The 240,976-nt window shown below is 41.5% G+C and overlaps 4 protein-coding genes across 11 annotated transcripts; 3 read left to right on the forward strand and 1 right to left on the reverse strand.

Moving 5' to 3' along the window:
- The first annotated feature begins 119,960 nt into the window (after positions 1-119,960).
- On the forward strand, positions 119,961-223,908 carry RASSF4 (Ras association domain family member 4). Its single transcript, XM_045841996.1, is given in 12 exon segments — positions 119,961-120,206; positions 203,291-203,384; positions 205,547-205,622; positions 214,579-214,721; positions 215,909-216,003; positions 216,701-216,858; positions 220,447-220,548; positions 220,879-220,930; positions 221,543-221,664; positions 222,475-222,533; positions 222,535-222,567; positions 223,848-223,908. Coding segments are annotated over 12 exon segments (1,065 nt in total). The 5' UTR covers positions 119,961-120,136.
- TMEM72 (transmembrane protein 72) lies at positions 120,136-150,735 on the forward strand. 3 transcript variants are annotated; one of them, XM_045841992.1, is made up of 5 exons: positions 120,138-120,206; positions 142,406-142,476; positions 145,903-145,974; positions 146,770-146,909; positions 148,373-150,735. In XM_045841992.1, the coding sequence occupies exons 3-5, from the start codon at positions 145,955-145,957 to the stop codon at positions 148,849-148,851; spliced, it is 639 nt and encodes a 212-aa protein (XP_045697948.1). In that variant the 5' UTR covers positions 120,138-120,206; positions 142,406-142,476; positions 145,903-145,954; the 3' UTR covers positions 148,852-150,735. The 3 variants fall into 3 exon arrangements, with proteins under 3 accessions (XP_045697950.1, XP_045697948.1, XP_045697949.1); XM_045841994.1 differs by lacking the exons at positions 145,903-145,974; positions 146,770-146,909 and having other exon boundaries at positions 120,136-120,206; positions 142,406-142,472; XM_045841993.1 differs by lacking the exons at positions 120,138-120,206; positions 142,406-142,476; positions 145,903-145,974 and having other exon boundaries at positions 146,778-146,909; positions 148,362-150,735.
- On the reverse strand, positions 211,516-212,022 carry DEPP1 (DEPP1 autophagy regulator). The gene is given in 1 exon segment (XM_045841995.1): positions 211,516-212,022. A coding segment is annotated over 1 exon segment (507 nt).
- ZNF22 (zinc finger protein 22) lies at positions 216,733-236,872 on the forward strand. 6 transcript variants are annotated; one of them, XM_045841991.1, is made up of 2 exons: positions 216,733-216,858; positions 234,669-236,872. In XM_045841991.1, the coding sequence occupies exon 2, from the start codon at positions 234,757-234,759 to the stop codon at positions 235,432-235,434; it is 678 nt and encodes a 225-aa protein (XP_045697947.1). In that variant the 5' UTR covers positions 216,733-216,858; positions 234,669-234,756; the 3' UTR covers positions 235,435-236,872. The 6 variants fall into 6 exon arrangements, with proteins under 6 accessions (XP_045697947.1, XP_045697944.1, XP_045697941.1 ...); XM_045841988.1 differs by having other exon boundaries at positions 216,768-216,896; XM_045841985.1 differs by lacking the exon at positions 216,733-216,858 and adding an exon at positions 232,007-232,869.
- The last annotated feature ends 4,104 nt before the right edge of the window (positions 236,873-240,976 follow it).

Below are 240,976 nucleotides of genomic sequence, written 5' to 3' on the forward strand. Positions count from 1 at the left end.
AGTCTATCACACATAAGTCATAAAATTAGATTGTATAAATAAGACCAAGTATATCAATCATTATAATGCCTGTTACAGGGTTAAAATCCCCTTTTGAAAGGGAAAACTCTCAAATTATATCAAATCAAATATATTATTTACTTAATACAAAATCTCACATGCACACACAAACACATGAGCAAAAGTAAGATAGGGTATCAAAGTTATTAGAGGCATGCTTACCTACTTGCTTCTCACATTAGATTCTAGAGAGGTAAGGCAGTCCCTGGCTGATTTCCCTTCCATTCCTTCATTTGTGGGTGAAGGAACAGTGGAGTTAGATAATTCCACTTTTCAAAATGGAATTATCTAACCAGTGGATGAGAGAAAGTGACTTATAGTGGACCCCAGTGACCAGAATCAAGTACTACACGTAAAGAATTAAACATGACCAAGGACACGTTCTGCATTCTCTTGCAGTTGGTAGGACCTGTCTATGCTTTATCACTGTAGGAATCTTCACATTTCTACCTATAGAGACCACACTGACACTCTATTCTTTTGTATCTAGCTCCTCAGTCTTTGGCTGGTTAGGTAACTTGGCCATCCCAGTCTGCAGAACCAAGATTTCTCAAATTAAGGAAGGAGGAAAAGGAAATTCCACTTTCTCTTAAGTGTAAGACTAGTTCTCCATAATGAAGCCATTACTTGTCTATTTTAGGCATTCCTTGGCTTTGTTTTCAGCTGACTAGGAACCCAGAGAATATTTGCAAGTAATCTATCTCTAACCATCGAAACAGAGTGGGAGTTTACCAGATATATTTAAGAAAATTAGAGAATAAGAGCACAAAAGACCAACCATTTAAATAACAAAATTAACAATCCTGATTACACAGTTTAAGATACAATATACAGATAGACAAATACATCAAAATTCTGTTTCAACCAAAAACAATAATAGCTTCAAAAATGCATGTAAATATTATAAAAATCTACTGTGTGCTCTGCTGCAAATCTTAATTAATTTTAAAGAGTAAAAATTTTAAGTCCATATGAAGAATAAAACCAGATACTAAGAATAAAAATATGTCTTTTCACAAAATAAGGTTAATATTTTAAAGCGTAGAACAACTTTAAAATAACATTTGTATTAAAAAAAGAAATCCAAAGCTCTAACTGGCGTAGCTCAGTGGATTGAGTGTGGGCTGCGAACCAAAGTGTTGCAGGTTCGATTCCCAGCCCCCAACAATCATGCATTGATGTTTCTCTCTCTCTCTCTATCTATCTCCCCCCTTCCCACTCTAAAAATAAATAAATAAAATCTTTTAAAAATTTTTTAAAAAAGGAAATCCAAGATAAAATTAAAGGGTATTTTAAAATTAATGTAATTGAGAACATTATATTGCAAAACCTTTAATATATGGCCAAAGGAGCAGTTTGAGGAAATGCCTTAAATGCATTTCCTTTAAAAATATTGAAAATAAATTAAAGTACTGATGTAAATATTTAATTTCAGTAGATCTGCAAAAGAAAAAAGAAAAAACTGAGGAAAGAATTGATAAAGATAATACAATGGTTGATGAAATAAGAATAAAATGTTATGAGAAGACAATAAAATAATGGGTCTTCTCTGAATGGACTTTTCAGAACCACCTCATGAAGTACAATGCCTGGGTGACATCCATGTCCCAGTGAGAATAAACTCACTAAGCAGCTCACTCTACCTTTGCCTAACTCTCCTCAGAAAGTTCTATCACTAAATGAGCCACATCCTGGCAGTTCTTGTGCTTGGACAGTGGACAGAGGAGATGTATGTGTGGAGGCAGAATAGGTCTAGCCTTTGCGAAATATGCCATAGGAGTGCTCAGACTGTGCCTCACTGCAGGATGGCCAGAGGGAGGGGGCAGGTCCTGAAACTCCTTTGGTAACTTCTGCATGCCTGATCTTCCCCCGGCTCAGGCCAGTGACAGCACCTGCTTGCAGAACTGCTAACACACACACCTCCTTCCTGCCCCTTCTGGAGGAAGTACCTGTACTGAGTGCTAAGTTCAAGGAGAACATCTGGCCTCTTCCCTGAAAGGAAAAGATAAACTTAAAAATAAAAACAACTTCTATAGGAAACTGTTTTGCTGTCATGGGCCCAGCTCCCACTTGGAGATGCACAGGACCCACTTCCACAGATAGGTTCTCCTGTGGGGAATCAGGCCTGCAATGTACCTAGGCCGCTTTGAGACTTGCTTTTGCTAAAACTCCCTCACCCTGAATTGAGACAGCAAGTGCTTACTGTAACTTCCTAAAATCCATGCTAAACCTTCCAAGGATGAGTGTAACCGGTTCAACTACTTTTCCCTTTTCATTTGCAAATATCCTTCTTCTGTGATGTGATCAGTGACATCAGCTCCTTTGTTTTCTGTAAAAGCTAACCAGCTAAAGCCAACCTGCGCACAGTAAATGAGGACCATCATGTAATGTGCTGAGAAACCCAATAAAGGCCGGTCACAGCAAGGGCCACAGCTTTTGCTCCCCTTGCCATACTCGCCATTTTCCTCCACAGGACTCGGTAGTCTGAATGAATGTCTCTACCTCATCCACAATGTGGCGGACCCCACAAGCTGGGGTCCACATCAAACTTCTATTGGAATAACATAAATTTTTATATGAATTATAAAAAAGAAAAGAAGCTCAAAAAACTCATTCTCTCCCAAAGGCAGCAATAACATAAATATAAATATTGACTATTTTAACTGCTATGTAGCAGTTAAAACTGTACAAATGATAGAATGTCAGATGTAATTGACATTCTATCACATGCACCCCTTCATGATACCTGAAACCTTGAGTGGGAAAGGTGAAGGCCTGAACTGAGGTGATGCCACAGAGGTGAACCCAGCAGACCACCCAGAGGTTCTGTACAACACAGCACACTCTCCTTTCCAGAGAGAGCCCTGTCCTTTCATGTATGTGCAGGGGCAGAACACACTACATCCTTGTGGAAGTCCCCTCCATTATCTGTGCTTTGCAAGAGTAGCAGCATCTCCCTTATCCTCCCATAGGGCCATGTGCTTAACAGGGCATGGTTCTCCAGCCAAGAGCCAATAGACTAGGGGGAGCTGCCCAGGAAGTGTCCCTTCATCACAAGAGCAAGATGAGGCACGTAGGAAACAAAGGGATCCCTCTTCTAAGATAGCCAGCTCAGAATTGGTAGACCCTCTAGGAGTGGGGAGCAGAGGAGGGTGATGCCATCCTTACCAGAGCTCAGGCTCTATCCTTGCTGCCTGGCCAGGTGCCAGACTCTTTGTTGCTGAGTATAACGTTCTAGCTGTGGTCAGATTAATTCCTAATCCTATCACTTACCAACCTGTACAAATCACTTCCTCATTGTGAAATTTACATTTCTTATCAAATTGAGCAAATAAGATTATTATTAAATGAGCAACTGTTTGATGGCAAGTCTTACTGAACATACTAATTATATTGGGTTGACCAAAAAGTTCATTTGGCTTTCTGTAAGATGGTTCTAGTAGCACTTAGTTGTCTTTAACTTCATTCCAAACAATTTTGCTAAGTTGTATTTATTGTGACAGCTATCATATCAGCATGCATTTAAAATAAAAACTTATCACAATTGGAAAATTTTGTGTAGCCATTTCAATATTGAAGATGGACAAAAATATGTAACATTTTTGGCATATTCTGCTTTATTATTTCAAGAAAAGTAAAAACACAACTGAAATGCAAGAAAAAGTTTGGAGCAGTGTATTCAGAAGGTGCTGTGACTGATGGAACATGTTAAAAGTGATTTGCAAAGTTTCATGCTTAAGATTTCTCACTGGATGTTGTTCCACAGCCTGGTAGACCAGTTGAAGTTGATAATGAATAAATCAAGACATTAATTATTGAGAACATTCAACATTATACCATGCAGGAGATAGCCGACATACTCAAAATATCCAAATCAATAAAGTTATTGGTGAAAATGAAAAATGTGTCTTTTATTTTATGGGAAAAAAATACAGATTTTTTGGCAAACCTAATCCATGAAAATTCAGTGTTCCTCTGCAACTGCAGTACATCTTACATGTATGTAAAAATTATCTCAAATGGGTGAGTGTTAATATTAAAAAATATGGAAATACACACACTCTAAATTTTTGACAGTGGTTCTGGGAGATGGGGGAGTCAAATTAGGAGGACTGATGGAAGTCAGACCAGTGAAGTCCTTCAGTCCCTCTGGAAAAGAGGGCTGGCTGCCATGACCTAGGGCCTCTAGAGCAACATTCTGTGGTTCCTGACTATGACCCCAATTGCTCCACAGTCCTGAAGACAACACTAAGGGGAGCTCAGGCTTCACTGTCTCCACAGGTGATATAGGGCTACCTTACCCACAAAAGCTTCTTTATCTTTCAGCAAAATACTAAGAGCCAGCATCCAGCTAGATAGCTAAAGTCCTGGCTGTGGAGACTCTCAAGGGTTTCCACAGCCAAGAAACACTCCTGCAGATGGACAGGCAGCCCCAGGAACTGAGGGGCATCCCTAAGTTTCAGAGTTTGGGGGAGGAGGGCTTTGGAGACAAAAGATGATCAGCCCTAAAATGTATCCAAAATTGTTGCTCCTCACTAAGCTCAAACTGTAGGAGGCCTACGGGTTCTCTTTTGTGAAGAAGACAGCTCACTGATGCTGAATTCTGGAGAACAGGGAGAAGAGGATCCATGCTGAGACCCTGAGAGGCCATCAGGATAGACTCTGTTATTAATGTGTTGACAGAGCCATTGGGTCCAGACAAGCCTGCATCAGGGGAAAGTGATGGCTCAGCAGACCAAGCAGCATAGGGTCTGTCCTGGCTCCTGGCTGTCTGCTAAGGAAGAGTAACTGCAAGGGGAAGGCTCAAGGTGATATATAAATAAAGTGATGGCCAAATAGCTTTGTCAGATGCCTATAACGTTGTGTCTTAAGACACTTGGAAACAGGTAGAAAGACAAGCCATTTAACAATTAGTAACAACCCAAGGTCTTACTATGTTCTGCAAAGGGGACATGCCCTCTGTCCAGATGCCAGGTATGGACTGGCCAGGATGGAGGAAATCTCCAGGCTTTCCCTACAGAGGAAAAGAGAAGGATCAAGAGAAACCAAAAATGTCAGGCATCACATGTCCCCACAGGAACTACTGTGGCATCACCCTGATTGGAACTACTCACTTAGAAATATTAAGAATAGAGGCAGGGCCCTGGATGGTGTGGCTCAGTGGATTGTGTGCCAGTCTTCAAGCCAAAGAGTTGCCGGTTTGATTTCCAGTCAGGGCACATGCCTGGGTTGGCTGTGGGCCAGGTCCCCAGTAGGGGGCTCATGAGAGGCAACCACACAATGATGTTTCTCTCCCTTTCTTACTTCTTTCCTTCCCTTCTCTAAAGATAAATAAATAAAATCTTTACAAAAAAAAAGAATAGAGGGCAGAAAAAAAGTTAAAAGGGAGCCTTGGTTTAGCAAGGAAAGAATTTAGAACTGGAAGCAAGGAAAGCAATTTACAAGCAGGTCTCACGTATGTCCTTGCACTGACACTCCCATCCTAGCTGGTCATACTTCAGCCACAGTGGTCATCTGTCAGCATTTCTGATGAGCCAAGCCTCTTCCTCCACTGAATCTTCAGACCCAGCATCAGAAGAGTCTGTGTTTCAACCCCTGGGGTTACTTTATGTACGTCGCACCCAGCAGTCTTCTTGCTTCATGGAGACATGGCCTTTCTGCAGTCTTCACTAGCACAGTGCTGGAACACAGGAAGCCCCCCCCCAGTGCATTAATCTAAACAATCATCCTATAAGACAAGAATAACATTTTTGGACAATAAACTGAAACTCCAGTGTTTTGTTTTGTTCTGTTTTGTTTTTCCTAATACCAAGTGCAAGAACTGGGAGCTGTCCCAGAGCTTCTGATTCTAAGTTTCTTTCACATGCTGCATTCTTGAAGTTAAGTCAGATCCTAAATTGGGTGGGACTGGACTAGCCATTTCCATTTGGCCCACACCAAAAGTTCCCATGCAGGTCTCTTCTGATGCAGCACTGGAAGAGACAATGGGAGTAAGTGCCAGGCTTTGGGCAATTCAGGTTGGGGGTGGACCATGTGCAGCCCCAACTCACTCCCCTGCTCCGCCCTAGAGCAGGCTCTTCCAGCAGTTGTGAATGTCCACTGGGAGCCACAAGGATTTTTTGCACTTGAGAAACAGCAGATAAGAACTACTGATATGTGCATTCACTATGTGCCAAGCACCCTTCTAAGCACTGTACAAAGTATGGTAGTTGCCTCCAAGATGGCCCTCAGTCTGTGAGACAGTGTGTGCCTTATGAAGTTACAATTTAAAGGCATTTCAGCTTCCTTTGTTCTCTTGGGCTGCTCACTCTAAAGGAAGCAGTTGCTATGCTGGGAAGACACTCAAGCATCCACAGAAGGCCTCTGAACAACTTGCTAGCCATGTGAATGAGTCACTGTGGAAGAAGATCCTTCAGTTGAACCACTGGAACCCAGTGGGGTTCCAGGCTGATCCAGGCTGATATGATTGCAATCCCATGAGACAAACCAGAAATAACCTATGGTCAAGCCTTGTCCAAATTTCCAACCAACAGAAACCATGGAAGATTATAAACTATTTATTAAATTTATTGGGGATAACATTTGTTAACAGGATCATATAGGCTTCAAGTATATACTTCTATGACACATGACCTGTATATTGCATTCTGTTCTCACCACCCAAATTTAATTCATTTTTCATCACCATATATTTGGCCCACTTTACCTTTTAGTACCCTCTAAACCTGCTTCCCTCTGGTAACTACTGCACTACTATCTGTGTCTATGAGTTTTAGTTTTATATCCCACATATTAATGAAATCTTATGGTTCTTAGCTTTTTCTGACTTACTTCACTTAGCTTAATATTCTCAAAGTCAACCCATGTTGTCACAAATAGCAATATTTCATCCTTTCTTATGGCTCAGCAGTATTCCATTGTATATACGTACCACATCTTCTTTATCCAATCCTTTTTGGAAGGAAACTCTGGTTGTCTCTATGTCTTGGCCATTGTGAATCATGCTGCAATGAATATAGGAATGCATAGGTCTTTGTGAACAAATGTTTTCAAGTTTTTCAGGTAGATACCTAGGAGAGGGGTTGCTGGGTCATATGGTAACTATGTTCTTAATTTTTTTGAGGAGCCTCCATACTGTTGTGGTTGTACCGTAGTGGTTGTACCATAGTGGTTGTAACAGTTTACATTCCCATCAGCTGTAAATGGGGGTTCCTTTTTCTCCACCACCTCTCCAACATTTGTTATTACCTATCTTGTTGATAATAGCCATTTTAATAAGTATTAGGTGGTATCTTGTAGTTTTGATTTGCGTTTCCATAATAGCTAATGAAGTTGAAATCTTTTCATATCTCTGTTGGTCATTCGTATGTCTTCTTGAAAGAGTTGTCTGTTCGCATCCTCTGCCCATTTTTTTAATCAGATTGTTTGTTTCTTTGTTTGGTGTTGAGGTGTATGAGTTTTTAATATATTTTGGATATTAAACCCTTGTTGGACCTGTTGCTTGCAAATATCATCTCCCATTTGGTTGGTTGCCTTTTTGTTTTGCTGTTGGTTTCTTTTGCTATGCAGAAGCTTTTTATTTTGATATAGTCCCACTAATTTAGTTTTCCCTTTACTTCCCTTGCCTTTTGGGTCAAATTTATAAAATGTTCTCTGTGACCAATGTCCATAAGTGTAGTGCCTATGTTTTCTTCTATGTAAGTTATTGTTTCAGATCTTATATGTAGGTCTTTGATCCATTTTGAATTGCTTTTTATACATAGGAACAAACTATAATCTAATTTCATTATTTTTCATGTAGCTTTTCCATTTTACCAACACCATTTATTTAGAAAGTTTTCTCCATTGTATGTTCTTGGCTCCTTTGTCAAAAATTATTTGCCCATATACATGTGGTTTTATTCTGGGCTCTCAATTTTCTCTCAGTTCTGTTCCATTACTCTACGTATCTGTTTTCCTGTCAATACCATATTGTTTTTATTATCATATCTCTGTATTCTTTATTTTAGTTTTGGTATAATTTGAAGTCATGTAGGGTGATAGCTCCAGCTTTGTTCTTTTATTCCTCAGGATTTCTTTGGCTATTTAGGGTATTTGCTCGTTTTGTACAAATTGATCATTGTTGTTCCATTTCTTAATAATAATATTGGGATTTTTATGGAGATTGCATTAAATCTGTATATTGTTCTGGGTAATATGGACATTTTAACTATATTGAGTCTTCCAATTCATGAAGGCAGGATATCTTTCCATTTCATTGTGTCTTTTTTAATCTCTTTTAATAATGCTTTGAAGTTTTCAGTATATAGGTCTTTTATATCCTTTGTTAAATTTATTCCTAGGTATTTTATTCTTTTGGTTGCAATTGCAAAAACAATTGTATCTTTATTTCTTTTTTTTCTGAAATTTTATTGTGAGTATACAGGAAAGCAATGGGTTTTTATACACTGATTTTGTATCCTGCAACTTTACTGTATTTGCTTATTGTTTATAATAGTTTTTGATGGAGTTTTTAGGGTTTTCTATATACAGAATCATGTCATATGCAAAAAGTGACACCTTTACCTCTTCCTTCCCAATTTGAATGCCTTTTATTTCTTTCTTCTGCCTGATTACTCTGGCCAGGATTTCCAGAATTATGTTTAATAAGAGTGGTGAGAGTGGGTATCCTTATCTTGTTCCTGAAAGGAAAAGCTTTCCGTTTTTCATCATTGAGTATAATATTAGCTGAGGATTTGTCATATATGGGCTTTATTATGTTCAGGTACTTTCTGTCTATATCCATTTTATTGAGTGTTTTAATTATAAATGGATGTATCTTATCACATTTTCTCTATATCTAATGAAAAGATCAACAACTTTTATTCTTTGTTTTGTTAATGTATGGTAAGCCATCCTTTGCCCCTGGAAGAAACCCAAATTTAACATGGAGTATTATTTTTTTAATGTATAGTTGTATTTGACTTGCTAGTATTTTGTTTAGGATTTTTGCATCTGTCTTCAGCAGAAATATTTGTCTGTAGTTTTCCTTTTTTGTGTTTTTCTTGCCAGGTTTTGGTATCTAGGTTATGTTGGCCTCACTAAATGTGTTAGGAAATATTGCCTCTTCTTCAATTTTTTTGAGTTTGGGAAGGATAAGTGTCCAATCTTTTTTGAATGCTTGGTATCATTCACTAGTGGAGCCACAGTATCCTGAACTTTTATTTTGGGGGAAGCTTTTGATCATTATCTCAATTTCCTCACTGTTGATCAGTCTATTTAGATTTTCCAGTTGTTAATGATTCAGTCCAGGAAGGTTATATATTTCTAGGAACGTACCCATTTCTTGTAGGTTGTGGAATTTGGTGGCATATAGTTCACTGTGTTCTAATATGATCCTTTGTATATCTGTGATGTCCATGGTTTCTTTTTTCTCCTTAGTGAGTCTAGCTAGGGGCTGTCAATTTTATCAATCTTTTAAAAGAACCAGTTCTTCGTTGTATTAATTTTATATAGTCTTTGTGTTCCCTATTTTATTCAGTTCTGCTCTAATTGTTATTTCCTTCCTTCTGCTGAGTTTGGGGGTTGTTTTTTTTTTCTTTTTCTAGTTCTTTAAGATGTAATGTTAGGTTGTTTGTTTGGGACTTCTCCTGTTTCTCCTGATAACATGGCTTCCCTCTTATTACTGCTTTTGCTGCACACCAGAAGTTTTGAGATGTTGTATTGCCATTCCAATTTTTCCTATATATCTTTTGATAAGAACTTTTATTTCTTCTTTGACCCTGTCACTTTTTAGTAGTATGTTGTTTAATCTCCATATATTTGAGAGTTTCTTTGCTTCCTTTTGATTTCTAATTTCTAACAGTTGATTTCTAATTTCAAGACATTTTTGTCAAAGAATATGCTTGGCATAGTTTCAATCTTCTTGAATGTGTTGAGTTTAGTTTTGTGACCCAACATATAGTCTATCTTTGAGAATGTTCCATATGCACTGAAGAAGAATGTAAAATCTGATGTTCCAGGATGAAAAAAGCTCTGTATTTGTAAATGTCATTTATGTCTATTTGATCTAATATGTCATTTAAGGCTGATTTTTTTTACTGATTTTCTGTTTTGATGCTCTATCCAGAGCTGTTAATGGAGTATTAATATCCCTAACTATGATTATGTTTTTGTCAGTTTCACTTTTTAGTTCTGTTAGCAGTTGTTTTATATATTTTGGTGATATCTGATTGGGTGCCTATACACTGAGAAGAGTTGTGTCTTCTTGATGTAGTGTCCCCTATGTTACTATAAACTGTCCACCTTTGTCTCTTATTAACTTTGTTATCTTGAAACCTATTTTGTCAAATATAAGTTTGGCTATACATGCTTTTCTATGGATGTTATTTGCTTAGAGAATTGTTTTCCACCCTGTCACTTCAAGTCTATCTTTGTCTTCACAGATTAGATGTACCTACTGAAGACAGCATATTATTGGGTTTTGTGTTTTATCCAATCTGCTACTCTGTGCTTCTTTATCAGTGAATTCAAGTCTATTTACATTTAGGGTAATTATTGGTATATTAGGATTTCCTATGATCATTTTATCTTTTGTTTTCTGGTAACTAAGTGCCTTGATTGGTTCCTTTCCTTTGTTTTTCTGTCTGTTGTTTTCTTTTGTGGTATTCTGGGAACCACCCTGCCTGGTTTCAGAAGCTGTAACCCCCGGAAGACTAAGGCTGAGTGAGTGACCTTTGGACCATAAGCCACTAAGGAGACAAAGCTTATCTCCCTGGCAGGAGCACCGCTTCTGCTCTTTATACTTCATCCATAACTGGTTCCCAATGCTTGGTTGTTTAGCCAATGATGGGTAATATTCCCCAAGGAGGAATGACCTAAGACAGGCACAATCACATGGGAGGCCCCCAAGGAAGGACTTGGGGGGCTACAGCAAAAGAGGGTGATGGACCCTCACCCCTCATCTTTGACAAAGCCTGAGTCCTCATCCTGTCCTACAGAAGTCTCCTAATCTCTTAGCTGCTATCCTTCCTCTGCCTGACTTAATCCTGAAACAATGACAGAGGGTTGTGCAGCCCTGTGCTGGAAAGAGCGGGCTCCTGGGTGATCAGACCTGAGAAAGAATATATAAAATCCTGTGAAACCTGCTTTGCTAAGAATGTTCTTAATTAAATGATAAGGGTCCAAGCAGGAAGTGAGTTTGTCTCCCAAAGTTCTATAGCCCTTTAGCTAATAGACCCTGAATCAGAATAGGCCCTCAGAGTTCTTTGTATGCTATCTATTGTTTGATCCTTACTGCCTGACAATGATTAATGAGCTTTACCTGTATCTTTGTGCAAAACAAACCCAACAAAAGCCCTCAGAGGAAAAGGTTCTTGGTTCTTCTTCTTTGAGAGATCGCCACCTTTCCTCCCCAAGCAGATCATATCATGGTAGACTTATTCTCATCTGCGGCAGATGGGGTGCTCTGTGAGCAAAGCTCCCCCACACTGGTATTTTGTATTTCTTTCTTCTGTTTCCTCTTTTTTTTAAGGTATGTGTCTCAGTTTTGGTGTGTGTGTGAGGGGGATGTGGGTTTGTATGGTTATCATTAGGTTTATAAAAAAAGTTTCATATGTAGTAGTCCTTTTTCTTTTGAATACATCTGATCTTCATCTTCTTTTGCAAATTTAAACCTTTGCCCCTTCTCCTTTCATATTTTTTGTTATGAATTATCCCTATTTAAACTGAGAGTTCTTTGGTGATCTTATTCATAATTTTATGACATGTTGTACTTGGTTTCAGTTAAAATAACCCCCTTGAGTATTTCCTGCCATGGGGGTCTTCTGGTGATATACTTCCTCTGCTTCTTTATGTGCAGAAAAGTCTTTACTGCTCCTTTATATCTAAAGGATAGCTTTTCTGGATAATTATTCTTGAATAGTTAATTTTTCTTTTTCAGTAGTTTGAATATTTAGTTCCACTCTCTTCTAGCTTATAAAGTTTATGCTGGAAAGTCCAGTGATAACTAATGGACTTTTGTTTATAGGTTACGTTCTTCTTTACTCTGACTGCCTTCAGAATTTATTATTTATCATTAATTCTTGACAGTTTTAATAAAATGTGCCTTGGAGAAGGTCTGTTTGGACTGAGGTAATTAGCTGTTTTGTTTGCTTCTTTGGAAGTTTTCATCATTTATTGTACAGCCAGACACTGCAGTTATTGTAGCCATGATTCACAGGGGTGGAATGGTCTTGGGTAATCCAGCTGCCTTCTGAGTTTCTTTGCCTTCCTAGTAATGATGACATTGGACTTCCATGGAGTCACCCCTGTACCCCAGTCCCAGGACCAGTCACAGAGTACACCCTTTGCTTATGGAAAAAGTGACTCTGTGGTACTAGTTCTAGGGTTTGCAGATAATGTGCTCTGAAATTTGATAACAAACACAAAGGCATGTGAACTCTGGGAGGTTAAGGCTCCATGTCTTTGTTTCTTTCCGGAAATCCAAACACCCAACACAGCGACTGCGCTTCTATGCTTTGTCTTTATCCAAGTCATGGGACCCAGCAACAGCTCATGTTTCCCAAACCTCCAGATATACCCACCAAATATCCTTACTTCACCCAGCCAAAAGGAGTACCAGCCACAACCTGATTCTTTCCATCTCTGGGCTGAGCCCTGCTGTGTGCTCCCAGCTGTAGGACCACATCCATGGCTTGGCTCAGCAGTTCTCCATCTTGCCCACCTGTAGATGTTTCCATGCACAGATCACTATGGTATGTATGTGTGTTGAGCAGGGAATCTTTTGTTTAACTATGGCTGTTTAGATTGTTGAAACTTTAAGGGGAGAGAACAAAGTGATTTCTCACACTGCCATTCTTCTGCTGTAGCTCTAAACTATTATATTTTTAAGCCACAAAATCTAGCGATTTGTTATGCAGCAATAGATAACTAACACAAATTAATAACTAACTAAATCATTGTAAAATATGAGGGGTAAATATAAAATTACCTTTATTTAATAAATAAGAAAATAAAGGCTAAATGCCAGTGTACATATGGCAGAGCTGTATGATTTTTGAGTCCATATTATTTGTGTTTTACTGTACTATCCAAAATAATAGTCATTTTAAAAATGAAAAGTCAATATCTCAGTTGATATATCTCAGTTGAGATATCTCAATATCTACTAGTTACATTCTAAGTGCTCAGTGTGGCAAAGTCTACTATATTGAAAATATTGAATATCAAACATTTCTGTCATTACAGAAAGCTTGATTGACAGTGCTGGTATACAGCATGTGTTGTTAATTACTAGATAATCTATCAGTTAAAAACAAATTAGATATTCTTGCTTGAGTTCATTAGGAGGTTTGCCAACTTGTTAGCTGGTCCTGGAATGTAAGTAATTGGATGGTACACACAGAGAACTCTGGGCTTTCAAAAAATCATTCCCTACTCTGGATGTACCAGGTTAGAAAAGACTCATACCTCATGAAGACCCTGCATTACCTTCCCATCCTTCCGCAAGTTCCCCTGACATTCTTCTTCTTGTTTAGTACATGAAAGTTCAGTATTCATGGGTACCATCCTTGGACTAAGGTCCTATTCTCTCACACCAATTGTTACCTAATCCAATCGGGTGGGGGGGGGGGAGGATACTGCAGCTCACTGCTTACCAGGCAAAACATGAAAGACAGAGTTTGATGGAAAGGGAAGTGAACTTATTTAACAATCTTCAACTTCCAGCCAAGATGGAAGCATATGTGGATACACTGTGCCTCCTCACACAACCAAAAGAAGGACAACAAATTCTAAAACAAAAAACAACCAGAACTGACAGAAAAATGAACTGTATGGAAGTCTGACAACCAAAGAGTTAAAGAAGAAACATTCATCCAAACTGGTAGGAGGGGTAGAGAGAGGCAGCTAGGGCAGAGAGGATGCATGGCAATGCAGAAGCTGGAGGACTGGGTGGATCAGAAGTTGGCAGAGCAAGCAGTTCCACATTTGTGTATGGATAGACCAGGAGGAACAACTGAGGAGCATAATGGACTACTCAACCCAGGATTCCAGGGCAGGGAAATAAAGCCTCAAAGCCTCTGGTTGAAGAGACCTGTGGAGGTTGGGGTGGTGGGGGGAGACTCCCAGCCTCACAGGAGAGTTCATGGGGTCCTAGAACATACACAAAACCTCCCACCTGTGAATCAGCACCAGAAGGGCCCAATTTGCTTGTGGGTAGAGGAAGAGGGGACTGGAAGCCAGCAGAGAGCTGAGCAGACTGCTCACCACAATGCAGCAATTTGGGTTGCCCCACCCTGGTGAATACCGAAGGCTCTGACCCTTATTATGTAATAGGCACGCCAACACCAAAAACATGGCCCAAATGAAAGAATAAATCAAAGATCCAGAAAAAATACAACTAAATGATGAAGAGATAGCAACCTATCAGATGCAGAGTTCAAAACACTGGTAATCAGGATGCTTACAGAATTGGTTGAGTATGGTCCCAAAACAGAGGAAAAGATGAAGGCTATAAAAAGTGATAAAGGGAACCAACAGTGAAGGGAAGGAAACTGGGACTCAAATCAGTGGTTTGAAGCAAAAGGAAGAAATATTCAACCACAAAAGAATGAAGAAATAAAAATTCAAAAAAATGAAGAGAGGCTTAGGAACCTCGGGAACAACTTTAAAAATTCCAACATCCGAATCATAGGGGTGCCAGAAAGAGAAGAGGAAGAGCAAGACATTGAAAACTTATATGCAAAAATAATGAAGGAGAACTTACCTAATCTGACAAAGGAAATAGACTTCCAGGAAGACCAGGAAGCTCAGAGAGTCCCAAAAGAAGTTGGACCCAAGGAAGCATACACCAAGGCACATCATAATTACATTACCCAAGATGAAAGATAAAGAGAGAATCTTAAAAGCAGCAAGAGAAAAGGAGATGGTTACCTACAAAGGAGTTCTCATAAGACTATTGGATGATTTCTTAAAATAAACCTTACAGGCAAGAACATTCTGCAAAAAATATTCAGAGTCACGAAAGGCAAGGACCTACATCTAATATTACTCTACCCAGCAAAGCTATCATTTAGAATGGAAGGGCAGACAAAGTGCTTGCCAGATAAGGTCAAATTAAACAAGTTCATCATTACCAAGCTCTTATGCTATGAAATGTTAAAGGGATTTATCTAAGAAAAAGAAAAAGATCAAAATATGAACAGTAAAATGACAACAAACTCACAACTATCAACAACCAAACCTAAAAACAACAACAAAAAAAACCAACAACAACTAAAACTAAAACAAACTAAGCAAACAACTAGAACAGCAACAGAATCACAGAAATGGAGATCACATGGAGGTTTTTCAATGGAGAAGGGAAGTGGAGGAATGGGGAAAAAGTACAGGGAATAAGTAGCATAAATATTAGATAGAAAATAGATGGGGGAGGTTAAGAGTAGTACAGGAAATGTAGAAGCAAAAGAACTTATATGTACTACCCATGTACATGAACTAACATGGTGGGGGATTTGAGTAGGAGGTGGTGTGCAGGTTGGAGAAGAATAAGAGGGTAGGAAATGGGACAACTGTAATAGCATACTCAATAAAATATATTTAAAGAAAAACAATCATCAAAGCCCATTTCCTCTAAGACACTCAATGAAAAATCATTCTGTCACACTCTGCCATCTCAGTTCAAGGTGTGCCAAGAACCTTTTCTCCCAACTAAAACTAACATAAACCTAGGTAGCTTAGCTGCTCTCCAGTCACTCTCTAGCTTCAGGCATCTTTCAGAATCTACATCTCCAGGCCTCTTACTCATGGAGTCTTGTCCTCTTCTTAACACTGCTCACAGAGCCACGCTGGTGACCCTTGACAAGCCCATCCTGAGGGAAGGGCATGAGGCCTGCAGCCATTAACAGATCAATATGGGGGAGGGGCACAGTGTAGGGCCTGCCACTGACAGACTCACACTGGTGATCATTGATGGGCCCACTTGGGGGAGGGGCACAAGCCCTCCCTGCTGCTGACTGGCCCAAGCCTCCTTCCCTCTTTTCCATCCCACTTACTGCCCCTAATGTTTGGGGCCCAAGATCTCAAGCCCCCAGCACCCATGCATGAGAGGAGATTAAACAGAGGAAGCTGCAATCCCATGCTCCTTTTAAATGATCTCCCACAGAATTTCTTGCAGAGCCCAACATGCATCACCCTGGTTGCCAGGGCAACACATGCATGTGTACCTCAACCCCTTCCCCATTTCTAGGGGCAGGGTTCCTGTTACCCAGTTACACCATCACTGCTTGGTCTTCTGCCCACTGATTATTAGCCCACATGGAGCAGTTACACAGCCCAGGCTCAATACTGTGACATAAATACACCAAGGAAAATAATACACAGCCTCTTCCTTCATGGACCTCACATTACATTGAGAGGTCACTTCAAGGTGGTGCTGGGCCCTGTAATATAAGAATCTCTAAGGAGCTATGAAAATAAAGAGAATACAACAGGAAACATGTATCTTCCTAGAGGTGTTTGAGAAGGACCCATGAAAATATGGCATTTTAACAGCTCCATACAGTCTAACTGGCCCTGGTAACAATGAAGAAGGACAGAGACATTTCAGATGTCAATTACTTCAGATCATATAGTTTGCTTCAGAAACAATGATATCTAAGGACCATAATAGCAAGGTGGAAAAAGAGGCTGTTGCCAGGCTGTACAGATCTTCATATGCATGCTAAGATTTGTGAACTTTGTGTAAAAATAGGATGTGTTACATTTGCATTTATATTTGGGGGGATGCTTTCCAGGTAAAAGCTAGCTGGTAATTGATGCACACTGGAAGGTGATTCAGGTAGCCAACGCCACTTGAATGTGATTCTGGCACCTCCCTACTTACTCTCAACTAGGTTAGAGTGGGTGCTAAATAGCATATTGGAATGTGGCAGATATTGATGACATGATGTAGAGGGACTCTGATTAAACTATAGAAGAACTTTAGGCCAATCCTTTGAAAATCATTTTGCCAAAGCCAATTCACAATGTGTGTCATATGAATATCTTTTAAACATGGTTAGGTAGACTGTTGCAACTACTTTGCTGACAAAAGCTAAGACAGGGGACAAGGCAGTGCCAAATAGATCCACAGGGTGAACCACAGTGAACTACATTTAAGAAAAGCTCACCCATTCATATATTAATAGTACTGTACAAAGTCTGTCCAAAAGGTAACCAGCTGTGTAATATGAAAAATAGAGATATTTATTGAAGAAGATACAAGATACAAGAAACATTGCACATAGAATAATGATGCCTCAGTCCCCTTCCAAGTAGGCACCTTGGGACTTCACATAGCTCTCCAAATCACCATCAGCTGCCCCATTGTATTTTCCTGAATCTCAATGACAGTCTAAAATCTCTTCCCTTTCAAAGGTGATTTTAGTTTTGGAAAAAGCAAGAAGTTGCAGGGCACCAAATCTGAGCTGTAGGGGAGCTGAATTACCTGGGTGATTTGATGATTCATCAAAAACCTCTGCACAAGATGTGATGCCTGAGCAGGCATGTTATCATAATGAAGCTGCCAATCACCAGCTGCCCATAGTTGTGGCCATCTGAATCATCTGAATAGTTTCCATGGAGGAATGTTCAAGCTTAATGCAAAATTTGATGAAGTCTCATTGCTCTTCTCACTCAGTCATTTTGAATGTGACAGCCACATAATACACATGCTCACTTAATGGAATCTACCATCCCTATTAACTTCTACAGTGAAGTCATCATTGTTCATACATGCACATTCCAGTCAACTTTACTTGGCTGCCAGGTTACTTCAATGTTGCACAAACTGTTCTAGTTATTTTAACAACGGCTAGACTTTTTCCAGACAGTCCTCTTATACACAAACTCACAGTGAACTAAACCTTGGAATAAAATTCTCAGTAAATCAGGGAGCAGGTCATTCTGTGATTTCAAATTTGATCACTTGATGTCAGTGAACTAGCCTTTGGTATACTGTTTTTTGTGTCTTTATCTGCCTCCCAGGGAAAAAAAATTAAGTACTTTTGGCTTCCAGACAATTCACTCTGGTCAATTACCCCAGTATAAGTAAGAAACTTAAAAGAAAACTGAACTTAACTCTCCATAGTTTCTCTCTTCATCTCATAGCTCAGATTTTATGAACATAAAGCTGATATCATTTTCCATGGTTTGTTTTAATCCCTTTTCTATTTCCACTAAAATGTTCTTCAGATTTCTTTCTCATTCTCTTGCTCTTGCCCTCACTCTCCAGCTTTCTTTTTCTTTCTTCTTAAAAACAATATAAATTACTATTTAGCTTGAGCTGTTTAGCATTCTTGGCCTTTGTGGAGACAGCATGTTCCACAATGGATCTGCTTTGTGGAAAGTGCAATTGTATAATGAGAAGAACTTAGATGGAGACCCACACTCTATCACTCAGGAAATCATAAGCATTTCTGTTCTGGTTAAGTTCAATTTAATGTAAAAAAAAAAGTGTTTCCTGTTTCTTATTCTCAATTGATCAGATCATTTGTCTAATTTAAACACTCTATGAATTACATACATCTTCCCAAGATAGGGATGATGTTGAAGTATTTGATATATGCTTTTTCATATGGATTGAATCCACCACTGTCTCCTACAAGGCTCATGGCTTTTTCCTGAGTGGATGAAGGCCTCATAACTTTCTGATCTACTCCATTTTCTCTGGTGCCCCTGAGATCCTTGGTCAGACAATTTTATGAAGACTTATAGCTAACTTTCAGAGTCATAAACTGAAGTTTAAACTACCACTGTGCCCCACACTATCCTATGTTTTGTTAGTACACCATCATATTCTCTCCAATTTCTCTTCCCAATTTGTCCATTATTATAAGACACCTGACAAGGGAAAAAATCAATGAAGGTAGATTGGGTAAGAATGTTTGTGGCAAACAACTATTCACCATTATTACCTAACTTAGCACAACTGAATTTTAGGGGAAAAACTCTTGTCTCAATCACTCAGTTTCTCTGAAAAAGGATGAAGACTTCTCTTTGGAGTTTAGCATCTCCAACAGTTACAAAGAGAGACTTGTTGTTCCAGGTGTCAATATATATTTTGAAACAATATTGATGGAGGAATTGTTAATTAACAAATGAAGCAGAAAAAGACTATAAATAAGTACATGCATAGTGTATTATAAAAATAGTATATGAAAACATTGGAGGGAAATGCATTTTGATAAATAATATAAAGAAACTTCTGTACAGCTTGCAATCCAATGTGAAGGAAAAAATAAAGTGAACTCTCTCTTTGATGCCCCCCCCCATATTCAAATGTGAATTCTACCTTCAAAAAAGATATTAACACTTAATGTCAGTGGGGACTTCTGGTCAAGAGGACAGAGTAGGTAAACACTGGCTAGCCCTTTATTTATATACTCCATATGAATTTTTATTAGTAATTTTTTTAGAAATCTTATTGACTTGTGATTTTTTAAAAGAAAAATTATAACTAAACTACAGAACAACCAACATTGAGAACTGCCTGGAGTCTGGCTGAATAGACAGACATCCTATAACTAAAGATATACAGAAGAAACCATGGAGAAGGGCTAAAAAGACAGAATGAGAAATGTGGTAGTTAACAAACAGGAGGGATATCTCAGTTGCAGAGGTCCCTCCTGAGGAGTGAGAGGTCCCAGGACCACACCAGACTCCCAAGACCAGGATTCGAGTTCCAGAAAGGGAAGTCCCCATAACTTCTGGCTATAAAAACCAGCAGAGAATGTGACTGAGTAAGGCAGAGGGTTTCTGGAAACCTAGGTGCTCCTCTTAATAGGTCTTCACAAATATTCTCACTGGCAGACTCACTATGAGCTCCAGCACTAGGACAGAAGTTCAAAAAGTGCCAGGGACAAACAGGGAGGAACTGGATAGTCTAGCCTCATGGTGAGGGCTAGAAGAGCAGAGATCTCCTGAAGTAGGAGTTTCCTTTGTTCATCTCTTGAGCCCTCCCTTCACCTAGTATGCAGGCACAGGTGGGTGCCAAATATGACTCTCCATCAGCCTGGTAAATATCATTCAACAAATGATTTTTTGAGACCTTGCCCCAACTGAAATGCAGGCCCACCCAACCTGCTTTCATTGTCTTCTCCATATAAATGGCCTGTCTTGGCTCACACTGGGAACTTTTCCAAAATTGCTCAAAGGTTCACAACCCCCAAACAAACAGTAGTTGACCTTAGCATTCCCTGAAAGTGGGCCCAAGCATTGCACTAATGGCAGGTGGCCTCATTTTCAAGCTTAGATTCTTCCACACACCTCTAGCTTAGAACAAGTGGCAACCATCTACATATCACTTTTTTGCCCATACCACATAGCCCCAGGCAGGGCACAGGCAGCAAATGACCTTGGCCTATACCAGAGCTCCTCCCAAGAGACCCTAGAACCAACACACCTGTTGGTCAACTTCAGACCACACCAAATCATTACTCAACCACCTTCCACAAATGGCACACCCTGAGAAAAAACTCGACAGTCACTAGATCCCCCTAAAATGAACTCTGCTCCATGAGATCAGCCCTTGAACAATAGCACCTCTTCTATGATCAAAGCTAGTCCTCACAGCCAATTGGTCTGAAGATCCATTCCTTCCAATGTATCTGGGTGCAGCCAAGAGGGGGGCCCCAAATAGGGATTTGAAATGGGGTCCAGAAGTCAAGGTGTCCAGGAAAAATTAAGATATCCTCACCCCTTCCCCTTCAGGTGTGAGTTGGGGGAAGGGACAAATGGAGCAGGGCCATTGAGAGCTGTTTGTATAGCAACAGCTTTACAGCTAACCTCTGGTGTGGTCATTTAACATATCTATAACCTTTAACTGGTTACATAGATATGTTAAATAGCTGTGGCCATGCTCTGAGCCAGGGGAATGGAAGTGACTTCCCCACCAAGACCTAACTGGGGGACAGGTCCCCCAAGTTACAGAGCCTACATAGGAGCTTGGAGAAGATTAGCTCCATGACGTGGGGCCATGCCTGCCCAGACTCACAATGGCAGCCCAGAAAAGCTGGAAGGATATGAGTACTGGCAGGTATAAATGATTGTAGGGGGCGTTGGAAATGGGGCTGCAGAGGAAGATTGGCATGGGGATTTAAACACAGACGTGGCAGCCATTGAGGAGAGAACCACTTGGTCTTTAGCAGAGTGGGGACTCCCACAGCCCTGCAAGAGAGAATCATGCAGCTTTAGCAGAGAATCGCCACTCAGCTTTAGCAGAGTGGCGACCCCCTCCCCTTCTCACAGCCAGTGAAGAGAGAACCATGCAGTTCTGGCTGAGTGGGGACTCCCATGGCCCTGGGAAAGAGAACCACAAGGCTTTGCCAGAGTAGGGATTCCCTCGGCCCTGGGAGAGAGGACCATGCAGCTGGGACCCTGGCAGAGGGAGAACCACTTGGTCTTTAGCAGAGTGGGGACTCCTGCAGTCCTGTGAGAAAGAATCATCATACGGCTTTAGCAGAGAACTGCCACTCAGCTTTGGCAGTGGCAACCACCCTCCTTGCAGCCATTGAGGAGGGAGAACCATGCATCTTTGCCAGAGTGGAGACTCCCACAGCCATCACACAGGGACAGGACCATGTGGCTGGAGCAGTGAAGGAGAACTACACAGCTTTGCCAGAGCAGGGACCCCTGTAGCTTTAGAAGGGGGAACTACCACCCGGCTTTAGCAGAGATCCCAGCAACACAGCTGATGGTGCCTAAAACCGAGGGAGGCCTACCAGCTGAGACAGATTACTGGAAAGAACCAGGGGCTGCCTGAGCCATGCACGGGCTTCTATTTCCTTTCCTGAGATATAGTACCCCAGACTGGGCAAAGCAGGGAAGGAAGGACTGTGTGTGTTTGTGGGTGTTTTAAGGGACTTTGGGATTTTGATGAAGACATTAGGTCACTACTTTCAGTCTGTATAGCATTAAATAAATATTCCCATTTCTTTTCACAAATCTCTGACATTGAGAGATGTCTTTCCTCTGGCAGTGGACATAACGAACCTGGGGGGTTCCTTTCAGTAATAGTATATTGCCTCTAGACACTCCCCCCCCTTGCTATTCTGTAACACCAATGCAGTGCCAACAGCAACAAAGGTTCAACTATAATAGGAAGGCACATATAGAACACACAAGGGACATACCTGGAGCACTTGGCTCAAGTGACAGGGAGACTGTGCCACTGAATTCCACGTATCAGCTACTACATAAGGTCACTCTACCAAGACCAGGAAGTGTAGCAAATCTACCTAATACATAGAAACAAACACAGGGGTTTTTTTTTGAGTCAGAGAAAATGAGGAGATAAACATATCCCAAATGATGGAACAAAGCAATACTTTAGAAAAAATAACTAAACAAAATAGAGAAAAGCAATCTACCAGATGTAGTATAGGAAGCCATTTTACATGGCGTAGGAATGTAGCTCAGCCCCCACTTAGAAAGGCCAGCAGGGAGCAAGTCAGCACACAGTAGCCACACCCATGGATAGGTTTTCCCATGGAGAATCAGGCCTGCATTGCACCTAGGCTGCTATGAGGCTTGCTTTTGCTAAAACTCCCTCACCCTGAGTTGAGGTAGGAAGTTCTTAATGCAATTTCTTAAAATCTGAGCTAAACCTCCCAAGTATGGAGTATAACCAGTCCAACCACTTTTCCCTTTACATTTACAAATATCCTTCTTCTTTGATGTAATTAGCAACATCCTCTCCTTTGTTATCTGTAAAAGGTAACCAACTAGTGTGAACTTGTGCATAGTAAATGAGGACCATCCTTAATGATATATACCCAAAAAAACAATAGAAGCTTGTCCAAGCAGGGGTCAGGGCACTCTCTCTCACTTAGAGAGTGGCCATGCCAACCCTTTTCTCCACAGGATTTCTGTAGTCCGTGTGTATTTGTTCATAGCCACTACAACACATGGATCCTACAGGCCAGGATCTGCATCAATGCAGAGTTCAAAATAATGGTTAGAAGGATGCTAAATGAACTTAGTAAAAGAATAGATTAGCTTAGTGAGAACTTTAACAAAAAGATAGGAAACATGAAAATAGAAGTAGAAAACATAAGAAATAACCAGTCAGAAATTAATAATACTTTAGAGCAGAGGTATACAACCTTTTAGCATCTCTGGGCCACACTAGAAGAAGAGCTGTCTTGGGCCACACATTAAATACATAAACACTAAGAAAAACTGATGAGCAAAAAAAAAATGGTCTGTGCATAATTTCCATGATATGTGCCACCACAGATAAGCAACAAATCCCTACATAATAACCCTAATTATGCAACTGCCCTTTCAATAATCTTTTAAAATTGTTGATCAGATCCCAAGTTTGTGATCACTAATATAGAAAATGTACATATCTAAGTAATAAAATTTCATTGATTTTTAAATGTTTTTGTTTAAAAGTAAACAAAAAGAGGGTAATATAAAACTAGTGAGATGGCTTATATTTTATTTGAGAAACTACTGCATCAATATCTGGTTTGATAGTCTTTGCAATTCTCAGTGAGTTCTCAATGTGCTCATCAGATATTTTGGTTCTAATTTTGCTCTTAATACGTTTCATTCTTGAAAATAGTTGCTTGCAAATGTAGATGTTGCCAAATAGTGATGACATCAATGAGTTGTGATTGTGAAGCCAAGGATATTTGTTTTGGGGAAGATAGGACCTATACAAGTCCAGTAAAGAGACACAATAAAATTTTTCTTTAAGTTGAATGTCAGATTGCAGCTCTGTTTTCAAATTCCATTTGAAAATTGGCAGGTAACATATTTATGTTGACTGAAAATGGAGTCACAAATATAGCAAAATATTGATTATTTTCCCAGAAATCTTGAAATTTGTTTTCAAAATCTTGTATAAAATAAAAAAGCAAGGCTAAATATTTTTTGCTGTTCAAAGGTCTGTGTTAGCCAATGTGACAAAATGCATAGAATTGTTTGCCTTAATTTGAACTTGCCATAATTTCAGTTTCATTTGGAATGCTGCTATCATTTGAAACATGGCATCAATAAGTTGGTTTTCACCTTGAAGATGCATGTTTAACTCACTGAAATGAGCAATTAAATCCACTCAAAATGCTAAATCTGTAAGCCAGTTTTCATCATCAAGTTCCAGAACAAATTTGCTTTTTGATACCATACAAAACTTGACAAAATATCATAAATCATAAAATCTTTTCAACATTTGGCCTAGACTTAACCATCTTACTTCTGAAAAGTAAATGATGTCACCATAGTCAGCATTGATACTTTTCAGGAATTCCTGGAATTGGTGATGATTCAATCCCTTAGCTCTTAAGAAATTCAATCTTAATAATGATTTGCATTACATTATCCATTTTAAAGCTTTTGTGCATAAATTTTCTTAATGTACTATGTGATGATACTTCATCAAATGTGAGTTTTGGGTGGCAATTGCATTGTCTTTTATTAATTTTATAAGTCCCTCTCTTTTACATACCATTACTGAGGCACCATCAGTAACTATACCAGACATGTTGACAACGGACAAAGAAAATTGCTTTAATATATTTTTACTGCTTTGTATAAATATCTTGATTTAGTTGTGTCTGTCTTTTAATGGCACTAAAGAATTCATTTCTTCAGTTACATTATATTCACTATAATACCTGTAATAAAAATGGCAAGTTGAGCCATATCTGTAGCATCAGTGCTATCATCCATCACTAAAGCATAAAATTTAATAGCTATTGCATTGAATCTGTAAATTGCTTTGGGTAGTATGGACATAAAATTTAAAATTAACACCTTTACTCTCTAAGCTTTTTTTAATAGATTCTACGGTTTCTTAAATTTGGCTATAGTGAATATATAGTGAATCTGGCTATAGTCTGGTGAGACAAACTGATTTTAGAAATATCCCCCTTTTCTTCTGGGCAAATTATATCTGCCATGTTTTCTATATATTACTTAATAAACTCACCATCAGTATATGGTTTTGACTTTTCTGCTACTAAATATGCTGCCATGTAACTAGCCTTTACAATGGAATCCACTTGAGTTGTAACTTTTTAAAAAAATTTTCATTGTGAAGACTGACTTTTTTCAGTTCCACTATTTTGTCCTTATGACACAATCCTTCATAGGCATTGAATTTGGCAACATGTTTTTGGATATGATGCCTTTTCAAATTATAGTCTTTGAAAATGTGTGCAAATTCCCAATGAATTAAGCATAGTGCCTTACTATTTTCCTTGCCAAAAAAGTAGTCACCTGTCCTCTTTTCACTGAACAATCTTCTTTTGCCCATAACTTTTTTTTTTGGGGGGGGGGTCTTTTTTCTTTTGAGACATTGTGAAAGCGTGCTGGGATTTTTTAAAAAATAATAGATAAGGAACTTTCTTTACTTTTATTATTAAAATTATTTGGGGAAGTAAATAGCAAGGTTTGGACCCTTCCACAGCTCTCTCTGCTGCCAATGTAGGGTGAGGCAGAGGACCAAATGTAAAGTATGACAGGCAATGTGTGAGGTTCCACAGAGGTGTGGAAGTACCTTTAATAATCAAAAAGAACACTTACCTGACTTCTAAATAACATTAAACACCTAACATTGCAATGGTAGGTTGAAATATTATTGATAATCACTGCCTCGCTAAGTCACCATGAGCATATGTAATATCTGATGGTGTTGATTCTGCCATCTGCATTTGGATGATAATACACTGGAAGATTCACACTGCTATAAAACTGAAGCCATACATGCTTACAAATAGCAAAGCGTACATATGTTTATTTTACATGACATTGTAACATGTACTCACATAAAAATCTCATAATGTTTTAACTAAATTTACAATTTTGTGTTGGGCCACATTCATAGCCATCCTGGGCCACATATGGCCTGCATACCACAGTTTGGACACCCTCTGCTTTAGAGGGGATCAACAGTACATTAGGTGAAGCAGAGGATCAGATCAGCAATTTGGAAAGCAAGGTTGCAGGAAACACCCAATGAGAACAGTAAAAATAAAAAGAATTTAAAAAATAATGACAGTTTAAGAGGCCTCAGGGACTTAAGAGTACCAGCATTCATATCATAAGAGTACCAGAAAGAAAAGAGAGAAAATAATTGAAAACCTACTTGAAGAAATGACAGAAAACTTCCCTAACTAAATTATTGAAAGAAACAGACATACAAGTCCAGTCAGTACAGAGAATCCCAAACAAAATGAACTCAAAGAGGCTCATACCAAGACACATCATAATTAAAATACCACAGGTTATAGGCAAAGGGAGATTCTTAAAAGCAGCTAGAGAAAAGCAGTTAGTTACCTACAAGAGAACTCCAATAATACTGTCAGCTTATTTCTCAACAAAAAGTTTATAGGCCAAAAGGTATTAGCAAGAAATATTCAAAGTGATGGAAAGCCTAGACCTACAACCAAGATTACTCCACCCAAGAGGGCTTCTGTTTAGTATCCAAGGAGATCTATACAGCTTCCCAGGTTAAGAAAAAGTCGAAGAAATTCATCACCAACAAACCAGTATTTTAAAAAGGTTAAAGGAAATTTTTGAAGGAGAAAAAGTAAGATAAAAATATAAATAATAAAATGGCAATAACTACATATTTATCAATAATTAGTTCAAATGTAAATAGGTTAAACATTCCAATAAAAAAAACATAGGGTAGCCAAATGGATAAAAATACAAGATTCATACATATGCTGTCTATTAGAGACCTATTTCAGATCAAAAGACACACAAAGACTGAAAGAAAGGGGATAGAAAAAGATGTTTCATGCATATAGAAACAAAAATAAGTTAGGGTAGCAATACTTGTATCAGGCAAAATAAACTGTAAAACAAAGACTATAGCAAGAGACAAAGAACAACCCAGCAATTCCACTTCCAGATATTGATCTGAGGAAATACAAAACACTATTTCAAAAAGATTTACATATCTGTATCTTTTCTTTATTGTTCAAGTATACTTGTTCCATTTTCCCCCCATCAGACACCCCTACTGAACCCATTCTTACCTTCTGCTATCCATCCTACTCCTCTTTTGGCTTTGTCTATGTATCCTTTATATATGTTACTTGATGAACCTTCCACTTTTTTTCCTCCATTATCCCCTCCCTCCTCATCATATGTTACTGTAAGTTAGTTCTTTACCTCAATGTATTTAGTTATATTTTTCTATCCCATCATCCCCCTACTGCCTCCACTCTGATCACTGACCATTTCTTCCTTATTTCCATGTCTCTAGTTCTATTTTGCTCACTTGTTTGTTTTGTTGATTAGATTACACTTATAGGTGAAATAATATGGTATTTGTCTTTCACTGCTGGGCTTATTTCACTTAACATAATGCTCTCCAGATCTATCCACACTGTTGCGAAGGGTAGGAGTTCCTTCTTTCTGTTGCATAGTATTCCATTGTGTAAATATACCATAGTTTTTTGATCCACTCTTTTACCAATGGGCACTTGGGTTGCTACCATCACTTGGCTGTTGTAAATTGTGCTATAGTAAACATTGAGGTGCATAGGTTGTTTAGAATTGGCATTTCAGGATTCTTGGGTTCCCTTTTCTCCACAACCTCACCAGCACTTGTTATTTGTTGATTTGTTTATGATAGCCATTCTGACTGGTGTGAAGTTGTATCTCATTGTGGTTTTAATTTGCATCTCTCTGATAGCTAGTGATGCTGAACATCCTTTCATATCTCTAGACCCTCTATTTGTCCTTAGAGAACTGTCTGTTCAGGTCCTTTTCTCATTTTTAATTGGATTGTTTGTCTTCCTGGAGTGGAGTCATGTGCGTTTTTCATATATTTTGGAGATCAAACCCTTGTCCGAGGTATCATTGACAAATATATTTTCCCATATGGTTGGTTCCTTTTTCATTTTACTAATGTTTTCTTTAGCTGTCCATGATTTTTATTTTGATGAAGTGCCATTTATTTTTTTCCTTTATTTCCCTTGCTCTAGGGGACATATTGGTGAAAATATAGCTGCATGGAATATCTAAGACATTCCTGCCTAACTTCTACTATAGGACTTTTATGTGTTGCACCTGATATTTAAGTCTTTTACCTACTTGAATTCACTTTTGTGTATGGTATAAGTTGGTGGTCGGGTATCATTTTGTGCATATAGCTGTCCAGATCTCCCAACACCATTTGTTGAAGAAGCTATTTTTACTCCATTTTATTCTCCTGCCAGCTTTGTCAAATATTAATTGAACATAGAGACATGAGCTTATTTCTAGGCTCTCTACTCTGTCCCATTTATCTATGGGTCTGTTCTTATCCCAGTACCATACTGTTTTGATTACTTGTAACATAGTTTGATATCAGGTACTGTTATGCTTCCTACTTTGTACTTCTTTCTCAAAATTGATGAGGCTATTTGATGTTACTTAATGTTCAATACAAATTTTGAAATGTTTGTTCTATCTGTGAAATGGGTCATTGGTATTTTAATGCAGATTGCATTGAACCTATAAATTGCTTTGGGTACTACGGACATTTTGATGATGTTAATTCTTCCAACCCATGAACACAGTATATGCATCCATTAGCTTTTATTTTTCTTAATTCTTGTCTTCAATGTTGTGTAGTTTTCTGAATACAAGTCTTTTACCACCTTGGTAAGGTTTATTCCTAGGTACTTTATTTTTCTTGTTGCTTGAACAAATGGTATATTTTTCCTGAATATTTATTCTGATATTTTGTTTTTGGTGTACAAAAATGCCTTCGGCCTTGGCTGGGGTGGCTGATTGGATTAAGTGCCAGCCTGTGAACCAAAGGTTGCCTGTTCAATTCCCAGTCTAGGGCACCTGCCTGGGTTATAGGACAGGTCCCCAGTTTGGGATGCATGAGAGGAAACCACACATTGATGTTTCTCTTCCTCTTTTTCTCCCTCCTCCTCTCTAAAAATGAATAAATAAATAAAAACTTTCAAAAGTGCCTTTAATTTCTGAATATTGATAGTATCCCAGTGTTTTGTCAAATATACTTATTAGCTCAAGCAGTTTTTTGGTGGAGTCTGCAGGATTTTCTATGTAAACTATTATGTCATCTGCAAACAATGAAAAATTTGCTTCCTCATTTCTAATTTGGATGACTTTTATTCTCTTGTCTGATCTCTGTGGCTAGGACTTCCAATACTATTTTGAATAAAAGTGGTGAAAGTGGGTATCCTTGTCCTATTCCTGATCTTAGTGGGAAAGCTTTTAGTTTTTGCCCATTGAGTATGATGTTGGCTGTAGGTTTTTCATATGCATTTATTACATTGAGGTATACTCCCTCTACTTTCACTTTGTTGAGTGTTTTTATCATAAATGAGTGCTGTACCTTAAAAAGGTTTTTTTGCATCTATTGATATGATCATGTGGTTTGTGTGTTTCCTTTTGTTTATGTGGTGTACAATGTTTATTGATTTGTGAATATTGTACCACCCTTGACTCCCTGGGATGAATCCCATTTGATCATGTTGTATGATCTTTTTAATGTATTGCTGGATGAGGTTGCCCATATTTTGTTGAGGATTTTAGCATCCATGTTCATAAGCAATATTGGCCTGTAGTTTTCTTTATTTGTTGTGTCTTCATCTGGTTTTGAAACTGAGATGATGCTTGCTTCATAGAGTTTGGGAGTATTCCCTCTTCTTGGATTGTTTTAAAATAGGCTGATAAGGGTAGGATATAGCTATTCCTTATATGTTTTGTCAAATCCTCCTGTGTAACCATCTGATTCAGGGCTTTCTGTGCTGGGAAATTTTTGATGACTGCTTCAATTTCACCAGCTGTTATTGGTCTATTCAGGCTTTCTGGTTCATCTTCATTCAGTTTTGGAAGGTTATATGTTTCTAGAAATTTGTCCATTTCACCTAGGTTTTCAAATTTCTTGGCACTTAGTTTTTCATAGTAATTTCTTACAACCCTTTGTATTTCTGTGGTGTCAGCGGTAATCTCTTTCATTTCTGATTTTATTCATTTGGGTCATCTCTCCTTTTTTCTTTTTGAATCTGCCTAAAGACTTGCCTATTTTGTCTATCTTTTCAATGAACCAGCTCCTGGATTTATTGATCCATTGGATTGTTCTTTCAGTCTCTATGTTAATTCTGCTATGATCTTGGCTATTTCCTTCCTTCTACTCATTCTGGGTTTTGTTGTTTTTGTTTCTCCAGTTCTCATAGATATAGAGAAGATTGTTTATTTGCAATGTTTCTATCTTTTTAGGTAGGCCTCAATGACTATGAATTTCCCTCTCACAACTGCCTTTGCAGTGCCCCACAGGTTTTGGAGAAGTTACATGTTCATTTATATTTGTTTCTAGAAACTTTTTGATTTCTTCCCTAATCTCATTATTAACTCATTGCTTGTTTAATAGCATGATATTCAATCTCCAGGAAATTGATTATTTTTGAGTTTTGCCCTTAAAGCTGGTTTCTAGTTTTGGGCCCTTGTGGTATGAGTAAATGCTTGCTATGATTTCAATTCCCTTGCATTTGTTGAAACTTGTTTTGTGTCCTATCATGTCTATCTTTGAAAATGTTCCATGTGCATTTGAAAAAAATGTGTATTTTGCTGCCTTGGAGATTATATATATATTTTTCAGTTTAGTCCATTTGATCTATTGTGTTGTTCAACTGAACAATATCCTTGGCATTTTGGAAGATCTGTCTGTTTTTGCCAGTAAAATATTAAAGTCCCTTACTGTAAGGGTGTTGCTGTCTATATCTTTCTTGGACTAATCCAAGATTTTCTTATATATTTGAGTGCTTCTATGTTTGGTGTATACATGCTTATAATATTTATGTCTTTTTCATGGATTCTTTGCTTGAGTATTATGAAGTGTCTTTCTGTGTCTCTTTTTACAGACTTAGTTTAGAAGTATATTTTGTCTGATATAAGTATTGCTACCCTGGTTTTTTTTCCTTATCCATTTGATTGGAATATTTGTTTCCAACCCTTCACTTTCGGTCTGTGTAGGCCTTTTGTTCTCAGGTAAGTCTCTTGTAGGCAGCATGTGTGGGTCATATTTTCTTATCCATTCTTCTATCCTATGTCTTTCGATTGGAACATTTAATCCATTTACATTTAAGGTTATTGTTGATAGACACTTATTCATTGCCATTTTACCCCCTCTGTACCTATGATCCTGTTTCTCTCACTCTTTTTCTTCATCTTCTTAAAGAAGTCTTTTAGCATGTCTCCCAATGCTGGATTGGTGGAGGTATATTCTATCAACCTTTTTTGTCTGTAAAGCTCCTTATTTCACCTTCCATTTTAATTGAGAGCCTTGCTGGGTAGAGCAGTCTTGGTTGCAGGACTTTGCTTTTCATTACTTGGAATATTTCATTCCATTCCCTTCTGGCTTGTAATTTTTCAATTGAGTAGTCAGCTACAATCATCAACAGGGCTATCTTGTACGTTACTTCCTGTTCCTCCCTTGCTGCCTTTATAGTTCTCTATCTGTGTTGGAATTTTCCCATTTTAATTATGATGTGTCTTTCAGTGGGCTTCTTTGGGTTCCTCTTTATTGAGACCCTCTGTACTTCCTGGGTTTGTATGACTTTTTTGTCTCATTAAATTAGAAAATCCATCATTACTTTTTCTTTATTTTAATTTTGTTTAATTTTAATCATTGTTTAAGTTCAGTTTTCTCCCTTTTACTCCCAATCCAGCCTACCCACCCAACCCTCCCCACTTCCCTCCCATTACCACCCTCCCCCAAGTTTTTGTCCATGTGTCCTTTAAGTTTGTTCCTGTGAACCCTTCCCAATGTCCCCTGAAATTCCCTCTACTCTCCCCTGTGGTCACTGTCAGCCTGTCCTCTATTTCAGTGTCTTTGGTTATATTTTGCTTGTTTCTTTCTTTTGTTGTTTAGGTTCCTGTTAAAGGTGAGATCATATGGTATTTGTCTTTCACTGCCTGGCTTGTTTCGCTTAGCATAATGCTTTCTAGCTCCATCCATGCTGTCACAAAGGGTAGGAGCTCCTTCTTTCTTTCTGCTACATAAAATTCCATTGGTAAATGTACCATAGATTTTTGATCCATTCATTTACTGATGGGCATCTAGGTTGCTTCCAGCATCTAGCTATTGTAAATTGTGCTGCTATCAACATTGGGGTGCATAGGTTCTTTTGGATTGCTGTTTTAGTGTTTTTAGGATATAGTTCCAACAGTAAAATTGCTGGGTCAAAAGGCAGATCCATTTTTAGTTTTCTGAGGAAGTTCCATACTGCTTTCCATAGTGGTTGTACCAGTCTGCAGTCCCACCAACAGTGCTCTAGGGTCCCCATTTCTCCACAACGTCTCTAACACTTGACGTTTGTTGCTTTGCTTATGATGGCCATTGTGACTGGTGTGAAGTGGTATCTCATTATGGTTTTAATTTTCATCTCCCTGATAGCTCGTGATATTGAACATCGTTTCATGTGTCTTTGGATTTTCTGTATGTCCTCCTTGGAGAAGTGTCTGTTCAAGTCCTTTGCCCATTTTTTAATTGGATTCCTTCTCTTCTTAGGGTGGAGTTGTGTAAGTTCTTCATATATTTTGGAGATTAAACCCTTGTCTGAGGTATTGTTTGCAAACATGTTTTCCCATACAGTTGGTTCTCTTTTAATTTTGATACTATTTTCTTTAGCTGTGCAGAAGCTTTTTATTTTGATGAGGTCCCATTTGTTTATTCTTCCCTTTATGTCCCTTGCTCTAGGGGACATGTCAGTAAAAAGTTTCTGCGTGAAATATCTGAGAATTTCCTACTGACATTCTCCTCTAGGACTGTAATGGTGTCACGGGTTACATTTAAGTCTTTTATCCACCTTAAATTTATTTTTGTATAAGGCATAAGTTGGTGCTCGAGTTTCATTTTCTTGCATGTGGCTCTCCAGTTCTCCCAACACCATTTGTTGAAGAGGCTATTTTTACTCCATTTTATGTTGTTGCCTCCTTTGTCAAATATTAATTGACTGTAGAGACTTGTGTTTATTTCTGGATTCTCTGCTCTGTTCCATTTGTCCATGTGCCTGTTTTTATGCCAATACTAGACTGTGTTGATTACAGTGGCTTTGTAGTATAGTTTAGTGTCAGGTATTGTGATCCCTCCTACTTTACTCTTCTTTCTCAAAATTGCAGCAGCTATTCGGGGTCATTTATGATTCCATATAAATTTTTGAAGTTTTTGTTCTACGTCTGTGAAATAAGCCATTGGTACTTTAATAGATATTGCATTAAATGTATACATTGCTTTGGGTAGTATGGACATTTTGATTATATTAATTCTTCCAATCCACTAACATGGTATATGTTTCCATTTGTGTCTTTCTTGATTTCTTTCCTCAGTGTTATGTAGTTTTCTGAATACAGGTCTTTTATCTCTTTGGATAGGTTTATTCCTAGATATTTTATTTTTCTTTTTGCTATTTCAAATGGGTTTTTTTCTTGATTTCTGCTTCTGCTTTCATTGTTGATGTACAGAAATGCTTTTGATTTCTGGACATTGACTTTGTATCCCGCTGTTTTGCCAAATTTATTTATTAGGTCAAGCAGTTTTTTGGTGGAGTCTATAAAATTTTCTATGTACACTATCATGTCATCTGCAAACAGATAGTGACAGACAGACAGTGACAGTTTTGTTTCCTCCTTTCCGATTTGGATGCCTTTTATTTCTTTTTCTTGTCTGATCGCTGTGGCTAAAACTTCCAGTACTATATTGAATAGAAGTGGTGAAAGTGGATAACCTTGTCTTGTTCCTGATCTTAGTGGAAAAGATTTTAATTTTTGTCCATTGAGTATGATGTTGGCTGTAGGTCTCTCATATATGGTCTTTATTATGTTGAGGAATGCTCCCTCTATTCCCACTTTGCTGAGTGTTTTTATCATAAATGGGTGCTGTACCTTATCAAATTCTTTTTCTGATTCTATTGATATGATCATGTGGTATTTGTCTTTGCTTTTGTTTATGTGATGTATTACATTTACTGATTTGCGAATATTGTACCATCCTTGCATCCATGCAATGAATCCCACATGGTCATGGTGTATGATATTTTTAATGCATTGCTGTATGCAGTTTGCCAGTATTTTGTTGAGGATTTTAGTGTCAATGTACATCAGCGATATTGGCCTGAAGTTTTCTTTCTTTGTTGTGTCTTTATCTGGTTTTGGAATTAGGGTGATGTTGGCCTCATAAAAAGAGTTTGGGAGTCGACCATCTTTTTGGGTTTTTTGGAATGGTCTGTGAAGGATAGGGGTTAGCTCTTCCTTAAATGCTTTGTAGAAGTCTCCTGTGAAATGATCTAGTCCAGGGTTTTTGTGTGTTGGAAGTTTTTTTATTACTGCTTCAATTTCTTTTGCTGTTATTGGGTTATTCAGACTTTCTGCTCTTTTTCATTGAGTTTTGGAATATTATATTTTTCTAGAAATTTGTCCATTTCACCGAGGTTTTCAAATTTCTTGGCATACAGTTCTTCATAGTAATTTCTTACAATCCTTTGTATTTCTGTGGTGTCAGTTGTAATCTCTCCTCTTTCATTTCTGACTGTGTTTATTTGGGTCTTCTCTCTTTTTTTCTTGATGAGTCTGCCTAAAAGCTTGTTGATTTTGTTTATCTTTTCAAAGAACCAGCCCTTGGATTCATTGATCCTTAGAATTGTGCTTTTAGTCTCTATGTCATTTAATTCTGCTCTGATCTTGGTTATTTCCTTCCTTCTGCTTGTTCTAGGCTGTCTTTGCTGTTGTTTCTCCAGTTCTTGTAGACATAGGGTTTGAATGTTTGAAATGTTTCTAACTTTTTTAGGTGGGCCTGTATCGCTATGAACTTCCCTCTCAGGACTCCCTTGCCTGTGTCCCATAAGTTTTAGATTGTTGTGAGTTCGTTTGCATTTGTTTCCAGAAACCTTTTGATTTCTTCCCTAACTTCTATATTAACCCATTCATTGTTTCATAGTATGCTATTTAACCTCCATGATTTTGAGTGTTTTGGCTTTTTTTCTTTGGGGTTGGTTTCTAGCTTCAGTCCCTTGTGGCCCGAGAAAATGCTTGGTATGATTTCAATTTTCTTGAAATTGTGGAGGCTTGTTTTGTGTCCTTTCATGTGGCTGATCATTGAAAATGTTCCATGTACATTTGAAAAGAATGTGTATTTAGCTTCTTTGGGATAGAGGGCTCATATATACCAGTAAAGTCCATTTCATCTAGGGTATTATTCAATGCCACAGTATTTTTATTAATATTTTGTTTGGAAGATCTGTCCAGTTTTGATAGTGGGGTGTCAAAATCCCCCACTATAATTATGTTGCTGTCAATATCTTTCTTGAAGTCCTCTAAGATTTTCTTTATGTATTTGGGTGCTCCAATGTTGGGTCCATATATATTTACAATGTTTATGTCTTCTTGGTGGATTCTTCCCTTGAGTATTATAAACTGACCTTCTGGATTTCTCTTTATGGACCTTTTTTGGAAGTCTACTTTGTCTGATATGAGTATTGGTACCCCGACTTTTTTTTCCTGTCCATTTGCTTGGAAGATTTGTTTCCAGCCCTTCACTTTAAGCCTGTGCAAGTCTTTTATCCTGAGGTGGGTTTCTTGTAGGCAGCATATGTGTGGGTCATGTTTTCTTATCCATTCAGCTATTATATGTCTTTTGATTGGAGCACTTAATCCATTTATGTTTAAGGTTATTATTGACAGGTACTTATTCATTGTCTTTTATGTACATGTGTTCTTCTCTCTCTCTTTTCCTTCCTTTCCTTAAAGCACTCCCTTTAGAATCTCTTGCAGAGCTGGTTTGGTGGAGGTGTATTCTTTTAGACTTCTTTTGTCTGGGAAGCTTCTTATTTGGCCTTCTATCTTGATTGAGACCTTTGCTGGGTAAAGTAGCCTTGGTTGCAGACCTCTGGTTCTCATTACTTGGAATATTTCTTGCCATTCTCTTCTGGCTTTTAGTGTTTCCATTGAGAATTCAGCTGTTCGCCTTATTAGAGCTCCCTTGTATGTTACTTTTTGTTTTTCCCTTGCTGCCTTTAATATTCTCTTTTTGTCTTGAAATTTTGCCATTTTAATGATGATATGTCTTGAGATGGGCCTCTTTGCATTCCTATTGATTGTGACTCTCTGTGTTTCCTGGATTTGTGTGACTTTTTCTCTCATCAAATTAGGGAAATTTTCCATCATTATTTTTTCAAATAGTTTTCTAACGCTTGCTCTTCTTCTTCTCCTCTGGTATCTCTACTATATGGATATTATCACATTTCATATTGTCTTGCATTTCTCTTAATCCCTCTTCATTCTTTTTGCTCTTTCTGGGTGTTTTTTTCTACTTTGTCCTCCAACTTGCTGATCCGGTCTTCCACTTCATCAATCATGCTTTTCATTTCTTCTACTGTGTTCTTCAGTTCAGAAATGGCATTGTTCATTTCCTCTTGGCCCTTGTTGATAGTTTTTATTTCCTTTTTCATGTTTATATAGTTTGCAGTGAGATTGTTGTGGCATCCCTCTAGTTTCTGGTAGCTCATTGTGAGTTCATTGAGCTTCCCCATAACCATTGTTTTGAACTCAATATCTGATGTTGAGTTGCCTCTATTTCATTTAGAAATTTTTCTGAGGCTTCCTCCTTTCCCTTCATTTGGGTATTGTTTCTTCATTTTTCTCATTGTTTGTGAAATTCGTCTTGTTAGCCTCTGTTTCTTAAATTGATCTATTCTGGTTCCCTGTTATTATGGTGTGAACTTCTGTGGTAGAATACCTGTGAAAGTCAGTGGTGCAGTCTCCTTCATCTATCCTGGTGTTCACAGCTTCCCCCTACTCTTTTTTGTGATCAGTTGGAGGAGTAAGGCAAAATGGTTTAAGACAGCAAGACAGTATTCTATGATATTCACAGTAGCAGCCAGTAGAGAAGAGATGAGATATCCTTTGGCTACTTATAGTGTTAGCCGTGATCTTCCACCCCAGTAGTCACATTTTGGAAAGGATGGAAAGAAGGTAAGACTCTCATTGGGGAGGAAAGGGTTGTTAGTTGGATCTAGAAAGCTGTGAGTCTGTGGGAGGTCAGATTCTGAGGTAGGGTGGGAATAAAGATTAGTAAAGAAGAGTAGTGTGTAAAAGAATAGAGACAACCCCCAAAATAATCTAGTTCAGGAAATTGTGAAGTGGGCTGATATCAGGTAGGAGTGTTGAGCAGTATTTACATATGTATGAACTAAGTCTTATTTACAGTAATATTAAAGCAACAATCTTGTGGCAGAATCTATGAGATCTAGATAACAAGAATAAGGAGTATAGAACCTTGAGAGGTGTACTAATGGAACACAGATGAAGGATAGTAAATTATCAACACACTGTGATTGAGATAACAGGGGGAACCTATCAAATGACAGTATAACCATCCAAGCAAAGAAGACTATACAGAAAGAAAATGAATACCAAAATAATATTAAAATAAAAAATATAAGAATAATGAAAAAAAGATATAATACAAATTTGCAGTAGCTTGCAAGCTCAAAAACTGGAACAAAAGCAGAAGATGGAGTGCAGGATAGCTAAATTTGGAGTGGAAGGAGTAATACTAGGATGAATGGAAGAGAAACATAAGGGATTGAGAGATATAAAAATAGTAAGAATTGAAAAATAAAGTCACTGAAAAAACAAGATAAAATCAAACAATCAACCAACAACAGCCAAAAAAAAAAAAAAGACAAAATAACAACAAAACCTCTTGTTGGTTTCTAACTGGGCAGACCAGTTTTTCTGGTCTTGCTGGCTTCAGCAGGCTGAGAGGTGTTTGAAATGCTTATCATGCTTCCCAGTCGAAACTCAGGTATGTCTCTCAGGTACTGTCCCCAGGTCCAGCAGGGCGCTCTCCCTAGATCCAATCTGACTTTCCCCTACAGGACCCTGGGAGCTCCGGAGCACGCTCTCCAGAGCTCACTGCCCTGGTCGTCCAGGCTCTGGGACCCTGCAGAGCTCCTGTGTCTTTTCTGGGTTCACCATGCAAGATCCGGGAATCCGGGATCTCAAGGAGACATGCCCTTCCCCCAAATTTCCCTGCAGCAGGTGCTATGTTCTCAGGATGCACTTGCATCTTTTCTGGATTCACGGTGCAAGCTCTGGGGTTTTTAAAGGGGCACTCACTTCCCCCAATTTCTGCGTTTTGGGCTCTAGGAACCCCCTAAGCACCACATCCCTTCCAGGTTCCCAGCATGAGAGTCAGGATTCTCGAGGGGGGGGCGCACTTCCCCGAATTCACCACTGCAGGCTCCAGAAAGCCGATAACCCCCATGCCCCTTCCTTGTTCAGGGCTGCGAGATCTGGGTTTCCCACAGATCCACACCCCCTCCGGGCTGGGGGCGCATGCGCACATCCAGGCGGCCCCTGGTCATGCAGGCTGGGGGCACTCACTTCTCCCAGGCCTATGGGTGGGTGCTCACAGCCCGTGCGCGATTGTCTCCCAGTCCAACTCCCCTCTCTGTGCCTTCAAGCCACAAGGTCTCCCCTGGTGTTACTCAACCCCCATTGTCCGGGGAGGGAGCAGTGACTCCTTTCTCCCAGGTGCCCTGAGGCAGACCCAGGATCACCTGGCTTGGGGGCTGCAACCCCCCTGGTCCCTGCACTGGTCCCTGGGTCCCTGTTGTCCTGAAGCAATCTCCTTACCGTCTGGTTTTTCAATGATCGCTATAATTTTTGATGTCCTGTTTTCAGAAATGTTTCGGTAACCTAGGGCACTTGCTCTTTTCCTCCGCCTATCCATGAGTTTCTCTCCCCTGCACAGAAGCAGAGAATCACGCTCCCTCAAGCAAAGGCGCCATCTTTTTCAAGAAAATCCATCATTACTTTTTTAAAAATGTTTTCTATCCTTGCTTCTCTTCTTCTCCTTTTGGTATCACTATTATACGTATATTATTACATTTCACGTTGCCCTGCAGTTCCCTTAATCCTTCCTGATTCTCTTTGAGTTTTTTTCCTTTTCTTGCTCTTTCTAGGAGACTTTTTCTACCTTGTCATCCAGCTTGCTGATTCAGCCCTCTGCTTCATCTAGCCTGCTTTTGATGCCTTGTATTGTGTTCTTCAATTCAGAGATTGTATTCTTCATTTCCTCTTGGTTTTTATTAATAGTATCTATGTCCTTTTTCATGCTGGTATTGTTTGCTATCAGTACTGTTTGCTAAAGTAAACTATTGATACTTTATCAATAGTTTTTGATAATTCTCAATGAGTTCATTGAGCTTCCTTATATCCATTGTTTTGAACTCAGTATCTGATAGTTAGTTGACTTACCTCTATTTCATTTAGCACTCTTTCTGATTATTCCTCCTTTCCTTTTGATTGGGGGTTGCTTCTTTGTCTTCCTATTTGTTGTAAGTCCCTTTTTGTCTGCTTCTGCTTCTTAAATTGATCTGTTTTGACTCCCTGATTTTGTAGTATGAATTTCTACAGTAGGAGGCCTGTGATATTCAGTGGTGTAATCTCTTTGATCTCCTGAACTTGATGCTCTTGGGATGTCCTTTATACCATACATGTTGGTTTTCTGAATGTAATTGAGTTTTGATTGTTGTAGGGTCATTCTTTAGTAGGTCCTTCCCTCCAGTTGATGGACTGAAAGTCCCTCAGCTTACTATGTCTTGTATAGTGTTTGCAGTTGCTGCCAGAAAGATACCACAAAGCCCAGGAAACAAATTTGCATGCACAAAAATATCTCCCACCTGCAATCCCACTATAAAGAGCAAATGAACTAGTATTAATAAGGGTATAAAGAGATTAATACTATTATAACAAAGGAGAGAAATAAACTATAGTATAAAATCCAGTAACTTAATATACACAAACTTGATAGACAACAAATTAATGTTAAAAAGCTATGTAGGAAAGAAAAATTGCTATTATGGAGAAGACCACAGTGCATGTGAATTCCCTTTCACATTCTTAGAGGACATCTTCACCTTAGCCTTCAGCTATCAATAACAATAGATAAAGGATCCCTAACACAAAAATAAATAAACAATAAATAAAATTGTCAATGGAATAAAATTATTTGTATATGATATTTTTAGCTATATAGTATATTTATTTTCTCTACAGGGTGAGGCATGGGATATTTTCTATTCTATTATATTTTCTTTTGTTTATTTTTTAAATTTTTGTCACTTTTCTCATTACCAACACCCCATCCATCCCCATCTCCCACCCTCAATCCTACCCCCCTTTGCCTTTGTCCATGTGCCCTTTATACATGTTCTTTGACAACCCTTCTCCCTAATCCCTCCAGTATTCCCTCCCACCTTTGTTCTGGTTACTGTCAGTTTGTTCTCAATTTCAATGTCTCTGGTTATATTTTGCTTGCTTGCTTGTTTGTTTTATTGGTTATGTTCCACTTCTATTTTCTTTTTTTTTAATTGAGGTAAAATTGGTATATAACATTATATAAGTTTTGTGTGTATAACATTATAATTTGATATCTGTATACACTACAAGCAGATTAATTTTTATAAATTTTGATGGGAGAATCCTTCTTAACAAGATACATAAGGCATCATAAAGAAAAAGAATAAAGACTTTGTCACAGAAAATCTTAAATTTTGAGACTTCTGATCAAGATGGAGGCATAGATAAACATGCTTCTCTTCCTCATGTAACCACACAAAGAATTACAGCTAGGTCTTAAAACAAATAACACCCAGAATCATCAGAAAATACAGCTGTATGGAAGTCTGGAAACCAAAAGAAGCTACATTCATCCAGATGTGTAGGAGGGGCAGAGACACAAAGGTGCAGAGACACAGTGTGGTGAAGAGAGGAGGCAGCAGTAGAATGGGTGGTTCCACATTCACATGTGGTAGATAAAACTTGGGAGGGATACCTTGGGAGCAAGAAATCCCAGCTCCAGGCTAGACTGCACAGCCTAGGGTTCCAGGGCCAGGAAGATAAATCCCCATAACCCCTGGCTATAAAAACCATATGAGTTGATGTGGCAGAATAAACTGCCAGATTTTCAGGAGACTTCACTTAAATGACCCTTGTGGACTTAAAATGTATGCATACCCATCCACTCTGGGGTTCAGCAACAGGGCAACAACTGGAAGAGCACCAGTAGCTCAGGGCAAGTACTAGGAAAACCCCCAAAAGCCAATCAGTGGAATTTTCCTCCTCCCCCAACAGAGTCACAAAGCACTGAAGTGGGTTGCCCAGCCCTAATGATTAACTAAGGCTCCACCTCACAAAATTTACAGGTGCCTTTTCTGAAATAGGCCAAGCTACTAAGAAAGGAAGTCAAAGCAGCTCTACATAATACACAGAAATAAACACAGGGAGGCTCCAAATGGAAGAGACAGAGAAATATGGCCCAACCAAAAACAGAACAAAATCTCAGAAAAAGAACTAAACAAAATGGAGATAAACAATCTGTCAGATGCAGAGTTCAAGACAATGCTGATCAGGATGCTCAAAGAACTCATGGAGTATGGCAACAAAATTAAAAAGACCCAAGAAGAAATGAAGGTGACACTAAGTGAAATAAAGAAAAATGTACACAGAACCAACAATGAAGGGAAGGAAGCTGGAATTCAAATCAATGATTTGGAACATAAGGAAGAAATAAGCATTCAACCAGAACAGCAGGAAGAAAAAAGAATTAAAAAAAAAAAACAAGGATAGTATAAGGTGCCTCTGGGACATTTCCAAACATAACAACATCCAAATCATAGGGATACCACAAGGAGAAGACAAAGAGCAAGAAACTGAAAATTTATTTGAGCAAATAATGATGGAGAACTTCCTCAATCTGTCAAAGGAAATAGACTTCCAGGAAGTCCAGGAAGCTCTGAAAGTTCCAAAGAAGTTGGACCCACTCCACAGAAACACATACCAAGGCCCATCATAATTACATCACCCAAAATGAAAGGTAAGGAGAGAATCTTAAAAGCAGCAAGAGAAAAGGAGACAGTTACCTACAAAGGCATTCCCATAAGACTATCAGCTGATTTCTCAAGAGAAACCTTACAGGAAAGAAAGAGCTGCAAAGAAGTATTCAAAGTCATGAAAGGCAAGGACCTACATCCAAGATTGCTCTATCCAGCAAAGCTATCATTTAGAATGGAAGGGCAGATAAACAGCTTCCAACATAAGGTCAAGTTAAGGGAGTTTATCATCACCAACCCATTTAATATGAAGTGTTAAAGAGACCTAAGAAAAAGATAATAAAAAAATATCAACAGTAAAATGGCAACAAACCCATAACTGAACCAAAAAATAAATAAATAAATAAACCCTAAGCAAACAACCAGAACAGGAACAGAATCATAGATATGGAGACCATTTGGATGGTTATCAGCTGGGAGGGGGAAGGGGAAGAATGGAGGAAAAGGTGCATGGATTAAGAAGCATAATTTGTAGGTACAAAATAGAAATAGACAGGGGGATGTTAAGAACAGTATAGGAAATGGAGAAGCAAAAAAACTTATATGCATGACCCATGGACATGAACTAAGGGCAGACTGCTGGAGGGAATGGGAGTACTGGGCAGAGGAAGACAATGGGAAAAAAATTGAGACAACTGTAATAGCATAATCATAACATATATTTAAATTTTTTAATATTTATATGACAAATACCATAAAAAGTTAAAGAAAGTTAAAGAAACATGTTTGTAACATTATTAGCAATATCTAGTAATAATTCCAAGAATATATGGAACTCTTACAAAAATAAAAGATTTTAAAAGACAAGATAGCATGAAATTTAGGCAAAGCATATAAATATGAAATTCATAGCAAAAGGTCAATAAACATATGAAAGATGCAGTATTGGAGTAAATTTTAAAACAAATAATGATATAGAGGGAGAAACCAAGAGACAGATTGAATTTTCATTGAGACAAAGAAGCAACCATTGATTTAAGGAAAATCAGTGCCTTCAGTATCATCTTCTTATTCAGAAACATAACTGGTCTCTCCATTTATTCAGGTTTTGTTGTGTCCTTTAATAAATGTAATTGCTTAATTTATGTTGATGTACTTTTTATGAAATGTTTTTAAATTCTCTTTCAGAGTTTTCTCAATTGCAGGTCACTTACCTGTTGCTAAGTATTTCATTGCTGTCATAATACATTATCTTATTGTATTGCATTAAGTAAGAAGTAAATAAGAACTCTAGTAAAAGTTCAAGGTATATTATCAGAGAATCATGGGGAAAAACATGAATATCTCACGGAAGGGAGTATTGAAATTGTTTTTAAAAAAAAAACTGGGTCAGTTTTAACATATGACATATGAGAAAGTGTGAAGTTGGGGGAGAAAGAAGACCATGCTGTTTGGAGCATGAAGGAGCTAGCTTAGGTCCTAGAGTAGAAGATGCTGAGACCTACAAAACAGAGCACAGAGTAGAGGATATCCTGGGATGCTCTAGGGGCTGACTGCTTTTCACACATACCACTTCTCCACACCTTTTCACTTCCCTCCACCTAAAACCCAAACTCTTGGGTTTCTTCCTTATCTTTTCCACATACTTCTCCTTCCCCCAGACTGCAATATCAGACCTCTGGGCCTCTTGACTGGAATAAAAGTCTTGAACTAAACCACCCTTTGAAGGGAGACACATTGCTGCTTCATGTCTATCATCAGGACAAATGGGTGTGTGGGCTCTACCTTTGGCATTTACTTTCCTGTACTTGGATATCTCTTGTTACTGTACATTGGTAACTAAATTCTGTTTCTTCCACTTCACTCTGACCACTTGACATGCCTTTGGTCTCCCCAGCTAATTCTCCAGGTTATGTGTGGTTATCCTGACAGTCCCATCTGTCTGTTTAGATACCTCATTTAGGTCTTCCCAGATGTGAGGACAGATGTCTCTAAAGATACATATTTACTCTGCCATCCTCCAGAAACAGAGATGATTGGACTTTGGGGTCCCTGTGCATCAATTCTAAACCCTTCATTAGCACAATGAAGCCAAACTACCTCAGAAGATTTGTAGCAGTAAATGTGACCTGATGGATGTTTCTTGTGCATTTTCCCTTACTCAGAGAGGTAACAAATTGAGAACTTGAATAAGGCTAGCATATCAACCCACCAACTCACATCTGCTGACACTCAATGGAATAGCTCCAATGTTTTAACCAGTAGCAAAGTCCATATAAAGAGACCATGATAAGGAAATCCATCTTTAAAAAAGAAGGCTTATCTTGAATTCACTACATTCCTCTCATTCCCAGGAGGTAGACTGTGATGACTAGCACATAAGAATAAGAATAGCAATTCCAGGAATTTGGGAAATCTTGGGGTTGCATAGCAAGAGATGGACCATTGCTGAGAAATGAGTAGACACTTCACTCATTACCTCATTAAATTGTCATGTATCTGTTTGGAAAACAGAGTTTGGAAAGTTAAAAGCAGCTTTTCTAAACTCCCTACCAAATAAGATCCTGGATGATTTAGTTTATGCCAATCAAATGAGCTTTCATCACTTTAATTTGGAATAAAATTAAATAATTCTGTAAATATACTAAGTACATCAATTAAAAACAGAGATTCACAGAGTAAATTTAAAATGTGATCCAAATACGTAAGAAATTACTTCAGGTGTAACCATATAGGCAGATTGAAAGTAAAAGAGTGGAAAAGGAAAAATCATGCAAACATTAGTCAAAGAAAGCAGGAGTAACTATATTAATATGACATGAAGTAGATTCTGGAGCAAAAATAGTTACCAGAGACAAAGAGAGACATTATTTAATGATAAAGGAGTCAGTCTACTAAGAAGATATAGTAATATCAAATGTGCGCACCAAAACAGCAGAGCTACAAAATAGGCAAAGCAAAAAGTTACAGAACCAAAAAGAGAAAAAGATGAATCAACAATTATCATTGAAAAGGTTGAAAGGTACCCCTCTCAACCATTACTAAAATAACTAGACTGAAAACAGGAGAATATATCATCAATCAACAGGAGCTACTCAACATTTATAAAACACTCATCAGTAGGAAAACACATTCTTTTCCAGTGCACACAGAATATATGCCTAGACAGACAGTAGCTTAAGCCATAAATCTAGCCTCAACAAATTAAACAGACTGAAATCACAGTGTATTCTCTGACCACAATAAAAACAAACCAGAAATTAATAACAGAAGGATAACAGGAAAACCTCTAAATACTTGGAAACTAAACAGCACACTCATAAATAGAACATAACAATGGAAATTAAAAATTCATTGAACAAAATGAAAATGAAAATAAAACATCAATTGTGTGACACAGATAAAAGTAGTGCTGACAGGGAAACTTACAGCACTAAATGCATACAATAAAAAAAGAAGAGTTTCAAAAACTTGAGTTTCCCCTACACCTTAAAAACTTGGAGAAGTAAGATCAAAATAAATCCAAAACAAGTTTCTGGAAATAATAAAGGTAAGAGCAGAAATCAGAGAAGTTGACAATCAGTAGGGAAATCAATGAAACAAAGAGCTTTGGAAGGATGATGAAATTGACAAACCTCTAACAAGATGGACAAATTAAAAAGAGAGAAGACACAAGTTACCAATATCAGAACGTAACAGAGATGTCAAAAGGAAAAATGAATACTATGAACAACTCCACACACATAAATTTGAACACTTAGATTACATGGACCATTTCCTTGAAAAGGAAGAATTACCACATATTACCCAGTGTAAATAGTTTGAATAGCCCATAACTATTAAGTAATTTCAATTTATAATTTCAAAATCCCCAAAAACAAAATCTTTAGGTGCAGATGATGTCTCTAGAGAATTTTACCAGATGTCTAAAGAAGTAATACAATTCTATACATCTTTTCCAGAAACTAGAAGAGGAGAGAACACTTAATCAAAATTTTAAATTTTTTAAGAGAATAATAAGATGAAGTACAATGTGTGAGAAAATATTATCAAGCCACATATCCATCAAAGGAATAATATCTAGAATATATAAAGAACCTCAACAGTAAAAAAAAAAATAATACACAAAAGATACATAGAGGCATTTTAACAAAACAGATATACAGATGGCAAACGAGTACATGAAATGATAGTCAAAATTAACTTTTAGGGAAATTCAAATTAAAACCATAATGAGATATCACTATATACCTGAAAGAATGGCTAAAATTTAAAAAAAAAATATTGATAACATCAAAATGCTGAAATGAATGCAGAAAAACTGGATCACTCATGTACTACTGGTAGGAATTTAAAATAGCACAGCTACTCCTGAGAATAATGTGGCAATTTCTCTAAAAAGTATTAAATGTGCAACTACCATATGACCCAGTAATAACTGGCATGAAACCTGGAGCTGAATTAATTAAGGAATGACAGTTAAATCAATGAGGTCTTATGTTCACATAAAAACTTGCCCTGGCTGGTGTGGCTCAGTGGATTGAGTGCCAGCCTGTGAACCAAAGGGTCACCAGTTCAATTCCTAGTCAGGGCACATGCCTGGGTTACAGTCTGGGTCAGAGAGGCAACTACACATTGATGTTTCTCTCCTCTTTCTCCCTCCCTTCCCCTCTCTCTAAAAATAAATAAATAAAATATTTTTAAATAAAAACCTTGTTCACAAATATTTATAGAAGCTTTATTCATACAGTTAAAAACTGGAAACAAACCAGATTATCTTTTAACCGGTAAATGGTTAAATAAGTTGGGTATATCCAATACCGTGGAATGCTACTTAGCAATGAAAAGAAACTATTGAGTCCAGTTTGGGCAGTTTGGCCAGGTGGTGGAGCTGCATTCATGCAGTTGCATTCATCACACAGAAAGATTTTCTAGGTGTTAGACTCAGATGGCAGTCTGTCTTCCCTAGAATGTAGGTCTTCCTGTCCGTACTTCTGAAGGCCGCTCTGGGTGTAGAGCAAGCCCACTCCTTGGTGTGCTTCTCTTGCACAAATCAGAACAGCAACTTCTGCCCAAAGCCCACCATCTGCTCTGACTCTAACAACTAGTACATGACCATCTATGCCTATTTGTTGCAGCTGGTGGTGGGAAAATGGTGAACTTTGGCCACAGCCTAAACAAAGGCTCTCTCTGGTCTGCCCCACCCCCAACCCAACATCAACCTTGGTGTGGTGTCCATGGTCACCCACTGTTGCCAGAGTTTCCTGTGTAACATTAGCATGATCAATGGCAGACTATGGGGCAGTGCCACTGTGCTAGTCCCCAGGACTGCACTTGGCCTTAGTTTCCTGCTCAGCCTGCTGTCAGCTCTGCTGCTCCTTGACCCCTGATGCTGGTACTCTGTGTGGGGCACACTCTCACAGCTCAGGAAGGAAAGCCCAGACCCACCCAGATGCCTCAACTCCTCACCTTGCCTGACCACACCCTCTTGGCCTCAGTCCTCACCATCAGGCCTATCTCCTACACCTATGCCTTCCCCTAGAGGTGCCAGCTGCCCTCACTTCCAGGTGTTAATAATGTAACCTTCCTTGCATCAGGGTCCTACTAGAGCCTGTATGTCCAGGAGTCAGAACTGAGTCATGGGGACACACTGGGAAGAGTACATAAGACCCAGGCCCTTATTCCATATGGGCCTTGTCCACCCCAGACATTGGTGTGTAATATGCACATTTTGCCACTGTGTTTTGGAAGGGAAAGTATGCTGTGGTTGTGGATATGCCCAGCTGTATAGACAGGTGTGTCTGTGTGGTCTTCCTGGGCATGCTCCAAAGAGCAATGAAGGTAAGAGGTCTAAGAACCCTAAATGCCAAGCTTCAACACCAGAGCCATTCTTGGGCATTTCCATATCCCACCTTCCACTCACTTCAACAGCAGCCTCAAGGTCTAGACTATAGGCCCAGGAATCAGATCCCACCCCAAATCCAGCTGTGGCTGCCACTTGTTCCCTACTCTCTATACCCACACTGGAGCCCTCCTGCTTTGATGCCTCACATAAACAGATTTTGGAAGGAAGGCAGGAAGGAAGGGAGGGAGGGAGGGAAAAGAGAAGAAAGAAGAAAGAAAAAAGAAAAGAAAAGAAAAGAAAAGAAAAGAAAAAAGAAGAGAAGAGAAGAGAAGAGAAGAAAAAAAAGAAAAGAAAGGAAAAGAAAGGAAAGGAAAGGAACCCCAATTGTATTCACAAAGACAAAATAAACAGCATAAAGGGCATCCCAAGAGCATCAAATTCAGGAGATCAGGCAGACTGCACCACTGAATTCCACAAGTCTCCTCCATAGCAGTTCACACAACAAAGCAAGGAAGTCAAAGAAAATCAATTTAAGAAGCAGAAGCAAACAAGAAGACTCTTCCCTAAAATGGGAAGACAAAGGAACAAACTCCAATGGAAAGGAAAGGAGAAATCTCCAGAAAGAGTGGTAAATGAAATAGAGGTAAGTCAACTATCACATATTGAGTTCAAAGCAATGGTTATAAGGAAGCTTAATGAGGTCACTGAGAATCACCAAAAAATACTAGGAAACTATGAGAAACTTACTGCAAAATATATCAGCATGATAAAGGAAATAGAAACTATCAACAAGAGCCAAGAAGAAATAAAGAATACAATTTCTGAATTGAAGAACATAGTAGAAGGAATCAAAAGCAGGCTAGATAAAGCAGAGGATTGAATCAGCAAGCTGGATGACAAGGTAGAAAAAAACTCCTAGAAAGAAAAAGAACAGGAAAAAAGACCCCCTAAAAAAGAGGGGGTAAAGGAACTGCAGGACAATATGAAATGTAATACTATCCATGCAATAGTGATACTAGAAGGAGAAGAAGAGGAACAAGAGATAGAAAACCTGTTTGAAAAAAACAATGACAGAAAACTTCTCTAATTTGATGAGAGAAAAAGTTACACAAGTCCAGGAAGCACAGAGGATCCCAATGAGATTAACCCAAAGAGGCCCACTCCAAGACACATCATATTTAAGATGGCAAAATTCAGGGACAAAGAGAGAATCTTAAAGGCAGCAAAGGAGAAACAAGAGGTAACATAGAATGGAGCCCCAATAAGCAAGCAGCTGATTTCTCAACACAGACACTACAAGCCAGAAGGGAATAGCAAGAATTACTCCAAGTAATGAAAAGCAAAGGGATGCAACCAAGACTACTCTACACAGCAAGTTCTTCATTTAAAATGGATGGTGAGAGACTTCAGGCCAAGACAGAGACCTAGGTAGATACACTTTGCCTCTTCGCACAACCAAAAGGACAACAACAAATTTAAAAACAAAAAACAACCACAGCTGCCAGAAAATCAAACTGTATGGAAGTCCAACAACCAAAGAGTTGAAGAAGAAACATTTATCCAGACCAGTAGCAGAGATGGAGTCAGGCAGCAAGGACAGAGAGAATTCAAGGAAAGGCAATGGCTGGAGGACCAGTCAAGGTGGCTGCTGGTGGGACTGGGTGGTCCCACATTTGCATGCAGATAAACTGGGAGTAAAAACTTGGGAGCCAGACAGACAGCACAACCCAGGGTTCCAGCATGGGGATATAAAGCCTCACAACCTCTGATTGAAAACACCTGTGGGGGTTGCAGTGGCAGGAGAAAGTCCCAGCCTCACAGTAGAGTTTGTTGGAGAGACCCACAGGGCCCTAGAATGTACACAAACCCACCCACCTGGGAATCAACACCAGAAGAGCCCAATTTGCTTGTGGGTAGCTGAGGAAGTTACTGAAAAACAGCCGAGAGCTGTACAAGCAGCTTTGTTCCCTCTCAGACTCCTCTCACAACAGGACCAAAATAGAGTGATGTGGGTTGCCCTGCCCTGGTGAATGCCTAAGGCTCCACCACTTATTATGTAACAGGCATGCTGGCCTTGCTGGCATGCCTGTTATATAATAAGTGGAGAAGGGTTTACAGGAAGATTATAAAGGACATATGGACAATAATGAGGGGGTGTGGAAACAGGGAAAGAAGGCAGAAAGGATTGGGGTGGTGTGGAGAAGTGGGAGGGAAAGGCAGAAAACTGGACTTGAACAACAATTAAAAAATAGACAAAAAGCTGATTTCTCAAAAGGGACCTTACAGGAAAGAAGGGGCTGGAAAGAAGTATTTGAAGTCATGAAAGTCAACGAACTCCATCCAAGATCCAGCAAAGCTATCATTTAGAATGGAGGGGCAGATAAAGCGCTTGCCAGATAAGGTCAAGTTAAAGGAGTTCATTATCACCAAGCCCTTATGATATGAAATGTTAAAGGGACTTATCAAAGAAAAAGAAGAAGATCAAAAATATGAACAGAAAATGACAACAAACTCACAACTATCAACAACTGAACCTAAACAAAAACAAAAATAAACTAGGCAAACAACTAGAACAGGAAGAGAATCACAGAAATGGAGATCACAGGGAGGGTTATCAGTGGGGAGGAAGAGCAGGGAGAATGTGTGAAAAGGTATAGGGAATAAGTAGCATAAATAGTAGGCAGAAAATAGACAGGGTGAGGTTAAGAATAGTATAGTAAATGTAGAAGACACAGTACTTATATGTATGATCCATGGACATGAACTCAGAGTGGGAAAGCAGGTGGGAGTGGGGTGCAAGCGGAGCAAGAATAAAGGGGAAAAATGGGACAACTGTATTAGCACATTCAATAAAATATATTTAAAGAAATAATAAAATAAAATAAAATAATAAAATAGAAGGTGAAATAAGGAGTTTCCTAGTAAAAACAAGACTAATACTCTATACCTCCACCAAACCAGCATTGCAAGATATAATAAAGGGACTGCTTTAAGAAGGGGAAGAAAAAGAGTGAGAGAGACAGGAACACAGATACAAAGTGTGAAAATGGTAATGAATAAGTACTTATCTATAATACCCTTACGTGTGAATGAAATAAATGTTCCAATCAAAAAAACATAGAGTAGCTGAATGGATAAGAAAACATGATCCACACATATACTGCCTGCAAGAGATGGTACAATATTTGCAAATCCATAAATGTAATACATTGCATAAAAAAGGAAAGGCCAAAATCACAGGATCATATCAATAGATGTAGATAAAGCATTTGATAAGGTACAGCACCCATTTATGATAAAAACACTCAGCAGAGCTGAATGAAGTAGAGGGAGCATACCTCAACATAATAAAGGCCATACACAAGAAACCTACAGTCATCATACTCAACAGGTAAAAACTAGAAACTTTCCTACTAAGATCAAGAACAAAACAGGGGTGTCCCTTTTACCACTTCCATTCAAAATATTATTGGAAATTCTAGCCACAGCAATCTGACAAGATAAAGAAATAAAAGGCGAATGAAATGGAAAAGAGGAAGTAAAATTGTGATTGTTTGCAGATGACATGATAATGTACATAGAAAACTCTATTGACTCAACCAAAAAACTTCTCAACCTAATAAGTGAATTTGGTAAAACAGCAGGATACAAAGTCAATATTCAGAAATCAAAGGCATTTTTGTACACCAACAATGAAATATCAGAAAGAGAAATCAGGAAAGGAATCCTATTTGATACAGTAACAAGAAAAATAAAGTACTTAAAATAAACCTAACTAAGGAGGTAAACAGCCTGTACTCAGAAAACTATACAACACTGAATAAAAAATTGGGAAACAAATAAATGGAAGCATATACCATGTTCATGGATTGGAAGAATTAACATCATCAAAATGCCCATACTTCCCATAGCAATTTATAGGTTCAACACAATCCTTATTAAAATACTAATGTCATATTTCACAGATATAGAACAAACATTTCAGAAATTTATATGGAACCATAACTGACCCTGAATAGCTGCGGCAATTTTGAGAAAGAAGAACAAAGTACGAGGGATAACAATACCTGATATCAAACTATGCTACAAGTCCACGGTAATCAAAAGAGTCTTGTATTGGCATAAGAACAGACACATGGATCAATGGAACAGACCAGAGAGCACATAAATAAACCCACATCCCTGTGGTCAATTAATATTCGACAAAGAAGGTAGGAGCATAAAATGGATTAAAAATAGCCTCATCATCAGATAGCCTCTTCATTGTTTTGCATGTATTTTCATACACAAGAAAATGGAACTGGACCACAACTTACATCATACACAAATAAAACTCAAAATGGATAAAGGACTTAAATATGTCATAATACCACAAAAGTCCTATAGGAAAACATAGGCAGGAACATTTCAGATATTCCACACAGCAATATTCCCTAATACCTCCCCTAGGGCAAGAGAAATAAAGGAAAAAATAGACAAATTGCAGTTAATCAAAATAAAAAGTATCTACAGCTAAAGAAAACATCAGCAAATTGAAAAGGGAACCAAATATATGGGAAAATATATTTGCCAGTAATACCTCAGACAAGGGTTTGATCTCAAAAATATATAAAGAAATCACATGACTCCACTCTAGGAAGACAACCAACCCAGTTAAAAAATGGGCAAAGGACCTGAATAGACACTTCCCCGAGGAGGACATACAGAGGGTCCAGAGACATATGAAAGGATGCTCAGCATCACTAGCCATCAGAGAGATACAAATTAAAACCACAATGAGATACCACTTCACACCAGTCAGAATGGCCGTCATAAACAAATCAACAAGCAACAAGTGCTGACAAAGTTGTGGAGAAAAGGGATCCTTAGTACACTGTTGGTGGGAATACAGACTGGTGCAGCCACTGTGGAAAACAGTATGGAATTTCCTCAGAAAACTAAAATTTGAACTGTCTTTTGTCCCAGCAATTCCACTGCTTGGATTGTACCCTAAAAATACTGAAACACCAATTCAAAAGAGCCTATTCACCCCAACATTCATAGCAGCACAATTCACAATAGCCAAGTCCTAGAGGGAACCTATGTGCCCATCAGTAAATGAATGGATCTACAAACTGTGGTACATTTACACAATGGAATACCACACAGCAGAAAGAACGAAGGGGCTCCTACCCTTCACAACAGCATGGATGGATAGGGAGAACATTATGCTAAGTGAAATAAACCAGGCAGTGAGGAACAAATACCATTATCTCACCTATACATGGAACATACTCAACAAAACAAATAAGCTAGCAAAATATAATGAGAGAAATTAAAATTAAGAACAATCTGATGTAACCAGAGGTGAAGTAGGAAGGGAAAATGGGGTCAATAAGGGGTAAGGGCTGTCAAGGAACATGTATAAAGGACATATGGACAAAGCCAAAGGGGAGTAGGATCAAGGGTGGGAGATGGGGATGCCTGGAGTGGGGGTGGGGGACTCATTGAGGGGAAATGAAGACAACTGTACTTGAACAGCAATTAAAAAATGAGAGAGAATAAAACTACAATAAGACACCACTTCACACTAGTCAGAATGGTTATCATAATCAAATCAACAAACAAGTGTTGGAGAGGATGTGGAGAAAAGGGAATCCTAGTGCGCTGTCTGTTGGTAGGAATGCAGACTGGTGCAACCACTGTGGAAAACAGTATGGAATTTCCTCAGAAAGCTAAAACTTGACCTGCCTTTTGTCCCAGCAATTCCACTGCTGGGATATCCTGCACACCTGCAAGAATCCTGAAACACCATTTCAAAAGAATCTATGCATCCCAGTGTTCATAGCAGCACAATTTACAATAGCCAAGTGCTGGAAGCAATCTAAGTGCCCATGAGTGAGTGGATCAAAAAACTGTGGTACATTTACACAATGGAATTCTATGCAGCAGGAAGTAAGAAGGAACGCCTACCATTTGCAATGAGGATGAACCAGAGAGTATTTTGCTAAGTGAAATAAGGCAGGCAGTGAAAAACAAATAGCATATGATGGAATATATGATAGAAAAACAAATAGCAACTATAAGTGGAACCAAATCAACAAAACAAACAAGCAAGCAAAACAGAACCAGACACATGGAAATAATGAACAAACTGACAGTGACCAGAGGATAGGCATTAAAAGGGGAAAGAAAGAGAAGAGTCAAGTCAAGGAACATGTATAAAGGACCCATGGACAAAAACAATGTGGGGGAGAATTTAATAGGGAGGTGTGGAGTAGGCAGGGAAGGGGGGAGTAATGGGGGCAAATGGGGAGAGCTGTTATTGAACAATAAAAAATACAATTTTAAAATAAATTTTATAGCCCTGGCTGGCATGGCTCAGTGGATTGAGTGCGGGCTGTGAAACCAAGTGTTGCAGGTTCGATTCCCAGTCAGGGTACATGCCTGGGTTGCAGGCCACGGCCCCCAGCAACCACACATTGATGTTTCTCTCTCTCTCTCTCTTTCTCCCTCCCTTCCCTCTCTAAAAATAAATAAATAAAGTCTTAAATAAATAAATAAATAAATTTTATGCCAGCTTAAGGCCTGAAGCAAAGAGGTTTTTGATATACACATTATGGATCACTAAAATAATCTAATTAAACTTCATAGAAACTTAAATGGAAACAAGATTGATTATTTGGAAATGTTTGTTGAAAACTTCTCTCTACCACAGTATTAATGCCAAAATGAAACTGGGGAAGGAATAACTTCTCAACAGTTCAACTCCAAACCTAAACTGAGTAATAACCCCCTTCACTTTTACTTATGTCTAAATACCTTGATCCAGATTTTAGCCAACTGCATGTATGCCCATGTCACAGAAAACAGGAAAATTTTCCCTTCCAGCACCCTCTGCTAATGACAAAGTTTACTATTGTAAACCAGGAGCAACCTTCAGAAACAGCTGACCCTGTACTCTAATTATGCTTAAAGAGTAAAAAACGAAACAAACCATTAACTTGGCTGAAGGCTCACTGACTGATGTTCTTTACAGAATTTCCATACCATTCTATTCAGTGAATCAGTGGACTTCATTACATCTACTTGAGGTATATTTTTTAGCCTCTATATCCTGTCAATTCCAGGCAGAGACAAAATCAAAAATCCTGCAAGGACTATCCAGCTGATGAAACCAATGCTTAAAACCCCAGAATTATACTATACCTTCGCTGTCTTGTGAAACTAAAGACTTGATCCCAAACCAAGTACTTTCCAGCTACTTCAGTTAACTTCAAAGTTCTTTCACTTGTAATCTACTTTCTTCATGTAGGGGTGACACAGGTCTCCATTTGGAGATAAATCCATTAAACTTCATAATTTCTGTAACTGAAAATTATACCAGGCTGAGCCTACTGTGTCCTGAATCAATGAGTCCTAGGCATAGCAAGTACTAGGGGGCCATCCCCGCCAATGAGAGGATGCTGCCCTAAGCTTCAGTGTTACATGCTCTCCTCAGTAACCCTATCCAGCCACTTCCTTGCTCCCAATCACTACTAAATTTGTATGTGCAAGCTCTAAGACTGGGTTTTTGACTGTGTCTAATTTTGTATTCTGGTTCCCATTTGGCAATGATCCATTTTTTTCTGGCTGCCCAGGGCCTCCCTTTCTTCAAGGGCCGAAAACTGATTGCTTTACTCTCCAGCTACTGACTACTCAAGATGTTATCACTCACCTGACTGTCAGTTTTGCCAGTTCTCAAACAGTCAAGCTCATATTTCCTGAATGCCATGAAACAGAAATTCTTATTGATTTTCTGCATTCACATAACCAGATCCACTCTCCAAAAGGAAGAATAATCCTGATTCAGATTCATCTAGAACAACCCTGGACAACTGGGATATTCAACTCATTTTAATTCAATTAAAATGTCTAGAGTTCTCACATGTTTCTGGCACTTTTCCAGCTGTTGGAATTATAAAGATAAATATGACATAGTTCCTACCCTCCCGAATCTTGTTACTAATTGAGAAAACATTACACATACATACATATAATCACATATCTTCAATTTACATTCTGAGTAATTTAATAGGATATGAATTTGTGGCTCTTTGAGAATAGTGCACAAGTCCTCTCAGAGGAGTAGGAGGCAAGGAATTCAGGAAGACAAAAAGGAGATAAACAGATTCCCCACACTAGAAAGGGCATAAAGCAGTTGCGGGGGCAGGTGATGTAAGCGGCAGTCATCTGTGCTAACCCACGTGGAGCATCCCAGGGCAATGGGAAAACCTGAAAGGGGGCTGTGTGAATGGTAGACTCAGGAAAACTGGCCTCAGGCCTCCAGGTTCTCAGGCTCAGCAAAGAACTCCACATCCAAGAATGGGGTGGAAACCTAGTATTTTGCCCATAGGGGGTCAAACAAGAGCCATGTGACAAGAAGTGAATCAAAAGTGGCCAGTGTGGGTAAGGAATAGGAGTCCTCCCAGGTGCCCTGTTAGAAACCAGACTGCCCCAAGCCTTCTTAGAATTTGGGAGTGTATGGAATAAACCCCAGCTGTGGATGTGATGAACTTTTCTGCCGGACCTAGCATAAGTGGGCTAAGCTGATTATCATTAATTTTATAAAAATAAAACACTATCACTATTGTGCGTGTGAAAGATAACAACTCTTTACATTGCTAAGCACAGAGTCCATAAGAAGTACAGAGGAAGGCATGTGACATCGATTTAGAATGCAGTTAAATCCTCATGGAGAAGCTGATGGATAAACTGAGTCTTGAAGAGTGGGTTGGAGGTAAGCAGGTAAAGAGGGGGCATAATGGGGATTAAGTAAAATGAGCCATATGGGAGGTAGGGACTGGACTAGAGCTCAGCAGAGGGGCACCAGCAGATTTGCCTCTGGACCCAGGCCCACAGTCCTCTAAGATTTGGCATACTGTTCTTCCTTAGTTTCTATTTTCAAACAGCCTTGATAGCTTGCAACATGTTTGAGAGGTCCACTCTGACCCTTTATTTCATCTTCAGGAACTACCCCAGTATCACAACCCAAAGATGGTGTGTCTCACTTTGTCATTAATTGAGCATTCATAATCTTCCATCACAGTTGGGATGATACAATATTCAAACTGAAAGAGGATTAGCAATAACTTTGTCCAAGATTGTCCTGGTACAGATGGCCAAATTAAAGCCAGAGAAAGAAAATGACCTATAACCTGTCACACATCTAGATAAAGGTGGAGCTGAAATCCACAACCAGGTCCCCTAATGGCTAATTCTGATAGCCTTATTCTATGTGAATGGGTCCCCAGGTTCTCCTCAGGACTGTGTAATGTCTTTGCTGCCTTGTCCCTCACAATGGGCTTCAAACACTGGCCCTGAGCTTACTTACAGCAACTTCTCCCAGGTATTGTTCATACCAGATTAAAAGCCCAACAAGATGCAGAGAAATGGCTGAAAGCAGCATCAGAACTCTCTTACCTCTGGATGAAAGCACCCAGTGTCAAAGGAAGAAAACAGTGTATTCTTCAGCAGCAAACATGAGTTTGGCAGGAAGAAGAATCAGAGATGACCCTGCTGTTTCCCTTTTTGTGCTAACAACCTCCCACTCTCACTTCCACCCTTACCATCTAACCTCCAGTTCTCTGCTACTGCCATCTAGGGGCCATGGCCAGAAAAGGCATATGAAGACCATAAGCCAGAAAATGTGGCTCTTATCACTAAAGCAGCATGGGCAGAGTGAGGCTCTTTGATCTAGCTTCTGGGCATGGCTGGTGGCCACCAACTCTTAGACGTCAGATCCCATTTCCAGGAGGCATCCATCATGACTGTGTAATGGTTGACTGAAAATCCATATTTAGAAATACCTTTTCCTGAGAAGGAACTTGAGAGACTCGGACCTTTACAAAGTAAAGAAATCCTTCTTGATGGAGAAATTGAGAGAGAGAGAGAGAGAGAGAGAGAGAGAGAGAGAGAGAGAGCGAGCCACCCTGGCCATTGTGGCTCAGGTGGTTGGAGCATCATCTTGTAAGTTGGGGCATGGGTTGCAGGTTTGCTCCCCAGTCAGGGCATGTATGGGAGGCAAGCAATCAATGTTTCTTTCTCTTCCTTCCTCTATCTCTTCCTTTCTCTCTAAAGAATTTTTTAAGTCCTTGGGTAAGGATAAAAAAAGAAAGAGAGAAGGACACACACATGAACAATGCAGAGATATCCAGTCCCAGAGCCTAGGCCAGGTAAGAGGTCTCTGCCAAGGGTGACTTTTGGCTGAGCTGGAGAAGCCACCTAGGAGACCACCAGAGAGAGAACTTACATTTGAACTATAGACATTCTGGGAAGTCTTCAAAGAAAAATAAGAAGTGAGATAGCCAACACTTTGTCCACTGGAAATTTCTAGAAATGAGCCTTTTAGATACTCCCCAATTCGGATCTTTATGCACTGAACAAGTTTCCTGCTTATGTTACCAAAGAAGAGTTGCTAAGCTATACTGCCATCTCTAGATGGATATGATTCACCATTTAGTCTAGTGTATAGATTCTGTTGGGGGAGAGAAGGAAATTTAGGAGGCAGGACTGTCAGAGTGGGGCTATGGTGGGGGGGGGGGGTGGATCCTGACCCTCACAGTGCTGTCACATGTCATGTCACACCCATGGCCTCTTTACAGGTGGGAGGGACTTGGAAAGTTTGGTGGTATCGAATCATATCTACAAATCCACAATTTCTTCAACACCCCTCCTGTCAAGAAATGGTGTCTCTTTTCCTTCCCCTCTCCTGGCCCACTGAATATGGGCCAGTCTGAGTGACTTGCTCCTCGAACAAATACAATTCACCAGAGTATACCATAACTTGCAAGATCATAAAAGGTTCTATCTTACTATCTCTTCTTTCTAACTCTGTTTTTGCCACTATCTCTATCACCTTTCTGCTTCCCACTCTCTATCAGGATGCTGGCACTTGGCACCCAAAACCATCTTAGAAAGCCAGGCAGCCATGTGGAAAAGTCACATGTGGATGTGAGGAAATAAGCCCTCAATAACTGCAACCTGGAATGATCAGCTGCCCCAGATGCTGCTAAGTGGGGCAGAGATGAGCTCTACTCACTGCGTTGTGCCCAAATTTCAGATTCATTAGAAAATTAAATGTTGATTTAAGCTACTAAACTTTAGGGTGTTTTATTATGTGTCAGTACATAACTAGACCAAAGTTTCTTATTCAACTTTCTCATTTTGGTATTTGGAAAGTAAGGACCCCACAGGACAATGCTTGGCTAAGATTGTTCTGAGATTGGATTCACTGCTGCTCAGTCTCTGGCTTTTGGCCTTTCTACTTAAAGCCATGCCCTCTTCCCCACAGAAAAGATACATGGCCTATATTTACTGGCTGAGCAGTCCCAGGAGGAGTAGCATATGGGAAGAAGTGTCTAGTCCCACCAAGTGGCCTGATGTGAACAACCTGTGCCTTCTTGTGCAGATTCAGACCTTGAGCTGGGCCTGGTTCCCTGCCACCAAGGCTCCTGGGAATAGGACCTTCTTGCATGCCACCTGTCCTTGTTTATACAAAGGGCCTTGGCCACCTGGCAGAAAATGGAGAGAAAATGGTCATGCCTTCATCAAGTCCTTGCACACTGGGAGATAACCCCATACAGAGGTGGACAGAATGAGGTTGTCCCCAGCCCTGGAGTGGCTACTTGAACACACCAAGGCCTAGTCTAAGGCAGGCGATTCAGGGGGGAAAGGCCTCTGCATTGGAGCCCAGATTCAGAGGTTACCCATTCCTGAGGGTAGTATCTGGTTCACCTCAAAGAAAGAACAAGCCATCTTACAGAGAGCTTGTCATCAGAAAAAAGGAATGCTGTGTTCCCTGGTGGATGAAGTTGTAATTCACAGGTGTTGAGAGATGGGGTAAGGTCAGTGGCAAAGGAACATCTCTCAATGGCAAAAGCAAATAAGTAGGACCATTAGGAGCTGAAAGAAGGGCCTCTGGACTAGGTGACATGACAGCTTTTTGTTTTGTTTTGTTTTGGGGTTTATTTTTGTTTTGTTTTGTTTTGTTTTATATGTGTACTTTGATTTGTATCTTGTTGGCTGGCAGTCTTGGCATCAGCCAATCAATCAGTAAAAATATGCTGAATAATGACTATGAGCCCAGGACACCCTTTGGCACTCTAGAGTATCAAGAGAATTGGATGGGGGCCTGTCCTTGAGGAGCCACAACCCTGCTTTTTCAGGTTCCCTAAAGGAAAGCTAAAGACACCTGCAGTTTGGAGAGGGATGAGTTCCTACTACCCACAAGGGCAGGGAAATGGGACCAGAGCTCACAAAGTGATTTGAGCTTTGTAGAGGTAAAGAGCAAAAGCATGGCCTGTGGGTGATATAGGGGTAAGCCCCAAAGTTGGGGCCTCAGTAACTCAGCAACAAGTTATCAAGCATCCTTTGTGCATGTGACTCAAACAAGACCCTCTGCTCTCACACAGACCCAACACTCTTCACCCACAAAAAGTACCCCAGCCCTGGCTCTCTCTGTCCACCCACTGCTGCACCCTATCTACCACCCCCTGGATGCACCCCTCCACTGCCCTTGCATGTTGATGAAACTCTGGAGCTATTCATCCACTTTTTGGGCAATTTCATCCCATTCTTCTTGGCAGCTGTAGCTTGTTCAATTCTGGCACATAATAAGTCCTCCATAAACCCTGGGTGACTGAAAGACTCAGAGCTCTCAGTTTAATGAAGTCAGACACTCCTTCAACTCCACTGCAGACTCTCTTAGAAGATAAGGAAATCAAGGGCAGAAAATACTGTACTTGTTTAAGCCCCATACCAAAGTGGATGGCTTATCCATTCAAACCAGATGACTCCACAGTTATATTTTATGAGGATTGTTGTAGCTCACCTGAAGAATTTTTTAAATGATCTCTTTCTTTCTCTTTTTCTCTATTTATCTCTCTCTCCCTCCCACCCCCCCACCACCCACACCCACTCATCTATAACTTTGGTCCCAAATGCTGTGATCAAAAGCATAGCACTCTTCTTCAGAGATTATTATTTTCCAATGTGGATCCTGCAAAAAAGCCAAAATCTACACAGGTAGGAAGCCTTTACATAGAGGGAGAAGATAGATCTTGGTGACCCCTAGTGTCCACCTGCTGGAGGAATACATTTCCTGACTCACTCACAGAATCCTCTCACAAAGGCAGGACAGAAATAAGACCATTGGCAGCCACCTGACCAGAATGGATAGGGAGAACCAGAAAGTGAAGTCAGGGCCTGGGAGTACAGAACACAGGAAGAAGCAGCCCAACTCTGTTCACAGGCTGAGCTTCTCCCTGCACAAAGGAGGAGAAGAAAGAGTGAACCAGGGCCCCCCATGGTGCAGCTGCTGCCACAATGGAGGCATTGAAGCTACTGTTGGAAGAAGGAAGAGCATGGGGGAGGGGTTTTCAGGAAAGCCCACATGAGAAGGTCTAGCATCTGAGGAGCTGTACAGATGGAACTGCACTCTTGAAGAAAGAGCCTCCTGACCTTTAAGTCTGCTCTCAAGGCCAGGAAATGGTCTAGGATGGACTGCAAATGGCCACACTGAGCTCATTCCTGCATCTCATTATCTGCCCTGACCCCAAAGGCATCAAAGACCTGTTGTTCTCAGATTCTCTACCCAGCTGCCTTCTCAGTCTTTGGCTGAAATATATGTTGTAAGTTGTAGACACAATGAAAGTAGAAAAGGGCCTGAATGGAGACCGCCTCATGCCCTGTACCCCTTCTATACTTTTTCTTACCTCCCCAGATCCCTTCATAATCATAGCCCCAGGTTTTCAATGCCTCTAGAGACTAGGGTCTTCTCTTCTATCCTGGTACAAATGTTGTAACCCCTGATGGTGCCTGGTCAATAGCTGGCTGGCATTGTGAGGCCCCAGTGTGGCTCCCATGAGTTTGCACTGGGCTCTGCATCTAATTTTCTGTGTGTTTCATATAAATCTTCTTGTCCTCAGACCTTCAGGTCTTTTGCTTTTTACACTGAGGAAGTTGGAATGGATGATCTCAGGACTAACATTCACTTTTGTTAATTGATTATTAGCAGTTGGTTGGACAGATCCTCTGGCAGGGGTGTTTTGTGTTTTTCATCTAACTGCTCCTCAAGTCTGTCCACTCTTCATCTCCACTCAGCTGCCAGGCTCCTTGCCTGGACTACCAAAATATTCTGCAGGCCCCCCTTCCCACCCTTTTTTAATTCATTCACTTTTAAAAAATGCAAATATGATTGTATCATTCACCATCTAAAATCTCTTCAAAAATTTCCCATTACTTTTGAGTTGAAGAAGCAAATTCCTGCCCCATTCCCCAGAAGGTCTTACATAGCCTAGTAATACCTATCAACCTTCTACTATCTTCTTCACATACCTATTGTCTGTTTCCCAACAGAAAATAAAATTCCCAAGGTCAGGGCCATATCTGGCTTTGCTCTTTATTTCCAGCTTATAACTTTATCCAGGGCTCAACCAAAGGTAGTAAATGAACAAATAAGTTAATGAATGAGTGCATAATCACAAAAAGCATTTGTCTCTCTGGGACATAAAGAAGAGAGGTCCCCAAGCTCCAAACAAATCCCATTAGTCTGATACCTTAAGTCCATCCTTCTCAAGTCCCTTTCATCTCTATAGAGTCTTTGTTTCAAGAGATCCAATATAGGTTTACAAGACATATATGGCCTACTCATTCTGGAACCATGATACAATTTCCTTCATTGAGTAGTTGTAAATGAAAAGCACATTATGTTTGGGGCAAAGTTCCTGGGTGAGTCTATGTAGAATTAGGCAATGCCTTGCTCATTCCAGTCACTGGAATGACCTTCACAGATGCAGAAGCCTCCTGAGAAACCTTGGCACTGCATATCTTTCTGCCCTGAGATAACCAAACTATAAGGAATACAAATCCCTGGGAAAATACAGGTAAGGAAGTTGCTCAGGCCAGGAAGACCAACCACAGCACAGATATCCTGGAAGGATCAGGGATGCTTCCACATATACATGGTTGGGGTCTTCAAGAGGCCTCCTTCCCTGAGCCCAGAGCAGCTGTAAGCATTACCAGGGAGGCACAAGTACTTCTGTGGCCTCATGGATGAGCAGTTCTGTGGCCAGAACTTCACAGCATGTTGTCATATTGCCCAAGGGTATGGAAGCAGTGCCAGCTCTAGCTCTGAATTGAGGAGAGGGTTTGAGGATGATGATTCAAGGTCAAAATCAGAAAAACTGAGCATGAGGGGAGAAGAGGAATAGTGGGACGTGGAGAGTCAACAACACTTTCCTTGAGTATTTCCCATGTGGGAGGTGAAGGGGTGGATTCATATGAAGAAATCCCTTACTGACAGGAGGGCTAGAGAGACAGACAAAATGTTCATGTCTGCTGCTTATCATGTCCTTGCTAAATATTTGCTAGAAAAATAAATTCATTAGTGAACAGATCATGTCTCATCTTGAAGCCAACTGTTTGGTCTTAGGCAACCATTTTTCGTCTCTGTGCTCCATTTTTCTCATCTGTAAAATGGGCAATGTGTTCCTTCCCTAGGACTGCTGTGGAGATTAAGTGAGCCTTACACATGGCTTGCACACAAGAGGTTACTAAGAAATGTCCATTCTCCTCCAACCCCTTCCTTCCTTAGAAACAGTTTACCCATTTACAAACTGAGCCCATTAAACTAGATGTTCTGCCCAGGCTCTTTTGATTCTGATGTTTCCATGTCTAAGAAAAACCATGGGTCTGGCTAGGCCTGCCACTGGGCTGCATGGACACAGAAGAGTCTTTATTCTGGTTGACTCTTGATCACTCACTCTCACTTAGCTAGTTGGTGCATTGGGGATGAAAGAGGATAAAAAGAAAGGTCCTGAGGAATGCTGGGATAGGGAAGCCAAGTGTCTGGACTATGTGCCTCCAGGCTGTAGCAATGGAATAACTCTCCAAACATTCTCCTTTAACAGGAAGTGGAGGGTGAGTCACACTCTGCACTGTCCCCCAGGGCTTTTTGCTAAGCAAGACTGCAAATTGTTCAGCAAATTAGGCTGCATTCTGAACTCAGCTTCAATTCAGAGCAAGCCTCCAGCAGAGAGCACTCCTAGAACCACAGGAGAGAATGCACCTCACCATCCCCTCACTCTCACCCCACTTCCTACTAGTCAGGAGAGTTAGGGGCAGGAAATTTTCAATTAAAAGGGCAAGTGATCCAACATGATTCAGTTTACCAAGAACTTTCTCTTAGCAATGGTTGGATTAAAACAACCTTGTGAATCCAGGAGGACAAGATAGTGCTATCATTGCTTTGCAGAGAGAGCTACTGAGTGTCAAAAATGGCATTCAGTCTGCATGGCTGTGAGCAGGCTGTGGGGAAGCTGAGGAAACCCAGCACTTCCAGGTGATATGATCCCCACATCACCACACTGCCTTCTGGGGGCATTCTTAACTCTGCAGTCAAGGTTACAGATGGATTGTGGGAATCCTTCATGAGGTTTTTAAATAGCTATCAGTGGTCTAACTTGGTTTATAAACACCACTGGAAAAATTAAAGTTAGCTGAGCCTAACTTTAGGGGGCTCAGCTAACTGGGGGAAATGGTAATTGCACTGACTTACACATGTGCCAAGAGATGGCTGCAAATGAACCTTCCACAAGGTGTTGGTAAGCCCAGCTAACAGACATGGGCATCTTCAGTGTTAAAAGAAGAGTAATGATAAATAGAAATGTTATTTTTGTGTATTTATTTCCCATAATTTTTTGTCCACCAGTCTTCCTTCAATCTGTCTGGCTGATAGGAAAATCAGGAACAATGTAGCAGGAATACAAGAGAATAAAATATTTAACATTCAATTTTTTAAACTCCCAAACTAGGCCTCAAACTCACATTTTAGACAACAGTGAGAAAGTCCCAAGCAGGGGAAACAAGGACAACTTTCTTCCCATTACAGCAGATTATGAGAGAAAAAAGGTGAACCTGACCTGAGGGGAATGAGTGGGCATCATACCTGGACTGGGACAAATAAGGAACTTGATGCCTGAGGACCACAAAGAGAAGGGGGTCAACATTGAAGGAACCTTCCTGTAGCACCAGGGATCCACTGACTAGATAGTCATCTTCTGAGTGGCCCTGTACATCACTTTTGTTAAAAGGCCAAAGAAGCTGTGGCTTCTACCACTGTTGAATGAGGTCCATCCAGTCCCAGCTGTATGCATGCCACACATAGAAGTACTTGCAGAAATGATTTCTGCTAATCATGAAGTCCTCTGAGACAGAGGACTTCTGACAGCCAGAGAGGCAGTGGAATACAATAGAAATCCTCGAGCCCCTGAAATTAGTGACTCTGGACAACAGTTATATTCATCCCTGTCACTTTACAATATTATTGTGTCAACTCAGCAGCAGAGTAGAAATCACAATGGTTATATTCCAGTGTGCTCATCTATAAAACAAAATTCTGTGATCAGACTATGTCACATTCAGCTTGAGTTTTTCAGTACCTATGACATGGACAGTCCAAAGAAAATGGTTCTGTCCATAGTCCTTGGAGGGATCAGAGGCCTTGCTCATATCACAGAAACTCAAGTCCCAGTACCAGATATTGGCTAGATTTTGAGCAATAGGAGGAGCTAGTGAAAGTCTGGCTGTCCTGGCTAACCTCTCTCTGAGCTATTTTTTCCTGTGGCTGGGATAAGGAGGAGGTAATGGGCTGCTCTGTATCCCTTTGTCCATCTTCTCAGAATATGCCATTGGCAATATTCTAGAATAAAGTGATAAATTAAGGCCAAATATGTCTTTTCTTGAAAGAGAAATCCTGTTAACAAAAGATAACAGAAGGCATGAACCACTCCTAAAAGGGGAAAAACTATCAGGATGCCTGTACATACACTGGACTGGGTTATTCTTGGACAAGGAAAATTAAAAGGGGCACTGGAATTTGGGAGCCCAGGGAAGGAAATGCTGAGGGAGTGAAAGGATGGCAGGCTCTCCCCCATCTCACTTAAAAACCTCTGTGTGGTTGGACAGGTTGGCCCAACGTGCTCTTTTTTCACATCTGTGGGACCCTTTCTGGTAAGGACCCTACAGACAGGATTGGAGTCTGGGATATAAAGGAAAGAAGAAAGGGAGCTGATATTTCTCCTGATAGCTTCTTCCATCTCACCTCTGAGCAGGCAGGCCTAGCTGGCACAGAGATGATAAGAGGATCAAGAAAAGAGACATCAAAAGAATGAGGCTGGTGGTCTCACTGAGTCCTTCTTCTAAATCCTTGGGGTGCCTGTCATCTCAGTAAAAAGAACAATACCTTACATTACTAGGACACTCACCCTTTATCAGTGGCTTATACTACCCTAAGCCACTGACAGGCACATTGATGGGCACTGGGATGGAGACTTAAAGAACATAAAGTGAGCCAACATCTGTGGCCTGTGAGGGACATGCCAAGCCCAGTGAACGTTCTCTACGTGAACCTTCGTTTAACCTTCAGAATTGAGAATAAGTAGGTTTTCAGATGAGGAAACAAAGTCTTGGAGCCAGGAGTCCAGTCTAACACATGGACAATTCAGGAAAACACATTTGAGCTCATTAAGAGGGAAGTTCTTTCAGGTCCTTTGTAAGTTTGAAAGTCTGTGTTTTGGAATCTGAGTGTGTGTGTACGTGTGTGTGAGAGAGGCTGTAGATGTGAACAGTAGTTTCCTGGTTACTAAATGCTAGTAAAATAAAAAACACAGAGACTTCATTTCTAAATTTATACCCTCAGAGGCAGCATTGCCTCCATTAAAATAGTAAAGAATAAATGAATAAACAAAAAGAATTCATTTTGTCAGGAGGTATGTAATATATTTGCATTTTTAGTTTCTAGGCTTTGACATACTTGACTGTCTTTTATGATTAATGAATGGTTCAAAGGCCCTCAAAACCTGCAGATGAGCCTTTGAAGAACACTGAAGAATTTTCCAGGTACCCTCTGGATGAGCTTTAGAGCACGCAGATGAGGAAAGATACAGATTCATCTGTGGAAGAGTGTGTTACCAGACACATCTTCCAGAGCCAAGATACCTGAGACTTAGCCATCCAATTCACCAGCTGTGTGACCTGAGGCAGGTGCTGTACCCTCTCTCAGCCTCAGTTTCTTCATTTGTAGCTACACATAGTAATAATAGTACCTGCTTCCTGAAGTTGATGTGGGTACTAAATTGTTATAACAGAGCAGTGTTTAGAATAGCACCTTTCGTGTAGTGAGGAAGCTACTCTAGACCTTCCTCCTACAGACTCAGACCCCCAGGATCTGGAAGTCTACCAGCAGCCACACTCTAAATTAAGTCTGATCCTTTAGTTGTCTGGGCCTTTAGTTTCTGTGTAGTTAGATCTCTGCATGCTGATTTCTTCCTTTTAGTTTTCCAAGTGAAACTTACCTGTGAATCTTGCCCTTGGACCTCTGATTGTCTGTCTCAGCCCCAACTCCACATACACTCTGTTGAGGTGTCTGTTTCATTCCCACCCTTGTACATGAGCTTTTTCCATGAGAAAGATCCTCTCAGAATTGTATTGCTCCCCCAGAGTAGGAGTGTAAACCCTGTTCAGAGGCTCCTATAGACCCATGCCACTCTTCAAACAAAGAAAGATGAAAGCCCAGTTCAGGAACTAAGCAAACTGTACTATATGAACTCCACTGGACAAAGTTTCAGTGACAGTGGCCCTTAGGGAAATATAAATTCCTAATGGGCCAAAAGCAGGGAAATTGTCCCATCCACCCCACATGCATGATACACATGGACCATTGGAGTGTTGAGATACACAATAATTTGATAAGGATATGAGAGTTGAATGGTCTAGTAGGATGTGCTCTGAGACTCATCCTGGTGGTACTGGCCACAGAGCCAATTAGCTCTGCACATGTGGCTATCATTCACAGTAACACTCTAAAGTTATTGCAACTTTTTTAAAAAATGGGCATATTTCTGCTCTGTTTTGAAAATCCTTTAGTCACTTTCAATATGTAATATCAAAAACATCACTAGCAATAACAATAAACCACAAATCATTGATACCTGCATACTAAAAATGTTAGTGTGTTACCTTATCTTTTGTTTTATGAAACATTATGTAGAGGAGAAAACTGAGGCCTGGAGATAGGCACACAGCCAGTAATTGATAGAGGCAGGACACAAACCAAGTTCCTTCTCCAAAATCAATTTTTCTGGATTGTCTATTGTAGTTGGCTTCTCCTTGTTTCTTCTCCACTGTCCTCTGCTTCTCAGGAATATGCCTGGAGCCACAGAGTCACTGTCCCACCTACGTCCAGGTTAGATTCAGTCCATGAGTGCCAGTACTGGGAACTGGAGTATGGAAGAGGAGAAATAGTATGTTTCTCTGTCCTGCAGCTGTAGTCATTGGTGGTACTCTCTCTAGCCTTCCAGTGCTTCTCCTAAGAATCACCCTTTGAATATTGCAAGCAAGTGGCATCTGTGGACAGTCAGCCTTCAGGTCTCCAGGTATCCTCCTGAGAACACCTCCTTTGGTAATTCAGTCTGTGGGGTCACTGGTGATGATTTCCTTTCAATTTCTATTCTGGAAGTCCTGAGGCAGTCTTCCTGACCTCCACTGCCCCGGACTCTCCCATGGTTGAGAAAGCCCCCAGTTCTCCCTATTCAATCTCTTTATTCGAAATATCTAGTGCAGTGCTGAGTCCCTATGAAACCCTGAGCTAAGCCCCTTATCTACAGCTCACACAGACCTAGGCACTGCTGGCTCACAAGGCTGTCCACTCTCCTTCCTGCACATGCTCTGTAAATGTCTGCTCTCACTAGGCTCCTCCCTGCTTCCTAAGAGGGGCTCTGCTAGATTACAGCTCATTTCTTCAGGGAACCTTTTTTAACTCCAAGACCCTGTTAGGTCTTCTGGCTTCAGACCCCCTGTACCCTGTGCAAGATCTTCCTTCTTGATGTCAAGCTCTACAAACACAGTGATTATGTCTGTCTTGAACATCATTGTACCAGCACTGGGTCTGTAAATATATTTTACATTGGTGAATAAATAAATGAAAAAATGCCCCTGGCTGGTGTGGCTCATTGGATTGAGTGCTGGCCTGTGAACCAAAGGGTCGCTGGTTGGATTCCCAGCTGGGCCACATGCCTGGATTGCAGGCTAGGTCCCCAGTAGGGTACATGTGAGAGGCAACCACACACTGATGTTTCTCTTTCTTTCTCCCTCCATTCCCCTCTGTCTAAAAATAGATAAATAAAATCTTTTAAAAATATAAATAAATGAAAAAATGTCAAAAAGCCTTGAGATCACAAATATATGCATCTGAAATTCAATAAATTTTATTAGAAATGCTTATTGGCACTGACTCTGAGCTGAGTGGACTCCATGGTATACAAAAGTAAGCATGCCCATGTGTGGGAGTCTGGGAGTCTTTCATGCAGCTGCATTCTGTTCAGATTGCGTGTGACTTCTGCTTCCACTCATCCTTCTAGGTCCTGCATTTGTGCCCAGAGGAAGAAGACTGTTCCAAGATGTCAGAAAGGATGCCTCTGCACTTGGTGAATAGATTATTTAGTTTCAGAATTTTCAACAACAGTAACCAATTTATATGAGCTCCTTGAGCAGCCTGCTTGAAGATTGGCATGTAACTATTTTCATATATTCCATTGAGGACTAGGAAGGCAATTTTAAAAAAATAAGCAGAATAATTGTTCTACTTTGTCATCACCATGATTGTGGAGTTGGGGAAGCTGGAGAGGCTCTAGACTACCAAGCCCGATTGAAGCTGTGATCAGATGTAAGTTTATATAAGTCTGTAAGCACGTTTTTAAACCCTATATAACTTTATGTAAATTACACTGGAAAATTACATTTTCCACATGTTGTGTCATCTGCGATTAACCTCATACAGCTGTCTCTCAGCTGCCCTTGACCAGGCTCTACAACCTGCTGCCCTCAGGGCAGTGTTGCTGGGCTTCTGTGTCAGCTCACTATCCAAGAAGTAAAGTTGCAGGGCAACAAAGCTTGGAGTGGACATAAAGGCTGTGACAGAACAGAAGCCAAGAACAAGGAACAAGTGAAAGAAGCCACTAGAATAAAAAGCACCAGGTTTATACAAACAATACTAGACCTCTGCTGCCCTCTAGCAGACATTGGCCATACCATAACCTCTGCCAGAAGCCAGGAATGGGGAACACACCCTGAGCTGGGTTCCCCTCTCACACTGCCTCTTCCTAGTGGACCTTGGGAAGTTATTCAAGAGAAAACTGAAGATGTTTTCTTATTTGTAAAGTGGGGGTAATAATAATTCTGACCTGTAAAATTGTCAAGAGGTTTAAATGGCCACAATGGAGTGACAGGGACCAGTTTTCACCTCTCACCTGAAAGAACCAGAGGGAAAAAATGACAGAATCTGAAATAACAGTTTTCAAGACTCAAAAGACATTGATTCAGGAAACAAATAATCCCTATAATCTTCCATATCATTGCCCAGAGAGTCTCCAGGCCTCACACAGTGAAAGACCCTGACACAGCTCACAGAATCTATGAGTTGAGGAGACAAAGCCAAGAGTCCAAAGAAACCAAGGTAGATATAGTGGACCCGAAGGAACTGAGAGCTACACAGAGAGACAATTCCAGAAAATTACAAAGTATGATCAGCCCACACATGTGGGGAACTGCCAGAGCCCAGAAAGAATGCCCTAACAGGATCATAGAAAAAATACCTAGCTTCCACATAGGCCCAAAACACTGTCTCTTCCCCCAGCCAGACTGAACACCTCACAAACCATGAGGTATTAGGCAGAGTCTTGCTTCAGAGTGGGGAATGATTACTTCTAGAGTAAACACTGCCCCAATTCTCCCTAAGAAAGTTTAAAGGCATAACCTGCAAGAATCAAACTGTTCCTAAGTAATTTAACTGTGTCCCAGATAAAGCTGAAAAATACACACAGGAAAATGAAAATGTCCAGCACACAACAAGAAAAGAGCAATAGTGCATGTCATGCAATAAAATAAATGACCCACATGTAAAGAGGCAGGGAAAATGACCCATACTGAGAAAAAAAACAGTGAGTTGAGTGCCAAAACATGACACATCAAAATAGGAGGGATGAGGATAAAGTGATGCTTTAATAGAAATGTATAACAATAAACTAGGTTAGAAAAAAAGAAGCTCAAACCTATTACCTCAACTTCCACCTTAAATAGAATAAAAGAGAAAATTAAAACCAAAGTAAGCAAAAGAAAGGAAATAATGAAGATTAGGACATAAGTCAATGAGTAGGAAATAGAGAAACAAAACAGAAAAGTCAATAAAATTAAATAAAATTAAATAAAAAAAGATTAATAAAATTAAAAGAGGCAAGTATTTTTAAGTGATCAATAAAATTAATAAACCCCAGGTCAAATTGATCACAATAAAAAGAAACAGACTCAAATTACTAATATCAGGAATAGGAATTATGATAAATTACAGTCTACAAATGTTAAATTTAATATGAGAATATTGGAAAAACATGAGCCAATATGTTCAACAAGTTAGACAAAACAAGTACATTCTTGAAAGACATTATCAAGGCTCACTTGAGAGTAAACAGAGAACTTGAAAAAGCCTTGTTTCTATTTTTTTAATTAAAGTTTTACTTTAAAATACTCTTCAAAAGAACACTCCAGATCCAGACAGCATTATTATTAATATTAAGGAAAAACAAATATCAATTTTATTGTACATAAACTTTTCCAGAAAATGGTAAAGAAGGAAATACTTCTCAGCCCATTTTAGGAGGTCAGTGTTACCTTGAACCAAGGCAAACAAAGACATTACAAGTAAGGAAAACAACAGTCCAACATCCAAATGAATATGAATTTTAAAAAGCCAAACAAATTTTTAGCAAATCAAATGCAACAACATAAAAAGATAATACATCATGGCCAAGTGAGGTATACCCCAGAAATAAGTGCAGAGTTGGTTTATGATTTGAAAGTCAATCAATGTAATTCACCATATTTGTAAATTAAAAAAGGAAAACCACACAGGCATCTCAAAAGACATAGTAAAAACATTTTGAAAACACAACATTCATTCCACATAAAAACTCTCAGAAAATTAGAAATAGAAGGAACATTCTTAAACTAATAAAGGACCTTTATGAAAAATCTACAATTCAGAAGAGAGGCAAGATGGTAGAGGAGTAAATGGAAGCCACACTAACTTCCTCCCAGAATCAATCTGCAATTACAACTGAATTGTGTAGGTCACCTGGAATAAACAACTGAACAATAGCAGAAGAAAAGCCTTATAACCATGGACACACAGAAGAATCAGTTTCAGCACTAAGTGACTGCACCTGCGCAATAGCATACAAGACATGGTGGGCAGGGTGAACCTAGATCAACCAGCAGGAGGGGAGGACCCACCAAAGAATGACCCAACAGCAATCAAAACCCAATTAATCCAGAGAGCCAACATAATTAGCATAAAGGGCATCCCAAGATCATCAAGTTAAGAAGATCAAGGAGACTGCACCACTGAATTTCACAGGTTTCCTGTCATATAACTTTACATCACAAACCCAGGGAGTCAAAAGGGATCAATTTAAGAAGCAGAGGCTAACAAGAAAAGTCTCACCAACAATGAGAAGACAAAGAAACAAACCCCAAACAAAAGGAAAGGAGGAATCCTCAGAAAGAGTGCTAAATGAAATAGAGGCAAGTCAATTATCAGACACTGAGTTCAAAACAATGGTTATAAGGAAGCTCAATAAGCTCACTGAAAATTGCCAAAAACTACAGGGAAACTATGAGGAATTTATAGCAAACTATATCAACATGAAAAAGGAAATAGGAACTATCAACAAGGGCCAATAGGAAGTGAAGACTACAATTTCTGAATTGAAGGGCATAGTAGAAGGAATCAAAATCAGGCTAGTTGCAGCAGAAGATTGAATCAGCAAGCAGGAGGACAAAGTAGAAAAAAAACTCCCAGAAAGAGCAAGAACAGGAAAAAAAGACTCAAAAAGAATGAAGGGGGGTTAAGAGAACTGCAGGATAACATGAAACATAGTAATATTCATATAATAGGGATACCAGAAGGAGAAGAAGAGCAAAGGATAGAAAACCTGTTTGAAGAAGAAATGAAGGAAAACTTCCCTAATTTCATGAGATAAAAAGTCATGCGAATCTAGGAGGCACAGAGGATTCCAATGAAGAGAAACCCAAAGAGGTATACTCCAAGAAAAATCATAATTACAATGGCAAAATTCCAAACAAAGAGAATCTTAAGGGCAGAAAGGGAGAAATGGGAAGTAACACACAAGGGAGCCCTGATAAGGCCAGCAGCTGACTTCTCAACAGAAACAGTACAAGACAGAAGGGAATGATGAGAAATATTCCAAGTAATTAAAATAGAAGGCAAAAGAAGGGGTTTCCCAGAAAAACGGAAGGCTGAAAGAACACACCTCCATGGAACAAACACTACAAGATGTGCTAAAGGGACTGCTTTAAGAAAAGGAAAAAAAAACAGTGAGAGAGAGAGAGAGAAACACAGGTACAAAGGGAGTAAAATGGAAATGAGTAAGTATCTATCAATAATAACCTTAAATGTAAATGGATTAAATGCTCCAATCAAATGGCATAGAGTAGCAAACTGGATAAGAAAACAAAATCCACATATATGCTGCCTACAAGAGACCCACCTCAGAGTGAAAGACCTTTACAGACAGAAAGTGAAGGGTTGGGAAAAAATATTCCAAGCAAATGAACAGGAAAAAGACCCAGAGTAGCATACTTATTTCAGACAAAATAGACTTCAAAAATAAAGGCCATAAAAGCAAACATAGAAAAACACTTCATAAGCCCTGGCTGGCATAGCTCAGTGGATTGAGCATGGGCTGCAAACCAAAGCATCGCAGGTTCGATTCCCAGTCAGGGCACATGCCTGGGTTGCAGGCCACGGCCCCCAGCAACCGCACATTGATGTTTCTCTCTCTCTTTCTCCCTCCCTTCCTTCTCTAAAAATAAATAAATAAAATCTTTAAAAGAAAAACACTTCATAATACTCAAGGAAAGAATCCATCAGGAAGACATAAACATTATAAATATATAAGCAGCCAACATAAGAACAACCAAATATATGAGGAAAATCTTGGAGGACTTCACAAAAGATATAGACAGCAATACACTTATACCAGGGGATTTTAACACATCACTGTCAAAAATTGATAGATCTTCCAAAGAAAATATCACCAAGTATATTGTAGTATTGCCCATTTCCCTAGATCAAATGGGTTTAACTGATATAGAGAGAACATTTCATCCAAAAAAATCAAACTACACATTCTTTTCAAATGCACATGGAACATATTCAAATACATACCACAAGACAGGACACAAAACAAGCCTCAACAAACTCAAGAAACTGAAATACTATCAAGCATTTTCTGAGACCACAAGGGCCTGAAACTAGAAACCAACCTCAAGGAAAAAAAAAACAAAAACACTCAAATTCATGGAGATTGAAAAACATGCTATTAAATAATTAGTGGGTTAATAATGAGACATTGGAAGAAATCAAAAAGTTTCGGGAAAAAATGAAAATGAATACAAAACAGGCCAAAACCTTTGGTGCAAAGGCAGTCATGAAAGGGAAGTTCATAGTCATATAGGCCTACCTAAAAAAGATAGAAACTATTTCAAATAAACAACCTAACCCTTCATCTACAAGAATTGGAGAAACAACAAGCAGAGCCCAAAGCAAGTAGAAGGAAGAATTAAACAACATAGAGACTAAAACAATAATCCAAAAGATCAATAAATCTAGGAGCTGGTTCTTTGAAAAAATGTACAAAACTGACAAGCTTTTAAGAAGACTCATCAAGAAAAAAACAGCGAGAACCCAAATAAACACAATCACAAATGAAAGAGGAGACATTACAACTGATATCACAGAAATACAAAGGATTGTAAGAAATCACTATGAAGAACTATATGCCAAGAAATTTGAAAATATAGGTGAAATGAACAAATTTCTAGAAAAATATAATCTCCCAAAACTGAATGAAGAATAAGTAGAAAGCCTGAACAGACCGGTACCAGCAAATGAAATTGAAGCACTAATCAAAAAGCTCCCAATACACAAAAGCCCTGGACCAGATGGTTTCACAGGAGAATTTTACAATCATTTAAGAGAGAGCTAACCCTATCCTTCTCAAATGACTCCAAAAAATCCAAGAAGGGGCAAGACTCCCAAACTCTTTTTATGAGGGAGCCCTGAATCATTCTAGTCCCAAAGCCAGATAAAGACACAACAAAGAAAGAAAACTATAGTCCAATATCGCTGATGAACATATACATCAAATCCTCAACAGAAAAAAAGAAAGAGCTCATATCCTTTCTGACAACATGGATGATACTGGAGAGCATTATGCTAAGTGAAGTAAGCCAGACAGGAAAAGAGAAATACCATATGATCTCAAGTATAAGTGAAACTTAATCAACAAAACAAACAAGCAAGCAAAATATAAGAGACATTGAAATTAAGAACAAACTGATACGCCCTGGCTGGTGTAGCTCAGTGGACTGAGCATGGGCTGTGAACTAGGCATCACAGGTTTGATTCCCAGTCAGGGCACATGCCTGGGTTGCAGGCCATGGCCCCCAGCAACCGCACACTGATGTTTCTCTCTCTCTCTTTCTCTGTCCCTTACCTCTCTAAAAATAAATAAATAAAATCTTTAAAAAAAAAGAACAAACTGATAATAACCAGAGGGGAGGTGTGAAGGGATAATTTGGAAAAGTGGGAAGGGTTGTGAAGGAACATGTATAAAGGACACATGGACAAAGCCAAAGGGTGGTAGATTTGAGGGTAGGAGGTGGGGATGGCTGAGGTAGCAGGTGTGGTGGGGGAGAAATGGAGACAACTGTACTTGAAAAACAGTTTAAGAGACAGAGAGGAGGCCCTGGCTGGTGTAGCTCAGTGGATTGAGCGTAGGCCTGTGAACCAAAGCATCACCAGTTTGATTCCCAGTCAGGGTACATGCCTGGGTTGCAAGCCATATTCCCAGTATGGGGTGTGCTAGAGGCAACCACACATTGATGTTTCACTCCCTCTCTTTCTCCCTCCCTTCCCCATCTCTCTAAAATAAATAAATAAAATCATTAAAAAAGAGAGAGAGAGGAAAAAAAAGAAAAATTGACAGAGGGGAGAGGGTGAGAGAATGGGTGAAAAAGATGCAGGGGAATGAAAGGTACAAACTTCCAATAATAAAATAAATAAGTCATGAGGATGTGATATATAGCACAAGGAATATAGTCAATAATAGTGTAATAACTTTATATGGTGACAGATGGTCACAGGATTTTTATGGTAGTGATCACATTATCATAAGGTATATAAATGTCAAATCACTATATGCTACACCTGAAACTTATATGATATTTTACATCAGCTATACTTTAATAAAAGAAATAAATTTTTAAAAGAAAAAATCTACTATTCATATCATCATTAATAGTGAAAGACTAAATATTTTCCCCCTAAGATCAAGATCAAGGATATCCATTCTTATAATTTCTATTCAACATTTTGCTGGAAGTTCTAGCAAACAAATCAAGAGGAGGAAATAAAGTACATTAAGAATGGAAGGAAGAAGTAAACTTATCTTTATTTACAAATGACAGGCTAATCTATGTTAAAAATCCAGTACCCTCTTCAAATATATATAATTTGGCAGAATTTTTATATATGTGTGCATATATATATATATATATATATATATATATATATGCTAGAATTAATATGCAACTTTAGAAAGGTTTCAGGATAGAAAATCAACATACAAAAGTAAATCGTTTCCTATATTCTAGCAATGAACAATCAGAAATTTAAATACCATTTATAATAGCATCAAAAATATGAAATATTTAGGTATTGCTTTGAAAATATGTTTAATACCTATATACAATAAAAACAACAAAATATTGCTGGAAAATTTTTAAAAGACCTCAAAAACTAGAGACATACATTGCATTCATGAGTCAGAAGACATAATGACACTAAGATGTCAATTCCCTATACATTCATCTATAGATTCTGTATAATCTCAATCCCAATGTAAAACCAAAAGCAGGATTTTCTTTTGTCTCAAAATAGAGACACTGCTTCTAAAATTTAGATGTATCTAAATTAAAAAAAGAAAAAGAAGAACAAAATTAAAGAATTAACATCATCTGGCTTCAAGAATTATTATAAAAATACTGTAATTAAAATAGTGTGGTACTTTGGCAAAAATATAGAAATAGATAAATAGGAGAGAATGAAGAGTCCAAAAACAGACCTACGTAGAAGAGATGAGATGTGACAAAGGTGCAAAGGCAATTCAATGTCAGAAAATACTTTATTCATAAATGCTGCTGAAAAAAATTGGTACCCATGTGAATGAAACTAAATTCTAACTCATACTTTGTACATCTACCAAAATTAACTTAGAAGAAAACTAAGAAATTTCTAGAAGAAAACAGGAGAAACCATTTGTGATCTTTGGGTTAGGCAAAAATGTTTTAGATATAACACCAAAAGCATAATTCACCAAAACAACAAAATGGTAAACTACACTTCATCAAAATTAAAATTCCTCTTCTTCAAAAGACACTATAATGAGAATGAAAAAACAAACCACAGAGTGGGAAAAATATTTTCAAATTACGTATCTAAAACAGGCTTGTGTTTAGAAGCTATAAAAAAACCTCTCAAACTTCAATAATAAGAAACCAAACAAAGCCCTGGCTGGCGTAGCTCAGTGGATTGAGCGCGGGCTGGGAATTAAAGTGTCCCAGGTTCGATTCCCAGCCAGGGTACATTCCTGGGTTGCAGGCCATAACCCCCAGCAAGCGCACATTGATGTTTCTCTCCCTCTCCCTCTCTCTCTCTCTCTCTCTCTCTCTCTCTCTCTCTCTCTCTCTCTCTCTCCCTTCCCTCTCTAAAAATAAATAAATAAAATCTTAAAATATATATATATATATATATATAAAGAAACCAAACAAACCAATCTTTTTAAATAGGCAAAAGATTTGTAAGACACATTACCAAAGACAATATATAGGTCATAAATAAGCACACAGAAAGATGTTCAACATCATTTGTCATTATGGAAATGCAAATGAAAGCCACAAGGAGACAGCACTATACACCCATTCAAATCACTAAAATAGAAAACCTGGATGAGGTTTGCCAATTTGTTGAGGATTTTAGTGTTGATGTTCATCAGCAATATTGGCCTATACTTTTCTTTCTTTTTTGTGTCTTCATCTGCTTTTGGAATTAGGACATTGCTGGCTTTCTAAAAAGAGTCTTCCCACTTCTTGGATTTTTTGGAATAGTCTGAGAAGGATAGGGGTCAGAATTCACAATAGCCAAGTGCTGGAAGCAACCTAAGTGCCTACCAGTGAATGAGTGGCGTGTGTCTGCATTCCCAGTGGCAGCCATGGCAAAGTCCCTGCCCTGCAGGTCCCACTGGCTCTCTAAGAGGAAGACAGATGCCCCTTGCAGAGGAGAGCTGCAGTGCTCAAGGAGTCAACAATCCCCACAAAGACTTAACTCAGTGTGGGGGCTGAACTGCCCTGAAGAGACTCTGAGAGCCCATGGCATCTAGGACAGCAAAGAGCAAGAAGGTGGTGTGTGAGTTGTCCTTAATTGGTGCACCTCAAGGACAGTGCAACTGGTGGACTGAAGTCAGAGTCTGGGCACAAAAAGGCCCTGGGGGCCTGTAGTGAACTGAGGAACTGGGCTGGAGCCTGGACAGCTTCAAGAAGAGTGCAGCCACGGAAGGGAGAAAAGTGAAACCAATCCCCCTCAGCCTGCTGTGGCCAGGAAGACCAGCAGAACTGGCTTTGCTGGTTTAAAGCCAGGAGGAGTCCCTCACTTTTTTTACATTCCTTCTTCCTTTCTTTCCTGCTTTCTTTTTTCTGCTTTCTTTATTCTGCCTTCCTTCCTTCCTTTATTTAATCATTATTTTTCATTTTTATTTACTTTTTTATAAATTCCCACAAGTCAGACAATGAAACCTGGAGTTCTGAAAAAATGGAAGTAAGACTCAAAGAGGGGTCATCCCCACAGCTGACACAGTAAGAAAGATTTCATTTTGCTACTTCAGAGAATTTGGAAGTTATTGTTTATTTGTATTATTCTTATTATTTCATTATTTTTACTTCTTTTATTTTATTAGCATTTAAAAATTTCTCTTCTTTCTGTTTAGTTTTTTTTTTTCATTTTATTTGTTAAATTGCACTGTTTGGCTGGCTTTCCTTCTTCTCTCTTTCATGGTATATTTTTAATTTTCCTCCTTTCACTTCACTTGTGTTCCAATAGCACACTGCTCTAGGTCCTGTGCTTCCTATTCTTGTTACTCAGATCACATAGATTCTGCCATATGATTGTTGCTCCATTACTATTGGAAATAATCACAGTTCCATACAACTGTCAATACTACACAACACCCCTCCCAGATCTTACCTCATTTCACTGTCTTCCAGAACTTTCTTACTGTTGTGGTTAACTCTATTCTCTCACACACTATACCTATTTCCTATACTTTACTCTCACTATATCCTATAATCTGACCTCCCACAAACTCACTGTTTTCTGGATGCAACTCACAACCTTCCCCTGCTCTAACAAGAGTCTTATCTTTTCTCCACCCATTCTAAAAAAGTGGCTAGTTAGGTGGAATATCATGGTTAACACTGTACTTACCCAAAGGACCTCCTATCTCTACTCTACCGGTTGGTACTTCAAACCCCATACAATACACTCCTGCTGTTTTAATCCATTTTGTCTTCCCCTCTCGCTGACCACTTAAAGGGTAAGAAGGAGCTGTGAACAACAATATACATGGTAGAAGAGGAAACCCACCAACAAAAGAACCACCAACAGATAACAATGGAAGAAAGTGAAGGAGTGAGTGGAAGCCACACTAACTTCGACCCAGGACCAATCTGGAATTACAACTAGATGGTGGAGAAATAACCCAGAACAAACAACTGAGCAATAGCAAGAGAGAACCCTCAAAACCTAGGAAAGACAGAAGAACAGCTTTGACACAACCTGTCTGCATCTGCACAGCAGCATACAAGATGTGTTGGGTGGAGTGACCCTCAGTTAACCAGCTGGAGGGAAGGACTCACCAAAGAAAGGCCCAACAACAGTCAAAACCCAAATACATCCAGAGAACCAGCATAAATGACAGCCCAAGAGCAGTGAGCTCAGGAGATCAAGGAGACTGCACCACTGAATCTCACAGGTCTGCTACCATAGAAGTTCACACCACCCAGGGAGTCAGGACAGATCAATTTAAGAAGAAGAAGCTAACAGGAAGAGTCTCACAAACAATGGGAAGACAAAGAAACAATACCCAAATGAAAGGAAAAGAGGAAGCCTCAGAAAGAATGCCAAATGAAACAGAGGCAAGTCAACTATCAGATATTGAGTTCAAAGCAATGGTTATGGGGAAGCTCAGTGAGCTCACTGAAAATTGCCAAAAACCCCAGGGACTCTACAATAAACTCACTGCAAACTACACCAACGTGAAAAAGGAAATACCAACTATCAAAAGGGCCAAGAGGAAATGAAGATTACAATTTCTGAATTGAAGAGCACAGTAGAAGGAATCAAAAGCAGGCTAGATCAAGCAGAGGATTAAATCAGCAAGCTGGAGGACAAGGTAGAAAAAAACACCCAGAAAGAGCAAGGAAAGAAAAAAGACTCAGAAAGAACAAAGAGGTGTTAAGGGAACTGCAGGACAACACGAAACATAATAATATCCATATGATAGGGATACCAGAAGGAGAAGAAGAAGAGCAAGGGATAGAAGATGTGTTTGAAAAAGTAATGATGGAAAACTTCCCTAATGTGATGAGAGAAAAAGTCACACAAATCCAGGAAGCACAGAGGGTCCCGATCAAGAAGTACCCAAAGAGGTCCACTTCAAGACACATCATCATTAAAATGGCAAAATTCCAAGACAAAGAAAGAACTTTAAAGGCAGCAAGGGAGAAACAGGAAGTAGCATACCAGGGAGCCCCAATACGACTAGCAGCTGACTTCTCAATGGAAACTCTCCAAGCCATAACGGAATGGCAAGACATATTCCAAGTAATGAAAAACAAAGGGCTGCAACCAAGACTACTCTATCCAGCAAGGCTCTCAATTAAAATGGAAGGGGGAATAAGGAGCTTCACAGATGAAAGAAGCCTCAGAGAAATAGAATAGTCTAGTCTATTCAACATAGTATTGGAAGTCCTAGCCACAGCAATCAGAGAAGAGAAAGAAATAAAAGGCATCCAAATTGGAAAGGAGGAAGAAAATCTGTCATTGTCTGCAGACATCTTGATAGGGTACATAGAAAATCCTATAGACTCCATGAAAAAAACTACTCAACCTAACAAGTGGCAAAACAACAGGGTACAAAGTCAATATTCAGAAATCAAAGGCATTTTTGTACACCAACAATGAAATGCCAGAAAGAGAAGTCAAGAAAAGAATCACATTTATATAGCAACAAGAAAAAATAAAGTACCTAGGAATAAACCTAACCAAGGAGGTAAAAGACCTGTACTCAGAAAAACTATATAACACTAAAGGAAGAAATTAAGAAAGACACAAACAAATGGAAGCATGTACCATGTTCATGGATTGGAAGAATTAACATCATCAAAAGGTCCACACCACCCAAAGCAAGTTATAGATTCAATGCAATCCCTATTAAAGTACCAATGACCTATTTCACAGATATAGAACAAACATTTCAAAAATTTACATGGAACCATAAATGACCCTGAATAGCTGCAGCAGTTCTGAGAAAGAAGAACAAAGTAGGAGGGATCACAATACCTGATGTCAAACTGTATTACAAGGCCACTGTAATCAGAACAGCTTAGCACTGACATAAGAACACACACGTAGATCAATGGAACACAGCAGAGAGCCTAGAAATAAAACCAAGTCTCTATGGTTAATTAATATTTGATGAAGTGGGAAAGAGCATGAAATGGAGTTAAAATAGTGTCTTCACTATTATATAGTTTTGGGAGATCTGGACAGCTACATGTGGAAAAAATGAGACTTGATCACCAACTTACACCATACACAAAAATAAATTCAAGGTGGACAAGAGATTTAAATATAAAAGTCATGACATCATAAAAGTCCTAGAGGAAAACATCGGCAGGAAAATCTCAGACATTCCACACAGTAACATTGTCACGAATGTGTCCCCTAAATCAAGGGACATAAAGGAAAGAATAAACAAATGGGACCTCATTAAATTAAAAAGCTTCTGCATGGATAAAGAAAGCAGCATTAAAATGAAAAGAGAACCAACTGTGTGTGAAAATATATTTGCCAATGATAGGTCAGACAAGGGTTTGATCTCCAAAATATATAAAGAATTCACAGGACTCCACACTAGGAAGATAAACAGGCCAATTAATAAATGGGCAAAAGACTTGAACAGACACTTCTCCAAGGAGGATGTACAGAGGGCCTAGAAACATATGAAAAGATGCTCAGCATCACTAGCCATCAGAGAGATGCAAATTAAAACCACAAGGAGATACCACTTCACACCAGTCAGAATGGCCATCATAAAGAAATCAACAAACAAGTGATGGGGAGGATGTGGAGAAAAGGGAACTCTAGTACACTGTTGGTGGGAATGCAGACTAGTGCAGCCACTGTGTAAAACAATATGGAATATCCTCAGAAAACTAAAAATGGAACTGCCTTTGATCCAACAATTCCACTACTGGGATTATATCCTAAGACTCCTGAAACACCAATCCAAAAGAACCAAGGCGCCCCAATGTTCATGGCAGCACTAACCATACACTTACAATAGCCAATGCTGGAAGCAACCTAAGTGCCCATCAGTAAATGAGTGGATCAAAAAACTGTGGTACAATTACTGAATGGAATTATGTGCAGCAGAAAGTAAGAAGGCACTCCTACCCTTTGCAACAGAATGAATGAAACTGGAGAGCAGTACACTAAGTGAAATAAGCCTAGCAGTGAAAGAGAAATGCCATATGATCTCAACTTCATTTGGAACCTAATCAATAAAACAAACAATCATGCAAAATATAACCAGAGACATTGAAATGAAGAACAATCTGAGAGTAACCAGAGAGGAGGTGGGAGGGGATAATGGGGTATAAGAGGGGAAGGGTTTTCAGGAACAATTATTAAAGACACATGGACAAAACCAGTGGGGTTGGAATCAGGGAAAGGAGGTGGGATTGCTGAGTCTGGGGGTAGTGGTGGGGGATAAATGTGGACAACTGTACTTAGACAACAATAAAATAATTTAAAAAATAATATTATTACTGTGCCTACATGTATGTACATAGGAGCCTTATCTTTTACCCTAAAATGCACTGATTCTTAATTTAAGTATGCACAAGCAAAAGATATCTGGGTCTCATTGCCTTCGTGTTAAGGTCAAGTCTTAACACTGTGATGAATCCATACAAATGCATTTTCAGTCCCAAAAGTTTTTCACACTAACATAAGACTTAATATGTTTTGGAGGGCCAGCATATGAGGAAGACAACACACAACAACGGTCTCATGAAAGGATGGATTCATTACTCTTCTGCCACCATGACCTTCTCTGTCACCCCCTTTAACAGGACACAGTCCTTTATCTCATCTTTCCCAAAAGTTCTAGCCAGGTCCCTTTCAGGACCACTTCCTATCCCTTACAGCTGTCCTCTTGGTTCCTGGCTGTGCACCACAAATAATTCAGAGTTCTTCTTCTACACACTTCTGAGCTGATGTAAGGGAAAGGTTGCGAATGCTTTATGCATTATATTTGTTTTTGTGATATATACTAGAAAACCATTCAAGTTGGATCTGAAACTTTCTTTGGACTGTATGTCCCGTACATATTGAGCAGTATGGGAGTTGCACCTTAATAACCTCTCAGGATAGGATATACAGGAACAGGTATTTCAACTTCATTTACTGATGAGGAAACAAATGTTCACAGAAGCAATTTAACTTGTCCAAATCACAGAGCCCTCAAAGAGTGTGGTCTTAAACCCAGGTCTTCTGATTCCAAGTAAAAGATTACACCCACTAACTCTCACAAAGCACAGGCTGAGTTTCAGAGTTGATCTTTGTGTGGTACAGGAGGAGTCACAGTTTCACAGGGAATAAATGGAGTTTTGCTTTGTCACACAAGCTGGTGTTGTCTCTAGCAGTAACACTGTCTAAGGGATAATGAAGATAGGTTCAGAATGTGGGGGAAGCTACCTTTTGGACTCATCATCTCACTGGATGATCATCATCTCACTTGTTCTCCTTGAGCCCACCCAGAGGAACCCTACTGCCTATGCACCCAGGACCCAGGTAGAGTCCTACTAAAATTTCTGGTTCCTCAGACCCTAAAGCTGCTTTTCTTGATGGAATGTAAACCATTCTCTGACTGAGGCCCTGCCAAGCCTTGGCAGGATTACATGTGACATTCAGTTCCAGATTAATTCTTGTTGGAACAGTTTTGCTGAAGGTGTAGAGACTTTTATTTATTTATTTATTTATTTATTTATTTATTTATTTATTTATTTATTCATTCATTTAATTTTATTTTCTAAAATGCTGAAACAGCTTTAAGAACATGGTTTTGGATTTCTGCACATAAGATACATGAGCAGGATTAGTTTTATTTTTACAATTGATATCCATAATAATTATGATAAGCATGGATTTCTATATTTAAGGTTTGCTTCTCTTTTTAAGTTTTTCCCCAGGAATTTGGGCTGGAATTTAGGGATTTGTAGAATGCCATTGTGAGAGGAGTGGAAGTATCTTACCTGCTCACTGAATCCTCTCTATGAAATTTTCACTAAGGGTCCTCCAACTTGGACTCCCCCATTGACAGGCAACTTCTTACCTTACAGAGCAGCCTGTTCCTTCCAATAGCTCTATCTGAATGTCTGTACTGAACTGAATTGAGACAGAAAAACCTGGGTGAAAGAGTTATTAGGTCTGGGAAAGACTCAAGCCAACTGTCTCATTTCATGAATATGAAAATTGAGCTCTAGCTTTGATAAGTTCTACAGACTGTTAGATCTGTGACCATGCCCAACCCATGTGTCCTAACTCCTAGTGTCTTTCCACGCATATCATCCCTGTGAAGGCTGACTAATAGTGACATGGCTCTATTGCTTTGAAATATTAATTAAATCAATTTAAATTTATTAGATTATTAAATTAATAAATTTATTGAAGATATGTGATTACAACTTTTTAATGTAATATTATAGAGGTTCAGGTCTGGGTGCACATTTTTCTAGGGGTTAAAAAGACAGTTTTTCTTATTAAAACTTAAATGCTAGAAGTTTCAAATTATTATACAGAAAATACAGATCAGAAATGTATTTTTGTGATGATCATGATGCTTTAGTGTCATCACTTAGGGCAAAGTAGCCATCACACTACACAGCAGGGATTCTCTGGTTGTGGTACCTGGACTGACACTATCAGCATCACTGGGAACTTGCTACAAAGGCAGCCCTGCTCTATTGATTTGGAAGCTCAGGGATGGAGTCCCTGTAGCCTGTGTTTTTGCAAGCCCTCAAGGGTATTCTTGTACCTGCTCACGTTTGAGACCTTTTGCTGTGCAAAATATTATCTTCTTGGTCTATGTGACTGCAATGGCTAATTTTGTGTGTGCAATTTCCTAGTCCATAGTGCCCATTTTATTGATCAAACAATTTAGATGATGCTGTGAAGACATTTATTTTAGATTTAAACAAGTAGACTTTGGATAAAGCAGATTACCCTTCATAATGTATATAGGCCTTATCCAGTCAGTTGAAAGGTTTAAGAGGAGTCTGATTTCCGTGGAAGAGAAAGCAATTCTGCCTCCAGACTGTCCTGCAAAGTCGAGGCCTGAACATCAACTCCTGATGGAATTTCCAGTCTTCCAGCCTAAACTTCAAAGTTCAGACTTGCAAGCTCCCACAATTACATGAACCAATTCCTTAAAATCTCTGTCTCCTTGTCTCTCTCTCTCTCTCCATCCTATTGGTTCTATTTCTCTGGACAATACTAATACAAACAGCATTAGAATACAATCTCTGTAATCTTTCTTTTATATATCCCCAACTTAGCCAAACAATCTTTCTTAGTAACAGACAGGTGTACCTGATTTTATTGTATTTATGTACTACTTTTTGTATAGACATATACTTTCACTTCTTCTGAATAAAATACCTAGAAACGGAATGGTTGGATAATATGATAGGCATATGGAACTTTTTAAAAAACTTAATCTTTATTGTATTTTTCCCATTACCATTTAGTCCCCTCACTCCCCCTCCCCCACCAATCACCACACTGTTGTCCATGTCCATGAGTCCCTTTTCCTATTTGTTCAATCCCTCCACCCCATACCCTTCCACCATCCCCCAGCAATAGCTGTCATCCTGCTCTCCATTACGAGTCTGTCCCCATTTTCCTTGCTAGTTTGGTTTGTTCATTAGATTCCACATGTAAGTGAAATAGTATGGTATGTTTCTTTCTCTGACTGGCATATTTCACTTAGCGTAATGTTCTCCAGGTCCATCCATACTGCCACAAAGGGTAAAACTTTTTTTTTTTACAACCAAGTAGTATTGCATTGTGTAAATGTCTCATAGGTGTTCTTTAAATTATTTTATTGTTCTTCAATTACGGTTGTGTGCATTTTCCCAGCACCATTCCCCCCCATCCAAGCCAAACTCACCTACCTCCATTGCTTCCACCTTCCCCCTTGGTTTTGTCCATGTGCCCTTTTTTTTAAATATATATATATTTTATTGATTATGCTATTACAATTGTCCCATGTTCCCCCCTTCACTCCCCTCCATCCTGCATAACCCCTCCCACCCACATTCCCCCCCTTTAGTTCATGTCCATGGGTCAGACATATAAGTTCTTTGGCTTATAAATTTCCTATACTGTTCTTACCTACCCCTATCTATTTTCTATCTAATATCTATGCTACTTATTCTCTGTACCTTTTCCCCGTCTCTTCCCCTCCCACTCCCCTGTTGATAACCCTCCATGTGATATCCATTTCTGTGATTCTGTTCCTATTCTAGTTGTTTGCTTAGTTTTCTTTTGTTTTTGTTTAGGTGTGGTTGTTAATAATTGTGAGCTTGCTGTCATTTTAGGGTCCATGTGTCCTTCACAGTAGTTCCTTAAAACCCTTTCCCCCATTGTTCCCTCCCCCTCCTATCTGGTTATTGTTAGATTGTTCTTAATTTCAATATCTCTGATAATATTTTGGTTGCTTTTTTCTTTTCTTGATTATGTTCCAAATGAAGGTGAGATCATATGGTATTTGTGCCTCACCCTCTGGCTTATTTCACTTACTGTAATGCTCTCCAGTTCCATCCATTCTGTTGCAAAGGGTAGAAGCTCCTTCATTCTCTAGGCTGTTTAGTATTCCATAGTGTAAATGTACCATAGTTTTTTGATCCACTCATTTACTGATGGGCACTTAGGTTGCTTCCAGCATTGGCTATTGTAAGTGTATGGTTAGTGCTGCCATGAACATTGGGGCGCCTTGGTTCTTTTGGATTGGTGTTTCAGGAGTCTTAGGATATAATCCCAGTAGTGGAATTGTTGGATCAAAGGCAGTTCCATTTTTAGTTTTCTGAGGATATTCCATATTGTTTTACACAGTGGCTGCACTAGTCTGCATTCCCACCAACAGTGTACTAGAGTTCCCTTTTCTCCACATCCTCCCCATCACTTGTTTGTTGATTTCTTTATGATGGCCATTCTGACTGGTGTGAAGTGGTATCTCCTTGTGGTTTTAATTTGCATCTCTCTGATGGCTAGTGATGCTGAGCATCTTTTCATATGTTTCTAGGCCCTCTGTACATCCTCCTTGGAGAAGTGTCTGTTCAAGTCTTTTGCCCATTTATTAATTGGCCTGTTTATCTTCCTAGTGTGGAGTCCTGTGAATTCTTTATATATTTTGGAGATCAAACCCTTGTCTGACCTATCATTGGCAAATATATTTTCACACACAGTTGGTTCTCTTTTCATTTTAATGCTGCTTTCTTTATCCATGCAGAAGCTTTTTAATTTAATGAGGTCCCATTTGTTTATTCTTTCCTTTATGTCCCTTGATTTAGGGGACACATTCGTGACAATGTTACTGTGTGGAATGTCTGAGATTTTCCTGCCGATGTTTTCCTCTAGGACTTTTATGATGTCATGACTTTTATATTTAAATCTCTTGTCCACCTTGAATTTATTTTTGTGTATGGTGTAAGTTGGTGATCAAGTCTCATTTTTTCCACATGTAGCTGTCCAGATCTCCCAAAACTATATAATAGTGAAGACACTATTTTAACTCCATTTCATGCTCTTTCCCACTTCATCAAATATTAATTAACCATAGAGACTTGGTTTTATTTCTAGGCTCTCTGCTGTGTTCCATTGATCTACGTGTGTGTTCTTATGTCAGTGCCAAGCTGTTCTGATTACAGTGGCCTTGTAATACAGTTTGACATCAGGTATTGTGATCCCTCCTACTTTGTTCTTCTTTCTCAGAACTGCTGCAGCTATTCAGGGTCATTTATGGTTCCATGTAAATTTTTGAAATGTTTGTTCTATATCTGTGAAATAGGTCATTGGTACTTTAATAGGGATTGCATTGAATCTATAACTTGCTTTGGGTGGTGTGGACCTTTTGATGATGTTAATTCTTCCAATCCATGAACATGGTACATGCTTCCATTTGTTTGTGTCTTTCTTAATTTCTTCCTTTAGTGTTATATAGTTTTCTGAGTACAGGTCTTTTACCTCCTTGGTTAGGTTTATTCCTAGGTACTTTATTTTTCTTGTTGCTATATAAATGTGATTCTTTTCTTGACTTCTCTTTCTGGCATTTCATTGTTGGTGTACAAAAATGCCTTTGATTTCTGAATATTGACTTTGTACCCTGTTGTTTTGCCACTTGTTAGGTTGAGTAGTTTTTTCATGGAGTCTATAGGATTTTCTATGTACCCTATCAAGATGTCTGCAGACAATGACAGATTTTCTTCCTCCTTTCCAATTTGGATGCCTTTTATTTCTTTCTCTTCTCTGATTGCTGTGGCTAGGACTTCCAATACTATGTTGAATAGACTAGACTATTCTATTTCTCTGAGGCTTCTTTCATCTGTGAAGCTCCTTATTCCCCCTTCCATTTTAATTGAGAGCCTTGCTGGATAGAGTAGTCTTGGTTGCAGCCCTTTGTTTTTCATTACTTGGAATATGTCTTGCCATTCCGTTATGGCTTGGAGAGTTTCCATTGAGAAGTCAGCTGCTAGTCGTATTGGGGCTCCCTGGTATGCTACTTCCTGTTTCTCCCTTGCTGCCTTTAAAGTTCTTTCTTTGTCTTGGAATTTTGCCATTTTAATGATGATGTGTCTTGAAGTGGACCTCTTTGGGTACTTCTTGATCGGGACCCTCTGTGCTTCCTGGATTTGTGTGACTTTTTCTCTCATCACATTAGGGAAGTTTTCCATCATTACTTTTTCAAACACATCTTCTATCCCTTGCTCTTCTTCTTCTCCTTCTGGTATCCCTATCATATGGATATTATTATGTTTCGTGTTGTCCTGCAGTTCCCTTAACACCTCTTTGTTCTTTCTGAGTCTTTTTTCTTTCCTTGCTCTTTCTGGGTGTTTTTTTTCTACCTTGTCCTCCAGCTTGCTGATTTAATCCTCTGCTTGATCTAGCCTGCTTTTGATTCCTTCTACTGTGCTCTTCAATTCAGAAATTGTAATCTTCATTTCCTCTTGGCCCTTTTGATAGTTGGTATTTCCTTTTTCACGTTGGTGTAGTTTGCAGTGAGTTTATTGTAGAGTCCCTGGGGGTTTTTGGCAATTTTCAGTGAGCTCACTGAGCTTCCCCATAACCATTGCTTTGAACTCAATATCTGATAGTTGACTTGCCTCTGTTTCATTTGGCATTCTTTCTGAGGCTTCCTCTTTTCCTTTCATTTGGGTATTGTTTCTTTGTCTTCCCATTGTTTGTGAGACTCTTCCTGTTAGCTTCTTCTTCTTAAATTGATCTGTCCTGACTCCCTGGGTGGTGTGAACTTCTATGGTAGCAGACCTGTGAGATTCAGTGGTGCAGTCTCCTTGATCTCCTGAGCTCACTGCTCTTGGGCTGTCATTTATGCTGGTTCTCTGGATGTATTTGGGTTTTGACTGTTGTTGGGCCTTTCTTTGGTGAGTCCTTCCCTCCAGCTGGTTAACTGAGGGTCACTCCACCCAACACATCTTGTATGCTGCTGTGCAGATGCAGACAGGTTGTGTCAAAGCTGTTCTTCTGTCTTTCCTAGGTTTTGAGGGTTCTCTCTTGCTATTGCTCAGTTGTTTGTTCTGGGTTATTTCTCCACCATCTAGTTGTAATTCCAGATTGGTCCTGGGTCGAAGTTAGTGTGGCTTCCACTCACTCCTTCACTTTCTTCCATTGTTATCTGTTGGTGGTTCTTTTGTTGGTGGGTTTCCTCTTCTACCATGTATATTGTTGTTCACAGCTCCTTCTTACCCTTTAAGTGGCCAGCGAGAGGGGAAGACAAAATGGATTAAAACAGCAGGAGTGTATTGTATGGGGTTTGAAGTACCAACCGGTAGAGTAGAGATAGGAGGTCCTTTGGGTAAGTACAGTGTTAACCATGATATTCCACCTAACTAGCCACTTTTTAGAATGGGTGGAGAAAAGATAAGACTCTTGTTAGAGCGGGGGAAGGTTGTGAGTTGCATCCAGAAAACAGTGAGTTTGTGGGAGGTCAGATTATAGGATATAGTGAGAGTAAAGTATAGGAAATAGGTATAGTGTGTGAGAGAATAGAGTTAACCACAACAGTAAGAAAGTTCTGGAAGACAGTGAAATGAGGTAAGATCTGGGAGGGGGTGTTGTGTAGTATTGACAGTTGTATGGAACTGTGATTATTTCCAATAGTAATGGAGCAACAATCATATGGCAGAATCTATGTGATCTGAGTAACAAGAATAGGAAGCACAGGACCTAGAGCAGTGTGCTATTGGAACACAAGTGAAGTGAAAGGAGGAAAATTAAAAATATACCATGAAAGAGAGAAGAAGGAAAGCCAGCCAAACAGTGCAATTTAACAAATAAAATGAAAAAAAAAAACTAAACAGAAAGAAGAGAAATTTTTAAATGCTAATAAAATAAAAGAAGTAAAAATAGGCCCTGGTGGGTGTAGCTCAGTGGATTGAGTGTGGGCTGTGAACCAAAGTGTTGCAGGTTCGATTCCCAGTCAGGGTACATGCCTGGGTTGCAGGCCATGACCCCAGCGACCCCACATTGATGTTTCTCTCAATCTCTGTCTCCCTCCCTTCCCTCTCTAGAAATAAATGGATGGAATCTTAAGAAAAAAATAAAAACCAAAGACAACTCTTTGAAAACTTAAAAAAAAGAAGGAAAAATAATGAAATAATAAGAATAATACAAATAAACAATAACATGCAAGTGCTCTGGAATGAAAAAGTAAAATATGCCTCAGTTTCTCAGTTGTTGGGGTTAGCCTTGTGATCCTTCTTTGGGTCTGACTCTTGTCCTTTCACAGCTGCAGGTCTTATTGCCTCACTTGGAGAAAAAATATTTTAAAAAATAAAAAGAAATATATATATAATATAATATAATATGTTAATATTATTAATATATAATATAATATATATTATATAATGTATTATATAATATATTATATATTTTATATATTATTATATTAATATATAATTAATATATATTAATTAATGTATATAATTAATATATATTAATATTCTGTAATATTATATAATATGTATTTTATTATATAATATATTATATATATCTCCTCATGCTAATTTTAAATGGCCCAGCGAGTTCTGCTGGTCTTTCTGGGTGCAGCAGGCTGAGGGGGATTTGGTGTTGCTTTTCTCTCTTCCCATGGTTTTGTGAGTATGGGAGCCAAGTCTGGACCACAGTGTTCACTATTGCCCAGCCTCCAGCCCCATTCTTCAGTTCACTGCTGGGCCCCCAGTGCCCTTCTGTGCCAGGACGGTGCCTTCAAGCCACCAGCAGTGCTGTCCTTGAGGTACACTAGTTAGGAGCAACTCACATACCACCTTCTTGCTCTTTGCTGTCCTAGGTGCTAGTCACTTGCCAAGTCTCTTCAAGGTATGTCAGTTCCCCCACTGAGTTAAGTCTTTCTGGTAACTGCTAACTCCCTGAGTCCTGATGCTTTCCTCTGATGGTGGGCACATCCTCCTTCCTCTTGAGAGCCAGTCTAGCAGGGTAGGGCAAGGGTGCCACCATGGCTGGGATGTGGGTGCAACCATGGCAGTGGCTGCAGCAGTAGGGGCTGGCACATGCTGCTGAGGCTGCAGTGGGGTCGGGGGGACGGTATGTGGCCACAGTTGTGGTGGTAGGGGCAGCAGCTGCAAACATGTTCCTTAATGAACCACCAAGAGCCTTTTTTAAAAAGTAAAATCCTCCTGTTCAAGCCTGCTGCTCCTAACAAGTTCCCAGCCTCTCACACAGCCCAACTTTCCAACCAGACCAGAGACTATCTGGGTCAGGGTCCATCACAGTCCAACTCTTCTCCCTTCTCCAGGCATGACCTGGCTCTCCAATTTCTCTGGTAATGACCCAGCTCACACCCACAGTCTCAGTGCGTAAACACTGCCCCTGTGCATCTGCCACTTCATCTTTATTCCCCCTAGTGACTTCAAGCATCCAGGTCCATCCTGATACTGTTCTATCCTCCCTGTTTGACAGGGGAAGGAGCCGTTGACCTGGCTCTCTTTCAAGAATCCTTCCAGCAGGTCCCAGACCTGGGGCTGCAGCAGCCCTAGTTCCCGCGCTTGTCCCAGGGACTTTACTGTCCCAAAGCAATCTCCTCATCATCTGATTTTTCAATGTCCTCTACAGTTTTGGCCTCCAACCTTCATATATGCTGGGATACCATTGGCTGTTCACTCTGTTACTCAGAAGATCAGCTAGGTATTCCACCTGTGTGCAGGGGAAGTGGGCTCCACTCCCACCTACCTCACCACAATTTTCCATAGATAGATTCTCCATAATATTCAATAATATAAACAGTTCTTGATATTTCTATATACTGTATCATTTCCAAAACATTTACACCTACACAATATACAACATATGCCTGGGGAAAAAAATCCAGGTGGTATTAACATAACAAAAATAGTTTGAATTACATTGATGTAACCTGATAGCCAAGGAGACTAGACTGGATTGCACATGTGTGAACAATGAAGACTTCACTGTACTAGTCAGTGGAGGTGGTAGACACCACTAAGTGAGCATGTGTGCTATGTGGCCATCACATTCAAAATACCTGAGCATATAGAACAACGAATCTGCATCACATTTGTGTTAAGCTTGAACATGCCTCCATGGAAACTATTCAGGTGATTCAGAAGGCCACAGCTATGGGCAACTGGTTATTTAAAGCTTCCTCATAACTGTCTGCCCACTCATGCATCATGTCTCATGCAGAAACATCAAATCATTCAGGTGACTCAGCCCCCCTATAGCCCATATTTGGTGCCCTACAATTTCTTGCTTTTCCCAAAACTAAAATCATCTTTGAAAAAAAGGAGATTTCAGACCATTGATGAGATTCAGGAAAATATTACGAGGCAGCTGATTGCTATTGGAAGATCTGTGTGAGGTTCCAAGGTGTCTATGTTGAAGGGGACTGAGGCATCATTGAACTATCCACAATGTTTCTTGTATATTGTATCTTCTTCAGTAAATGTCTCTATTTTTCATATTATATGGCTGGATACCTTCTGGACAGACCTTGTATTTCCAAAACATTTTCATCTATCCAATTAGCAAAGTGGAGACTATGTTCCCCTCTCATAGTGCAATACTGAACAGAGTAGTCACTTTTCCTAAGCAGAATAACTATAAGAATTCCATGTCCAATTAGAGTGGATAAGGAGAGCTTTGAGATTTTTTTAATGATGGGAAGATGTTGGATCATCCTGCTTATATGAGATAAAAATGATTGTGACTTCAGAGCCTGCACCTTAGTCATGTTTGTGCAGTGACAGGATCCCACATAGACATAAATGTAGGTTTATCCTTACACATAGATACATATACAGACACATACATATTTCAATTAACTAGATACAGCCTTGTTTTGCTAGAGAGAGTGATTTTGTCTCTTGAACTCTAATTCTTCCACCATTCAGAGAGAACCAGTAAATGCTGATTCATGGAAAAAAAAAAAAAAAAGAATGGCACTGAGAAGATGGTGGGCTTCTCTTGTATTTCCAGACTGCTGGATGAAAACAAAAGCTGTCCTCTGATTATCTGTACCTTCATACTAAGGTAAATGAGTTGTGAGAGGGAAGGGGACTAGCACTGAAGATAACCAGAGTTTTTAATCCAACCTTACAGACAACTCCTGGTCCCACCACTAGTCCCCCAGTGATATCTGAACCTCTGTAACTAGGCTCTTGCGAGCATCTCCCTCCCCCTTCACCAGGAAATCAAGTTTGTGTTATTACCTAAAGCTGCTATCCTCCTTCCCATACATACATGGTTATAACACAGTTGCATCTCAGGTCTGGCCTCACTCCATCCACATCAGCCCAGTTTGTCTGTATTTTGCACTTTGGTGTCTCAACATGCCTTGAGAGAGCACAACAGCAGAGTGCACTTTGTAAAGGCAATACAGTTATCATAAAGGGATAGAGGGGAAAATTTGGAGTATGAAAGGGAGTTGGAAACCTGGAGCACTAGCTATAGGCTGTGGACTCTTAGAATGTAGAGCCACAAACACCATGGTCCCTGCCAATGGGCCAGGAAGGAGAAGATGAAATCAGTGGGTCAAAGTCCTGACCTGGAAATAAAATCTCAGACCACACCTGTGTGAAAGGTGGCCTATCCTCTCAGCCAGGATAGTGCCCCCAAAAATTCCCATTATTTATGTTTACTTCTTACTACTTCCATAAAGTAAGGGATTGTGAAACAAGAGCAAGAGAACTGGGCAGAACTTATACCACACACTGGGTGGACTCAGGTATAAAATGTGGATGAGTATAAAATACAAATGACTTCTGCATCTGTGGAAACACTATTTCACTTGGGACAGTGGAACAAGCAACCCTATTAGGTCATGGGGAGACCCTCAGCCCCTAACCTGCTGAGGGTGCTGTTTCTCTTTGTTTCCCTCTGAGTCGCCTACCCTACCAGTGTGGCACAGTGTCCAAAAGCTCAGTCACAGCTCTGCCCACTGCATTTCACAGCTATTTTCCAGGTAGAAAGGCTTCTTCTCCAAATTGCTTCCATTCCCCACCTCCAGTGTATGGCCATAAGGGTCACTGCTCCTTACTCTTATCCCCAAAGCTACTGAACTCCTGCATGGAGCTAAGACCACCAAAGAAGTATCCCTCACTAGAAGTGTGAGTGACAGTGCTCTGTGCCACTACATGCAGTATAATTTTTATATTGAAGGGCACATGGGAAGCTGGCATCCCAGACTCCTTCCAAAAAGAAAGAAAAAAAACATCAATTCTCTTATCAATCTGAGTAACAGGCAAATCAGAGAATTCATTAAAACCACACTAAAGCTTGAATTATCATTAGTGAGAGATTGGTATTCTATCTGACCACATCTAACAAAGTAATTGGATAATTTTTAAATGTTTATTTGTAATGCTGGGCCAAGATCTAGAAAATATATAAATGAAAAACTCAGATCCATCTGAACTTGGCATTGTCAATTGATCTAATGGCTCATTTGTATTTAATCTACTAATTAGGAAACAGCAAAGAATTCCAAGTAATAACATCTTTTGTCTTTCAGAATGGTTATAGGATTTTCAGATGGTATATTGAAAGGTATAACAAACAGATGCAAGCCTGGAAATAAAGCAAGGGTGTTTGAAGGTCAAAATTAGATACTGCACTGCAAGGTTTGGGTTAACAACTGCGGTGGAAAACAAACAGCTCTTTGTGACCAGATCGGGTTGAGAAAACAACCAGATCACAGGACCTATTCCTAAAGGCCCTGGAGCAATCAGCAGCTGGGAGTGTTCTGGGAATCTGAGAGGTAGTAGCCTGCCAACATGGAAAGGCCAGTGTATGTGAAGGGACAGGGGATATAAGTTCCTCTGCGCTATCCACCAAGCTGCAGTGATGTCTCGGGAGGGGCTCAGGTGCACCTGGCGCAGGTGGAAAAGTTGATGTGAGGCAGCAGCACCTCTGCCCACCACAAATGTCCTTTACCAAGAAGCCCTAGGCCCCTAGCCTCCCAGAGCCTCAAATCTGGGATCCATGCTCAGAGGGTCCATGTATGTAGTATGGAGGAAAACACATGTGCTTTCAAAGCAGACAGACCTGTATGTGGAAGCAGACATTCAGATCCCAGTGATGCCTCTTTTTGGCTTTGTCACTTTCTAGTTGTGATATTGATAAAGCCTCTCAATATCCCTTAGTCTGAATGTCTTCATCTGTGAGGGCATGTTTATTTTGGAATGTTATGTGGATTATGTATGTTGTAGAAAGTTCAAGTAAGTTGTAGGTGGTCTGTAAGGAAGGAATTAAGAAAGTGAGAGTGAAAAGGAAATAAGAGGAATAGTAAGCATCTAAGTCTTTAAAACACTGCAAATTCTAGACCTAGGAAATACCAGGTCCTGAGAACAATAAGGTAATTAACTTGCTGCTCAAACTCATTGCAATTTACAGAAACAGCAGGGGGCCTGTCTTTCCAAGCAAACACTAACTCAGGTGCTCTGTAGGCCCCTCCCCTCACTGGGGAATCAGCAAAGAATGTTCCAGCTTGAGGCCTTCAGCCACTTAGTCTGTTCACAAGAAATTAAGAGTACTAATGGTCTGGAATATATTGCACAAACCACTCAGGCTCTCTTAGAAAAGTGGGGAATTCAGCATAAAACAGGTATCCCCTATAATCCTACAGTTCAGGCAATTGTTGAAAGAGCTCACCAAACATTTAAAACATTATGAATAAACAAAAAAGAGGGAGTCAGGAAACATCCCCCAGGAATTTAACCATTCTGGGAATATACACATACAAGTTTTGAACTCTGATGATAATTTAAAGTCACCCATAGACAAACACCTTGTGCAAAACAGGCCTGCAGTCCCACACACCTTGGTCTTATAGAAAGACCTGTTAGGGGAGAGAAAATGAGAAGGCCCAGGTGCACTATTAACTTGGGGAAGGAGGGTATGCTTGTTTTTTCTCTCCAGGAGGACCTTTGGAGCCGCTGACAAAGAGGGTGAATCCATATCAGAAAAGGCTTCCCTGGCAGTGACCCATCTCCACCCCAATTGGACTCTTCTGATCCAGGATTCTACATCACCCACCCTGAAGTGAAATTCCATCCAGTACTCTTGGAGTGATATTCAATATCACCTGAGAGGGACTTTTTCTACCAATTTAAAAGGACAAATTGATAAATTACAGCTAGAATTACATCAGCAGCTGCAGGACATTCAATGCTTAACCAACCAAGAAATTTTTTAAATCCTCTGTGACAATCTCACTAGCTAAACCCCAAAAATTGATTTGATGGGCTTAATCTGAGAATGTGGATCTTTGGAGCAACCAGCTGCTTACTGATTACAATAGTGCTTTGTGTACTTTGCTGCATTTGCAAATTATTTCCCCAGGGTCATGTAAGAGACCAGCAAATAGCAAGCTTTGTGGGATCTATATCAGTCCTAACTAAAAACAAGGGGGGAAATATAGGGAACCGTTCCACATGGCATGGGAATGTAGCCCAACTCCCACTCGGAAAAGCCAGTGGTAAGTGAGGTCTAGCACACAGGAGCCACACCCATTGGTAGGCTCTCCCTTGGGGAATCAGGCCTGCATTGTACCTAGGCTGTTATGAGACTTGCTTTTGCTAAAACTCCCTCACTCTGAATTGAGGCAGCAAGTGCTTACTGTAACTTCCTAAGATCTGTGCTAAACCTCCCAAGTATGGAGTGTAACCAGTTCAACCACTTTTCCCTTTGGTCTGTAACATCCTTCTCTTTGAAGTAAAGGAACATTCTTTCCTTTGTTATCTGTAAAAGGTAATCACCTACAGCGAACTTGTGCATAGTAAAAGAGGACCATCCTCAATGTAATGTACCCATAAAAGCAATAAAAATCTGTCTAGGTAGGGGCCAGGGCCCTGTCTCTCACTTAGAAAGCAGCCATGCTGTCCCTTTTTTCTCCACAGGACTTCTGTAGTCCATGTGAATTTGTTCATTGCAGCTGCAATACATGGACCCTGCTGGCCAGGGTCCGCATCAAGGGCACAGTGGCCTACCTTGCAGAGGACCTGGGATAACCTAGCACCCAATAGCCTTAGCTCTTTGCACCCTCTTCTGTCTCTGATTGCTCTCAAATTTCATAGCCTATCTCAGGGCCCCTGCCACCCTACAAACACTGAAGACAGATCTGTGGCTCATTCCTCTCATACTCAGAGTGTCTCCAGGTGGGTGTTCTTAAAGAATCACTTTCTGTTCACACTGGCCTCAAATATTCCACACAAAGCTCCAGAGGCCACTAATAAGCTCAAATTATTTCCCCAGGAGCCATCTCCCACCCTCCGCTTCAAACCTAATGCCTGTCTGAATTTCCTAGGTTCTAGCCACTGTAACTATCTCAAATCTCAAATTTCCTCTTTCCTCCCTTCATCCCTCCTTCCTTCTTTCCTTCTATTTGCACTTATTTTCCTTCATTTTTTGTCCCCTTTCTCCCTCCCTCTCTCTCCTTGCCTTATTTATTCCTGTTGATGACTGTTTGCATGGCATTACAAGCTCTGATCTCATTTTACCCCCAAAGACACTGCCCATCACCTAGTTGCCTTACTCCCAAATTCTTCACTCAGAGCTCTGGGAAGTCTTGCCCTCCATCAGACCCTGCTCCTTTGCATCTAGACAGTATCACACAGTTGACAACTGTAATGGACATTAGTTACAAAAGTGAAGTGAGGGAGGTGAATATATAATCTTAGTGAGGTCCTAAATATCTGCCTGCTCCAGTCCTGGTTCAACAGCCCACCCTTCAATCCCATGGGCCAACTCACATCATTCCAATGCATCTTCTCCTGTTTAAGATACCCAAATAAGCCACTGTTGTTTCCAACCAAAGAACTACATGGCATCTAGTTAAAGAGGGATCAGGGAACACTGGCCAGAAGGGAATGAGACTATCCCAGTTGTCACAATGAGAAATGATCAGTGCCTAAGCCAAGGCAGGAGCAATGAGTGCACAGAGAAAGGGATGAATTAAAGATCTAATGAATGAGAAGGTAAAGACATGAGGCTCCAATGTGGAAGATGAACCCACCACCAGGCCCCTAGTTGGGGTGTTGGACAAAAGATGGGATGGGACCCTAGCAAAGGGTGCAGGTGTGAGAGAAGGAGATGATGTGATCTTTTCTAGGCACAGAAGGACAGATATACCTGTGGAACACCCAGGGAAGGACATCCAGGAGGCAGTGGGTTGAATAGCTCTGGAAATCACCCCAAGAGCAGATCATTCTCTAAGGCTGTTAAAGCTGTTCCTGCCTGGTCTTCTGAAGAGCAGGTCCCTCATGAGGAACTTTGGGGCTGAGGCTAGAGGAGACATCAGAGTAAGATGATAGAAACCTTAGAGGAGAAGTCTTAGACCTGGCCTCCATCAGGCCTCCCACCACCCTGTGTCCTCAAAGGTAAGCCACTGACTGTTTCTAAGCATCAATCTGTCCATCTATAGAATGAAGGGAGAATGCCTTCCTCATATTCCTATCATCCCATCAGGGGGAATCATGAGGGTGAGGGAGCTTATTGGCCAGTTGTAGGAATAGAGATTGATATTGCAACCAAGGCTGGTCATGGGTGATAATGGACCACGTTAGGTCAGGATCAAGGCCACAGGGATGAAGAGGAGGAATCTGAGGGCTCTGACACAAAGTGATGTAACACCATTTTATTGAGGGTGGCCTCCCTTGAGCAACCTAGCACAGACTATTTCTTTTTCTTTTTAATCAAATGTGAAAGCCTCACCAAATATTTGCTGGCTTCCAGCAAGCCCTTGTGAATTCACTGTTTTCCTCTCCAGATTTTTAGATTTAAGTCCAAGCTGTTAAAGTCATATTTTTGCTGGTCTCTGGGATGCAAGTGGGAACCAGAAGGATTCAGAACAGCAACAAGGGCTCACAGAGGCCAGGGATGCTCACTTCTGAGGCTAAATGTCTTGGGATGAAAGACTTCCCTGTGTCTGTGAAACTATACAGTTTCAAGGCCCATGTATGGCATGGGTACTCAGTGGAAGTCACAGAGTATGCAATGAAAAAGATGGCACCCCTTCCTTCAGCCACTGGAAAGTAGAGTCATTGACCAGACCAAGTAAAGCTGCAGACACTCAAAGTGAATAAAAGGCATAATTGCATGTTGTTAACCCCAGAATGGCATGTTTTGTGTGTGGTGTCCCATTTTCAGAAAATGGATGCATGGAATTCAGGACTAGTATAAGCATCCCCACAAGGACAATGAGGACACAGTCCTTGGTATATCGGGGACCAGACTTAGGAGCACTGACAGCCTAAGGGTTGCCAATGGGTTCTGTAATAGTGAGGCTGGGAAGACCCCAAATCAAGACATCAGCTGGACCACAAAGAAAGTGAGACTATCTGAACCAGAGGGAATGCAGTATTTACTACACTGTGCTACTCTACAGTCAGAGACCAGTTCACATGGCCAATGCCCATGTGCAAGACCTTCAACTTTGGGGAACTTACTTTATTTTCTTCACACTAAGTTTCATTTTGTTCTTGGGGCTGGGATGCACATAAAGCATTGACAAAACACTGACACTTAGTAAATGCTCAATAAATTGTAGCTTTTATTTTCCTATGGCTGTATACTCTCTTCCTTTTCTTTCTCTCCCAAGGTGAGGCATTGCCTTACAACCTTCATCCCACACAACAGCGATAGCACCAATTGATGTTCTCCTCCCACTGCTCTCAGTGACCAGCAAGACTTACACAGGCACTTTACCTCTCCAGGGCACAACTTCTCATCTGCCAGCAATTTGTGAAAACAGATGATGCGGAGGGCCACTTATTGCAAAAGTCTATGGAACTGAAAATTCATGATTCTCATTATGTAGTCATGTATCTATGTAGTCTCAATTCACTAGAAATTTATCAGCTGGTTTGGTGTTATTAGCTAATGTTCTTATGATAAAGTCAGCTTCACAATCTAAACTGCAATAGACTCCAGGCTCAACAATTCAGTATGAGAGAGGAAGCCCTAGACACTCTGGGAAAGCATCATTTCTGAAAATATCAATGAATATTTTATTATGTATAAATAATAATAAAGAGAAATGTATGAGTGTCCTTGTTCTCCTGTTATTAGTACTTTAAAAGGCACAAAATAGAAAAACTCATAATGCAATCCTAAGTATCAGTTAATTGCCTTTTAGTTTTGCTCATTGATGGCGTTCACATTGCCATTAAAGTCTTCTTACAAGACTTCTCCATGTCATCTCCCTCAACTGACATTGATAATTTATGTCACCTGCTTCTCTCCTTGGCTTTGTGACATTCTGGAATTCAGTCTTTGTAAGAGTCTGTCTTGAGAAGCATGATAGATAGTGTCTGACAAATCCATGGAGATGTACACTCACATCATAAGATGGCTGGTAAAGGGGAGGGGTTCTTTTGCTTTACTTTTTTAAAATATATTTTTCAATTATAGTTCACACACAATATTATATTAGCTTCAGGTGCACAACAGATAGTATTTAGACATTTATATAACTTACAAAGTGATCATCCCAATAAGTCTAGTACCCATCTGAGATCATATACGATTATTACAATATTATTAATGCTATACTTTATGTTTCTGTGATTAATTTTATAACTATCAATTTTCTACTTCTTTCTCCCTGAATTTTTTGACCATGTCCATACTACCCAAAACAATCTATAGGCTTAATGCAAACCTTATTAAAATACCAATGGAATTTTTCAAAGAACTAGAACAAATAATCCTAAAATTTATGTGGAACTACAAAAGATCACATATAGCCTCAGCACTTGAGGTGGAAGAACAAAGTTGGAGTTATCATGCTACCTGATGTCAAACTACACTACAAGACTATAGTAATCAGAAACAGCACAGTACTGGCATAAATGCAGACACATAGATCAATGGAAGAGAATAGAGAGCCCAGAAATAAACCCACAACTATATGGTCAATTAATTTATGACAAAAGAGGCAAGAATATACAATGGGGTAAAGACAGTTGTTTCAATAAATGATGTTGGGAAACTGGACAGATATATGCACAAAAAAACTAGACTTCTTTCTTTGCTGTGTACAAAAATAAACTCAAAATAGATTAGAGACATAAAATGTAATGCCTGAAGCCATAAAACTAGAAGAAAACATGGGCAGTAAACTTTTCTTTTGGTCATCTCCCAAAGACATGCTTATTGATTTTAGAGACAGGGAGAGGAAGACAGAAAGAGAGAGAGGGAAACATCAATGTGAGGGAGAAACATCGATTGGTTGCCTTCATAAGCACCCTAACCAGGAAGTGAACCTGCAACCTAGGCATGTGCCCTGATCAATAATGGAACACATGACATTTTGGATTGTGGGACGATGCCCAACCAATTGCGCCAGACTGGCCAGAGCAGTAAGCTCTTTGATATCACTTTCAGCAGTATTTTTTCGGATATGTCTCCTAAGGCAAGGAAAACAAAGGAAAAATAAACCAACATGACTGTTGTTCTAAGACAAGCATCAGCATATGTCACAAGGCTTAGAGGAAGGCTCTCTTGTCATTCTTCAGTCCTGACACTAGTAGGTGCCACCATTTAGAGGACAAATTAGAGTTATGTGCCCACAGAAAATAGGGGCAAAGGGTAGCTAAGAGTCAGCCTCTGTGATTTTTACTGATATCACATATATAGTTCCAACTCAAGTTTTCCAATTCTCCCACACCAACTAGAGATCCAACCACACAATTAAATTCTGATACTAACTACCTGGAGCTAAAGCAGACCCAAAGTTTAAGGGCTCTGTCCCAATTCAGATGCCAGCTATTTGTGCAAATAGAGCACAAAAAAACCTTCACTTATGCCCAGCTCACCAAAAATTTGTTAAAAAGATTCACAAAACTCATGAAAGCACTCTACTTACAAGTACAGTTTTATTATAAAGAATACAAATGAAGAGCCAAATGGAAGAAATGCATGAGGCAAGGTATAGGGTGGGGGATGTGCATAGCTTCCATGCCCTCTTTAGTTAGCGTGGAAGATATGCACATCCCTGTAACAGTGCCACTTTCCCTGCTCCTAGATGGGTTCACCAAATGGAAGTTCAGATAGCCTTACTGTTTCAGAGTTTTTAATCTAAGCTTCTTTTTTTTAAGGTAGACATAATTTATTAAATTGTGGTCATTGGTGATTGAAGCAAATCTCTAGTCCCTCTCTCATACCAGAAAGTCAGGGGGTGGGCTGAAAGTCTTAATACTCTAATCCTCTATTTGGTTCCTCTCCCAACCAGCCCCCATCAGGAAGCTATCTAGGGGCCTTCCAAGAATTACCTCATTCAAATTAACTGAGGTTTGGTCTAAAGGGCTTCCTTATGAGTAAAAAAAGACACCCCCATTACTCAGGAAATTCCAAGGGCTTTAAGACCTCTCTGCCAGGAACCAAGGACAGATTACATATAGCCAGAGCCAGATTAAAATGTTGGGACAGCCACCCATCACTAGCTGATTGAGTGAGGCACTTGTACTCTTTAAGCATCAGGATCCTGATCTGTAAACATCCCAAGACATCCTTCAACCTTTCTAACAAGTAGGTTGTGCCCATTCAGGAGAGTATGAAAGGTATTAAACAAGTGTGAGTTAAAACTCTACACAAATTGCCCTGACCAACATGGTTCACTTAGTTGGAGCATCATTTTGTAATCTGAAAGGTTGCAAGTTCAATTCCCAGTCAGGGCACATGCCTAGGTTGAGGGTTTGAACCTGGTCAGGGCATGTACAGGAGGCAACTGATCAATGTTTCTGTCCCTCTCCCTCTTCTTCCCTTCCTCTCTCTCTAAAATCAATAAGCATGTGCTTTGGAGAGGATTAAAAAAAGAAAAGAAAAACCTCTCCACACACATTAGATTCTATTTCATGCCCACTACCATTTCTAAAAATCAGAACCAGCCACAAATCTCCTTCATATCTGATGGGAGAGTAGATTGTCAAACCCACTAAAAAGAATTATGTTAGTTTGTATGAAGATAAACATACATGTGCCCTATGACTCACCAATTCTACTCCTAGTTATTTACCACAAGAAATAAAAACCTGTGTTTACAAGAGAATTGTACTTGAGTGTTCAAAGCAGCTTTCTCTTTTTTCCTTTTCCTCTAAAAACAACTGGGAAATAGCAGCTGAATGGATAAAGGAATTGTGGTGTAATAAAAAGGAAGGAACTACTTGTGGTCCCTGAGAAATAAGATACCTACTAAGAAGGGGTTCTGCTGATTAACTGGGCTCAAATAGAACAGGAACAGAATCACAGAAATGGAAATTACATAGAGGGTTATCAGCAGGAAGTGGGAGGTAGGGGAATGGGGGAAAAGGTACAGGGAATAAGAAGCATAATTGGTAGGTACTAAATAGACAGGGGAATGTTAAGAATAGTATAGGAAATGGAAAAGACAAAGAATTTATATGTATGACCCATGGATATGAACTAAGGGTGGAGGAATGCTGGTGGGAGGGGGCTGCAGGGAAGAGGGGGATAAAGGAGAGAAAAAAATGGGACAGCTATAATAGCATAATCAATAAAATATACTTAAAAATAAAAATAAAATAAATTCCTAGCATCCATTTCTACACAAGGAACTCTCATGCAAATTGCACTTCAGGAAGAAGCCTGGATTGAACTATCTGTCTCTGCACTGAACTGCCTACCTGCACTGTGTTTCTGCCATCTGAGCCAGCCCTTATAAAGGAGTTCCTGGAGTCCTTTTTCAATCAAAAGAACTCAGGCTTTCCCTATTCAACTGGAACTGTGCAGATATAGGCACATCAGCTTCTTCACCAACCAATCAGAGCAGCTCATTCTGTCCAAACAGAACAGTGTCTTTTGGACCAAACTGCAAGGATTTGGAGTCCTCATTTGTAAGAGGATGAACCAATCAGAGACCAGGGGCAGAGCCTCTTGTCTATACAAGTCAGCTCCCCTCTGGCTCTGAGCGTACACTTTCCCTTTCCACTGAAGACTGTAGACTGCATGTCCCTAGCTAAAAAGCTGGAGCTGAAACACTAAAGATGTCTCACTAGAACAGAGCATACCAGAGCACAATAAACCAGTGTAGGCCAGAGCACAGCGGCCCAGACTATCAAAGAGCAGAGCAGAGCTGAAGAAGGGCCTGGCCCTAGGGCCTCCTAACAGCTGTGCTGTATCACAGTTAAACTGTTTGCACTAAATAAAGTTTCTTTCTTCACCACACCCAAAATTGGAGATTCCTATTGGTGTTGAATTGATGCTAATGGCCATTGGTTGACATACTGATATAAATAAAAATCCAAATGAATAAACCTTAAAATTTTAAGAAGCCAGACACAAAAATTTTATTTATATTAAATCTACAATCGCCAAAACTAATCTAGAGAGACAAAAGTAAGAACACAGTTGTTAGGTGGTTGGTTAGAAAGGGTTATGAGGAACTTGAAAATGATCTATATTATGTTTTCAGTGGTGGTTACATAGTATATGTGATGATCAAAATTCTCTGAGCTGAAAATTTAAACTCTTTCATGTTACTGTATATTCATTGTAACTCAATTAAAACAATTTTTAAAAGCTCTCTTAGTAAGGATCATAAGCCCAAGAACTGCATGGAGGTCTCTGGATAGGAAGAGGTGCCTCTGGGTTAGAAAGGACAAATCCTGTCTAACCCTAAGGCCCAATCATGAATTCCTGATTGAATTAGCTGCTGGGGATGGCTAAGGAAGGGTTTTGATGGCTATGTGAATACAGGTCTCAACTAACTTCTCCCTGAATCCTACATAGGATTCTATAAAATGAATTCCCTGAGTCACAATCCTTGCCTGTCTTCCCCAGTTCTGAGGTCCCAAACCAGAAACTCCTAGAACACAGCAAGGCATGTCATTCATCTCTGTATCCTCCATGCCTAGCAGGGCAAGCAGGCCATAGGTGTTCTATAAATTCTAAATTGTACTAAATTGATAAATACCAAGGTTGGTTATAGATGACTCAGAAACCCAACCTTAGATGCCAAAGTATCCAGTTTGTCAACATGCATTGACTCTATTAAGCATATAATTATGCAGTTCCTACAACCAAAAGGTGATAGGGACAATAGGGGTGGAATAGCTTTCTCTTCATGCCACGTACCAAAGAGGCAGCAAATGCAGACCACTCAGAAGCTGTGTACTAAGGGGAGCAGAGAAAAGAGGCAGTCTTTCTCTCCCTCCCCACCCTTGTCTTTCTTCTGCCCTCCCTGCCCTCCATGCTGTTGGGAATAATCATGTATGTATTTTGTGAGGAGATCTGTAGGAGGGAAAATCCACATGAGTTCCTTCACTTTATTTACCTCATCCACTTCTTTCTCCAACTTTCTTTTTTTTTATTTTAATTGTTGTTTAAGTACAGTTTTCTGCCTTTTACCCCCATCCCAGCCCACCCCTCCAGCCCTCCCCACCTCCCTCCCATTTCCACACACCCCCCTTGTTATTGTCCATGTGTCCTTTATACTTGTTCCTGCAAACTCTTCCCCTTTTCCCCTGAAATTCCCTCCTCTCTCTCCTCTGGTCACTGTCAGCCTGTTCTCAACTTCAGTGTCTTTGGTTATATTTTGTTTGTTTGTTCTGTTGATTAGGTTATACTTGTAAGTGAGATCATATGGTATTTGTCTTTCACTGCCTGGCTTATTTCACTTAGCATAGTGTGTTCTGGTTCCATCCATGCCGTCGCAAAGGGTAGGAACTCCTTCTTTCTTTCTGCTACATAGAATTCCATTGTGTAAATGTACCATAGTTTGGGGGTTTTTTGTACTGAAGTACATAGAGGAGATAGAGGGTGAGGAGAGTTATAACTCCTGCTTAAGACGCATCAGTCCCAGATAGACTCTCGGACACATCCCATAGATAGGCCAGATTAAATTACCTGCATGGGCCCAGCATCACCATGGAAACAAACCCACCTCTATGAAGTAATGAAAATTGCTGGTGTAGAGTAAACTTGATTTTTAAAAAGGCAAGTTACTTAGGGCTGAAAGAGGAGTGATAAAGTGTTGATTCTAGTTAAGAACTAAGAGGTCATACCATCCACCAAGGTATTGGGGATGCACAGAAGCAACTGTTTATAAATCTAATGTTGAAGTTTGAGCTCAGCTCTTTGCAATATCTATTCATGATACTCCTTGACATCTACTTATATGGTATGCATACATTTCATCTTGATTATCCAAGTTTAATCTATCAACAACATGAGAGAGACTTCAAGGGGTCTACAGAAACACCCAATGATGAGGCGTGCTTCATAGCAACAAGAACAAGATCAGCATGACTATACTTCACAAGAAATAGCTTCTGGTTCCAACCATGAAGTCCTCCAATCTCAGCCCCAGTGGGAAGAGAGAAGTTGGACTAAGCTTGTGGGCCTGAGTGTTTTGCAGATGTAATTGTCTCTGTGTTTCTTCCCATAGAAATAGAAATGACAGAGGACTGGAAGCCTGTCTAGAAAGCTTGGTAATATATCTGTCTGAGACCTGGGGCATCTAAAAGTTGGTCCTGGGACTTTTCTTCCCCCTTCTACCCACCACTCCTATGAACACCACAAGCCCGTGCCAAAGAAAATGGCAAGGGCCAGAACAGCTTACCCAGGTTTCATGCTTATATTTATGGACCATTTCTCAGTTTCAAAATGACTGAAACTGATGGGGGTGAATAAAGAACAGGTAAATAATATAGGGAAAAATAATATAGGAAATAATACAGAGAAAAATAATATAGGACCTGGTCTCCTACATCTGATTCTCAATGCACCTCAACCTCATAAGGGTAAATAACATGTGTCTAGGCAAGACACACTGACAGGCACAATTTGTATCTCAAAATCCAAGAAAGTACCAAACAGCAGCCAATGCTACAGATATAAACCCCAGTTCCATTCATATACTGACCCTCCATGGTCTAAAAAATCAGTGAGCAAGAAGATGCTTTCCTAGTTAAGGGTTATGGTCAGATTTTTAACTCTTATGGAGAAAGATTTTAGGGACATCAACAAGAAATAAGTGGAGATTGGAGCAAAAATGGCTGTCATTGGCTAACAGATCATTCCCTTACTCAGCAAGTTTTCACCTTATTTTGCAATCTCAGAATGTCAGAGGTGGAAAGATGTTTGTGACCCTCAGACCCTCTCACCTCATTATATAGATGATATCAGCAAGGTCCCAAGGTTTATACAAGGGAAGCAAGCCCCAAGCCTGTCACTCACTCCCAGGCTGGCCCTGCAGCCCTGACATTCACATGAAGGTCTTTTAATGACAGTACCTACTGTTCCTAAAATAGGTGACTTTATTTTGAGATTGTTGATAAATTTATTCAAAGAAGCTGACATTTGAGACCCATCTGATTTAGTAAGAACATTTACATGGCAATGTGTAGGCTTAGACATGAGTTTCCCTTCAGTATAAACATGACATATATCATTATGCCATGGTAGTCCCAAAAGGAGGAAAGCCAAATATGTTGATCAAAAAGAGAAGTCAGACAAGACTAGAAATGAAACTTCTCCTGCGAGACATGAGAAACTTCCTTGGATAAAGGCAAGACCAGATCCCTAGGGTACATCCACACTCCAAGTTCCTGGAACAACCTCACTAAAAGGCCCAGTGCCATCCTGAGTGGCAGTGCCCTCTCTGCTCTATAACTCTATCTTGTTCCTGTCATCTCAGGTACTTTCCAAAGTCCAGGGCACCAAAATCAAAGAAAGGCCCTGAGAGGACTGTCACTTAGTACAGGCTACACCTCATGAGCAGAAAGAAAGGTCAGCAGGGGCAAAAGTCAGTCATAATCCTTGAGCATCTTGTGGAACCAAAGGGTTGGGCTGGTAGGTGCCAAGACCCACCCAGCCCCATAACTCTCCCTTCGACAGGACAAGCATGAGAGTAGCTTTACAAGGGGGAATAAATATTTTGAGCACAGATGCCAGTTGCTTATGTAAGTTCTGGGAAATGGCAACTGCCTTGCATCTGGAGAGTGTAAGGTGCCTCCTGAAGGAGATGGGTTTGGGCATAGCCCCTTAACTGGGGAGAGCAGGAATCCATGGTCCCAGCTCATTTGTTGCCAGGTGCCTGTGACAGATAATCTTGCCTTTCTCTGCAGCTACCACATTGGGTAGAACCCGAGAGGGAGGGCAAAACTGTCTCAGTGTGGAAGAGAAACAGTCATGCCAGTGACAATCCCTTCCCCCACTATTTCACTGTAAGCATGTGCCTAGCACTGTGCAATGCATCCCATATACATTATTTTATTCCCACTTATTAGGTCCTGGCAGGCACCAGTTCTATTTTATCAGTGGAGATAGTACTTTGTTTTCCTTGCTGTAGGGACAGAGAATAAAGTGATATGATGCTACCATCCTGAAAGGGCATCTGCTCTGTGTGCTCTGCTGTGACTCATATTCTTGTTCCAGGGATAACAGCCAAAAGTGCACAGTGCCCCAAAGAAGGATGTCACCTTCACAGGCTTGTTTGCTAAAGAGTCCTAGGCTGAGAGGGATCTGAGGACCCTGGGGAGGAGAGCATTTTGGGGGTAGAGTATTTCTCCTGAGCCTGGGCATGAGTCAGACTTTTTTCAACAGGTAGCTGCAGCTATATCTTGCTTTGTAAAATCCTGGAGAGGTGAAGGCCCTGTGTCAGCTTTAACTGACAAACATCCTACAACTAAGTGGCTTAAAACATAGCTACTTCTCATCTCATAATTCTTAAGTTGGCTACATGGCTTTCTCTTCTGTTGCTGGGTCAGCTGGTCTAGGATTGCCTTCTCTGGGACTGCTCATGTCAATTCTCATCTTCCAGCAGACTGGCCTGGACTGGTTCCAATGGCAACTGGGTGGATTCAGAGAAAGGGAAAGCACAATGGGAGGCCTTGAGGCTCAGAGCTTGCTCACCTTCACTTCCATCACATGCTATTGGCTAAAGTAAGACATAGGCCATCCCAGATTCAAGAGGAAGGAAAGGAACTGAAAAAATGCAGATATAGGAAAGAGTAAAGGATGTGGCCATTCTTGCACTATGCTACCACCTCCATAACATGATCCAGGTAATTCAGAACCACATACCTTTAAGAAACCTATGGATTGAACAAAGAAAAATTCAGTGGAGACTAATGAGGACTGAATACCAGAGTGTCTTCTTATAATTTAAATGCAGGTTCAGCCACCTGCCCAACCCATGAGACAAGTGCTAATGAAAAAGGAAACAGGTTTATTCAATGTCAAAACCTGGAAGAATGGTGGACTCCAGTCTCAAACACCATCCCCCATTCCTGCTCAAGTCCATTGTTCTTATAGGGATAGGGAGGATAGGGCTTTTTTTTTTCTATCCAATTATTTTACTAGCTTTAGAAGCTTAGGCCCTGTCCATTCCTATTTCTAGCTTTCGGTGTACTGGTGCCCTATCCACTCATCTTTCTAATCTTTGGTACACTCAGTGTAGAAACCTCCCCTTGTGACAACTTGGTCAATGGGGGAGACTCCTAGGGGCTCCCTGACTGTCTACAGTAGTGGGGAGGGGAAGGCTGCAGGACCCCAGTGATAAAGCCTGGAGATGCTGCATCCCTTATCCCACCTCCTCACACTGGACACAACTCTCATGCATCCCAGGCAGCCAGTTCGAGTCCTCAGGACACCCCAGATCCTGGTATGTCAGAATTCTCTGTGCAGCCCTCATATGGCTTGTGTTCCCACTGTCTATTTTAACATTCTGAGTGTTAAACCTTGTTCAAACTTGTGGAGAAAGAGTTTCTTCAACTGGATCAAATGTATTTTCCTCCATCTTACTCATTAGAAACCAGAGCAGATTATCTACTTTGGAGAAATGTGGCAATTCTTATATTTTAGTGTTATGGACTAAAATCTGTACCCACTAAAAACAGATGAGTGACCTACCAATGATCAGAGAGACTAAGTGACTTGCCTTTGTTCAGACAGCTATTAAATAGCTGAACCCTGAACAGCCTACTAACCCTGCCTCTATCAACCACACAAGATGATATTTCAGGTGCCTGTAGTTGAAGAAAAACAGTCCACCAATTTTGGTAGCCATGACATGAAACCTGAGGGCTAGAAGTTGCAAAGAAAATAGCATATAAGATGGCCCAGCTATCTATCAGGAAGCAAGTCCTGGAAGCTGCATTTTTGGCCGCTTTTGCTTCACCCTCCTTCTCCAGTCAGGGATCTGGAAGATACATGTGATATTTATTGAAAAAAAAAAAAAAACATGTATAAGTGGACCTGTGTAGTTCAAACCCCCATTGTTCAAGGGTCAACTGTACATCTAGAAAGATATACTTTAATACAACGTCTGTCTGGAAAAAGTCCAATCATTGTTAATGTAACTAGAATGGTTTGCATAACATCAATGCAACCTGGCAGTCAGGGAGTGGATTGAAATGCACATGTGTGAAAAATGATGACTTCACTGTACTATCAGTAGGGTCAGTAGACACGGTTGAGTGAGCATATGTACTGTGTGGCCACTGCCTTCGAAATGACTGAGTAGAGCAATGAATCTGCATCAAATTTTGCATTAAGCTTGGACATTCCTCCATGGAAACTATTTGGATGATTCAGAAGGCTGCAGCTATAGGCAACTGGTGATTGGCAGCTTCATCATGATAACACACCTGCTCATGCATCACATTTCATGCTGAGTTTTTTTGGCAAAATATCAAATCACCCAGATGACTCAGCCCCACTACAGCCCAGATTTGGCACCATGTGACTTCTTGCATTTCCCAAAACTAAAATCACTTTGAAAGGGAAGAGATTTCAGACCATTGATAAGATTCAGGAAAATACAAGGGGCAGCGGATAGGAATTGGGAGAACTGTGTAAGGTCCCAAGGTGCTTACATTAAAGGGGAATGAGTCATCGTTGTCTCATGTGAAATGTTTCTTGTGTCTTGTATCTTCTTCAATAAATGTCTCTATTTTTCACAGTGTATGGCTGGATACTTTATGAACAGATCTCTTATATTTACAATGGAAAAAGGTACTGTCTTAATTTTTGTTTTTCTATTCTGTTTCAAGATGCATTTTCTTTATTTTTGTCAAAGTAATATATGTACTGAGCATAAAATTCAAGAAGTAATAAATATCTTAAAATAACAAATACAACAAAAAAGCTGTCTTGTTTCACAAATTTCTCCCCTGAGTTCCACTCCCCAAGGAAACATTGCCAACTCTTCTAGAAAATTCTTCTGATATTCACTTAATCATATTTTATTCATTTGGTTTTGTTCATTTGCCCACCTTCACCCAATTGCTAATCATATTCATGTTGCAGTTTTTGAGCAGCTCTTGGCATTAACTTTTGACCTCCCATCCCTACTTCTGTTCACATCTTTCTAAAATATAATCATTCCAAAGACTTGTTTTCTTCCATTCTGGGAAATTTTCTTGTATCATATCTTCAAAATCTTTTTTTCCTATGTCTGTCTTTCTCAAACTCCTATAAGTCAGTAGATGTACCTTAGCCCTTCTTTTCTACTTCCCTTTCATTGGCTTTTGTTCTACTTGATTTTTAGATTCTAACTGTTCTATTGTTGTCCTTTTTTTCCTTCATTACGTTTAAGTGTTGTTTTTCATTTCAAGATTCTTGTGCTCTTACTAGTTTTTAATTCTATTTTTTAATTCTATTCTGTATTCATTTTATAAATGTAACACCATTCCATATATCTCTTAAGGTAGTTAATACAGGGTTTATTATTTTTAAGTTTCCTATGTGTCTTTCATTGTTTGTGCATCCCCTCTGGGTTCTCTTTTCCTCACTGTTCTGGGCTCTCTCTCAAGTTGGAGCCTTTCCTTCAGTACCTGGTACTTCTGGGTTGTCCATCTACCTAGAACAAGGTACAGAAAAACAAACTGGAAGTGTTATGTGGAGATTACCAGGACTTGTGGATGTCACCAGAGGGTCATCATATTTTTTGGTCCCCCAAAAATTCATGTTCAGTCTTCTCTGGGCTTTTCATACTCCCCAGGAAGAGTCCTCCAGCTGTGTGCCTGGGGATACAGGCCTGCTTGATGCTGTTCTAGGGTCAAGGCAAAGGAAAGGATTATTCAGCAAGAGTCTGACTTTAGTCCTATCTTCAGTCCTCTGCTTTGCCTAGTTTCCCACAGCTTGTCACATCACCATTCAGTTCACCTGGAGAATAAACTTCTATTTCCACTGAGCAGGAGAAGGGCAAAGGACAGGGGCCCCAGATGCTGTGGAGTGAGGGAAGGATTTGATAGTCCAATTGCTTTATTTATAGGTTTCCAACTTTTTCCCTCACTTTTATCCCCAAGCCTGACCCTTCCTCCTTGGTTTTTGATGTCCCTGGGTGCTGAGCACCTCAGGGGCTTGTACAGTGAAGCATTCAGCACTCAAAGGAAAAAGCCACCACAAGTAAGAAGCTCAAACCTTCCATGTTCTACAAAGTCAGTTTCACTTGTCCACCAGTTTTCATTTGAATTCCATATCTGCCCTTATTTTGTGTCTTCAGTTCAACTATCACATTATAAAGACAGAAAACCAATGCTCTTTAAATTCTCATGCTCCATTTTGGTGGGAGGATCCAAATGTTTATAGCTAAATAGCCACATTCATTTGAAAGACTCTGCGTTTTAGAAAACAGACCCCTTTTTCAGTTACATCAGGAAAACTTATGTAGTATACAATATAGATTAGCAGTTGAGTGAAGGTGGGTGAATAAGTAGAACCAAATAAATAAAATATGATTTTAGCACTTAGGAAAATTACAAATGACTTTGGATGACTTAATAAAATTTATGAACAGGATTCATATTTTTCCTGACAGAGCCTTAAACACCTTTTGAAAATTAATCTATACCCCAAAATTAATATGTTCAGAGACACTATCATTAAAGCACTGACACAGAATGGGAAATTGTGGCTATCCCTCCTAATTTAACCCCATCCCTTGTATTCTGAAGTGAGTATGGTTTTCTGGGAGAGCACAGCCAGGACCCTCAAGGAGAAGCTTTTCTTGAGGTTTGATTGCTAAGGAAACCCCTTCCCCCCAGCAACCATGTCCCTGTCCATGGCAACCCAGCACCTGTGACTAAAATATTGATTCCTCCACATGTTGGAGTCCACTCTTGGGAGCATTTGGGACTTAATCTTCTAAATGTTACAAATCAATTTCCAAAAATCTGAGGTCATCAAGAGGGCCAAGCTCATGGGTTTAAAACCTCCTGTGACCACACACCGTAAATCTGTGTCTTAAGTTTATCTCAGGAGACCAAGCTGCACCAGTAGGGCCATCTGTTTAATAGGCTTGCTCAGCAAAGTAAGTGGTACCTGTGTCAGGCCACTCCAGTCATGGCAATCCCTTATCATGTCAGTCTTCTCTTTCAAGGTGGATTCATTGAAATGGAGTTTGGGGTTATAAAGACCTCAGCCTCAGTGACTCATGAGGATCTGAATGGTCTAAGTACCACATTATAAACACAGACAAACCAATGCCCAAGAAGTAAGACCTGTCCAAGCTCACACTGACCTTTAAAGGCAAGTTAGAACTCACCCGCAGGTAACCTGTCCTGAAGACCATTGTGCCATCCCTTGTGCTGGAACCAGACTGGCAAAATGACAGATGCCCAAGCCCTTATCAGATGTATAGGGGACAGACCCAGACAGCTCAGTATCCCATCCTGACCCATTCCAACCCAGATCAATGCCTTGGTGGACCCTGGAATGCTCTGCCTCCCTGTGAGCTAAACACTCACAGAGAAATTGTTAACACAAGACAGTAAAATAGAACAGGCTCTGTACAGATTCTGGCTACCCTACACACTGTGAGGGAGCAAATGCAGATTATGCTGAACTTAGAGGAGGAAGAGACAAGAGGCAAAAATGAGTTTGCCTGAAAATGTATCTGCTGTGCCCCTTTATTCTGTTGGGTATGTGGCTTGGCCTATGTCCTTTGTTTTGGTTAAATAAATCTCAAAGAACTAAATATAAATAAAGTATCTCTTTGTACATGTCTCCTTCATTTGCTTGAGCTCCACCATCCTTGAGGCCATGAACCTCACCTGCTGGTGGGAAAGGTCAACACTGACTTATGGAATTCAAAGTCATGCAATGTGATGGGTGCTGAGGGTTGAGAGAGTTAATTAACTCTGGCTGTGGAGATCAAAAACAACTGGCCAAGGAGGTGCCACTCACCTGTACTTTGAATAATGAGTGTAATGGTGATCTGGAGAGAATTTTGGTGAAGAATGAACAAGATTAGGAAAGAATGAAATGAGATGGAGAACAAAATGAAGAAAGTCAGCATGCAAGCATGTGTCTGGTGGGGCTGAGGCTGAGGGCCCAGACTGTAGAAGAGGAGGAGACTATAGAGATGGAGAGATGGAGCGGGATGGCTTACAGAGGGCCTGGGATTCTAGACTAAGAAATTCAAACTTTACTCTTTAGGCAGTGGAAAATCTTTGAAAGTATTTAGCAAGATGTAACTTTTAAAGATGTGCCATTTCCAGAAACAACTGGGGCACAGTATGGAGGGTTGATTGGAGAGGGGTGAAGTGGGAGCCTGGAACACCCAGCTGTGGGATTGATCTGAGCAAGAAATAATGAGGGCTGAACTTAAAGAAGGCTAGGAAACACAGACCAGAGGAGGAAAATGAGAAGCAATTTTAATACAATTGGCAAAGCTGGAGAAAGGGGAAGAGAGGATGTCAAAACTGGTTTTGATGTTTCTAGCTTTGGTATCTAGAGTAATAATGAGGCTGGTAACCAAGATGTAAATCTCAAGAAACAGGGAAGCAATTGAGTGGAAAGTTTAAGTCCAATTTAAGTTCTAGGAACTGAAAAAAACAATGCCCAGTCTCTTTTTGAACTTCTCCCTGCAAGCCCCAAGTAGTATGCACCAGGGCTACTAAGATGGTCTCCTGTCACTGGGCGGCTTTCTGATGGAAATACATGTAAAACCAGAAGGTGCAGCAGAAGGAGCAGAGCCAAGACTGCTAGACTCATCATTGCCTCATTTCTGTTTTGCTTGAGTTTGAGCAAATGCACTTAACCTAACATGATTCTGCTTCCTCCTCAGTAAATGGAAATACTAAGAATAGGGTGTATATACAGCACTTTGCATGGCATCTAGAATGCAATGTTGAGCAAGCACTAGTTATTATAATTGTCACTGGCATCATTACTAGTTTTCACAGCCCTGGAGACAGGACATTTTTACTACCATGTGGCTTGGATTACTGTAGGTTTATTAAGACAACCTGACTTCCTATATCTATAACACATAGAGATTCTGGTTGGTGTACCATGAAATGAAATATAAAAAAGATAGCTCAGAGTGAGCCCTGTCATTCCAGAGAATGGCATTCCCTTTGCCCTGGTTTTCCCTGAGTTCAGACTGTGCCCCCAATTTTGTGTGTTGCTGGCTCAGAAGGTGCCTAGGCTTGGCCACAGTATGGTCAGTTTTCTTTGTTCATTTGTAGTATCAGCTCCCATTTCCTTGCATCTGCTCTAGACAGGTACTTTTGACTCAGTACTTCTAACTCAGTAAGACACGTTTTAGACCTATTTTACAAAAAAGGAAGTTAGGATTGAGAGGGCACAAAGAATGTCTCAGGACACAAAGCAGTTAAGTGTAAACTGAGCCTGGCCTTTTCTCTGCTTGTCCAGCATTTTGGGGACTGTGGGCAAGGGCCAGAAGAGGAATCAGGCTAGGAAGGAAACTCCAATTCCCTTCCCTTGTTTTCTAGATAGTATCCTTGGCACTCCTTAGAGCACTTGTCTGGAGTCTTTCAGAAATCATAGCCACCTAGAATCATAGACTCCCAGGTCTGAATCATCCAATCAGTGCTGGAGAACTGCCCACAGTGTCACCCACCACCCCCATATTCATACAGGCTCTCAGGAGCTCATGTCCCCCCACAACAGCCAATCCTATCAGTGGGGGAACAATTCTTAGAACATATTCCTCTATTTTGTACTATCAGTTTCCACCTATAACTTCTGCTCAGTAGCACAAGTTTGACTCCTTAGGATACAATAGAAATTGAAATTTTACTTTCTCTGTGTAATATACACAACACCCCCCTGTCTAGAGCAACAAGGACCCTAACATTCCTTCCTATACTGCTGTAATGTGAGACTCCCTTTTTGTCATGCAGAGTATATTTTACACTCTTTACAAAAGGTTCCACACAGCCATCCACAGCTCTCTGTTCTTTCCTCTGTTCTTCCCCTGTCTCAGCTTTTCACAAGCTCCTTGGGCATCCACTGATTTCTCCAGGAAATGCTAGAGAAATTCTCTTCTTACCCAGGGCCCATTAATGACTACAAGTTCAGACTTGCATATCTGGGAGCTTCCGCACTTTCTCAGTCAGCTTCTATTTTAGGGTTTCTGGTCCTTGGTTCCTATCAATCTCCTCAGTGAATTCTGAGAGGTCTAAGCAACTTGCCTGCCCAGGCATGTGGCTCTTCTTTCCCCATGGAATTCCACAAATGGCTAAATGTTAGTATGAGGGGTCATGAACTCAGTCATAGTTTTTGCAGTTTCTTCAAGAAGGGCCTTCTCTTGGATTCCTCCACACTTTGCTTTTGCAGTAAGCCCTACTCTCTTTCTACCACCTGCTCCACAAACCCCTCTTCCTTCCACTTAGAGAACAGACCTTGTGAAGGAGGGGTATTCTCAGGGATGGAAGAACACCCCTAACCCTCAGCCTCCTTCCAACTAGGCCCAGTGCACAAGAGGACAAGGCTTCATGAGGAAAAGGCTGTGGAGAGAACTCAATCCAGACAGTGCCAATCATGTCAGGAGAAATGCTTTTTAGCTGTAATAAAACTTAAGCAAACCAGTTTAACAATAAGGAACAGGTAAGTAAAGCAGCTCCATAACTACATCCCTGTGTTTCTCCTCATCTCACTGGGCAGACACCACTCACTGGTTATGCCTTCTGCCTCCACCCCCTCACCTTCATCATGGGTTAGCTGCCCAAGTGGATCCAAATGGAGAAACAAAACCTGTCCTTGGGCCCCTTGTTAAAAGTGAGGGACTTTCCCAGAAATGATCAACACATGCCACTTCCAGGCTATTTGGTCAGAATTAGGTCATATTCTCATTCCTTAACTAAAGTCACTAGTAAGGGGAGGCTATAACAAGAATGGGTGAGCTAAACATAACCCATTACCCAAACCCTAGAAGGGCTTCCTGTATTCAGAGCCTGAAGGTATCAGTCACAAAACAAAATCAACTGCCATCAGCAAGTACCAAGTAAGGGATGCTATGGGGCCAGCCAGAGAGAATATGTTCCCACAGGGCATGGAACCATGGCCTGCTGACCCATGAACCCCAGCAGCTCCATCTGTGCAGTACAGTGTGGGCCAGAGACCAGGTAGCAATATTTGAGGGATGGGGTTCAGGTATCAAGATCTGAGGAAAATTGGGAAGTTTGGAGTTGATAAACAGTCTGCTGTTAAACACAGTCAACTCACCTGAGGAATAAATGTGTTAAATCACACATTTTAAAACTTGGCCTGAAAGGTCACACAAACACAGAGGTTCTTAAATTCATTCAAAGGGGAGGATGAAAAACAATGGTAGTCTTTATAGAATGCTATGAAATCTTGATCAAATTAATCAATCAAAATAGAATCATCTTAATAGCAAAAAATATGTATTTATTATATGACTATGTATCCATCCTCACAAAAGGAAAAAAGTGGATTATACTTGAGTTTTCACTTATGACTAGAATATGGTCTTTTTTTTTCTAATTTGTTTGGTTGTTTTGTTGTCTCTCCCATATGAGAAAAGGGGTACAGATTTCAGAGAATGCCTTGGAGGAAAACTAAAACTTTCTATCATTTAATCTCTTACATAAATTAGTAAATTAAGAATTATGCTAAGTGAAATAAGCCAGGCAGTGAAAGAAAAATATCACATGAACTCACCTATAACTGGAACCTAATCAATAAAACAAACAAGCAAGCAAAATATAACCAGAGACATTGAAATAAAGAACAAACTAATAGTAACCAGAATTGTGGGGGAGGGATAATGGGGAAAATAGGAGAAGGTCCACCAAGGAACATGTGAAAAGGACACATGGACAAAGCCAAAGAGGATAGGTTTAAGGATGGGAGGTGGGGAAGGGTGGGGCAAGAGGCCATGGTGGGGTGAAAATGGAGACAACTGTACTTGAAAAACAATAAGAAAAAAATTAATTAATGAAAGCCCACAATGTCCAAATGTGAAAGCTGGTTTCTTGGTGCAGCTCTCAGAACACACTTTAAGAACCACCAATCTAGCCAAACCCTCTCATTTATTTTCTACAAGTTACTGAGACTAATAAATATGTTTGTGTTTCCTCAAGGTCACCAGTTAATTATTGGCATAGCAACTCCTGTCCCAAAGAATCATAGTGATTTCCCACATCACATGTCCAGAGACACATCAGGAATAAAAGAAGGTTGTCATGTGACATGGGTCTGAGCTAAGAATGTCTGGTCAGAATCCAAACCTGCCACAGACTAGAAAGATTTCTAATCCACCTATGTTCAGAAAAATAGAAGCTTAGAACTCATTTCAGAAGTTGTTTTTGCTTGTGATTTAAAGGTGCATCTTTCTCTCCCACATATGCACAAATAGGGACCTGCATGCACACTGTCACCTCCAGACCCCATCAGCCTGAGGACCAGGTGTGTCTCTGTCCTGCCCAGTAAGGAGGGTTGTAGGCTGGCTGTTTGGCAGACTTCCTCCTCCCAGCCAGAAACAGTTAATTGCCTGCTCCAGGCTGCCTGCCTCCAGCCCAGCCTTAATCGCCCTGATCTCAGGCTGCCACTAGGGCCATAGCAGTGTCTCAAAGTAGTGGGAACATTCTTCCAAGGTAATGATTAAGCTCAGTGCCTGACAAGGGCACAGGCAGCCAAGCCAGGAAGGTGAGCCCTATTCACACCTCAGCCAGGCTACAGTGGCTGGGACTGGTTTGGGAAGGCAGGGCCTCAGGGAATGAGGGCTCCAAGCTGGCAGCCACAGTGTCCCACTGCACACAGGACATATGAGAGCATCTCAGGCGAGAGCCTCTGCTGACAGCTGTGCCAGGACCCTGCCCTTGCCCCAACACCATGAAGCTACAGGTGTTCTGGACTGGGCTGGAATATACCTGCCGGCTCCTGGGCATCTCCACTGCAGCAGGTAAGACCCCACCTCCCTCCTGTAGTCTCCTGCATACTGGGCAGAGCAGACAGGGCTTCCTGAGGGGTGGAAGCCATCTGACCAGGGATAGGCTAATACATCTGACCATGTCTGCCCTTCATTTTCTTTCCCAAAGCCCCCCAAATCAGTGTTATGCAGGGCAGCACTCGATGCAAAGAAATCAAAGGGCCTGGTGTTAAATATTTATTTGGCAACCTACCAAACTCCTCATCTTCTAAATGAGTGGAAGGCTCTGCCCCATCTCATGGAGGTCTGTTGTGAGGTGGGGACTGAAGGTTAAGGTATAAAAGGCCGAATGCCTCACTGTAGAGTTATGAAAATGGTCAACAGGGTGCATCTGGTTTGTTGAAATCACAGCCCCTATCATGGGAGAGAATTTTCAGCACTCAGGCAGGCTGAGCTAGAGGGCTGGTTATGAAGATCTTCATGCACTGTGTGATGCATGAAGATCCCTTAATGCACTGTGTGATGCACTGTGTGATGGGGGCTTCCCTTAATGCACTGTGTGATTCAGGGAAATGGTTCCCGCTGCAGGGCTCCTCTCCCTCGCTGGCCTGATCCCAGAGCTGTTCTACTTGCTAGGAGGATAGATGGAGCAGAATCAGTGCAACTGTAATCCTGAGTGCTGTCTGCTTACTTCCCCAGTGCAAACCCTGACCCTGAGCTTCATGTCCCCCATATGGCCAGGATCTATGTAGGGGGAGTAAGTAGGCAGTATTCTCAGCTTTTAGTTCTGGGCCACACTGTCCCTTGGGAACAAGGAGGAGATACCCACTGCTCCTCCAGTAGTACTCCACCTTTGGAAAATGGGAAATGTCCCCCAGGTCAGACTCAAACAGTACTGCTTCCAGCCCCAGCCTGTCACTTGCCAATGTGTGACCATGGAAGAGCCATCTGGGCCCTTTGGAGTTGAGCTATCTGGTCTGTACAGTAGAGGTAATTAGACCAGCTGGCCAGCTGTTTTGTAGGATCAAGGATGCATGAACAGATCATAGCTAGCTGAAACTGGGGATAAAAAAAGCTCTTGGGAGAAGCTCAAGAGATCCATAGACTGGTCTGTGGGCTCTGCAGCATGTAAGCCCTGAGTTAGCACAGAAAGTGCTATTTGAAATTATCTAATCCTGCTTTTCCTGTTATAAGATGGAGCATCTGAGCTCAAATAGGGGAGTGACCTTAGCCAAGGTTACATTGCAGGTCAGAGGGACAGCCAACCTGGATCCCTGGTCCCTTGACGTTCAAAAAGGCCAGGACCCTGACCAAAGAACTCTCTGGTTTACAGGATAGGAAGTCACACCCAGGCGACACCAAGAAGGATCTAGAATTGCTCTGCTGAGAGTCCTTATTAAACGAGCTGGTGGGGGAGCCTGTTCCAGACTCTGTCAAAAACACTTGTAATCTATGCTATGGGAATGACTGCCAAGGCCCCCAACTGCCATCCTAGGGAAGGGAAGTTAACCCTAAATAGGTTTCTACATCTGGGTTCAAGTTCTGGTCTACAACGGTTGATCTTGACTTCACCCCGCCTCCTCTAAGCCTTGGTTTCCAAATGTGGAAGCACATCCTTTTCAGCTATCAGGTGTCACAATGAATCTCCCTGCCACATTCTGCCCAGAGTTAACACCTGCCTCCTGTCTAAAAACTATTTTAAGATGTATCTCTCCTTCTAATGGATTAGTTAAAGACAGTTTAAAAGTCTGATTTATCTCAGCCAGAGGAAAAGTCTGCAGCCATGTACATACATGCACATGTGAGCATTCCTTTTAACCACAATCCTTGCCTTTATACAGAGGCTGTTAATGCAGAGGATGGGCCTCCAACTTGGTGTTAATACAGGATCTAGGCTAAAAATTGGCCATTACTTGCCTTCTATTGGCCAGGATTTTCAATAATCTTGTTGGGGCTTTCTAAAGTGATAGGAGCAAGTGGGAAGCTAGAGAGGTGTTCTTGGGAATGAGTTTTCTTCCAGTATCACTGAACTCCTGGCCTGTTTTCAGTATATTATATTTGCAAATTCTTTATTCCCTTGAATCTTTTTCTTATGAAATTGCTGTTGCGAATTCCAAACTTCGTTGACAGGGTCATTGTTGTTAGAGAGGAAGTAAGACTTGAGACAGAGGCTCTCAATTTTCAGAAATCAGAGAGACCTCCAGTAGCCTTTGGTCTTGCTGTGGGGAGGAGTGTGGTTCTCCAGAAGCTTGAAAAAACATGTGACCCTACATCATCCAGAGAGTTATGTGCAGGAACCAGGCAGCTCTCATCAGGGGACTTCATCTCCTCTGCAGACAGGATCTGTAACTGTCAGAAGTTGCAAAGATACAAGATCCCAGGGGACTCCACCAGGATGTCAAGGCCCAGCAGCTTGGCCACAGTGTGCCCTGCACAGATTCTGGCTGAGCTCATCAGTCCCTCTTCACCCAGACCCCTATGGATGAAGTTTCATTAGGATGCCCAGTGGTCTCACAGGCCATGCTGTCAAAACCCTCATCCAGCCCCATACCACAGAGTGGACACAGACAGAATATTGCTACCAACAAATGGGAGTAAACAGGCCATGGACAGACTACACCCAGCCAGAAGTGTTTCAACAATTAGAAAATTCTCTTCCTTTGCATCAATCATAAGGTTTATAGGTCACCGAAAACCCACTCTTCCCCACTAGTCTTATACTTAGCTGGCTTCACTCATCTGCATGACCTTCCTGGCTGAGAAGGCACTGTATGTATGTCCCCAGGTATGAACTCTCAGAGCCTATTATGGAGAAGCAGGACACACTAGGAACTGCACACTGATTGTGAGCACACCAAACTTCCTGTGCAGATGCTGGACATCTACTTGTTTGTCCCTCAGAGCAGGTTCTCACTGTATCTACCTGAGAGAAGAGCTATGACAACCTGAGTTAGAAACTGAGGCTCCAGGGAAGCCTTTACCATGCAAGCCATTCTCTTTGTAGACTAACCATCAGGAAAGGGAACCTGGAAAAGGTTTTCTTTTTTACTTTTTAAAAATTGTTTTTCAAGTACAGTTGTCTCCATTCTGCCCCCGACTACAGCCTACCCTAGCCATCCCCACTTCCCACCCTTGATTGTACCCCCATTTGGTTTTGTCCCTGTGTCCTTTTTAGGTGTTCCTGAAAATCTGGAAAAGGAGGTTTTAACTGAGATAGGAGCACAGCAGCCTGGAGAGTCCCTCCCCTATAAAAAGAGCAGAGCTGGGCATGGGGATTGCTCCCTGTTCTGGCTCTGGGAAGGCAGAGTGGTTTCCCTTTGAATTCCTGCACTCCTCTCTAGCCCTGAGGGTGAATCTCCATGAATTTACTCACCACTCCTCAGGCCTGCCCCAAGCCTGCAAGAAATGTAATGGGAAGTGTTCCCTGTGTCAGGGTAGATGCTGTACCTTGAAGGCCCCAGACTAGGGTGGGTATGGAGAAAAGAGAGGGGAGACTAATTTTCTTAGGCCCTTTCCTCACAGCTGCATCCTTATACATGATGGGTTTGGGCTTCCCCAAAAGAGGACATGCCTAAAAAATGTCTATGGGCCCTGTGCTGAGGCCTCCCAACTTTCCTCAGAGCAAAGGGGTTCAAGCTTCAGGCTCTTCACTGCCAGCACTCAAGGGCATTTTTTGCTCTTCTAGCTTCTACTCTGGGTGTAATAGCTGATAATGAACATTATTATTTGTGTATTTACTGTGAGCCAAACTCTGTGCTACATGTTTTAAATATAGTGTCTCATTTCATCCTCATAACTACTCTTTGGAGCACTGTTATATTCATCATCATTCTCATTATATGCAAGGAAAACTGAGGCTTAGTTGGGTAAAGCAATTTGCTCTATTTCTCACAACCAAAATGAGGGGAGGCAAGATTTGGACTGACAGTGGCCCGCTCCTAAGATTCAATTCTTAATCAATGTGTCCTTTGCCTAAATCAATCTAAAGGGGCACATCCTTCCAGATCTTGGTGATCCCAGGATTTAGGATGCAAAACACCCAGAGTGTGCCAGTGAAGTCTAACACCATCCATCAGTCTGCTCTAGTACCCTGCCATCAGTCAGCTATGACAGGCAGAGGGACCATGGTGAGGATGGACATAGTTACAATGGAGCATAGTCAAGAATGACCAAACACTTCTTAAATCTAAAGACATTGACATGTGATATAGCCACTTATTCTGTCTCTGAGTGATTACATGATTTGACTGGTACTGCCGTGACTATCTGCCAGACCCACTTTTGGACCTCACCCAGTGACAAATCTGTACACATTTTCAGAGAGAACTATCACAGTAGCACCTTCCATGTATGGATCCAGCATTGCATACCTGACAACATGCTATAAAGTCATTATCTTGCTGAAGCCCCATCAATGTCTGTGAGGGCCAATGTCTGGGATCACTTAAGAGTTTGTCTTTTTTTTCTAGGTTTTGACCCATTAACCTTTCCTCTACACTAAGGACAGAGCCACATTTCCTGCACCTCTACTCTTGCCACACTCCATTTGAAATGGTGGCTTATAAATATAGACTAGGGCAAAAGAAGCATTTAAACCCAGATGTTCTCATTCTTTTTTAAAGAATACAGCAAATGTATTCTTTACAAACCAACCATCCTGAACTTTCCATTCTAATTTCCACCCTTCCTAAATGTATATCCCTGTGACCGCCTCCTGCTCCTGCCATGTAAGGAAACGTCATGTGCTCCAACACATCAATGGGTGGAGTTATTAACCATGTTGTTTTCAGATCCTCTGTGGATGTTGACCATTTTTTTCCCAATCTGTTTGTCTCAGTGAGTAAATGAAATATCCCTTCTTCTGGTCCACCCCCATACCACTGAAAAATAACATGATTTGGTTCAAGCATTTCTTTCTTTATTTTTTTGTACTTGTGCCCTCCTTAGATTAAGAACAAGAAACCTTGTTCTTAAAAACCTATGAAACCTTGAAACCTATTGAGCAAACATTTGCAGGGTTTCCACTTTATACAATGTAGACACATATATTAGAATGGTGTGACCTCCATCTAGAGAAGAATATGGTGACCAAGGAGACAAGCTAGAAAATACACACCCTGGCACTAAGTACTACAGCATAGTGTATGTGTGGATGAATTATGTCCTTCTCTATCACTTACCAGGTGTGTGCCCTTAGGCATGTTACCTAACTATTTTAAATGATGATGGAAGGAGACTTGACTTGGGTGGGAGGAGGGATGGTGAACACACAATACAGTATATAGATGATGTGTTGTAGAATTACACACCTGAAATCTATATAATTTATTAACCAGTGTCATCCCAATAAATTTAATAAAAATAATTTTCTCATCTATGAAATGGGGATTACAAATGTATCTATCCTTTGGGGTTGTGAGAATTCAATGAAATGATAACTAAAGCAGGAAAATGCCTGGCATATAGATTCTCACTCAGTGCTCATTGATTTTAGAGGGATTTGCAGAACACAGGGACTGTACAGCATGAGTGATGGGCTCTTCCTGCAGTATAGAAAATGAAGGAAGGTCAGAGGAAAATAATAAGGCAATATTTGTGCCTTATTAGCTGGAGAGGGGAGAAGGGGCTGGACTGTGAGAAGCCTTACACTAACATTTTCCTCCGCATTTTGAGCTTGGGTTATTAAGATCAGCCCACAAGAATTTGGTTATTACTTTTTTTATTATTAAATTGATTGGAGTGACATTGATTAATAAAACTATATACATTTCAAATGTACAATTCTATGATACATCATCTGTATATTGCATTGTATTCCCTCCACCAAAAGTCAAGTCTCCTTCCATCACCATTCACTCAACCCCCGCATAGTGATCCAGCAAGAAAGATGATAGCATTGTTGACTTTTCAGAGGATGACATTTCTTTGGAAATTGTCCTTAGTTCTGTACAAACATCTACAGGAGTTTATTATCAAAAAGAAATGTAGTTATATACAAGTGGCTGATGCTGGGGAGAGAGGGCTTACATGGTATCCAAAGCAGGTCACACTGCTGAACCCAGATTCAAGGGTTGGGGAAACAGACTTCTCTGCAAAGTCAGAACAAAATGTGTGGATACTGAGAGGGGTGAAGATTTGGAGGCATCACAACACTTTACCACAGGGACTTTCTACAAGGTCAAACAAAATCAGCCCATTGGCTGGTCAGCTTTAATCTATGGCTCATGTTTAAAGAATCTAGTAAAGAATGAGTGGACTGTTTTGCCTTCAGAAAATTCCCCAAGCAGGCATGTGAGAGTCATTGGAGGGTCCTGAGTGCCTCACTAAACTCTAAAATCTCTTCTAACTGAATATTTAAAACTTTCTATTATAAAATTTTGGTTCTGAATCACAGTGCCTCTGAAACCTGGCTCATAAGTGTCAGTTAAAGAGCTCTCAATACACAGGTAAACCTCCCTACTGTGCTTAGAATCCATCAGAACTTCTGAGTTAAGAAGTTTGCAGCTACTACCTTAGGACTCAACAGATCCTTAGCAACTGGCTTCAACATCTCCATGTTCTGAAAAACAGTGAAAATCTCTTTCACCTCTACAACTAGCTGTGCCCTCTTCTGAACCTAAACCACCACCAGCCATTGTCATCAACCCAGTGCATTCCTACCTAAGATGCCCCTTCAAACACTAATGACTCTAATATCATCAGGAGATAGACCATACCTGTGGATAAAGAGGAGGAATAAATAAGACATGGGGAGTTATGAGGCTACCCTCAGCAGCAGTGAGTATGACATTCTCATCTAGCTACCCAAGTAGCCAAGATAAAGATCACTGCCTGGCAAGAGAAGCCAGTTAGTTAGTGGGTTAGTTAGTGAGTTATCTAGTGATCTCTGTCAAGTATCCTATGTTGCCATGAGGGCACTGAATGCAAGACAGGTGTCAGACCTCAACACAGCAAGGGAGTCAGAACAGACAATGTACAATCAACCACGAGGTCCATGCTGAGGCAAAAGCAGCACAAGAGCTAAAGTCAAGGAAATAGCCCCTCAACAGTCAGCACCACACACAGACCCATCCTCAAGAACACAATGGTGCAAGTCCTTAGGGTCCCTAGGAGATCACACAGAGGGTGTTACAAAAGAGATGTATGGTGGATAGGTCTGTGGAAGAAGCTAAGATAAGAAAATCAATGAGCAACATCGGTGCAAAGAGAAAAGTTCTTAGTCACAATAAAATTGTGTATTAATGTAAGAAAGGATGAAAATGAAACCTCTTTCCCCCATGAGACCACTAATGGGAACAACTTGTCTCTCATAATAATACTATTAGCCATCATCTACATTTGCAGAACACTCTATAATTTACTGAGACTAAACTATCATAGCCAATTACACAGTTTTTTTAAAGATTTTATTTATTTATTTATTTATTTATTTATTTATTTATTTATTTATTTAGAGGGTTAATCTTTTTGTTTTTATTTATTTTTTTATTTCTGTTCAAGTACAGTTGTGTCTATTTTCCCCCCACTGCTCCCCCCCATCCCAGTCATGTTCACCTCCCACCTTCAATCCTACTCCCCTTTGGCTTTGTCCATGTGTCCTTTATACATGTTCCTTGACAGCCCTTCCCCCTTTCCCCTCCATTATCCCCTCCCACCTCCCCTCTGGTTACTGTCAGTTTGTTCCAATTACACGTGTTTTTATTATTTTCATTTTCCAGAAGAGAAAGCAGATAAGATTTATGATTTGTTTGAGGAGCCAGGACTCAGCCTTTCTGATCAAGCCTCACATTCTCTCTGCTATAGCACAGCATCCTCCTAGCTTTTGTCCACCCACATACTAGGGCCCACAAAATGCCTATAAAATGTTCACAAGGCATCTGCCTGGCCAAAGCTTGTAGCATAGCCTCTTGGTCCACAATCTCTGACCATGGCTAAGCCTAAACTAGAATAAACAGCTCAGGAAGGTAACTCAGAAGAAAACCTTAGCCTCTGGGAGAAGAAAATACTCCTCCAGGGGTTGGACACAGCCCAGGCAGGAGAGACAGGAAAGGGGATGGGATGAGGAAGTCAGGCTTTCCCACAAATGCTTGAGGAGGACGAGCTGGCTCTAACTGGTCCCATGCAAGAGGGCTACCTAGGGACTGCAGGAAAGTGAAATGGTGGGGTGAGGATGACTTGCTGGAATGGACTTGTAATGTGCTTTCGTTGGGCTGGGATAAGGGATAATGGGATCTTGTGGGACAGATAATGGGAAGGGATGAAGTAACAGGCCCCTAAGAGTGATATAAAAGCAGCACAGCACAACTCTGCCAGCACCTCCCACCGGCAGCAGGAAGCACTATACAGCCAGTATCAAGGCTGTTCTGGGAGAAATTTTTTTTAATTTTATTTTAATCATTGTTCAAATACAGTTTTCTCCTTTTTACTCCTAGCCCAGCCCCCTTTCCCACCCCTCCCCACTTCTCTCCCATTACCACCCTCCCCCTAGTTTTTGACCATGTGTCCTTTAAGTTTGTTCCCAAGAACCCTTCCCAATGTCCCCTTAAATTCCCTCTACACTCCTCTGTGGTCACTGTCAGCCTGTCCTCTATTTCAGTGTCCTTGGTTATATTTTGCTTGTTTCTTTGTTTTGTTGTTTAGGTTCCTGTTAAAGGTGAGATCATATGGTATTTGTCTTTCACTGCCTGGCTTGTTTCGCTTAGCACAATGCTTTCCAGCTCCATCCAAGCTGTTGCAAAGGGTAGGAGCTCCTTCTTTCTTTCTGCTGCATAGAATTCCATTGTGTAAATGTATCATAGCTTTTTGATCCATTCATTTACTGATGGGCATCTTGGTTGCTTCCAGCATCTAGCTATTGTAAATTGTGCTGCTATGAACATTGGGATGCATAGGTTCTTTTGGATTGGTGTTTTAGTGTTCTTAGGATAGAGTCCCAGCAGTGGAATTGCAGGGTCAAAAGAAAGGCAGATCCATTTTTAGTTTTCTGAGGAAGTTCCATACTGCTTTCCATAGTGGTTGTACCAGTCTGCAGTCCCACCAACAGTGCACTAGGGACCCCTTTTCTCCACAACCTTTCCAACACTTGTTGTTTGTTGCTTTGTTTATGATGGCCATTCTGACTGGTGTGAAGTGGTATCTCATTGTGGTTTTAATTTGCATCTCTCTGATAGCTAGCGATATTGAACATCGTTTCATGTGTCTTTGGATTTTCTGTATGTCTTCCTTGGAGAAGTGTCTGTTCAAGTCCTTTACCTACTTTTTAATTGGATTCCTTGTCTTCTTAGAGTGCAGTCATGTAAGTTCTTTATATATTTTGGAGATGAAACCCTTGTCTGAGATATCATTGGCAAATATGTTTTCCCATACAATTGGTTCTCTTAATTTTGATACTGTTTTCTTTAGTTGTGCAGAAGCTTTTAATTTTGACGAGGTTCCATTTGTTTATCCTTTCCTTTATGTCCCTTGCTCTAGGAGACATGTCAGTAAAATGTTTCTGCGTGAAATATCTGAGATTTTCCTACCTATGTTCTCCTCTAGGACTTTAATGGTGTCACGTTTTATATTTAAGTCTTTTATCCACCTTGAATTTATTTTTGTATAAGGTGTAAGTTGGTGTTCAAGTTTCATTTTTTGCACGTGGCTGTCCAGTTCTCCCAACACCATTTGATGAAGAGACTATTTTTACTCCATTTTCTGTTGCTTCCTCCTTTGTCAAATATTAATTGACCATAGAGACTTGGGTTTATTTCTGGGCTCTCTGTTCTGTTCCATTGGTCTATGTGCCTGTTTTTATGACAGTACCAGGCTGTTTTGATTACAGTGGCCTTGTAGTACAGTTTAGTGTCGGGTATTGTGACCCTTCCTACTTTACTCTTCTCAAAATTGCAGCAGCTATTCAGGGTCGTTTATGATTCCATATAAATTTTTGAAGTGTTTGTTCTATGTCTGTGAAATATGCCATTGGGACTTTAATAGGTATTGCATTGAATGTGTATATTGCTTTGGGTAGTATGGACATTTTGATGATACTAATTCTTCCAATCCATGAACACCATATATGTTTCCATTTGTTTGTGTCTTTCTTGATTTCTTTCTTGAGTGTTATGTGGTTTTCTGAATACAGGTCTTTTACCTCTTTGGTTAGGTTTATTCCTAGATATTTTATTTTTCTTTTTGCTGTTTCAAATGGGATGTTTTCTTTGATCTCTGCTTCTGCTGTTTCATTGTTGGTGTACAGAAATGCCTTTGATTTCTGGATATTGACTTTGTATCCCGTTGTTTTCTGAATTCATTTATTAGGTCAAGCAGTTTTTTGGTAGAGTCTATAGGATTTTCTATGTATACTATCATGTCATCTGCAAACAGTGACAGTTTTGTTTCCTCCTTTCTGATTTGGATGCCTTTTATTTCTTTTTTCTTGTCTGATCACTGTGGCTAAAACTTCCAGTACTATATTGAATAGAAGTGGTGAAAGTGGACAGCCTTGTCTTGTTCCTGATCTTAGTGGAAAAGATTTTATTTTTTGCCCATTGAGAATGATGTTGGCTGTAGGTCTCTCATATATGGTCTTTATTATGTTCAGGAATGCTCCCTCTATTACCACTTTGCAGAGTGTTTTTATCATGAATAGGTGGTGTACCTTATCAAATGCTTTTTCTGCATCTATTGATATGCTCATGTGGTTTTTGTCTTTGCTTTTGTTTATGTGGTGTATTACATTTACTGATTTGCGAATATTGAACCATCCTTGCATCCCTCGAATGAATCCCACTTGGTCATGGTGTATGATCTTTTTAATGTATTGTTGGATGTGGTTTGCCAGTATTTTGTTGAGGATTTTAGTGTCAATGTTCATCAGGGATATTGGCCTGAAGTTTTCTTTCTTTGTTGTGTCTTTATCTGGTTTTGGAATTAGGATGATGTTGGCCTCATAAAAAGAGTTTGGGAGACTCCCATCTTTTTGGATTTTTTGGAATAGTCTATGAAGGATAGGGGTTACTTCTTCCTTAAATGCTTTGTGGAATTCTCCTGTGAAACCATCTGGTCCAGGGCTTTTGTGTGTTGGGAGTTTTTTGATTACTGCTTCAATTTCTTTTGCTGTTATTGGTCTGTTCAGGCTTTCTGCTTCTTTTTCATTGAGTTTTGGAAGATTATATTTTTCTAGAAATCTGTCCGTTTCACTGAGACTTTCAAATTTCTTGGCATACAGTTCTTTGCAGTAATTTCTTACAATCCTTTGTATTTCTGTGGTATCAGTTGTAATCTCTCCTCTTTCATTTCTGATTGTATTTATTTGAGTCTTCTCTCTTTTTGTCTTGATGAGTCTCCTTAAAGGCTTGTCGATTTTATCTTTTCAAAGAACCAGCTCTTGTATTCATTGATCCTTAGAATTGTGCTTTTAGTCTCTATGTCATTTAATTCTGCTCTGATCTTGGTTATTTCCTTCCTTCTGCTTGCTCTAGGCCATCTTTGTTGTTGTTCCTTGAGTTCTTGTAGACGTAGGGTTAGGTTGTTTGTTTGGAATGTTTCTAACTTTTTTAGGTGGGCCTGTATCACTGTGAACTTCCCTCTCAGGACTGCCTTGGCTGTGTCCCATAAGTTTTGGGTTGTTGTGAGTTTGTTTTCATTTGTTTCCAGAAACCTTTTGATTTCTTCCCTAATATCATTCTTCACCCATTCATTGTTTAATAGCATGTTATTTAATCTCCATGATTTTGAGTGTTTTGGGTTTTTTTCCCTGGTGTTGCTTTCTAGCTTCAGTCCCTTGTGGCCCGAGAAAATGCTTGGTATGATTTCAATTTTCTTGAAATTGTGGAGGCTTGTTTTCTGTCCTTTCATGTGGCCTATCTTTGAAAATATTCCATGTACATTTGAAAAGAATGTGTATTTAGCTTCTTTGGGATAGAGGGCTCTATATATATCAGTAAAGTCCATTTCATCTAGGGTATTATTCAATGCCACAATATTTTTGTTGATATTTTGTTTGGAAGATCTATCCAGTTTTGATAGTGGGGTGTCAAAATCCCCCACTATAATTATGATGCTGTCAATATCTTTCTTGAAGTCCTCTAAGATTTTCTTTATGTATTTGGGTGCTCCAATGTTGGGTCCATATATATTTACAATGTTTATGCCTTTTTGGTGGATTCTTCCCTTGAGTATTAGAAAGTGACCTTCTGGATCTCTCTTTATGGCCCTTTTTTGGAAATCTATTTTGCCTGATATGAGTATTGCTACCCCGGCTTTTTTTTTTCTGTCCATTTGCTTGGAAGATTTGTTTCCAGCCCTTCACTTTCAGCCTGTGTAGGTCTTTTATCCTGAGGTGGGTCTCTTGTAGGCAGCATATGTGTGGGTCATTTTTTCTTATCCATTCAGCTATTCTATGTCTTTTGATTGGAGCATTTAACCCATTTACATTTAAGGTTATTATTGATAAGTACTTATTCATTGTCTTTTATGTACGTGTATTCCTTTCTCTCTCTCTCTTTTCCTTCCCTTCCTTAAAGCAGTCCCTTTAGAATCTCTTGCAGAGCTGGTTTGGTGGAGCTGTATTCTTTTAGACTTCTTTTGTCTGGGAAGCCTCTTATTTGGCCTTCTATCTTGATTGAGAGCCTTGCTGGATAAAGTAGCCTTGGTTGCAGACCTCTGGTTCTCATTACCTGGAGTATTTCTTGCCATTCTCTTCTGGCTTGAAGTGTTTCCATTGAGAAGTCAGCTGTTAGCCTTATTGGGGCTCCCTTGTATGTTACTTCCTGTTTCTCCCTTGCTGCCTTTAACATTCTCTCTTTCCTTGAAATTTTGCCATTTTAATTGTGATGTGTCTTAAGGTGGGCCTCTTTGGGTTCCTCTTGATTGGGACTCTCTGTGTTTCCTGGATTTGTGTGACTTTTTCTGTCATCAAAGTAGCAAAGTTTTCCTTCATTACTTTTTCAAATCGGTTTTCTATCCCTTGCTCTTCTTCTTCTGGTATCCCTATTATATGGATATTATTACGTTTCATATTGTCTTGCATTTCTCTTAATCCCTCTTCATTCTTTCTGAGCCTCTTTTCCTTTTCTTGCTTTTCCTGGGTGTTGTTTTCTACTTTGTCCTCTAGCTCGCTAATCCGATCTTCTGCTTCATCAATCCTGCTTTCCCTTCCTTCTACTGTGTTCCTCAGTTCAGAAATGGCATTCTTCATTTCTTCTTGGCCCTTGTTGAGAGTTTCTATTTTCTTTTTCATGTTTATATAGTTTGCAGTGAGATCATTATAGCTTCCCTCTAGTTTCTGGTAGTTCATGGTGAGTTCATTGAACTTACTGATAATCATTGTTTTGAACTCAATATCTGACAGTTGAGTTGCCTATATTTCATTTAGCATTTTTTCTGAGGCTTCCTCCTTTCCCTTCAATTTGGGATTGTTTCTTTGTTTTCTCATTGTTTGTGGGTTTCTTCTTGTTAGCCTCTGTTTCTTAAATTGATCTGTTCTGGTTCCCTGCAATTATGGTGTGAGCTTTTGTTGTGGAATACTTGTGGGATTCAGTGGTTCAATCTCCTACGTGTATCCTGGTGTTCACAGCTTCCCCCTACTCTTTTTTTTTTGTGATCAGTTGGAGGAGTAAGGTGAAATGGTTTAAGACAGCAAGGCAGTGTAGTATGATATTTACATTAGCAGCCAGTAGAGAAGAGATGGGTTATCCTTTGGCTTCTTATAGTGTTAACCATGATTTTCCACCCCACTATCCACGGTTTAGAAAGGATGGAAAGAGGGTAAGACTCTTACTGGGGAGGAGAGGATTGATAGTTGGATCTAGAAAGCTGTGAGGCTGTGGGAGGTCATATTCTGATGTAGAGTGGGAATAAAGATTAGTAAATAGGAGTAGTGTTTAAAAGAATAGAGACAACCCCCACAATAATATTGTTCAGGAAATTGCAAAGTGGGCTGAGATTAGGTAGGGGTATTGAGTAGTATTTACAATTGTAAGGACTAGGTCTTATTAACAGTAATAGTAAAGTGACAGTTTTGTGGCAGAATCGATGAGATCTAGATAACAAAAATAAGGAGTATAGAACCTTGAGAGGTGTATTAATGGAACACAGATGAAGGATAGTAAATTATCAACACACTGTGACTTAGATACCAGGGGAAACCTATCAAATGACAGTTTAACCAGCCAAGCAAAGAAGATTATACAAAAAGAAAAAGAATACCAAAATATTATTAAAATAAAAAATGTCGGAAAGGTGAGAAAAAGATAATACAAATTTACAGTAACTTGCAAGAAAAAAAGGAAAGAAAAGCAGAAGATGGAGTGCAGGAGAGATAAATTTGGATTGGAAAGAATATTATTAGGATGAATGGAAGAGAAACATAAGGGATTGCAAGATATAAAAATAGTAAGAATTGAAAAATAAAATGTCACTTAAAACACAAGATAAAATCAATCATCCAACAACAGCCACAAAAACCAAACCAAACCAAACAAAACCAAACAAAACAACAACAAAAAAAACCTCTTGTTGGTTTCTAACTGGCCAGACCAGTTTTTCTGATCTTGCTGGCTTCAGCTGGCTAAGGGACCTTTGAAATGCTTTTCTTTCTTCCCAGCCAGATCTCAGCAAGTCTCTCAGGAACCCTGGGCGCTCCCAAGCACACTGGCTCTTTGGAGCTCATTGCCATGTTCTTTGGGACTCCGGGGTCCCTGCAGGGTTCCAGCTCTATGATCTCAGGAGGCACCCGCGACATTTTGGGATTCACTGTGCCCTCCCTGGGAGTCGTAAAAGGGTGCACCCCTCCACCGAACTTTTGAGATTCGGGCTATAGGAAGGCACTAATCACCCGTCCCTTCCGGAATCACAGCGCTCGAGTCAAGATTCCCACTGGGGTGCACACTTACCCAGATCAGAACTGCTGGCTCCCGAGACCTGAAAACACCGGAGCCCCTCACAGCTCTGTGTCCTCCACCAATCCACACTTCCACTGGGCTAGGGGTGCGGGCACTCTTCCAGGCTGCCCCTGGTCATGCTGGCTGGAGGCCCTCACTTCTCCCAGGTCTCTGGGTGGGTGTTCATAGTCCCTGGGCGATTCCCTCCCAGTCCAACTGGCCAATCTGTGCCTTCAAGCAACAAGCCCTCCCCTGGAGTTGCTCAACCCCTGTATCCAGGGGAGGGAGCAGCGACTCCCCTCTCCCGGGAGCCCTGAGGCAGACCCGGGAGCACCGGGCCTGGGGACTGCACATCCCTAGTCCCCGCACTGATCCCTAGGTCCCTTTTGTCCTGAAGCAGTCTCCTTACTCTCTGGTTTTTCAACGATTGCAATAATTTTTGATGTCCTGCTTTCAAAAGTGATTCGGTAACCTAGTCCAGTTGCTCCACTTCTCCACCGGACCACGAGTTTCCCTCCTCTTCACAGAAGCCAAGAAACACGCTGCCTAGAGCAAAGCCGCCATCTTCCCCTCTCCCACAATTGCTTGAGAAATTCTTTCTTGCAGAGAATTTGTTATAATGAAGCCCTGTTTGGGGGGAGGTGTATGGCATTTGTCTCCCTGTCTCCATGTCACACTGTCAGCTCTTCTGACTCCATGCCGAGTTCTATACAAGGACCTCAAGGTCCTTTGTTGGGGTGAATTGTTGATGAAAGTCACCTATTTTGTGCTGAACTAGAGCCCTGTGAAGGCAGAGTTTCAGAGACTCCCAGCAGGCTGCCACATAAGGAAGGAAAAGAACCAAGAGTGAAGACCATATTGCATCAGCAGCCAGAGCCCACAAATTATAGTCCTTGAACATGTCTGGATGCCAGGGCTGGAGCCATGGCCCTGGGGATGATGTCTCCCTCAGTTTAGAGTAAGCACCTATTTAAATGTTGTGCCCAGGAGCCTTGCTCAGTTCACCCTGGTCCTGGCTTACCAGATGCTAAAACTTCTGTTTTACTCATAGCCCTGCCTACAATTGAAGAGCTGGCAGAGTTCCTTAATCTAACACTACAAAGTAAGGACTGAGCCCATCCTCATTCACAGGGATGATGCAAGGCCTATAGAGAGCAGGTGGTCCACCCATGCAGTCCTGGGGAGACAGACACTCAGGAGATAGGATGGCTGACCTTATCACATACCAATTCCATTCTTCATCCTCTAATTAAAGGCTATACTTTATGTTCATTTTCTGGCTCCCAAAGGGTCTGGTTTTGAAGACTAGACACTGAAAAGTTAGGAAACTCCAAGCCCTCAGTCAAAACAGTTTTGGAGTCCTACATCTATGCCAGGTGGAACTATGGCACCTTCCATAAACAGCTGGTTCCCAGCACAGGTCAGTGGGCAGAGGTCAGTGAGCACACACAAGAGGGCCTTTCATGGCAATGCCTCATGTGGCTATCTGCAGTGAGTACTAGATATAGTTCACAATATTCTCCTATAGTGGGAGATCTCACTTTTTGCTTTCTTCACTTTTTCAACTGAGCATCTTTGCAAAATAAAGTAGAAGGGACCTGCTTTGGAAAGTAAGAGCCTCATGGATCCTCTAAGAAATCCTAAGGTATGAAGCCACCATAGAATCCTATGGCCCCAAAGAAGGGCCCAGACATTACCCTTATTCCTAGATGACTGGATCTGTAAAGCTGTGAACCCATTTGGGCAGTAGGACAGATGCTGCAGGCAGGACCTAGGATCCTGGGAGTTGACTTTCTTACAACCAAGTGAAGACCCAGTGAGAAAGGCCAGAGGCCATGAGGCCTTGGGAATATTCACTCCTGAAAGAGTCAGAATATAGACCAGTCCAGACACTGGAAATTCTGGGTCAAAAATCTCAAGTAGTTAGAGGATAAGATAAGCTGATTTTTCAGTTATCTATGGCTACATAATAAATCCACTCAAAATTTAGTGGCTTAGGACTACAACTCTTTTATTATGCTCAAAATTTTGTGGCTCAGGAATGCAGGCAGGGCACAGTGAAGACAGCTCACCTTGGTTCCATAATGACTGGGGACTCAGAGTGGTTATATGTTCTGTTAGCTAGGTTCAGCAGTTCTTCTGCACTTTGTACTTTCTGGGGCTGGATGTCCAAGATAACTTCCCTTATATGTCCCATGCTTGATTGACAGGTTCTGGGGCGAGCTCTCTCTCTCTCTCCATGATTATCTTGGGATTTCTCATGCAAGGTAGCCTCAGAAACATAAGACTTCTTACATGGTGGTAACTTCTCCCAGAACAAGCATTTTAAGAAGTCTCAGTAGAAGAAGCTGTTTGTGAATTAGCCATGCAACTCCCCAAAATTTACCTCTACATCTTTCAATCAGACAAGTGAGTCACTAGGCCAGACCACACTCAAGGGAAGGATAATTATGCTATACCTCTCAGTGGAAAGAGTTGCAAAGAATCTGTGTCCAGCTTCAATCTAATATATATCAATTCTGTTGATACTCTGTTCATATCAGCCTTCACTGTTAACAAAGAAGTCCCACATTGCATTGTTATAATTAGGTTTATCTTTCAACTAACACTCTAAAGTAGAGTGTCAAATCCCCTTTGCTGTCAAAGATCCAGCAAGTCTGTGTCAGAGTTACTGCCTGGGGGTCAGCAGGAATGGTTTCACAAAGAAACCATTCCTGGATCATTTATCTTAGAGATGGTAATTGGCACAACCTTGAGAGGCCTGGGAGAACTTTGAGGAGATAAGTGTTAGGACTAGAGTAAGTCCGTGCTGAAGCAGTGGTCCCCAGGCACTTGGGTATACGCAGATTGCTGATGAAGAGGTTTTCCCAGGACCACAGGGCACAGCTATCTCATTGGTCCTGGCTCCCTTGGAGGAATGGGAGGGAGTTGTCAGGTGAAAGAAGACATAAGAGTGTGGGACCAGGAAGCTACACTGTCACTGCTTCAGTGTGGCCATGTGAACTTGCTCAGCCCTAGGAGCTATACAGAGAGGCACCCAGAGACCAGACCATACCCTACATCTGTACATGGAGTCATGGCTGTCACACTTCCAAACTCTTAACTCATCCTGCTCCATCCTCCTGGTATCACCTTGCCTTTCTCCTCCGCAGAGATCTCCTCAGTTTCCAAGGAAATTCAGCCTGTGTTCTTCCTGTTCCCTATGCTGTAGCTTGTTCCCACCTTCGACATCTCTACTTCATGGATCTGTTTAACTGACTGCTCAGATACATATTTCCTTTGCACCCCTGTACTTTACCTGGACTGGCACAAAGGATGTGCTATGAATGAGGGTATAGACTCGCCACGGGGGACTTTGGACCTTGAACAGCCAGGGCAACCCTTGGGTGGCTTGGTGGATCTGCCCTGGATGGTGAGATTTGGGCTACAACCACTTCTGACACTCAGAAGAGAGCTCTTTCCATGCTGACGGCTCTTTGCCATATCCCAAGAGTAAGGGGTGAATGTGTAAGTGCCAAATGGGTCACTTAGGTACGGATGGGACAGTTTTCTGCTGTTTCTGATGGACTTGAGGGATGCAGTAGTCCACTGCCCATGCAATACAGGTTTCATCCATTTGACACTCCCTATTCTTATTAAATGCCCCAGGAAATGTCCTCTCCCACCTGCACCATTCTCTCTGGGGTCCTTCCCCGACCTCTGCCAGCAGGAACCTTGGAACCACTGAGAATCGGTCTTGACCTCAGCTTCCCTCTACCCTTTACTACCAGTGGCCTGGACCAAGGTCTCACTTTCAGAATGCCGGTTTGGATTTTTTCATAAGTAACATGGGGAAGATAATTTCCACCTTGAGGAATGTTGTGAGAATAAAGAAGATATGTGTAGGGGGCCTACTGCAGTGTACAGCATGTGTTGGGATCTCCCTGAGAGGCAGCTGGAGTGACCTGCCCAGGGATCTTTCAAACCCAAATGTCTTGTGGTTACCTGTACCATCTCATACCTCTGCTTCCATGGCCTAAAAAAAGACAAAAGACCATCATGTGACAGTAGGACATGCCCTTCACTTCTCTGCTGAAAATTTTGAGCTCCCAGGGGGCTCTTCTCTTGTCTGAGCCCCCAGACAGAGCAACCCTGCCCTCTCCCAAGCGTCCTCCCTGCAGATTCCCTGGGCACACCATTAAAAGCCACAACCAGAAATTTGCTTTAAGTCAGAGCAGCATAGAAAATGGAGTCTACCAGTGTGCTGGGAGAGGGTCAGAAACATCTAGAGCAGGGTCCTATACCTTGGCCACCATGTTATATCTGCCAGCAGTCTTAGCCAAATATCACCAAAGCCTCTTATCCTTCTGCCTGAGGTCAGGAAGCTTTCTGAAATGCCAATCTGAGCATATCACTCAGCTGCTCCAAAACACCCAAAGTGTCCCATGCCCAATGTGTGGAAACTGGTACTTAAAGACCCACGGTCTGGCCTCAGTCCACATATACTGTCCACTGCCCCACTTCTTGTGCCCCTGCTCCACAAGAAATAATTTTCTGTTATGCTTGCAAGGAGAGGTCTTCCTGCAGTGCCCTGCCCCTTCATTTATACATGTCCATTTCCTGCTGCCTTCCCAGTCCATTTAGGTTTAAAGTCTTCAGGAATGGCCCTTACCTTTCTGGCTCTCAGAGCACTTCGGTGAGCCTCTCTTGCAGTCTGAGTCATGGTACTTTTTTCAGTTTGTACATATCATGTCTTTCTTTCTGGACCAGGCATGCCCCAGAGGGAAGCCCGATGCCTGACTCTAGCCCACCATTGGGCTTGACCCCACATCATTCCAAAAGTAAACACAGAAGATGAGATAGAATATACCATCTAAGAAGAGCTGCCAGGAGACACCCAGAAGTGCAGCCAACTCGCTCAAGAGCAGAATCAGGGTCATGGGTGGACGCCACAGGCAGACAGACAGATGTAGGGGATAGATGGAAGGACTTTATGTTGGTCCATCTTGTCTCAACCTTACATACTGACCCTTTGTTTCAGTCAGCAGGTATCAAAATAACTCTCCACAGGCCAAATGGGTGCCAGTTAGGGAACCAGGCTGTTTCCAAAACTGTCCGCTGCCACCTGCTGGACATTTGCCACAAGCCCATGTAAATCTGTAAAGACTCTGATGTGAATGAAGCCTGGGCCAAAAATCAACAAGCTATTTCACTGAGCAACTGTGATGTATTTAGCATAATTAGCTTACTTAATCCTCATAACCATTATGTTCAAGAAAGATAATGAGGAAACTGAGTCTCAGAAAGATTGAGTGACTCAGCTATTAACTAACAAAGGAGAAGTTAAAATGTAGGCTCTAACCTAGGCATTCGTGGTTGGTTGGCTATTTGTTTTGTTTACACTCTCTGTACCTCAGCTTCCTCTTCTGTAAATTGAGGATAACATAGCACTTTCTCAGAGGAATGTTGTGATAATTAAAGAAGTTAATAAATGTTAAGTGATGAGAACAGGACAGGATACATAGTGAAAAATAAATAAATGAACATTTGCCTACAACACACACACATATACTACACACATACACCACACATAGCTCATATACCATCATACACATATACCACATACAACACACCCAATACATGGTACATGCCACATACAACATGCTAACCAGCACATACTACCACCACACACATGTGTGCCACATGTAACACATACCAACACATGCATACCACACAAAAAACACAATGCAGACATTACACACTATACACATACACTGGTAGACAGTAAAAACCAGAAAACTGCCCACCACCTGTGGCCAGAAATCTCAAATTTGGTCTGTAGATCCTTTACATTCTGGCTTGTGTGTGTCCTTGTGAGAACACAGCCTTGTTTTCCTCCCTGTGAAATGGGAGTATGGAATTCTCTGCATCACAGGGCTACTATGAGGAGCCAGGATACATGTGACCATTATGTGTAAACCATTAAGTGCCCTGCAGATTGTACTGGCACTGCAGAAGGGTGTGTGGCTGACAAGCATTCCCTGCTCCTCACTGGGGAAGAGTCAGAGAGCAGCCAGGACCTGCTAAGGTCAGAGACACAGTGTCCTCCACCGCTCTCAAGCACAGGGGAGCCTCCGTCACTAGGAATACATGGGTTCTGTGCTTCCTTTCCTAGATTAAAGCACTCTGTCTCCTTCTCCCTGTAGCACTTCCACAATCCCCCAGATGTAAAGGTGGAGATGTTGGTGGTGCAAGTGAGAGGTTCTACACTTCATTTCAGGAGGCAGCACTTCTGCAGTAGGTAAAGATCTCAGACCACCCAGGGTTAGAAGCTAACACAGCTTCTCTGCCAGAGAAGAAAAAAAGCATCAGGCCTGGGAATGCCCATGAGCAACAGAAGAGAATGACCACTCACAAACAAATCTGACAACCCAGCCCACCATCTTTGAATTTGGGGGGTAGAATAGGACAAGGTGGCAAATAGTAGGGTATGTTATCTGAGCCCAGAGAGAAAATGTAGATGCATGGAGTATGATCACATATGTCTATAAAGAGGTCTGATTTGTGGGCCAACAGGATCCTGGAGGAAAGTCTGTGAATATCTGAGTGCTGTCTGGGAAATGTTTCTGTCAGTGAGTACATGGGGTCAGAGCCATAGCTGGTTGACTGAACCTGTTAGAGCAAGAGAGTCCTGTGAGCAAATGACAGGGAACCAGCAAGTCTGCAAAGGTGTGTCCAAGACAAAATTCCCCTTGGAAAAATGGAAGATTAAGGGATTGAGCACAAGCATTTGAACACCAACTGCCAAGAAAGGACAAGAGGGAGATGAGGCTGAGCACTTCCCATGCCATAGCAAAACCCCAGGGGCTTAATCAGCACTGGGTCCAAAGCAATGAGCCAGGAGTAGGTGCCAAACCAGCAAGTGAAAAAAAAAGGTCATGAAAACAGCAAGAACAGGCAGGTCTCACCCATGTCCAAGCACTGCAGCCTAGACACACAGCACACGTGGACATGGGCCTGCAGGACAGTGAGGGCCCTTGAAACTAGGACACACAGAAGATAGCTATAGGGCAGAGCATGTGGTGTCTTGTCATCACAGGCTGTCTCTGGGGGTGCTAAGGGATGGTGGTATGACCAGTGTAGGCAGAGAAGGATGGCATTTGTGCTCTGGACTAAAAGACCTGTGGGGTTCTGCCTCAAACCTCTCTGGTTTCCAGAAACCAATTCAGAAGGTTCCCTGCTCTCTTGTATCTTCCCAGCCACCAATCTCTGTGCCCCCTGGGAAACAGTCCCCAAGGAAAAGTCTCACTCTATGGCCAAAGAGCCTTCCTCAGGGCAGTGCTGTGGCTGGAGCAACTGGGCCATTTTTCCCTCTCCTCTTCCCTTTAGTGTTGATCGGCGTGGGCACTGAGACCTTCCTCCAGGGGCACTTCAAAAGCTTGGCTTTCTACCTGCTGTGAGTATGTGGACACATGCCCTTCTTTGCCTTCATATTCTGCCCCAGCTCACTCTGAGTCTATCTTCTCAGATTAACCCAGAGCACCCTACCCTTTCCCATGATAAGTCCATCCTATCCCAGAGATGGAAGGACTAGAGGGGCCCTTAAGCTATCCTCTGCTTTGAAAATGGCTTTAGTCAAACCATCCCATAAATCAACCAACTGTCCTTCCATCACCCACCTATCCATCCATCCATCTATACACTCATTTATCTCTTCAATAATTTCTTAGCTAGAAAACATTAACTGAGTTCTTCTTTTAGAGAGAGGAGAATCTGAAAGGACTATAAACGTCAGCCCATCTTCATGCCAAGCACAATTAAAAGTTTTATTTACATCATGTCATTTAATGACGGCACTGTAGAAGTGAATGGTGTCCCAGTTTTGCAAATAAGAAGATTCAGTGGGAGTAAGCTGCTCAGCCCACATCACCAAGCTCACGAGCATCAGGACACAAACTCATGGGGCCCCAGTTCTTTTAGTTCCCCAAACTGTCCTTTCATCTCTGCCAGCTGTCTCTGCAAACACCCCCTGGCAAGAAGGAGACCACGGTACAGTGATGTCCTAGGGTGGGAGGAAAGCGTAGCATCCCTGCAGGCTCTGACTACCCAGCTTCTCAGCAGCCCAATTCTGAAAGACACAGGGAGCCCAGTGTGCCTGTGGGGTCAGCAAGATGCGTCCTCTCCTCCCATTCCCCTCCCCCTTCACATCTACCTTCATCACAGTGGTCTCGTCTGCATGCTCAGGAGCCCACCCACCCTGCTCAGACAAGCTCTTTGGTGTGCAGAATGGATCATATCCACCATCTTCCAACCATGTTCCAACCTCCCAGTGCATTTCCACAATGTCATAACATCAGCCACCTAGAAACACAGGGCCCTCTGACAGTTCTTAATGGCTTCCATAGCCTCCAAGCCACTCTTCTTTGTACTCTTCTAACCTCCACCTTATTTCTTCTCACTCGGTTTATACCCAGGAAGTTCTAATTCTTTCCCAAACACATCCACATCACCTTCCCTTAAGCCTTTGCTCATCCTGTCAGACACCTGCGGTGCCTTTTCACCCACTTCAGTATTCCCAAAGCATTCCTTCCTGGCATTCTGCCCTGGGACCCCTGCCTGTGCCCGGGACCCCCACTATCTGGAAGTGACTTCTTGCTCTAAAGGTCCTCCATGTCTTACTGAGCCTGTCCCAGCCACTATGCACTGTCTCCCTAGAATACAGAGGCAGGCCCTGGACTTCCTCCTCTCCCTATGGTTTCCTCATTCACCCAAAAACATTACTAGGGTAAGACCTACGGGTTATATTCTTACTGTACTGGGTCAGGTTGTGGCCAGTTAATGCTGCCTGCTTTCTGCCCAGCACCCTGCCTCTTCCTGATTGCTCTGCCTATCTTAAGGGGACACTGTGCCCATCTGGTCATTTCATGGTCCAGTCCTAGAAGAAGTTATTTCTGACTATTCCTTCCTCTCCAACCCTGAGGGATTAATACCCATGGTCTACCTTGCCCATCCTTCCTGCACTCATGTCCATTCATTCCTCAAGGGCCATCCAGATGTCCAAATGTCCTACTTCACTATCTTCACTCCTTCCTCCCATTCTCTCCCACAACATACACTCTCCCCTATGTAGATCTTGGACTCTTGGCACTGTGTTCCCTCACACTTAGAACTTTCATCCATTGTAACAAATACCCTTTATGAATGTCACTGCCTTCTCTGTGTCCCCAGGACCAAGCACGGACCATGGTCAAAAGTAGACACCAGAAGGAACTAACCTGTCATTGGCTTTTCCATTGTTCTCCAATTCTCCTTTACACTTGCTTCCTCTCCCTTCTTCCTCTTTCCTACAAGGCCTCTCACTGCCTTCCTCATACTTAGCCAATGTCTGAAGCTATTACCACTTAAAATCTGAAGAGTAAGAGTTAGGAAGACACTGGAAGGCATAGAGAGAGTGGGAGAAAGTAGAGGTAAAGTACTAAATAGTCACAGTAAGAGAGAGAAAGCAATGATAGTAACTAATACATACAGGAGTGAACAAAAGTAGGTTTGCAGCTGTGAGTATGCAAAACACAGAGTTCATTCTTGTATTGTTATTTATTAACATGTATTTTTTCATATGAACAACTACAAACCTACTTTTGCCTACACTGGTGTCTGTATATAATGAGAACTATGTGCCAAGCACATCTGAAGGACTTTAAAAATATCAACATATCTAGTCCTTATAACAATTTCATTGTTAAAACACAGTAATTACTCTCAGAAAACTGAGGCACAGAGAGGTCAAGCCCCTTGCCTATGGTCACACAGCCAATCAGGGACAATGCCCAGGACCCTGAGGAAACCCTTTTCCTGCAAGGCAACATCTCCTCTCACTCATTCATTTACTTCCATGCAAGTCCACAGAACACTTAAAAATAAGTCTTTCCAAGAGTAGGCCCAGGCCACATGGAAGAATTAGAGACTACCAGACAGACAAGGAGAGAAGAGAGAAGTTCTTCCAAGAGAAGCATGCCTGTGCAAAGGTCCTGTGGCACCTGGTGTAGTCAAAGGAATATGGAAGCTCATGTAGGCTTTTAAAAGGCATGCTAAGGAATTTAAATTCTGTAGGTCAGTGAGATTATCCAGTAAAAAAAAAAATAGAAAGTCTGGGACTGGCCCAGAAATCTATCATTTTATATATTCCCCAGGGGGTTCTTATCAGAAGGTCTGTGGACCACAAATGGAGTATGAGAATGCTTTGAAGAATTCTAAATTGGGAAGAATATGATCAGATTCGGGTGTCAGAACAAGCCCTTGGGGAGCCTCTGGTGATGAAGTGGAGGAGCAAGGTGCAGAAGGTGAGGGCCAGGGAGTAGTGAGGCCAAAAGGAGGAAGGTACATGTGTCCCAGGGGCAATATCTAAACTCAGGTGATACAGATGAGGCCAGAGAGAACTAATTCTAAGGCTATTTAAGAAATACAGTCAGCCTGTCCTAGTGGCTTTCTGGATGAGGAGAAAAGAGGGAGAAGAAAACGGATTAAGCTTTAAGACTCTTAAGTCATGACTGTCCTAGTGACTGTAGGTAGAAGAACATCTGCCAGTGTCCACACAGGGGTTTTGTGATCAAGGTGGTCTCTCATGCCAGCCTGAAGCATCTTCCTCACCAATGTCTGAGCCCAAGACCCCAACTCCTTCACCACCACAGCCCAACCCAGCACAGGTCCTGGCATCAAGATGGCTCCTGGTGGAAGCTGGTTGGGTGGTGGGGTTAAGTCAAGAAACTCCTGGTCCATTGGTTAGCTGTAGCTACCCAAGAGGCCAAGGTGCTGTGAGGAGATAACCCACAGGAAAGTGAAGGGAGAATCAAAGGATGCCCAGCCTCCTTCACCTGTCTCCATCATAGGTTTACAGGAGTCACCGTCTCCGTGTGTGAAGGGGCCTATTTTGTGGCTCAGATGTTGACCATCTGCTTTCAGTAAGTAGCCTCCACTGCCAAGGGATCCTTGCCTTTTCTCCGGGGCCAGGGAGGGAAAAGCCCTAGGCTTAAAGGGGCATTTTTTCAGCTCTGGAACCCTCTTCATCCACCTAGGGTCTGGTCACAAAGGAATTGACCACCAGGGGTAACGAAAGAGGCATGGCAAGCAGTGGGGTATAGAAGGAGGGCCAGCCCCCATCACTCCCCAAAGCCAGCCTGGACAGGATGAAGCTGTGCCCTCCTCTAGGCCAATTTGGAGAATGACAAAGGCAGGCGCTTTCTTCCTTTGAAACCTGGAGATAGCAACCCTGAAGAAACCTGCTTGGTACCAGGCCTCTGACAGGCCTGTGTATGGACTCTGCATGCCAGTTAAGAAGCCCCTCCAGGACAATGCCATTTCACGCCTAGGCAAGTCTCTGGGAGCAGGGTGCAGCTGGATTCCAGCCTGCTCACCCACATAGCCAAGCCCTTTGTGCAGTGCACGATCTGCGTAATTGTTTCAGCCAGGTGTCTCCTATACTGCCTACCTTCTCCACTGTACTGTGGACTTCCCAGGGGACCCTTGAGTCCCCTACTCTCCTTTTACTGCCTTTGTAGCCCCTCTGGAGGGGCACAGGCAAGAACCCTAATTATGTAACTACTGAGAACTCCTGCCCTAAGGGTGTCAGGCAGATGCCACTATAGAGAACATGGCCACAGCAGAACACCACCCCAGCCCCCTGTAGCCTCATGGAATGCTGAGGTTTTCCTGAGTCATTTTCTTCTCACCACTAACCCTAAACTTTTTCCTCCCAGGTGTCAGCCAGGGTCCCCGGCCTACATAGCAAGGGAGAAGGCCCAGTGGCTGGGCTGCTTCCAGAAGTTCTTGGCCTATATGCTGCTGTCTGTGGCCTGCTTTCTCCACCCTGTGCTGGTCTGGCATGTGACCATCCCAGGTAGGAGTTACAGAAGGTAGTGGAAGCAGGCAGTCCCCATCACAGGTAGGCAATAAGCAGAAAGGGTTGAATCCTTCTCACCTCAGTCAGCAGTTGCATTGGCTCCAGGACCCCCACTCACCCCCCTGCCTGGCTGAGGTCATGAGGACAAGGACCTATCAGACTTCTCCATCCTGATTAAGTATCAAGAATGTCCTTTAATCTTCCATGTAGGTGTCCAGAAGCTGCAACTCTAAAAGGGACCTGGCCTTTCTCTCAAAGCCTGTGTAGAGATTGAGCTTTAGGAGGGTGAGATGGCCATTGCTCTGCCCAAAACCACCCATGTCTCCTCAGTGCCTGATTCAGATCCAAACTCTTCAGCCTGATTGGAAAAGCACAACATGAAAGAACCCCCAAAGACCCTCACAGCTGCAACATCTTCCCCTACTTTACCTCACAAATCCTGCTGGTCAGCCTGGTTCCTGATCTCAGAAGCCAGGACTCATACTTCCACCTTCTGGGTTTTGTCCTGACCTTCTCTGCTAACAGCCTCCTCTGCCTTCTTTATAGCTGTGAAACTGTGCCCCTTCTCATGACCCATCTAAAATGCCAGGAACCAAACTGCCCAGGGAAACAAGATTGAAAGCAAGAGTCTCCTTTTCCTTCCTGCAGTTTCTCATAAAGTACCTGTCATGGCTTCTGAAGGCCACTCTGCCAGGCTCTTCAGTGGGCTCCTGAGCAGGATTCACTGCAGAGACTAGAGCAAGCCACTATCTCCTGCTCCTTGGAAAAGGAGAAAGGCCCAAGAGGCTCTGGCCCTGGCAGGCAGGACAGCCACCTTCCCCTCTTCTTCTGGACAGGGCAGAATTCCCAGCAAAGAACCCAGAGCTGCAAGTCTCAGCCTGGAACAAAGGGGTCTGGAGGTTGCGTGAAGGGCCAGGAAGGGGGACAATGCTACACCAGCCCCACACAAAAGTATCTGTACTTTTCTCTGTAGTTATTGGGGAGGCTAAAAAGTGAAGGCAATCTCCCACTTCTGGAATGGGAAGGAAGTCCAGTTCAGCAGGTGGGGCCTGGTGTCCAACATAGAATCCAGACACATTGAAGGTGTTACAGGTCCAGCTCTAATAAGCTGTACTAAGAGGGAGGCTAAGTGTGACTATGGAAGCCTGTTCAGGCAGCACCAGGGTCAGCTGTTAGTAGAAAGGGATCCTCAGGCACAGGGTACCTTATCTAACAGTCAGGAGGAGGGTTCTAGCATGGCACTAGCCCTGCTGACATGCCCCAGCCAGGCACCAGGCCTGTCCCTTGAATCTGATGTGGGTGTGTAATGTGGGTGTGTTAGGTGAGATGGCTGGAGCACAGGCAGCCTGAGTGTGGCTGTACAGGTGTGCTGTCATGGCCTTTAGGAATGGTGGGCTTGAATAGCCTCTGGCTTTTCTCTACGACACATCTTGCATCCTGACCTCCCAGATCTCTTCCAGGCTCCATGCTCATCATCACTGGCTTGACCTACTTCCTTCTTAGCAAGCGGAAGAAGAACAAAGCTTCCCCTGAGGTGCCAGTCTCCCAGGAGCAGTACACAGACCCCTCCAGCAGTGCCATGAGCACCATCATCTCTGGGGACACTGAGCAAACCTACACCTTCCATGGAGTCCTCAAGGAGGGGTCCAGCTCCTTCTTCACACATATGAAGTACATCCTAAAGGGGACCAGGAAACCCAGCACCCTCCAGTGCCCAGATGCTCTGACAGAGCTGACTTTGGAGCCAGCTGACTCACTAGCCAAGAAGAAGCAGGTGCACTTTGAAGATCATGTGGTCAGGATCATCCCAGGCCTCATCGAAGACCCAGACAATGAGGACAGTGAGCCAGAGGAAACCACCTCTGACACCACCCCCATCATCCCTTCATCCCAGGCTCCACTCTTCCTGCCTTCCCTCACAGACATCATTCTCTTCTGAGCTGCTTACTCAAGCCTTGGAGATGTTTGGCAAGGGTTGACATAGATTAATGACTCTGCCTGGAGTTTTCTGATATCTGTGGACCCTCCAGGGAGCCCAGGGTCTTTGTAGGTCAGCTCTTCAAGGTGTGACCAAACATACTCCAATGAACCTCTGGGGCCATTGAGCAGCATGATAGGTCCTGAAGCAGCCTTAAGGGAGGTACAAATGAAGCCCACACTGCTTCAAACTAGAACAAGTTCTTTCTCCTGCACATAGAGTGAGGAAATCTTTGTGCTTTCCCCAAAAAGATCATCACTCCCACTTCACACAAGGCTGCCTCAGCCCCAGGAGAAGCCACCAGACTTCTGCTGCTCCTGACACAGGTCTCAACACTCAGCAAGGACCTATGTCCATCCCATTTCTGAGACAACATCCCAACTCTGAAGGCCCAAGGATGCACTGGCAATTATGCATGTCAACAGACAAGTATTGAAGGTGGCCGTGGGTCCCAACCTCCAAATGAGATTGCTCAGATAGGGATAAAAGGCCAGACTGCAGGCCCTTAGGACAGGGGAGTAGTGCCCAGCAGTGAGCTTCATGCTGTTTGTGCTCTGGGGCTGGGGCTGGGGCTGGGCCTGGGCAGCAAGGGTCACAGAGCCACTGAGGGAAAAAGTGCCACTTTTCTCACTGCAGGGAGAGCCAGGCCAGATGAGTGATGCTCGTTCTGAAAACACCACTGAGGCCTGCCTGCACCCCACCTCATGAACTTTTCCAAGATTCCAAGTAGATGATGTACACTAAAAGCTCCTGAAAGCCAATGACAGCTTTCAGTCATGAATGCCACAGCACAAGATGCAGTGCCTGCTATACTCAAGGACCTCAGAGGTGGTGCCCTGAAGATTCACCCAACAAAAAGAATTGCCTCTGCCACTCTTAGGTGTCTGGTAGCAGAATAGGTGATAAACATATGTTTGTTCAAAATGAGAAGGAAGAGGAGGGAAAGAGGGATGGTAGGAGGAAAGTGATCAGGCAAGTTAGCTCTCTACGACCACTTCATGGAAGTGGGAGTTAACTCAGATTAAGCAAAGAAATTTGAATCAGATATTCCTTAGTTAAAGGACTTGCAATATGTTTTCATTTCTAAAAAGTGTCCTTTGGTCCACAGGGTTATTGTAAGGAAGAGCAAACATGCTCTTCTTCATACACAATCTGAATTAATGAGACATCCAATCACATGCTCCCAACTTTGTGTGTGAGCAGACACCAAGATCTTCAGAACAGCCCTCAGAGCACATGCTTTAAGGTCTAGGTAAGAAATGTGTGTTCATTCTTGTGTACTTTTCAACATCCCCTACAAGTTATTTCAAAAATGTATGGAAATAGCCAACTAGAAGCTAGTATCATTTTCATGCCTAAAGGTAGCAAGTGTATTATCATACTAGCAGATCTCTTCCTGCAATAACAGTTCTTTTGTAAACCAAGTCAAAAAGACACACTTCCATAAGCCCTCCATGGTGGAAGTAGTAGAGCTGTTTCTTTAACTGTCACTGAGAAGGGACTTCAGGATCTGAGAGTCACAGTCAGGAGACAATGAATAATATGGAACGTGAGTATGTATATATGGGAATTGTACCCATTTCTTAATGGGGTGGAGTCCTAGACAGGTCACATGTGCACAGAAGGAGCCCAGGCTCTTGCACCTGTCATGTGGAGAAGGGGAATGTGATGAACACAGCACAGATGCAGCCAGCCTCTGCAGACCCCAATGTTCCTGCTCTATTCTCAGAAGCTTAGGCAGCAGAGCTAGATATGGATGACCAGCTTACATGCAAGAAGCACACCCAGAAGTATAATGTCAGAGCTCTCAGATCTCATTTAATAAACATTTCTGTAAACCCAAAAGCATTGTTTTTGTTGCATCTTAGAGGTGAATGGGAAAATGGGAGCTCCAGGTGATAAGCTCTGCCTGTGACTCTGAGATATCTAGGCTTCCTTGTGCCTGTCATCAGTTAAGGGAGAGTCTGATGCAGCATTAGTGGTCCAAACGATTATGATCTTACCAAGATTAGCAAAGTACAGTTTTCAAACACTCATTGCTGTAAAAAGAGAAAAAGGCTGAGGTGAGATCATTAAATAGACCAAAGCCCTCACCTCTGTCAGTGGACCAAGCAAGAAATTTCCACCTCCTCATAAGCAGATGTATACCATATGTCACCAGTTGATTCTCAGCCCAAGACAACCATCCTTATTCACTTCTATCCTTGCACAGAACCTCATTTTTGCTGAGAACAAAATAGAAGCGCTGACCCCAGTGTGTCCCACATCCCTTTCTCAGAAGAAAGCAGATCAGACATTTTGTAGATGTGAAACAGTATCAGGAAGTAGAAAGAACTCATTAATTCTTCCACTAACATGCTGATTGACCCTGGCCAAACCCCTTTATCTCTATGGTATCAATTTTCCCTATTAAGTGGAAATAGCAGAATTTCTCCCAGGGTTGGTGGTATGACCAGTTAACCGAGGAAGACAGGGAAATGCTCTTCAGATCACAAATCACCCAAGTCAGTGTTAAGTGTACTTTTCTTTTACTGTGGGATCCTCACAGTGAGAAAGCCCTAGCATAAGAAAGCACCGAGGTAAACACCACCAAGACTTTTCTCTGCTTCAAGGCCACTGCAGATGCAAAAGCTTCTTTCTCCAATCCAGATTCCAATGCTTGAACCTGGAGATGATGCAGCCAGCAACCCTCCAGCTTAGAGAGCCATGGTGAACCCCCAATCCTGAAGAGCCATGCCCTGGGGACCACCCAGTATAAGCACTCTTTCCCATCAGTCCTAAGAGATTTTTTTTAGTTTTTTAAATATTTTTATTGAGATATATGAGATATAACATACATACCATAAAATTCACCAATTCAATTTTTTTTAGTACATTCATTGTCAAATACATCACAATTCAAGTTCACATTTCATCATGGCTCCCAAAAAACATTAATGGTCACTTTTCACCCTACTCTAAACACAACCTAAGCAACCACTAACCTACTTCATGTTTTTACAGATTTCCCTTCTGGACATTTCCTATACATTGAATCAGATAAGACATGGTCTTTTGTGACTTGCTTTGTTCACTTATCATAATGCTTTCAAGGTTCATTCATGTTTCAACATGTATCTTTATTTTATTCTTTTTTGTGGCTGAAAAATATTCCATTATACAGATATACTATGTTGTTTTATCTTTTCATCTGTTGATAGATATTTGGGCAGTTTCTACTTTGTGCCTATTATAAATATTGTTGCCAAGAACATTTATGTACAAGTGTTTGAATGGGCATATATCCTCATTTCTGTTAAATATATACCTAGAGGTGGAATTGCAGAGTTAAATGATAACTCAATATTTAACCTCTTAATGAAGTGTTAAACTTCCAAAAGGGGCTGCACCATTTTACATTCCCACCAACAATGTAGGAGTGTTCTTTCCACATCCTTTCCAACACTTATTATTGTTTGTCTTTTTTATTATAGTCACCCATTTACTATTTTTATATGTATTTCCGTAGTGACTAATGGTGTTGAGCATCTTTTCATGTAATTAATGACCATTTGTTTGTATATCTTCTTTAGAAATGTCTATTTAAATGCTTTGCTTGCTTTTTAATTAGGTTTTTTTGGTCTCTCTCTCTCTCTTTTTTTTTTTACTTGTAGGAGTTCTTTATATATTCCACATACCAGACCCTATTCAGATATACAATTTGCAAATATTTTATCTTGGGTTGCCTTTTCACTTTCTTAATAGTGTCTTTTGAAGTACAAAAGATTTTATTTTGCGAAATCCAATTTATCTATTTTTTCTTTTGTTCCTTTTTCTTTTGTGGTCAAGTCTAATAAGTCATTACTTTTAACTGAAGCTCATGAAGATTTAGTTTTATATTTTTTTCTAAGAGTTTTAAAATAAATGTTAGCTTCTAAATTGAGAAACATGATCAATGTTGAGGTAATTCTTGTGCATGGTGTGAGGTAGAGTCTAACAATTCTTTTACATGAGATCTTGTTGTTCTAGCACCATTTATTGCATTGAATTGTCTTGGCACCTTTGTCAAAAACTCACAGATCATAAATTTCCATTTTCAACTCTATGCCATTGATCTGTATATCTGTCCTTATGACATTACAACACTGGTTTGATTACTGTAGTTTTGCAGTGAAGTACATATTGAAGTGAGGATGTGTAAACCTCTAACTTTGTTCCTTTTTTTTTTCAAGATTATTTTGCCCTCTGAGATCCCTCTTACTTCTCTATGAATTTTAGTATAAACTTGTCAAAATCTATGAAAACACAATTGATCTTGGATTTTGATAGAAATTTCACTGACTTTCTATATCATGTTTGGGAGTATTCCTATCTTAACATGATTAAATCTTTCAACCCATAATATAGGGTGCCTTTCCATTTATTTAGGTCTTTTATTTCTTTCAATAATATTTTGTAGTGTCCTTTATGCAAATCTTACACTTATTTTGTTAAAATTAATTCTAAGTATTTTATTTTTCATGCTTTTGTAAAAAGAACAGTTTTCATTTTTCCAACTTTATTGAGGTATAATTGACAAACAAGTTATATCTATTTAAATGTTCAATGTGATGATTTGATATACATATACCTTGTAAAATGATTTTAATGGTCAAGTTAATGAACATACCTACCACCTTACATAGTTAGCTTTCTCTCAAACTTTATTTTCAGATGTTAGTATGAAGAAATGCAATTGTTTTTTTTGTGTGTGTGTGTATTGATCTTCTAGCTTACAAACTTGTTGAACTTTTTAAAAAAATTCAATTATATAATTCAGTGTTATCATCTCTAGTCACCATGTTTTACATTAGATCCTCAGACTTTTTTCATCTTAGAGCTTAAAGTTTGTGCCCTTATCAATTTCCTTTTATTTTCCCCACCATACAGCCCTTGGCAACCACTTTTATGTTCTACATTTCTGAGTTTCATTTTGGAGGGGTGAAGATTTCACATTATGTACTTTATTTTCTTGTTGCTATAGCAAATGGGATTTTTTTTCCTGGTTTCTGTTTCTGATATTTTCATTGTTGGTGTATAAAAATGCCTTTGATTTCTGAATATTGACTTTTTATCCTGCTGTTTTGCCAAATTCACTTATTAGGTCGAGTTGTTTTTTGTTTTGTTTTGTTTTTTTTAGGAATCTATAGGATTTTCTATGTACATTATCATGTCATCTGCAAGCAATGACAATTTTGCTTCCTCCTTTCCAATTTGGATGACTTTTATTTCTTTTTCTTGTCTGATTTCTTGGCTAGGACTTCCAATACTATGTTGAATAAGAGTGGTCTAAGCGGGCATCCTTGTCTTGTTCCTGATCTTAGAGAGAAAGCTGTTAGTTTTTGCCCATTGAGTATGATGTTGGCTGTAGGTCTCTCATATATGGCCTTTATTATGTTGAGGAATTCTCCTTCTATTCCCACTTTGCTGAGTGTTTTTATCATAAATGGATGCAGTACCTTAACAAATGCTTTTTCCACATCTAAAAATCATGTGATTTTTTTCTTTGCTTTTGTTTATGTGATGTATTACATTTATTGATTTGCAAATATTGTATCATCCTTGCATCCCTGGGATGAATCCCACTTGATCATGGTGTATGATCTTTTTAATGTATTGCTAGATGCAGTTTGCCAATACTTTGTTGATTATTTTAGCATCCATGTTCATTAGTAATATTAGCTTGTAGTTTTCTTTCTTTGTTATGTATTTATCTGGTTTTGGAATTAGGATGATGCTGGCTTTATATAAAGTGTTTAAAAAATATTTCACATTATGCAATACCATGCAGTATTTGTCTTGCTTTGTCTGAGTTATTAACTTAGCACAATGTAAAAAACCTTAGCATAATGTGAAACAACATGGTCCATCTATGTTGTCTCAAGTGGCAGGATTTTCTTCTTTATCATGTTTGAATAATATTCTATTGTATGTATACATATCCCATCTTCTTTATCCATTTATCAGTTGACTGATACTTAGGTTGATTCCCTATCTTGGCTATCATAAATAATGCTGCAATGGATGGTAATGCAGATATATCTTTGATACTCTGTTTTCATTTCCTTTGGATATCAAGCCAGGAGTGTATTTGCTGGATCACATGATATTTCTATTTTTAATTTTTTAATAATCCTTGTTTTCTATAGTGGCTGCATCAATTTGCATTCCCACCAACGGTGCACAAGGCTTCTCTTTTCTCTACATTGTATTTTTGATGATAGCCATTCTAACAGTTGTCAGGTGATTTCTCATTGTGGTTAGTTTTGATTTGTGTTTCAATGATGATTAGTGATGCTGAGCATATTTTCATGTACCATTTGGCCACTTGTATGTTTTCTTTGGAAAAAAATATCTGTTCATTTCTTCTACCCATTTTTTAATCAGATTGTTTGGTGTTTTTTTTCTATTGAGTTGTGGGAGTTCTTTATATGTTTTGAATACTAACCCCTTATCAGACATGATTTACAAATATTTTCTTGCGTTTTGTAAGTTGCTTTTTTAAATTTTGTTGATTGTTTCCTTTCCTGTGCAGAGCCTTTTACTCTGATTTAATCTCATGTGTTTATTTTTCCTTTTTTTTTTGCCTTTCTTTTTGGTGTTAAATCCAAAAAACTATCACTAAGGCTGATATTAAAGAATTTACCTGCTATGTTTTCTTCTAGGGCTTTTATGCTTTTTAGGTCTGTATTCAAGTCTCTAACCCATTTTGAGTTGACATTTTGAGTATGGCATAAGTTAGGGGTCCAGTTTCATTTTTGCATGTGGCTGTGCAGTCTTCCCCACACCATTTATTGAAGAGACTAATATTTCCCCACTGTATATTCATGCTCCTTTGTCATAAATTAATTGACCATAGATGTATGAGTATATTTCTGGGCTATCTTTTCTGTCCCATTGATCTATGTGTTCATTTTTATAACAATATCATATTGTTTTGATTATTATAGCTTAATAATAAAGTTTTAAGTCTAGAAGTGTGATGTCTCTAATTTATTAATTACAAGACTTTTTAATCAATTCTTTATTATTATCTACATACAATATTATGTCATTTGTAAATAGAGAATATAGTTTTACTTCTTTCTCTGTTATCTGAATGTCTTTTATCTTGTTCTCTTGCCTAATTTCCTTAAGTAGAACTACCACTACAACATTGAAGAGAATAAAATCAGACATCCTTGTCTTGTTCCTGATCCTTGGGGAAAGCATTCAGACTTTCACCATTGAGTATAATGTTAGCTAGGTTTTATGTAGATTTCCTTTATGGGGTTGAGGAAGTTTCCTTTTATCTCCAGTTTGTTGAATGTTTTTAGTCATGAAAGGTTATTGGATTTGTTAAATGCTTTTTCTGCATCTTTGAAGATAGTCTTTTTTCCCTTTGTTCTATTGATATGGTTTACATTCATTAATTTTCAGATATTTAAAAACCAATGCTGTATTCATAAAATAAGTCCTACTTGCTCATGTCATATAATTATTTTTATATGTTGCTGGATTTTGTTTTATAGTTGCTGGATTTTGTTGAACATTTTTGTGTCAACATTCATAAGGGACATTGATCAGTAGTTTCCTATTCTTGTGATGTCTTTGCCTTGTTTTGATAAAGTGAGTTAAAATGTGTTCCTACTTCTATTTTTTGAACAAGATTGTGAAGGACTGATATTAATTCTTTGCTTTGGTAGAATTCACCAGTAAAGCCATTTGGGCATACATCTAATTCAAACTTTTTACATTCTAAATCTGTTAAAACTTTCTTCTTGAATTAGTTTTGGTAGTTTGTTTCTTTCTAAGAATTTGTCCATTTCACCTAAGTCATATAATTTGTTGGGATACCATTGTTCATAATATCATCTTCCAGTCCCTTCTTTATTTCTGTAAAATCAGTAGTACATATACCTTCTTTTTATTCCCAATTTTAGTAAATTGAATCTCTTCTCTTTTTTCTTAGTCTAGCTAGAAGATTGTTGATTTTCTTGATCTTTTCAAACACACAACTTTTGGTTTCATTGATTTCCTCTTTGTTCTTTTCTTAATATTCTCTGTTTCACTTATTTCTGTTTTCATCTTTAAGCTTTCCTTCCTTCTGCTTACTTTGCGTTCAGTTTAGTCTTATTTTTCTATTTTCTTCAGATGGAAGGTTAGTTTATTTATATAAGATATTTCTTATTTTTTAATATATAAATTTACCCCTATAAATTTCTCTCTGAGCACTGCTCTAGCTTCATCACATATGATTTATGTTGAGGTTTTGTTTTCATTTATCAGAAGAGTATTTTCAAGTTTCTTTTCTTATTTCTTTTTTGACTCATTGGCTATTTAGGAGTGTTGTTATTTTAATCCCTTTTTCTAATTCATTTCCATTATTGTTGGAGAATATATTTGGCATAATTTCAATTTTTTAAATCTATAGCTTGTTCCATAGTCTGCCTTCTACTATTCTATGATGGAAGATGTTCTACATGCTCTTAGAAAGAATGTGTAATTCTCCTATTGTTGGATAAAGCACTCTCTTTGGAGGTCTGTTGAGTCTAAGTGGTTTGTAGTGTCATTCATGTCTTCTAAATTCTTGTTAATCATTTGATATTTGTTCTACCCATTATTCAATGTGTGCTTTTGAAGCTTCTAACTATTGTTGTTAAATTGTCTATTTCTCTCTTCAATTCTGTCAGTTTTTCTTCTATGTATTTGGGGCTCTGATGTTAGATGCATACATGTTTATAAATGTATGCCTTCTTGATGCATTGAATAGCATTATAAAATGTTCCTTTTTATCTTTCGTAACATTTCTTTTTGTTTTAAAGTAGATTTGGCCCTTGCTGGTGTGGCTAGGTGGATTGAGCACTGCCCTGTAAATCAAAGGGTTGCTGGTTCAATAACCAGTCAGGGCACATGCCTGTGTTGTGGGCCAGGTCCCCAGTAGGGGGTGTCCAAGAAGCAACCACACACTGATGTTTCTTTCCTTCTCTTTCTCCCTCCCTTTCCCTCTCTAAAAAAATTAATAAATAAAATAATTTTTAAAAAATAAATAAATAAAGTAGATTTGTCTGATATTACTGTATCCACTTCAGCTTTCTTATGGTTATTATTTTCTGGTATATATTTTTCACCTTCTACTTCCAACCTATTTGTATCTTTGAAACTATGGTGTTTTTCTTGTAGACAGCATATAGTTAAATCTTGTTTTGTTACCCAGTCTGTTCACCTCTGCTTTTTTGTTTACATTATTGACTTCATTTACATTTAATGTTATTGATAAGGTAAGATTTATATCTCCCATGTTCTTTTTTGGTTTTTATATGTTTCATGTATTTTTTAAAATTTTTCTGCTCCTCTTTCACAGTTTTCTTTTGTATTAAGTATATATTTTCTAGTGTAAAAATTTGATTTATTTACTAAGTTTTTTATTACATTTTGAATGGTTTCCTTAGTAGTTGTCTTAGGGATTACAATATGCACTTTAAAAATATCAAAATTTATTTTACATTTATACTAACTTTATTCCATTGAAACAGAGAAACTTTACTTCTATATAGCTCCATTCTGTCCCTTCTATTTTATAGTATTATTGTTACATATATTGGGACTATAAATGTAACAAACCCTGCTGGGGTTCAGCCTCAGCGGGGTCTCAGGGTCCCCAAAGGATGCACAGCTAAGGCGAAGTGACTGAAGTAAGACAGCCGGTGCAGTGCTGAAGGACAGCCAGGCTTTTTGGGCCCAACTGAGTCACCGAGAAAAATCAATCTTTCTTTTTATAGGGGAGGTTATACAACATTCAGTGCATAGTGTGATTATTAAAACAGAAAAGGTTACCACAGAGATAATTTCTAAAAACACAGAAGATTTTACAGATCAATCATGTTAAACAAAGAAATAACCAAAAAGTACAGGAAGTCCCATAGATCAACCATATTAAACAAAGGTTATTTTGACCAAGAGGGTCATTAATCAGATAGCCAATGAAGCTATGCAGGCACAAACTTTCAGGTGCCAGTTAGTAACTAGGTATCTATTAAGATTCCAGGAATTAGTCTAAATTAAAAGGGTGCAAGGGGTGATTTGTAGGTTATATAGAAATTAGCTATTGTCCGTTAAAGTTAGATTTGTCTCGGTTAGGTAACTGATTTTTTGCCTCAGTTTTTTGATTTATACATCGGGGGGGGAGGCATGTTTTGTATTCATTTCCATATATTGAGATTATTATTTTCAATTAGAACTCCTTGCTTCTTTACACTCCTGTCCAGGGTATGGGAGGGGTAGTGGCTCTAAAAAACTTTAAGCTTTTGAGTGGAGACTCCTTAAGAAACATTCCTAGCAACAGTTTCCTTCAACATTCTGGCAGTTGGTTTGCCCATAGTTTAATTTTGTCCTTAACTTCCCAGGGGGGGGAAGCAGGCAGCATTAGGGTTGCTAGGGGTCTCTATTTTGTGGTCAGCAAGTCATTTCACACAGAATCAGAGGCATCATGCAGATTTTTTGTTATAACACACAGGTATCTAAAAATCCCACCACCTGTTGCTAGCAGGGACAGGCATACAGGAAGAGATAGACAGGAGACCTGGCCATAGTCATCTCTGCTGTGCAGATGCGTCTCATCCGACCTGACTGTATCAAGGGTCAGCTGTTGGTCGGCTCCCAACAAAACCCAACACTACATTGTTGTAATTATTACTTTTACAATCTTAATATCTTTTAAAGAAGCTGAGAGAGGAAAATATATCAAGTATTTACTTATCATTTGTTATATTAACTTTCTTATCTGCCATTTCATTTTCTCCTTTAGGTTCAAGTTACCATGTGGTATTTTCTTAATTCAAAATAGCTTTGTTTCCAACTGCCTTATCTGTGCTATCATTGTCATTGCCTGAAGAACTTCCTCTAGTATTTCATGTTAGGCAGATCTTCTGGTAACAAAGTCCCTCAGATTTTGTTTGTCTGAGAATATTTTTATTTCATTTAGTTTGAAAAGTGATGCGCGTGGGTCACCAGCCAGCAGTGACCACGGAACACTGTGGATGGCTCGATGATAAACACGCGAGAAAAAACACACATGCACAGAGACAAACCAGTTTCTGTGGGGAAGTAGGGACGAAATGGCCACCCCCCTAGTGGGGAGCGTGCCGATTTACAGTCCAGGCCTGCTTTTATTGGGCTCATTCTGCATAATAATTCAGGTAAAGTACAGAAGTCATTAGGGGGAAGTAAGGAACCATAGAAAACAAAGAACTCTGCCGGTCTATTGAGTTGGGGGTCAAAGAGCTGTAAGACTGAGGAACGAAATAACTTCCTCCTAAGACCCTTCTCATTCAACTGAGAGCATTCTAAACAAAGAAGGTTTCACAGTAATTTACATATTCTTTCTTAGGCCTGATCACCCAGGGAATCCGCCTTTTTCAGCACAGAGCTGCACCACCCTGTCATTGTTTCAGGCTTAGGTGGAGCAAGGGAACTAAGGCAACAGAGAGACAAGGAGGTTTTCCCCCCAGACGATGAGAACTCAGGCTTTGTCAAAGCCGAGGAGCGAGGGTCCATCACCCCCTTTTGCTGCAGCCCCCCAAGTCCTTCTTTTGGGAGGCCTCCCAAAGTGATCGTGCCTGCCTTAGGTCGTTCCCCCCGTGGGGATCTTACCCGTCTTTGGCTAACCGACCAAGCTTTTTGGGGCTCAGTCATGAATAAAGCAGCAGAAGCAGCACTCCTGCCAGGAAGATAAGCTTTTGTCTCCTTGCTGGCCTACAGTTCCAAGGGCATTCCCTTAGCCTTAGCCTAGGCGGGGGTTTCAGCTTCTGATACCAGTCAGGGCGGTTCCCAACAGAAAAGAATGTTGCTGGATTTAATGTTAATGTTCTTGGTTGTGATACATGGTGGATTTAGTTTAATGTGGTAGAGAGATGTATGTATTCATTTATTTATTTACACGGTGCATCAACTTTCAGCACTTTAAATATGTCCTCACACTGCTTTCGGGTCTTCATTGTTTCTAATGGGAAGTAAGCTGAAAGTAAGTTGTTATTCTTATTGAGCTTTTCTTGTACAGGAGGAGTCACTCTCTCATTGGTATTGTCTTTCAACATTTTGACTATGATCTGCCTGAATGTAAGTCTCTTAGAATTATCCTAATTGAAATTGATTGAGCTTCCTGGGTGTGTATACAAATGTTTTTCATCAAAATTGTAAATTTTTCAGCCATTTTTATTTTTTCCACTTTTCTCTCTACTGCCCTTCTAGTAGTCTCATTATGCATATGTGGCATGTATAATGGTGTCCTAGATTAGTATGAGGATCTGTTCATTTTTCTTCATTCTTTTTTCTTCTGTGTTTTTTAGATTGCATAATTTCTATTAACATATTAATCTTTAAGTTTGCTTATTCTTTACTCCTCCATGTTAAATTTCCTGCTGAGTCTGTTACAAGGTGCAGCCAAGAGGGGGGGACCCCAAATAGACATTTGAAATGGGGTCCAGAACTCAAGGTGTCCAGGAGATTTTAAGATGTCTCCACCCCCCTCCCCCACGGTGTGGGTTAGGGGAAGGGACAAATGGAGCAGGGCCATTGAGATCTGTTTTGCGTAGCAACAGCCTTGCAGCTACCCTCTGGCGTGGTCATTTAACATATCTATAGCCTTTGGCTGGTCACTTAGATATGTTAAATAGCTGTGATCATCTCTGAGCCAGGGGAATGGAAGTAACTTCCCCACCAAGACGTGACTGAGGCAGATCCCCCCAAGCTACAGCGCCTGCGTGTGAGCTCAGAGAAGATTGGGTCCAGGACATGGGGCCACACCTGCCCAGACTCATGATGGCAGCCCAGTAAAGCTGGAAGGATACGAGTTCTGGCATGTGAAGCCGAGTGTGGGAGGAGTCAGAAATGAGGCTGCAGAGGAAGACTGGCCACGGGGATTTAAAACCCAGACTTGGCGGCCATTGGAGAGAGAGAACCATGTGGCTTTAGCAGAATGGGGAGGACCTCAGCCATTGAGAGAGAACCATGCTGCTTTGAGAAGGAGAGCCATGCGCAGCCCTGAGGAGGTGAACCATGCGCATCCCCGAGAGGGAGAACCATGCGCAGCCCTGAGAGAGAGAGCCATGTGCAGCCCTGAGGGAGAGAACCATGTGGCTTTAGCAGAATAGGGAGGACCTCAGCCATTGAGAGGGAGAACCATGCTGCTATAGGAAGGAGAACCTTGTGCAGCCCTGAGGAGGGAGAACCACGCAGCTTTGGACAGAGTGGGGACTCTCCCCTTCCCGCAGCCCTGAAGAGGGAGAACCATATGGCCTTGACAGAGTGGAGACTCCCGTGGCCCTGGGAGAGAGGACCACGTGCCTGTGCCAGAGTGGGGACCCCCACAGCTTTAGAAGGGGGAACCACCACCTGGTTTTAGCAGAGATCCTGGCAACTCAGCCAAGGGTGCCGGGAACCCAGGGAGGTCTCCCAGTCGAGATGGAGGACTAACTAAGAACCAGAGGACTACCTGAGCCATGGACTTCTATTTCCTTTCCTGAGATACGGTACTCTGGACTGGGCAAAGGGGGAAGGAAGGAAGGACTGTGTCTGTTTGTGGGTGTTTTTAGGGACTTTAGGATTTTTGATGAAGACATTAGGTCACTACTTTAAGTTAGTATAGCATTAAATAAACATTTCCTTTCCTTTTCACGAATCTCTGGCATTGAGAGATGTCTTTCCTCTGGCGGCGGACATAACGGACCCGGGGCCTTCTTTCAATAATAGTATATCGTCCCAGTCCCCCACCTTGTTGTGTTCTGTAACAAGTCTAGTTACTTTTTTTGTTTATTGTACTTTTCAACTCTAGAATTTCCATTTGGTTCCTTTTTTTAAATTTTATTTATTTATTTTTAGAGAGAGAGGAAGGGAGGAAAAAAGAGAAAGAAAAATATCAATGTATGGTTGCCTTTTATATGCTCCTTACTGGGGACCTGAACTGGAACCCAGGCATGTGCCCTTACTGGGAGTTGACCCAGCAACCCTTTGGTTCACAAGACAACACTCAATCCACTGAGCCACACCAGCCAGAGCTCCATTTGGTTCTTTTAAAAAACAATTTATATCTTGTTGTTTTACTTATTTTATTTATTCTTATTCTACATTTGGTAAGACATCATTATGCTTTTTTAAATTTTTTTAAACATGGTTCCCTTTAGTTTTTTGAATATACTTATAATAGCTGCCTTGAAGTTTTTGTCAGCTAAGTCCCACTTCTGGGCCCCTTCCAACACTGTGTCTATTGCCTGATTTTTTCCACTGTGTATCGTGTGTTATTTTTTTGTTGTTGTTTATCTATAAACTGGACATCTTACATGATGATGGTAGCTACTCTAGATACTGGCTCTCCATCATCCATGCCTGGGGTCTCTTGTTTTTCATTTATTCATTTGTTTGTTTATTCACTTATTTGTTTAATGACTGGGCTGGACTAATTCTCTAATGTCAGTCAAGTTTCCCCCAGTGTTGAACTTCCATTATCTTTGCACAGATTTTATTTCTTGTATTTAATATTTTATCCTGGTTACCTAGGTTACCTAGTAACCTAGCATCCCCAGTATCCCCAGATGCTGGTTACCTAATTTCTCCAGCATCAACATAAGCCACTTATTTGTCAAAAGTTGTGATTAAGGCCTTTGCTAAGGTATGCACCTACCCCTTACAGACATTGCATGTGTGTATATGTGTGTGTGAAAGAGAGAAACTTGAAGACTTCTATCATAATTCCAGAAATTTACATTTTTTCCCTACATTTTCCTATAGTAGTTTGTATGTTTCTTCTCTGATCATGCCAGAGGGGACACAGACTTAGGCATACAAAACTGTGTGCCAAATTGTCAGGGATGTGTGTAATTTTACTTTTAAGTCTGGATTTCTAGACATTGCCCTAACCAGTATTTGGTCAGAGTGCAATTAAGCCCTCTGTGTGTAGACTGGGATGTTTTCAAGTTTGTCCCACGTCCTGCCAGTTGCTCCTGAGTGGGTGCAGTGTGGCACATGCACACAGACTTCCTGACTCCCGGGGTTAACTGCGATCTCAAAAGGACTCTTCTTAACTGTTGCTTTACCCAGTTCTCTAGTAAATTTCTGGTTATTCTGCCCTTTTGCTTGTTGTTACTAGTACTATGGAGTTATGAGCATCCTTTCACTTGCTTTACAATAAGATTTCCATTGTTTTCAACAACTCCCTGATATATAGAATTCTCCACATTCTATTCTAGATTAAATTAGTCCCCTCAGCCTTAACTGTGAGCTCTTAATCCTTACTGTCTGCTTTTTCTATGGGCAGAACCTCTGCAGCACTGCACAAGAGCCAGAGATGAGGACAAATATCTGCTTCTCTGGAGTGACACTCCTGCTCTACAAATGGGATGTGGGGATAGGCCCTGGTATTCCCAGCTTGTCCCTTCCAGCATGGGACCCCCAGAATTCTCAGCTTGCTGTGTGTGGAACTTCAGTTGTATGAGTAAGGACAATATGGAAGAAGAGGGATCTCAATCATTTTGGTTATGCCCTCCTAGAACAGAATTTTTTCAACACAGGACCCCAGGAGATGAGAAACATTAGCATCTTGCCCTTCTTTGAGCAAAACTGTAACCTAAACTGGGAGCTAGAAGGAGAGGGAACCCCTATGTTATTGACCATACTTTCCCAGAGTAGGGTGCCTGGTATAATTTCCAGGAGATGGAGCTGAAAGGGACTGAGGGAATGGATGGTGGTTCAAATACCATAAGCTCTGTTCTTACCAAGGTGTATTATATTTTCCTATGAATGTTTCTCCATTTTCTATATGCCCTTATGACAAATTGCCAGAGATTTTAAATAATTGGTATTTAAAATTTTCTTAAATAGCTATTTTGTTGAAAACAGCATCCATGAGTTCCTTGGCTTGCCAATCTAGAAGTCTTGCTCCTAATTTCTTTTTTGCCATGACCATGAAGAAATGGAATGCATTTAGTTATAAGTTTGATCCTCAAGGACACAAGACCTAGGCTTCAGCCCTAGTTCTGTTCTTCACCAGCTGTGTGGCAAGAGCTCATGTAAACCCTCTGAGCATCAATTTCCCCATTTGTAAAGAAGGTATATTAATATTACCTACCTCCAAGAATGAACTGAGAGTTAAATAGGATGATATAAGAAAAGTACAATATCTGGTGGCTGGCAAAGACTCACTAAATATTAGGACCCTGGTATACCTGGTCCTTGAATGCTTCTTCCCTGGACTTGGGTGCCTAGAACCACTCTAGAATCTTTTGCTTTCTCCTTGGTCAGTTCTGGTAGAATGAAGATCTCTCTGCAGGCTGCACATTACTCTAGGCAAGTCCCACTTGCTCCTTTCAACTTAGCCTGGAGCCAATTCCTTGCCAACAGCATGTTTGTTACATGAACAAACTTCAGCCTCTGGGGTTCTACCCATCCTGCGCATCATTGACATCTCAAAAGAAACTACCATTTTGTGTGTCCAAATGAGAAAATCTCTTGCCTCTATCCTTGCCTGTACAAAATGTCTAGCTTTCTCTGTAAATTATTCAGTCATCCAGCCTGCATTTTGCCCTCAAAGCCCTGGGTTCAGCTAGAGTGGACAGACATTGTTTGACCACCTGGAGGAGGAAGAAATGTTTGAGGAGATAAGAAAGGACTGTCCTTGTTGATTGAAGGTGGGCTGCTCCCATGGAGTCTGCCTGGCTGTTATCTTCTCATTGTCCTGAAAGGAAGGAAGAACTGATAGATAAGTCAAGACTTTACACAGCAGTAAACTGGAATTGGGATAGGCCCGATTTCATTTAAGTGTAACATTATGTTCTGAGTTTCTTTCACATCATGACAAAGGAAAAAACTTCACAAAAAGAAGCGTCTAAGAGGTTAACAATATAGTCTCACTTGGATCTGCTGAGATTTGGGATCTTGGATTATTCCTCATATGCAGCCTGAGGGAATGAGGTCACCTGTAAAGGACCTGCCAGCTCTAAGCCTTAGGGAGAGATGCCCAGCTGTGCACATTAACAGGGAGCATTTGCCCAGACTTCAGAGCAGGCCCAAGGAAAATCCAATACTGACACTAAAAATAAACAGTGCAATTATTTTTTTTTATAGCATGAGATTCCAGGAAATTTGCATGGTCTCTTAGTACAGTGATCTGGGAAAGTAGGGAGCATTACAACTGGAAAAATATACTGAGAATACACTGGGGCAGGTGCAAAATCCAATCCAATGGAATGTTTACTACCTAATGTATATTAAAAGCCCCTATAAGTCTCAAATCAAATTTCCCTTCAAAGAGAAGATAACAAGTGAATGGTCAATGCCTGTGATGATTCATTTGTCCCTACACAGCCACATCTGTCAGAGGCTGCACATAGGCCACAGTGGGGTAGAGGTGCCACCAACTTCAGTTTTGCTTCAGTTTTCAGTTTCCAGGAAACTCCGTAGGATGTTTACAGGCCCCACGTCTTGTGTTCTTCTTTCCAGGGTACAACACTTCCTTTTGATGGGGAACTCAAGATATGAAAAATTTTAGTTTAGGTAACAGCTAATAAGCTTGGTAATCAATGCATGTAAAAAGCTCTTGTTCCAGGAACTGAAGGTATGGCCCACCTTGACTCCAGGAGACCATAAACAGTTTCACCTTTGTTCGCTCATGAGGACTGCAAGCAATCAAGATGGTATCTGAGCCATTGTACTCTAGGATGTAATGGCCACTGCCCAGGGCATAGATGAAAGAATGTTGCAGCTTTTAACTGATTAACTTTTTCCCTGAATTCCAAATGCTTTATCTACACTTATCTTCTCCTTATAAAAAAGGGTAGGTTTAAAATGAAACTTAAGATGGTCTGTTAGGGTACAAGCCCTCAGACTTTTCTGATTTCACTTTTAAACCAGGAGCACCAGTATAAACTTAGAGAATAGGTGGCTAGGAACAAGAGTCAGTTTAACTCAACAAATATTCATTAAACAAGAACCATGCAAGGTACTGGGCTGAAGGGGTGAATTGGTTGTGCTGTTTAATCCTATAGCTGGATATTTAAGTGTGACTGACATAAGACAGGAACAAACATTACAATAACATTGTAAACAATGTGCTGTGAGAGATGAATTCACGGGGAAATCTAGGAAGGTAGATTTGTGTTGAGCTTCAAAAGTGGTGAAACCAGAAAAGCCAGTGTTTATGTTGCCTGTCACTTACCAGACCCAATAAGCAGAAACAAGGACTGAATCTTTATGGGATCTTTATTCAGATGGCCAGCAATCTGAGAAGACAGCAGGTTCGTCCCCTAACAGACCATCTTAAATTCCATTTTAAGCCGACCCCTTTTTATAAGGAGAAGATGAGTGTAAATAAGGGATTTAGAATTCAGGGGAAAGGTAATCAGATAAAAGCTGAAGCATTTTTTCATCTGTGTCCTAGGCAGATGTCTTTATCTGTGTCTTAGATGGTGGGCATCTCACCCTGGAGTACAAAGGCTCAGATACCACCTTGATTGCTTGCAGTTCTCATGAGCGAACAAAGGTGAAACTGCTTATGGTCTCCGGGAGTCAAGGTGGCCATACCTTCAGTTCCTGGAACAAGAGCTTTTTACATACATTGATTACTAAGCTTATTAGCTATTACCTGAAATTAAAATTTTTCCAAAATTTGAGGTCCGCATCAGTAGGACTGGAATATTATCAGATATGTAATTTTCCATCCCAGGGCAAAGGAATCATGGCCAAGTCCCTCAGAGTCTGAAGCTAGCAGACATATTCTCCACACATAACAAAGAAAAATTTTGTTCAGTAGAAAGAGCACAAGGCAAAGAACCATATCAGCAACAATGACAACTGACAGAATTGAGACCTGAGTGTGCCAGGCATGCAGTGCTCTGCAGGTTCCATCTCTTCCCGTCTTCTCAGCCTATGAGTTGGGGCCTGTTATGATTACATTTATAGGTGAAAAGCCATAGAATGTACAATTTAGGAACTTAAACACTGGCAGACAGCTAAAAGGCAGTAAGACCAGTATTTAATCCAGGCTCCTGTGATTCTTAATGCCATCAGACTAAAGTCTGATACTGGCCATACCTCAGCAGCCCATGGCCTTGGCCACTCTCCTCATCTTTTAAATAAGAATGGTGTTGACCAGATGATCCTAAGTTCTCTTCCAATTAAATCATTTGAGATTCTAATGTTTCTCGAGTAAGTAGAGAGGAAGACAGGGAAGGATAAAAGAAGTAAGAGAATGGGAGAGCTAGCTTAGGTGGGAAAGGCAGAAGACCAGCTTTCCACTTGGTTGTGAATAAGTTTGCCTCACTTTTCACTCATATGCTCAATGTCCAGGGGCAGTTTCTAAGCACTAAGTACCGCTACCGCAACACACACAGCTTGTGTAGTGTAGTGCTTGCCAAGCTCTCCTGCCCCCAGCTCAATCAATGCATTATGCTGTTTGTTCCTTCTGCTGGAGGCCTGATACCTTTTAGATTTTCCCTGGGTTGCTGATGTGCCTGAGCAAAGCTGGACCCAGTTGAATCTGGGAATTGTGCCAAGCGCTCCCACCTGGCCAGCCTCCAAGCCCAAGGCAAAAATCCCAGCGTAAGCAGGATTTCCCCCACCCCAATGCAGGTAAGAAGTGGCTTAATAAATGTCACTTAGACACTTAGGAACATAGCATAAACACCAGAGCTACCCCTCTAGGTTCATTTTTGGGCCCAAGTCTCCTTCTGCCCCTGCTCGCTATGCTCTAACCCCTGGAACTTATAGAGAAGGTTAGCAGAGAGAGACTAGTCAGAGTTCCATGGCTAAAGGCCCCCACCCTTAGCAGCTGGTGTGAGCAAATTTCTGGCTTCAGGTCCGCACAGCCACTCTTCATTTCTTCATGGACTTTTCAGTTCCCATCTGTATGGCTTGGGTGGTTGGGCTAGCTGTCTTTGCTCATGGTCTCACTTCTTTTCTCTATCCAGGGTATTCTTCTAGTTTCCCAGAGTCCCATACATGATTCAACAGAGGCAACTGCTCTGCTCAATTTTTCTACAACCTGTTGCCATCCTTCTTTCCCTTCATATGCTGCTTACTTGTCACAAAGCAGTGACTTTGCCCTCCTTGGAATGGGTGCACCTCATCTGCTAGGACTCTGCAGTTAGAGTGGGCATTGCTGGGCTTCTTCCCAGGGGCACCACTGAGCCCTTGCTTGCTGGCAGAGCCTGAATTTTCATGGCTGATCTACCATCTTCCCCTTGGCCAGACAGACACTTTACCAAGCCAGTCACACTCTAGTTCTGTAGCACCAATACCCTAGTTTTGGCCAATAAGAAGTGAGGAGAGATGACCCAATGACTTCTGGGAAAGGTTTTCTTGCTATTAAAATGAATCTCATTGGAGCACATGCTTCCTCTTCTACTGAATGTGCTCATGTCTTCCAAAACATAGAAACTATTTTAAAATACCTGGGCAAACTAAACCAATATGCTGAAGATGACAGAATACAGAGGTGGAAAGAACCAAGGACTTTGAAGACGCCTTTGAGACACTGACTTATTCAACACTGGAAGAACCCATTCCTAGGCCTTTTATTGTGTGAGATAACAAAACTCCCCTTGTCTGAGGTTTTTAGTCCTCATAGATGAAAGTATTTTGACCCATAATATAGCTTACCCACCCCCTTTGCCAACTTGGCAGGAAGAAAAGGTTTCATATCACCCCAAATTCTCACCTTACCCATGGACCAAATCAGGCCCTTTGGCTGTTTGTATAAATAAAGTGTTATTGGAACACAGCCATGCCATTCATCTATAGATTGTCTATGGCTGTTTTTCCTTGAGTGGTGGCAAGAGAGATGAAAATATTTATTATATGGCCAACCCCCAATTCAGACCCAATAAACCAATAGAGAAGCCAGAGTTCCTCAAAAAATTATCTGTTCCACAGATAATATAGGTTACATTCAAACATGAAATCTCAGGCAAAGGAGGCTCTGTTACATCCTAAAGAGTCCTAGAATGCCTAGTATCAGGCCATACCCTGCCATGGAGTTTCTCCTGAAAGGGGCATGAGGGGTATAAGTTGTTGGTCAAACTCATTGGTTGTGATGGTTCATTTTGTGTGTTACTTGGCTAAGCCATCATGCACAGTTGTTTTTTTAGATGTGATTAATAATTTAAATCAGTAGACTTTGAGTAAAGCAGGCTACCCTTCATATTGTGGAGGGTGGACCTCATCCAATCAGCTGGAGACCTTGAGAGAATAGACAGATTTCAAAAAAAAAGAAGCAATTCTGCCTCCATATTCAACAAACAACCCTGCCTGAGTGTCCAACCAACTGCCTTACAAATTTCAGACTGAAGGTTGCAACATCAACTGCTACCTGAATCTTCAGACTGCTGCCCAGTCCAAAAGATTTTGGACATGTCAACCCCCCGCCCCCATGGACAATCACATGAGCTAATTTCTTAAAATTAATCTCTCTCTCTCTCAGATAGATAGATAGATAGAGATATATAGATATAGATAAATACATAGATATAGATTATATAGATATAATATAGATAATATAGATATAGATATATCCTGTTCATCTATCTCAACAGGAGATATTCTACTGGTTTTGTTTAGCTGAAGAAACTTAACTAACACACTGGTCATTCTAATTCTGTCCCAGCTTCACTTTGAAAACTCTGATTTCCAAATGGACACAAAATTTATAAGAAATTTAGCAATTATACAACACTATTCTTTCTTGAACATACAGGTCCTTAGCTCATAGTTACAAAGGTGGTAAGGAAACTTGGGGATGGCAGCCCCTGTCACACCAGGGGCTGAATAGAGGTGGTTTTGATGGCAGGTTCAGAGGTGAAGTCAACTCAGCTGAAACATCTTTTTAAACACAGGGTTAACAGGTCAAGTCTAGCTGGCTTGCCCTTTTTCTGTTGGTCATGTCTCGCATCCTTTGGGAAGCTGTGTGCATGGAAGAAGAGGTCAAGGGGGCTGTTCTTCCCTCCAGGACACAGCCACAGCCACATACTCTGAGGCTGACCTGTTTTAAAATACATAGCTCAGAAGCTGGACAAATGGCCTTTGTTTGTGCAAGTGCTCTGTGTACTCTCAAAGTTCCTTTATTTTCCATTTGGAAGGTTTCCTCCTCCTTCAGCTGTTTAACATCTGGCTTGAGGGAAGGTCCTAATTCCTTATTAGTTCTCAGCTTTGAATTTCAGTATCTTGCTATTCATAGAAATTCTGGCTCCCATGCAACACTAGACTCTTTGTGGCAGTAAATCCTTACTTAAAACATTTTCCTTTGAGAATCATTGTCCTATCATTTCCCCTGCTCTTTTACTGTTTCACTTAGCTCCCTGTATCTAGCAAAGAGTCTTGCTATTTTTTAAATGAATCAAAATATTAAACAAAATTTTCTATTATTAAAATTATAGTTACATTGAAGATGCAACTTTTTCAGGAGTCTCTTATTGCCATAATTATTTTCTTCTTATTTTAAGATAGCATCTTAAAAATAAGAAGTTGATGCTGTAACATCAACTCATGGGTGTTACAATGTCCATTCATAATAATCAACTATCTAGCAACCCCACTGTCAGCATCTTCTGGGAGCACAGTCAAGTAAAAGTGGAAATTTGAAGTGTGGATGGGATGAGTGGAGAGATGCAGGTCTGGGCGGAGGCTTGAGATGCTTCCTTAGGAAAAACCTAAGGAAGTAGAGAGATGTCCCTCCCCTAGTGTTTTGATTTATCCTGTTGGGAGAAACCCTCCACCTCCACCTCCACAAATTATATATGTGCAGAGTCAAGATGATAAGGAGAGGGTGAGGAGAAAGAACTTTGACTCATCAACAAACCAGGCTTGTTTGTGCTCTCTGCCTATAAATGTTCAGGTCTCCCTTATCCTCACATATGGTTTTGGAGCAGACCTTGGGACAGTCATGCCAAATGGGAAAAGAGCTTAAACTAAGGAGGTTTTAGTGGCAATTTTTAGCTATACTATATCACCTTTTAAAGCAAGCTCTGTATCTCCTAGGAAACTGTGCCTAAGCACTTCTTAGTTCTGCAGGGTGGGATACAAAAGCTTTTCCAAAGCACAACCATAAACAATAAATAATACATAAAGCAGGTGTATGTGTTTGTGTTTAATAAAAAAGCACCTGTGTGGCATACGTCATTGAAAATCAAATCTATTTAGAAATAAATTTTCTGTTGGTGTGTGTTAAAGAGTTCTATATATTAACAAGTTATTATTTATATGTTAACAAATGGAGTTAATGGAAACCATTTCACATAGGAAAGAAGGATAGATGGTGTGCAGATTATTTGAGAAAGCATCTGAAAACTGATGGCAAATTCTTCTATTTGTTAAGATCACACAATGGGATGACCTCACTACTCAAGGATTCCACCAAAGCAAATGATGCAAAGAAGCATTCTGCAAATGGCCTCTTCCTGCCAGTGAGATTCATAAAAAAGAATCCCATTAAAAGCAAAGAAAAGCTGTTTGGTTTAAACTGGATCTTACAGATTTCAATCAAATGCAGTCATTCAATTGTTTTCTAAAGAATTACATGTGGGATTATGCAGACTTTTTAAAAAATTGCTTTAGAGGGTGGATGAGATGGCAGAGGAGTGAATGGAAGTCACACTAAACTCCTACCAGGACCAATCTGGAATTACAACTAAATTGTGGAGAAATCAACTGGAACAAACAACTGAACAATAGTCAGAGAGAAGCCTTATAACCTCAGACAGACAGAAGCATCAGATTCAGTACAACCTGACTGGTAAGGAGTTTGGTGGAGACTTGAGAAGACTGGCTGGGTGCCCACAGGCAGCGCCAAAAGGATAATTAAGTGGCCAACTGAATCCCCATGACAAGGGTGGGATCTATACCTTAGGCTGGAATGCCCAGCCTAGAGCACCAGAGCCCAAAAAGCACACAGATAACAACCAGTGGCAAAAAGCAGTAGGATTGCTGTCTGCCAGAAATGGATGACGGGAGACTCAAAGAACCATTTAAAGGGCCAACACACAAATTTTCATTTGCAGCCATTATCATGGGCTCCAGCAAAGGTGGGTACAGAGTGGGCTAGAGACACCTGAAGAGAGACTGGGGATGGAAACTTTGGGGAGAGAACTGAGAGAGTAGCCACTGGGATCCCAGTGCTGAGTCATCCCCCATACGGCAACAGTCATGGTACTAAGTCAGACCACTCCCCTCCAAGCAGCAGCAGCCTGAGGGGAAATGGAGGGTAAATGGAGGCAGTCAGTCTTCCTCACCCAAGTGTCTTGACAACTAAGGGAAAGAGTTTTCCATAACCTTGAGAATGGCCCTGATAATCAGTGTTCCCACAACCTTGAGTGGGCTCACATGTGCAGAATCTCGCTATGTTGTAAAAACTCTTTTGGGTCTCTGTTGGCTATTTCTTTCTAGTATTTAAGGGGTAGGGACTCCCCACTGAGTGCACACTGGGGGACAGATGACATGCAGTGAGACATGCAGGGGGACATGGAGCTTGTAGTATGCATGGATCCCCCACCCTTGAATAAAAGCATGTCAGACCTCCCAACAGCTCCTTACTCTTCCATGCATCTGAATCTCATGAAACTGTCAGGCCTTGAACAGTCGAAACACAGGAAACAATAGCCCCAACCCCAGGAAAGACTCTGCCCTGGCCCTGTGGTGCTTGAGCCTGGCTGCTGAGAGCACAGTGACTAGATTAAAAACTGAAAGAGTTAGTCACAGAAGTAGATTCCTGGCAAAGGACAGGCAGAGTGGAATAGAGTTGCTTGAGTAGAGACTGGGGACACATAGGCTTTTTGGAGAAAACTGAAAGAGGTGCCACCACGATCCCAGTGCTGAGTCATCCCCCATACTGCAGCAGCCATCCTGCAGCAGCCATCCTGCTGAGGCAAACCACTCCCCTCTGAATAGCAGCAGCCTGAGGGGAAACAATAGCCCTGACCCCAGGAGGGATTCCACCTTGCCCTATGGTGCTTAAGCCTGACTGTGGAGTGCAGAGTGACTAGATTAACACCTAAAGGAGACAGCCACAGACAGTAGATCCCTGGAAGTATCAAACAGGCTACCTAAGGTCAGACGGTGTCAACATCTGACATCACCAGAGGCAGATCCAAAAAGAAAAAAACAGAGGTAAATCCTAGATGCTACCAAGATGAAATCTACTGTGGTCTTCTAAATGATTTGAGACATTTTCTTTCCTACATGGCTTTAACATTCATTTCTTGACCATCAAGTTTGTGAATATATTGCTTTCTTCATCCCCTATTTTATTCATGATGTAATTTTTCTTTCTCTCTTCACATTGTTCTGAGTCCCAAATCATTAGTGCTCCACCCACTATCCTCTCAAAATTATTTTTCTTTCAGGAGGTCATCTCATATTCACTCTCCTTTCTTATACTTGTTTTAATCTCTTTACACCCTTATTAATACTGGTTCATTTCCTGTTTATTGTGGGATTGTGGGAGAGAGTTATTTTTCCCAGTGTGGGTTTGTTTACTGGACATCATGGTTTTGTTCTTGCTGCACCTACACAAAAGCATATAACACATGGTGAACCAAGTAAACCTCAGTCAACCCACTGGAGAAAAAGTCCCACCAAAGAATGACCCAACAACCATCCAAATCCAATTACATCTAGAGAACAAAAATAAATGGCATAAAGGGAATCCCAAGAGCATCAATTTAAGGAGATCAAGGAGACTGCACCATTGAATCTCACAGGTCTTCTACTGTAGAAGATCACAATAAAGTCAGGGAGCCCAAACAGATCATATTAAGAAGCAGAAGGAAATAATAAAAGTCTCACAAATAATGGCAAACAAAGACACAACCCCCAAACAAGGGAAATGAAGAATCCTCAGAAAGAATGCTAAGTGAAATAGAGGCAAGTCAACTATCAGATACTGAGTTCAAAACAATGGTTATCAGGAAGCTCAATGAGCTCACTGAGAATTATCAAAATCTACAGGGCAGCTATGAGGAACTTACTGCAAATTATATCAGCATGAAAAAGGGCATACAAACAATTAACAGTAGCCAAGAGGAAATGAAGAATACAATTTCTGAATTGAAGAACACAGTAGACAGAAGTAATGAAAAATGGGATAGATGAAGCAAAGGATCAAGTCAGCAAGCTGGAGGACAAGGTAAAAAAAAAACTCCCAGAAAGAGCAAGAAAAAGAAAAAAGACCCAAAAAGAATGAAGAAGGGTTAAGGGAACTGCAGGACAGTATGAAACATAATAATATCCACACAATGTGGATGCCAGAAGGAGAAGAAGAGGAACAAGGGGTAGAAAATCTGTTTGAAAAAGTCATGATGGAAAACTTTCCTAATTTGATGAGAGAAAAAGTCACATGAATACAGTAAGCACAGAGGGTCTCAATCAAGAGAAACCCAAAGAGGCCCATTCCAAGACACATCATAATTAAAATGGCAAAATTCCAAAAACAAAGAGAGAATCTTAAAGACAGCAAGAGAGAAACAGGAAGTAACATACAAGGGAGCCTGAATAAGGCTAGCAGCTGACATCTCAACAGAAACATGACAAACAAGAAGGGAATGGCAAGAAATAATCCAAGTAATAAAAAGCAAGTCCTGTAACCAAGACTATTCTACCCAGCAAGGCTCTCAATTAAAATGGAGGGCAAATAAGAAGTTTCCCATATAAAAGAGGCCTATAAGAATACATCTAAATCAAACCAACACTTCAAGATATGCTAAAGGCACTGCTTTAAGAAGAAAAAGAGTGAAAGAGAGAAACACAGGTACAAAGATGGGTAAAATGGCAATGAATAAATATCTATCACTAATAACCTTAAATGTAAATGGATTAAATGCTCCAATCAAAAGACATAGGGTAGCTAAGTGGATAAGAAAATATGACCAGTACATATTTCACCTACAAGAGATCCACATCAGAAAAAAAGACCTACACAGACTGAAAGTGAAGGGTTGGAAAAAATATTCCAAGCAAGCAGGCAGGAAAAGAATGCCAGGGAAGCAATACTTATATCAGAAAAAAATAGACTTCAAAACAAAGGTCATAAAAAAAGACACAAAGGACACTTCACAATACTCAAGGAAAGAATCCATCAAGGAGACATAAATATTATAAACATATAGGCACCCAACATAGGAACACCCATATATATAAGGAAAATCTTAAAGGACTTCAAGAATATATAGACAGCAACACAATTATAGTATGGTATTTCAACACCCCACTGTCAACAAAGGATAGATCTTCCAAGTAAGATATCAACAAGGATATTGTGGAACTGAATGACACATTACATTGAATGGACTTAACTGATAATAATATAATCTTTGATCATGAAGAAGCAAAATACACAATATTCTCAAATGCACATGGAACATTCTCAAAGATAGACAAAGTAAGAGGACACAAAAGAAGCCTCAACAATTTCAAGAAATTTGAAAACATATCAGGCATTCCCTCAGACTTCATGAGCTTGAAATTATACAGCAACCTCAATGAAAATATTCAAACTCATGGAGACTGAAGAGCGTGCTATTAAACAATGGATGGGTCAAGAATGAGATCAAGGAAGAAATAAAAAATTTTCTGTAAACAAAGGAGAATAAACATACAACAGTCCCAAACCTATGGTATGCAGCAAAGGCAGTCCTGGATGGGAAGTTCATAGCCATACATCCCTACCTAAAAAAGATAGAAACATTTTAAACAACCTAACCCAAAATCTACAAGAACTGGAGAAACAACAAACTAAGCCCAGAGTGAGGAGAAGGAAGGAAATAATCAAAATCAGAGAAGAATTAAATGACATAGAGACCAAAAGAACAATCCAAAGGATCAATTAATCCAGGAGCTAGTTCTTTGAAAAGATAAACAAAATCAACAAGCCTTTCAGCAGACTCATCAAGAAAAAAGGGAGAGGGCTCATATAAATAAAATTAGAAATGAGAGAGTAGAGATTACAACTGATACCACAGAAATATAAAGGATTGCAAGAAATTTCTACAAACAGTTATATGTTAAGAAATTTGAAAACCTAGGTAAAATGGACAAATTTCTAGAAAAATATAATCTTCCAAAACTGAATGAAGAAGAAGCACAAAGCCTAAACACAGCAATAACAGCTGGTGAAATTGAAGCAGTAATCAAAAAAACATCTGTCACAAAAAGCCCTTGACCAGATGGTTTCACAGGAGAATTTTACAAAACATTTAAGGGAGAGCTAAGTCCTATCTTATCAGACTATCACAAAAAATCCAAGAAGATGGAAAACTCCCAAAATCTTTTTATGAGGCCAACATCCTAATCCAAAAACCAGATAAAGACACAGCAAAGAAAGAAAAGTACAGGCCAATATTGCTGCTGAACACAGATGCTAAAATCCTCAACAAAATATTGGGAAACCATATCCAGCAATACATTAAAAAGTTCATACACCAGGATTGAGTAGGATTGATCCCAGGGAGTCAAGGATGGTACAATATTCACAAATCAGTAAATGTAATACATCACATAAACAAAAGGAAAGATGTAAAATCACATGATCACATCAATAGATGTGGAAAAAGCATTTGATAAGGAAAAGCACCATTTATGATAAAAAACACACAGCAAAGTGGGAGTAGAGGAACCATACCTCAATACAACAAAGGCCACATACTAGAAACCTACAGGCAACATCATAATTAATAAAATCTAAAAGCTTTCCCATTAAGATCAGGAACAAGACAAGGATGTCTGCTTTCACCACTTCTATTCAACATAGTATTGGAAGTCCTAGCTACAGCACTCAGACAAGGAAAAGAAATAAAAGGCATCCAAATTGGAAAGCAGGAAGCAAAAGTGTCATTGTTTGCAGATGACATGATAGTGTACATAGAAAATTCTATAGACTCCAACAAAAAAACTACTTGACCTAATAAGTGAACCTGGCAAAGCAGTGGGATACAAAGTCAATATTCAGAAATCAAAGGTATTTTTGTACACCAACAACAAAATACCAAAAACAGAAATCAGGGAAAAAAATCCCATTTGCTATAGCAACAAGAAAAATAAAGTACCTAGGAATAAATCTAACCAAGGAGGTAAAAGACCCATACTCAAAAAACTACACAACACTGAAGAAAGAAATCAAGAAAAACACAAACAAATGGAAGCATATACCATGTTCATGGGTTGGAAGAATTAAAATCATCAAAATTTCCATACTACCCAAAGCAATTGATAGATTCAATGCAATCCTTATTAAAATACCAGTGACCTATTCCACAGATATAGAACAAACATTTCAAAAATTATATGAAAGTATAAATGATCCCAAATAGCCACAGCAATTCTGAGAAAGAAGAACAAAGTAGGAGGGATCACAATACCTGACATCAAACTATATTACAAGGTCACAGTAATCAAAACAATATGGTACTAGCATAACAGACACATAGATCAATGGAACAAAATACACAGCCCAGAAATAACCCCAAGTCTCTATGGTCAATGAATATTCAAAAAAGGGGACAGAAGCATAAAATGGAGTAAAAATAGCCTCTTCAACAAATGGTGTTGGGAGATCTGGACAGCTACATGCAAAAAACTGAATCTCAACCACCAGCTTACCCCATATACAAAAATAAACTCAAGATAGACAAAAGACTTAAATATAAGTTGCAACACCATAAAAGTCTTACAGGAAAACATAGTCAGGAAAATCTCAGATATTCCAGGCACCAATATTTTCACCAATATGTCCCCTAGAGAAAGGGAGATAAAAGAAAGAATAAACAAATGGGACCTCACCTAAATAAAAAGCTTCTGTACAGTTAAAAAAATCAGCAAAATGAAAAGGGAATTAACCATGGGAAAATATATTTGCAAATGATAGCTCAGACAAGGGTTTGATCTCCAAAATATATAAAAAACTCACATGACTCCACACCAAGGAGACAAACAATCTGATTAAAAAGTAGGCAAAGGACCTGAACACACACTTCTCCAAGGAAGTCATACAGAGGGCCCAGAGACATATGAAAGGATGCTCAACATCACTAGCTATCAGAGACATGCAAATTAAAACCATAATGAGATACCACTTCACACCAGTCAGAATGGCCATCATAAAGAAATCAACAAACAATAAGTTCTAGTGAGGCAGTGGAGAAAAGGAAACCCTAGTACATTGTTGGTGGGAATGCAGACTTGTTTAGCCTCTGTGGAAAACTATGGAATTTCCTCAAAAAAAACAAAAGTGGAACTTCCTTTTGACCCACCATTTCCACCTCTGGGATTATACCCTTAGAACCCTGAAACACCAATTCAGAAGAACCTATGCACCCCAAGGTTCATAGCAGCACAATTCACAATAGCCAAGTGCTAGAAGCAACCTAAGTGCCCATGAGTAAATAAGTGAATCAAAAACTGGTACATTTACACAATGGAATACTACACAACAGAAATAAAGAAGGAGCTCCGATCCGGAAAAGATGGCGGCTTTGCTCCAGGCAGTGTGATTCTCAGCTTCTGTGAAAAGGAGGGAATCTCACGGATCAATGGAGGAACAGAGCAAGTGGCCTAGGTTACCGAAACATTTTTGAAAACAGGACATCAAAAATTATAGCGATCATTGAAAAACCAGACGGTAAGGAGACTGCTTCAGGACAAAAGGGACCCAGGGATCAGCGTGGGGACCAGGGGGGTTGCAATCCCCAGGCCTGGTGCTCCCAGGTCTGCCTCAGGGCACCCAGGAGAGAGGAGTCGCTGCTCCCTCCCCGGACTAAGGGTGTTGAGCAACGCTAGGGGAGATCTTGTGGCTTGAAGGCACAGAGAGGACAGTTGGACTGGGAGACAATCACCCAGGGACTGTGAGCACCCACCCATAGCCCTGAGAGAAGTGAATACCTCCAACCTGCATGGCCAGGGGTGGCCTGGAAGTGTGCCTGCACCCCCAGCCGGGTGGGAGTGTGGATTGGTGGAAAACCCAGACCTCACAGCCCCTATCAAGGAAAGGGCGCAGGCGTTCTCAGGTTTCTGGAGCCTGCGGTGCTGAACTGTGGAAGTGCGCACCCCCTAGGGAATCCTGACTCTCACGTTGTGAACCCCGACGTGACACAGCGCTTAGCGCATTCCTAGAGCCCGAAACTCAAAACTTTGGTGGATGGGCATGCCCTCTTACAATCCCCAGAGATTTCACCGTGAATCCAAAAACGTCGAAGGTGCTTCCTGAGATCATAGCACCCGCCATGGTGGAATTTGGGGGAAGGGCACATCTACTTTCAATACCCAGAGCTTGCGTCATGAAACTGTAAAGACGGAGGAGCCCTATGGGGCCCCAGAGCCTGGGAGACCGCGGCAGTGAGCTCCGGAGAGCATGCTCAGGAGTGCCCACGGTCTTGTAGGGGAAAATCAGATTGGACCTGGGGAGAGCGCCCTGCTGGCCCTGGGGATAGTCCCTGAGATTTGACTAGGAAGTGTGATAAGCATATCAAAAGCCCTTCAGCCTGCTGAAGCCAGCAAGACCAGAAAAACTGGTCTCCCCAGTTAGAAACCAATAAGAGGTTTTTCTGTTTTGTTTTGGTCTGTTTTGTTTTGTTTTGTTGGCTGTTGTTGGTTGATTGATTTTATCTTGTGTTTTAAGTGATTTCTATTTTTCAATTCTTATTATTTTTATATCTCCCAATCCCTTATGTTTCTCTTCCATTCATCCTAGTATTATTCCTTCGACTCTAAATTTATCTCCTGTACTCCATCTTCTGCTTTTTTTCCCTTTTTTTCTTGAGCTTGCAAGTTACTGAAATTTGTATTGTCTTTTTCTCGCTTTTCCGACATTTTTTATTTTAATAGTATTTTTGTATCCTTTTTCTTTCTGTATAATCTACTTTGCTTGGATGGTTATACTGTCATTTGATAGGTTCCCCCTGGTATATCAGTCACAGTGTGTTGATAATTTACTATCCTTCATCTGTGTTGCATTAGTACACCTCTCAGTTCTATACTCCTTATTCTTGTTATCTAGATATCATAGATTCTCCCACAAGATTGTTGCTTTAATATTACTGTAAATAAGACCTAGTTCATACAATTGTAAATACTAGACACCCCTACCTGATCTCAGCCCACTTTGCAATTTCCTGAACAATATTATTGTGGGGGTTGTCTCTATTCTTTTAAACACTACTCCTATTTACTAATCTTTATTCCCACTCTACATCAGAATATGACCTCCCACAGCCTCATAGCTTTCTAAATCCAACTAACAATCCTATCATCCCCAATAAGAGTCTTACCTTCTTTCCATCCTTTCTAAAACATGGATAGTGGGGTGGAGGATCACAGTTAACACTATAAGTAGCCAAAGGATAGCCCATCTCTTCTCTATTGGCTGCTAATGTAAATTTCATAGTATACTGTCTTGCTGTCTGAAACCATTTTGCCTTACTCCTCCAACTGATCACAAAAAAGAGTAGGGGGAGGTTGAGAACACCAGGATACACGTAGGAGATTGCACCACTGAATCTCACAGATATTCTACCACAGATGTTCACACCATAATAACAGGGAACCAGAACAGGTCAATTTAAGAAACAGACGCTAACAAGAAGAATACCATGAAAAATGAAAACACAAAGAAACAATCCCAAATTGAAGGGAAAGGAGGAAGCCTCAGAAAAAATGCTAAATGAAATACAGGCAACTCAACTATCAGATATTGAGTTCAAAACAATGATTATCAGTAAGTTCAATGAATTCACAATGAGCTACCAGAAACTAAAGGGAAGCTACAATGATCTCACTGCAAACTATATAAACATGAAAAAGAAAATAGAAACTCTCAACAAGGGCCAAGAAGAAATGAAGAATGCCATTTCTGAACTGAGGAACGCAGTAGAAGGAATGGAAAGCAGGATTGATGAAGCAGAAGATCGGATTAGTGAGCTAGAGGACAAAGTAGAAAACAACACCCAGAAAGAGCAAGAAAAGGAGAAAAGGGATTAAGAGAAATGCAAGACAATATGAAATGTAATAATATCCATATAATAGGGATACTAGAAGAAGAAGAGCACGAGATAGAAAACCTATTTGAAAAAGTAATGAAGGAAAACTTTGCTACTTTGATGACAGAAAAAGTCACACAAATCCAGGAAACACAGAGAGTCCTAAACAAGAGGAACCCAAAGAGGCCCACCTCACAACACATCATCATTAAAATGGCAAAATTTCAAGACAAAGAGAGAATGTTAAAGGCAGCAAGGGAGAAACAGGAAGTAACATATAAGGGAGCCCCACTAAAGCTAACAGCTGACTTCTCAATGGAAACACTCCAAGCCAGAAGGGAATGGCAAGAAATATTCCAAGTAGTGAGAGCCAGAGGTCTGCAACCAAGGCTACTTTACTCAGCATGGCTCTCAATCAAGATAGAAGGCCAAATAAGAGGCTTCCCAGACAAAAGAAGTCTAAAAGAATACACCTCCACCAAACCAGCTCTGCAAGAGATTCTAAAGGGACTGCTTTAAGGAAGGGAAGGAAAAGAGAGAGAGAGAAAGGAATACATGTACATAAAAGACAATGAATAAGTACCTATCAATAATAACCTTAAATGTAAATGGGTTAAATGCTCCAATCAAAAGACATATAATAGATGAATGGATAAGAAAAATGACCCACACATATGCTGCCTATAAGAGACCCACCTCAGGATAAAAGACCTGCACAGGCTGAAAGTGAAGGGCTGCAAACAAATCTTCCAAGCAAATGGACAGGGAAAAAAAGCCGGGGTAGCAATACTCACATCACACAAAATAGACTTCCAAAAAAGGGCCATAAAGAGAGACCCAGAAGGTCACTTCATGATACTCAAGGGAAGAATCCACCAAGAAGGCATAAACATTGTAAATATGTATGCACCCATCATAGGAGCATCCAAATACATAAAGAAAATCTTAGAGGACTTCAAGAAAGATATTGACAGCAACACAATTACAATGGGGGATGTTAACACCCCACTATCAAAAATGGACAGATCTTCCAAACAAAATATCAACAAAGATATTGTGGCATTGAATAATACCCTTGATGAAATGAACTTTACCAATATATATAGAAGCCTCTATCCCAAAGAAGCTAAATATACATTCTTTTCAAATGTACACAATATTTGCAAAGACTGACCACATGATAGGATACAAAAGAAGCCTCAACGATTTCAAGAAAATTGAAATCATACCAAGCATTTTCTCAGATCACAAGGGACTGAAGCTAGAAACCAACCCCAGGGGAAAGAAACAAAACACTCAAAATCAAGGAGATTAAACAGCATGCTATTAAACAATGAATGGGTGAAGAATGATATTAGGGAAGAAATCAAAAGGTTTCTGAAAACAAATGAAAACAAACTCACAACAACCCAAAACTTGTGGGACACAGTGAAGGCAGTCCTGATAGGGAAGTTCATAGCAATACAGGCCCACCTAAAAAAGTTAGAAACATTCCAAACAAACAACCTACCCCTATGTCTACAAGAAGTTGAAGAACAACAACAAAGACAGCCCAGAGAAAGCAGAAGGAAGGAAATAACCAAGATCAGAGCAGAATTAAATAGCATAGAGACTAAAAGCACAATTCTAAGGATCAATGAATCCAAGAGCTGGTTCTTTGAAAAGATAAACAAAATCAACAAGCCTTTAGGCAGACTCATCAAGAAAAAAAGAGAGAAGACCCAAATAAACACAATCACAAATGAAAGAGGAGAGATTACACCAGATACCACAGGAATACAAAGGATTGTAAGAAATTACTACAAAGAACTGTATGCCAAGAAATTTGAAAACCTCGGTGAAATGGACAAATTTCTAGAAAAATGGAATCTTCCAAAACTCAATGAAAAAGAAGCAGAAAGCCTGAACAGACCAATAACAGCAAAAGAAATTGAAGCAGTAATCAAAAAACTCCCAACACACAAAAGCCCTGGACAAGATGGTTTCACAGGAGACTTCTACAAAGCATTTAAGGAACAGCTAACCCCTATCCTTCACAGACTATTCCAAAAAATCCAAAAAGATGGGAGTCTCCCAAACTCTTTTTATGAGGCCAACATTATCCTAATTCCAAAACCAGATAAAGACACAAGAAAGAAAGAAAACTTCATGCCAATATCGCTGATGAACACTGACGCTAAAATCCTCAACAAGATACTGGCAAACAGCATCCAACAGTTCATTAAGAAGATCATACACCATAAGCAAGTGGGATTCACGACCAGGGATGCAAGAATGGTACAATATTCGCAAATCAGTAAGTGTAATACATCACATAAACAAAAGCAAAGACAAAAACCACATGATCATATCAATAGATGCAGAAAAAGCATTTGATAAGGTACCACAGCCATTTATGATACAAACATTCAGCAAAGTGTACACTCAGCAAAGTTGATATACACATATCAATATGTATAAAAACATAGTAAAGGCCATATATGAGAGACTTACAGCCAACATCATATTCAATGGGCAAAAATTAAAATCATTTCCACTAAGATCAGGAACAAGACAAGGATGTCCACTTTCACCAATTCTATTCAATATAGTACTGGAAGTTTTAGCCACAGTGATCAGACGACAAAAAGAAATAAGAGGCATCCAAATCGGAAAGGAGGAAACAAAACTGTCACTGTTTGCAGATGATATGATAGTGTACCTAGAAAATCTTATAGACTCCACCAAAAAACTGCTTCACCTAATAAATGAATTTGGCAAAACAGCGGGATACAAAGTCAATATCCAGAAATCAAGCATTTCTGTACACCAACAATGAAACAGCAGAAGCAGAAATCCAGAAAAAAAATCCTATTTGAAACAGCAAAAGGAAAAATAAAATACCTAGGAATGAACCTAACCAAAGAGGTAAGAGACCTGTATTCAGAAAACTACATAACACTCAGGAAAGAAATCAAGAAAGACACAAACAAATGGAAACATATACCATGTTCATGGATTGGAAGAATTAATATCATCAAAATGTCCATACTACCCAAAGCAATGTACACATTCAATGCAATACCTATTAAAGTACCAATGGCTTATTTCACAGACATAAAACAAAAACTTCAAAAATTTATATGGAATCATAAACGACCCCAAATAGCTGCTGCAATTTTGAGAAAGAAGAGTAAAGTAGGAGGGATCACAATACCTGACACTAAACTATACTACAAGGCCACTGTAATCGAAACAGCCTGGTACTGGCACAAAAACAGGCACATGGACCTATGGAACAGAACAGAGAGCCTAGAAATAAACCCAAGTCTCCATGGTCAATTAATATTTGACAAAGGAGGAAGCAACATAAAATGGAGTAAAAGTAGCCCCTTCAGTAAATGGTGTTGGGAGAACTGGACAGCCACGTGCAAAAAAATGAAACTCGAGCACCAACTTACACCTTATACAAAAATAAATTCAAGGTGGATAAAAAACTTAAATATAAAACGTGACACCATTAAAATCCTACAGAAAACGTAGGTAGGAAAATCTCAGATATTTCACGCATAAACTTTTTTTACTGACATGTCCCCTAGAGCCAGGGTCATAAAGGAAAGAATAAGCAAATGGGACCTCATCAAAATTAAAAGCTTCTGCACAGCTAAAGAAAACAGTATCAAAATTAAAAGAGAACCAACTGTATGGGAAAATATATTTGCCAATGATACCTCAGACAAGGGTTTAATCTCCAAAATATATGAAGAACTTACATGACTGCACTCTAAGAAGACAAGGAATCCAATTAAAAAATGGGCAAAGGACTTGAACAGACACTTCTCCAAGGAAGACATATGGAAAATTCAAAGACACGTGAAACAATGTTCAATATCACTAGCTATCAGAGAGATGCAAATTAAAACCACAATGAGATACCACTTCACACCAGTCAGAATGGCCATCATAAACAAAGCAACAAACAAGTGTTGGAGAGGTTGTGGAGAAAAGGGGTCCCTAGTGCACTGTTGGTGGGACTGCAGACTGGTACAACCACTATGGAAAGCAGTATGGAACTTCCTCAGAAAACTAAAAATGGATCTGCCTTTTCACCCAGCAATTCCACTGCTGGGACTTTATCCTAAGAACACTAAAACACCAATCCAAAAGAATCTATGCATCCCAATGTTCATAGCAGCACAATTTACAATAGCTAGATACTGGAAGCAACCTAGATGCCCATCAGTAAATGAATGGATCAAAAAGCTATGATACATTTACACAATGGAATTCTATGCAGCAGAAAGAAAGAAGGAGCTCCTACCCTTTGCAACAGCTTGGATGGAGCTGGAAAGCATTGTGCTAAGCGAAACAAGCCAGGCAGTGAAAGACAAATACCATATGATCTCACCTTTAACAGGAACCTAAACAACAAAACAAAGAAACAAGCAAAATATAACCAAAGACACTGAAATAGAGGACAGGCTGACAGTGATCACAGGAGAGAGAATAGGGAATTTCAGGGGACAATGGGAAGGGTTTACAGGAACAAATTTGAAGGACACATGGACAAAAACTAGGGGGAGGGTGGTAATGGCAGGGAAAAGGGGAGGGTTCGGTCGGTGGGCTGTACTGGGAGTAAAAGGGAGAAAACTGTACTTGAACAATGATAAAAAAGAGTTTATAACATTAAAAAAAAAAAGAAGGAGCCCCTAACCTTCATGACAGCATGGATGGATCTGGAGAGCATTATGCTAAGTGAAATAAGCCAGGTGATGAAAAAGAAATATTATATGATCTCACCTATAAGTGGAATATAATCAACAAAACAAACAAGCAAACAAAATGTTACCAGAGACATTGAAATAAAAAAACAAATTGACAGTAACCAGAGGAGAGGTGGAAGACAATAATGGGGGAAAACTGAGAAGGGTCATCAAGAAACATGTATAAAGGACACATGGAGAAAGCCAAAGAAGGGTAGGATTCAGGGTAGGAGGTGGGATTGGGTGGGGCTGATATAAAGCGGTGGTGGGAAAATGGAGAAAACTGTACTTGAACAATTTTTAAAAAAGAAAAAGTTTTTTAAAATAAAAATTAAAATTTTTTTACTTCAAAATGTCACTTGTGCTGAATTGTATGTCAGAAAAAAATGAAGGGGAAAGAAATCATACAAAGTCATTCATGAAAAGCCTTAGACAATTAACCAGTAATTTTAATTCAAATTCCCCTTTACTGGTTTAAAGAAATGGCCTTAAAATGATCCTCATAATTAATACTGTTTAGTTTAAAATGTATAAACTTACTTTGAAGACTCAGAAAAATCTAAATTACATCTCAACTTATGATTGATTATTCTCAGGTATTTTTATGACTTGCCTCTCAAAGCAACAGAAGGAAGAAGGTAATTTTTCAGTCTTATTGAAGCAATGCCCTCAGACTGGAAAGACTCAAGCAAAAGCTGATCAGAACACCTTTCCCCGGTGGCAAACTTACCTGACACAAAGTGTCACATGTATTTCACAAACTATTAGGTTTTCTTTCCCACTTGTAAATCAAATATAAATTTACTCTTGTGGTTCTTTCCTGACTAAAAATGTTGAATCATAAGTGTTTTCATTTGGCTTTTTATGAATCTTACAAGTCAGTCTGGACTGTTCACAAAATAACGACTTTTTAAAAGACTTTCTGATGTGGGAATGCTATAAAAGTAAGAATGCCCAAAATGAACAGGATAATGCCTAGTTCCCTTACTGGACTCCCAGAGGCCTCCTTTACTGGGGTAGTGCCCTAGGGCAAGTCTTACAGAAATTTTTATGTGGCTTCAGCTCCCCAAAGACTGATCTTCTAATGGAGATAGAAGTTGTTCTCTTCTCACTCGGTGGCACAAACATGACCTCCCAGGGCCACCAGAGTGAAAACCCAGATTCTACAACTTCACTCTCTGTGTCCCCTTGGATAGGATAAGGAGCCTCCCTGAGTCTGTTTTCTTACCTGAATCTAGAAAAGGGGAGGGGGGGAATCAATGATATTCTAAATATTGATTAAACACCATGATGTTTCAGGCAGAGTCCATATCCCATATCAAAAAAACAGACACAGTCGCCCCCCCACCACCCACCCTTAAGAAGCTCATAACAGCTCTGGCTGGTGTTGCTTAGTGGATTGAGCATCGGCATGCTGGCAGAAAAGTCTCGGGTTCAATTACCAGTCAGGGCACGTGCCTGGGTAGCAGGCCAGGTCCTCAGCTGGGGGCATGTGAGAGGCAGCCAATCTATGTTTCTCTTGCACATCAATGTTTCTCTCCCTCTCTTTCTCCCTTCCTTCCCCTCTCTCTAAAAATACATGATTTAAAAAAAAAAGAACCTCATAATAAAGAAGTAAAATATATAGTATGTCACAGAATATTACCTGTGGGCCAGGGAGGTGCATTTTAGTTAGGGAACCAAGGAAGGTTTTGAAGAGAAGGTGATTTATGAGTAAAGATTTGAAGGAGGTGAAGGATCAAGTCCTTCCCACATTTGGGGGAAAAGCCTCAGACTGAGGGATCAGCAAGTATGAAGGCTCCAAGGTGGGACCTGATGTGTGGAAAAAGAGTTTGACCAGAGCAGAGAGAAGGACATGAAGTAAAAGGAGATGAGTTGAGAGAGCCAATAAAGGCAGCAAGATCATCTTGGAAGAGAGCTAGCAAATAATCCATGGGTTACATGTAGCCTGCCAACTGTTTTGTAAATAGTTTTATTGGAATCACAGCCATGACCTTTGGTTTACATTGTCTATGTTTGTATGCTTTCAAATTATAACAGCAGAGCTAAGTAGTTACAACACAGGCCATTTAGCACACAAAGCCTAAAATATGTATTATCTGGCCCTTTACAGAAAAGATTTATCACCTCTGGCTTAAACAAATAGAGTTTTAATTTTCTCTATGGCAAAAACTCTAGGGTAAGCAGATGTGGTACAGTGGCTCCATGATGTGCATGAGGACCCAGACTCCTTTTATTTTTATATTTCCAGCCTCACCATGATCTCACAATGACTCCTAATGCTTCAGACATTACACATTATATCCACATTTGAGACAGAAAAGCAGGGGAAGGGAGCATCTGTTCCTTCTACCAATAAAGCAAAGGTCACCTTATCTCTCCCTGAAAATCCCTCTCTTCCCCATTTTCCCCTATTTCTTTGACCAGAACTGGGTCATACAACCACTTTTAGATTCAAAGGAAGGTGGAAAAGCCATGAAAAGGAATGTCAAGATTGATTTAGATAGTCACCTTTAAACATTTTTGACTGTGGCCCATAGTGAGAAAAACATTTCATACCATAGCCTAATATGCACAATTGAAAAATAAATAGTACAAACAACAGTTTCATGAAATACAACTTACATTTACTATGTGTGCTGTACCCTGATATTTTCTTTTTAATTTTTTAAATATTAGTCATCTAATAACTTAATTTCATGACTCACTATTGGATTGCGTGTATTACCATAGACAGTCAGAATGCTGGGGAGTCTCCCCCATTGGCCAAGATGGTGGCAGGTGGAGGTTCTTACACTTAGTGCACCCAAAGCTGGACATATCCATGGATAGGGCCCAAGTGTCCACAGAAAGCTAGAAAGATGAATGGATTGGACCCCCAAGAGAATGCGAAAAGCTAGAAAGGTAACTGGATAGGAAAAAATCCCTCTCCTCCTATCCTTATAAGAACTTTGAGCTTGAGCAGAAAGAGAAAAGGGTCTTTGTGACAGAAGTCCACAATTTATCCAGATCACGTGGGATGTGAATAAAACCTCTTTCCTTCTGCACCAGTATCTGCCTCATAAGTTTGGCTTTTGTGGTGGTGGGGAGCTGAATGTCTGTGTTGTTTTGTTACAACAATGCAGTATGAAAAGTACAAGTGATCATGATCTGTCACTAGGGGTCTGCATGTTACTACTCTAGATGAATTTCCCTTTCTCCTTTCATTTCCTTTTTTTCCCCCTTTCTTATCCTTTTCTTTCCTTTCTCTCTTCATTATTTTCCAAAGAAGGAAATAGATATTGGGTTGGCAACTAACAATATCCACAACACCCACTATAAATCAGCTGGAGGCCAGATACAGTTCAACTGAATACTGAAGGAAAAGGTGATCCTCTTTCTGAAGGAACTGAGGACCCTGGTGACGGACCCTTGTATTCCGTGTAAAATTCAGGTAGCTATGCCCCTCCTCAGGACGGTTCAGAAAATTGCTTGGTATCCCTGATGTAAAGCACCTAACACAGTCTGACACACCAGGCATTCAAGACACTTAGGGTTCCTTCCTCAACTCCAATCCTCGCTCCAGACTAGGGTGCCCTAAGAATAACATCAACTAGATGAGAGATTAATTCACTTTCAAGAGTTGGAAAACCCAAGGGAAGTTGTGTTACCGTGGTGCTGTTTAATTACCCTATTGGGCATGAATAAATTCTCACAGGGTTATCCTGCATTTTACCCACTGTTAAAAAACAAAAATGAAAAACTCAGTTATTAGCCTTAGTCTTCATGACCAGATCTTTGGACTGTGCAAGAGAGGAGGTCCCCAACCACAGGGATAGCCGGAGCTGGCAGAGGATGGACCATTCTCCATGAACTCACACAAAGGTAATGGTGAATGATCCCTGGACCAGTTATCTTTAGCTCCCTCATTTTTGCAGGTGGGGAAACTGAGGCCCAGAGAGGTTGCAACATGGCAATTTCACATAGAAAGTACTGGGTTGGCCAAAAAGTTTGTTTAGCTTTTTCCATAATATAGCTCTAGTAGTACTTAGTTGCCTTTAATTTTATTGGAAACAATTTTGTTAAATTGTATTGTGACAGCTGTCACATCAGCACACATTTTTAAAAAAACTTATCAAAATTGGGAGGGGAAGAGGGAAGGATGAGGGGAAGGTACAGGGAGTAGGAAGCATAAATGGTAGGTACAAAATAGACATGGGGAGGTTAAGTATAGTATAGGAAATGAAGACACCAAAGAATTTACATGCACGACCCATGGACATGAACTAAGGAGGGGGAGATGCTGGTTGCAGAGGGTGCAGGGCAGAGGGGAATAAAGGGGAAAAAATGGGACAACTGTAATAGCATAATCAATACAATATATTTAAAAAACAAAAAAAATCAAAATTGGTGAATTTTGTGTAGCCATTTTAATGTTGAAGATGGAAGAAAATATGCAACATTTTTAGCATATTATGTTTTATTATTTCAAGAAAGATAAAAACACAACTAAAAACACACATACACACACACAGAAAAGATTTGTGCAGTGTATGAAGAAGGTTCTGTGACTGATGAAATGTGTCAAAGGTGGTTTGTGAATTTCCTTGGTACTATTGCCATTTTGGCCAAATAATCCTTTGCTGTGAGGCTGTATTATGCATGGAAAGATGTTTAACAGCACACTTAGCCTCCACCCACTAGAAGTCAATAGAGGGAGATAGCTGACATACTCAAAATATACAAATCAATAAAGTTACTGGTGAAAATGAAAAATAGGTTTTATTTTACAGAAAAAAACTAGACGGACTTTTTGGCCAACCCAATAGATGGCAGAGCCCAAACTCTTTACCCTAATCCAGCAGTCATTACAACAATGATTATTAGCACAGCCTCTCTAAAATGGGGTCCAGGACCATAAACTGAACTGAGCTCATCTTTGCCTATGTAAGCACCTGCATTTTTCTGGAGTTCATATAAGATTCTAAAGTGGCCACGTGAGTAAAAAGATTAAGAACCACAGATTAGATGAAACTGAAATGATTTATCTTGGGGTAGGAAAGAGAAGGTCCATTCTGAGGTAAGGACTGGGAAATAGGAGCTAAAACAGAAATCTAAAATGTTTCCATTAACCCCTTCTCGTGCCCTGCTAGTCACACACCCTAGAAACACTGAACCGTTCTGAGTTCCCCAAAAACCTGTGGTCTCTCTGCCCTCTGTCTGCCACAGGCAAATGAACTCCTGTAGCAGGCGCTGACAGAGTTTATCTTCTCCTCTTTATTAACCCATAGGATTTCTTAAACGCAGTGGAGATCTGAGAGGCCAAGTCAAGCAAACAGCCCTCCACACCTGGTGCCTCTTGAACAACAAAAAAAAATAACTATGCTCAGGGCCTTACTGATGTCATCCTACCTCTCTGATGAGCACACTAATAACTAGTAAACGCCCACGCAGCGGCCTTCGTCGGAAACCCAAGGGATCGGGTTAACCAACGTATTCATTCAGACCTTCCCAGCCAATAACTCTTTGGGCTGCTTCCTTCCCGAGTTTCCGGGAGCCCTGGTTGTGATCGGAGGACATCCCGCAGGCCCGACACCCCAACATCCCCTGAAGCCCCTTGGGCACTGGCAAAAGCCGACCCTTCCCAGTGTGCCGGGTACCAAGCAGTCCGGACGAGGTGGAGCCTTTGAGAGGCGGGGAGGGGCTGGGCAAAGAGGGACAGACAGACGTCACCATTGGCCAGAGCCTGCAGGGGACCGGGAGAGGCGGGGAGAGTCAACTTACCCCGCCAGCCTAGGGCAGTAGGCGCCTAGTCGCAACAAGGGAGCAGTGCTGAGAGAGGCCTTTGATCTACGCGATGTGTGGACGGTGAGTGATACGTGGGCAGGAGAGTTCGGGGGCATCCAGGTAGCACTGACACCTCTGCCTCCGAGCCGCCCCCAGCCAGGAGCCCTGGAGCCTAGGCACTGGTGCCCCTCGGCTTCAGGCTTCCGCAAGCTGGGTCCCCTCCCTCTGCTAGCCTGGCTCACTAAGCCTTGGCCTAATGCTGAGATAGTGGGTATTGCTCCAGGCACCTCCTCCGAAGGGAGGGCATTTTAAGGGCTAAAACCTGGGCAAGACAGGTGAAGTGACCGAAGGCTACTCCTTGCCCACATTGTCTCTCATCTTAGCCAGTATCCTACAAACACTGATCTTAGAGTTGCGGGGAGAGGCTCCAAGCGCCTCTGGCACAACTCTCAGATTTCCTACCTGGAAACCAAACAATTGCTATCCTTGCCTCTCAGTCGCTAATAAAGGATTTGCCTTGTTCCCCAACCTGTGTTAGGGGGTTTAGCACAGTGTCCCTTCTTACAGCCCTAATACTTTCATTATCCCCATTTTCAGATGGGAAAGCTGATGCTTGAAAACTTAAGGAATTATCCAGTTCTACCCAGATGAATCAGTGGCAGAGTCAGGATTTGAACCCAGGGTTTATTGTGGCAGGTCTCACTGATTTTATCCACTGACTTCAGAGCCCACCCTGCTTTCCCCCCTCCTCCTGACTCTCAGTCCTACACTTTCCACTCTGGGAGATGCCTCAGTTTTTTTTATTAATCTGGCACAACCCTGTTTACTTATCATATTGGGCAGGAATAACAGACCAGTGCCAGTGCTATCTTAAAATACTGTAAGGGGAACGTTAGTAACCACACTTAACAAAAGAATTAAATAAGGTCACAGCAAATAAAAGCTGGAATTCTGTAATTTGAACACAAACAGGTTAGACTCTAAAGCCATAAACTTGCGCTTGCTGAAGAGACACTCACTGGCTACGTTGTAGTTTAACTGTCTACAACACAGTCAAGATTTGTTTTCTGTAGCTATGATTAAAAAAAAAAAAAAACTGTAAGTGAATTGGTAGAACTAACAGACTAATAGGTACATGCAGATCTGCCTGCCTCCTACTTACTACCCTGTGTAATTCCTGAGCTGCTGCTGTCAACAAGATGAGAGATGAGGCACAGGGAGGAGGAAAGGAGGGGACTAGAGGGAAGAGGAAGGGGAAGGAGAGAAGAAGAAATGGAACATGCTAAGTTTGGGTCAAAATACTATTGGCTGAAGTAGTAAGAGGGTGTGTTTCAGTACTTTGCCATTGTTTAAGTGTATTTTCATTAGTTCTTCTCATAATTCTGTGTTGTGCTGGTGATTCAAGACTTGACAGTGAAAATGAAGTTGAAGCCACAGATTACAGTGTCAGTGTGAAACAGGTAGGGTTGTATCTCCACCATGAGGGTAGCCTGGAAGTTGAGAACAGAGTGAAGGTCCAGGGTCCTCCTCGTTCAGGGTCAGCTAGACAGTGACCCATAACAAAGAACATGAACAGAACTCGGGCATATCACAGTTCAGATCCTGTAAATGCAGAGCCTCAAAGGGGGATACCCTGACTATGGGGTCAACCAGAAAACCCTGTGGACTAGATCTCTGGGGATCTGGGCTTGGGTTTTGAGAGTAAACTCGGTCCTATGTCTTTGCTCACAGCCACTCCTCCTGGGAGAATTGCCATCCTCTTTGAGTCAGTTCCATTTCCCCATCTGGAGGACTCACTGCCTCCCTGGAGCCCCATTATGACCTATTACTGGAGCTTCTGTTTATTACCTGTGAGGCCCATCTTACATGTGTCCTCATTCACCTTCAGAGCAGTCAGTGATTCAACTAATGAGGAACCTAAGGTTGAGAGAGGGAAAGGGAATTGCCTAAGGTCACACAGCTAAAGAATAACAGAGAAGAGCTTTAAACCCAGATCTTTGTAAAGGTTGAGTGGTTATCCTGTCACATAGTACATTGAAGAAAATACTTTGAAATTGTTTTAAAGTAAATTAAAATCAGATAGGAAGTGGCTGCACTTCCCAAAGCTTCTGCAGATTTTTTTTTACTCTTGTTAAAGGGGAACTCAAAGTTTGCTCAGTCTCCTCTTCTGGCTGTCTGACCTCCTTGCCCAGGGTGTACTGATGAGGGACAGATTTGGAACCCCTTCCCTTTGCCCCATCTGACCTTGGTTGGTGGGAGTGTCATATCCCTGTAGCCTCAGAAGTGGAACGGGCTCTGCTAGTACAGTCCTGCCTAAAACAAAGCTCAAGAAATGACACAAAATGCTGGTCACACACACTGGTCACATACTCCAATGAAACTGATACCCAGAATTCTCTCCATGGCATCCCTTGCTTCCTATCTTTTGCTGTGGCACGTTTCAGCAGAAGTTCTTAACCTGGGATCTGAGGATCCGAGGGCACATGAACAAGAGCTTCTTGAACCCCTGCAGTGATATGCAAATTTAGTATGTGCATGTGCACACACATGCATTTTCTCAGGGATCATGTGTTAAACTTTCAAAAGCCTCCATAGGGTCCCCATGACCTAGAAGTTTCTAAGATACACCATGTTTCACAGGAAACCACCCCCAGCAACTGCATGTGGCACAGGCCTGGCACAGTGAGTGGCACAGCTGAAGGCAGCTGTTGGAAGCACCCTTCTAAACTGCTGTTCAGTGCACCCAGTGCACCCTTCCAGTAACTGACACTGAGCACTCAAAGGGGCTACCCCCCTGGCACCAGGCCTCATGGTCATTCTGAGCTTCTGTTTGGACCAAAAAGCATAGCTGAGAGGATTCCTGTTTCCACAGATGGCTTCTTCATAGGAATAGTGAGCTCAGTTCCGGGCGGGGTGGGGGGAGTCCTGCAGGGCCAGGGAGTGTGCATTCAAGGGAAAGCAGGAGGACTGGAGAAAGCTTTCTTTCCCCAGCCTGCTGTTCCTTGAAAGCAAGGGCAGAAACCAGAAATCCAGCTGCCTCTGGGCTGGGGCTGCCTGGAAGCTCTGAGGAAGGCCAGCCTTCAAGAAAGCAAAAGGCCAGGCTTTTCAGAAGAAGGGCAACCATGTAAGGGAAGCCTAGGTGCCAGAATGAGCCCAGGGAGACCTGTCAGTGGGAGCCCAGAACTGCATAAGTGGGAGGATATAGTAAAGGCAAGTGGGGCTCTGTGGAATCAGCCCAGGGGAAGATGGGGAAGAGAGGTGGCTAGTGGTTCTGCAGCCACCTCTTCTGCAGCGCACAGTGTCCTCCCAGGGCTTCCTAACCATCAGTACTGGGACAGGAAGGTATGCATGCGGCTGAGCTACAGGGCTGTGATGGTGGCATTGGGAGGAGGGGTGAGAACAGCAGCTTAGAAGGAGGTGGGATCTGCAGCTACTGAGTTGCTGCCTGCCATCCACATCCTAACAGCTGGCTTTTCAGCAAAAATGTGTTGCTGAGGAGCAGCCTGTGTCCAGCCAGACCCTCTCTCAGAGGTAGCTAGTAACAGCACTGCAGCTTCTTTCCTGGCCCAGTCCTAGCATTGCTGGCTAACAGGTACCAGTGAGGGCCCCTTTAAGGTGCATTGTTTTCTAGGCCTCCTTGCTGTCCCTGACTGGCATTTGAAAGCTGAGGCCACAGCCTGTGGACCAGGAGACAGGCTTACCAGGAATGTTCAGCAGTGTTACCAACACTTGCCCTCTACCTTGGAATCTCCTACCTCCTTCTGGTGAGAGCAGATTAATTCCCACAGGCTCTATCCTCCTTTCTGGTGCTTCCCATGTCACTTCTGTTACATATTTGATTTTAATCATTGTCAGGATAGGTGGGGTAGGGCAGTTGGGAACCTAATTACAATTATAGTGTTTTGGACTACAAATATGGCTGCCATTTGGACTACAAGTAATATGGTGACTGAACTCTGACTTGGAAGAGATAGTGACATCAGACCAGGAACCACCAATGATATATTGCTTCTTTGTTCACAAGGAACCAATCCCCAGCTCCCACAGAGAGCCAACCCAAAATAAAATCCCCACCCTTTCCCTTCTTTCAAAAGCCTCCATAGGGTCTCCTTCTCCTGTGAGGTGTTTTCTCAGCCCTTTTTCTGCTGGTGGAGAAAACCTTGCCCGGGAACATGAACCTCCAAAATAAAGCTCTGCTGCCTGATTTCATGGCTAATTGGCTGTTTATTCCTCGGCAGGGTCTAAAAAAACCTTACAATCATGACTAAAGGATAAAATAAGAATCATAATTTTTTTAAATGTTAGAACAGAGGTTACCAAGCTTTCAGGTTTCCCAGATATGCTCTGAACATTTTACTTTGGATATTGACATATTTTCCATTTTGCAAGTAGGGATAACAATGGCCAGCTGTTTGGCCATTATTTTATAAAAAAAAAGAGAGGGCATTGTAAGACTAAAATGCATGCAGTACACAGCCTTGAAGTAAAAGTTCAAGTGCACTCTATTTGAATTTACAAAAACTCTACTTCGTTAGCCTTTTTCTCCTCTGCCATTGGCCAGTAGGAATTGGCTATAGTTGTGACCTGAAGAGCCACAGAGCACCATGACCACAAAAGAGGAGAGATAGGCCAAGCCTAGCAGTTGAAAAGACTTCAGTACCCTCTGTCTCAAACCAAAGGCCAGAGACAATAGCAAGGGCAGGCTGTGATTCTGGCTGCCTTTAGCAGCCCCTCCGTGGGGCTGGCAGAGCAACCACGGAAGTGGAAATCTAAAACAATTCACTGCCTGTTCACTGGGGACAGGTCATCAAGGCCAGTACACTCCTCCGGAGCCCCTCCTATGGTGAGAACAGAGCCTCTTCTAACTGGGAAGCAAGCCTAGAGGCCTGAGCTGTGTGCTCTGGGGCTGGGGGAGGGGAGCAGACCGGAACAAAGGAGGTTCCCAGAGCCACAGGCTAGGCCTTCCCTGAGGCATCTGTCACTCTGTGGCCAGTCCCAGCCCATTCCTCCCCACCCCACTCCTGCTTTAACCAAGGCACTTTGATCCATTTGTATTTGGGCTACTGCCTAGGGTTTAAGATCGCGCTTTTTTATAAAAGTTACCCTTCCAAATTGCTGTTCAGTGCACCCAGTTGGCAAACACTTTGTTCTAAATTTTCTAAGGTCTGCCACATGTGCTCAGAGAGTGGGTGTTGAAGGGGTGGGTTCAGGGACATGCTTCAAAGGGAGGAAAACCTTCATTAGCTTTCTTGCTGGGGTATGTGCCTTCTCTCTCTCTCCCTTGAAGCTCTCATTCAAATTACCTCTAAGACACTCCTTAGGTATATGTGCATTTCAATTTAAGGCTCAACAAAACACTGGGATTGTTAAAATAAATAATAATCCTCTCAACCTTCAGTCTGATAAAAGGGACATAAATGCACAGTGTAAAGTCAGGAAGTTGAATTCTCTGAGTGACCCCATAGCTCAGGACCAGAACTGAAGGAGATGGAGTTGTTGCCTATGTCTGGTGAAGAGTTGGAACATGTAAACTAGTTAAACTATGTGATTTGCTTAGAGCCACACAGATAATGAGTGCCAGAGGACACAGAGATATGTGTCTCTCTCAAAGGAGAGACTGTTTTTCTGTGGGACCAAGGTTCCCACCCCATAAGGCTGGAAACCCAGCTTAGTGTTGGAAGACCCCCGCTTTGCTGAAGTGGACCCTTCATTGCCTCCTGCAAGCCTTGCTTACTTGCCACCTTCACCTGAGATAGCAGACTGAAACCAGAAGACACCAGCATTCAGGCTGCCTGTCACTACCAAACCCAATAAGCAATGACAGTGATTGAACCTATGGGTACTCTATGTGATGGCCAGTGATCTGAGAAGATGGTGGGTTCATACCCTAACAGATCATCTTATCTTTTCTCAAAGTGAGGACTTTGAGATTCAGGGAGGATTACGTGAAAGAAGCTGCAACATTCCTGTCCTGGGCAGTTAACTGTTAGCTGGGGCAGGTGGTCCTCTGTCTCTCCCTGGAACACAAAGGCTGGGATGCCACCAGTTGTCCTCGGGCAGTAATCTTTAGGAGTGCCCCAGGAGGTCAGCTGTTTTCCCAGAAGCCAGGATGGGCCTTATCTGTAGTTTCTGAAACAAAAGCTTTAACATATCCATTACTTGCTAGGCTTATAACTTTTTACCTTAAACTAAAATTTTCTAACTCTTGAGTCTGCTATCAAGACCTCACTCTCTGACCCTGTAAACTAAGCCACCTACCCTTTGCCCCACCTCCCCCTTTCTCCCTTCACTATGCCATCTGCCATCCAGGACCTTACTTCTCTTTCCTTCTGATTCCTTCTTCTGCACAGCTTCCCCCAGATGATGCTACCCAACTCCAGTTGGAGACACTCAGCACCTTAGTCATAGCCATTGAATTTGCAGCCTCTCAGGGGTAAAACACTACTGAAAACCAATGTGAGGAAGAGCTCATGTGATACCCAGCCCAGTGCTTTGCAAATAGTATTATCCAGAGCCCTAGGTAAGGCACTGGATGGGGCTCCCTGCAACCCACCTCACACAACAAAAGCAGCCCCCTTTCATCTGATTTGGTATAATGTTCATTTGAACAGAGTTCTACAGTTGAGAAAATTTCTATCCTATCATAGGTCAATATTTCCATTTTACAGAAGAGAAAATTAAGGCTCAGAGAAGAAAATACATGCAGCCCTGGCTGGTGTGGCTCAGTGAATTGAGTGCCAGCCTACAAACCAAAGGGTAGTTGGTTCAATTCCCAATCAGGGCACATGCCTGGGTTGCAGGCTTGGTCCCCAGTAGGGGGTGCACAAGAAGAAACCGCACATTGATGTTTATGTCTCTCTTTCTCCTTCCCTTCCTTTCTCTCTGTAAAAATTAATAAATAAAATCTTAAAAATATATAATTAAAGAAAATACATGCATTTGAAGACACATGGTACTTTAGCAGCTCCGAGCCGAGAACTCTGTAGGAAACATCTTCTTTTCATAACTAGTCATTGCCTGACTTGCAGAGAAATCCACCTATGTGTTCCTACTACATAGAGCAAAATGAGCAGCATATTCCCCACATGCTGTGGGAGAATGAAAGTATTATAAACTGAGTCATGTCATGAATCAGAAATCACAAACTGGAGCCCCACCAAGGGCATCTATCTGTCTTGCAAGTGTGTTTTGTCTGGAGATATATATACATATATATAATCTCCATTGGAATTATGTACTCCAGTAGGATAGTCTAGGTTATACTGCACTGACAAATCCTTGAAAGATCAGGGGCTTATCACAGCAGAGGCTGATTTCTCTTTCCCAATCCATGGAGTGCCTAGTCCACCCAGGAAATCACAGACTGCCCATCAGGAAGATGCACCAGTTGGGACATGTGACTTTTAGGGTAGCAGGGGACAGGAGAGCTGCAAGTTTGCAGTGGCTCACCTGAGCTGACCTGGAAATGACACACTGCACTTCCATTTGCAGAGTTAGTCATGTGGCCCCACAACTGCAAGGGCTGGAGAATGTGAGCCATCACATAGTCACAGGGCCAGTCACTGTCTTTGCCAGTCCCCCAGCTTTAGATAGTGAAAAATAGCCAGTAAAAACCCAGGTGTCTGGCTTCTCCTGAAACACCATAAGAGCTGCCCCTCTAGAGAAGGGATGTGTTCCCCAACTCATCGTGAATGCCACTGACCAGTGTCTCAGCTGGATCACTTCCCTGGCCCTGGAGACATTTATATGTTTTATTCCAACTATATATATACAACTCTGGAAAATTTGATTTGTTGGGTACCCATGGGGCTTTTTGTATTCATCTAATAATTTAACAGCTATTTATGAACCTCCTGCAATGTGCCAGTCTTGTGTTTGATGCTGGAAACAGGGCAGAAAAGCAGCATCCCTGAAGCACTGCACTCCTCTTCTCCCAAGGGAGTCAAAACAAGTGGGAACTGGGGGCAGGAGCAGGGCATGAGAGGAACAACTTCTGGAGAAGCTAACGTCAGGGCAGAGGACAGGGAGAAGGCTGGGTTCTGAGTAGACAACAGCACCATGAAAGCCCAAATGGAGGAAAAGCCACAGAGCCTTTTAGGGAAACAGGGAGCAGCTCAGGAAGGCTAGAGCTCAGAGCAGCAAGTGGGGAGGAGTGGGAGAGAAGCCCAGTAAAGAGGAAGGCAAGAGAAAAACCACCTCCTGTTCTGGGTAAATGCAGCCCTTCTGTATTGAGGTTGTCAAGCAAGATATCCTTATGTCATGTGCCCACAGAAACAGCATTAAATGAGAACCCCAGACACCCAGCCTTACACCCAGAATTAAGCCAGCTTCTCTGTAGTAGGTATTTGAGGAAGAACCCAGAGGGGACACCTGACATGTCATGTTTTTCCCAGAACTGTGGTGCTGAGGAAATGAAACCCTATTTTGAAATGGGCCTAGAAGAATTCAGCAGGGGGTCCCCTCATCAAGCCCCATGGTGCCCAATAGGGGTAGGGCCTTGTGCTGGCTACAGCTGGGAACCTTCCCTCTCTTCAGGCTGAGATTTGCCCCACTCTAGACAAAGGTAGAAGGGGAGGTATTTATAGAATGATTCTGAGGTCACTGAGAAGCCCACCTCCATCAAATAATTCCCCCTTTCCATACCAACCTTGTGTCCCCTGCTTCCAGAATCAAGTGCTAATTCCAACAGAGAAGAAGGCTCATCTTGGCTGTTAGTGGTGTCAAGCAAGCAGGAGGAGGGTGTGCTGGATCTGTGAGAGTCAGTGCCCAAGGGGACAAAGCACTGTGCAGTGGCAGGCTCTACTTCGAGGATAGTAATAGAACAACAGGTGGACCCACAGTAACATTTGCACGCATACAGGTCAAGAAGATGTGACTGAGCCAGGTTTGTATGAGCAGATGTAGGGATTTTGTGAAGGAACCACTCTCAGTGTGAAAGACAGGCTATACACCCTGTCTGTGCCACCTCCCAGGATTTTCTAATCCCTTTGATTCCCAGTTGCTATTTGAAAGAATGGAGGTAGAGGCAGGGTCAAAATTGTAGAGACTGTGTGAAGTTATTGCTCACTGCCCAACACACAAAGGGCCTTGATTAAAAGTGTCCTCGGCTGGAGTAATGTGGAAAAAGTTAAAGAAGTAAGAATCAGTGCAAAAGATGCCAACAAGACAACAAGAAAGTTCCAGTGAATTTACACTTATCAGAGCAACCTGGAGTTTTTGAGAAGCTCCACAAACCTTTCCAGGTTGTGAGTGGGAAGAGACATAGATAGTTTCCTGTGTGGATCCACTAATAATCCTGCTGGGCAGAGATTACCTCATTGTATAGATGAGAAAAGGAAGGCTCAGAGGTGTTAAACTCAAAAATAGTTAGAAAACTTTGCTAGAAAAATAGATAAGGATTTATTCAAGGGTCTTGGACTTTGCAGACTGGAAACATAGTTAGGCAAAAGCCCAGAAGTGCTCCAAAGAAGAAAGAAAAGTTAAAAGTTTTTATAGCAAAAGTGCATTCTTGAAAATTATCAGTCATGCATTCTTAGCTCTAGGATTGCTCTGGGATAGTAATCAGTCAAATAACAGGGTGAAGGATGTCGGGTCATCTGGAACATGGGTGCAAGGAGATCTGGTCATGTCCCAGTGGTCTGGATAACAGATGTCAGGTTGATGTATATGTGAGTCCTTCAGAGAGTAATTAGAGGGTTACCTAGAGGCCTAGATGTATGTCCAGGCATTGACACAGGACTAGAAAGTTCCAAAAAGTTTAAGTTCCTGGGCTAGTTAGAAGAAGAATGGAATCTTTTCTCATGCTTCAGTTTTCACAATGTTAGCAATTTTCACAGCTTAGTTAAAGTCATTCCATTTTATATATTCCCTATCTTCACTCTTTCCTCAAGGGGTTAAGTCGCTGTCCAAGATCAATATATTATAGAAAAGGACTTAAGAGAACAATTAAAGATATGGGCTCTAAGATCTATCTTATATGGGCTCTAAGTGCTTATGTTCAAACAGTGGCTTTGCCTCAATTACTGGGAATCTTGGGCAAAGTGGTTAAATTCTGTTCATGTTTTCTCATCCATAAAATAGTAATAGGATGATATTTACTTCATAATGTTGTATGGAGTAAACAAAATACAGTAAACCCTCACTTAATGTTGGCAATAGGTTCTATGATTTTAAGCAAAACAACATCTAAAGAAACCAATTTCACAGTAGGCTAAATGATATAAATGAGAGTTAAGTTCTTACAGCATCTCATCAATGTTGTAGCACTTGATGAAACAATGTTATTCGAGGACCTGCTATAATTCACAGAAAATGCTCCACACAGTCTGTGGCAAGTAGTGAACATGGTACCTATTAAGCCATCATTAGGATAGCTGGCCCAGGTGTGTCAACCCCAATGGCAGCCATGGGACCACCCACCGTGGGCTCAGTGGAAATGGAGAAGGTAAGCCTACTTTGGAGGTTTGGAGGAATAATTGCGACAGAAACCATTATTCAGGGTGTCCCAGCGGAGGGAAGGAAGCACTTGATCTGAAACATTTAGAAGACTGATCCTGATTCCTAGGTATTATGGAGAGGAGTTTTTGGAATGGGGCTGTTGGGCTTGGAACAGCTGACTTGGCAGTTCTGACCTTGGCCCACCAGGGACCACTTGGCTTATGTGTGTGTGTCACATGCATGGAATTCCACTAAGTCCTCTGGGCCTGACCCTTCAGCTGTGGTCGTCTTCTGCCAGAGAGTAGGAGTGAGGTGGAGACAAGGGAATGAAGGATTGGGAACGTGGGGAAGTGCAAGGTGAGACCAGGCTGCTGGCCTCCACACCAGGGCTCTGAGTGCTGCACTAGCCATTGCTCTCCCACTCACCTGTCTGCTTGCCCTTCCTGGTCTTTCTGGCAGGTAACTTCCGAGTCTGCAGACAGGAGGAGAAGATGAAGGAAGATTGTCCACACAGTTCTCAAGTGCCTGTCAATGACAACAAATCCATTCTAAAGTAAGGACCTGCTACATGCCTATGGTTCCCTTGTGCCCGCCCCCCATGCCTATGGTCCCCTTGTTCTGGGAGAGCTACATGCCTATGGTCCCCTTGTGCCCGCCCCCCAGCCCCACCCCACTCCATAGGCAGCCTTTGGATGGAGGGATTCTGGGCACTTTTCACAGATATGAGGTGTGCCTGCTCCAGGGAGAGTGATGGGAGAACATTGTTGTTGTTGTTGTTGTTGTTGTTGTTGTTGTTGTTGTTGTTGTTGTTGTCATTGTCATCTCTGAAGCCTGTCTCTTTGGAAATCGAGGATCTCTTCAGAATGTGGGTTTGACCTCTTCCCCTCTGGTCCACAAAAGCAGGAAAGTGACAATACTCAATGTGATTCTGCAGAAATGGTATTTACTTAAAAACTAGAGCAGTACTGAAAAACAAATAAAAATAACTGGAGCAATAATAACACTCTTATTATATGTTAAACAATTAAAGAAAAAACACTCAAAATGAGTTTTGAATTTTTACTGATGAAGTATATGTTATTAACTTAATAATTTTTAACTTTGCTTACTCTGTTTTAACTCTCATAAAAATGTTTAGGATACTTTTTAAAATTCATTTAAAAAGTATCCTAAACATTTTAAAATTCATTTTAAAATTCATTTAAAAAGTATAGTTATCATTTTATCTTGCTTTTTGAATTCTGAGTCTAAATATTTTCTAATTTGGGACCTCCTATCTGCCATCCTGAGGATAAGCCACCTGCTGGATGTGGACTGGTTCCCTGGAGCCCCGCACCCTGGGGTCCTCTTATTAGAGACCCTAAGAAAACAGATGGCATTCCATTGTGTATCATTTCACAATGCTACCATACCATCATTTTTCTTATTTAAATTTTATAAGAACAACATTAACTACCATTTTGGGAAAAGTCATAATCACCACAGCATGATTAATTTCATGTATGTATCCTAACCATTTTGTTTCAGCGTGCACATGCTTCAAGCACAGTGAACATGCAACATTGAATCCTGCTTTGTTGCTGTCATGACATTATAAACCCCTTTCCCTGTAAGTTACCATCACCCCCACATTACAGAGTGGTGTTGCTCACCCACAGTTTGGATTGTTCCATCACAGTGAAGGCCACCACCTGCTACCTGAGAAAGTTCTAGAGCTAAGCTATCTAGCAGGGGAACCACCAGCTAGGTGTGGCTACGGAGTACATGATCTGTGGCTAGAGAAGTGTCATTCATATAAAAGATGCTCCAAGGGGAAAGCACTTCTTACAAAATAAAATAATAAGCAAGATCTCATTAATATTTGTATATAGATTACATGTTGACATGATACTATTTTAGATATATTGGGTTCAATGACATGTGTTATTAAAACTAACTTCACCTATTTAATTTTTCCTTGTATTGTGTGGCTACTGAAGATTAAAAATTATATCTGTGACTCACATTTTATGTCTACTGAATGGTGCTGCCCAGCTTGGGTACAGGCAGCTGTCATTGTCTTTTCTCTGCCACACCCCAGCCAAGGCACAAGTGTGACTTTGCCTTTTATTCTGAGGAGAAAGCATTTGGGCAGAGTGACCTCCCTAGGGCCTCTGGGGTCTTACTCACCACTCACATCTTCATCCCTTGATCATACCTCCAGGAAGTCGGGATGGGAAAGAGACAGGCTTCCCTGATGGTACCCCGACAAGCAGCCATACCAGACCCTTGTAGGAAATATTGATAATGGGGGGGAAAGCAGGAGGCTTTAAAATGTCGGTAATCCAAGCCCGAGATTTATTTGAGGAAGTGACTCGAGTAAAATACAAGGAGTCTGTCAGGAAATTTTACCCACAATAATGAAAGTGTGCAAATGCCCTAGGTACAATGATTTGGTCCATCTGTGAGTTTCACTTCCCTCTAATTTCCACCCCTATGACTTCCATGAGGACTGATGAGTAACATCCTCAAGAAGACTGAAAGGCATGTGTCCAGTGGCAATCTGGTCTCTTAACCAATTAGTGTGACCATTCATGACATGTACTATTATGCCTATTCTGCAAATGAGGAAACTGAGGCTATTGCTGCTCAAATTTTGAAATTAACTATAAATGTCAGTTAAAAAAAAAAGCCTGGTCACACTCCAGAAGTATGTGTGTGCCTTTCCTTTATTAGGTCAGAGCTCTTAACCCTGCTGAAAACCTACAACTGCTACCATGAGGGCAGAAGCTTTCAGCTGAGACACCGAGAGGTAAGGCCAGTTTATTTTCTTCTTTCATAGAATCACCATTTACCCACCATTTGCAGAAAACAGTCCTGGTTTATACCTGTTATTTCAGGGTAGTTATTAAAACCATCCCTTTTACTCTCAGAAGAGAGTATTTGGATAATGAATCATGAGGTCACCTGTCTTCTGAGTTGGGGACCAGGTGACCAGCAGCCAGGAACTCTCTGTCAGGTCCCTAAAAGGGGTGCAGAAGGTCAGAATTTTCCTGTGAAAATTCAGAGTGGTGGAAATCATCTTGTGGACCTTCTCCTTCCAGCTGGAACTTTTGTCTAGGTGAATTGCCAGGACATTGGAGTTTGAAATCTTTGAGACCACCCATCCCACAGCACAAATAAGGAACTCTGGTGTGCCCAAGTTCACAGGGCCATTGAGGTGTGAAAGGAGTCTCTGTGCCTGTCAATTGTCAATCAGAATAAACATAAGAGGGAATGCTTGAAATGGAGGAGATCTCCCCAAAGAATGCTCACAGAGCCAGGCAGGTTCAAATGTGAAAGGCAGGGCTGGTATAGGGAGTGGGGAACATGGGAGAGCATGGGTCCCACCTGTAGGCCACTGCTGCCCATCAAATCAAACCCACTGATGCTGTGCAGGAATGTGGCCTGGCACACTCAGACCCTTTCTGATATTTCAAAAGAAGCTAGCTATCTGCAATTTCATGTGGAATTTCCCAACCTTCAAAATCCCATGTGGAATAAACAAAACATGTCTGTAGGACTCCAGGGAATGACCAGCAGGGCCCAGGCTTGGGAGCCCCTCACTGAGCAAATCAAGTAGAGGCCTAGTCTTGCCACCATCTAGAACCTTCAGACCTTTCACAAGGGAACCCAGGTTAGGGAATTGGGACCCCACCTTGGTCTGACTCAATTTATTTGTAAAGTCTTGTTGTGGTAAGGTTTTATTTGGGTTGGGTTTCCAAAGTTGAGATCAGGTAACTCCTAGACTTTCTCTGGCCTGTCAGCATCTGATGAGAGGTAGCAGCCTCTGAGCTCCCCTTGTGTTGTTGAACATGACAATGGGCAATTGAAGCCCCCATCAACACACAGACACCTCATCCAGGTGGAAGCCACTGCTCATTAATCTTCATCCTCTGTAGCCAAACAGCCACACATCCTTCTGCAGTTCTCAGACTAGAGCAGAGGTGTCAAACTCATTTTCGCCAGGGGCCACATCAGCCTCACAGTTGCCATCAAAGGGCCAAATGTAATTTTAGGACTGTACAAATATAACTACTCCTTAACAATTAAGTGAGAACTCAGCACTGCCACTGGGTAGAAACAAGATGCAGAGCCCGATAAAACAAGGTGGAGGGCCAGATTTGGCCCTTGGGCCTTTTGTTTGCCACCTGTGGACTACAGGATGAGCCCCAATGTCCAGGAAGTTGTGAGCAACTGGCCATCATCTGTCAATGGCACAAAGGAGAGCCAACTGAAACCCACCTGCCAGACCGCATTGCTCAACCACCTAAGATACTCAGTCAGCCAAGCCAAGCCATTGTCACACAGTTCAGGAGCCTGGACAAGGGGGAAGCTGCTGGCTTCTGGTCCAGGCAGTGCTGGGCTGTATGTGATGACCTGATTGGTACAAACCTCACACTCCACCTCAATGGCATGCGGCCTGGGCCACCCCTGATAACTTGTTCCCTACTTTGTTCTGTGAAGTGCTCCTTGGCTAATGCTCTTCCCTCTGCAGAGTGGCCTCTCTTACACAACCCCACCTGACCAAGCTCCCTCCTGCTATGGCAGGTCTCTGATCCCACTGCCCTGTTGTCTCTGGTTTCACTGCTTGTTTTCTTACTTTAGTGGGAGCCCCCAGAGCTGGGCCTGCCTGCCTGACTGGTTTTGAACCCCTTGTGCCAGGCATTGTGTGGTCCTGGGCATAGGAGTTGGATGGCTAACCAGCAGGCCTAGGGTGAGTTGGACTGAATCCTGAGCTCCAGTGTTCTGGGCAGTTATGACCTGTGCTGCTGAATGAGGAGCTGGGCCAACCTCAGTTCTTGTGTTGACATTACGGGGTGGAGTCTTCTGGCTGGGCCCTGTTCCTTGGCTCTGGGCCTTTCAGGGACTGATCTAAGATCATGGTGGCTCTTAACATGTGGTCCCCACACCTGCAGCTTCCGCATCACCTGGGAACTTGTTAGAACTGCAGTTCTTACCACCTTTCTTCCTCCAGGCCTGACGAGTGAGAAACTCTTCATCGTCCCATCTCTGTTTTAAAGGACCTCCAGGAGATCCAGGAGGAAGGCCACTTTTGAGATCTGCTGATCTAAGAGCTTGGTCTTGGCACTTGGGATTCCCTACAACAGTCCCCTCTGAAGGAACAGCTGTGTGGGGAGCTGGGCTGGGAAGCTCGGAAACTGGGAACCTGGGAAAAAACCTGTTTGTGTGTGATGGGACAGTCCTCATGAAGAAGTGGGAGACCTCACAGTGGTAAGAGGTGCTCCTTACAGTCCCCAGCAAAGGAAGTTAACATCCTACAGCAAGGATTTTAATGTTCCCAACCCTGAAAAAGGTGTGAGGGTCCTACTTGGTCTCCCTGGAGCTGGAAAGTACCTTTCAGGAAACTTCTGCAGCCAAGGGGGTGCCAGCCTGAGGGAGTGTGCCTGTTTGGGAGACAACAGCCACCAAAGAGTTAGGCTGTAGGCATGGAAGGCATGGAGTTCTGACACTGAAGCATATGAATGGTTCCTAGGACACCAAGTCCCCCCATAACCTACCCACAACTCAGCGTTTGAACCTGTGCAGTTTCTCAGAATGCAGACCTGGGGCTTCTTGGGCCTTGTGGATCTCATGATTCCAGGCATTTGCTGCAGTGCCACCTCTGGTCAGCCTCTCCTTGGGCACAGCAGGCCCCAAGGGCACAGCAGACACACACCAGGCACTTCACCTCTATTTCATTTTTTGTAATACAAGAGCTTTGCAACATAGGAGCCACCATATTCCAGACAGAGATTGAGGCTTTTGGAGTTTGAGCCTGTCAAGCAAGGTGACACAGCAGTAAGTAAAAGTGCTGGCGTGGCCTTGAGACCTGAGCATGGATGTTTACAAAATAGCAACACCACTGGCAGTATTAAGTATGGCACCCCATCTGGCACCCCATTTAAGGTGCCCTCAGGCTGCCGAAGGGCTCAGCACCAGGTGTGCTCTCACAGAGCCAAGTGGGGCCCTTGAAGAAGATCCCTCCTTTTTTTGTCACTGGGCCTCCCCTGGAGCAACTGCTGCCTGACTGCTACAGTTTTAGGGAACTACTTTGCCACCGTCCTATCCAGGGTCCATGGAACTTGGAGAGATGAAGTGTGTCAGTAGTCAGGGGCCAGGGGCCTTGACTGGAGCACATGTCCTGAAGAGCTGGGTGTAACGATTCCCCTCTTAGGAGGCCAAGACACTAGCTTCCTCTATTGTGAACCTTGCCTTTGGGATAATGAAAAGTGCAATTGGATAATGAAAGGGGCAATTGGGAGCAATCTGCACCTTTTAAAGATAGCAAAGCATTTTAACCAGGCTAGTTGGTGTCTCAAGAGAAAAATGGACAACCTTTGGGTAAATTCATTACTAATTGACCTTCATGTCCTGGTGTGTGCAGGTGTGACCCCTCTGAGAGCTGGCCCCCTGACCCAACCTTGTGCTCAGCTCTCAGTGGGCTAAAAGCTCTTCCTGGAGGCCCTGGTCAGGCACTGCACCCAGTCTCTACCCTCAACCACAAGCACTTTGCAGAGCCTAAGAAAAGTAATTATGGGCTTTTGATAGACCACTGGCCCCTGTATGAGTGCTTGGCCATGGACATATTCCCTGGAACTCCTAAATCATCCTAGCCTGCCCCTGCCCCCAGGTAGGACATTGTGTCCTTCTCTCCAATAGTGGTGGGAGGACTCACCCCTACCACGAGGACTTTCTCGAGGCTGTTCAGTCCTGGAAGTCAGGAGCTTAGGACACTGAATGCCAGAACCCCCTTCCTCAGCCCTGCATTCATTTTCTTTTCTGGCACTTTTCGAGGGTACCATTAATTTCTTTTACATTGAGAGACATTAGCAGAGGATACCAGAACCCCAGTGTCTCCTCACCCCCAGATACAGTATTGTGGTCCCTGAGCTTTGGGAGAATTGGCCAGGTCAGCCTAATTCCCTCCCTCTGCCTGGTTTCATGCTACCTTGCAGGGGAGCTGCAGTGTGGCTAAGCCCAGTGAGCCTCCATCCAGTCACCAGCCAAGCTCCCACTCAGTAGATCAACCCTCCCCTCAGAGTGTCCTAAGGACACTCTGGCTGAAGGCACACCCACACAGATCTTGCCAGAGAAGTTTGAGCCAACCATTGACATAGCTGGTGTGACAGATGCAAACATTTGTATGCAGTGCTTATAACTCCATCTCTAAGTTAATCTGTCTAGTTTCCCCAACTGTTATAAAGTATAAAAAAACAGGTGTTAGTGTCCCCATTTCAAAAATAAGGAAACTGCTTGTCTGAAACTTATTCTTTTAAATGTATGGTTTACATTCTGCCTCCTTACAGAACACATAAAAGAAGACAGATGACATTTTGAAAGTCAAAAAAAGATTAAAAATAGCTTTCAGAAAAAAGAAAGAAAGAAAATAAAGTTTGATAGTCCACAGACCAAGGAGGTAGAGGAAGCTGAGGCAGGCTGTGAGCTTAGCTGCAGCCCCAGCTCTGTCCTTCTCTCCTCCCTGTCCCTGTACTCTGACCAGGGTCAGCCAACTGTGGCCCAGCCCAAGGGAACTGGGTGACAGGTTCTCAGGCCTGATTCTTTTGAGTTTTCTGATGTGTCACCTACCTCTCTGAGGAGGGAAATCTTCCCTCTCCTCTAATTTTCACCCTCACCTCCTTGTTTGCCAGATTCCTCCAAGAAATGGAGTTTTGCCAGTTTCTGGGGGACCAAGGACTGGCCCAAGATGATCTGGGTCTAAGGATATGTGGAGTGAGGCCTTGACCCCTGGACTTGCCTGAGAACAGAGCAGCTGGACAACACTCTGCACCCCACAGTTGAGGTCCCTGGGTGGAAGCAGGAAAGGGTAGAGATAGGAGGGGACAAGATCACCTGGTCTAGTCATTTGGCACCCTTCAGGCTGAGCTGGTGCAGGTTCTATCTTGGCCCTTAGCCTGGGGAAAACACTCCTGATAATACAACAGGATTTGTAAGCTGGAGCCACTGAGGTACCCCCCAATACAGCAGTGACAGGTTCCCCCAAAACACAGTGAGGTCATTTGCTGAGACCCCGTGTTTTCTCTTGGGCCTCATAGAACCTAGGCTCTGAAGGTGGAGGCCAGGGGGTTGACTTGAGAGCACCCACAGTCTCACTCTGAAACTACTGGGGGTAGAGATCTCACTTCTTGCCCCAACCTCATTTCCCCACATAGGCAGTAGCTATTTCATGTATAGGCTTGTAACATGCACCCATGATATGTCTGAGTTTTATCCCATTTACTCTTGAGAGCAGCCTAAGAAGCAGTTCCCATTAATTATTCCCATTCCACCCATGAGAAAACTGAGAAACAGAGGTATTAAGTAACTTACCCAAGGTGATCGGCCTGTAAGGAGCAATGCAAATGGGACCAGTAACATGACATCATGTGCAATAGGCTGTTCTTACTGTTCAGAGTAGGGTCTCACTACAAATTGTTAAGAGCAGGCAGACCTTGCAGAAACTCATTTCCCTCCCAAAGACCTGGGAAATGGAGAAGTGAAACAGACCAGCTTGCTCTGTGCAGAAGCCTTTATTGGGGAGCGGTCAGAGTTAGTGGATAACTGGGAGGTGCAAATAGAGAGTTCTGAGAACATTACTGGGGCTGGGCCTGGAGGGGTGGAGCTGCGGCCTGGAAGGGTTGCCAGGAAGTCTGGGAACCCTGGTTCTAGTCCCTTAATGGTCTCACCAGATAGTGCTTAGGTGCCCTGGGATCACAGAGTTTCCCTCTGAGCCTTCCCAAGACCTTGCTGCTATTCATCTGTCTGTGAGGACCCCAGGGCTCAACAGAGAGACCAGTCCTCCTTGGCAGGTCCCTCCATCTCATCTGCCTTTCCTGGGACTGACCAAAGAGCCAGTCCAGAACATCGGCAGTACTAGCCCTAGGCAGTGGGGGATGCTGGCTGCTGAAGCGAGTGGTGGTATCCTGTAGGGACCCAGTAAGGTAGCTCTTTTTGCATGCCTGAGCTAGCCAGTGGGGTCTGCTGGGTTGGGCCTTGACTGTATCCTCTTTCAGCTCTGAGGTGGGCTGCACCAGCTGACAAGTGGACTTCATGTGGTCATCCAGGCTGAGGGAAGCCAGGGATTCCTGCCCAGGCCCCACAGGCAGCATCTCCTCCCACCTCTACCAGATTGTGGGCACATAGACCACAGAAAGCAGAAGCCAGGACCTCATGGCTGCCGACCACAGGGAAGCAGCAACCTGTTGGTTGACAGAGAACTAAGGGTGAGAGTCTGCCATGCCACTCCTGTTTCCCCAGCCCCTGCCCCAGCTGAGGCTGCCTAAGAACAATTTTAAGACTAGGCTCAAACCCCTTGGCCCATCCTTTCTGCCAACATTAAAAGCCTATGTACTTAAGACTCTATCATTACTGTATTTTAAGAACCTGTGCAAATAAGAGAACCTAGCCTAACAGACTGAAGTCAGAGGAAACCTAGGTTTAAAACCAGGCTCTACCACTTCCTGATTTGGGGACCTTTAGCAATGTCACCTCTCCAAGCCTCTACTTACTCATTCATAAAACAGGACTGTAAATACCTGCTTCACAGGGGTGTTGTGAGAAACACATGAATGACACTTCATGTGAAATCCCTTTAGGATATAAAGCCCCCTACAGATACTGTCACTACCTTTAACTGCACCCTGATCTCTAATCCACACTGAGGTCTTGCAAATCCCAGGCTGAGGACCGCCCTAGAAGATACACAAAGCCTTTTTGTTTTATCTCAAATCAAGAGGGCAGTTGCCTTCTCTTACCTGTAACTGAGAGGACCTAGGGGTAGTGGAGATACTGGATAAGCAAGGGCAGTCCAAGGGAAGCTGCCAAGAAACTTGGGGCATAGGGGTGGGGTTCCAGCAGTCAGAGCCCTGTGTCTGGGGTCAGATTTTCAGGAGGAGGACAGTGAGGACGATGTGCCACGGTCCAGAGCAGAAGCCTTCCTGAGCTATCTGGCAAAGTTTGAGGCCCTGCAGCTTTTATACCTTTCCAATAGCCATCAGTTCCTGTCATGAGGGCCCAAAATAGCAGCATTCAGGAAGGCTCTCAGAGGAAAACAGCTTGGTGTGTGAGGTCTGGCCTAGCTGCCAGCCTGGAACAAGTGTTTGTGCCTGTGGGAGACACTGAAAATGTGTACTCTGCACTCTGCAAGGCCTGGTTGGGGGGTGGGTTGGGCACAACTCCTGGGCACCTCAGGCCCAGACTGCTGTGAGGGATAGCCCTAGGATTTGCTACCACCACCTAGAAGCATCTCCCCACTGTATTACACCGGCACCCTGCAACTCCAAGACACTCGAGCCTAGTGCTGGTTCTGGAAGAACCCAGAGCCTAAACCTATGAGGAGGCTTCACCAGGCATGGTAATGCAGGGCTTAGCCTAGATGCAGCTAAGTCAGGGATACTTAAGCCTGCTCCAAGGTGATATGTACCCACATTGGTCTGGGACCAAGGACAGTGTGGAGCTTCCTCGTTTTGCTACTTTCCAGATGTAATGCTCTCAAATGAGAACTTGTTTGTTTTCTCGTTCCCAGGTATCTAATCAGTGTTCCCATGTACCAGCGACTGCTCTAGGCACAGAGTGCATAGCAATGAACAAAATAACTCCATTTTAGAGCTTTCCTTCCAGTGAGGGAGACAATCACATGCTCAGTATATAGGTGCTGTCATTTCAGGTACTGATAGCAGCTGCAAAGAAAAGTTCAGTTGCCTCCGTGGCAGAGTAGTCAGGAGTGTCTTCTCTAAGAGGGGACATTTGTAGGGATCTGAACAGATGGTGGCTATGTGATCCCAGTGGAAGGAACAGCATGTGCAAAGTCTTTGCAGAAGAAGTGTGCTGGACACACTCAGGAGACAAACAGCAAGGGACCCACATAACTGGCCCTTGTGGGAGGAAGTCATTGGACCCTGGGGTCTGGCAGACCCCAAGGGATGGACCTTGTTTTTCCTTTGAGGGAGTAGAAGGACACTGCAGGGTTTGAGCTAGGGTGCAGCAGTTCTGGCTACTTCATTGAAGGACTGACTCAGCTGCTGTGCATGGGCCAATGGGGCAGCTAATGGGTATTCTGAGTGTACGTGCCCATGTTGGACATGGGGCAGGCCATGTCTCAGGTAGTGAGAAAAGCAACACAGGCCTTCAGAAAAGAAGCCAGCTTAGAAATCTGGTGGTGGGTTCAGCCACTAATGGGAACAATGTGGAGAGAAGGTGAGGCTGAGACCCAGCTCTGAGGAGTTGCCACCTCTGTTCTGGTAGATGTGGAATCAGCACCCTCAACATGTTCCCAGTAGGACCTGGTGACCATGGGACCCTGACCCAGGCACAGTTGTGGGTGGAGAGGCACCCTGTGTCACCTTGATGTTGACACACTGTGCTTCCCTAGACCACATTTCCTTCCCTGAGTGACATACCATTGTACAGCATTTGGGTTCCTGTGGAACACCTGACTCAGCCACACTGTCCCCAGTTGTTCCCTTGGCCAGGTGAGGGCCAGCTAGTGGAAAAATATGCTCCAGGCTTCATTTGGTTGATCCTGTGGACTTGTGCATTGGATTATGTAGAAGTTTATGGGTTTCCACCAGGGCAGGATCCCAAGTAGGAGGTGGTGTGTTTGGGGGCTTGAGTATCCCGGGCATCCCATGTCCAGAGGGCTAGGTCCTAAGGGGCTGAGGGAGGTTAGGCAGTGACTCCTGAGGGCGTTTCCTTTGGGGGAAATGACTGACCTGTGTAGGTTTCCACAGGCAGAAGGGGCTCTGATCATCGAGGGGCTCCTCAACATTGCCTGGGGACTGAGGCGGCCCATCCGGCTTCAGATACAAGATGATAGGGAGCCAGTGCACCTCTTCTCAGTGTCATTGGTACCTGGACAGTCCAGCTACCACCTGTGAGTATGGGCTGGGTGGGGTGTGGGTAGGTGGCCTCCATGACACCTGTTCAACCAGAGTATACTGTTTGGGCTATCAGTGGGCAAAGCCCTGCTTCTCTATGGGGCACAAGTGTGGGAGCATCACTCAGTCTCACCCCTGTCACCTCATGACTGCCTCAGCCACAGCCTCACCTGCCCATATGTGACCTTACCTGCCGGCATTGCAGGGTAATCTTTCTGGATAACCCAGGTCACTTCCCACCTGAAGATTGTTCCAGGTTCCTACCGCCTTCAGTTTTGTTTCTCAAACATTCACATTAACCACATTGTCTGCAAGAAGAGAGGACTATAGACAGGAGGTCCCTCTGTAAGATGAACGTTTTTCACCATTTTCTGTTCTACCATAAAAATTCACACAAATTTAGCCTCCTACTGATCTGCTTTGATTTTAATATCATAATTTATCTTTATAAATTTATTAATATTTAATATCATTTTTCTCTTCAAATATTTAAATACAGTTGCTGCTCTCAGGATCTTTAGCACATTGACACCCCTGGTGCATTCTCAGGTATTCCTAGTCACTCATATCAAATTTTGAGCAACACAGACTTAAAAGCATAAAGTTCATTCAGATGGGTTTCATAAAAAGCCTTGTGACATGTTTCCTGCTTCCAGGGTTAAAGCAGTCATAGACAGCAGGAACCTCAGAGGCTTGTCAGTGTAGATTTGACTCCTCTGTCTGCCTCTCTCTGGCTCTTTCATGCTATGGGGCTGATTCCCATCATGCCTATTCCTTCTCCAGCTCAGAGGCCCAGGGGCCAGACTCCTGAAGGTTGCCTCTGCCCAGCTCTCCACCAGGCCTGAGGGACACCAGAGCCCACTTGGCACATGGCAGCAGAATTGGCCTGTTTCAGTGTGGTGCCCAGATGCATGTGCACACTGCTGCATCCATGTGTCCATGCAGTGTGGCAAAGCAGAGACTGTTTAGGTCTTCAGAACAGACCCCCTCTTTTTTCCAGAAGACACTGTGGCAATACTGTGCTTTTCTTTTACTATTTTACAATGACTCTCTTGGTATGAAATGTCAACCTCAGCTCAACCTGTCCGGCTTCTCACCTGTGTCCTCTCTGAGAAGCAGCTGCCTCTTTTCCCTTTGGCCTTGTTTACTTTTCTCTGCCAGCATTATGATTATGTCTTTTCAGAAAGGAGTCACCTCTTAAGGATGGCAGTGTCTCTGCCCAGAGGCCAAGCATTCAGCCCTCAGAGCATAGGGCTGAGAGTTCCAGAGACAGCTCAGGTAAGCAGAACCACAAGCTGCCTGGAGCCCTGTCTCACTCACCCTGGGTGGGAGCGGAGGGGTTGGCTCATAGTCCCCATCTCTGAAGAACAGCTTTGTGGAGTAGCAGAGTGGCTTCATTTGTCTTCAGGGGAACACAAGGCCTTCTCACTGAAGCCTCACAGAAAAGGAAGCAGAGGCTTGCAGAGGTGACATAGTTCGTTAGTGACCTGAGTCTCCTGCACCATGCTGAGTTATAGAAAGAGGGGAAAGTTAGCAGAGGGCCTGGAACCCTCCTAGCCTCGCAGATCTGTAAGACCAACCCCTCCTCACACTCTGGAATTCATAACTGCTTGTCTGTCCTCTTCATTCCCTCCCTTCACAGTCAGTGAAGGACCTGTTCAGAGGGTAGAGATGGACTGCAAAAGGCCTGCCCTGGGTGCCCTGAGATGGAGGCCCACAGGCTATGGCAATGTGATACGGTAACACAGGTTATCCTACCTGGGGGTCACCTTACCTGTCTACAAACTGGGCATCACCAAGCTGGACCCTGCCTCTGTCACAAGAATAGCATTCATATTACCATCTGCTGTAGTATGGTGCTACCACAGGGCTCTAGGGAGCTGAGCCCCATGCACCACACAACCACTGGGGCACAACAGTTCTCTGTCACTGTTATTCCACCTGGGCCTGACCCTGTCATCATTTCTCACTACAGAGCCCCTGGAGGAGGACAAGGAGGTCCCACAGCTTATGCATACCAAAAGTGATGCAGGCTGTGTGATCCAGAGGAGGCCCAGGTGCTGCACACCCACTGAGACCCAGAGGATCCAGCAACACCAGTTCTCTATCAATGGACACTTTTACAACCACAAGGTGAAGTCCCAGCCTTGCCTCTCCTCTGGGCCCTGAAGGTAGGCCACAGGGAGCCAGCCCAAGTATGGGCAAAACTGTTGGGCCTAGGCCCCATGATAGCTATGTCGAAGTTTACCCTCACCACCTCCCTCCCTATGTGCAGGTGTGGTCATTCTTGTGTGGTGAAACAGGGCTCATGGGGAGAAATATCATACCAAAAGTAATATTCCAGTTCATGACCTGATCCTCTCTCTCTCTCTCTCACTTTATTTCTTTCTTTCCTTCTTTCTTTATTTATTTTACCACAGACTCACTGTCAATCCATTATCACAAGTTATGTGGATTTTTGGCAAGTCTATCTTTAGTTTATGCCAGGTTTATCTTTAGTTACACAATTTCCTATGAGGTTTTCATCAGAGCTCAGTTTTATGGTGATATCATGTACCTTAGTGGCATTTTTGCTGGGTAGATTGACCCCATTAGGCTGAGGTGTGTCCAGGGACACATGTTGCTTTGTCCACAGAAGTTGCACTGCTCCTGATTCCCAGCACTGAGCCTTTTGTCTGAGTGTATATTATACTTACCTCGGGAAAAGATCTCCTTCCCCAAATGACATCATTCCATAAACAAACTAAACTGTAAAAGGAAAGGTTGATTGTCACTACAAATGGCACAAGTGGCAGTTTGGGTGAGGCCCTGGAGGGCGTGTCCTGTAACAGAGCCATATCCTGTAACCCTAGGAAATGGAAGTGAGGCTTCCAGTATAAACAGAAGCCCTTCTTGACAGATAAGAAGAAATGGGCAGGGGAGGGAGGATTTTGGGTTAGATCTGAAGAACAGCAGTACAGTTTTGGCCTGCCTGGATCCATTCAAGCCTCTCCTAGGATGCCCTGGACTTCAGTACAAGGAATTCAGCGAGGCAAACTGACAGGACTCGGCTTTATTATCAGGATCTCCCAGCCACTCCCTGCTAGGTTTGCCATGAGTGTTAATGAGTGAGGACAGATTACCTTTGTTCAGTCTAGGAAAATCTAGGACTCTTTGAGAGTAGAGTTTCCTGAAAGAGTGAAGGGGGAACCAGGACTGAACTTAAGCAGAGATTAAGAATGGTTGAGTTAGAAAAAGCACCACATGTAGTAAATCCTTAGAAGGATTTGGGTATTCTATAAACTTTGTTCCAAAGGGGTTTAGTGTGTAAAGTATTAACTAAGCACCAACACCTACTATTGAAATACATAGTGATAAGTTATTTTAAGGAATTATTCAAAAATTTAAAAATATTTGCATGGGTTTAGGCTCTTTCTGTTTTTTTTTCACATTCCTATAAAAAGGAATCTTTTGCTGTACAACTCTAGCTGCCAAATAGTGGGCTTTATCTTTGGTACATTTACCCCTCCTCTAAGGGATTCATTCACCTCTGAGAAGTGTGTCTCACTCATTAAACCTTATTTTAGTGACTGCAGATGTCACAGGGAAATGGAGATATATGAGCAGTCTATAACCTTTGACATGAACAGAAATGAACAGCAGGGCTCTCATAACAGCGGAGCCACTGCCAAGAAAAGCTCCTCAGACAGCCAGCCTAGAACTAGGCACACTATCCTGTAACCAATCAAGGCAGACTTCCCTCCTACTAGCAGGTTTACCTGTAGAATGTATGTCTGTTCTTCCAGACAAATTGACTACCTTCCAGGGCATAAACTAGTGTCTCAGGCATGTTGGACAGTTGATTTACAACTTCTGGGTAAGAAAAGGACTCCAAATAGAAACACGTGCAAAGCCCTCTTTCTTACCTTGTCCTAGATCCATTCAAAATTAGTGCTCTTAGAAATCAGACAACAAAGTGTTTGAGCCACAGGTAACAAGAACACAGGTTCTTTTAATTACTAGAATTGACTTCCTGGAGTTGTTATTCCAGGTTTTATTTCTTAGAACTGTGTATTATTGCTTCACTGAGTCATTTTCCAAAGCTGTTCTGATGCACAGTAATGCTGATCTGATTTCCAGACTGGATAAAGCATGGTACACTTCCCCCTGCTTTGCCCTGTCCTGTCATATTCAAATGTGTTCAACTGGAAAGAAAGCATTATGGTTAGAGATGGGAAAGCAGTCCAGGATCCTTCTCCCCATTTGCAGCTGGTTGGTGTCATCTTGAGAAAGGCTTCAGGAAGAATAAATACTAGCAATGTCTCGTTGACAAGAACCTTTCTTCTCCTTGAAATGGCCGGCCTCTTTTATTCTATATTTATTGGGAACTGAAGGCCTAGTCTGGCTTTGTGTATAACCCAGAGTCATTTTTCACCTTAATTGCAGAAAAAGAAGGTCCAGGGTTAAATCTGGATCTAGTACTTGGGGACCATCTGGGGACATAGAACAAGACCCTCACACACCCTAAGTCTCAGTTACAACCTGAGGAAAGCCAAACTAGGGCCAGACAGCAGGATGTACAAATTTGAACTTGGTTTTGCAAAGCAAGGAGGAGCTTGCCCACAAAAGAGTCAGACACACAGGGAGGTTCTAGTGCCAGGGGAGTAAAGCACAGGGCTTCAGGTGACTTTCCCCTTCCTAGAAGGGTGATTCCAACAAGCTACTTAACCTTTCCAGGCCTCCACGTCCTCTCCAAGAAAAAGGGACAAGTGACAGGTACTTCAAAGAGGTATTACAAAGATTAAATCAAAGATTATATGTAAAGTGCTTAGTAGGTTTACTACATAGCTATTGTCCATTAAGAACTTATTAAGCCTCAGTCAGTACCCTGTCTGACCTCATATGGGATGTCTCATAGGCAAAGGCAGTACCTGCAAGTATATAAAAGGGCCCTCAAACTGTGCCAAAGCCATGTGGCTGGAGCACCAGGTGCTTGAGAAGAAATCATCATGTTATAGGTGTGTGACAGTGACAGGAGCTGCAAGTGGCATTGTGCAGGTAGTGGGAAGCCTTCAGTACTTATATCTAGAACTATTATTTATGACAGTGTTTTTCAAAGTATACTCTACATAACATCACCCGTCTTTCTCTTTAAAATGCATATTCTGCTTCATGGGGCCTGAGGCTTTACACTGATGCAGCTAATTTAAAACACACTTTTGAGTAGCAAGGTTTTCAAAAAGTTACTCCTTTGGGCAGCAGTGTGGGGAATAGATTGAAAGAGCTTAGCCTTAAAAGCAAAAAGTTGGGAAGCTGATGCAGAATGAAATGAGGGTCTTTACTCGGTCACGTCTAGGAGAATGGAGAGGAGTGGACAGATTTGAGGACATTCTGCCTTAGAATCAACAAACACTTGGTAAATTGATGGATAGAGTGAGGGAGAGACTGGTTTCCCCTACCTTTTGTGATTCTTAGGATCAGAGAGTTGGCCCTTACAGCTTTGCAGACATCTTTCTTAGTAAGATGTGGACTGTTACAGTTTCCCCGAGTGTGCCCAGATACAGGCACAACTTTTAAGTGGATCTGTGTGAAAGAACAGGCACCAGTCTTCCCAGAGCCCCAGCTCACCTGCTGCTGTACTTTCCTCAGCACCATCTCACTAACAGTGTGCCCTGACCCTGAGTGATGTCAGCCCTGTGTCCCCTTTGGCCCTTCCTTGAACTTTCCCCACTCCCTGTACAGACCTCCGTATTTACTCCTGCATATGGGCCCATGACCAACGTGAGGGTCAATAGCACCATGACTACCCTGAAGGTGCTCACCCTGCTGCTGAACAAGTTCCGAGTAAGTCTAGCCATGCATGGCCTTGTCCCTGTGGTGGTGGTTTACCAGCTTTTGTTGTTGTTGCTGTTGTTGTTGTTGTTGTTGTTGTTGTTGTTGTTGTGTCAGAGGGTTGGTGAAGATTGGGGAAAGTTGCCTGTGGCCCATGGGTAGAAAGTCTAGCAAGGTTCTCTGCTGATCTATACACCCTTGGATTTGAAGCAAAGATGGGTAGGCGTAAGGTGGTCTTAGAGATTTGTATGAGTGCCACTGGGTGTTTGGTTACTTTCAGGAGTCCCTTTCTGTCTCTTGTCTTGAAAAATGTGATCTGACTTCCTATCTCTGCTGGTACAGGTGGAAAATAGCCCTAGTGAGTTTGCCCTCTACATCATTCATGAGTCTGGGGGTAAGTGTCTGCCTTTGTTCCAGATCATTAAAACAAAAGACTGTCCATTAGACAGTCTCACTGATCATGTTCCCTCTCTGAGGGCTGTGCTGGCTTGTGTGGCAGGCACCAGGCAACTGTCCTCCTGGCTTTGGAACCCACTGTGCTTCCACCATGAATGCCTCTCCCCAGCCCAAACCAAGGCACATTTGACATCCCTTTCAGAGTCCCACCACAACCACATAGGAAACTACCATCTCCAGCCTCACTTATTTAGGAGGCTTGGTGGGTATTGGGGTCTGTAAGATGGAGCTGCAGCCCTGCACCCACTGAGAAGTGCCATTTCAGAACCTTCACATTCCTCTCGGTAGCACTTGTACAGCACAGTATGGCAACTAAGTGGCCCAGTGCCCCAGTGTCCGCTCTCTCTTCTTTCCCACTCCCTTGGAGTCTGTTCCTTTCCATTGGGCCTTTGCTGAATGACGTGATCATACATCATTCAGGGCAATGTTCTCAGCAGGTCTGGAACAGATTCCCTGGGTCCCCTGAATATCTGTCTTCCATCATGTGACCGTCCTGGAACAAAGAGAAGCAATAATGCCCCCTGGATTTTGTGAATCACCTTTTTTTCAGAGCAGACAAAATTAAAAGACTGTGAGTACCCACTGATTTCCAGAATCCTGCATGGGCCATGTGAGAAAATTGCCAGGATATTTCTGATGGAAGCTGACTTGGGCGAGGAAGTTCCCCATGATGTGAGTGGGGCATGAGGCTTGGGAGGCCTGGTCCTGAGATATAGGGGCTTGACAGCATGGGGACTCTCAGGACCAAAGGTGACCTTGGCCACAGCTCTCTTGGACATTGTCTCCAGAGACCACATGGCTGTCCTGAAGGACCCCAAGCAAGGTGCAGTGATGGCTCCAGGCCTCCCTGCAAGCCACTACCAGCTCCAACAGCTGGCTTAGAGGAAAAAAAATTGGGCTCTAGGAAACCATTGCCTGTGCTTCATTGCAGTGTGTCCTGTTGTCATTACATTAAAGACCCACAGATGGGTTTCTTAACTAGGGCTCAACCAGGGCCTGAGGCAGTGAACAAGGCATCTAAGTCTCATCACAGCCTGAATCCTCATACTCAGGTATTGAGCACATTTCCAAACTCACCTGACAAGAAAAAGCTTATAAGGTTTGGGCCACAAGGAGAAGGCCCAGTGACCCTGTGTCCCATGGTCCAGTACATTTTCATTCCATTGTTAGAAGTGGTGTCCCTACCATTCCCCATCTTTACCCCAGAGAGCACCCAGTGTGCCTCTGATTGCTGTTTAATGCTTTCCCTAATATTTAGCTTAATCTTTCCTCCCAGGGATAATTGTTGCCTTTGAGGAAAGAATGGGCCCATCATCCCATCCTGAGACACAAAGAGCAATGTTGAGGACAATGGGGAGAGAGGCACCCACTTCCACAGATGTAAGATGTTGCTCAGTCAGCCACTGTAGAAACCATGGGGAAAAGAAACATGTCTTTTGGCTTGTAATTTAAAGCACAATAAAATGTTCTTGGATTTTCTAGATTGCTCAGTACATTAAGTTTGAAATGCCGGTGCTGGACAGTTTTGTTGAAAAATTAAAAGGCGCAAAGAGAAATAATCAAACTGACCATGAAGTAAGCAGCACTTAAAGGACCAGTCATGGGTCCTGATGAATACCCTGATGGGTCTGCAGGGTAAATAAGCCAGGGACAGGGCTGGGAGCACTCTCTCTCCTCCAGATGTGCCAGATGCCCTCATACAGTGCAAGGGCCTACTAACCCAGGCTTCCAGCATGGCCCTCTGGCCCCCGGTATTGATGCCTAGTATGCCAAAATCTAAAATGGCAAGATGCAGCCCAGAGCAACCATCCAGCTTCACCACCTTACAACCACTGGAGGGACACAGGCTGCTGAAAACTGGGCAGGAGAGTCAGGTGGAAGCATGGGTGGGCACTGGACCAGGTTGTGAGTTCTGCTGGTAATACAGCTCTGAAGGAGCAATGAAGAGAGGAACTGTGCAGTGCACATTCAGCCTGATCTGGGCCTTTTATACCAGTGGAAATCTGAGCCAGCCACAAAGGAATGTTTGTTGGAACTCCCTGCATCATGAGGTTTTCAGGTGCAAAACAGTTCAATGGAAAGGTGAGCAGATGTCACCTGCCAGCTCCTGCAGAAACTACATCAGGGCCCAGCTGTTTGAGGTTAGCCAGGTTACACATCCCAATGACTTGTCTCTCCCTCTGCATGGTGAAGCATGGAAAGGACACATAGGAGTTGCTCAGCCATGTATCGGATGAGTTCCTCTTAGGAAGGGAAGGAAGGAGGCTGCTCATTGCTAGGGCCCGAAGTTGAGGACTTGCTTGGATTCTGGCATCTGCCTGAATGACCTGTGCAGTTGGGTCCCATGCAGGCCATCAGCACAGACCCCAATAAGAGGGAACATTGTGCACTGCAGTCAGCAGTGTCACTGTAGGATTTTGCAGTGTCACTGGAAACCTGGTCAGTCTGTTCAGGGTGCAGAGAGAAAAAGGCCCAAGGTGAGGAAACTTGAAGCACAGGTTATTATAGAGCTCACGCTTGAATCCAGAGCTTCTCGCCCTGGATCTGTGCCCTGTCCATTCCAGCATGCTCCTGTCCATACTGGACAGTATTTGGAATAGAAATGGCAGCATTCATCTTTGAAGCCTGGCAGTGTCTGAAGGCCTGTTCAACTGCCTCTGGCAGCCAGCGGTCCCACAGGGTGTGGGCCTGGCTCTTTCCTCTCCTTGCCAGAAGACAGGTGATGACACTAACCAGCCAATTGGGAACTCTGTGTCTCCCAGCCCAAGCATCTGTGGCTCCCTTGCTCTGCTTCCTACCCCCACACCCCATCCCATAAAATGTCAGTGAGTCTACTTGGCTATGTCTCCCACCAGGTTCCAAGCCCTGCGTCTCACGATGCTGCAGCGCCTGGAGCAGCTGGTAGTGACCAAGTAGACAGCCATTGCCTCCCTCTTCCAAGGCCACCAGCAGCCAGTGCATACTGAGTGCAAGTGACCAGGCCCTGATTGACGGCCACCACCTGAGAAATCCCGCACCTATGCTTCTACCTGCCTACCTGCCTAAGTCCCATAAGTCCCATATCCCTGGCTCTTGGCTCCACAGTGAATGCTCACAGGACCCAGACATAGGCATGAGCAGCAGGAACTGGCAGCAAACAGCCCTGACTCTGGTGGCTAGATGGCATGACTAGCTCTGTTCACATCACACTTCTCCTGATTAGGAGAGCAGTAACCTATCCAAGCTCCTGGAGTCTGGGCTTCATCTGTTTTCCTGGTTCCTGCCTCAGAGCTCCCTCAGGGCCATGGTCCCTGTCCTCATCAGCCAGATGAACCATGAGATCTCTGTCTGTCTTCACTTCATGCTGCCATATAGGACCTCTGCTGGGAAAAACAGGCTGCCTGTAGATATGGAGTATGGCCAGCTCCCAGCCATCACTTCACCTTGGCCTCCAAGCATCTGATATCACCCATGAGCCTCATACAGCCCAGTGCCTCAGAGGTGGAGGCCAGACCAGGAATAAGACCAAGAGTATCGTGTCTTCTCTCTGCAGCACTATGAACTTCTTCAGCAATACCTGAAGGAATTCTTAGAAGGAACTCACTGCAAAAAAAAAAAAAAATGCCAGTTTGATCACATGAAGGAGGTAGCCCACATGGTACTGAAAATATGACACTCCGTATGGGCAATAGTCCAGGGTCCAGCGGCTGCCTACCAGCAGCTCAAGAAGGCTTCAATCAGTCCCCATGTCCACTGCCCCTCTCTAGGCTGTGTCTCTCTGCTCTCAGTACTTCCTGTCAAAGGGGTGCGATGAGAAGAAATGTCAGTTTGAAGATAAAGGACTTTGAATTCCCTGGGTCCAGATACTAAACAATTTGGGTTTGTCAGCTGATGGAGAATTTCTAAAACAAATAAGTCTCCTTTGCAAAATAATGCAACAGATTACATCAGTCATGTGGTATTTGTCAGCAAGCTGAAGACCAAATTCTTTTTCCACTGTGGCCTATGGATAGCAGACTTAAAGGGGAAGAACCGCAATGGCTTCCAATATGGGTGGGATTCCATCTCTGCTTCCAGTGGTGTCTCCTCACTGGCACCCATGAAGAGCAGAGGTTGGGGGCTGCCATGTGGTATAGATCCACTGTTCAGGGTAAGCTCTAGATAGGATATGTCCTGCCATCTTCATTGTCACAGAGGCAGGCAGAGAGATACAGGGTGGCCCTGCCACAGTTTCTGTTGTCTGCCTCCTATGACAACAGTTTCCTAGGTGCTCAATAAAGGTATACTCTACTGAATGGAAGGAGTCAGGACCAAGCTTTCTTCTCACTTATGTGTGTCCACCCTAAGCCCCTGCTGTAATTTCTGAGACTCTTATCCTGTACAGTGTGTAGCTGAATTTGGCAGATGAGCCAGAGTGGAGCCCCAGGTATGCTCTTAACACTGACCTAACACCTTCATTTTTGTGCATATCCTGGGGATTGGTATGGGACCTGCGAACAGAGGCAACCACAGGGCATGGAGGAGGAATTATTGTGGTCTGTGGGTGGTCTGGACAGTAAATACTAGAATCACCCCAAATCACAGATTCTCAGCATCAGGGATCTTCCACGCAGGGGCTCAGGTGGGATGGTGACAAGGCTTAGAAGAGGGTAGAAAACAAATCAAACAGCTCCCCACCCCCCGCCAAGTCATTTTACTCCCTAGCCCATATTTACAGTCTCAGGATAGCTACCATCCATTGTTCAGCAGTAATTAAATGACTTCCTTGTACAAGGCCTCTGCCCAGCCCTGGAGGGACAAAGACAACCACACTCCACAGCATGTTCAGGGTTCTCACCAGGAGAAGCAGGCAAGATACACTAAGGGTCAGGGACCAGTAGAGCAGAGAACCAGTGAAGGTTCCTGGAAGGGGGTCTAAGGCTGAACCTGAGTAATAAGACTATGTGTAGAATTCCAGCTGAAGAGACATCTGCCAGTATAAACAGACCAGGGAATGGCACATGGGATGCTATGGAATCAGGAACCCTTCTGTGAGCACTCATCATTTTTTGTTTGTTTATTTTTGAGTGGTGGTGAGGGTGGAGGGGTTTTTTGCAATTTTTACAATATTATTTAATTTAATAATTGTCTAGATAAGTGTCACTTTAAAATAGACACTAGCAAAATTAACTTTTTAAATCGTTTTTATTGTTTGAATACAGTTGTCTCCATTTTCCCACCACTACTGTCCTACGTCGTACCACCCTCACCTCCCACCCTCCATCCCCCCCCTTTAGTTTTGTCCGTGGGTCCATTACACATGTTCCTTGACTACTCTTTCCCTGCTTTCCCCCATTATCTCCTTCCCCCCTCCCCTCTGGTTATTATCAGCTTCTTCATTATTTCAATGTCTCTGGTTGCATTTTGCTTGCTTGTTTGTTTTATCAATTAGTTTCCACTTATAGGTGAGATCATGTGGTAATTATCTTTCACCACCTGTCTAACTTCACTTAGCATAATGTTCTCCAGTTCCATCTATATTGTTGCAAAGGGTAGAAGCTCCATTCTGCTGTGTAGTATTGCATTGTGTAAATGTACCACAGTGTTTTGATCCACTCATTTACCGATGGACACTAAGATTACTTCCAGCACTTGGCTATTGTAAATTGTGCTGCTATGAACATTGGGGTGCATAGGTTCTTTTGTATTGGTGTTCCAGGGTTCTTAGGGTATAATTCCAGCAGTGGAATTGCTGGGTCAAATGGCAGTTCTATTTTTAGTTTTCTGAGTAAATTCATACTGTTTTCCACAGTGGCTGCACCAGTCTGTATTCCCACCAACAGTGTATTAGGGTTTCCTTTTCTCCACAGCCTCGCCAGCACTTATTATTTGTTGATTTGTTTATGATGGCCATTCTGATTGGTATAAAGTGGTACCTCATTATGGTTTTAATTTGCATTTCTCTGATGGATAGTGGTGCTGAGCATCCTTTCATATGTCTCTGGGCCCTATGTATGACCTCCTTGGAGAAATGTCTCAATATGTCATTGGTATTTTGATAGGGATTATGTTGAAACTATAAATTGCTTGGGTAGTATGGACATTTTGGTGATGTTAATTCTTCCAACCCATGATCATGGTATGTGCTTCCATTTGTTTGTGTCTTCCTGAATTTCTTTCTTCAGTGTTGTGTAGCTTTCTGAGTACAGGTTTTTGACCTCCTTGGTTAGGTTTATTCCTAGGTACTTTGTTTTTCTTGTTGCTATAGTAAATGGGATATTTTTTCCTGATTTCTGTTTCTGATATTTCGTTGGTGGTGTACAAAAATGCCTTTCATCTCTGAATATTGACTTTGAATCCTGCTGTTTTGCTAAACTCACTTATTAGGTTGAGTAGTTTTTTGGTGGAATCTATAGAATTTTCTATGTACATTATCATGTCCTCTGCAAACAATGACAGTTCTACTTCCTCCTTTCCAATTTGGATGCCTCAAAACTAACTTCTGAGTATCATAGCTAAGAAACTCACTAGCACAAGAAAAGGGAAGATGCACAGGAAAGAGGAAATGTTCACTTCTACCATAATCTGGGGGGCCTACCCATCCTTTTTATCAATGTTGTATTTGCTCTCAGAGGGAATTTGAAAATCTGCTTAATTCAGCTCACTGTGATACCAGTTTCAGATTTTTCTCCACAAGGTTCTATGGGAGCTCCAGGTTCCTCTCTCCACAGACCATACAGTATTTCTCAGCTGCTCCTTTACTAACTAGCATCTCAGGTAATAAATGTATCCAAAGATAAAGTAAAGATTCCTTTGAGACTGTATCCTCTCCTAAAACAGGACTGTCTTCCCAGGCCAGGGGTCAGGCACCAGAAAAAAATAATTAACACACGATGATATCAACATGATTGCAAAAGAACAAATGGACTCAGGAAAAACAGGGTGGTTTGTTCAGAACAAATAGAAGACAGAAAAACACCTTGTTTTTCCCATGGTGACAATCACATGCTACCTTGCCTGGGATATTTACCAGAAAATGGATTAAAGACCTGCCACTGTCAAAACCGCCCTTCACCCAGGAACATCTGGCCCATTAGTCTCAGGAAATAAAGCACAGAGATCATCTAGTCTTACCAGGTGATTTATGGAGGACCTGGCAAGCCACAATATGCCCCATGTGGGTGGGAACATAGGTGCCCTGCAGTTGCAGAGTAGAAACAGGATATCCTTGGCAGGTATCTTGGTGGGAAGCAGCCTCCCCCCACCCCCACTATGTTCAGGCAGGGGGCGCAGTCATGCCAACCTGTTCTAAGTGTACAAACAGCTGAAAGCACACACCATATTTAGACCGCACGAGTCGCATTTTTCTGGGAGCAAGTCAGCTGCTGACCTGTTCCTGGACTCAGTTTGAAGGATGGGGCTCTGCTCCCTCCTGGATGGACTTCTAAGATGTTTTCTGCAAACCTAAACAGCTCAGGAATCTCCTTTCCTGGACAACTCAAAGGAAACAGAAAGCAAAGCCTCAGGCTTGGTGGACAAAAACATTGTAAGGGTATTTTCACGGTAAATGAGCCACTCTTGTTACTGCAGTTGGGCCACACATGTGACTAGCATCCCTTGCATTGTTTCCAAATGAAGACCCAAGGTACCAGAGCACCCAGTTGAACCAATGCATCTGTGTGTGTGTGTGCATGCACATGTATGTCCATGCAAAGGAGTGGGGATGCAGAGGATGAAACCATAGTAAAAGGAATCCTTCTTACCAGGATTTTTCTTATCCCAGATGCTTCTTCATTGAATGAGTCATTAAAATACCACAGGACTCAGAGACACACTGCTGGGTACTATTTCCAGAGAAGCCCCAGTCATCAAGGCATCTGGTCTCAGCCCAGTTTCCCTAGATGGATGTGCTATTAGGAGGAGATGGTAGCATAGCCTCTCTTTGCTGCCCTGACCATCCATCCCTTCCACTCTCTCCCTCATTGTCCTTGTGTTTTGTAAATATATGTGCCCATTTTTAATAATTTAATCTGCTTGAAAGTAACCTGGAACCCCATTTATGAGGTACTATTATGTAGAAGTTAAAAGCAAAGCCTGGCTATGCCATATGAGTGTGTGACCTTAGGCAAGTTACTAGGTTCCATTTTCTCATCTGTAAAATGAGGATAATAACCTCCTATCTCTTAATAGTTGTTGGAGTTATATAAGTCAGCTTTGCTGCAGGAATAAATAACACCAAAAATCTCAGTGACTACTAGAGCACAAGTGGCAAACACAAGGCCCACGGCTCAAATCCTGCCCTCCACCTTGTTTTATCCAGCCAGCACTTTGTTTCTGTCTGGCAGCAGCACCAAGCTCCTTGCCCCTAGTTAAGTAGTAGTTACATTTATACAGTCCTAAAATTACATTTGGCCTTTTGAAGGCAACTGTAAGGCTGATGTGGCCCCTGGTAAAAATGAGTTTGACACCCCTGAACTAGAGAATTTATTTCTATGTTACAATTTACTATAGGTGACTACAGGTAGGCATTTATCTCCACTCCATGTGTCTTCTCTCTTGGGCCGTAGACTAGAGGAGCAGCCCCTACTTGGGACACAGGATTCTCAAGGCAGAGGGAAAGAACAGAGCAATGGCAGAAACAGAGATTCAAAGCTTCCTATGGGACATGGTATCTTTGTGTCTACTCATGCAGTTGACCAGTCAATGCTATTCACACATAAAGTCAACATTAGTGGAATGCGTCGTCATTCACTAGGAGGCACTGAAAGTCACACAGCAACAAGCAGAGATGAAAAATCCAAGAAGAGCACAGCATATGCTCAGGAACCATACCACAGGAATATTGAATGAGAAACTATAAGTGCTTCAAACAGTGCCTGGCACATAATAAACATTCAGTAAGTATTAACTATTATTTACTAATAAATAGAAGACACAAAACCCTGCCTGTTTTCTCCCTCCCTCCTTTTTCTCTGTAATCTTCCTACTCCTTCCCACCCCATATCCTTTTCTGTCATTTGTGTTTTGATCCCTACCTCCTATTCTGTCCACTTCTGGCTACCCACACCCCTTTATTTCATGACTTTCATCTCTCTCCTTTTAAAAATGTGTTTCTTTACCCACTTCTCTACTTCTCTAATCTACACATCTCTGAATCTTCGATAGCTGGCCCAATTGTTTTCAGGTACAGGAAAAGGGATAATCCACCTTTATGCAGGTCATGAAAGGAGTTAACTTTTAATTAATGCCTATCTTACTAATAAAATATTTTTAGTACATTTTACCTTATTTTAATGTACATAGAACCACCAAAGCAGGTCACTTTGGTTCTTGAAATTGTCAAGTGATGGTTGGTGCCACTTTTTTCAGTGCCAACAGCTCAACATTATAGTTCAACCATGAAGCAGCATAACTGTGGAACAGCACAGCTGCAAGGTGGCCCTGGGGGTAGACAGCTCTGCTCTGCTCCCTTCTGCTGCTGCAGCAAGACTGCTTCAGTGTTTCCCCACACCAGTAGAAGAAACAAGGCCTTCTATATTCCATGGAAAGGAGCATTGTGCTCCCCAGCCAGAGGGGAGCTGACTTATATAGACAGAAGTCTCCACCTCTGCTCCCTGATTGGTCTGTCCTCATGCAAATGAGGACTCAATTCCTTGAAGTTTGATTGGTCTAAAAAGCATTGTCTTGATTGGTCAAAATGGAACTATAATTTGTCAGTGAAGATATTGATGGGGGAGGGGGAATATAGCTACACAGCTCTGATTGGATGGGGGAAAGGCCTCAGTCCTATTGGCTGAAATACAATTCCAGCAATTCCTGTATAAGGCTGGCTCAGAAGTCAGGAATACAATGCAGGCAGGCAGTTCAGGGCAGGCTTCTCCCTGAAGTATGGCTTGCATGAAAGGTCCCTGTTTAGAAAGGGCTGCTAGGCCTTCTTTCAAATTTGAGCCCAATTAGCCAACTTGAACCTTTGTTGGTAGGGAACTTCTTTCTCAGCGTCCACACTACTTATCCTAAGCTGTCTCTGACCATTGCCTACTACCCCACCCCCTTCAACTACCGGTACAACACTTCTAATAATAATTTAATAATAAAAGTAATAACAGTGCCTCTTATTTATGTTATGTACTGTGGCAAGTCACTTACAGTATCTCATTTAATCTTTACAGCAGTCTAGCTATTATCTGGACTATAGAGTTGACATGCCTTGTCCAGGCCTTAATCAGTTTCATGCTTTCCCACTTGCAGAGCAGAAAACCCCAGTTGGAGCTAGTCTGGCCTCTACCATCAACTAGAGATATTACCTCAGGCAAGTCTCCTCCACTCTCAGCCTCCTTTTACTGATCTGTAAGACAAATACAATGATCCCTGCATCATGAGATTATAATAAAGATGAGTGATGAGAGAATAGATGTAAAAACACTTCGTAAACAATGAGGTATCTTATAAATGCATTCATTCAACAAATACTTGCTGAGTGCCTACTACCTGCCAAGCACTGTTCTTGGTGCGGCAGACACAACAAGGAGCAAGAAACAGAACATGACAGCTTTGTGTGCCACTCTAAGGCCATGAGCTTTTGTTCTAATGACATGGGAAACCTATGGAGGTTTTGAACAAAATTATTGCTATGTTCTGACTTGGGTTTTAAGAGGATCTCTCTGGGGTTGTCAGTAGACTGGGAAGACCAGTGAGGAAGCCATTGCAATAATCTAGACAGGAGATGACAGCAGCTTGCTGAAGGTTATAGCAGTGGAGGTGAAAGCAGCTTGATCCTGGACATATTTTGAAGATAAAGCCAACAGAATTTCAATGAATTGGATTTGGATTTTGCGTGAAAAAGGCAACAATGACATCATTTTGGGCCTATGCAACTGAAGCCTGAGTTGCCATTATTTGCTAGGATGAAGACTGTTGAAGTAATAGGTTAGGTGAGTATGGTAAATTCATTCAAGGGTATGTTAAGTTTGCAGTATCCATCCCACATGCAAATAGTGCTGGGTAATCGACTGGATATACAAATCTGGAGTTCAATAGTAATCGCATCTCAGACTGGGACTGGAGTTACCAGTTCAAGAGTCTTCAGCACATATGGATGGTATCTGAAGTCACTGACTGGAGGAGTTGGCAGGGGAATGATGGTACTAGCGGAGAGGTCAGATGACCCAGTACTGGCCATCTGAAGAGAAGAGAAGAGAAGCTTGGCTGAAGAGAAGATACAGCAAGCGAAGAGAACCCGAGGTGTGTTGAAAATCACGAGACTTCAGGAAAAGACCTGTTCCAATCCTTGGTCATCCACCCATACACTGTAAAGTTGATCAAACTTCTTCTAAGCCTTGATTTCCTGATATGTAAAATGAGTATGATCATTCCGGTCTCACAGAGGCTTTTTGGTTATAGTGAAATAAGGTGACATATGAAAAAGCTCAAGAATAGTTTAGGCTCTCCAAAAGTAGTCCCTTAAAATTGGTAAGTGCTCCATATCTGCATAAAAAAGTTTCGAGTGGGCAGGCTGCTGTTTGGTCCACAGCGCAGACACCACGGCCAATAGGATGATCACAAAAGGAGGAGCCACAGGATACCTCTGGAGCATCTGGAGAAAAGAGCCGGAAAAAACAGTTTCTAATTTCCGGTGGGCTAGGACCATAGAGGGTGGCTCCACCACGTTCCTAGAACGACTGCAGCGGCGCAGCCAAGGTGGGGGCTTTCACTTCCGGTGACTCGGGGCTGGGACGCCCAGTTAGACAGTGACGACAGTGGCCAGCGAGGAATGGTAAGTGGGCCGACTGTTGCAGCCGTGCGATTAGCCCCCGAACTGCGCTAGCCGGCTGTAGCGGGGCAGAGTGATCCCGGGTGTCGGAGTGGCTACCTAGACCTCGCCTTCCCGCTCCTCCGGAGGGCTGTGGGCCGAGAAAGCAGGTAGGCCCAGCACGTGAGAAGTAGCAGTTGGGGGCCTCCGAAGGGCGGAAGCCTTAACGGGAGCCCAGCGGTTGGGGACAGAGGCGGGCGGGCCCGGGCCTTATGACATTAGTCGCGCTGCGCATTTTGGGGCCAAAACATTGAACGGATGTTTGGGTAGCACAGAGCTGTTCTGAGGGATTTACAAATGGTGACTCATTTAAACTCATAACCACTTCTGACGTAGCTGCTTTGTCATTTTAATTTTATGTGTGAGAAACAGCCACATTCCGATTACCTGTGTTCCCACAAGTAGCGGCTCCCATCCCTCAAGCTTACCTTAAAACCCGCACCTGAGTGGAATGATGTGGCTCACCAGTCCGAGTGCTGAACTTGGCATTGAAGTGTGGCTGCACACAGTTCTGCCACTGAGCTGATAGGCCCAGGGGTCCGGCTGCTAGGATGGGGATAGTCGCATAAAGCTGCTGCGAGAATCAAATAGGATAGCACTGTGTCTGCCATGCAAGCTGCCTAGTAGTATGATTTCCTCATCTGTAGTGTTCTAGGTGGATAGAGTTTCCCCACCAGTCTGACTTCCATAATATTAGTGTGTGTTTTTTTAATGTATAATTATTCTTTCTGCAGGTTTTTTTTAACACCAGGAACCTAACAAATGTCTCCTTGCAATGGGTGTCCTATAAATATTTACTAATTTTAAAGAATAAGTAGTGAAAGCGCTGTAATTTTGTTTTCTATGAAGTTTGCTCTTCCTGATACTTACCACAATTGCAGCGGATATAATTATTAAATGTCCAGATAAATTCCTCAACACGATCAAGCCTGAAGTCTCAGGTATAGTTAGATGAAGGAACATTAGAACAATGATGTCATTTGTATTTTCAGTAATCTGCTGTCGAAATTTGTTTGCAGAGGCCCAGGGTAATTATTCTCATTTTTAAAGTCTATTTCCTGACATATGATGTGAAAATAGAATAATTTTATTACTTTTGCAGCCTAGCTCCTCTTACAGTTTCACTTATTTCAAGTTTGTGGCTGTTAATGGCCAGTATTTTAAGTAACCTTATATGTAAGTAAATGAAATTAATTTTTTTGAAATTTTGAATTTTTTCGGCATTTGGATATTTTTTAAATTCCATTCCTATTTTTACATGTAAACTTTCTCCTCATCCTTCTTTCTTGTGTTCTACTTACCGCCCTTTTTCCTACTCAAATTCATTTCACTATCCTATAAAAGTTCTTAAATTTTTTTCTCTTTCAGAAAACATCTTGTTTCAAATTTTCAAAGAATTGTCCTCTTTGATCATTTAAATCTAGAAAAAATAATAATAAAGCATCTCTTCATGGATGTTTTTCTCAGTCAGCATTTATTGAACGAACTCACAGAAACTAGTCTTATAGTTTCTACTTTCAAAAAATTTATGCTAAAAGTTAGGGCTAAGGTGTTACTTATAGCTGTGCAAGTAGAGTGGATAAACAAATAAGGATAAACAAATATTTAATAAAATAGTATGATTTGTCATTTCTTTCTAATTTTGACTCCTTAATTAGTCACCAGTGAGTTGAAGTTTAACATGGGAGTAAATATTAAGACCTATTCATTTGGTGATATCAAGTTTAAACTCTGGAATTATTAGAATTATTTTGTAAGTATTTTTCCCAAAAATTGTTTTTGTTTTTAATATGTATTGAATACATTTTTAATTTAAAAAATGGATGCAAATTAGATGGGTCTACAGAGATATAAAGTTGACATTTTAACATCATCTGTAATTTGTTTTTATTTTTTCTTCTACACCCAGAAAATTCGAGCTATGTAGCTCTAGGAAGAGAAACAGTATTTCAGAAGAAGAGAGTAGACTTTGTTAAGAGTACATTTGGCTCTTCACCATGCGGTTAGGGAAACTTAAGGGAAGTATTTCTCAGACCTCAAGCCAAGGAAAGACTTCTGAGAACCAGCGCAGAATAGGCCGGCAAGGGCAAAAATGGGGAGTGACTGTTCGGTTTGACTCGAGTTTGAGTAGACTACAAAGAAGCTTGGATGAGAAGCCCTATAAATGTACTGAATGTGAAAAAAGTTTCAGTCAGAGCTCAACTCTCTTTCAACATCAGAAGATCCATACTGGAAAGAAATCCCATAAATGTGCTGACTGTGGGAAAAGTTTCTTTCAGAGTTCTAATCTCATTCAGCATCGTCGGATCCATACTGGGGAAAAGCCTTATAAATGTGATGAGTGTGGAGAAAGGTTTAAACAGAGCTCAAACCTCATTCAGCACCAGAGAATTCATACTGGAGAAAAACCCTATCAGTGTGATGAATGTGGCCGATGTTTCAGCCAGAGTTCCCACCTTATTCAGCACCAGAGAACCCACACAGGGGAGAAGCCCTACCAGTGCAGTGAATGTGGCAAATGCTTCAGCCAGAGCTCTCATCTTAGGCAGCACATGAAGGTGCACAAAGAAAAGAAGCCTCACAAAACTCCAGGCAAAAATATTAGATCAAAAACTCACTTAGTATCAGCTTGGAAAGCTGGTACAAGAAGGAAGTCAGTAACTGGTATTCGCTGAGTAAGAGACACTGTTTCAGCCCTCTTAAAGAGAAAAAAAATCTCTTTTAGGACTAGAGATCCTTTGTAATAGAGCGCTTAAATACTGTACCCTTTCCTAGTATGGAAACACTGGGAGTTTGATGACATTGGGTGGAAAGAAATTACATGAGTCCAACTGTCCTCTCATTTATTTTATGTAACCTGGAGTACAAAGAACTGAAAATATGTTTTGAGAGTCTGTAAGACCCTTGACCTCACTCGAAAATGCTTTCTGCATAATTTTGACAAAAACAATCATGTTTTAATGACCTGCAAAAATGTAGAAATTTTGATGACTACTCAGTTTTAAGACTTTCTGTTGAAGGAGTAATTAAAAGGGAAAAGAAGTTAATCCTATTGGTTTTGAAGTTCCATAATAGATGAGGAGATTTTATGATTATAAAGTTTTATAATATATTAATCATCAGTTTGTGTGATTTAATACTATTAAAATATATTCATATTCACAGATTCTTAATTAACAAGGCCCATCACTCTGTATTAATTTTATTTTGTTTCCTTCTTATAGACAGTTGGTAAAGGAATAGAATTTCCCTGTTTTTCTCCACGTTCTTAATAAGAGATATACTAGAAGTCAAAGTGAAAACATAGATGACATGTCTCATTCTTGCTAGCACTGTTCTTTGAGATGGTTTTATACTGTGTCAGTTTTCCAGAAGTTGGGATGGATTTATATTGATACATCCCCATGCCTTTTGACTTGGGCATTTTTGTGTTCTGTGACAAACTGAGGTAGCATTTTAGACCTGCAAGAATAAATAACCAAATCATATTTTACCAAAGCAATTTCAACTTGCTACTTAAAAAGTCTACAATTTATACACCTTCCTGCTTTCCTTTCCCTTTTGAAAACTGTAAGTAAACCTAAACAAATGTGTCAACAGCAAAAGTTATTTAATGCAAATGTCAGTGCATTGTAGCTTAATGTGTAGATTTTGAAATCTGAGTTAAACTTTTCTGAGTTATATGAATTATTTACAGCACAGGTAGCAAAAACAAGGCCCATGGGCCGAATCAGGCCCTCCACCATGTTTTATCCATCCGGGCACCTTGTTGCTACCTGGCAGCAGTGTCAAGCTCTCACTTACCTGTTAAGGAGTACTTATATTTATACATTCCTAAAATTACATTCGGCCCTTTGAAGGCAACCTCAAGGCTGATGTGGCCCCTGGTGAAAATGAGTTTGACACCCCTGATTTACAGTCTAGCAAACATTTTTCAGCTAGCGTCAGAACAGTGCTATGTGTCAGACATTCTGATCAGCAGCCTTCAGCTCAGATTCTAGTTCTATTGAATGCTAACATTCTTCTAATTTTTTGTATCTTTTATAATCATGCTAGTTGCTGGTATACAAATGAGTTATTCATAAAAATAAATGGAATACTTTGCATACTGTACCACCTGTTTATTTTTCTTCTGGGAAATAGTTTTAGTGATTTAGGCAACATCACAGCTTTGGAAGAGTCTCTTGTTTTGCCTGGTTTTAATTTTCTCAGAGTTGAACTTTTCCTGCCTCCTGGCCTCGTCCTTAGGGCAGGGTCATAGAACTTGGCCTTGTTGGCAGCAGTTTCACCCAGTAGGATATCTAAGAAGTGTTTTGTATGACTTAAATGCTGTTATCTTTTACAGAAAACTTGATCTTTGACTGCTTAGCAAGTGTCCTATTAATCACAGCCAAGTCACTTTGAAGCAATGACTATAAAGGTGTGGCTATGGGGCCCTTTTGAGGATCTACCATCAGTGATATTTGTAGCAGTTTTATGTGTGGGATAACTTCTGACTGGGACTAATACCACCTTCTTAAATAAAATGAGTTTTGCAATTTTGGCATCAGCCACAGGGTCCTGCTACAGAAAGACCTGTATATTGTTAGATTTTATAGTTTACACTATATCCTGAATAGACTTTTTCTATAGTTTACTTATCCTGAATAGACTTTTTCTCTGTTCTCTATAAAAATGAAGCAAATACTTTCAGGTTTTGATGTATTCCCAGTTTAATGGTGGTGTGCGTTTCTTTTTAGAGTCATAAAACTAGGAGCAAATAGGTTAGTGCACTTGTAGCCTTCTGGTGGTATCAACATGCGGCACTGCAGCCTCACACTCCTTTTAGGAGTGTAAGGGGAGAAAAAAATTACAGCTGCTCTAAATTAATGAATGAATGGGAATGTTCCACTACTAGAAATTAAGTAATGGTAGAATGTGAGTTATAAGCACTGCTGCTTTGAATACACTCTTGTATGAAAATATGCTGCCCCTTAATGTTGCGCTGAATTTCCACCATAACTCAGGTTTACCAAGCTGAATTCCTTTATTCTTCTGTCTCCTTACACAATCTCTGGATGTTTTATTGCGGGGTAGTGGGGAGGGGGGAAGCTCCAAAGTCATTACATTGTTGAAATTTCTTCTGTCCTACACCAGTGAGTAAGGTGGGTTGTTAAAAATCCTTGGCTTCCATAGTCTTTTATTCATTCAATTATCTAATAAGTGTGGTAGAAATAAAATTGATCAAGACAGTTTAAAGGAATTTAGGTTAAGTGGGTAATTAAGTAGAGGAATTGGAAAACTACGTAAATATGTAAAGGAAACTACTATGAGAGCACATAGGAGGGACATCTGAACTGATTGTCAATTTCAGCATGCATCAGAATCATGTGGAGGGCTTCTTAAAATACTGATTTCTGGGCCCACTCCCAGAATTACTAATTTAGTAGGTCTGGGCAGTTGCCAAGTAATTATGTTTCTAACGAGCTCCCAGGTGATGGTGATAATGCTACTCTAGCACACCCTTTGAGAACCACTGCTATAACTCTTTACTGAGAGTAGTGATGTGCTTATATGAAATCGTGTCCAAGATACTTACATACTACTAATCTTTGATGAGGGTAGGCAGGATTTAATGATGAAGACTTTGGGTCCCGGTTTCAACCTACTTGGGTTTACATCTTGCCTACCTAGCAACTGGGCAATTTGAATTTTTGTTCTTGACTAAATTGGATAAGATACCTATGGTTGAATTGTGGAGGGAATTAAATCACAATGCAGGTAGAGGACTTATCATAGAGTCTAGGACATTGTTTAGAATTTACTTAGCTTAGGTCATCAGAGGCAGAGAAGCTACTGAATCAAATCTGAAATTGTTATCGACAAAAGTACTACTTCCCATAAATTTAAAGGTGAGAGTTTTGTTGGTTTGTTTTTGCTGAGTCATGAGAGAAAAGGATACCTATAAAGGGCAAGAACCATCTAATAAGTCTCTAAGAAATTTAAGAACCTATGAATTTTTTGACAGGTAATAGGAGTACCTCTTAAAAATAGAAGTATATATCCACAAACAGTATTTATTAACCATGTTAGGGGGGTAATTTCATTTTGTTAAGGAAGTATCTGTTGAACACTGCCATGTATATAAAAAACTGGTAGAAAATGTAAATTAGATTAAAAGTAACAAAATGTTATGAGTACACAGTGTGATTGCCTTTCAAATTGAAATAACATATCTGGTACAGAAAAGAAGGAAGGGATCTCTAAAGGGATGATATTTTACCTGGGTTGTGGATTCTGTCCCTAGTTGGAGCTTGTACAGAAAGCAACTGATTGATCTCGCTACCTCGCCCTCTCAAATGAATAAACATATCTTCAGATGAGGATTAAACATTATAAAATTTTAAAAGAGATAATATTTAACACTAGTTTAGAGAATTCAAACCCCAAAACCTGGAGAGGCCAGGCAGCTAGTGCAAATGCATGAAATGAGTGTTATAAGATGGAATGCACCTGCCCATTTAAAATGATAACTCTGACAGTGTCAGCCTTTTTTTTTTTTTTTTTTTTTTGCCATTCAGAGATTCAGATCTGGGTATGCCAGCTCGTGATTTTTCAAGAGAAATGAGAAATCCAGATTTTAAAAGTCATAACCCTTCTTGTCAGCTTGCCACACCTGTACTAGACTTTTAAAGATGTGAAGGCTCTGTGTGTAACTGTGTCAAGGAGGGTGGAAAGGGTGGTAGTGGTGGGCAGCAGGGAGGAAGAAGGGGAGAGGCAAAAGTATATGATGCAGTGGAAGCTGCAAAGCGCAGAATCTCACCTCAGAGAAGAGCTGCACGAAACTATCTCACTGGCATTCCAATTTCATCTAAGAGTGTTGTGGGAGATGAGGCTGAAATGGACCTCCAGGAGTGCCTTAAATATCGATCTTTAAAGTGAAATAGATTGGATGCATGAAGGTTTTTAGAGCATAGGTTAAAAGATGATGACCCAGTGAGAAATAACTCTATTGCCAAAAGAAAAGCTACCCCCAGAATAAACCTGCTTGGCTAATTAGACCTATAGGGTTTCATCTCCTGCCTTGGGGCTCAAATCTTATCTCCTTTCATTCCCTGCCTCTTACTGAATGACAACTCCAAACTAGCTCTATAATTTTGCTTATTTGGCTTTGACCTATGTTCTGAGGTAGGCCTCCAGAAAGTTGGCCTCAAACCTTCCTTAGATGTTCTTCCTTTAAGCTGAATTGTAATGATTCATGTTTCAGTCTCTCATTCTCCCTTTCTCCTACTAGAATGTGAGCTCTTGGCTTATAGTCGTCGTTCAATTGAAAGTTTTAATGGAGAGATACCAAGAGGGAAGAAGTACCTAAAGAAGGTTAGAAAAAGAGGTAAATAGTTCTAGAAAGTTCCCAGCCTGGCTGTCTGCTACCATACCTATCTAGCAGGAGAGTTCCACTTAGAACTTTTTGTCCCCCATGTGCCACCCTTATCCCTCTTCAATATTTTCTATTCTCTTAGAGATCCTTCCTCGTTGAATAGTTTATTCTTTGACTTTGCATGTGGTACATATTTGTCAAATGAAGTAATTAATGAAAGAACAAGTGTATAAAATGGCACCAAACTTGAAGGAATCAGAGATTCTCATGGTCTGAAAGGACCTGGAAAGCTACTTACCTCACCTTCCCCTAAACTGGATGATAATTTTTTAATGACCCAGAATCATCTTTTATGCTCTATGAATTCTAAAATACCTATACATAGAGTGTATATAATTTTAGAAAAATTAATGTCATTTCCAACTCTTAAATGGCCTCAAACTTAGTTTTTCTCTTTAAAACCATATTTGGAGCATGTAAAGGATATTGCAAGTTTTTAAACACATACATCTTTTTGTCAAGCTTATGACCAAACAATTCCAGATCTGCCAAAACTGGAAAGTTGATGATGATTTTGGAAGAGATTTTAAGTTGGTAATTTGGAGAGACTATTTTTACATTATTTGAAAGGCAGAGGCTTGAATTAAGGAGACCACTTGGTATCACTGAGAGTCAATTAGAATATCCAAGTAGTAAGAAATTTTAAAGTTGGGTTCTTGAGTTGGGAGTACAGAGGAGGAGCAAAGATGCTGTGGTGACACCATGGACAGACCTGAAGACTTCAGATCTGAGGTGCAAACAAGAAAGGAAATATAGTGATGAAGGTTTCTAGTCTAGGTGACTGGGAAGTTAGGGAGAAA

Source organism: Phyllostomus hastatus, unplaced genomic scaffold, assembly GCF_019186645.2.
Source record: "Phyllostomus hastatus isolate PE091 unplaced genomic scaffold, TTU_PhHast_1.1 phas_contig_38, whole genome shotgun sequence".
Lineage (NCBI taxonomy): Eukaryota > Metazoa > Chordata > Mammalia > Chiroptera > Phyllostomidae > Phyllostomus > Phyllostomus hastatus.

What these genes read in the sequence shown, in the direction of transcription:
- TMEM72 (XM_045841992.1), top strand. Translation starts at nt 145,955, where the DNA reads ATGTTGACCATCTGCTTTCA. An exon ending in ATGTTGACCATCTGCTTTCA is followed by an intron (nt 145,975 to 146,769) that starts GTAAGTAGCCTC and finishes TTTTCCTCCCAG; the next exon opens with GTGTCAGCCAGGGTCCCCGG. An exon ending in CTGGCATGTGACCATCCCAG is followed by an intron (nt 146,910 to 148,372) that starts GTAGGAGTTACA and finishes GATCTCTTCCAG; the next exon opens with GCTCCATGCTCATCATCACT.
- ZNF22 (XM_045841991.1), top strand. Translation starts at nt 234,757, where the DNA reads ATGCGGTTAGGGAAACTTAAGGGAAGTATTTCTCAGACCTCAAGCCAA.